The 250,000-nt window shown below is 41.2% G+C and overlaps 3 protein-coding genes across 10 annotated transcripts in view; all 3 read right to left on the bottom strand.

Moving 5' to 3' along the window:
• med12 (mediator complex subunit 12) overlaps nt 1–19,998 on the bottom strand; it is a 24,717-nt gene extending 4,719 nt beyond the window's left edge. For all 5 annotated transcript variants that reach the window (XM_079228418.1, XM_079228422.1, XM_079228419.1 and 2 more), the window contains exons 1-36: nt 19,875–19,998; nt 18,907–19,011; nt 18,602–18,793; nt 16,726–16,885; nt 16,384–16,559; nt 15,858–15,968; nt 15,246–15,518; nt 14,979–15,125; nt 14,534–14,633; nt 14,313–14,449; nt 13,998–14,129; nt 12,755–12,881; nt 12,357–12,586; nt 12,185–12,244; nt 11,901–12,074; nt 10,625–10,769; nt 9,626–9,744; nt 8,087–8,230; nt 7,806–7,969; nt 7,004–7,135; nt 6,482–6,709; nt 6,212–6,356; nt 5,837–5,957; nt 4,741–4,851; nt 4,526–4,639; nt 4,250–4,386; nt 3,490–3,669; nt 3,072–3,143; nt 2,824–2,984; nt 2,481–2,642; nt 2,064–2,265; nt 1,742–1,851; nt 1,456–1,591; nt 940–1,089; nt 299–661; nt 21–162 (exon numbers count right to left, since the gene is read on the bottom strand). In XM_079228418.1, coding sequence (XP_079084544.1) covers nt 21–162; nt 299–661; nt 940–1,089; nt 1,456–1,591; nt 1,742–1,851; nt 2,064–2,265; nt 2,481–2,642; nt 2,824–2,984; nt 3,072–3,143; nt 3,490–3,669; nt 4,250–4,386; nt 4,526–4,639; nt 4,741–4,851; nt 5,837–5,957; nt 6,212–6,356; nt 6,482–6,709; nt 7,004–7,135; nt 7,806–7,969; nt 8,087–8,230; nt 9,626–9,744; nt 10,625–10,769; nt 11,901–12,074; nt 12,185–12,244; nt 12,357–12,586; nt 12,755–12,881; nt 13,998–14,129; nt 14,313–14,449; nt 14,534–14,633; nt 14,979–15,125; nt 15,246–15,518; nt 15,858–15,968; nt 16,384–16,559; nt 16,726–16,885; nt 18,602–18,793; nt 18,907–19,011; nt 19,875–19,976 — 5,464 coding nt within the window. In that variant the 5' untranslated portion in view covers nt 19,977–19,998. The remainder of the gene's footprint in view (nt 1–20; nt 163–298; nt 662–939; nt 1,090–1,455; nt 1,592–1,741; nt 1,852–2,063; nt 2,266–2,480; nt 2,643–2,823; nt 2,985–3,071; nt 3,144–3,489; nt 3,670–4,249; nt 4,387–4,525; nt 4,640–4,740; nt 4,852–5,836; nt 5,958–6,211; nt 6,357–6,481; nt 6,710–7,003; nt 7,136–7,805; nt 7,970–8,086; nt 8,231–9,625; nt 9,745–10,624; nt 10,770–11,900; nt 12,075–12,184; nt 12,245–12,356; nt 12,587–12,754; nt 12,882–13,997; nt 14,130–14,312; nt 14,450–14,533; nt 14,634–14,978; nt 15,126–15,245; nt 15,519–15,857; nt 15,969–16,383; nt 16,560–16,725; nt 16,886–18,601; nt 18,794–18,906; nt 19,012–19,874) is intronic.
• A 3,141-nt stretch (nt 19,999–23,139) lies between these two features.
• On the bottom strand, nt 23,140–44,875 carry LOC306746203 (ATP-binding cassette sub-family C member 5; the record flags this gene model as incomplete). The annotated part of the gene is made up of 28 exons (XM_079229081.1): nt 23,140–24,369; nt 24,896–25,060; nt 25,472–25,585; nt 25,706–25,784; nt 26,518–26,677; nt 26,789–26,981; nt 27,424–27,513; nt 27,905–28,091; nt 28,273–28,401; nt 30,729–30,882; nt 31,441–31,570; nt 32,467–32,613; nt 33,015–33,199; nt 33,278–33,389; nt 33,705–33,830; nt 33,961–34,164; nt 34,318–34,390; nt 34,491–34,615; nt 34,786–34,857; nt 34,952–35,302; nt 35,925–36,032; nt 36,292–36,440; nt 37,546–37,693; nt 38,401–38,574; nt 38,899–39,132; nt 40,042–40,189; nt 44,074–44,229; nt 44,712–44,875. 28 exons carry the CDS (start codon nt 44,873–44,875, stop codon nt 24,277–24,279), a joined length of 4,170 nt encoding a protein of 1,389 aa, XP_079085207.1. The 3' UTR covers nt 23,140–24,276.
• A 16,150-nt stretch (nt 44,876–61,025) lies between these two features.
• Nucleotides 61,026–170,477, bottom strand: enox2 (ecto-NOX disulfide-thiol exchanger 2). 4 transcript variants are annotated; one of them, XM_079228656.1, is made up of 16 exons: nt 170,468–170,477; nt 141,396–141,542; nt 109,237–109,368; nt 95,589–95,744; nt 94,353–94,418; nt 89,710–89,916; nt 86,624–86,857; nt 84,963–85,175; nt 82,018–82,124; nt 77,459–77,573; nt 74,651–74,841; nt 72,562–72,702; nt 68,527–68,583; nt 67,655–67,760; nt 65,434–65,519; nt 61,026–61,820 (listed from the first exon to the last, which is right to left on the bottom strand). In XM_079228656.1, the coding sequence occupies exons 3-16, from the start codon at nt 109,352–109,354 to the stop codon at nt 61,689–61,691; spliced, it is 1,929 nt and encodes a 642-aa protein (XP_079084782.1). In that variant the 5' UTR covers nt 109,355–109,368; nt 141,396–141,542; nt 170,468–170,477; the 3' UTR covers nt 61,026–61,688. The 4 variants fall into 4 exon arrangements, with proteins under 4 accessions (XP_079084782.1, XP_079084781.1, XP_079084780.1 ...); XM_079228655.1 differs by lacking the exons at nt 94,353–94,418; nt 170,468–170,477 and having other exon boundaries at nt 67,655–67,741; nt 68,523–68,583; nt 72,568–72,702; nt 141,396–141,501; XM_079228654.1 differs by lacking the exons at nt 94,353–94,418; nt 170,468–170,477 and having other exon boundaries at nt 72,568–72,702; nt 141,396–141,501.
• Nucleotides 170,478–250,000: the final 79,523 nt, after the last annotated feature.

Raw genomic sequence — 250,000 nt, 5'->3', positions numbered from 1 at the left:
AGACAATGCAACGAACGGACCTGGAGGTAGAGGCTGGTTCTGTGTGTACATGCTCATGGTCTGCTGGCTGTATGGTAGCCTGCCATATGGGTGGTTCTGCATCAGCTCAGGTGGCATACTAGTCCCATAGGTCACACCGCCTGGTGTACGGTTCACATAGTCCTAGTGGGAAGAGGGGGAGATATACAACTTTTAAAATCTGATTGGAGCAAATACATCCAGGAAACAAACATTTATTTAAACAATGAATAGAGTAAAATAATATTATTGGTAATCACAAAATCTGAACATAAATTACCTCTGTCTTGGCAGACGGAGGTTTCTTCTTCTTGGTTTTCTTCTTGTTGGAGTCAGTGGGCACAGCGGGCACAGTCTTCTCTGGCTTCACTGCCTCCATCATCTTCTTTTCTGGTTCCTGGGAGACGGGGGTCAGGGGCTCCTCCTCTTCAGGCGGCAGGGGGAGCGGCTCCAGGTAATAGCTGCGAGGTTTGGGCTTCAGGTGGGTGTGGTAGAGCAGAAAACGCTGCTGCTCCTCAAATTTGGTGACCTTGCGGTCCACGCGGACCGTACCAAACCAGCCCCAGGAGAGTGGGGCAGAGTGTTTGAGACCCTCAAAGACATCCCAGGGAGAAATCTTCTGTTTGGTTGACACTTGAAGGCCCTGAATACAGATAAGCACAGAGTTATAGCAGTTTTATTTAACTCAAGATCAGCATGTGCAGATAATGCCGATCTCAATTTTATTACTTTAAAAAAATTGTTCTTTTTGTGTGTGTCTGATTTTGAAGATACAGTATGAGCAATGTGTTAAGAAAAATCATCATGCAACTAAAATATACAACTAAACTATAATTTGACTCGGCGATACAAACCGCACTGAATTGTGTGTAACTTTGCAGGTTGATGTCAAGTCCCATCAGCGTGTGAGAAACAGCGTACCTCCTTCTCGAATCCAGCGATCTTGTTCCCCTTCGTGTCAATTAGTGAACCCTGAGGTTCACAGGTTATGACATCCCGGGTTTGCTTGGGCAGCGGCAAAAGCTGTCGAACCTTTTCCAAACTTTCTGACTGCCGATCCCCGAGCTCTTTCTGTGGAAATAAAATGGGTCCATGGAGGAGAAGAGCGATTAGAAAAATGTGAACGAAAAGCCACTCTTTACTAGGACCACTTGACGTTTTTTTGCATCATTTTTTACACAAGTACATTATTCCAAATATTTTCCAGCATGCAGAAGAATCAGCAAATCAAGACAGATGTAGTAAAATAATAAACCCTGGGTATTTTATTTTTAAATGTGAAAGCTTTTTGCACACTAGGTGGAAGTGGTATTGCTTAAATTCTTTCGGTGCACTTTTCTTACTTCAAAGAAAATAAAACAATTGACTTTAAAGAACAACCAAGTTGACAACCATTATAGGGAAATACTACATCTTAGAAGTGTGATCACATCTTACCCTGAGCTTCTTAACCAGGTTCATGTAGGCTCTCTTGTTCTCCTCCATGCTGCCCTGAGAGATGCTGGACATGTCAGCAGCCAGTGTGCCGTTAATCAGCACACTCAACATGTCCAACACTGTTGTGAAGAGCTCACTGTTGGGAGAGAAACAAACATAAGAGCCAGGCAGATCAAGTGACTGAAAATTGTTCTGGGAACAGAATTTGTGCTCAGAAATAATAACTGAAGTGTCCAATTAGAGAAATAATATGTGGAATGGAGTTTTCTATTAAGTCAACACTCACTTGTTGGACTGCATGTCCACTGTGCCACTGCTGATGATGTCGAGGAGTAGTACCGCCCACTCGGTGGTCTGCTGGGTGCTGCGCTGCACCGTGTCAAACATGCCACCCACCTTGTTATGAGAGGAACAAATACTGTTAGTCTCCTCACAACATGCTTGATTAAACTCAATGTTGGATGTAAGGTTAAGTTGTAGTGTTTTGGTTCACTTCATTAATTGAGGCCCATTTCTGGTCCTCTGTGACAGACTAACTATATATGGACTTTATATAGCCAGGGACACTGTGCTGTCAGGCTGGTTGTGTTGATCAAGAAGTTACGTACAAGATTCAGTCGCAGCTTCAGAGCCTCATGCATCATCTGCTTTGCCTTGCAGTCGTCCTGGTACTGGTCCTCTCTCCAGTTGGTAACGATCTGCTGCACTTGGCTGTAGAGGGAGGTGAGGAGGCCTTCCCTCTGTTCATCCTGCCCCTTTAAGCAGGTCAGCACCAAAGACAAGAATGGCTGCTGGCTCAGCAGGGACATACTGAGAAGGGGGGAAAAAATACAGAATTTAATAAAGAAGAAATCATGCTCAGATGGCTGGCTAAATTGTTTTTTTTGTCACTTCTACAGCCTGTGAGAGTGGCACAAAATGAAAATGCCCATTCTGCCAGACTGACGCTTGCGAAGGATTTTTACCTTGTTGAACTAGCAGATTCAATTTGATTAATTCCGGTATTGAAGAAATATACCGCTTACCTTTTCTGTTTCTGCCGGTCCCTCTCTTTGCGAGAGGAAGAGCCCAAGTGCTGTCCTTTCTCCAGCTCTTCTCCGGCTGCCTTCAGAACATGGCCCTGAACTGAGGTGGGCAGCTTAGCTATCAGCGGAGCCACCAGCCACACACCGGACCGCTCTGATGAGCTGCAGCACACATGGCAAACCAAAAATTAAAGGATACAATTTCTTGTTAGCGCTTAAGCCTTGAAGATGTATGAGCGTAAACATTCACATTGTGTAAAAAGAATATGTGTTCCTACAAAATCCCAATGCAAAGGAAACTGTGTGCGGCAAAATGCCTGAGTGCAGACAGAAAGATACGCACCTTAAAATTGGCTTCATCTTGGTGGCGGTGCTGTTGTTGTTGGATGCGGAACCACCCTGTGCTGCTGCTCCATTTCCTGAGGGGTTACTGTTCATCTCAGCTGATTTCTGAAACACTTCTATGGTGGCCTTGGCTATGTTCTCCAAGAGTGAGTAGAGCTCCTATTGGAAAATAAATGTGTGATATTCTGATTCATTTGACAAAGACTACACGTTGATATTTTTAAAGCACTGAAAGAAGCAAATTACATTGTTTGTGCTCTGTTTGATCATCAGCTGCAGCTCTAGGGACGACTGTCTCATCGTCCATTGGTCCATGTTCTATGAAAGAGGTAAAAAATACTGTTAGTTATGTATTTCTTTCTCTTGTCAAAAGCCAGTTATGAATATGCACAGTTCATTGCACGGGTGGGCCATTTCAATCCTGTGTCAGCCAGCAGAGGGCAGCAACACCTCACAGCTCTGGTTAACAAAGGACAACTTTACAGCAGATAATGGAAGTTATATTTTTGAGAGAATAATCAAGGAAGGTCAAAGCCTGCCCACTGGTTGGTTGTATGTTTTGATCTAAAAAAAACTAAATAGACTCAAAGGTTTGATTCTCTGGCACAAGCAAAGACACGGAAGTACATTTGAAACACTATGTTAATTTTGGTGTATTCTAGACCTGTAGGATGCGTTTGATGCGCTGCCTCTGAGGGTTGTCGCCGTCATCACTGTCCAGCTGGCGATGTGGATAGCAAATAAGCTGCAGTAGCCGCTGGGCCTGAATGTTGACCAGCACCGGGTCCTGGAGGGCACTGCTGTCCTCAGATAGAGACTTCAGGCAGCGCTCTCCAACCCATTCCTGCAAGACAGCACAAGAGGGAAACGTGGCACAGTGGGAAATATAACAGCGATCAACAACTTCAGTGATCCTCAAACTCAAACTTAAGCTGGCCAAGACAAGGGCCATTTCTCGGGAATAGAGTTGCACATGCCAAAGCCTTGCTGGGTAGAAAATGTGTTTGAAGTCTCTTGAGGCCTCAGAGCATGTCTGGCTCTCTGAGCTGCTGCCAGCTCTCTCTCTGGCCTTCATATCTATGAAATGTGATGCAGAAAATAATCTTATACTCGCTTTTATGCATCTTTGTCTCACTGTACATACAAGGAGCTCAGAAAAAAAGGAGTGCTCTTGTGAGGAAAAATAGAAAGTTCATTGTTTATGTGTGTTCCCACAAAAGCTTTTAGACAGAAGAGACAAGATTGCTGATAATACTGAAGATGAAAAAAAGCATGCATGCTTAGCTCTGTGCAACAAAAAGCTATTGGTTTCAGAGACGTCAATTAGTTATCTCAGTAGCTTCATTTTCGCCGTTTCCATTTCCCCACTGACTGTGTGAATTGCAGATCCATATCTTTGAACCCATTTCAATTCATATCCTCACCTGCTGGCAGATCGTCTTCAGAACATACTTTGCATAGACATCCAAGCTGGCCGTTTCTATGGAGACATTGCGCCCCTCAGATATGTCGTCGAGGCCGGCGGGGTGTGACAGTCCTGAGCCTCGTAGCTCAGCATCACCTGAGACAACATAGAGATCCCAAACATGAGGCAAGTGTGATGAAGACGAAGCAGATTTTTAGTTTTTAAAAACACATTTTCTGTGTGATCGGTTCTGACCCTAAACCTCATGATATGACAACACTACGAGGATTCTTACCCAGCATAAAGACAGCTTTGAGGACAGCAAACACTGCTCCAACAACTATGCTGTTCTGAGAGGCAGCAAGAAGGTGGCGATCACAAGACCACCGGATACCAACTGTGGATTTTTCTGCAAAGTCATAATGCCAGGATGAGACAAAAAGTCACAACAAGGTAAAATCAAAAATGTGTAAAAACACTGCGAAAAGATTTCTGGTTCTGGTTGCCTACCTGACTTCACACCCTCTTGGGGGAAAGGGTTGCGCTGTGGCGTCTTGAAGAGGTGCAACAGAATCCTGCAGGTGAGTCTGGCTCCTGGCTCAGAGTCCTGCTCACTGCAGGCTGAAGGTAAGTTGGGACACACGTGCATTGGTTAGAGTGGACTTTCTACACATCCCATAACTGAGGTTTGCATCTTTCTGGATGGGCTACACATAAAAAGTGACACGTCTAAATTTAAACGTTGTCCTAGATAGACTTCTCATCGGTCAGGATGAAGTGGAATGTTCATAGAGCTGTTGGTGTAAAAGAGGCAGTGAGAACAAAGCGTTTAACACAAGCCAGAGCTGTTGGCATTTGGCATGTGTGGTTGTGTTATAAAATGAGCCAAACCCAACCAAACAGCACGGCTGAATGGGGCTTTGTCTCCAAGCTGGGAAAAAAGAGATTAACAGTGGGGAGAGGGAGGCATGTCTCTGGCAAGTGCACAAAATGCACTGAGGCTTCATGGATCCAGATCAAATACGCTGTGGTAACGCTCCCCTCTGATAGAAGTAATGTATTATACTGCCCGGTGCTCCTTCCTACAAGCCAAGCTGCAATGTGACGCTGCATCACAGACAGACACTAAAGTGAGCGTCTTAGCGTACAAAACTATATAACGGGCAGAGTTTAAAGGGTAATGGAACAGCAGTGGGTACTTGGCTAGATAAAGATATTATTTAAAAAAATATTTATTATGAATTCTTTTATTCACTTATTTAAAAATATGTGAATAAAAAAAAAAAATCATATTAAATATTTTTATTATACCATATTTGGTTGAAATAGAAGGCAAGTATTGGGGGGGAAAACAGGTGAAAAAGCTTCCGTCGCTTCAAGTGAATACAGAATACAAACTCACCCAAAGAAATCACATTTTAATTGAATGAGGAAATTGTTGTGACGTAATAAATAGGTTCTCATAACATCCAGTTTAAAATCAAACCAAATGTACAAATATAGAACATAACTGGTGTCGCTGAAGGGGCACATCAACACAGGATGACGATCTGACAACAATACATGCTATTCTAAAGCGGGACGTTTGCGATTAAATAATCCTTACCTGCATTGAGGAGGGAAGGAATGGCCACACAGCGAACCAGGTCTTCGAGGAGGAGGCACTGTCGAGCAATGAGAATGGCTACGAAGGTTGCCAGGGAATCATGGAAGGACAAGTCGCTAACCTGAAGGACGAGAGCACATCGATCAGCTTTCGAAGTAAAGCTGCAACCGTAATCTTCTGGATATTCAAATGGGAATTATATCAGAATTACATTAAGTTGGACAGATGGAAAAAGTATTTAAATGAAACGCAACAGAACTGATATAGTGTTAACAAGCAAATAATAGTACGAGTCAAAGCTGTAGTTTATAGAGAATAAGTGCAACAATAACTCCCATTGACCCTTTGTCTAAGAGCTATGAAACCACAACTTACATCTACGTTGCACAGCAAATCATTGAAGCCACAGTTGCCATTGTTAGATGAGCAGCAGAGAGCCTTGAGGATGCCGAGCCACTCGGCACTCAGGGAGCGGCAATACGCCGTCAGCTCTGCACACAGGATCCCAATATCGTTCACCCTGAAAGCACATTGTATGATGGTAAACAACGAGTAAAAAAACGGAAGCCACCTGACTCATACATAGCATACATAGCTGCCATCATTACATAGCATATAAATCAATAATAATAAAAAGTAACCCACCTCTCGGGGTCTCTGTGGTCCACACAGACGTCCATGAGCACATTGCAGACGAAGCTGTAGCGGTTGGCCGGGCTGTCGTTGAGGATCTTGCCCACCATGGAGTGGTTGAAGTTGGGGGCACAGGGGTTGGCAATGGCCTCCATCATGAACACAGGATCCCAAAGCATGTTGGAGTCTGAAGGGTCGATATTGCAGTAGATGGAGTTCTTCACTTTGGAGCAGAACTCACTGAGAGAGGAAACAAAAGAGAGATTGAGTTATGTCGGTACTGAACTATGGCCACCAAATAACATCTGGTGAGGGCTGAGTCACTGTCCTGATTAATAGTAGCAACTAAAAAGGGCACTGGGATGTGAAATAAAACATTTATAAATATTCGGTTATCTTTAACTACAAGTCACAATTTTGAAACATTCCCCTTTCCAAACATCGATCCTTAAGGGATTTGTCAAAAAGTCTCTGAAGCGGAGCTTTAGTCCATGCAACATTCATTTTTAAAAACAGGTGAAGTTCTTTTTCTACCTGAAAATCTCGCCAAACTTATTCTTGAGGTGACTGCAGGAGGTGTAGAGGTCGTACAGATAAGCCAGGATGCAGCGCTCAGAAGAGGAACAGTCTGCCGGGTTCACTCCGGATTTCACCACGATGCGCAACCTGAGAACACATTTACATACATGAGTCCACTGCAACTCCTTTCAGCTCCTTTCATGCTTAAAGGAAAAGTCAGACATTTTGGGAAATCGCCTCAGCATGAAGGCTGTCCTTCTTGTAGAAGCACTATTTCTCTATCACTATCTCTAATTACATTTACTTAGAGGCTTTATAGAAGCTTTCTTTAGCTTTAACACTTCGGGCATCTCGCTAATGTTTTAATCCAAAATTACTTTCACAAAAGAACCCGCTAAAATTCCTAAAGCGTCACAAGTAACTGCGAGTGGTACAGCGATCAGAACTGAAGTCCTGTCAGCAATCCCTTGACAATAACAATTCTCATTAAAGACGGTCGAATGAGGCTCAGAGGTAGTTGTTGATAGAACGACGATGGTAGTAACTCGAACTTGAAGTTTATTTAATTAACAATTCTTTAATTTGCCATTAAAACTCCAAACATCCTTTTTACAACTTTAATTACAATATTAACTAATTTCTCTACCCTGGTTATCGTGCCTTTAGGGTTTGAATTCAATCTCAGTAACAACTACAAAACAAAAGCATACCAGCTCCAGAGTTGGGCAAACAATTAAAATCTGTCGTTCTGGAATGGCACCAGACTGAGAGTGTTTGGTACCCTTTATACAAACATCAAAGCCTTTAAGGGACATACCCATCGAAAACTTGCGCAGTCTGCTCGGGATTGAGAATGAGGCAGGAGTGGTACCGCCTCAGCACAGCTACGATACACAGACACAGGCCGGTGGTGTAGATGCCCACCAGGTTGGACGACTTCAGCAGCAGCTCAGCTTCCACCAGACTCAACTCATTCAGAAGCTACAGGACACACACACACACACACACACACACACACACACACACACAACGGTAACGATGATGAATAAAGAGAGATTCATCCATGTTGAAGAACATCGGTGATGAAGTTGCCCATACCTGGATAGCAAAGTCTATGAGGCCACTAATGTTGAGGGAGTACTCCATGAGGTCAAAGATGAACTGAATGTGCGGGACGAGAGGCAGGAGATAGGACATCCCTAAGGCAAAGCTGTTGATCTGTTCCAGCACATTTCTGGAAACCTGCAGACGACATTAACATGAAGAAACAGCATTTACATCCCATGTCCCAACACTGGGCTGCGACACAACAACATGCTGCCTTTCAGCAGAGCTCCAACACAGACAGTCTACATGTCAAAGGAAATATTGAAGTAATCCCAAAATATCTTATTGGACACTGGAATTGTGTTATTTGAGCGAGACAAACAGGACAATTGACGGTAAAAACAAGCAAAAGACAATTTTACCATTACAATTTTGTCTTATGGTCGTTAAACTGTAAACAAATATCTTTTGTTTTCCAATAACTGATTACATTCAAAAGTGTGTGGGATACAATTGTATTGTATTTTATGTTAAAACACTTCCACAGGCTTAGTTCAGAGTAAATGGTTGAATTAAGAAATGTTTAAAGCTGCGAGAGAGCTTCCTCTGCTATAAACATAACTAAAACCAAGCACCGTTCCAGACTCACCAATGATGCCCTAAACATGTGCATGAGAATGGCATTACCTCCATTCAAGATCCAAACAGCTAGCAGGCCAATCACAAAGCTATTTATCTCACTAAGAAGGGAAGTAGAAAGCAATGTGAAAACAATAAAGAGAAAACAGGCTGCTTAAAAGCTCTGTTTGAGGCCATTTTTATATATTCATAGATTCTGTCCTGTTTTCAACGACTTACCTGTGTTAAGGTGATATTTGCAATTTGGGGGAAATATACCTATTTGCTTTCTTGCTGCGAGTTTGATGAGAAAATATACTGCTCTCTGTAAATGATGACGCTATAGCTAGCAAGCAATTCGCTTAGCATAAAGACTGAAAGAAGGGGAAACACCTCACCGGGTACAGCGACTTAATTGAGCCTCCAAGACTCTCGGATGAAACTGGTGCTGGACAAGAAATACTCAAGCATTTAACCATCGAGCTGCGTGGCTAGCTGTTTCCCCCGGTTTCAAGTATTTATGCTAAGCTAAGTCTCCTGGCGCTTTGCTTGAAATAAGGCACTTGAATTGTACATTATTTTCAAATCGCAGTGTTTCATGTTTGTATTTTGGAATTTAGGATCAACTACTTTCTGCATTACAACCTCCACCACTAGGGAATCTAAATTACATTACCTACATCTCATTTAGCTGACGCTTTAATCCAAAGCAACTAAATACATTATGGTCTGCAGCATGTTTAGGTGACAGTCACCTGAGAGCATTATACATTCAAATTGTATTCAGACATCTCAGGAGAAATCTAAATATATTCAAATTACATTTACATTCAAATGAGTCACCTTGGGGGGTCTTCTGTTTTAGGCAGCTAAAGTTATTTGCATTAATAAACCCTGTGGCTCGTCCCGATATAATTAACGTAACATACTTTGAAACATGAAACATGAAAGAACAAGGTTTCCTGGTCTAACCTGGGAGGTGACTTGGTGCTGGTCAAAGTGGGAGAGGTGCTGGAATTTGGAGAAGATATCTTCTGTAGTGAGAAAGGCCTCCGGCTTACTCCTCTTCCTCTTCTGGCCTTCCTCCCCTTCTGCGTATGTGGGAAAGAGAGGAGTATAAAAAGTAAGAGAGGGAGCAGTAACTCTTAACTGGTCAGCTGTATTCTTTCCTGTCTGCAGAACAGGCCATGAAATCGAGTTAAGCCAATGGTCTGTTATCTTATTTCCAGCCTCCTTCGATTTGAAGCATCAGCGCAAAAGACAGTGCTGTCAAGGCACTTTAAAGAAAAAGAAAATGGTATTTTTCATATAAAGAGAAACTCCACTGTGAGCTGAAGGTCACCATCGGCTCACAGAAATGTGATAAGGTAAGACAAAACACTCCAATCTATGCAATTACATCTAGAAAAAAAAAAACTAAGATCACTTTAATAAGGTCACATGTATCTATGTATGAGATAAAGTGGCTGTGAACGAACAGATGAGAGCTTTTAGCATAGAAATTGGGTGGAAAGGAGATTGAGTGATACAAGCCCCCGTAGGGGTCGATAAAGAACGAAAAAAATGAAGCATGTTCCCTTAAGAAGGGCAGAGGAAAAGGAACACAATGAAATGTTTTCAAAGAGGGAGATTTAGGTGCTAAATACAGGTGGAATGGCCACAGCGAGAAAGCCTGCATGTGATCAATGATTTACAAACATCCAAGCATGATATAGCTCATGTGTTCCAAACTGCTGTCTGCTATCTTGTGTGATTATTATGCAGTAATAAGTAATATTATTATTATGTAAACTGAGGGACGCCGATAAAAACTGCAAAGCAATTACATTGACAACATTTTTATCATCATCACATTTGCTGCCAGACAAACTGCTTTGGCTGCAGCTAAGGAAATGTAAAATGTAGGTAAATGGGAAATACAGGACATTAGGCTATCAGTCAAAAGCTGATCGAATGGAGGAACACAGTTACCTGTCTCTGCTTCGCTTTTGCGGTTCAGCACCTTCAAGATGTCTTTGGTAATTTTCTTGATGGTGTGTCGCGCCTCATCTCTCAGTTTGCCCACACCGTAGAGGACCACTAACCGCTGGTTGCACTCGTGGCTGGCGCTCTCCTCCTAAAGGCAGTGATGAAGACACAAAAAGGATTCTCATAAACGTGATGCACCCGATTACCTAAGCAGCATAGCCAGAAAAACGATTTGGGCCAGACCGATGTGACGAGGTCCAAGGAATACATTTCAGAAAAATGTTAAACCACAAGAACAGAAATGTCTATTGTCAATTCTATAAATATAAGAAGATTGTAAAAATTGCCATCCTGTTTTCTTCTTCTTTAAATATTCAGTTTACTATAGTAGAAACACCAAATTATCACAATTGAGAGGCTGGAAAGATGTCATTGTTTGCCTATAAAATAAATTATCAATACATGTTCTGTTGATGAGCTAATCATAGTACAGTCACTACTTGTTTGTACTAGATCTAAATGATTTATTCAGCATTATTACTCTGGGAATGGTGATAATTGTCCACAACACCACTACATGAAGTGTAAAAGGAGTGAAGCTTTACTTGAAGTCAAAACTTTAATAAATAAACCTTGTAGATTCTAACACGTCTCAACAGCCTGCGCAGCTAAATCGTCACATTAGCAGAGCAGCAGCTTCAGTTCTCCCGTGATGCATTCAGGCTCAGTGTCGCGTGTCGGTCAATCGCATTTTAGCAAAAATACACAATCACTGGAGTTACGTGTATGAAAGCAAAATGAAACAGTCTCAGATGGTAAAAACATGCTCCGCTACCCAGAAGATAAGTCTTGTGGGCAATATGGGGAAAATGTAATATCACAAAATCTTGGTCAATATTGATATTGTGACGATATTGATGAATTGATGAATGACTATCGGTGCGTTCACAAAATAATTACAGATTCGATTTTTTGATCAATAATCATCAGTAAAGTAGATACAATGATAAAAAGGATCAAGTTAGGCAATAGAACAGCTAGAGCAGTTTTACATACATATATAATCAATATAATCAACATATTTGCCAGCCCTTGTGGTGATTACTCGCATATAAAACACAAACCATTGATTAAAGTCTTAGTGTATTTGTTCTGTCAGGCTCATGAAAAAAATGAAACACCTCCCGTTTAAACAAGCTGTGAGGAAACTGATTCATAAAAACCCAGAAGGGTAATTTTCTGGGCTTTTTAAATGCCATGCTAGGAGTTCTTCTCTTACCTGAGGAATAGGAAAGTGGGTGGCATACTGAATGTGGCGAGGTTGCTCATACAGCTGGGGGAATGCAGGGTCCATGCCCTTGTCCTTAATGCCGGGCTTGCAGTCCTGCTCTGGAGCTGGCTTCTCAGGAGAGGGGCTCCCCTTAGACTCACAGTGCATCGGAGGAGAGAACATCTGCAAGGAAAATTAAATGATTTCACGCAAAAAAGGTAAATAAGGAATTTCTACTTCTACATAATATCTATGCGAGCATTATGGAAGGAAATACAAAATGTTGCGTGTACCTCGTCAAAATTAGCACTGGAGTTGTGATCAATTTCCATCGACTCCGACAGACCGGTGTCCTGTTGAACAAGCAATAACCTTGTGTTACACGTTTACACCGAGCTGTTGCTCATATTGCACAAATGACTCATCACACTCCACAACACGCGACAACAGATGCCTCCAACGTGCCTCCATCTTGACACTGCTGCCTGCATCCTGCTCCTTGCGCTCGGATTCGTCGGAGGGCTCATCGCTGGGGGAGCGGGGGCGCGGCAGGTGGGCGTCGGTCGCCAGGTCACCGCGGGAAATGAGTGTGCACATGTAGATGTTGTGGGAAAAGACGTCGTGACGGATGAGCTCGCAGAAGAGCAGGACCAGGTTGGAGAACTCCACCCGTTCACTTTCGTTCCCCGGCTCTGCTGCAGAGGAGAAAGGGAGGGATTTGAATAATTCAACACCAGGTCTCCCTTGCCGAATCATTGATAATGAATATGCATTGGGTAATGAAATAACAGGCAAAGACGAACACTTCGGAGAATCACAGCAACAGGAAACGTATTTACAAAACAAAACAGAAGGAGACTCACTCAGCGTGGGAGCCTGAGTATCGAGGAACTGCAGCAGGACGTCCTGAAAGACGGGCAGTGTGGCGGCGGAGAGGGAGCCGGACGACACAGAGCCCTTCTCGTCCACCACCTCAGACTCACCACATCTCTGCAAACAGACACGCGCCAGACAGACAACACTCAGCTACGTAGCTATGTAGAAACCCTGTTTACACACTACAAGCAAGAATTATAATTAAGCATATCAAACATGGATAAATACATGTGCCCGCAGCGACTGGAGAGAGAAGTGTCTTGTGCCTACTGCTCATCAAAACACATCTGAATTGTTCCAGTTTTTAAATGAAAAGGAACGGTTTGTAATATTTCTATGCATCTAAGTGTACTTCTGTAATGATTAAAGTGCACATAATTGATTTAAATACCAGTAGTTTTTGACACCTTTTCATTCCAAGCATTATATGGTTATACATTGCTTTTGTTGTAAATATAATTTAAAGAGAATGGTTTAAGCTGTTTTTGTGTCAGCTGATATGGATGAAGTCTGAAAATATACTTTACTTGACACTATATAATACTAAAGCATCACAAATCTGTGGCACATTAGCGCTTGAACGGTTTGTCAACAGATGCCACAAAATATGAATTATGTAATTCTAGATGCTGTTGCAATATGGAAGGGTGAGATAGATCCTAGCAGTAATTCATATTGTACAAACTGTCAAAAAAAAAGAGGATTTATTAAGATTATTCATTTCAAGATTAACAGAACTGGAGATAATGCTGTCTACTGACATTATTGAGTATATTCATGCACATAGTGGTCTTTTGAGTTGTAAAACATTAGCACTGTGCAGACTAATAAAGGTTTATTAATAGGCTATGATTCAAAACCACTTCAGTCAAATCCAGTATGTTGTAACCATGTCATCTTTTCATATTGTATTTGTCTAACCAAACGAAGGCCATGTCTTACTGCACTATTGATATCATTATTTATAAATATTCCAGGTATTATTTACACTCAATACCTCTGACTTGTTTTTTTTACTCAGGAAAATAAAATCCAACAAATGTAATAAAATCCATTTCGTACTTCTGGACCAGAATTATATTCCTGGCAGTGTGATGAAGGCTTGAACTGCACTTAAGATCATAGTGTTGGAAGATAAATGAAATTAAGTTGTTGTTGGAGCTGTGAAAAACCAGTGAGAAGAGACGGCAACATGTGGCAGCAGCACACAATGGCTGGTGTGTCTCTTACCTCTGCTTCTATTTCAGCCTGTCTCTTCTCCAGCAGCTTGGCCACCACCATGGCCCTGTGTCTGCCGGAGCGCTTACAGCACACGGCCCATTCACAAAGCAAGGTCACCACCGCGTCATCATCTGGCGACATCTGGACAGAAATGGGTGATGAGAAAATCCGGCTAAAAATAGAAGCTTGAGGCCACGTTGAATGATCTGACGATGAGTTATCATAGTTTTAGCACGGTAGAACAATAAGTCCCACTTTTTTAATACACTTTACAGTTCAGTGATCGTTGCCTGTTGGTATATCATCTACATCGCAGATCCTTACCTCGTGGCCGTCTTTACTCTGGCCTGACCCGAATATTCGGTTGTACAGGGAATCCAGTGAGTTGTTGAAGTCAGACTTCTCAAAGCTGTGGTTGTCTAAAACCTCCAGGGTGTGCAGAACCCTCCCGATGGTGAACCCTGGCAACACATTACAGAAAGCATCTCAAAACACTGAGCTTATTGTATGAGCTCCAAACAAGTATCAAGGAACAGTTTTCTAACCTGCTGTGGTCTCCTGACACTTGTCAAACGACCACCTGAACTCCACCGCTTGGCCTCGCTCCTTCACTTGCTCCTCTATTTCTCTCAACTTTGTACGGACCTGTGAGAATAAATCATCCCGTCACCTCACATGAACAAAACCACTCATCTTGGAATGCATTCAGCAGAAATTTAAGAACGTTTTTTAAAGAAAGAAAACTATACCATAACATGGCAAAAATACTCTCACTACAGGCTGTACACCTGTTTATTTCTGCTATTAGGTTTGGCGTTGCAACATGGAGGTCCATTGGGATGGACTCGCTTTTAGAGCCAGCCTCAAGTGGCTTCATTTTTCAGACCCGGAAGTTGCCGCTTGGTAAGTATATGTTTGTGTAGCGCTACACAGTATTTGTGTGTTGTTGTTTTTTTCAATCATTTGCTGTAAATAAATATAAACTTGTACCTGCTGTGTGAAGGCAGTGTTGCCGCCTGGCATTGGTAAACTGGACGGCGCGATGGGCAGGAGGTCCAGAGGTGAACCCGTTTTGTTCCTGCTGTCTGTTAGAGAGTAATGCCACACCAGAGCACTTGGACAACACAACACGATGCTCTGATGGGACGACAACGGGACACAAATAACAAAAATAGAAGAAGAATTAGTAAGTGAAGCATTTTAAGACTTGTTTTACATTTTACGTTCAACGCATCCGTCAAAATGAACGCGTCGTACCTGCAGCATGCAGCTGAGCCCGAACACCAGAGGCCTGTGCTGAGGGCAGATGTAGAAGTCGGTGAAAGCCGTCTGGGGCTGGTTCCCTCCTGCCGGCTGCGAGGTTGGGGTGGGGGGCAGGGCGTTACCTTGCTGCGTCAACATGCCATGGGCTGGATGCCCTCCTGTGCCAGGGCCCAGGCTCCCGTCGCTTAGCAACAGGTTGAGGCGGCGTGTGCAAAAGTAAGCCAGTCTCCGTGACAAGTAAGCCGACTGTACAAATTCCCCTGAGTACTGCGGGACAGAGGGGAGATTCACAGCATTACCCACAGCACTCAGTGTCCATTAACGGCAGGCCACTTTAGAAATAGACACAAAATGAAGGGCTGCGGGCGGGCTCCCCCGGTGGGCCTCTGACAGAAAAGGTCAACGCCACCAAAGTGCTGCAGACGAAGACACACAACTGGTTCCCGTTAAATTGGTAACAGCTATGGAAGTCTGTCGTAACGCCTTGTGTGCGTGACCGCATACAGCTGTTTGAATGTTAACCAGGACTGCATGTTTCCCAAAAAGCGCAAATGGTGATGCGAGGCCGAGGTGGAGATGTTACGGCGAGAGTAAATGGACACTTACCTGTAGCAAAAGCGGCAGGAGAAGTCTGAGGAGCTCATCTTCACCAGGTCGGACCTTCTCAAAACACTCCAGCACCCATGTTAGAAACTCGTGTCTGTCTAACATACCGTCCTGAACACAGAAACCAAACACAAGCGCATCGGAATATCAGGTAGATCCACACGGTGATTACAGAGTTTAATGTTCATGAATTCATTGATTGAAAGAAGCGGTTCACACCAAGGGATCGGGAAGGTGAAGCATAAAGGAACTAAATCAGAAAAAGTAATCCATTCCTAATCTCTTTCCTGAATTATTCTCCCCAAATATAATATGATCATTTGATTGATTATTCATGGATAATGCTAATCATATTACTTTTGCTGTTCAGAATTGACCTGAAAGAGAGTTTTTACAGCAAAAAAAAGTCTGAATGCCTGAAACACTATATTCAGCCCAACAGTAGCTCATGTAATAAGAGAAGATCGATTGGAGCGCATCACCCCACTCTGTGATTACAGTAACGCATCTTTACACGTTAACTGACCTGAAACATGAACATGGCCAGCTTCTCGTTGTACTCCCACTGCTTCATGGCCATCTCCACGTCAGCAGGAGTGGCTGGTAGTGGTGAGCTGCAGCCTTGGCTGGGAAACTGTCTGTAAAACTCGGCCACCTTCTGAAGCTGCTCCCACAGGTACTTCGTTATGATCTGAGTCCATTCTACACACACGAGCACAAAAATGCATCTTAAAGTCACATGAATGGAAATAAATGCCAGGAAGAAAATATGCTATCATCTGATTAGACGTAAACCAATCACGTTTCATTTTTAATAGTCTTTAACCAAAAGTACATGCTTCACCAACGACTAACATGACTTGCTTACCTATACAAGGATCAATCACATGCCTCTTCTTGACTTTAGTCTCTGTGATGGCTGCGTGATACGCACAGGTCATCTTGATCATCCATGCTGAACGCATGACAGGGACTAAGTATTTGGCCAAGTATCCAAAAACCTCCTCCTTTTTACTAAAGATTGGAACCTGTGACAAAGACATTTCATGTGTTACTGATGTTGAGCGAAATGATTTAAACATGCCAAATATACTCATCAAAACACCAAGAATGGCAAGAAAAACAAAGCCAGAAAAAAAAGTCAGAGTAGTTTTATTTAAATGTTTCATCATCGCAAGGGTAATGCTGAGCACTTTCTTCCAAACACCTGACAGCTTAATAGACTGTTAGAGTCAAAGATGCTAAATAAAAACATGGGTTAAATACAGGATTCAGGAGTCTGTTGCAATAAAAGTTTTTGCTGGATTATATTTGCATTCCAACATTGCATGTTCTGTTTTAAAAATGAATACACTGGAGAAACCGCTTGCATGAACTCCATAATGTCAACTGAAGTCATCTGCTGTGTTTTCCTGATGTTTATTCTTCTGTGGTATGAATGAAGTAGCTGAGCAGAAACTGGTGTACATCTGAAAAAGGCAGAAACCATTGTTCATTGTAGTTAAAAAACAATTAGTATGTATGAACCAATGCAGGCTAAAAAAACAGAAAATACCTAACCTGCAGCGTAATTGTAAATTATTAAGGGCCTTCATGCATGTATGAATAGAAAGTTCACCTTTAATGTGACCTGATATATTCAATATACAAGACCTATTTTCTACCACTTGGAGCACTCAGAGGAAATAATTTAATAATGGATAATGAATAAAACAAATAACTCAGCACTAGAGAATAAACCATACATTTCCAAGTATAAGTCTCACAGCAATTTTAACTAACAAACAAAAGGTATTCATTGTTGTGTTGGGTCAATACTCTCGAAAGAGACAAAAAACAGACTTGTTTTAAACAGAAGCATCAATTGCGTTGATTTAATAAAGAAATACAAATAAAAAAACACTGCATTACTTACCTTTTCTGCATTGTTCTTGTTTTGTGAAATTGAATTCCACATCTATATTGAATTCTGATTTATATAGCCTTACCGGATCATGGTAGGTGAAGCTATATTTGTGAGCTAAGGTTGCAAAACTATGGCGTTTGCACACTTAATGTAAACACGCACTGATCTGCATTCTATGACTATGCCAAATCAGCTTTAATATATATATATATAAATATATATATATATATATATATATATATATATATATATATATATATATATATATATATATAGCATGAACAGGATAGCATTGTAACATTGTATACTTACAGTAGCAAGTTAGCAATGCTAACGTGCTAACATTTGACTGAATTAAATATGCTAACGTTCAACATGTAAGAATGCATTTTATTTTGACGTCATGACAGACAAAACCAAAAAGAATATTTTGTAGACATAAAAATGTGTTTCTTATCACAATTGGTTATTATATAGGTGTAATACATTTTAAACTTAAAGCAAATGCTTGAGATCAGTTGTTTTATATTGTTGGGATGGAATCCATCTCTTTTGAAAATTGTTATGTTTTAGGGGCAGCTTCAAAACCCAGTCCAGTCCTTTCCAAAAGTAAATAGTGGAAATCAGCAAAAGAAAAACATGAAAACAATTAAAATAAAAAATGTATTGGAAACCACGCACAGGAGACCGATGGGCAGAGAATAACAGAGATTAACCAGCCAAGGTGCAGGAGGTGAAAACAAATTCTCCAGCCATCATACCACCAGTTAACCCTCTCCCCAAATGAATTCATAATTCTCATTGAGCAAAGATGACTTTCATAGACTCAGGCTCCTACCTTTTTAGCCAGCTGTGTCAGAGGTTTAGTTCCCGCTAAATCCGTGAACCAGTTATTGATGGAGCTCTGTGACCTTGCTGTGACGAGCCAGAAGTTATCCTTCTGGTTGACCTGCGGCTTACGTTTCCCCGTGTCCGGAAACGTGTTGTAGCGCAGCTTCTCTGCAATGATGCTGCTGAAGTTTGAACTGATCTGTGGAGCGTTGGAGGTAAACAGGTATGACGGCCAAATCAATCACAAATAATCACAACAACAAAACGAGGCATGCGAGGGCTTAACCTGGGTTTAACGACCAGGGTCATTACCTTGGACGGGTTGAAGTTGACATTTTTGGCACTGCCATGTTCATCCCCAGACACAGCTGGTTGGTTATTGAATCCTTGTTTCACATTCAGAGCAGTCAGCTCATCCTAAACAAACAAAAAAACACACATTTCAGTGTATATTCAAAATAAATTAATAAAAACATTCACGTTTTTGATAGTGTCAATATACAACATCTCATAGTGTGTGGCTGTTTGAGAAAAATCAGCATATTATGTGCTTAGTTGGGTTGGGTTTGCTGACACAAGGGGGTGGATTACCATACGTATAATTGTGTAACTAAGTCACTAAATGTATTTGAGGAACAGTGACAGAATAACCCAGAGGTAAAAGCAGTCAGTTTCCCATCCACATCAACAGATTATCCTCTGGGTTAATAATAGATCAGCAGCCCACAGCACTAACGCGTTACACCAGCTAGGCCAAACTCCAATCTCTCTCCAGAACCGAGCACAGATCATTTCATCTCACGTGAACGCAGCGGTCCAGCTCGCAGGCCCCGAAGGTTTTTATCTTGACGTTAGCCCGTCGGATCAAAACACCCAAGCCAACAAAACAACCATCAGTCCCAACGCACTAGCCCCCGAAGAGCAAACGCACACTCCTTTTCTCTCTCTCTCTCTCTCATCACAAAGCAAAAGACCGGTTGCAGTGTAGCAGTTGAACCCGGACTAGAATCCACCGGCCGACGAGCTCGCGGAGCAAACTGACGGTTGAGGACCCGGTTGTCCGCTCGCCCGGTTGTCCCCCCCACAGGCGAGCTGGCGAGCGAGCTAACCGACTGACAACTCGGTGCTGTTCATTGTTGTTGCTAGGCCCGAGCCGTCTGGAGGGCTCGCTAGCTGCTGTTAGCTCGAGCAGCTTTCTTGTGCTGAACATTTTTTTTTTTACTTCCGCGAAATGGAATTATTTTTGGACTTTTCAGATCGCACATCGTTAAAAATCTGACCTCTTTCTGCTTCGGATCTTGGGGATACACGTCCGGAGGGCCGAGTCTGGGCCTCTTTAACGGCCGGTGTTCGTAACTTAGGATCCCGAAAGCAGCCATCATCCAGAGGCATCACAGCCAGGGCTTTCCTCCTCCACTGAGCCGAGCTACAACAACGAAACACACTTCCGGGACGGTTTCATCCGCGAACTTCAAAATAAAAGTCGTGGAGAGGACACGATGCACCTGTAGGAAACCTTTCTACTTTAAAGAAAAATCGAGTTTATACAATACAAACATCAATATTGAATAATATTAACACATGCTGTCATGTTAATAAAATTGTGCTAATTTAACACGATGAAGCTTTTTGGAAAAAAAAAACAGCATTTGAATCTACCAGCCTAAGTAGCCTATACATTCTGGCCCATAATCTTGATTAACAATATGTGTGTATTAATGTGTAACTTTTATACACATTTCCAAACTTTAATTTCTCATGCAGAGTTTTTACATCGTTTTTCAAAATCTAAGTCTTATTAAAACGTCAGTAGACTAGTAAGAGAACACCTTTGTCTCTGGGTCGATGGGTTTATTTTCAACAAGGTTGGCCCAGAGGCCCAGGGGCACTGAAAGCTCAAAGTTTACGGAGTGTCAGCACACATTTTCCAAATAAAAAAGCACAAATGTACTTGAAATAATATGGGCCTTTAAATGGGTCCTGCGTTATGGTCTGTGCACTAAGTATAAATCATTAGCCATTGTTCACGTTGTATAATAAACAATGTTAGTTTAGGGGTAATGCCTAATTTCAATGGTCTACTGGTGCAAATGCAAACGTATTCTGCTCGGTGTGAATCCGTTGTTCGACAGACAATGCTGCCTAAACGCGTTTAAGGCTTTGTCTGTGCTGTTGTCGCGGTCAATGAACACGTGCGATGCAATTCTGCGCACCAAACCGTCACCTAGTCCTAATACACAACTTTAATAATGACACAATTGAGTCAAGGAAGTCCAGAGCCGGAAGCAGAGACAGCTCGCCTTCAAAGTAAAGGTTCGCTCAAGCGATCAATATAAGGTGAGCTAAATTAAATAAATAAACAAATATTCAAAATAGTCAACATAATAAATTAAATGTTATGAAGTCATATTTCTCCCACAACGGAACTGCCAATGGGCACGATACACTGCATTATCTGTACGTAATGATTCATTATATTATCAATTTATTTATTTAAGGCTTCTTAATTCTTATTTGGGTGAATGATTGGGTGAATGATACAGGGTATTGCTTAAGACTCTGATCTGTTGTCATGACAATAACACCAGTAAGCTATCCCATGTAAAATCCTTCAAGTGTATTAATCGTTCGCACTTTCAACTATTCTACTTAAAATACAATAAATGAATAAATACATATTTGCTGGATCATCCTCCGGCATGTTTGAAACCAAAATGAATCCAACGATGTGTATTCGGTGCTTTATCAATACATTTGTTTATGATTGAGGCTTAAGTATCGATAACACTTTATTTAACTGCATAAAGTGCAAACCTCTACTTTCAATATGACGGTCTGCAACGGGGTGCACATGTTACTGCACACAACACAAGTGTGTAATACAATGCGTATTAACAATAGTAGTAACATATTAAACACATTTTCACTTTTCAAATTGCTTTACTTTTAAGAAATTACAGATGTGTTCTACCTGTGCCTGCTTGGCATCATGGTAACATTAATTTCAGGCCAGCCAATCAGTGCCACCTTATCTAAAAACTCTATTTCAGACTCTTTTGTCATCTATTATAAAGTAGTACTTATCATTGTTATTGCAATTTCCTTGCTAAATTAAATTTGATTGATTCAGTGGAGGCTACACAAAGACACCACACATGACAAGCAAAATTAAGTTGTGCAATAACTTAATATGAGAAAATATATGTATGTATCATGATACATTGTCATTTAAAAGGGTCAATACACTGTAGACAGGTTCTGGGTTTCAGTTTTTGAGAGAATTGCTCCTGAACAAACACACCTTTTCAGATCCTTTACCAAAAACGTACTAATGCGACACTTTGGAAAAACTCCAGCATTGGATATGTTAATTAAGTAAAATGTATAATCAGGAAACCTTTCAATGTAAATCAACTCTTTCTACAGTCAGAGTCACCACACGTCTCAACACATTAGCCTGAAATATTCACCCAACTAGTTTTAGAAGTCTTAATGTAAATACTTTAATAAATAATGTAATGAATCAATAGACTTCCAGTGTTCGAGCCCATTGGAGAATGTATTCACGATAAGTCTTGGGAAAGTGGAAGAAATATGATTTAATTTTACAGTTTTATATTATGTTCATTATTTAGGCTATTTTTATTTATTTATTTAATATATCTCTCTTAAAATTGATTGCTGGAGCCAAGGCGTTTGAACATGTGCAACCTTTACTTTGAAGGTGAACTGTCTCTGTTCCCGACTTTTGACATCTTTGACTCAATTGTCATTATTAAAGTTGTGTATCGGCTAATTTCTCCCCCGACAGATATATTAATATGTCTGTACCTTTTTCCTGAACAAGTTAAAGAATGAACAATGGACAGATATCGACAATTCGTGTCTTGAATCTCATTTGTTGAAACTCAGACTTTAAACTATAGGGTGAAAAGTAGGCTGACTGTAAACAAATAAGGAGCGAAAGAAAGTCAACAATCAAGCATATATACCAAACAAACATACTGAACCTGCACACATCCTTGAACATACGAAACAGATATCTACGAGCTTAAAAAATAAGATTGTCATGCGGTGTAGCATGGGCCATCATGGAGGTGAACCCTGGACAAGACACTGTCCAGATGTTTTGAGCTGCTGACTGTATTCTAAATAGTAGATTCAAGGGAAGTCTTGACTGAGTCCAGTTGTTTGTGTTTGAAACCTGTGTTCAAAGATTGTGTTCTTTGTGTGCAGTCTTTCACTTCTGTGCAGCGTCAAGAATTCCAACAATGTTATTACCTTGTTATTAAGGAATTTATGTTGTTTGCTAACAGATGACCAGTTTCCACATGGTGGCAATAATGGGCATATAGCAGCGCTGTAAAAAAGGTGTGTGTGCACCAATTTAAGAGCCACAAACGGTTTTATGCTACTCTATTACACATATGCAGTACTTTTCAAGACCTCAACAGACTCTGATGTGTAAAATCAGTGGAGTTCCCCTTTCACATGTACAATGACTCAGACAACTGGACATCAGCAAATATAAAAAAATATCTTTATTGAAAATGAAGAAACTTATCAAGAAATGTCAAACATTTACAAAAAGATTACAATCTCATGTGAACAAAGGCAATGTTTAAAATGTATCAATGCAATGGAAAAATATTGCACTCTTCATGATTGTTCAGCATAAACTTGATTATAAAGGCAGAAGTTTACAATGGCCATCTTTGTGGAAACATTTGAGGAAACATCCCGTGTTGATCAGTTTCAGCTTTGTTGCACATCACACACTGTACCAGGGTTTACAACCTTAATTGCAACTGCATAACACACTTTGTTCAACACCAGAATTACCTTGCTTGTAACAACGTTACCATCAGTGTAAACCATTTGCACATTTTTTAATCCAGCATTTGGAGTTAGAGGAAACTTCTGCTCAAAACACAGTACTTGCATGCAATTCTAACAAAAAGTAGCCTGCTTCATGGCTAACTCCATTATATGACCTGAAAGTGTTTATAGCTCTAGGCACATTTTTCTTTTGCAATAATTTACTAAAATGATTGCATTAAACCATTGAACTCGATGCATAAAACATAAAAAAGATAACCAGTGAAACATTTTGAGCACGTTTTAGACAGTGCCTTATAAGAATGGGTAACAGGTGATTATTTTAAATATATTCTGTATTGATCAATCAATGCTAACTAATACATTCTCTACAGTGAATTCCTGCACTGTGAAGTCTTAATATTGGAAATAAACTGACTCAAACTAATTCCAAGTCCTACTGATCAGCTGACCTCCAGAGTAAAAGGAAGCGCCATGTCCTTCCATGTGTCCACGTATATTATACATATATTATAAAGTGCTCTGATCAGAGTCGTTGCTCTGTTTTCCTTGCAGCTAATTATTTAGCCTCCAGAAAATAACAAGGAGGATGTCATTATTGTTTGCATAGTGAGATGTGATTAGTCCTTCAGAAATGTGGTCCCTGGCTCTTTGGTTTTGAAATAACAGACAGTATTACACGGAGCAGCCGTCACAGGAGCCAATGTATTTTTTAACACATATCTCTCACACCCCGGCAGGACGGAGTTAAGTGTGATTTTTGTGCATTTCAGGTATTCCACTGAATATTTTGAGGCCTCTCCGCTCACATCCAAAGTTCAGCTATGGTGTTTTTATTTTATTTTATTTGCTTTGGTTCTCGGATGCTTCGATCATGGCTCTGAATCTTGAGTTTTCATCTGCTAGCAAGGCAGCGGGACTGTCAAACTCCAAAATCTATGAGAATGAAAAGGATAAAACAGCATCAGTACCAGCATGTAAAATCTCAAATCGGAGGTTCAATTGCTCATTCCATGAGCTTGTGTAGAGAGAACAAAAATCAAGGCCTATTATTTTCTCAAAGAATATTGCAACCCAAGTTTTTCCCCACAGGGAGCATATGAAGAATGTAATGTCTGGAAAACATTGACATCAGGCAGCTTTGTTACACTTTGATCGATCACCGAAAAGGTACTTAGTACTCAAATGTTGACGCTGTTGACGTGACTCAAACTACAATACTTATCGGCTATATTGGAGATCTAATAAAGCAGACTGACAAGATCAGAGATGACAAAACTAATTAAACGTCAGCTTGAACACAACACCACCACAAGTGAAATATGCACTGCCTGATCCAATCCATCGCCTCGAAGAGAGCAATTCACACAGTGAATCAGGGGTGTTTCAACCTGGGAATGAGTTTAAACCAAGGGGCCGTATGGTGCAATCATGCAATCAGACGTGTTGCCTCTATACACACCTGTCCGTTGTCCAGGACCATGACCCTGCTGCAGCTCATCACCGTGTTCAGACGATGGGCAATGATGAGCGTGGTGCAGCTGCCAAACGCACAGCGAATGGTCTCCTGGATGAGACGGTCTGTCTCAGTGTCGATGGCTGCTGTGGCCTCGTCCAATATAAGAATCTAGAAAAAAGAACAAAAACAGCTATAAAAAAAGAAAAGAAAAGGCAAGACAGACACCACAAAACAGGAGATTACAACATCGAAAACAAAGACATGGTCTTGGTGCCTGTGTTTGCTGTAATACATGTAACATTATAGGATATTATTATGAATACTAAATTAGGAAACACGTCACACAATATATTATACTGTATGCTGCTCATGTCTATGAGGTGGAGTTCTGATACGTACCACTAGGTGTCAGTGTTATCCCATGCAGAGACACGCACAGTAACAATTTTATGATTTGGGGAGGTTGTCTTCGCTTATCATGAAACTGAGGAGAATCTCTTACTTGAGCAGCTATCATCATCCATGTAAAACAATGTTCCACATGTAAAATGTGAACTAGCTGTATCATACAATCAGCACCTTGCTGTTGCGCAGCAGAGCTCGAGCCACACAGAGCAGCTGCCGCTCTCCCACCGAGAAGTTCTCTCCGTTCTCCGTCACCTCTGAGTGGAGCGAATGAGGCAGCTGGCTGATCTGAGGAAAGGCCAGAGTGGTGTACAGAGGAATAAGGGTGGTGTTAGGGGCTTTTTCTATTCAAGCAATGCACTATTTGGTATGATCTGACGTTCTGTGTTGAACCATCTTGTCACTTACCATTTCTTTAACATGCGTCTTCTCAAGAGCTTCCCATATCTGGGAATCAGAGTATTGATCCCATGGGTCCAAATTTGTCCTATTGGAAAAAAAGACATAATTGTGATAGTCATTAACCGGATTAAACATTATGATAATTTCAAAAATACAGTACAATAATACTGCCGATACTACACTCCTTAACCCGCTAACTTTTCACCTGAGGTAGTTCACATCAATAAAGAAACGTACATCTCATTTTTATAAAAGCAATGCTGATGTTTTGATTTTGAAAAAGTCTTACCCGTCAAATTTAGCGTTTTCGTTCTTTCATTGCTTACTATTTTTTTTCTGTAAAAATGGCCCTCTGGTGTGGCTTTGCATTAGAGTCTATATACTATAAGTCCCACATCACTGCTGCACCCACACACAGCAAATAGTATAACTAGTATCACTCAAACATCTTTAGAAAACCACATCAAGACCAATAGTGGGATATGGATATGGTATGTTAACAGGATCATAGACTCAGATGCCTTAAACAGGCAGCTTGACTGAAGGCACACCACTCTTTGCAGCAGGAAGCATCCAACTATATGGGAAGAAAGTGTTATATATATATATAGTTTATGTAAGCACTTATTTGGCCACATAGTTTCACCACTAGACACTGAGGGATGTTCCATTAGAGCAGTTGTTTAAGAGCACATCAACTGTTGAGGGCTAAGTTTTTATTCATTCCTTCTCTGTGCCCTGCTTTTTACATCTTATAAACCCAGAATAATGCGTATGTTACAAATCTTGTTAATACAAGTAATTATCATTCGCATTACCTGACTGTCCCGATGAAGAGCACTGGCTCTTGAGGAATGATGGCTAGCTTGCTTCGCAGCTCATCAAGACCAATCTGTGCAACATTGATTCCGTCAACGACGATCGAGCCTCCAGCCAGCTCCACAAGTCTGAACAGAGCGACACCCAGAGAGGACTTTCCTGCAAACGCGGACAGAAGAGATACTGCATGAAGAAAGGTGTGTGCACATTGAAAAAAGATATGTAAAAACAGGCTGAAAATGCTGCTGGCTGGGCACCAGAAAGGGTCACCTGATCCTGTTCGGCCCACAATGCCAATGGTCTCATTAGGCAGGATAGTGAAGGAGAGCTTCTGCAGCACAAGCGGCAGAATGTCACGATAACGCATCTCCACATCCTGGAAGGTGATGTTTCCCTGCTGAGGCCAGGAGGGAGCAGGAGCATCTGCCTCAGAACTTTGTCGGGGTGCTTCACTCTCGAGACACTGAGATAAGGAGCGGAGATGGTATCTGGTATTAATCTCTAAAATCTCTGTGGAGGTGCAAGCTCCCAAACTGAGGTGCAGTGATTTTCTCTCTCTATGAGCTTTTCTTTGAACTTGAGACGGAAAAGAAAGTTGAATTGATATTCGTATCTTTGCAGTTTGATGGCTGTTGTGTGAAACAAGCCCTGTCATGTGCTCTGGAGTGTGTTAAGACCTCACACTGGGTTTCTATCTGCTTCCTGCGGAGTTCATCACACATACACAATCACATGCACACAAAACACACACGTCTGGACATGCCAACTGCCCTAAATGCAACTGCTTTGTTATTCTGGGTTGGTCTGCGCTTGATGGTGCAATTCTAGACAGTGTCTCAGTCTATGTGACCATGTACAATGTGCCACATAATCCACCTTCTCGCTGTGCAAATCAATGCTCTTACCGTAATATAATGATCGATCCTCTCAACTGATGTAAACCGAGCTTCAGTCTCTGTGAGCAGCCGCACGGTAAACTGAAACAAGCCGGTCAGCTGGAGGTGAGAATAGCAGAGAGAGGGGGAAGGTCAATGGTTTACAATGTCGAACCAATTATATGATGAGTTTAACAATGAGAAAAAACATTCCTTAACAGGCTCTTAAAATACACATGAATCCAGTACTTTTATGCATCCCCCTCTAAAAAAAGAGGCAGAACATGGTCATTTAAAGCCACATTTGAATGCTAAACAACTGTTATTCTAAACTACTGTTTAGCTAAATGCTATAAAACTATAAAATGCCTCTTTATCGGAGCTGTTAGAACCAGAAGAAGCTTTACTTTGCCACATGTTTAATCCCAACTGCTTCAAACTACCCCCCTTTTCAGCCTTTTAAGACGACTAGAGCTGCCACTGTCTCCATACCATGTGTTTGTTTACAAACCTGCACTGCGTACGATATGGCGAGGCCTGCATAGGCTGGAGGTATCTGATTGTGCATGAAGACAATAAGAAGTGCTACACCAGTGATAAGAGACATGCTGATGAGGTCTAGGCGGACAGCCAGCCAACGCATGGCGCAGCTGAAGAGGTAGTTGGAGGCCTGGTTGGTGTCCAATAATTCCTGATATCTGGAAATACAGAGATAAAAACATTTCAACCACAGCTAGGAAGAACTCCATCCTCCCATGCTTGCTTGTATGAGGTTTGGTATATTTACTCACTGAAGAGTAAACCGAAAAACTGCAACAAGAGATAAGATTCAATTAAAGTTTAATGATCTCCATTCCCGGAAGGCCCCATTATTCTCACCTTTGGAGAAAGTCGTGCCCTCTTCCGTAGGCGTGGATTGTGGAAAGTCCCTGAAGACTGCTGGTGATGTGAGAGGTGAATGGTGATTGGCTGATGTTCTCCAGGCGCTTCAGCTCACGAATCAGAACCCTGGAAATAGAAAAAGATAAGCTGAAACATTTAACCTACTACTATAGGAATTCATTTAATAATGTAAATATTTTGTAAATATGCTATTAGAAATGATTAAATGAAGATGTTTGCCAAATGTTAATATCTTTTGCACATTTAGCGTTTTTCGTAGCGTCTATAACTTCATATTTTGATGAACGACTGAAAGTTAGTCTAATAATATCCATTCTTATTACAGTATTCTTTTTTTTTTAAATGTATAACCTTACATCTTAATGAGGTAAGTTTGTAGTATTCAGGTCTGCCTCATTTGAATGAAAATGGAAGAGTATTGTGTGCTAATAGGCTCCAGCATGATAGGGGCAAATCATTTAAATAAATTCCCCTAAATTGGAAAACATGATGAGGAACACTTCCTTATGACCAGTAAGTACTGTAAAATCCAGGATGAAATGTCAAGTGCAAACCTTTGTGAAGGTAATTTGATCTGGTTTGATGATCTAGAGTATTTGATCAAACTGATATTGCTGCCAAATATTTATTTAGTGAGATACTGAAAAGAGCACAGACATAACCCCTGAATGCTGGAGCATTGCTAAAGAATGAGGGAAAGGAGAACGAATCAGCTCTAATGATGCCGTTGTGTGGCAGACGGATAATGATGACACGGTGGACAGAGAGGGATACGGTCCACGGCGCAGCACCCGTTCTCCTGACAGAGCTCAGGTCGTTTCCCGCTATCTGATGCATGTGCAATATTATGAGCACCGTCGCGCACAGCCGGTCATACAATCAGCAGCCAGGGAGACACCAGACCCGCCGTTAACGGGGTGGTGTGAGGGAGAGAGGTTTATTGACAAAAGTGGGGTGTCTCTCTACTTTTAGACGCCACGATAGAATGGATGGTGCATGTGAATTACCCGTCTGCCATGAATCATTTGGTTTTCTCATAAAAGTCCAGAAGAGAGCGGGAAACAACATGACACCTCTTTGCTTCAAGGCTGCGATCCAGACAAACATGTTTATGCCCTGGGCCTTTTCATTTCAGAATTCAATAAAGGCTGCTTTAGAAGTGGGTAATTTCAATGGGAGATCCAGTTGGATGTAACATCTAAACACATCCTGCGATGTCAGGACTTATGCAGTATTTCGTCCTTTTAAAGTGTTGCCAAGGGTGATGACTACCTTTTGGTAACAGCTGGGGATCATCTCTTCCTCTTGGTTTTAGTGTGATTAATAGGCTACAAATCAAGTGTCTCTTAAAAGATAAATGAAGATACTTTATAATTAAACTGATCCCTCAATAGACAAACTGATGTCAGATCTGAATTTAGAATTCCAGCTGTACAGGGACAAGATATCAAGTGGTGAGATACCAGAAGGTGAGGGGAAGTTATTGAGAGCAGTCCCCCCACCTCCACCCCTCACATTTGTCTTGATCTCTGAAATACAGGAAATAACAATATACTGTGGTTATTTCCCAAGATACCAGCAAGTTGTTGTTCCCCTTAGTGGATTCACCTTTATTGCAAAACTATACCTTCTGACTAAAGCAGAGTCATCAGATCATTCAGGGCGCTCTTGCAACATTTACCATATAACAGAAGCTGTGAAAGGTTCAATGACCGATAACACACTTGAAGACAAAGATTATCACTGCAACTCTTTCTCACAGTTATTTACCCCCAGAGCCCTCCCGTAAAAGATACTTTTCACAATAAGTTTGCATCAACTAATTCATAATTAATACGTGTTGTGCTGCCATGTATGCTGCTGTTGGCACAATACAAGCAATAGCAAAAGTCGAAAGCTAATCCCATCCACTACATACAGAGAGTCCTTTTAACTGGCAGCATTGTTTTTGTGCAGTCGACTTGTTTGATTTAATACTCAATAAAATGTCTCTTTATTAAAGCAGCTAACTGATCATAATCGTCAACTTTGCAGATTCACAGAGATTTGTATCCTGTTTTAGCAAAGTGTTTTTCAGCCCCTCAATGACTGTACAGTTCAGTCTCAACCCCTTTTACAGCAAAAGATGGTCCTTAACCAAAGAGTGGAAATAAAGTTATCGACTAACTGGTGCATGATATTGAACATCTAGCCGCTTAGATATTTCTCTCAGGACCTGGCAGAGAAGTAAATGGAGCTAAATGTTTATTGTACTGTGAACATTTGTCTGGAGGCCAGAAACATGATTTCAAATGAATGCAAATGGTGCTCCGTGTCTGTGAGCAATTGTTCGCTAACACTTCAACCCAATTAACTTTATGAGCCAGTGTGTACACTATCTGTCGGCTTACTTGGATGTTTTTCCGCCCAATGATAACAATTGAGAGTCTGACCTGGAGACACGGTTGACAATGAAGAGGAAGGCTCCCATTGGCAAGATGGAGATCAGGAACCAGGGTAAGACAATGCCCACCATTCCCAAGCAAAACAGCACCAGGGTCAGGTTCTGCAGAAGCATCTCAGCTTGCATGGTGAGACGCACATCAACTTTGGAGAGGAGACACATCATATATCAGACACGCTGTGTGGTGCTGAATTTTTCTATTTCTATATGTGAAGAAAATATTCCCTTTGTGTCCCCGAAGTGCTCCAGAGTTTGTTTTTTTCTTGAAAGAAAGTAAGAAGGGGATCCTAGCCTTTTTCTTTACTAATTACTGGCCAATTTCTATTTTATTGCTCGCAATAGTGTTAACACAACTGGATGATAATAATATCCTGGAAAAACACCAATAGGAATTTTGACAAAAATCACATAAGAACTTAGCTCCCTTACAAGTTTTAGACACATACTCCAACAGACAGTAATACATATTATAGTTTAACATATCCATGCATATAATACTGTAACATGTTACGGCCGGTATGTATCCATCTTCCCTTACATTTCTTTATCCGTATAGTAGATAACAGAAAGGCACTACTTGAAGCAAAATACTCCATGTGAAACCACAGCGCCTTGGCAGTACACATCGTCAACCAGGGTGACTTCACTGACTGAGAGCTCTCTTGGGGAAAGGTTCACAGTCACGACAGATCAAGTCTCACCCTCATCCATGTCTCTGGAGAAGCGGGTCAGGATACGACCCAGAGGTGTGGTATCAAAGAAGTGCATGGGGCTGAGGAGGAGCCGGCCGAACAGCTTGTCATGGAGCACAGAGGCAGCCTTCACCGTGCACTGTCAACACAAACAACAGCCACGTTTGAACATGAGACCTGACACATGGAAACAAACAACTTAAGGAAACATACGGAAAGAATCGAAGCTTGGATAAACAGACTGTTGGAAGGAAAAGGGTCTGTGAGTGTGCTTTGCCTCAAACACAATAACACACAATGGATAAATACAGTGGCACTCATACGTTGGCTGCAGAGTTATACACGCTACTTCACCATATGCCAAGCATGTGCACAGTGGTGGGTAGTTTTTTTTCTAAGGCAAGATGTCAAAACTTCATTTATAATGAGTTTCTGGGAGGCTGACATAAAGGTCATGACCCAATGAGCAAGAGACATTTCACCAATAGGACAGAAATAACATGTGGCAGCAGAGAACAAATTAATTATATTAATGGAATATTCAACACTCCCAAAGATCTCATCACAGCTAGGGGTAAAAAAAAAAAAGATTAGCCATCTTTGAAAAATTAGCAATTTCAAGTGGCACACATTAACGTGGGGACCTAACCTCTGCAATGCAGTGTCAGCATGGGTTAGCTCGGAAAAAGAGGACGCACCCGAAGGGGAACAGACATGCACGCACACACATCCTTTCTCTCCTTTGTCTCTCTTGCACTCACAGAAACACACACACACATGCAGTCGTTGTAAAGCCATGAGACATGGCAGCGGACAGATAAATGGATTTGGCCTACAGGCATTTTCAATTATAGCACTGGAACCAGAAGAGCATGAACAAATGACAATAAAGGCAATTAGAGAGCACTCCGTAACACTACACTAATGCATCAACGTTTCATATTCTTTTCAAACACCACTATTGTTTTAAAGTTCATCAGGGATTGAGTGGATAAAGCATGTGAAAGAAAGAGGGAAGTCTCTGGGGAAGCTTACCTTGACAAACACCAGCCCTCTTAAAGTCTTCAGCAGTAAAGCAGCTGCCATGGATACGACGTAAACAGTTGAATAGTACTGAATGTGAGGGTTGAGTCTCATGCTGTTGCTCGCCATCGTTTCATTCACTAAGATTAATGATGTGTTCTGAGGGCAGATGGAGCAACAAATTACCAAGTGTAAGAAAAAGAAATCCAATTTCTCCCCATGTAGGAATTTTGGCTCTAATGAAACTGAGAAAAGCACATACTTTGGAATACAACATAAAAAATGAAAATCAGTCAGTTCAATGATGTTTACTATTCTAAGCACATTTCTCAATAGCAGCTACCGCCTGCTTTGCTGCACATCTGTTTCTTCACTGCTAGTGCTTGTTTTTAATTAAGTTTACCGCGGTTCCGTTACTTTTTTAATCACGCACATTCAGATTAATGCTCAGTCGGCTGCCACAACTCACTGAAGCGTAGTAGTTCTTTTTCTTTTGGGAGCCAGATACACACTAAATAGAGGCGTCTATTGTAGTAAAGCAGGAACGTCTCCAAACTCACCCCGTTTCCCTGCCTGATCCAGTAGCTCAGCCACCAGTTACTGAAGGCTATGCTGCCTGTGGTGGCGAGGAAGAGGAAGATGTTGATGATGAAGACTATAGGCCCTCCTGCTGCTTTGATGTAAGCTCCATACACAGACCAGGCGACTGCACCAGAGCCTTTCTCCTCAGCTTTCATCAGTCGTTCTGAATGAAAGATGTCACTTGTGAAAAGTTCTAAAGGAAACTGTGCATTTAGCAGAAAAACATGGCAGGGTCTCTCACCTCCATTCGTGCGCTCCACCTTTGGTCTGACCGTGGCAACAACAACAGCAGCGTCAGCCTTTTCTGCACCTGCCCCATGCCGTTTGTTTTTTAAATTCTCTTCCACCAGATTCTAAGAGACAAACAGGGAAGGAAAGAAAGTGAGCTTTGAAACATGCTGCCACAAATCACAGCAGGTGTAACAACAACACACTGCAAGTCATTTCAACAGAGATGTCGGTGACAGAGTCTTTAGCAGCTCACCAGAAAATCAATAAGCGCATAAATAATGAAAGGCCATGTACGCATTAACATTTCCAGCTATTGGGCCAGCCTTTCTGGGTTATTGAATTATTCAGTGTGTAATGTTCAATGTTTTTGTGCAGTGGGGGCAAAGATGCCTTCCTCAAAAGGGCTGGCCTGGTGCCTCGTTTGGCCCTGGCCTTACCTCCTGTTGCATGCTGTTGAATAGGCTGGCATAGTCACGCTCTTTACCCATTAGCTGAGCATGGGTGCCGTGCTCGGCAATCTGCCCGTCCTTCATCAGAATGACTTTGTCACAGTCAGACAGATACTAGAAGATAAAAAAGATAAGAGACAGGGGCAAACTGTAAGGCAAACACGTTATTTTGTATGCTTTGAGAAAGATTACACATTCTGAAAAAAGATTTGATAGCAATAGAAATTCACTAACCGCCCCTTACCTGCAGTTGGTGAGTTACAAAAAGCACCGTCTTGCCTTTGGCGGCACCCCTGATAGCTTTATGGAAGATGTGGGAACCAACACAAGCATCAACCGCACTGAGAGGGTCATCCAGGAGAAGTATGGGCCGCTCACTGTAGAGGGCGCGCGCCAGGCTCACTCTCTGACGCTGCCCTCCACTCAGGTTGGCACCTCTCTCTCCAATCTAGAAAGAAAAAGTACACACACAAAAATATATATATATATATATCCATAAAAATGCTGCTCTTGTTGTGGTTACATGAACTAAAACTGCTGCACACAAGAGTAAAGAAGCATTTTAATTAAGAAAATCATATAAGCAGATTTCTACAAATACCTCAGTCATATCTCCATATGGGAGCTCTGCAATATCTGGGTTAAGGCAGCAGGCTTCAAGGACAGCATTATATCTGATGAGGAAACAATGAGAAAAGATAATAAATTAGGAATAAATCTAAACCTTTATTTCCTTCCTTTTTTTTCATAACATCCTTATACAGTTGGTCTTACTTGTCTTGGTCATAATCGTTTCCAAACAGAATATTCTCCTTCAGTGAGTCATTGAGGATCCAGGCTTGTTGTGCCACGTACGCGAAGTCACCACTGACAGCTACATTACCCTCTAACAGGGTCATCTGCAACAGAAAAGCAGCGGGTTGGAAGCAGAAAAAAGCACTTGACACATTCCTTTTCAAGGTTGTTGCGCGGCATTGGGTGTGAAAAAAAGGTTCAAAAAGACAATTCTTGTTGCTTTTTTTTCTATGTCTGTTCTGCCTGAAGAGGAAACTGAACTGAACAATCTCACCTGTCCCAGTAGAGCAGACAGAAGGGAGCTCTTTCCGCTGCCGACACCTCCACAGATTCCAACCAGTGAACCCTAGAAGGGGATAAAAACAGTGGCAATGTGGGAATTACAACTCTTTAAATAAAAATGTCATCAATCCACGTATTGTTAATGTTTATGTTGTTACCCTCTTAATGCGTTGGTCAATGCGGTGCAGGGTCTTGTGCAGTGGAGGTCGTATGCTTTGAGTGGAGGAGATGGTGCTTTGTGGACTCTCCTGCTCCATATTTGTGATGAGACTTTGTGCGTTGGGACCTTCCTTGTTTCCTTTGTCGTCCTCTGTGGAAATGTACAGGCTGAGCTTCTCCCTGCGCAGCACGCGTGTCATCCCTCCTCGCTTCTTGGGAGGTGGGTTAAGTTTTGTAGCCGCAGAACGTGCCTTTTCCCAAGCCAGTGTGGCGTCCCGAAATTCCACTGCATTGTTAGGATCCTCCATTTTGACCAAAACAACCTCTCTCTCATCCATCATAAAGAGTCTCTGTGGAGTCAGACACAATGGGCCACTTTTATGATATGTTTAATTTTGGCCTCACAATGTGGTGACAACATATCGAAAATCTGTGCTTACGAAAGACTAATAAATATACATTGACTGCTATATTTTCTTTGCTACATGTCAACAAGCTCAATGTTTCTGTCTTTGCGTATGTCAAAGCAAAAGATTGTTTAACGGTGTAACATACTTGAGCTTGTGCTATGTTATGAGACATGTGGACACATTGTGCTAGGTATAGTCCGTCCTGTCCTTGAGTATTTCATTTCTTTAGAGTAAAAACACAGAATAACTCAAACCTTTTGGTGCACCCTCGGCAGAAACGCTTGCTTACTTAACCCAGGTTGGCTCTGTGAAACCATCCCTCACTAACATGTGACTTTTACCATGTGTTTGAAAAACAGTATGTCAGAAAATACCAGTATGCGGTGTGTGTGTCTTAGCTTTTGATTGGCTCTGACAATGGTAAAGCCTGCTCGCCCAGTGACACCAACAGTGTTTATCAACAGTCAATTAGCATGCTGGGCAAACCAGTCTTGAGTTGGATAAAAGCAATTTAAGTGGCTCTGTGAAAATGGTGGTTGACAGATTTGTCTGTATTTCTCACCTGAAATCGTTTAACTGCGACAGCACCCTCTGACAGTGACCTCACAGCCATTGGTGTGACTTTCAGGGAAAAGGTCATGGAGTTGAAAACTGCAACCACAGTGAAAGCCTGAGGTAGGATGTGTAGAGATGGAGACAGTTATTCGCAAAATTGTTAACGTGGGGCTACACCTGACTTTAAAATATATAAATGCTCATTGCAGCTAGAGACTCGTCACATCAACTCAATATACATTAAATGTAAATAATCTTTTTGTTGTTTGTTCTATAGTAAGAAATGTGATACCAACATATACCAATATGTTTACAGTGAAGATAGATGAATCCAAAATGAAAATACACTGTAAATGGTTCACATATCTAAATACCTGAGCTGCAGTAAGTTCTTGACCCAAAGCCATATGTAGGGTGAACGTGCAAACGCTGGCTATCACCACGACGATGGGAGCCACACCCACTGTGAGGCTCTGGACAACCCCAGCACTCTCCAGTATGCCCCTCTCTTCGAATCGCACCTCTGTTGAGGAGAAGAGAGAGAGAGAGATGATAAAAAGACAAAGGCCGCCACAAAGAGAGTGAAAATAAAGTAAAGGGTTGAGTGACTCCCAATGGATCTCCAGTGCACATTCAATCAACAATGCCATAAGAGTCACTAACCACTACACAGCGAGTGGACAGAAATAGATACAAGAGGCAGGATGAGGTATGAAAGGGGCTTCAAAACCTGCTGAACCTTGATAACTATACAAGTCAAATGGCAAAATCCTGCACCTCTTCCTCCATGTTTGTATCTCCCAAATACACACTGCGTGCTGCTCTGTGGGTGCACTGGAACACTGGAACAAAAAGCTTGTGCATCTTTAATTACGACTGAGCAGCACTGTATGGGAAATATGAAAACTCCCTCCTCATTCTCCTTTCTCGCTTTCGATTTTATGTGGGTTTCTTACAAAGCAAAAATTACCCCCACCCCCGGGCAAAAACACTGTAATCATCAATTTAACAACAATAGTAATTGAAGGGAATGACACTGTAACTCTTAGGACTCATTGGCCATTAAGTTGAATGGCAATTCATTATCATTATAATAGGTAATCAAAGGACAGCAGTGAAAACGAGCCCCACCTGGCTAATTTGAAGCATGATTAAAAGTGGAAAATGATCCTTATCCACAACCTACAGCAAGGGCCTCATGAGAAAAGGCCATCGCTAATTCATGGTAAGTAAAGGAGCCTTTACAGTCATTCAAGGTATCATAAGGCCCCAAACTACCTTGCAAATTAACCTTGAAGCCAAGGGATTCAAACTGGCCCTGATTATAGAGGATGGCACAGGGAAAGACTTAAGCGGCACACGCTAATGAAAATGGATTTAGGGTCAGGGTTATCTTTCGAGTTCGCCAAGAGGATGAGTCTAATTCCAGGTGATAAACTGACCATTTAGTTACATATTTGTCACGGTGACAGGCGTTCAAATGAGGTGACCCTTTTTTTCCTGGGTGAGTTGGGAATAAAAAAGGCCGGGAAAACTCTTAATTGCATGAAGTTTGCATCTCTTGAACACAAACATGAAATGAGCAACTCCTAACACTGCTTTCATTCATGAACATGTCAGCCACTCACTGTGAATATTCTGTGCAAAGGCATCTTCCCAACAATACATCTTGATGAACTTTATGCAGCCCAAGATCTCGTTCATCAGCCTCACACGGCGGTCAGTCACCACCACACACTTCTTGCGGAAATGCGCCGTCAGTCTCGATGCGAGCATCTGTCCAGACGGGAAGAGAGGAAATGATGACAAGAGAAATAAGTGGCAGGGGAGGAAATGAAAGCAGACACAATCACATTAGCTGTGCTGCAGGCCTGTCCGGGGGACCAGAGTGATAAATGCCTTTCACATCAATACCAGGGTCTCTGGCTGTCAGGCTCCGACTTAGACTGAGTGTAATTTGAAAATAACGGCTAAGAGTTGACAGGAGATTGATAGCCAAAGAGTTATGATGCTTTTAAAAAGTGACGGTTGTACTCTTCAACAGTCTGAATTAATCTAAAGGTTTTACTTATGTCTTCTACTCACCTAATATTTTAAACTTCTCCCTCTGAAAATAATGAGTCACCTATAAAGCATTAGTCTGTGCTCGCCATTAACGTTTTGTAAAACTTTTGGAAATTTCTATAATGAAATTGCTTGTCGCAGCTGTAATATGTATGATCATAACTTTCTGGATAACTTTTAGAAATGGTTGTAATTACATTTATAGCTGTAATGAGTGATCATTACTGGTATGAATTTTATAAAAGTCTATAATTAAACTATATTCTCTAGTAAAACACTCACAGTTATCTGTGTTGTTATGAATCTATTCTAATTGATGTCCCTGCAATTAAAGTATCCTGTATTTTGTCTTCGTCTTTGCACCACGATTCAAAACATCCTTTGTGTCACTGTGACAGATGTTTAGGCTGAAGTCGTACCATGGTTGGGTAGAAGAGGATGAAAATTGCTGATCCCAGCAGAGCCGTGGGGCCCAGGAAGTATGCAGTGTAGGAAAGACCCAGTATTCCCACGAGGGGCCCCCCGGCCAGCAGGCAACCCAGTGACACTGCTTCATACAGCCGCTGGCCGTCACTGGAGCAGATGTTGATGAGCTAGGTAGAGAGACAGCAATGTACATGACAAATTACAAATCTAAAACAAATACACAGTGGAACCTCGAAGCTAAGAATATAAAATCTATTTTACAAAGGTATCAGTCCCACGTTTACTTGTTGGACAATGATTCCTCTTACGCTGTGTCATGACTAATCTTAAACAGCCTCCCTTCCCTCAGGCTATGCATTTGTCGAGATCTAAGCAGAAATGGTGTAAGAGCAGAAATTAAATCCATCTCAATCATCTGCATGTCGTGCCCTGAAGCATGGGCTGCTTTAGTTAATTTGCAGATGAGTCCCCTCCAGGATTATATCACCTACCTCGCCTGTACCGATGTCTTTAGTGCTGCGTAGGCGGAGGATCTTGTGGAACGCAAAAGTGAGAGCTGCCCCACGGAGGCGGGCTGCAGTGCGGTAGTTGACGGCCCACATGAGCGCCAGAGACCAGGAGCGCATCAATTCCATGAGGAAGATCCCAGCTACCAGAGACAGGCCATAAGGCACGCACCTCACTGAGCTCTGGGAATACTCCAGCAGAGCTCGGACCAGGAGGGCCTGGGGAACAGGGATGGGAAAAGAGACGAAAAGGAGGTAAAGTACACAGCGAAGAAATGGTAACGGAACAAAAATGATAATTGATAAATAAGGAGAGGGTACGATTAAGGAAATGCCATAGATAGAAACGAGGAGGGCAGGGAACAAGAAGAAACACAAACATTAGAAGAGAAGAGATCATATAAGTAAAAATAAGCATTGACAATTTGAAGTCATGATGGAATGACCAACAACACTGTTGGATGAACCAAACCGGTGAAATAAGATTGTAAATTCATTGACTGCAGAAAGAATATTTACACCACAGCTTTGTCAGCAAGTGCACAAAATAAATCACACAGGAATGTGACACACATGCATCATTGTTTAAGAACTAAATCCAGTTAATGCTATTAGTTGCGGGTAGCAGCAATCACTAGTGTACACAGAACGTGACATCAAAATAAACAGCTTAGAGCACAGGGAACAATGGGACCGACTCATTAATATCAGAAACTGGGAATTCCAAACATAAAGACCCTTTCGTCTCAGGTGATAAAATTCCATATCAGTCTACATTGCATCTTCTCCGGGTATTCGTAGGTGGGGTTTTCGTAGCCCTGGTTCAACTGTCTGACGCTCATCTATGGCCATTTTTCGGAGGGAGCTCGAAAGCCAAGCGTGTGACACCAAAGCGTGACTGAGAACAAACCAGCTAATCGATGGCATTAATATGGGTTTCGCTATCGGAGGCTTTGTAATCTCTCAGTATGTTTTCACTCAATTTCCACACCAGCGTGAAACAGGATAAAGCGATTTTCAGAAAATACACCCAGACTTGGGACTCTAAGCCAGCGACCATGTTGGAAGGGGTATTAGCTGAATCAGCGGAATATAAAAAGGGAAGAGAAAGATTTGGACAGTACTCACAGGCCCAACGAAGCCCGCCACCATTGTGAGGAGGAGGGCAAAGATGGCCACCAGCATGCGGGTTTGGCAGAACCTCCAGAAGACTCTCGTCAGGGAGGCCCCCTCTTGCCCTCGTCTTTTCAGCTCATCAAGCCACAAAGCTTCCAGCCTGCAACCAGAAACCAGATGACAAGCTAGTTAAACTCACAGCTCAACCAAACATAATGAGTCTCAACAATAAGTCAAAATGAATTCATGAATGCTATGCAAAGTGCTGCTATAGTATCAATTAACTTTGTGTAAAAGTTGGCATAGTTGAAGGCCAGAATGATCATAAGCAAAAAGAATACTGAATACATTGTTATTTTTTCTTAAATGAAGTTGATTAAAAACTGAAGAGTTGCACTTCCAATTTATCAGACAGCCCAAAAGCACAATGGGGAATATAAACAGCCTGGCAGGCAATCATGGCAGTTGGAAATCACAAAAGAAAAATGAAGGCAGCAGGGCTGATGATAATTTAAAGGTGACCTACAATATACCATCATGAATGAGGCACCACATAATTAGCCTAAATGATACTTCCAAACATGTTACAGAAGATGTGCTAATGCACTTTTATTGCTCTATAATGCCCCTTGAAGAGGCTGAAAATATCTTGTTGGGCAAATGCATCAATGCGTATGGCTCTATAGAGCAGCAGCAGAAAGTAATTTACCTAATGACTTTATTAAAAACGTATCAGAGATAGACAGAACATTAAACCAACTAGACTCTCAGCAGCCTAATAATTACTACTTCAAGTCAAATGGCTCTGAATCTAAGAGACGACAATTAACTGCAGCCCAATAGCTGCACAGAGCACAGCTTGAGTCACCGGTAATGAGACCTCTTGGTGAGTAACACGTTTTGCTAAATCCCATCAATGGACAAAGCAACGGACAGTGAACAGTGTCCCCATGGAGCAGCATAAAAACATATTTTGCTGTGAACATGTACCCACATAATCGCAAATAGTTACACGAGTCAAGTGTATTTATTTTTCATCATAATTAACATTTACAGATTTAAAAATGCCACAATACAATAGCATACCCTGACGTGAGTGCGTGGTCACACACATAAATGGAAATGAGAGCACCGGGGGCAACAGTGTGGGATCCAAAGGAGGACTGATTTGCTTTTAAACATGGCTGAAATGTTCCTAACAGCCAACATCTCAGTTTGCCAGATGGCAAGCGGAGCTGATGTTTCGAGTGTGTGTTGGCAGGGACATTGCGTTCAAGGTTCGCACCTCACTGAGCACCAACAAGTGTCAACTCTCCCAGGGTGCTTTTCCCGTTCCCCCACTCGCCATCATTGCTGCTTTGCATCTGGTTGCGTAACTGTTCTTTCTATGTAAACACCAAATAAAGGCCTCCCGTCTCCTGCGACTCCGCAGCCCTCGTGCACACCATCGCCCACCCGTGCCAATGCGATAGCTTTGTACTCCTTTGCCGCTTCCCTTTTCTGTGCTCCTTAGCACACATAAAGCAGCAGCAGCGCTAAACCTCCAGGCCGCGAGCCAGAGCCTTTTGACAGAACTGGTCATTTACCACCCACACAGTTGTCACCAGACAGAAGAGCAAACTTCCTCAAATAGTCGGCGACTTCTATAGTGCTAAGTCATGGCAACATGACTCGATGGCACACGGTATTGGAAAAAGCATTGGTTCGCTTTTCAGTGAGCAGTAAACACTAAATGGACACTAATACGATTATTTGTGAGTCTTTATCGTTCATTCATAGAATTAGTGCATTACAAGAAGGCTCTACTCAGGCTGTGTTTGACAGGCAAACGGTGACTTTTATCTCAGCCTGGCTCCAGTCAATAACAGGCAGCTAATGAATGTGACGGGGAGACACAGTGCATCGCAGGTAGAGGAGTTCATGACATAACCGCCAAAGTCAGGCACTAACTCTCACTGTAATCTCTAATCCCTGCTATTCTTAGCAGCCACCCATCCCGGCACAACGTTCCTGCGTCGGTTAAGAAAGGCTGGATGTTCATCAATTAAGTCTCACTGCACAGGCAACAAATCCTGTTACAACAGTTGCTTACATGGCAGGGAATGATATATTGGTATTGAGAATGCCACTTTGAACTTGATAACATGTGGTGCAGAGCAGGGCAAGCAAAGGTTTCTTTATATTTGTTCAATAAAGAAAAAACAGTCCCATGGCCAGAGCGAAGGTCACCAGGATCCGTTTACCCGAGTACGCCCTGAAACAACAAGCTCCACTGGGTGCTTGGACAAAAAAACATGACTTTTTGACCTTAAATGTATTGTTCTTTGTCTCATAATGTGTGTCTACATTACAAAAGATTATAGGACCATTTTGAGTTTGGTTTATTATTGAACAGAAAACTGACAGACAATCTTCCACTACTTTGAATGCAGAGCAATGCCTTTCCACCATGGATGGATTACCAACCAGGCACTGCAGGCGGCTGCCCAGAAGCCCAAGAAGTCCGAGGTTCGCGACAAAATAATCAGTAATTTTAATATTTGAAAATTGGTAAAGGTATTTTCTTATAGTATTAGCTATTCCTGAGACCCTGTCTTGTAGCGGTACCCTTTTGTCTAAAGATGAGTTCAATCAAGTTCACACAAACTAACTGAAAACAAATAAGCATTCCAGCACATGAGTGTGAAATTATCTTTGAGTGTCTGAGCATATAATGAAGATGCCAGATGCAGTCTAACTATATGTATGTAAAGGGTAAGGCTGGCAATTTATACCTACTTTTAATTGTTGAAGATTCATATGAAAGTTTAAAAACAACTTGCCGCTAGTCAGTTATTTTCATCCTCACCAGACTGTCTGGCGCTCTTTGCCTCATGCCTACATAAATCTTTAAAATCTTTAATAGTGCATTTGTTCCAAGATCATTTTTGGTTACCATGTTGGTGTGCTAGTGAGCATCTACGTCAGCAGTACACTGCTCATGGAACCGATGGAAAGTAAACAAAAATGCCCATGTTTACAGGAACGAAGGAATATGCACTTGTGGATCATTAATGTGCTTTTTATAATGCATTCTGATCTGATTTTATTTATTTATTTGAACAAGCAAATTGTTCACATCGAATTTTTTTCATAAACATATAAATAAACAACTGTAAATAAATAGTATGTGTCTAAAAAAAGGTGTATCCACTTATATGCTCCTATTACATATCCATAACTCAAACAATTAACTTTAATCTTGATATACAACTCAAGCGAAACAACCCTAATGTTGTTATGTACAACCCAGGTAAGTTCATCCTACCAACCCTTCCTCATCCTTCATCCTCAAAAAAAAAAAAAGTTTTTGGGACGAAATCACCGTACAAATTGAAATTCACATCCTCTTCATACAAGTACGAACACAATGCTTTATAAAATCAAACATCCATCCCTCTTCACCCCACCCCTCTGAGAAAATGTTTTGTATGCTTCCCGGATTGTAAGCTATATCTTTAAAGATTATTTGTGCAGTCTCAAAGTCTACCGGATCCATGAACTTCAAAGCCTGTGACTTAAAAAAACTTCTTGAGGTCAGCGAGGTTGGTACGGTGTGGTGGGCCATAGTGTGCATTTCTTGCCTGGGGTGACTGTGCACGGGGGGCCTGAGCATCAAGCTGTGCACCTCCAAGATCTTCTGACAATGCACACATCGCAGCTGTCAATCAGTTTTCAAAAAGTAGACTAGATAAAACACAAGAGCAACACGACAGAAGAAAAGAGGTCCGTTCTTGGAGCTGCTTACGCCCCATTCAGAGTGAACGACCAGGCGTCTGCTGGGACCCTCCGCACGCCGCGGCCCGAAAGAAGCAACTTTTTATGTGTTGCATTGCTGTGCCATAGACTTCAATGGAAGTTGGACAAATCAGCTCACAAATAACAAATCACCACAAATAACCTCACCTTCAGTCAAACCCTTTTCATGTCTCACCCCTGTACTGTGTTTCATCATCAAACAGAGCATGGTCACATTCATCAGTCAAACCTCAGCAGTTACCTCACCTCTGGCAGTTGATTTCAGAGGCTTCGTGGCAGGACAGTCCCCACACATCATCTATAGACAAGCTGGACGCCTTGTAGGCCTTTAGTGCCAGTGGGGAGAGCCAGTGCAGGGTCATGAATGAGAAGAAGCCGGCGTTATCGACTGGGTGCTGGTGCCTGGAATAGAGGAGAAGACGTGGAGATGGGTGAGATGTCTAAAAGTGCAGGCATACACCGAGGTGCTAAATTGGGGGGGGGGGGGGAGCAGGCCCGCATAGGTCTCTGAGAAAGAAGAGGCGCCTTTGCGCGCCAGAGTCAATGAAAGGTAAATCATGCCTCAAGTGTTTGAACAGTAATTTGCACGCTCTTCACAGAAATCTGAGAGAGCAGCGAAAAAGGGCAGTTTATCAGTCGGCATATGTTCAAACATGGTGCTGTCTGTCGCTGGGGGATAAGTTCCCATCCCTTATCATGGCCTCATGCTACTCCCCAACAGTCAGCACATCAAGCAGCGAACACAAATGTGAACTTTTTAGTGTCTTTAAATGGGTATCTGTCAGTCAATGCGTCAGCCTGAAACCATCTGTATCTCTTAATGTCGGCCTCTATCTGGCTCACTGTCAGAGTCGCCACGTGAACTTTAATACGGTTTTGTTTACTTGTGTGTTATTCTGAAGGGTTTTAAAAGCTGCAGGCTTTGGCGGTAGCGGCCTCGTCTCTTTGGTCCTCTCTCCGCTTCCTCTTCCGTCAGCTCTGGCAGTTGCGGGGAGGACAGAGGCAGACCCTCCACCCGCCCGTCTGCTTCTAGGGCATCAGAGAACATGGCGGACCTTCTGGGGAGAAAACAGCAAAACTATATTAATCACAAATACAATTGAGTCTGCAAATATATAATGACAGATATTCACCTGATATTCACCTGATATTCAGCAGATAAAAAACCCTCCAACTCCTAATTCTCTAGTTTTATTATGTAATTAGGTTATATTTGAATTACGTCTGATCCGACGTAATCATTGCAAACTAGTGCTGCAACTAACACATATTTTCATTATTGACAGGGTTCTAACACATTTTGACCAATGGATTTCCATGACTTTTTCATGACTTTAAACCAAACATTTTGTGAAATTTCAATGTATACATGAAAAAGTGAGAACATTTAGTATTTAAACTAACAATGAGCATTTCCAAAGCATACAGTATACCTTAAATGACACAAATGAATGAGAGACAATAGCTTGATTAAAAGAATAAACATTTATAGATATACTCAGCGTATGCCTGCTTCTATTTTAAGGCGTCTTTCTTTTAAAAGCATATTAATTATTTCAAACTCAGCGTAAATGAACATATGAATATAACAAATTTTCCATGACTTTTGCAAAACTTTTGGGATTTTAAGTTTTTTCAAGGATTTTTCCAGACCTGGAAATAACCATTTTAAAATTCCTTGACTTTTCCAGGTTTTTCTCATATATATATATATATATATATATATATATATATATATATATATATATATATATATATATATATATATATATATACATACACACACACACACACACCCCATTGGATTTTTGTCAGTTTAAAAAAACAACTAATTAAATGACTACCCTATAATTATCATTGCAGATTAACCATTTACATTAAACAGTTATAATAATGTTGTTTTTTTTTTCTGAGATGCTTCAAAGATTTATTTTCTTTGAGAAAAACACTTAACATTTTAGCTTAACTCTCAGTGTGAAAAAGAGTAAGAATGAAACACAGTAATCTGTCTTGCTTTAACCCTGACTGCTACAATATTAGAGCGGTGTTTTGCTGAATCACCCTCTGAGACAGATAGACTTGAGCAATCACCTTGCTCAGAGGTCGGGCCCCCCTCTTTGGCATACAACTAAAGTGCTTATCTATTTAAAGACGAGCTGCCTGCAGCCCCAGGAGCTCGGAAGCAGACATCTGAGCTGCCAGTGTGTCCGTACACACCGTCACTGATCCCTTCTATGGCAAAGCCCCGTGACAAGGTCGGCTCTGCGTGGGGTGCAGATTGACTGCCCGGAGAACGTGGTCAATGACGAGATTTAATACAGATGAGCTAGTCCGGTAGCGGCACAAACAGAGTCCCATAATAGACATTGATACAATACGTTCTGCTCAGAAATACACAGTCACAAACAGTCACTGTATACGTAAAAAGGGTGACGGGGAACCAAACACCAGGGGTTGAGGAGAAGCATGAAAAGATGTTTCGTGTTTCCTCGCAGCCCTTGGTGCCTATATCATGTGAAGTTTGTCACATGGCTGTGAACGTTTCAGAGCTGTGGTTAAAGACAGACCGCATGATATTCATTACAGTCAAGAACTTGCTGGCCAGGATTGAACTTCCATATATTTAGGCACAACAAAATGTCTACATCGGGTCACTTACTTGTTGCAAGTATGGACACGCATGCAATACTTGTTTGTATAATCAATGCATTGTGTGGGTTTGGCCTTTTCATGGGATTTGTGAAATTAGTTAATATCACCAGACATATCCTTTAAAGAGGAACAACTCAGACAAACATTTACATTGTGTGTACAAAAAAAAGCAATCTTTTCTGCTTAAAAAGTGCTTGTATGTGTCTACTTGGATGATAGATTTGACTCAAAAATGTTAAATCACAAATAACCACACCTTAATATGACAATCACACTTTAAAACAAATCCTTTTTTCATGTAATGTCTTCCTCAAATATTGTTTTCTGAGGCAAACCAGTGAAAGAAAGTCCACGGGAAAAAGTAATAGACCAACTGATACAGGACAAATACGAGAGAAAACCAAGCTAGAATCCTGGGAAGAGACGGTTAATAAATACCCATTAGCAAAGGGAAACCTAAGTACAATTCAAAGATACAGATTGTTTGCTTTCAGTATCTCCAAAAAGATAAAGATCGAGATGAATCAATACCGCCTCTATAAACAGAGCAGTTTTGAAAAGGTCAACAAACACAAACACAGGACAGTGTCATTACCCACTATTTATGTATTTTAGAATGGGCAACTTGGGAAACACTTTCAGTGAGAACTTGATAAAAAGTTGCATTTGACATGCAACTTTTTATCAAGTTCTCAAACTATTTCACCTAGAAATATTGCCCAATTGCCCTCGTTAGTTTACTCCATCAATATTATTTAAATGTGTGTCATGACACGCATTCTGCCACAGTTGCTGTGGGCATCAAATGTGGTATATAGTGCAAGAGTAAAAAGCCCAAATCATTGCTTTTAGTTCGCTGGCTGAAGTCAACACACTTAACTTACATTCCAGTCGGCCTTGCTCGGGTCACTTTAGCGGCAGCACAGATCTCAGATCTGCTGTTTAGCAGGAAACGCAGATGAAGATGCGGTTGACCATGTTGTCTCTTTTCTAAGCTTTGTCATGAAAACCTAAACTTGTGTCCCACAGCCACACGGACAACGTCTCCTCCGCGCGGCGGACCGGGGCTGACTAGAACACAGCGACGCCGGCAGGAAACGCGGCGGATGAACACGGTTGCCGCCTCATGGTTGACGTACGCGCGCGTGTGTACAGTGCGTGCCGCCTCCTCCCGGAGTCTACGGGCTCCGGTTTCCCCGTCGTCACGCACGGAGGAGCAACCGCAAGGGAGAGGAATTCCCGGTATCACTGTGACGTCGTAACGGCTCCGCCAACCGATGACTGCGCTCAATAGTCGCCTTAGTAACGGGAACACTAACGAGGAAGTCCACCGCCGAGTCCGCGTCAGAGTCCCGGCTCGCGCTGCAATCTGGTTGGCCACCCTCGTTAAGACTGTAATCACTAGACTGGTGTCTTTACTCATGCAGGAAGAAGATGTCAAAAATAATTGAAGCGCTGAATAATGAGGAAGAGGTATAGAAGCCCATTACTGCCAGTATAGGAAAAACATACGAGATAAAATTTTAAAATAGAAAGTCGGAATTATGAGACAGAAAATCGAAATTATAAAATAGAAAGTCGAAATTATGAGATAAGAAAGTAGAAATTATGAGATAGAAAATCGAAATTATGAGATAGAAGCCAGCACCACTGAAGCACATGCGTACTTACTATCTCATCATTTCTCACAATAGTTACTTTTTATCTCCTCATTTTTTTTTCTTTTACTGGCAAAATGGGCTTCCATAACGAGGCGACTGCATCCTGCAGCAACAGCGAAATCAGGGATTAAGAAGAAGGATTGGCCCGAGTCATGTTATCAATGTTCTCTTCATACCTGACCTTGCTTGATAAATGTCATTGCTATGAAATGCAACAATAGACTAGACGTAATCTATGAAAAAAGAAAATGACTAAAGTACACACACATTTTACACAATATATATCCAATATATCTTCATTTCTACAAATGATTAGTTATTTTAAAACAAATTTTTTTTTTTCTAATGATAAACCAGAACTTTTAATGCATTTATTTTATACATTCAGTTAATTTTTGCACAGCAAGATTGTTAATTGTGTAAAACTAATCATAATATCAAATTTGAGTGTAAAAAGTCATACATAAATATGTATGTAGATATAACATTACTTTATTGTAAATTTATGGATTATATATGGTACATATTTAACAGGTGAATAAAGGTTTCCCCCAATATCACTGTATTTGTTTTGTGAATTCATAGAATATTAAGACTCAAACTTATGAAAACTAAAAAAAGTGTCAAACTGGATGGCAAAAAGTTTATTTATCCCACTTCTAATTATATTTTGTTGTTGTTGTTGAAATTTATATTATTGTTTCTCTGTACCAAATATGTAGTACATATCTACAATGTGTGTATACTTTAATGTTTTTTCAATAAAAAATTCATAGCTATGTGAAGAATTGTGCAAATGTTAGTGCCAAAACACAGGTACAAGTAATAATTAACCTAGTCTATATTGTAATTAGTACTGATAATGTTGAAGTTTGAATCATGAAGCTTATATTATATTAGTCTCTTTGGTCAAATGTGAGGTATTTCAAAACACCATTCTGCTACTGTATAGCTTAACTAATCAATTATGTGATATGGAGAAGTTACTATTTGCACTAGACAAATAAAGAGACTTTATGTCAACATTTGAGAGGTCTAACAAATCAGGGATTGCCAGCTTTTTCTGTATTTTTTGTGTTTATCTTTTTATGGTTTGTTTTTTTACGGACTGATCGACAGATTATTTTCCTTATCAATTGATTCATTGTTCATTCTATGAACCACCAAAAAAAAGGGAAAAATGTCCTTCATGATTTCCATAAGTAATGTCAGTAAATTACTTGTTTTGTCTTGCCAACAGTCCAAAATCTAAATATATTCAATTCACCATCATGAAAGACGAGGAAATGCAGCAAATCATCACATTTAGGAACCTGGAATCATCCAGTTTGGAGCATTTTTGCTTCAAAATAAGACTTAAAAAGTTAACAGATTATTATCTTGTCTTTTTTTGTTGACTAATAAACTGACCATTGCTGATTAATCATCATTTATTTAGTACAAACACATGTGCTCATACCAGCACATGAGTTAATGTTAATGTCCTGTCAATGTCATGTCATGTGATTAATTATTCACTGAGGTTAAGTGAAATTATACAGAACATTATAGTTTTGCTGAAATCCCATGAACTTATTTGTGACTGACAGTGCTTGTATTTGCATGTCACTATAAACCTATAGTGCAATAAAGCAATATTTTAAATGAACTAAACACCAAATTATAACATGTCGATCAAAACTCTAATGGGCCAGTTTATCTTGCAGAGGACAAAGATTTGACATTTGGAGGCTATAAACAAAAGAAAACAGAAACACTGAAGCATACAGAGGCTTTAGATGCTGCGATATCCTGAAATGATCAATATATGCTGCTGATGCTCATAAAAATGCCGTCACAAACTGGGAGAATTTCAGCATCCTCACAATGCTTTGTTTACTCCATTGACAGGAGTTAGACTGAAGAAATATCTCCCAAATAAATAGCAAACCCTCTCTACAGTGACTTGAGGTTGTCTTAACGTAAATGATAAAGACCTTAAGCTCAGCTTGCTATACAAATAACTGCTACTCTGAGACCTCCTAATGGGCCAACGCAGTCAAGCAATGGCAATTTATAAGCCTCGGCCGCACACAACATAACAGAATTGGACACAAAGCTAATCCACAACAACAATACAGCCGCAACTTAGCAACAGGCACTAATGCATCCAGCTTAGCACACTGCCCACAGATAAAATGAGGATTGGAGAAGCAAATGTGGAGGCAAGTTTGGGGGTCGATAAGAGATGAGATAAAGACGATACGTGAACACTCGTTGCCGTTCATTTGAAGAAGAAAACGTTGTTTACTCTTGTCCATCTTTCCTTTTTATAGCCTCCTGAGTGTGTGTGTGTGTGTGTGTGTGTGTGTGTGTGTGTGTGTGTGTGTGAGCGTACGCGTGTGTGCCTCTTGGCTTAAACTAAATGTTTAGAAATATGGTGACGCTGTCATGATTTCTGGGAAGAGATTATCACTGGCAGTTTGATGTCACACCGTGTGACCGCTACATGCAACTCACTCACTCACACACCGAGCAAGTCTCCATTGTTGGAGAAAGAATAGTAGAGAAAGGGACTGTCTTTGCTGCTAACTGAGGTAAAGTCAGACGGTCTGCAATCAATTATGTTCTTACAACCGCAGGAATGTTTTTGCTATTCACTCACTATATGATCAATTCATATTCTTTTCAAAATGCTTCCTTTGTGATTCATGACCAAGACCAATTATCAGAAATGTCACAAAACCCAAAGTTGGAACCACAGCAACAATACAGAAAATCCTGAAAGATACATGTAGAGCGCAGCAATGAACGTATGAAAGAACGCAGAGCACGAGTTTCCTCTTCAACTCTGCGTCTGGGGATTTGGGGCAAAGGTTTCTCACGTGTCAAAACTTCCCAGCTGCTTAGATTTACCATTTCTCTTCACAATTAATCAGAAAAATAAAATAAAGTTATTCTCCCCTTCACTAACTGGATGACATAATGCCTCATATCTCTTAAAATAAGCAGGCAAACAATGAGTACACGCGATAAGGCCGGATGGAATTTCTCTGCACAGTGAAAAACAAGTCTTAACTTATACCATATGCGCTTTGCTATGACTCTCTTCAACTCATGCAGAAGATCATTATGGTTTCTGTCTGGCTCCACGCCAGCTAACAGGAACCTGCAAGACCTCTATGTGTCAAGGGAGAGCTGCATTTCGTGGCCAAGTCACACAAACTTACAGAAGTATATAAAAGATATAACATTTCATATTCCATTATTAGAAGAATACAGGAGCAGATAATATATATGATTATCTAATATTTTTATGATAAAAATCAACCCTTTTCTACCTATTCAGAATATATACTATGACATTTAGAGTTCAATGTTTTACTATAGATCTGAGCGTGTGGTCAACATATTACATCAAGTCCAATATGTGGCATCTGAATATTTTTATCCGTGTGATAAAAATAGTAAAAACATGTAAATTCTATCCAGCATGTCACTGTTTTATTGCAAATGATCTTTGCGGAGTGGAACATGGCGGAGTATGTTCCTGTCTGCAGACATCTTTCAAACTTTGACTAAATTGCATAAATATACACTTAATTCTATTTTGAATGAAACATAAGAAAGACAGACTGTTGGATGAAACATAAGTGTCAAGAATCACAGGCCAACATGTTGGGTTTTGTTTAATTTACCTACAGTGTGTACCAAAAAAAGTAAAACGGGTCTTCACTCAGGCGGTGGCATTAGAGGGGCTTGTAACTATAGAACACAGTGAGGACTTGTGTGTCATGTTGATCCTAATTTGGCAAAACAATGCAGAGAAACAGACTCACCTCCTTCTCTCTCCCACCAAATTACTTTCAATTGGATAATCCAAAATGTGCCTCCTATCTGGGATGAGTAATTCCACTTTGTTGAAAAGCAAGGAGATTTGCAAAAGATGGTTACGTTGATTTGCCGAAATTAACTAGAAAAAAAGGAGCTTGGGAATCGAGAAAGTTCAACTCCAAGGTGTTGACTGATGATCCTGCAATGGGTATCTGTAATGAAACAAATAAGTAACTAGGAAACACACACACACACACACACACACACACACACACACACACACACACACACACACACACACAGAGAGAGAGAGAGAGAGATGACGCAAGTAGACCTGTCTGATAGCTCTTATCACCAGGAACCAGTATACGACTGTGTACATGGGGACTGAATTCTGTGGCACCTCTGCAGAGGGTGAACTAAAGTGTATGCACCAAATTCCCATAATGATAAAGCAGCCGAAACTCAGATTCAAATCAACAGCTTGTAGTTTAGATGCTGCTGTTAACAGCACCTTCGCAGCAAATAACACCTCTTCAGGGTGAGCAGCATCCTCTGAGAACATGGCTGAATGTCACCTCAGTGTGGACATTTTTGCAATTCAGATTTACTTCTCACTGTGTTTGATCATATCTCCTTGAGCGTCATATTAGGCTAAACTCTACACGTCAAAACCCTGTTTGTCACGCATTAAAACGGCTGAGGTTGTGTTTCTACATCAGCAGTGATGAAATGGAACGAAATATAATTTCAAAGAAACTTATCAATGACAATGTGTGCCGTGCCGCTTGGTACAGGTACGGGTGTTCTCCATGATCATGGATTCATAGGACTTTAAGGTTTGATAAGAGAGAAACAAGGTTAATTAACTAAAATCCAGCCATTCCTGCATCGTTGCTGTGCCGTCAGCAAGCGTAAAGAGAATTTAAACAGTTTTTAGACTCTGCCTCTGCTTTTCCTGCAGCATCTGTATTCCCTATGACTTAATACAGTGATGCAATCTCGCTGGCAGCCTTCTCTGCACCGCTGACGGACAGAAAAAAGCAATACACAAAATATTGCAGAAAATCATCGACAGAGTCGCACTTTACTGAGCTGGGAAATTTGCTAGACTTCTGAAATCAATGCTCTGAATCTGCACTTCGCTATCAACCTCCTGGGACATTTATGATAACTGCCAAGCCGTAGTTGAGTCTGGACACGACTTCTCCTTTTCTTCCAGCGTTACATGAAATGTGGTGGTACTATTCAAACTTTGGGCTATTTATAGATTATACAAATAATCACTCACTGGTATTCGTTGTGTATGGTTGTCAACCTTTGAAGGACACGGAAGTAAAAAGACTGAAGAACAGATGAGACAATAAATTAGTTCAGTAATTCATTTTCGACAGGGATTGGTGAAGACTATATGCAGAGGATGTGAATGTTGCACATGATACTTTTTGGGACAATATACACATCACTGTGTGAAAAGAATTGTCCTATAATGGTGTTTTATAGGAAACTAAATTATAATAAGACGCCTTGGAGAACAAAAAGGTTCAGTCCACTGAAATGAAATACAAGAGACATATAAAGATAAGCTGTCAGTGATAATGAGGCAAGCAAAGAATGAATACTATACTAAAAAGTTACAGGAAAATAAAAACAACATTAAGGCTATATGGGAAATGGTTAATAATGTGAAGAATAACTCCCTGTCCACTACTTTCATAACTTCTCTTATCTTGTGAAGCCTATTGAAGCACATGATGGATGTAAACGTGGAACCACAGGGAGTAAAATACTGCAGTCAAATTATCTTGGGGCACCTAAATGAAAATGAGATTATGACTATTGTAAAGAAAAGCAAGAGCAAAACTTTTGATGGTGATGGGATTGAAAGTAAAAAGAAAAAGACTATAAACTGCATTATTCGCCAAAGTAAAACTAATAACAAAAACCACAGACTCACTACCGGCCGGCGGCCGCACATGCTTTTAGTGCATGAGAGTGGATGAGAGTGCATGAGAGTGCATGAGAGTGCATGTGTGACACTGGCGAGATGAACGCCGCCGCTCTGCTCTCAAGCAGCAGCGGCCAACAGCACAGAAGCGAAAGCCCTCTGGCTCCTCCTCACGTGAACACGGATCTGTCAGCACGTTGCCTTTGTTTGCGCCGTTCGAGCCGTCGCCATTTTGAAAGCTGTTAGGAGGAAACATACATGCTTATCTCGTATTAAGCACCTTTCAGAGCATTGGTAATAATGTCTAGTCTTTCCTCTATAAATTCTGCCCTCATAAAATTTAGCATTAATTTTTTAAATGATTGTTTTAGTACAAATTTAGTCGGAAATTCAAACTGCAAGTTGCTCTTCAAGCATTGGCAGACTATTTGTGGTCGATGCTTTATATCTTGTGTTGAGAAGGGGGGGGTAACGAAATATACAATTTCTATTATATCTATTCTATAACATACAGTTTCTTCTCCCGGCTCCCTTTTGATCATGTCTTGTGTATGTTGTTTCAGATTGTAGCTGAAAAATATTTGTGGAGGAGGCGTACACTTAAATGATCAATAGAAATAAGAATCCCATTGAATCTAATTGTAGATGTTATCATTTTATACTATAATTATACCCATTGTCCTGTACACAGAATGTTCTGGATGTAGTGGATCGAAGGTGGGAATGACTCCTCAATCGAAAGAAATTTACACCAAGTACATGGTATATTTGTCATGGTCCTTTCACCGCTACATTTGGAATTTTGCAACGCTCACCTTCACACGGTCCTCATACAACATCTTCATATGGTCCCTCACTATGCTGCGAACTCTCCTGTCAGGGAGACATTTACACTATTTATGGCCTGTTGAGGCTTCTGTCCGATTACATTCTCTGCCTCTTCTAAGACATTGGAAGTTGAACGTAAGTGCAAAATGGTGAGCCTTGAAAGAGGACTCTGCTCTGATTCTGAGAAGAAGAAAAAAGAAGAATATTCACTATTGATTGTGGACGGCTGGCTGGGAACATTTCACTGGATATATCAGCAAACAGCACTGCCTACATTTGACTCGTTATCCACAAGAGGAAGAAAAATACATTGCACAACTGCAAATATATGCAAGGTGCATTGCCAATAGCTGTTGGTTAACTGTTACTTCTCCCTTGAGGACACCTTCAATGTTACAGCAGATAAATGCAGAGCACAGCTTGTTTGTCTCTTTGTGGAGAGTTGTCAAATTTCATTAATATTCATAAATCAGTCAGTATATCATTGCACATTGTAATTACTTGGCATTTATTAGAATGCAGGTTTCCTGTTATTTACATAATGGAACTAAAGAGAGCCACGCGGATGTTGGATGCTTCGGGTGTGCAAGGACATTGACACAAAGCAGACTTCTCACATGGATACATAATCATGCAGGAGGTCATGAAACCCCACAATTGAAATTTGATGAGGAGGAAGGACTGGGGCACCTGGGTGGAAGTCTGAAACAAGGTTGTACTGGGCTGCAGTGGTATGCGCTCTCCAAATGGTCAACTCAGTTTGATCATGACCATTTGGTGGTTTCTTTTGAAATATCATTTTTCCGATCTACAGATCTTCCTTTTTTTCTTTCTCTCTTTTCTGTAAAGGGTAAGGTAAAAACCTGAAAAAATTACTTCTCAACTGCCCGTCTCATAAAATAATATGAGGAATGAATGATCACAGTTTGTTTCAGTGGTTTTGGTTTCTAATTATCTCAGTTTGAGATGCTGCTGGTTAAAAAAGAAAGAAAAATGTCAGTAACTTAGGGAGCAGAGCGCACACGTTGACAATCAATCAGGTTTAATAAGAGGTCAGTCACGCATTGAGACAAAATGCAACGGCTGTCGCTGTTGATTTTGCTCGGACGTATCCATTGATCTTGATCAAGCTCTGCAGCATGGAATCGAACGACGTTAACTGAAGACTGATGTCACTGACACACTCAACTCTGTGGTTCATCCAGGGCAACTGCAGTTAAAAAGTCTCATATTTTCTGGAAGCTAAATTACATATATTGAGAATATAGTAATGATGATTATAATGGGAAGTACTCAATGTGACATGACTGTAGTAAAAAGGTGATTTAGTGTATCGGCAAAGTGCTACAGAAATACCCACAAGGCCAAAGAATAATTTAGCATAAAAAGACAGTAACACTGGATCATTTTTTTATATTATCATTATTCTGTATTATAGTCTCTTTTTCTTCTTTAAAAAAAGATGAAAACATCTAAATACATCTTCCCCCTCTGAGCAAAATACACAAGTAACAAAATGCAGTGAAGTTGTGTGAAATGAAACTGAACCAAAGTTCAATCATGTCTACTTTTCATGCGTTGTACTTTTCCTGATTCATGCCGTCAGCTCAATCAGCTGATTGTCACTGTTCTCTTCAACCAATCTGAGGCCACTTCACCCTCTGTCAACCAATCACCTTGTTGCTGTCAACACGTAAAACTGTTCATCTCTGGGCTGCTTCCAGCTGTCACTTTAGAGCTACCGTGACGCTTCCTCACCTCCAGCGCTCATCTGATCCAGACCCTCATTGCGATTCAGAGTCCAGGACCAGTGAGCTCATTCGGTATTCTGCTCCATGTCTCATCCATCCTTCCGACCTACGCTTAAGATGTAACTCCAGGAAGAGCTTTCATTGGACGCCAAGTCATCCCCAGGTCTTCTTTTTATATTCAGGCTTCAAGTTAAAGATCATTTAGACTCTTTCTACCTCTATGGCCAAATCAATTGTGTATTCTATAAAATCATGCCAATGATAACCTTTCTTTCAGTCTGTAATGACAAGACAGACTTTGGTTTAATACCTAGAAAATTATGATAGAAATGACATAAGAGCTGATGAAGTATAACAAGTTTAGATACACGAGAAAAAAAAAACTAAATTCACAGTATAGTTCTATTTAATCTCAAGGTACTCAATACAATAACTCAAAAGCACAAATTAGAGAAGCACAATGCGAGCACACAAAGTATTTACCACATTATGGTAGATTATAATGTGATGTCATTATAACTACCATTGTTATCTGCGTTTAGAAGTCAAAACCATGGCTGATTTATAACAACATTAGAGTTTTACATAATCTCTGAAAATCACTTTTTAAAACCCATTTTACAGACTGTCTTTCATGTGATGTCGTCACTTTACTGCTTTATTTTATGAATGTGTTATTTTAGTTATTTCTTAGTTTGTTTTGGTTTTAAAGCCTCATCGTTTGAACTGTTTTATCAGGGTTTATCTCTTATCCTAGTTTGTCTTGTTTTGTTAGCCTCACTGTTGAGCTTTCTGTCATTTTATTTGCTTGTTTTGCTCTTGCTGCTTTGTGTCAAAGCACTTCGTAAACTCTGTTTTTAAAAGGTGCTATATAAATAGCGGCACTATTACTTTTACTATTTCTCAGGCATTTAACGTGGTAAAAATACTTTCCCACCTGTTATCCCATCATACGATAGTAGTAAAGAATGTCTAACAGTGTGATAGAGGATTTTATTCATCTCGCCAACTCCTATTATCTCTTGTATTTACTTCATGGACACAAACCTGGCTTAGTAAGCGTGCATGTGCTGTATCACTTTGGGCCCCGGCCCACAGTGCTTGTGTACACTACTTACCTCCTCAGGTGGCAGGCGTCCCTGCAGGCCTTCAGGTGTTTGCAGTCCAACAAGAACATCATTAAAATTGTACAATAATTTAGCTGCAAACTACACATGAGGATGCTTTCCCAGCGCTTTGCTGCCAAACACAATAAATACTTAAAACCAGTGTCGCAGGACAGAACCTTTACACGAGAGAACTGATGCTGACCCAACCACTTCTCAAACCCCAAAATAAACTTTGCTCAAACAAGTTTCCACTGTGCAGATAATTGCCGTCTGTGCAAAGCAATTCTTTTTTTGGGTAAAGGTCACTCAATTCATAACAGCATGAAGAGTGGCCATTGCTCATTAGGAGAGAGTTTCACTATCTCATCCAACCTGAAATGGTCTGGCATTTCAGATCAAACACACCGATCACGCTCACTGGTTTCACCAACTAATGGGCCACTGCTGGACCTAAAGGCAGGAAGGTCTTTGGCCTAGACATTTTCACAGAGTGCACAGTATGAAACGGCAAAGGTTTCTTTATTTTATTTTTGTCTGAAGAATCCCATGAATACATTTCCAAAAAGTAAAGAGAGAGACTTCCCCTCTTTACCCCTCCTCTCACCTGTAGGGTCGGAGTATTTGATGAGGCAGAGCCCACTCAGTGGGGGAAAATACCTTATGGGCATCGCCGCTGTGCTTTCATACTTTGTATGAAGATTGACAGTATTGGAGAGAGAAAGGAGAGCGACAGAGATGCTGAATTAAACAGTAAGATGCTCTGTGTGTCATCAATCCGCAGCTTAACATCCTGTGCCCAGGCGCCCCGGAGAGCAGTGTAAAGCAATTATTCCAACACTTGCCATTCATTCAGGCTAAAAGTGCATGCAATTCTCCTAGCATACCGAAATGCAGTAAACAAAAAACATTGTGCAAAACATGATTTGGTACCTGCCAAACTAATAATCCTCAAAGAAATATAAATCTCTTTAGTTCTAGTTTTAATATTCCATAGTTTTTGCTTCCTCAGATGTCATTCCAAGTGCCTGCAGGCAAATGTTTCTGGAGCTGCATCTCCGTGCTGCAGCAGCGGCACCCTGGAAGTAGAGTACATTTCAGTAGCTTTTATGCACGACTAAACTAATGAAGACCGTGGAGATTTATTGAGATAGAAACCTGCACGAACATGTCCCCAAGCGCTGTGGCCATACACCCGCTGTCAATGCAAATCACCCCCGGTGCTGGCCCGCGGGCTGACTCATAGGGGGGAGGTGTAGCTGCTCTGGCGCTCAATAGGAGGAGCTGTTGACTCATCACATCATGTCAATGAGCTTTTTGAGCTCCATCTAGATCGGTTGAGATGCATCAGTGGAAGACTGTCCAAGCTCTTCAACTGCAAACCTGTTGGTCCATGGCCAACCAGCCTAGAAAGTGATCTCCCTCTGTGTCCTCCTAATCCACGTTCTGAAGCGATTGCTTTCTTATTATGGACCACGTGCACAAGGGAGGCCGTAATCATAATTAAGTAGATGACTCCAGGAAGCAAGATGAGAGGAAAAGGTAATTAAGGGTATCTCGAGCATCATGATAGCACCCAAAAGAACCCGGTTATCTCCTCACGTCCAATTATAGCTCTCAAGAGTGATGGATGTACCAACTCATTCGAGGGAAAATGACACTTGTGCCCTTACATTTTAAATTCAGACTGACTGTTTGCTAAAGCTTAACATCAGCAGATGCCCAAGGACATCTTCAAACATCTCTCCCACTGACTTCACAAGGTGGGAGCCGTCCTAGGGAGGTAAATCACTCCCCCGCATGGCTTTGGCTTGCCTGCACCTTGAATTGAATTAATGAGGAGGCTCCTCACTGTGTCGCGGCGATGAGAAGACAACAGTGAATGGAGAGCGGCATTCACCGGGGACTGCTGCTGGATTTAATTAGTCTGTGTTTACCTCCTTGTGTGACGCCCAAGAATCTGATGCACATCCACGAGCGCGTTTGTGCCGCGCGCGCAGGCTCACACACAAACAGCTGTTAGAGATACATTGCGAGTGCCTGCAGTCAATCAGTGCGTAGGAACGGCAACTCAGTTGGGAGGAAACGAGAGGCAGAAAGCGGCTTCTGAAAGAAAATAATGCACCATATTAGTGTTTTGTTTATGTCAGGGAGAGCAAGAGAGAAACCTAATGAGTGAGAGAGGAGAGGCTGTTGTGAGGTGTGCTGGAGTTAGTCATCCGGGTTGCTCTGCTGAGATCCAGTCCTACCGTGTGGAGAGGAAGTGTAGCGATGCACAACCACACACGGGCAGCGCCTCTCACGATCCCATGTGCAACATCAAGCAGGCAGAAGCTGAAAAGTATGGATTTCCAGTTCCTCATCCATCAGAAGCATCATCAGTGTGGAAATTGTCGAACAATAAGAGAGAGACGGCCTTTATCTTTGCTTTATATGACGACATATAAAAGTAATGCTCTTTCCTAATCACGCTCGACAGGAGCCTACAAACAAAGTGGCTTGGAGGTTACAAATTGTATTTAACACGCAAACAATCACACTCCCAAGACAGATCACGGTTTACCCATGAAACCCTCTCCCCGTTCAAAGTGACGCCATTAATAATAGATACATGCACAGTGAAGGGAAAACCTTGTAGAAGCTTGTAGGCAAAACATACTCATTCCCCATTATTAATTCAGGTACAAGGAGTAGTACGCTGAAGAGTGCATGAACGCTAATTTTTCAAATGCAATGGCTGTAGGAGACGGAGGAGCCCGACGAGCGCAAATCGGGTGTAATAATAAACCTTTGTTTCTCGGAGCGACAAGGGATGAGAACAACCCAGTGGAGGCCATTAAGAAAGCTTGTCTGGGCTTTTGGGAGGAACCTCCAGTCCTGGCGGCAAGGGCTCTATCTGGCAAAGATGGAGAAGAAAACTCCCCTCTGAAAAGGCTTATACAACCACTTAATATATGGAACCTGGAAAGTAGCGCGTGCACACACACTCAGACACACACTCGGTGTAAGCATCACAGTAGTAACGGCGCACAACAACCGCCTCACACCAATTAGACATCATTACATGAACCCCGAGGTGTGTTTCCCAGAAAAATGAGATGCTGCTGTGCCGAGCCTTCAGCCAGGCCGAGAGCCCGGCTTCATCTGCTTTAGAAAGACACAAATGGCCTTATGTAAGGTTATAAAATCAGCCTTGAGTGCAGCTACTAAAAGGGAGAAAAAACATCAGAACAAAATAATGCCCTTCAAGCAAACGTAGATGTCGAGCATTTGTCTTTGTGCGTGTGTGCGCGCGCGCGTGTGTGTGTGTGTCTCTCAGGACTGATGGTGAAGCTGGGCAGGTTTGTACAACGGCAGTAGAACCACACACACACTTATTTTACAACCAGACCGTCACATGTAATAAAATGATTACTTCAAAACGTAGTATTTATATATTCAAACATCTTTTTATAATCAAAAATATCATCCAAGCATTTACAGTGTATTACAACAAATGATTCTATGCAACTGTTGACAGCCTTTACAGAAAATGAAGAAATATATCCATTTTTTGATCTATTTTACAAACCAGGGAGGGCAAAAGGAGAAGCGAGGGAGGCTCAAAGGGTTCGGAGGTTTCAGTGTTCAGTCAGACCCTGATCAGCCTCCTTCTGGCCCTGCAGTCCCGGCTGCTCACACGGACACCATACGGAGCTCAGGCTCAGACAGCACTATACCCTGCCTATGTGGGCGATTACTACATAATAATCCAGTGACTGTAGGAATCGGTGGTCTTCTGTTACTCCTGAAGAGTCGTTATGTCTAATAATATTTTGCAGACAGAGTTTAAGCTCATGAAGATGTCGCCACGGCGGTTTGGTGTCAACATTCACGTGAACCATGGAAATGCTGCGTTTTTTTTTTTTTACATCTCTGCCACCCACAGAGTCCCTGAAATGCTGTAACATTCCCTCCTCATCTGAGATCTGCGCTCAGTCTTCCGTGTCCTTGTACAGTCGGGTACAGTCCACCGTCCTTGATATTTGTGGGCTTTATACTGTGTCTTTCACATCTTTACAGTGTCCCCCATGTTGTCTCGTCTCTTCCTTGACCCCGGAGTCTACGTGCTCTTGATGCCCTGGAAGCCGCAGAAGTTCCAGCGTTTCTCCAGACTGGCTCCGACGCCGGTCAGCTCCTGTCTGAAGGTGCAGGGCAGCCGAGAGAGAAGAGCCTCCACCTCACCGGTGTTGATCTGCAAAAAATGAATGACACACACACACGCACACGCGCACGCACACACACACACACACACACACACACACACGCACACACGCACACACGCACACACACACCAGAGCAGCATTAGACAAAGAACTAACTAATACACACCAAGTCGTTCGAGATCCAAGTTGCTATGTTATCTGAGAGAGTTGACGTTTTTTTCCTCGTACTTGATTTCTGTATGAATGCCAATCAGATCTTAAAATACAGACAGGCTTCAGTCTGCAGGATGTCACCAGTGACTCTGCTGCCGATGCGGCGTTTCATCCAATTTGAATCATCCTTCAATCTTGTTTTTTTTGATAAAATGGACCATGGTATTGTCATTGACTTTTGAAAAACGTTGTTGGCATTAGTGAAGTGAATCTTAAACTCCAGCTAGTGCACACTCCCCGTGAGGGTGAGCAATCGAAAACAAGCGTCTCCAAATGAAGTAACTATGTTGACAGGCTGTCTGCTTCAAAGGCGTCTCACAAAGCAGCAGCACAGAACTCCAGCACATCTCCTCTGCAACCAGCTCCTGTGTTATCAGATACCTCTGTGATCGAGACGAGCTCAAAGTTTGTTCAACATCAAAACGTGAGGCATTCCAACTGGAAATAATGTCGGCATGCTAGAGGAACAGTGTGGAGGAGTTTTGGGCAAAAATGGAATATCATTTTCACCTGTATAATCACCTGAAACTAAGAATTGTTGTGTTTTCGTTAGCTTTGTATCTACATACGGAGCGGGCCCTCTTCACGAAGTCCGCCATGTTGCACCGCCATGTTTCTACGGTAGCCCAGAATGGACAAAACAAACACTGGATCTAGAAAGAGAAAAGCGCTTTTACGTTACCGGAAGGCCACCGTATTTCACCCGGATGCGTAAAAGGGAGGAATGAGCGAAGGATTTTTCAGTCGGATGCAATTTGCAACCTCACCACTAGATGCCACTAAATCCTACACATTGCAGCTTTACGATGAGGCATACCATTTTAAATAACGTCTTCCTCCTAAGTCACAAACGTGATTCATTTGTATTTTTGTGCATGTGATAATATTTGATCCAAGTTGGATCTACGTTCATCAACATAAAGCATGTATGTGTATATATGGTTGAATGCACTTATTGTAAGTTGCTTTGGACAAAAGCGTCAGCTAAATGAAATGTAAAGTAATATATGCAGAACACGGGTGTGTGGTAACATTCATTTTTACCACATCAAGATCCAATTTTCAAAAGCCTTGCACGTCCCCTTCTTAATACGATTTTTTTTTTACATTAATAATACTTAGGAGGGCATGCTGCTATAATAAAAATGCAACCGATGAGTTTTTGGATTGCCATCATACGATATTGCTCACACTTTATTCTTTTACAAATACAACACCTCCGCTCTACTCTCACCTCGACTAAGTTTATAGTGAGAGTGTGACGGCATAACTGCCGCCTGACTAAGCGTAATCTGGCTCACACCACTCGGGTGGGCCGAGGATCATCAGTCAACTGAAATCCTGAGGTGACACTGCCAAAACCCACTGTACGAGCTGCTGTAGGCGACCCGCTGTGTCTTGCATTAATAACTAGGTTGTTGGAGCCCGGTGCTGATGTCAGGACGCATTAAGGCCCATCATGGAGATAGGACTGGTGTGACATCACAGACAACGGCGTCGTGTGTGGAGCCGGTAGATAAGCAGAGAGGATTGGGCTTGTTGTTGGGAGAGTCTAGTCAGAACAATTGGCAAAAACTCTGTGGGCTGCTTGATGTGTGTAGTGGAGAGTCGATGTGAGAACAACAGATGCACAGGCACACTCATACGCACTCAGACAGACAAGAGTGGGCGTACGTTCTCACACACACACACACACACACACACACACACGTATCAGCACATTAACGCACACACACACAAGACAAAAAACCCCAAAAGGCACGAGAGAAGACGGTCACACTCTATTCTTTCCATGTGTGAGAATGAGTCAGGGTGGTGATGAGCATATTCAAAGAGTTGCTACAGAGAACAGTCATTTCTTGGGGCAACCTTGAGACAAAGTGTTTTTTGACAAATTAATTCTTGAGTAAGTTTAAGTGGCTTGAAATCTGACTGTAAAGAGAGTGGTGACATCTGCTGCTTTTTTCTGAAGGTCTCCTTGTCGGGACGGTAGCAAAAAAGGCCATTAATCTGTGTGCTACCCATCAGAGGTGACATTGGAAGTTGGCTTTTTGAAAGCCTTGTTTGTGTGAAGAGCGATAACACGTCTAGAATGCCCCCTCAGAAAGATGGGGATAAAATAGCTGTGCTTCGGCCAGACGGAGTGGAAACTAAGGATGGCGTTTGGCTTCGAGTGTCAGAATGAAGGATCTACTTTTAATATGTTCCGGCGTCAGGGGAAATCACACAACAGGCCACATATGGCCAGACATACAGCTATGACATTTCAGGACACAAAAGTGAAAGAAACTTTCTCCAAAGTTTGACTTGCCCAAAACAAAGCTTTTGAAGTATTTTGGATTCTACTGGCAACCAAACATGATTTTAGAGATGTCTAATCGGCGCTGATTCTGTTTTTGAATGTGTTTTTGCATGAATTGTTGCACATCTTTTTCTCTATGAATGTTTCCTCTGTTATACTCAGGTCTAGGGATGAGGTTTGATACCATTTCATCAAATTCAAATCCAGCATTGGATCCATTAATCAAATAAGAGTCCTTTGTCTTCACACCTTTTCCTGGCTGACAAGGCAGCAACACTACAGTTTGTAGTGTTTGCTTTATGAATGTTTAGAGCTGCAGCCTGCTGTACTTTACGAGCTACTGACTCCAAATACTGAAGGGTAAATCGGTGCAAGGTTATCAGCTGGATTGTTTCTTCGAGAGAACAGTTGCCTCTCAGTCAACTGGCAATCGCACAGTGCTGTTAAGAATGACACAAACAATCTTTGGCTGAATACAGACACCAGCTGCAGAGCGCATATTCACCCGAAAACAGCCGGACTTTTCATTCTAGTCGTCACAGAATTATCTCTATTTATCTGCAGTTGATCTAATCTGCCACAGGCGTCATTTTAACCAGTTACAGTTGAACAAAAGAGGCTACTACTTCATGTTTTCCATGGCTTTTCATGAATAAGAAAGGTTTGATAAGAGATTTGTTATGGGTATTTTGTTGAACCCATCCCTACTCAGGCCTCTCTTGCAAATACAATCTTAATATCAATGATATTACCACACAAAAGGTACACAATCTCCATCCAGCCAAGCCTATTCTGATCGCTCAAAAGACTACGTCGACATTTTGGCAGAGAGTTAGATGAGAATATCAATACTGCTCTCCAAAATATCAAACTACTCCATTTAAGTGCATCTGCCTCACCTTAAGAAGTCTCCTCCAAAAAAAGAATGAAAGCATTACGAGCCCTTCAAAGGCCCAGAGGGGCTGAGTCTCTCCTACACAGCAGGACCCTGGCACACAGCGAGCCCATATGTCAGCCCTGTATGGGGGACTGACACAGAGTCTGTATGGGTGTACCGGATCCACAGGGACACCGAGGGCAGGCGCTGCTAATCTACGCCCGAGTCTTGATTCATGCGTGCCGGTTACCTTGGTGTCCAAACGCTGCAGGTATGAACAGATGTACTCGATGCTGGCTCCAAACGGATGGACGTGCAGAAACGTCGAAATGATCCCTGAGGCGAAAAAAGAAGAAGAAAAAAAGTCATGCAAACATGTTAAAGCGGAGACGTGTCACACAAACCTCCAATTTCTGTCACCTGTCACAAACGGACAAACCAATGTACTGCCTCTCTCCTCTGAAGGAGTCCCGGTACTGTTAAGAGCCTCCTGCATATTGTGGCTCCAGATTAGAGGGAGTGTTTAATGACAGCTTTGATGCGGTTGTCTCATCAAAGCCGTACTCTTCCCCCAGCTCAAACAAACCATCTGCTATCGGCTCATAGACCGGGCCAGGAGAGAGATAATCCTCCACCTCTGCTAACCACCTATACAGCAACGCGTTGCAACAACACACCAACACTGTTAAAGTCCCGAAGCCTTCCACCGGCTCCAACACTACAGACCACAATACAGCCAACACTTGAGACTTTTAAGAGAAAATTACTACTTCAAGGCTTCATTTTTGCCACCCTGCAGGAGGTAAGTTGACATTTTGAACACAAACAACGTGCTTCTCTGGAGCTGATTCACTGACAATGAATGAGAGACTGACTGTGAGTCTAATGGTCCATTCAGATACAATACCAAGTAGATCTCATGTTGATTTATTTGCATAAAATCGCCCACTGGAATGGATTTGCTGTCTGTTATTTGCCTTCAAAGAGCCAGTGAACGTGTTCTCCGACTAACAATATAGACGTTTGCTGTAACTAAATGCACCCACTCCCTGTGTGCAGATTGCCAGAATACGAGTGAGCGTCAGAGCTCATATTAAGACTCAGATAAATTATCAATATATATTAAAACGATCATCTATTTCAAACACTTTTAAAAGTCAAGAGAAACTTTATTTTACACCCCAATTCCTCATCTGCGTCTGCCAACTCAGGATAAAAGGCAAACTGTGACCATCAGATTGATTTGAATCTGATGGGAATCCACAGCTTATGCTTTACATTGTCATGCAAATTTGCATCTCAACAGCTGCAGATGAGATTTCAACTTAAAATTGCTCCAGCGAGAGCAAATCTCCGTTGGAGTATTTCTACTGACTTTTTATGCATTCGTGCTTCACGCTGTATCTGAAGGCACCACAAGAATGGCCGCTTTCACACCTGGTGCCAGTTTTCAACAATGCCATGGTAATCTGCTCAAGTGCCCTCAGCAAAACGGAGCTGGAAGCCCCTTCTGACCCTCGTTTCTCAACCATTCTGCGAATGTCGTATTATCTTCGCCCCCTTCAAACACCCATCAAGTACAATGCCTGCAGCTCCAGAAACCAACCAATAACCCAGCGCCATATTACTTCCCGCCCCCAGGTTTGTGCTGTGTCAATTACTTTTTGGTACTTTTATATAACACATATATTTAGGAATATGCACTCACCTTCAGGCCTCTGTGTACTTTATGTCAAGGGGCTTAGGGCCGTGTCCAACAATTTGCAACACACCATTATACAATAATGCCCACTTTATACAGCAATTAGTGATTGAAAGTGAGCAGGGTTTGTCCCTTACTTTTTGTACTCGGAGTATGTGGCCGAGCACAACGCACAATGTTTCAGCTACTAGTAAGCAATATGATCCAATAATATAGGAGAAGCTTTGGCGATCAAAAGGTAGCCGGGAGACGCGCCAATTCAAAAATGGAGGCAATCACTCTCTGTCTGAAAGCCCCATCCTCAATTCTCTGAGAGAGACGAGAGAGACATGCCTGGGGCAGCTAGAACAGCAGTGTGGCCATTTGAAGCAGGTATAAACACTTTAGACATGCTCAGACGATTGGATGTATGATGTAGTTTGTTTAAAGCTAACCGAGGCTTCGAAGGTGCTCCTCATTTCAGGTTTTTAGACTTCATTTTCAAATTCATATACTATGCGTGGCATATTCTTGAACAGATGTGCAATTAATCAAATTCCTACAAACCGAGTGCCACATGAGGGGAAACCTTCAACATATATCGCTAAATGTATCGCTTTATCTAATTATCCTATTAGACATGTGTGTGAAATTCTCATATTTAGCATATGAATTCTGGCCAAAAAGAGTGACTTTTGTTCACCAAATGAGATTCAAATGTAAACAGCATTTACTAAATTTCCCCTTCAGTGAAATTAGCGATGCAAGAGTCAGATTCGTGTCAGCGTACCAACGAGCAGAGCCTCCCTCTCGGAGTGGACGGGACTCAGTGGATTCTTCTCCGTCGGGGCTTCCTTCTCCTGACTGCAGGACACCACTGTTGAAACTGTGGCTTCCTGCACACACACGCACACACAGTTACGTTAAAGGAATCTGCTACCAGCCACTATTTGTGGCTGACGAGAAGTAAACAAGCTTAAACTTAAGCTGATGCATGGCACGCAGTAAAAAGATGAACATGAATATGAATGAGAACATCATAAGTTTCAAGACCAACACATTAATACGGGGAAACAATGAAGACAAGGATAATGAGCCGAAGGAGAGCTTTTTTGCACACACACACACACACACACACACACACACACACACACACACACACACACACACACACACACACACGGGATGAGTGTACAAGAACAAAGAGAGAGAGAGAGAGAAAGAGAGAGATGATCAAGCTGTTTGTTTTAGATCTGACAGGTGGCAAAAAAATGGCGAAGGAATAACAGAAGAGTTTTTGTCTGTTTGTTGTCCTACATATAGCATTGTGTGTACTATTTCCACTTATGGTGTGAGATGCCTGGTGGCCCTTTTCTGTTTTTAATCTATCCATAACACTCACAACACTGTGTGGGCGTGCAGACATATGCACATGTGCGAGCCATTTTGACTTTATGAGTGCTTTATTTCCTAGCCCAGTTGTGTCTGGGTGATTTATTCAATGAGAAATGCAGTTGCAGTGAACTGGATTGGCCAATAATGATCTGTCACGTCCCCGGACGAGGTTAGTGAGAGTGTCAGAGGAAGAAGAAGAAGGGAGAATGAGGACACAGAGCAATATCTGGAGAGGAGCGGGGGTTGGCTCAACCTTTTCCCACTTACGCTGGTTTGATTAGCGCTGTCCTCGCTGCCTCTGTCGTCCTGCGTCGACGTCTCCAGCTGCAGCACATTAGAAACATATGAGGAGAAGCCACAGAGGGGAAAAAAAGCGAAGCGCTAATGTCGGACTGACGAAGGAGGGGGAGCACAGCAGGGTGTGTGTATACAGGCATCGTTTATTTTTAGAATAATGTCCAGAAATGCGCTGACTTTGAACAAAGAAAAACGCTCAACTACATTTGGATATAATTAACTCTTTTGGAGTCGAAATTGGCCCAGAACCATCAGCTACTAATTTTGTAACAATGAAAGACTTTGTGAATTCTGATTTCCTGGGAATATATATATATATACAGAGATAATTACTCCATTGTTCAATCAGACCAGTACTTGGGTCCCCATTCCCTGTGTCTCCCTGACAGGTTGTCTCTCTGTTCTGCTGCCTATCTACAACTATCAAAAGTGACAGAAGCTAAACTCAACCATTACTTATGCATTTCTTTATGCATTTTGCTGTTTGGCTCATTTGCTCACTTTTCATCTGCAACGTGTTGAGGTGTTAAACTGAGTCACATCAAAGGGAAACTGAGCATTGTCCATGTGCAGTTGGCCTATAGTAGCTGAAAGCCTATTGTGATGTGTGATTATATGTTCTTACATCACAAAATCATATCCCACTATTAACTGTACAGGTAACCCGGGCTGGTAATCACTGGATTATCAACAATAAATTAATTGGGTCACTGTTTAAGTGTTTTATCAATCAAAAAAGCCAAACAGTCTCTTGCTCCAGCTTCTTAAACATAAGTATTTACTGCTTTTCTCTGCTTTATAACATTTGAGTTGATCTATGAAAAATCTAGAGGTTTTGGACTGTTGCTTGGACAAAACAAGCAATTTCATGATGACACCGTGAGCTCTGGGGAACTACGATGAGCATTTTTCACAATATTTTGACATTTTCCAGACTCCACATGAACCTCAGTTCACTTGTTGGAGTACTCAGCTTGTGCCAGCGGTATAATGTCCTCCGTAGCGGTGAAGGGAGCTTTCGAAAGTATTGACAGAATAACCTTGAGCTCAAGACCCTGAAACATCGACAGAGAGTCTGAATAGAAAAACTTGGGGTGTGGAGTTGTAAGGACACGAGGCAGGAAGGGTCAAAAGGAAAAGACGCTGTTGTAGCGTGACTAAAATATCAAGATATTTCAGCCTCTGCCAGTTCAATTTTGATAATTTTACATTTCCCGTGTCTCATGCAAGTCCTTCAACTTCATAGAAATTCAATACTAAATCGTGTAAGTGCTCCTTTAAATCATAAAGATGAACGACAGATCAATCATTCACAAAAATAATCATCAGTGCCAGCACTGAAAACATATATATGGAGAAAATGACACTCAGCGTTTGTTTTGATCTTAACAGTAATCGGGTTAATGGCCTCAATGACCTGCACTGGTGTCACTCCAGTAATGTGTGATGACAGCCGGCACTGTGATTGGACATGTGAAGAATAACTGATGGCATGAAGAGATCTCTCCAACATGACAAACAACACAAAACAACGGCTTATCTTCAGAGAAACCCACACCCCAAAATTGATTTCTCTTTCTCCCTTTAATGAGACTGCCTCTCATGATTCATGTTTGCCTACATGCAGGATTGTAATTAGCATATTTTCCCTGGGCTCGCCGTCGTGGCGCCACATTTCGAGTCACACTCATCACCATTAACGGGCTATTGACAACTCTGTCACTCTGGCTGATGTGAGTGAAGAGGCGCTTTAGCGGATTACCATTTCACCTCTGCGTTAAACCTGCAGTTCATTTCAAAGCCAACAGACAACACAGAGCCCCCTCCCCGCGAGGATCGAGAGCCTCTTGTTTGTATTATTATCCAATTTACTAGGCGATTGAACCTGAGGCTCATCTTAATGACAGCCCTTCCTCTCATTATACCGGGCCAGGCGGGACATTAACAAACATTAGTGCGGGAATCCTGGGAATATGGGACAACACCTGAAACATTAGTAAACGTGACATGTCTAACAGAGAATAATGGCCCTTGAAAGTTGAAATAGTTTAATAAGACTGTAGATCACGCAGCACTGTATTTGGCAGCGAACTCTTGTTGTGCAACAGCTCGCCTTTAATCAATTTCAGATGGGGCTTTGTTGTGAAAAACATGCCTCAATGTAAGCAACACATTCAATCAAATAACAAATGGGGTGTTGGGATGGATGAGTAATGCAGCAGGAGTGACTCTGACTGATGATGTGGCCTTGTATAACGGCTCTGAGACGGCACCAGTGGTTTACATCTGCACAATGTCTTTGTAATATCTCCCTCTGTGGCGATCACACTATTGCTGTGTGTGCATATTGATCACGTGACCCCACAGGACAAGGTGTTTAGGAATGAGTGTATGTGATTGGGTCGCTGGTCGTCAATGGCACGTGAAATCTGAGATAAATATGGAACCAATTTGACTGCAGTCAACCATGCACAGTATGTTTCTGGTTGGGAAATGAATGGGTTTCTTGTGATTCTTTCTTGTATGTGGTTGCAGTGAGAACAGAAGAGTCGGCCAATAACAAAAGCAAAGAACATTTTGTCGGCTAGCAACATTTTTGTTTGTATGTAATAATGGAGTTTTTTTTTAATAAGAATGTATTTTGTTTTATGTTTAAAGATGATGTGAGACTACTTTATATACAGTATGTTCTGTTACTGTGTATTATTTGTACTTTTGGTCATTTCAGTGATGGCAGACTGCAGCCATGTTTTACTTTCAACAAAGTTTAAAACGAATTCTTAATGGAGGCCACTAAAACGTACTCCTCCACTGAGCACTTCTTATTAATGGATAGGTTTGCATTTTCCCACTTACACTTACGCTGATAGTCATTGAAAAATGCCTAACATGCCAAAAACATCATGGAAGTGATGAGGGAAAAAATTGTTCTGTACAAATACGCGTTATAAAGTTTATCTATAGGCAACTTGAGGCTTCAGCAGTCTGAATATCTTCCAAAGTCTTTTTAATACAGAATTCCCATTGTTTTTACAGTTTTTCTTCACTGAACACCAGTGGAACAACAGTAACACAAGAAGAGAAAAGAGAATCACACTCAAGCGACTAACTTTTTAAGTGAATCTAACTGCGACTGTTAAAGAGATAGTTTGGATTTTTTAAAGTGGGGCTGTATGTATACTTCTCCATAGTCAGAGTATTAATTACAGTAGACTGCAGACAGCACTCTACCAGTTTGAAGTACCGGTATGTTAGAGTCAAGGTGAGTCATCAAGTTAATTGTTTTATTAAAGGTTTTTAAAACTTTGAACACAACAAACAGGACAGAAAAAAGAAAACCGGAAGTACACACAAAGGATCTCAAATAGTCCTTCAAATGGTTATTGGTATGTTTTCTATGAGATGAATTGAACAACCAGTGCAAAGTAAAGGGAAATCATTTTACGAGCCCTAAAACGTGAAAACTGCATCATAAACATTTTTGGGAGGGAAATTAGAAATTAAAGAGCCGATTAGACTTTGTGTTAAAGAAGAATGAAATAGGCTCTCTGGGAGGAAAATGGGAATCCAGAACACTGATTGAAGTGAGAAAACGTCTGACTCACTGCGGTAGGTATTTTCCCTCAGTATTAATATCATAAAGATCAAACCCAAAATACCTACTTTGGAACATCTGATGAGCTTTGAAATAAGTTTTAGACTAGTTCAAGTTATTGAGTCATTTTCTCGACCCAAAACTCCACATTACCATTGTCACATTAGGCCCTTTTGTTTATCGATGATTCATTTCTCTAATATCTTTCATGAGTTGAGACTAAATTCTCTCTTATTAAAGTGCAAATTAGATAATTTTCACTTTCAAGCAATGAGAGAAACCCAGAAATGAACTTTCACGTAAAAAAACATTGAGGAAACATAGTGAAGTAATGTTTCACTATGTTTCTCTCCTCTCTTCATTCTCAGGAAACCCAGCTGAGACCAATGTGTGCTTTCCCTCAGACTAACCTGCACTGCTGGTGTGTTTTGCAGGTTCTGGAGTCCTTCCTTCAGGTTCTGGACTTGGTTGTTCAGCTGCTGCTTGTCCTCCAAACTCTTCTCCAGCTCTCCCTCCCGCTCTTTTAATTCTTCCCTCATTTTTAACAGTTGCTGCAAAAAGAAAGAAAGAGGGGAGAACAGTAAGCCACTAATGCAGCAGTGAACTAACTAACCTTGAAAGTACTAACATACTAAAACGGCTCTCAAAGCAGAGGAACAATCAGCCATTTGCTTTATTAATATTTAGCACGTTACCCCTACATAGGCAATTAGAACTTCAGCGCAATACAAAAATGCAATTAGTGATAGAACTGTTTTCTCTTTAGTAAATGTTTATTGAAGATATAAGTCACGCCGGTGTCAGTCTTATTCTATCCCAATGGATCCAAGAGGAATAATTTGTTAAATCTTTTGCTTGAAATACACAAACAAATCCCTCATTACACATAGATGAAAAACATGAGGAGAAGTAACACTCAATGGGTTTTATCTTTGCTTTGGGTGAAACAGGAACTGGTAGACAAAAGCTTTGATAGCCAATTTATCTGCTGAACACAGATGGAAAGATTCACCGCCTGCCGCGTTCATGTCAACAAAACAAGGGTCTGTGAGACACAGGGGGTCTTTACAGCCAGGGGTTTTCTCCTGCTAAACTACACATTAAGTGCCTTTGTGATACACACTCTATAATTCACAAACGAGGGAACGGGTTGCCAGCGCATGCCGATAATATTTCATTCCAATAAATATGTCTGCGTGAAGCAACATGTGGACCCTGGGAAGGAGAGGTATCCAATTTCAGGATCGTCCAGTTCATTTAATCCGTTCACCTAATCTTTTCATAAACACACCAGGAGAGATGTAAGATGCAAAGGTAATTTACTCTCTGTAGGCAGAAATGAACAGCAGGGCCTTAATGGATTCCCTTCTTATGAATCGATTATAATTTCCATTCCCTGTGACAGATAGCGAAGTGCGGACCCTTGACAAATGCCAGAATGAGTCAATTTAGTAGTTCTTTGGTACTTAACAGTTAGATTATAAGGGGTTGTTCTTTAGAAAGTGGAAAGGTTGCATCTTAAAGATGAAGTAGTGGAGAAAACAAAGTCACAGCATCTTCCTCAGCAGATGGAGTTTGCAGAGTAGATGTGAAATTGTAGATGTTAAAATGTTCATTATTATATATAGTCGGTGATGGATTTTCTTTCTTCCTCCATCTGCTTGTGAAGATCGTGTGAAGTGAATGAAAGCTCCAGGAGATTGTTTCCCAGTTTAAGAAGAAACTTTCAGCCACAGTTTATGATGAAGTTGATTTAAGAGCAAACTGTGCAGTCACTACATTTACAAAATAACTAAAACATAATAAATCTGTCCAAGTGATGCATCATAATTCATCAGGCTGCTCAGTGCCTGATGAATTTTCTAGTGATATTGTTCAGATTTTCTAATATTTCATAATGTCAGACATTTAATGCCCGTCTCTGCTTTCTATTGTTCTAGCCCCAACCAAGTCTGATACCCAGCAAGTATCATATGAATAAATAAACACATTGCCAATAAACCAATCCAAAAACCGTAATCCCAACCATTGAGATGGGTTTAAATTGGGAATGGAAGACTGAAGAACCACATTTAGAAGGAAGCATACTGTACTGAATGATATTCAAGGCACATTTTACGAAATATCCTTTTTATTTCATGATCTTTCTTTGAAAAATGGTTTGAAATTGTTTTAATAGCCTTGGGTTTGTTCCAAAAAGTGTCTGTGCACTATTGGAATCATAGCTCACAGCCCACAGTAAAACCAATTCCAACCGCAAATAAGCTTTCCTTTAACCAGAGTAAACCTGAAGAGATAATTTTTTAGCAGCTCTTCAGAAAAGACTAACAGCTGCTGCAGACAGCTGTACTTTTCTACTTGTTCCTGCACAGCACTTACTTTTGAAGAGCAGTCGTGAATAAGTGACAGTCGTCTTGCATTGAGAATTCAAAGGGTTAACCCGAGTGAGTTAGGGACAGAAGAAGACATTTATTATTGGACAGATGTGTGTGTACATACCTTCTGCATGCCTTGCAGAGCCTGGTGCAGGAAGCTGAGCTGCTGCGAGTGTGTGTTGTCCTCCTCACTGCTGAACATGGGTTGGTTCTTGCCTTGCTCCTGTTTGAGCAGCTCCACCTCGTTCCTGTAGGCGTCCAGCTGGCAGCGCAGCGAGTCGTTCTCCTCCTTTAAGGCTTCTGCTTGGGAAACACCTACGGAGTCATACATAAAAGTATAGAAAGCAGAATGCAATGTGGTGTTTATCATGTATAACACTGCCACCGTTGATGGGGTCTCAGTTTCACAGTGTGGATTCTGATCTAAATATTGAAAGCTTGTATATCAGTGACACACATTTTCAAGCAGATCTCTCGATCATTTGAAAGCAGGCAAAGAAATATGAGGTGGGAAGCATCTTAAAAATGCAAAGCGTAACGGAGAAAGAGTAGAGCTCAATTTGACTTCATGCAAATTTCCGACATCTTGAAAAACAAAATGATGAATGTCCTCTTGATACGTCTGCTGCTAAATATATCTCTGCACTTTCCTGCAGGACAGAAAAAGATCAGGGCGCATTTAAGCCTCTGAAAACGTCTAAATATCTCTCTCAATGAGCATTCAAATATCTTTGGTTTTATTTCATTAAGAGTTCAACTCATCTAATCTGGTTCATCAGGACTATGTAGCTCTACTTTGAAATAATTGATACATATTGTTTTGGATTCACAAATTCAATGATGAAGCTTTCTGCTCCGACCGGCTTCTTTTACATAGCAACAGTGGGGAGACCGATGTTTGTTTTGGGCAAATATTGAGGCTATGGTTTTAAGATACATTTGAAGCGGGAATAGAGACTGGGAAAAGAACTGGAACCAGCTGCTCTCTCCACTTGACAACTCTATTGTGGCCGAACAACATTAGCAAACAACCCCACAACTGTCATCAGAGTTAAATTTAAATGTTGCAAAATCTTGAACACGAATTTAGGCAAAAAAACAAAACAAAAAAAAAACAGCCTTTTCTGACCCGGGTCCCACTCACTCCAAACCAGTGAGAACAGCCCAGACATAAAACAACTTGTGACACAAACGCAGAACTCTCTCGTGAAACCCGAAACTGTTCATCACACATCTACCCAACACAGACGGGACCAAAATGTCATGGTACCACGCTGTCAAGCTATCTGTAAATTGTTGTTTTGATATTCAATCAGTGTCAGATAACCAAACACCTACAGTATATCAACATAGACTCCTGAAAGCGGTGATAATCCCAGAGTGTTTTGTCCAATAGCTCTCTACTGGACATTTGACCTGACCTATTGAGCAAAGAGAGGAGACAGTTGGAGTTATTATTATTTGAGACCTGCTCAGCTCCACAGATGTCCAGCATTATCAGCTCTGCTCTCCTCCTGTGGGCCTTGAGGGGGGAAGCTCTTTGGAAAAGTGAAATACACTGACTGGAGTGGGGAGATAAGCCCCATCCTCTGTGTGTCTGTGTGTGTGTGTGTCTGTGTGCGCATGCCTGCATGTCTGGTTACGTTTCATGTGGGAGTTCATGAGTGCTGCCTGCAGTCTATCATGGAGGACCATTGGCAGTGTTAATGCACTCTTGCTGGGTGAGTGTGCGTGTGTCTGCGTCCACGCTGTGTTTGTGTGTATTTTTCTCCCAGCAAAATGAGGGTATGAGGTGAGCAGAGTATTGATCTGAGAGCCTCATCAACTTTGTGTGAGGGGATGTCAACCGCTTGGCCAGATTCAGAGCAATTCCCTTTCTGTTACGTAACAGGCCTGCAGATGCCCACAAGTGCGCGCGCACACACGCACACACTCACACACACACACACACACACAGTTATTTCACTTTCTATTCCGTACATGAGTCAGACGCGGTGCATTGATTCCCTTTTTAAGAGGCTGCAGTCAAAACACAGGTGTTTTCAGCAGGCCTGGTTGACGTGTAAACATGCCCCTTTGCTAAAAGGTTAGTGAGTAAAGGGTGGAACAGTCCGCCTGTTAACACAAATAACAAAAAGTGTCGCATTAACACCTCTCACCACTGCCAATCTGTTGCATTGAGCGGACTGACAGGTCTTTGACAGCAATGCTAATTACTAGTAGTTAAATATAGCAAAGTTGCAAAAACTAAAAAGGGGGCTGAGCTGACGACTGTATTTACATACATTTGCATGCTGATTAGAGAAGCTGTCATATTAGCGAATGGCAGAGATTGGAATGATTAAAAGGCAAGAAGAAAGAGTATGTGAGGAGAGCGTAACAGCCCGCGGAGAGGCACAAAACACAAGATGAGAGACGACCTTACATGTGGTGGTGACGGATGCAGCATGTTGCCCTGGCGACTACTCTAGACGTATGGGTTATTGTTGTTATTGGTTGAGAGTGTATGAGCACCGTTAGTTTTTGTGGCTTCAGCAAACACAAAGAGGCTCCTTTGACGGCGAAGCAGAGGATTATGGCACTTCAGTGGTACCCCGATCTGATATTAGACAGCAGGTGTGGACAGATTCACACATACGGGCGGAGTTGTGTGCATCACAAGGTGGACTGGGGCAGATGTAGATTAGTTGTTCAACATCAAGTCGACAAAGCGGGCTTGGTGTCAGCATTGGATGTACTTTGAATGTGTTTTTTATTCATGTGGCGATGTCAGATGGTTGTCAGATGCTTGGGGGATGATTACTGTCATTTCAGTCGAACATAGCCGTCTCCCCCATTTATTTAACGCTCCCCGCGTTCATCCTCTGAGGATCTTGATCGGCGCATGTTGACAGACGTGTTGAACTGTGAAGACGTGTATGCAAATGCGTACCTGAGTCCTCGGAGTCCTTGCTGTCAGGGGAATCCTCCATGTCATCGTCCGACATCTCCATCTCCTCCTCTCGCCTGATGCCCATCAGCTGCTCGTTGTGCATGTTTCTAATCTCCTGCAAGACATGACCGACAAGAGGGACGGGGCGGAGGGGTCAGAACGGCAAAGACTCATGGCGGATGCACGTTTTTTTTTAGCAGGTGCTAGTAGTAGAAGGATCGTCAGTGAGGCGCCTCTCTGATTTCAATGTTAAAGTTAGGCATTAGCTGTGAGGAATACTTATAACAGATCAGTACAGAAGAAAGGAGTGCAGATGAATCAAGATGAAAAGGATGGTCTCAGAGCGGGGGCTACATTCCTCCTCTGGCACAGGGATAGGGCAGAAAGTAGCACGAATATAACCAGACCCCACAGATTTGTACTTTGCCGTTCATGTTTCGTGGAGAAATTGTGCACATTCAGGCAGCTAAAAGACATGATAAGAGTGTGACAACAACGGCTCCTGTCAAAAATGTCCAAAGCACCATCACGTCAGGAAACACAGATTTAAGATGACAAGGCATGAAATGTGTCCGTGTGTATATTCTGTTTACAATGTGTGCTGTTGGTTTTCTACACCCACATCTGGAAACCCACAGCAGTACCTGTAAAATACCAATCTTATCTGTTTTATTTTTCCCTTACAGGCAGAATCACTAATGACTACATCCATCTAGAGACCAGTAACCAGAGGCAGGTTTCGAAATGTTTTAAAGATTAAGGTCAAACCAATGGATTGGCTGTAAATAAACCAAACCCTCCTGGACTGTGTCAACAGAAAAGCAAAACAAATAAAATCCTGGTGATGCTTTACACACAGTAGACAGTCCATGCTCAGACCAAACCATGAACATACAGTCGGAGCGACCGTTCCGCTTTCATTCCCTGTTGTGAGCAAATGTTTGGCTACAGTGGTACACAGAGTGTCTATTGAAAACAAAAGGTAATAATAAGAGGTGATAATGAAGCAGGAGAATCAATAGCACAGCTTACTATGCTATCAAGAGACACACACCGATACCCATTTTCCATTCAGGGGCTTGAAGGTCACAGAAAAACATCCATGCAAGCACAAGTAGTGGCTTGCAGAAAGAAAGAAAGAAACTAAAACAGAGATAAATTACATTTGTGTTTCATTCGAACAAAATCTCAAAAAACCTTTACATTTTCTTCAGTATTTACTCATGCTCTGATAGAGTGATGCCTACAATTTGACTTTCCATTATCTTAACGTTATATCTCAAAAAAAAAATCTAGTCATTATAACAGTTTTTGAAGAGATGATGAGCAATAATACTGAATTATCGCGGCCCTGGCTGAAAAAGAATAAGGGCTTCACTAGTTTACAACCCGTCACCTTCTATAACAAGTTCCGCCGGTTAGGAAATTAGCCAACCATTGTTTGGGTAGATAACATTGTTAAAATATGACTTTACTCACCGTTAGTAACCCCACAGTCTTGATAAAGGCGACAATATATAATTCACAAACAAGGATATCTGGTCATCAAGATGTACTAAATAAAGTTGAAAAAGTTTAAGAAGTTGGTATTGAAACCCACTTGTCCGTTTATACAAACAACCCCAGTGAACAGAGAGACACAAGTCCTCCATCAACGAACAATTCCCAACAACAGGCTGAACATTAATGCTCAAAAGAAGCTGCCCAAGAGTAAACAAACATCTGTCAGCTGACGTTATTGGCAGAGGTCAAATAGGTACTCTGCACGCACAAGCACATTCAGACACACAACCAGCTGGTGTGTATGTAGTGCGTTGCACACACACACACACACACACACACACACACACACACACACACACACACACACACACACACACACACACACACACACACACACACACACACACACACACACACACACACACACACACACACACACAGAGAGCGAGGCAGCTGTTGTCTGATTCTGCCTGGGAGCTACAGCGACTCAGCGGCGCTGCTCGTTCCTCCATATTTCACCTCCAAGCCATAGAATCATACTGAATATACAACATGACTGAGAGTGAAGCTGGCTGCCTATTTGATGATAAACTACCCCTGAGCAACTGCACTTACTTACCTATGCTCTTTATACTGGCCAGTGGCTGCCAGTCCCACTCGCTGCAGCCTTTCTATGATCAATGTGATCATTAGACGATTTTGAATCAGATCATTCCGCGTAATGTTAAAGAATGAACAGTTGTGCTGACAGTCACTGAGAATTAGCACCCACCTCGGCAGCTCTATGCGGCTTTTCGTCCATTATTTTGTTTCTCTGACCTTCACACAGTATATATGGTTGGGTCTCTCAGCTCTTATTACTCCCACATATAAAACTAAAGGCAGCGGTTTCCAGCTCAGACGAGCCGAGTGTGCTCGACCAGCCCAGCGATAAATGACAGAGAGCTGAAGTAAACAACAAGCATCTAACAAGTCCCATGTTTTTGCTCAGTAGTTGGTGGTGACCAAACCAAAACGGTGAGTCGATATTGGATCCAGTGGCTTCTGCGTCTGTTGGATGTGTAAATCCATGGTTTGCTGACAGATTAGCAATAATAACTTGATAAGCCTGTGGTGTATCAGGGCTGCGTTTTCTATGGTTCGATGACTTCCTAGTGGTTCATGTTTGATGAAGCTTCAAACCAGATTTATGCTGTAAATGCTGTAACTTAAAATACCTTAAAAAGTTGCCATGGCGAGGTCATTAGACAGCTGCTCATTTATACACCCAGAAGACACAGAATAACCATGAAATTCATTTGCTGTCTTGAGCCATTTTTACTTCAGAGGGAAATATTGGTCTCTTTAGCGGCTAAATGCTCGATTAAGTTCACCAACTAACTCCAACTGTGCCGCTTGGTACAGAGCGTGTAGCGTACGGTTTATAGAGCGTGTGTTGTTTTTTTAGCCTAAAAACAGCTGCATGCTGCTGCTTGAAACAATGCTGAGCAAATGACAGCTGAGCGTGAACCCAAAGGGTAAACTTCTGGGCCGTAAAACTAAACCGCTCTGTCGAACGGGGGTTAATTACAGAGTGAGGTGATGATTGTCTGAGTTTGTCATTATGAAAAGCCCCTTACCCTGAGCTGGGTAGCAACAATACTTTAGTAGGTTAATCTATATTTTATTTAGAATGGTTTTGTTTCTACCAGTTAGATGGCATCATGAACAGACTTTTTAGTCTTCTGATTCTGGGCGGTGCATAAACTCTCTTAAACCCTAACAGACAGCTCCAGAGAGACATGGATTCAATTTAGGCCACTGCTAAACCAGGAGTTGTGTTCAAATGACTTCATCTGTCTGTTTGTTTGTTTCTCACTCTGAGACACAAACATTAGTAAAACAGTGTGGTGTCACTGAATGACAATAAAGTCGATTCGCACAGACATAATTAAGAGTAAAGTAGCTGGGAGAGAAACACTACAAAGAATGTTTGAACCAGGATGTAATTGAAAGGATTTCTTTCATGAGTAGAGGACATATTCTGCAGTGGAGTGTCCACCCAAAGTTGTCTCTTTCACATGCATCTATGGTCATGCTGTACTCCCTGCTGTAGGCAGTGTGTATACAGCAACTCTATAAAGGAAGCAAGAACAAATAATGGACAGGTCCCCAGAGGCCTGATAAAATCACTCCGGTATCCACATAATAGATTTGAATACTTCCTGCTACTGGGTATATACAGAGGAGAGTAGATCCCTGAGAAACCCTCAAGGTCTGAGCAAATCTGAACATAAAAACACCTACCTTTAAAGAGGAGTTTTTGTACAAGTTGAATGCTGCTTCACCTTAAAATATGTTGTTTTTGTACTGAGGTTCAAAGAAACTTACCAATCACACATGAGTCCATTAGACCCAGGACTGCACCACAATCCAGACCCTCCATTACATACAATGCGTCATGCTAATTACTGTAATGTTCAATTTGGCAGAGAAAATGAATAAATGGTGAGGAGATTGTACACGGGAAATAGACAAAAAAAAAAAGTGTAGCAGTAGCAGTATTTTCTCTGAAAATGAAAAACACTTTTATGGCTCAAGGTATTCCTCCTCATTCATCCACTCAAAAAAACCTTCCGATTTGTTAGTGCAGGGGGAGAAGGCTTGTACAGATTTACCTGTGTGCTGGACACCATTAGAGATGGAAAACTCACCCAGCAGCTTGTATCCAACGGGGAGGAGAGGAGGGAAGAAGTAGGGGCAGACGCTTGGACCTGGGTGTGTCTGTATTTCACACTGGCTGGAGTCAGCAGGTACCTGTTATGTATCCTGGCTTCATTCAGTACTTACTATAACAAGGAGTCTGCTCTTTTGACTTCTGGTTTGACCTATTTTCCCCCCCTTATCTTGTATGAGTTGTTGAGTATAATTATGTAGCCCTAACGTAAGTGTCTGTCTATCAATTAAAAATGAAGAACTGTATAAGAGTAGAGAGGGAGACAGCCGTTGAACAGAACGGGATCGTCTAAATTTCAATAAATCAGGCGAACCACAGATTGAAATCAAAGGGTACTAACCTCTGCTTGTTTGCGCCACATGTCCAGGTTCTTGCGCTGAGCTTTGGAGAAATGGTCCCATGCCTTTTGCTTGGAAGCAGCTTGGAATACAGACACAATCTGCTCAACTGTGGCGGGACGCGGGGAAGGACCAGAGACCATCCAGAGACAGAGAGAGAAAGAAAGACAGAGGGCAGGTGGGAAGGAGCAGAGGAGTGAGAAAGTGGAGTCAACTAGGGACGTAAAAGAACTGTCTGTGTGTGTGTTTTTATTCAAATGTGTGTGTGTGATGTACTTACCAGCTGATGCCAATGCATCATCTCATGGATGGTTGGTCTGATAGTTCCCACGCGCAAAACTTAAATAAATCATATCTTTCCAACGCATTTAAAGTATAGTAATAAAGCCCTTGAAGACTGTAGCTCTGATCATACTGACTTCATATTTATTAGCCAGCGGCATGGCTCGACACTGGCTTTTTCTCGACTGCCATGAAGTTAACAATTATGGTTTTGAGTAAAAGGTCTTGATAACTAAGGGATGGGTTGCCTTAAAATATGGTGGAGCTATTCGTGTCCTTAGGATGAGTAGCAATAACTTTAGAATAAAAACGTTGATGACTATCATCTCCTGACTTTTTTTTAAACCACTGTAAAATACTTTGTTGTAGGACCAAATATCTGCAAAAACCCATGACATTCCCAGAAGCCTCTGCTGTACTTGATACTGTGTGTAGCAAATATTAGCACTACACTAAGAGAGTGAACGTGGCAAACATCTTACTTGTGAAACAACAGCATGTTGACACAGACCTGCTGTGATTAAAACATGCTCACAGAGCTGTTCGCGTGGCTGCAGACGCTTTGTCTGGTTAAACATTTAATCAACAAAGGCCTTTTTGCTCAGCAACTGGCAGATGCCAAAAAATGAGAAAATAACCTATTTTACTCGTGCCACTGTGCAGCTCCACTACAGCAGAGGGCTGTGAAGAATCTTGCCCAAGGACAATTAATAACGATGTACAATTACAGCGTAGAAACATTTACTGAGCTGAGCGAGCTTCTTTGGGTCAGAGATTCTTATTATTATTACCAGACCCTCAAGTCTGAGATTTCCACTGGTCCTACATATGATGTGTGTGATGATAGTTAGTGTCAGATTATCTTAGCTGCAATGTATTGATAGAGCCATTCCCCTTTCAGCCATCCCTTGTGTGTGGTCATAGAGGAGTGTATGGGTGGTCTGTGTATCCCAGAGGTCCTAATGTACACCGGGGTGCGGGTCAATATGACCGCCAGCAGTGTGCGTGTGATTGCAGAGTGATGAGAGAGAGAGTGGAGAGAGAGAGAACGAGAGAGAGCGAACAGTACAGGGATCAATAGCATCTTCCCTGTACTCTGTAATTTGATGGAGCAGATCGATGGTGAAGGCAGAGAAAGGAGGAAAGGGTACAGACAGACTTTCAAACTTGTGAGCTTATATGCAACAAAGCATTTCAAATAGCAACTCTTTTCAGTGAGGTCTGAGGATTATCTTTAGAAAAGGGGATGTTGTTTTCGGAAAGACGCTTTTGAGTCGCAAGTATTTTTTTTCTATGCTTTGAGCACCACAAATAAAACTCTGGACCTCTCCATTGTATTTGTCAAGCAGCAGAAGATTGAGAAGCCAATATCTCAAAACCAGGGCACATAAATCGAAACTATCTGCATGCCTAGACACCATAGGGATTACATGACTATATGTTTTCTTTGAGACTTGGGGGAACTGACCTGTAAAGGTGATCATCTCCATCTGAGACAGACCTATGTGGATGCCAACTACAAGAGTAGCAGGCTGAATATATTTGGTATGGAAAGAGCATTGTTTCCAAGTGAAACTTGTAAAACCTCCTCAGGAGGCTGGTCTCTGTGATATCATTAAAATTATCAGCAATGTACCAGGAGGAAAGCAAGCTCATGAATTAAGGAAGTGTTTGCATGGGCTGAAATGATGGAGGCGGTTTATACAAAACACACCCGCCCACCCACCCACACACACACACACACCTATGTCTTCTCTCAGTTCTATTTTTCTGATAAACTAAAAATCTGGGAACTCTGCGGAACTTTTTGTAGAAGGTTGTTTTGATTCTATTTAACATGCATGTGGTGGGATACGTAGAGACAAAATGCCTGAGGCGGTGCTGTAAACTAGCAGCTGCACAGCCAAAGATGTCATAGGTGGGTAGGCGCAGTATGTTTTGTCTTTGGCCTTTCATCAACTGAAATGAACTAAGCATGCATTTACTGTGATTGTTTGGCCTCCACTGCGTTCATGCAAGGGATGTGTTGGACTACTTACTACTTTCATCTGAAGGAAACATGAATAATATTCCTCTGCAGTCACAGGTACCAGTGTGCTTTTAGACAAGATGTTTGTATCTCGAAAGAAATAAAACGAGCAGGAAACTGAATGTCGAGTGTAGAGTGATGTTAAGAGCACTGAGGAAAGCAATACAACTTACCTTTAAGACAACCTCCCAAAAACAAAATACCATGAAACAAGACAGCTTCTATGAATCCATTAAATAACCTTCATATGTGTATAATAATATCATACTTACTTATTCGCAAGATTTAGAACTTCAGGCACAAAAAGTCTGACATTATTGTTTATGTTGTGTGTCTGTTCCTATGATCGGGAAACTTACACAGAACCAGAAACTTGGCCAAGCATGGACTGAACTCATTCTTATGCTCCTCCTGTACTTATACTGCACAACAAGGAGTAGGATATGTATTTTAGTAGTAAATAGTAGTACACTGAGTTACTCTCTTGCTTTGGCCTTTGTACAAAAAAGAAACACTGTTGTGCACTTACAGTACATACAGTATAAACTGTATTATACAGCCAAGTGTGTGTGTGTGTGTGTGAGCGAGTGAGCGAGTGTGTGTGTGTGTGTGTGTCATTGAGAACAGAGGACTCACATTGGCCAACTATGCCGGCCAGAGCGATCTTGAACTTCTCTTTGGCCTCTTCCACCTCCTTCTCATGCTGACTCTTCTCGCCCGTCAGCCGACGGATGTGGCCGTTGGAGGCCTGGATCATGGAGTAGAAGTTGTTGGCGTTCCTGCGGTTCACTTCACCTCGTTCCAGCCAGGTCAAGAGCACATGCACCGCTTCAGAAAACTTTCCGTCGTCTGGCCGAGAGGTGAGGACACAGAGAATAAGTCAGAATCTATGCAATAATAGTTCATTCCTGTCCAGTTGCAGGACGCTGAATGTGGTGAAAGCAACAGCTGGCAAGCAGGAACAAATATTACATAGTCTTGTAAAGGTCGTTATACGCATAATCCAGGTGAGTAAAATGCTGTTAATTGTTCATTTCAGACATAAGAAGAGCATAAAGGCAAATTAAGATGCTTTAAATACAGAAAGTAGTGAGCACATTTTTATTTTGTTGAGTAAAAAAGTAAATGTAGTAGATGTAAAGTCTGGGGGAATGTGAGCAAGGTGACACTGAAAAAAAAACAGAAAAAAAAGCCCACAGCAAACACCAGTGAACAAGGCCAGCAGAACAAAAAGACACCTGTGCTGTTGGATGAAAGGAAAAAGAGAACTGTACATATGATGGACTGGCATATGCTAGGTGTCATTTGAGGTCTGTGAAGCTCTTTGTTACCGTAGGAGAGTACAAAAAAAAAAGTGGTATTGGTAAAAAAAAAAGTCCTGCTGTGAGTTTGACGTCATCGAAAGGACAGACTGGGTTTGGAGTACATGAATATAACTGGAACTAGAAAGGGCTAAACAACTTATTTTCCTATGGGTGGAAGATTCAAGAAAGAGTAAACCTAAATCTGCAGCAAATAGCCGGGATGTGCACTTTCACAACAGCAGCCCAAAGATTTCAGAAACAAATCCTTGGCTAAAACAACAATGTGTAGGAGCTCTTTACACCAGGGCCAGGGGAGGGAGAGCTGGAGAAGACACGGACAGATGATAGAGAGGCAAAGTCACAAACACTCTGTTATCGGGCAACTGTGACTGAGACCTGGAAGTGCCATCGCTCATTAGTGAAACAAGTTGATTCAACTGGAGACTGGACTGAAAGCTGAGAAGATGGGGGGGGGAGGAGAGGAAATGTAGAGGATGAGGAGAGGAGAAGAGAGGACAAGATAAGAGAGGGGAGCATGTGCTGAGGGAAGAGTAAACTGATACAGCGTGTTTAGCAGCCTTTGTGAAGCATCTTTTGAAAACAAATTCCCTGAATTGGTTAGAACATAAAGAGAAATGCTTTGTCAGTTTACTAGCTGCAGTTTAGGACCCTTCCTGTAATTCCTTGGCTTGCAAGTGCACAAACGGACGAGCACAGCGACACACAAGCAGAACTACCCTTTACCTTATTCCTTTCCTTGTCGGTTGGTGTTTTGCATGAATAATGAAGGTGCCATGAGCGGATCCTTATTTACTTTTGTTTGCTCATTAACGACCTGACAATTAGTGCTGTGTATGTAAATACCTTTAGGTTGATTAAAGAAAATACTGAGATATGTTTTAAGGTTTTAATTCTTTACAAAGCAGAGTTTCTTATGTTTGTGCAACCATGTGATGCGTATATTTTACAGTGTATATTTTATATTTTGCCAACCTTTGATCTTGTCTCCCAGCTGGCTGCACTCGTGCTCTGAGTAGTGGACGATGGGAGGAGGGGAGGGCGGCCGGAGTAGATCGTCCTCTATCTTGCGCCGGTGCCTCTCCTCTCTGGCCATCATGCGCTGGTGACACTCCCACTCGTAGAGGTCGTCTCTGGCCTGGGCGAAGTCCACGTGGAGACGGCCGGTGTCTTTTTTGTCTGTGCTGGAGCCCAAACGGATACGGTAACCTATCGGAGGCAAAAAAAAGAGAGAGTAAAAAGTCAGAAATGATGGAAGAAGCAGATGGGACAGCGGGGGACTCACCAATTAAAACAAAGTAATCCGTTTGCTGAGACAGTTTGATGTCATTTACACACTGTGCTGTGCATTTTGCAGGTACATTAATGCCCCTTGTTGAAAAAAACTCTATGGGTGGCATGTCATCTTGTGCGGACATTATTCAAGGCCCCCAGAGGATGAATCCTAATGACTTTGGTGATCCCCTGACTTTTCAAGCGCAGGCATAAGATTAAGTTTTAAGTTACATACCTTCATAACTATTGCCTGGATTCCCATTAAATGTGGTGCACACGGTCACCTCCCCTTCAGGCTTAATGGTAATCCCTTTGATGATCCCCTGACTTTTCATGGAGCGCTATCATTTAATTTATCCGATACCTTGGTTTACGACTCGATATCTGCAAAACTAATGTGTTTCCCATGAGCACCAGCTGCACTTTGTGTTTAGTACCAACTCGTAAATGCTAGCGTACGAACACCCTGAACTAAAATTATACACGCGTAGCATCCCCATGTTAGCATTGCCATTGTGAAAGTGTTAGCATGCTGACGACAGCATTCAGTTTAAAGCACCACTGCTTGGAGCATGGCTGTAGCCTCTCAGTCATGTTATTAGATATTTGGCAGTGGAGAGAAACAAGAAATGGGGAGAGAGAAAAGAGTGTGACATGTGACAGAGACCCCTCGTGGCATTCAGACTGAGGAAGTCACGGTTACGTGGTTTCCACCTTAGGACCACCGCAACGCCTGAATGCCTCTAATTTTTGACAGCTTTCAACTTCCCACTTGCACCTGGCGGCCACTCTTTTTTTATATTCTGTTAATTATTCTATATGATAATCTGTGTTAGATCTCTAGACTGCTTAAGAAATTAAAAAAAAAGGGAAGAGTTAAAATATGGGAACTAAACATATTTTTAATGCAAATGAAAAACATGCCTGGAGGCATAGATTTTGAGTTAACTGAATAGCAACATAGGAATAAAAGCGCAGGAGAGCGAAAAGCTACAGACATGAGCTTTAGTCTTCATGCTGCAGGTTTTCTTTCTGGTCGAGTTGAAAGTCACTTTCCATCGCCTTCCACAAACTGTATTTAGACTACTTAAAGATAACAGAGAAACCAATGAGCAAGCTCTCCATCGGGGTCTACCTGCCTACCACCTCCCTCCTTATCATCATTGTATCTATTCAGCTAGTTGGATCCTTTCCTTTGACAAGATATACGGAAGATGTCCGGTTTTATGCGGTACTGAAGGACTGCATCCTTTGGTCGATACATAAGAGAAACGCAGGGAGGCCAATTACTTCTCTAGAGGCACCGAAAGACCACAATATGGCTTCATTACCCCCTTCTTCCCTCTTATGCTCACACTTTCCCTCTTTACTTAATTCTCACTAATGTCTGGTTGCGGATCAGAAGGGAAATCATGCCCATTTTGTGATTTAATTGGTTAAAATGATCAGAGAGTGTGTTGCGTTTGAGTGTTTGGGTACACATGTGTGAGTGTGTGCTCGAGCCGGACACCATAATGATGCTCAGTGTGAGTCACTGTAAGGCCCAACACACTCACCACAGGGGTGGGGGGGAATACCAGTGCAAACAGGAAAATAAATGAGGGTGAGTTCGGGGGTTTTCTACTTCAGTCCGCTCTCCCTGCTTCAGGCTCCCAATCTCCCAATACTTCAATATTTCATATGAAGGAGATCTCAGTGTGCCAGAGCCGCTGGAGTTTGTTCCATTGCCGGGTATTGTGTTGGCACAGTGTGTATGCATTTGTATGTGGGTGGGGTATTATTTATGGGAAAACTACACAGCTCTGTCATCTGGCTAATACATGGACCTCAGCTCCCTCGTCTCACCGTAAGAATAGAGGCAGGCTAAATCACAGGATCTCTCATTCAAACTAATTCCCACACAAACACACACAGCCATTGTGACTTAATAATGCTGGGAATACGACTGAACTGGCTTCTAGGTTAAATGGGGTTTTCAAAGTAAGAATATATATATGGCCAGCACAGAGAGATTGAAGAAGTCTGGGCTCTAGAAGCAGCTGTGAAAATGAAGATAAGATAAGAAACCATGAGCTGGTGTCACATGGTTATTAGATGTGCTTTTTTGGAATTAATGCTCATTTATATCTCCTGTTTGAGTTTCTAGTCGGCTACCGTCGACCATTATTAATCTCAACCACAGTGAGTTTCCCAACTGTCCTTTCCAATAATAAACCCAAAACAGTTGCAAAGAGGGGGTAACTGCTGGTTGTGTGTGTTTTTTTCGAGGCTATCCTGAATAATTTAATGATCCTGACCACCAGCTGTAATTATTTTACCCTCGTTTCTGAGAAATCCTATTTTTTTCATGTTGGTTTGGGATGGCGGACAGTTCTAAATTATACAATACACATGAGCCTCGGTCACCGTTGCTATGGGGAGGAGGGCACGAATCACAGCTGTATCAAATTCTCAATGGTTTGTTGTTTCAATTCATCTAAAAGTGAATTAATTAAGGCTGCAGATAATAACTTGTCTCAACAGTGTAAGCCTTAGCTTTCTTACTAAAATGCACCGTGAGAGTTGGCTTGTTTCTTCAGCTTTTTCTGACGCAATATTTTTTTTTTTGACAACCGGCAGAGGGCTCCAAATGTAACTCCCATGACATGGTCTATGGGAGTTTTACTTCCATGGACATACTTTGTATTTTTGCATCACATTTGTCTCAGTGGCACTGACACAAATATAACGAAATATCATGGCAATAAGCCCTTACAGAATAAGGTTTCAGAGCTACGACAGCTTACCCGACAGAAAGAGAGCCTTGTCCACAGTGAACTCTTCAGCAAATCTGATATGGCAGAAGTTTTTCTTGCTTTTGCGTATGGCGGTGATTTCGCCACACTGCCCGAAGACTTCCACGATGAGCTGCTCTGTGGAGTTCTCGGGCAGACCGCCGACAAAGACCGTCTTACACCCTGGAGGGCGGTCTCTTGTGGCTGGAGGTGGAAGGTCTGTTCAAAAGTGGTGGAACAAAGGAGAGAAAGAAATGTTAAGCATCAGCCATCACTCGGTTGAAATATTAAGACATGGCTGGAAAACAATAATCTGAATGATGAAAGTGTGTGCACTTGCATTTATGTGGAGATAATTCAGCTGCCGCAGAACACTGGCACTCGATTTTGCGTGTGAATTATGCTCATTGAGGATATATAAAGAATATGTCCAATGGCGAGAACATACTGTTCTGATCACTGCTGGAAACCAGTTTGGCAGACCTGAGGATGTCCGATTCCCTGTCTTTGGTTTTTACTCAAAACATAAATCAGTACGCTTGTATCGGCAGTCAATATAAGACAATCTAAATAAATACAATATTAAACTCTCTGAACAGAGAAAAGAAGAAAAAAAACAAGAAGAAGCAGATGCTCTCTTGTAGACCCAAAACAAAAATATATTAATTCTTACTTTTAATGCCTACATTTGAATAGCAATGATTCCAACAAATAACAAAAGCCTGGGTGTTCATATTGTACAGACTGCCTACCGGGTGCATAGATATATTAAACATGCATAGACGTAAAACATATAGACGACAATACGATGGAACTGAAAGATCAATCACAGATATTTGATGAGAGATTCAGAAGAGGGGAAAGTGGCACTTCAATAACTGCAAAAAGGCTCTAATGATCCACGTAACGACTCAGGAAAACAAAAGCAAATACTAAATATCCAGGGGGCTTGAATTACAAATAAATCCCACAAGGGTCTTGGGGTCTAACTCAATATTCAGGCGGAGAGGAACAAGAGCCAGTTCACACAATATTTAAAGAAGAAAAATCTGTTTAATACGATTGACGACTTTGAAAAACAGCCCACATTTTTGGAGCACGATGCTGCAAAATTCAATTAAGTCATATTTTAAACATAGCACTTATGACCCAAAAAAATGATAAAGCCTAATGCATGAATAATGATAACTTTGAGCAATATGCTCGGATCGTTTTTTGTTAGATAAATGTTAATATCAAAACCATTCCAAGCATGAAAATTAAATCCTTTTGGCCACAAAGTGATTGCAAATCCTCTCATGTGAAAGGTCCCCTACATTGCAGAAATCACTTATTCAACACAGATGAGTGTTGACTGATCTAATCTCCAATAGATCAGCTTTTTCATCCATGATGAATGTGATTAGCGGGGTCTATGGAGGAGTGAACCCGCTAATCAGTGGAACGCTGAGGATGCTGGATTTCTGGATGTCTGCTAGAAAGGGCTCGCATTACTGATGCTCCCACCCTTGTAGATATCGATACTCTGAAAAGAACCCGAGTTGAACTTGGTTGGATACCTGAGGTGCTTCATGAGGGCCTTGCTGATTAGCAGCAAGTGTATTAATTCAGATATCTCGCGGTCTCTTGTACGCGTGATCAAAAGGATTTCAAGACCGAGCATTGGCGCGGTGCAGTAATACAGATGTTTAATCAGCTTTCTCTCACTGTCAAACTGAAAGAGCAGTCTAAGTCGGGCGGTAAACCCGCCGGAAAAACACTGGTACTCAACAGAAAAGTCTGTTCTGTATAGAAAACTATTGTTCATCCAGTCTGACAGCTCTCATGTCCTACATTCAGATTTTCCGATCTGGCCTTCTGGCTCCCTTTTTATAAGAGTCTCGTACGCCACAGAAACCGATATAAAAATTCTTCCGACACTCTGCCCTCTCTCAATAAACCCTGCGAGGAAAAGCATAACATTCAGGACCCAAACTCTACTTAAAGTCAAGAGCTAAGCAATTTGAGAAGATAACTGTATCGAGCCGGAGCTGTTTTGCTGCCACACATTTCTGATGCGTCCTAATAGTATAATAAATCATCCAGCCAGGTGAGGTACATATTTTACAAAAAAAAGGGAAATATTTATGGCATGCGAGCAGTGAAAACAGAATTCTCTTCTGGGTAAAAAGTTTGTTCTGCTCACAATCCCCCTGCGGTCAGAGCTCCTTGTACTCTCATGCAGTGCTCTGAAGAGCTGCAACTAAACCTCCAGTCCATAAGTCCAAGACAGCACTGTCTCACGCACACACACACACACACACAACTGTGAAAGCAAAAATACTGACTGCAGTTCCATCCTTTGACCTCCAGAATTGGTGGATTAAACTAGTTCTGGGTTGAGATCGACAGAAAAGGTTAAAGGTGGTGCAGAAAAAGCGCGCGACAAAGAGTTCCAAATTAACTGACCTTTTTGGTCCACGGGTGTTTGAAGAAGACGATGGGGACACCGTTTGGCACATTCTATGCAAATGCACAAGATTTAAATGAACTATTCATGATTACCTGATTGAATTACAAGAAATATATGATATCATACAATATATTAAGAGCATAACACGTTGGGACCGCTGCCAGATGTTTTTTTTTAGTTCAAATTCTCACTCAATACGCGTGTCCCCTTTGAGTAATTGTGAGACACATCAAGATTGATCATTTTAGAATTCAGCCAGAGAAACTGAAGAGGGAGAGGAGAGGGTGCATGCAGGGTTCAGGGGAGAAAAATAAATAATGAACAAACAGAAGGGAGAGATCCGATACTGACAGGCTAGGAAGAGAATGTGGAAAGTTTAAAAACGGCATTATATTATATACAAATTATAATATTTGGATCAACTTATTTGCATATATTGAGGATCATAAAACATAAAAACCCAGCAAACTACCTCAATAACTGCCACAGAATTTAATCTGCTGTATTGGATGGAAATATAATAGACAATATTTTCTAGCGTTCTGCCCATTAAGTTATTGTATGTTTTGAAACTGGGGTCAAAGACTGCATTTTGGGCCATTATGAATCACTGGCTGAGTAATAAGCTGGTTGATGTGCTTTTATTCCGTCATGTTACTTTGGGTAAATACGAAGGCCGCTGTAAAGCAAACACACCGACTGATTCTCAGTCCAGCGCCGTCCCTCAGGCCGGCCACCCGCTGGTGGGCTACACTAACACGGATCATCACCATCCATCACCTCGACTGGCTAAACACCCTTTTATAGTCCGAGGGGCTGCCACACGGAGGACGCTTCAACCCTCGAAGGACAGTTATTCAGAAGATAAACTACATCTACAAACACTCCAGTAAACATGTTTAGTCTATTGGCGTCACACATGAACAAAGAGCAGGCAGGAACCTGCACGCGAGACGATTTATTCAAACAGAGAAGCGGACATCACTGCCAGCTCATTGTAGCACACCGAGACTCCCCCATCTATTCTAGTCCGGCAGTTTTTCATTAAGATCTTGATTGACTGATGAATTGTGATTTACTTAAATCACTTTTTCCAGGTACTGTTGTTGGGCATTGTTCTTTATTTAAGCTAAATATATGTGTGCATATGCAACACACTGGGACACACTGCCACTATCCTCAAAGCTCAAGAGAATATGTTTCATCTCTCCTTAAAAGATAAGTATTTCTCTCAGACAGCATTCAGAGATTTGAAAGCGTAAGAGACACAGACAGTAGAGTTTGATGTCCAATTAGATTGTCAAGTGAGTCCACAAGCCCAAATGTCTGATTGAAGTCTTTTCAAAACTGTGTCGATAAAAAAGCCATTATACCACCTTTAGCACTACATAGGTGAGAGGGAGGGGAGCCACAGTGGAGGAGGTGAAAGGGAGGGGGGTTAAGGCTGAATGGAAAGGGTTTGACTGAGGAGAAGGGAGGAGGATGCAACGAGACAAGAGCTTGGATGAGGGTGCACACTCACGGTAAAGTTATGCTCGCTGAGGAGGAGCTGGAAGAAGGAGAGAGCCGGAGAGCTGAGTGAGGGCTGCAGGGTTGTAGCTGCTCAGCTACAGGTCAGTGAGGGGGGGTGCTGCATGCGGTGTCGGGTTGAGCGTGAGCAGCTAGAGGGTAATGGCTATTTGTGATGGACAGCATATGCAACCTTGTTGCCTGGACACCAGCGCTTTGCCTGTGATATTTGCTAAAAGCCTGAAAGCAGCTTGAATCATGCTTGTTTCCTTTTTTTCCCCCTCATATACTGAGGAACCATCTGCATCCCTAATACACGTCTGGTTCAGAGCAATACTTATTTATAAAACCAATGGGGCTGTCGTGCCACTGATCTCACTGTATTATTCAATAATATTACAACTCCACACAGAGGATCTTATGATTTTTTACCTTGTACATTTCCTTATATTGGCGACAGGCTAGAAAGACGTTCCTCTGAGACGATACACTTTTAATCAGCTTATCCCTCCCCACCATTCTGTGACAGTTTATAATGAGCCATAATGCACCACATACATGCAAGCACATCTGAGAAACTGTTTCATATGTGCGATGAAAGAAAAAGAAGAATGCAAGAGTGTGTGTTTTGTTTTGTGAAAAGATGGTAAACTCCCAAATGCTACTGCGTCGAGGAGCTTTTGTTTTAGTTCACCTTGAAGATGACTTGTAAGACTTGTTTGAATAAAGTCCCCAGGCAGAAACTTTTCTAGCAGGAAATCTGAAAAAGCAAAAGGTGGGATCAATCAAAAGCACCCCCCACTACTTCTTTTCTAAATCTGAATAATTGGAATGTAGAGGTGAGATTAATATAAACAACAGCTTGTGCAGCACACATCTAGACGGATTATACAGAGTGACTTGCCCTGAAAGTTTGTTGTGTGGATGTAAATGCACTTCATGATGAAGAGGTTAATTGTTTGGCAGGAAGAGGGGAGAAAAAATAAAGAGGAACAGCACAGATGAAAAAACGCATTGTTGGTTGATGTTTCCCATATTGGAATAACAACATTTCTATTGAATTCTCGGGTCTGACATATGCAAGAAAAACATAATCTCCAGTCTTCACAGAGGTGAAAGATCTGAACAAATATACATGCTGACATCTGACATAACCATACTCATTAGTCACTTTATCTTTTCATATTTTTTTGCATCCAATGAAAAACAAGCAAATTTTTTGAGAAGTTTTTCACGCTAGAATGCTTTCCGTAGTCTTCTGCACTGTGACTATCTTTGGGTTTCATTTCATGAACCCACTTTTTAATCGCTTATTATAGAAAATAATTGGCAGGTTAATCGAAGATTAAAAAAATAATCCTGAGCTGCAGTCCTGATCATATAATGTAACCTAAATTACATTCTCAAGTAAATTAACTAAATTAGCGTGCGGCTGAAAAAATCAAAGTATAAACATATAAAACATGTCAACATTGATTTGATGGGATATGGGATCAATTTATGCTTTATAATTCTGTTTTGTCAAATGCTGTAAGAGTTCAGAGAAGACTAACATAGTCAGAGTGACCTCAACCTGACTGAGAAAACATTGTGGATGCAGACAGAGAAGCAAACAGAGGTAATCAAAACACATCTATCTGTGACTGTTGGCCGCTTGCAAGTATAAAGAATATCGAGAATGAAACCTTGAAAGACATCCCCTCTCTTGTGAGCCTCGATTACAAAATGCCCACCACAGGAGGCCAGTAGGCTTATGAAACAAGTTGGACCTTGTGTTGAGTAAATGTATCTATGTCCAAGGCCCTGATAATGTTACAGAATGAAATGTCTTTCACTGTGGTGCAATTATTTTGCATAGAGAGGGGATGCTGGTAAAAGAGAATGTAGGTGGGTGCAGAAGGTGCATGATGAGCACGATATTATGACTTACTGGGATTGGGGGGGAACAGGGTACAACTCTTGCAGTGGATGATCTCCTTCATAACTGGAAAATCCTGGGAGAGTTGTGTGGGCACCATGCCGAGGCCGGCCATCATGGGATTCAGGGGGGTAATTCCAGCCATCATGCCGAGGCTGGGATCAAAATCTGGAGGCAGGAGAGACACATGACTGAGATCACACAGGGAAAGAAGAGAACGCCAACACGATAACACAGACTTGTTTCAACAGATAACCCTTGGTCGGGTATTACTTCAGCCCTTGATAAGTCTTTTAAGTTGTGTACCTTCCTCGAGTGATTCTTCTGCCAACACCATTGACACAAGAGCAGCCTACTCATAATACAGTACACAGCCATTCATGAATAAATCATCGCATAAACAACATGCATACTTTAAGAAGTTTTTACTGAGTCACTCTTGCCGTCACTCCTGCTGCTTGAATGATGACCTTATAGATAATGCACAGTTGGAAAAAAGTTGGATGCAAAACAGAGAGGCTTTATTTACAGTATTGATTTACAGACACCTGGGAAAACACACACCTACACACACCTACACCCACACACACACAGTATGGGGCTTTTTGAAATGGAAATGAAACAGCCCTCCAGTATGTGCCTCAACATCACCTGCAGAGGATTTGTAGTTGACAATTATGCTGCAGGGTGTGTAAATGTTTACGCACCAGTGTACGTACGTGCATGCAGGTGCACTGCTCTGCTAAAATCCTTAGCTAGAGATTATACATACACACTGTAATATAGTAGACATGCAGTGGAATTAATGGGAACCAGAAGCTGATATTTGCGGACCGCAAGACACAGTTGATGAAATCTGAGTAATGACATGCTTAAGTAAACAAGCAACACAATGACAAGTAGAGTCAGAGAGAAACACAACACGCGTTTATCATATTCTTTCCCCTCATGTTTGTAAAATGGGTGGGCCAAATATTATAAACACCTCTTGATATAATGCAGTCCAGTACAGCTCCACCACTATATTTTGACCTCAATAATAAACATGCAGCTGAATTAATACCTCTCAGAAGGTTTTTAACAGAACTATTATGTGTACCAAATGGCTGTACTTGTAATACATATTCATTTGAGGTTCATTGTGAGATTCCCCTCAGCAACAAACCTGATGTGGTTTCCATTACAGTTATGACTTTTCTGATCATCAGTAATGGAGGAATAATATAGTGTACAGCACAACTTGAAATAGATACTACATGTCCTTATAACAGATTTCCTCAAAATCTACTGCAGGAGAGAAAATGGATGAATTAAATTACACCCAGTGAAGGAGTGTTAAGAAATATGCACATTACAGAAGACTCAGAATAGGTCCCTGGAGGCAGAGAGGGTGTGGACGTCGGACTGATAAAACCGGCTGAAGGATAAAAATGAGGAAAGAGAAATAGAGGCCAGATAGAGCAAAATAAAACACAGTGAAAGCCTGGCAAACTACATTATATTCATACATAAATGGAAAGTATATGTCTATTGATGGCCTCACCAGTGGACTCTAACCAGGTGTTTGAGTGAAAGGAAACGGGTGATAAGAAGGACCCTAGTTTCCAGGCGATTGATGGCTTCTTCTGCACATTGAGGTGAAGGAAAGGAAGACGGATAGCGGGGGGGGGGGGGGGCTGGAGAAACAACTGACCTGAATGCCAAACACTTTACATAGAAAAAGGCCGAGGAAACAAAACATCCCAGACTGAATTCAGTGATGTGGGAGGTTGCAGAAGAAGAAAACGTTGGAAACACATCTTGGAAATGATACTTCTGGAAATCCCACTCTATTTTCGGGCTGAGCCAACGCTCCACTGTTACAGCGGTAAAATTAGGAAACATGCTTATGAGTTCATGTGTCGTATATCGACGCAAAGCAAACTAGATTTCAGGTCGGAGGAAACGATCGGTTACATCGGGGCTTGGCTGGTGCAATTTCACTGCAGTGCTGCTCATGTTCCCTCTGGAGAGTGTGTGTTGCTGAGAGTGTCTATGTATTTATCCTGGTCCATTAAGAGCCAAAGACCTGAAAGCAAGCGTGTAGCAGAGCTGTGTGTAATAAAGGAGATTATTTACTTCTTCCTGAGGATTTCTAGCTACAGCAGAGTTCTCTCATATTCACTTTCAACAATGTAGCTGGAGGACACGTTTCATCACTTACATAGCATTATTTCCTCCCTCCTGCAGTGCTACTCATTACAATGGATGCCGTAAGTGGACACGGATGAACATGCAGACTGCTGCACTTCATCCAATGTATGTATTTATACAGCTGCCAAAGGGATTTGCTGTTATGTTCCAGACATAAATTAGATTTTTTGTTGTTCTTTCAATAGTATATTAGAGTATTTACATTTGAAATTTCATTATAGAGTTGGATTTGTATGTTTTACCAGCCAGTGTGAAAAGTGCATCCTGTAGCTTTTCCAGAATTTAGATAAAAAAAATAAAATAAAAAATAGATCCCATTATTTTGATTTACAACAGCTATTTCAAAAGGATATTCCCTACCTTATGGATGTACTACATTTCCATTTTAGAAGCACTTTCACAACAGCCAGTGGTGATTTCACCAACATCTATATTTCATAGTTTAAATTTTCCCAATTGGTAGAACTTAGTCAACATTCGTTGCGATTACATTTTCTTTTGGCTTCTGCACCTCGCACCCCAGAAAGAAAATGGTTACACTTACTGGTAGCTCAGTTAATAAGGTTCATTCAATGTAATAGCGGTGCCCCAGGTTTGAACTGACCTCGGTCATTCGTTGGCTGGCACCATCAATTTTCTACTCTCGGTAGTGTAAACTATCACAGTGAAACTGCCATATAAAAACCTTAAAAATAAAGCCAGGCTCTGATCAAACAGCAGCATTTAAAAGGAGATCAATAAGATTCTGAAATCAGTCCTAAATTACATTTGCAGCCGATCAAGTGGAGGTGGGTGTGAATGAGGTTAATTAGCAGTTGCTGCCACAGAGCACTGGGCTACACTTCCAAATATATATAAAAAAGAACAAGCAGTCAGGAAACTCAATTCACCATCCACTAATCTGCAATGCTGCACGGACGAGTCGGTGAGTGGGTCATCAGGGCACCTTCGTCACAGTTGTGTTATCTAACATAGAACAAATCCAAAGGCTTGAAAGAATGTAAAAGCCACCCTGAACCACCATCCTATGCACCCGTTTCACACCAAATACAGCTACAGTTGCTAACAGTAGCCTTGCACTTGATAGTTTCCAACACAGCTTACATTTTGTATGATCTCCGACTTTAACAGCAATTGGGGAAACTAAGTTTCTGGGCAGAAATATTCTCCGTTACATGGACTGTAAGAAAAAGGTAAACAACTGAAATATCCGACTTTTGCAAGTGTCAGATAAATCTTACAGTAAAGTGAAACCAAGAGTAATCCAAGTTCAGAAAGTGAACATTTATTTATATATATATATATATATATATATATATATATATATATATATATATATATATATATATATATATATATATATATATATATATATATATAGAGTATATTTTTCGTGTGGCATTGCATACTTAGGTAAATGATCCGAGTACATGTCCCACCACTGGCTATAAACTGTATTGGCTCAAACAGTGGAAGGTTAAACATAAGTATATACAGTGTGTGTCTAAGCCAAGTGAGCTGAGGATTCAGGCACAAACAATTGTGGGCAAACATCTTCAGAATTACTTCCAATTAGTTTGAACAAATGAAGAGAAATTCTGCCTTGCATAACCTCATGAAGGAGTAGCACTCTGGTTGTAGGTGTAATTGTCTAACAATGGACTGATACAAAATTGTGAACAGGATTGGACCATTACTTCTGTATAATTCATTCAACCAGCAAACTAGATGAATGGTAAATGAGATACCAGCCTGAGAAGGTTTCGACAACGAGAGCTGGGTCATGAAGGGAAGTGTCGACAATTGTGCAAATGAGTACAGATGATTCTTGCGTTTAAAAACTTGAGAGACGACTCAAAATGTTTAGTGGATTACTTGATTAGTCGTTTAACAGAAAATTCATCAGCAAATATTTTCTCCATGAATTCAGTCAAAATGTAATGAAAATAAAGTGATTCCAGCTTCTAAAATGTGAATATCTGGTGTGTTTCTTTGTCTTTTATGAAAGTAAACGTAAAGTAGAGTTGTTTTGGGATTGTGTGGTTGAACCAAACAAGCCAGTTAAAATCATGTCACCTTGGGCTCTGGGAAACTGATCAACTAATTGACAATGAAAAAAAGGATTAGTTGCAACCCAAATTTAGAAATGTTCTTGCATTTGTCAGAAGAGGACCTTAGTTTGGAGAACATATACAAAAAGAACACGAGTTTAACGCGTCTTTAACAATTGGAAAAACATTTTCTTGTGAATATCAAACTACTCTCTTTAAAAAGGAACATTGCTCCCTGGCAATAAATGATGCACAGTTAAATACTGGGCTAAAAGCACTCAATGGGAGCGAGGAAGAGCAGGTCTCTGAGAATCAGATGAAAAGTCACAGTTGTTTGCCTCAGTGTGAAAAAGCAAAGGCAGCCCAACGGCGCATCTTCTTTAACGCACTTATTGCAGATTCACTGCGAGAAAAGGGGCTGGAGAAATCTTGAGAGCCAAACTGTCCTCTTGAAGAGGGACAAGAAAAGAAAACCGAGGCGGGGTCCACCCACACGAGGCCGCACAGCCGTCTGATCCTTCTCTACCACGCTTGTCCACTTGATTCAGTCCGTATTCTCAATCATGTCGGAAAACTACAATTCACGAACATCTCCCTGCTCACACCTCTTTCTCGGACAGTAACGTGCACACAGACACACAAAGTTGGCCTCTTGGAATATGTTAAACAATCTATTTCCTGGAGGTTTGTTCCAAGTAATTACATTCGGAGCTGCCCTTCAATCAGGAGGTGCAGAGAGATGTATATAGAAGAAAAAAAACTGACATTTGATTATGTGAAGCTCCTGGCTATTAATGTCATCCTCGTCTCTCCTCCCCGTCCGTCTCCTCTCTGATTTCCAGGGTAAACGTCCCTCTGAGCAGTCAGCGGCGGGGTGGGGGGTTTGTAGGGAGGCATAGGCGGTGGCTGTGAGGCAAGCTGGATAATATTCTCTAATGAGGCGAGCTAGCCACACCACCTGGAACCCGACCAGTGGCAGAAATCTGCCTCGCTCAATCTCTGCCAAGAGGCACCCCTCTTTGCATTTTTATATGAACATATCAGACTTCATTTCTCTTACAGGAACATTTCTCCAGCCGGCAGGGCAGAATAAAAATAAAAAACTCCCTCCCTGTTAATGAAATATATTCCATCTCTTTATTGCGTTATATCTAAATAAGAATCTGCTTCCTTATGTTGCCTTTAAAAATCTGTCTTCTTTATCCGACACCTCCATAGTCACATCTCCATAACAAATCTAGCCTTTAACAATATCTAGCCTACAATCTAATATAGCTGCCATGGAGAGAAAGAACTGTCAGGAAGTTCCATTTCTGTAGCACTATAACTACTGCTGTATTTCTTTTCCCTCGACACACTGCATCTCCACCCTGTCTGCCTACAAGCTGCCCAAAACTTCTGGCATAGTACCAGTACAGCTCCTGAGCAGTCAGCAGAAAGGGGCATCGCACTCAGTCCAAGGATTGGAAAACGCTTTCGGCAAAGGAGTGACTGTCAGCCCGTGTATTTCCTAATGTTAATCCAGGTGAGCTAATCTGTGAAAATGAGGACCCTAATTCATATCGGGGGCATCTTGTGCCCTATAAATTCCTATGAGGACCACTGTTTAGATGACTGGCAATGAAGCACGACACTAAGTTTTCATATATTCCACTGTGGTTTTGTGTCTGTGTGTGTGTGTGTGTGTGTGTGTGTGTGTGTGTGTGTACAGTGGAGGAAGGGTTTGTGGCAGCCGTGGGGAAAGGGATGAGGACGAGTGGGATGCAGCAGACAAAAGAGTGGTTGTTTATTCAGGGAACAGTCGTCTGTCCCTGGAGCCTGCTTATCTATTCTCTCGGGTGTTTGAGTGTGTGTGTGCGTGTGTGCGCGTGTGTGTGTATTCATGCATAATAATGTGCATCTAAATTAATTCTGATAACCTTGCAAAAACATGTGTGTGAATGCTAAATGGTTTCCCTTTGGTGGTGTGTGTGTGTGTGTGTGTGTGTGTGTGTGTGTGTGTGTGTGTGTGTGTGTGTGTGTGTGTGTGTGTGTGTGTGTGTGTGCCACCCAAAATCTGTTGTGCAAGTTCCTCACATTTTTTCTTTTGTCCATGAGCAGCTTTGACTCAAAATGTGAGAAAACCAAAACGGCAAATCTAACCTTTCATTCCTAGGAATATAGACATATTATTATTATTATTATTATTATTATTATTATTATTATTATTGGAGAAGCCTATTAGATCAGCCTAAGATGTGGTGTGGGCAGTGGGCTGCTGTGTCGTTATCGTTTACACAAAATAAAATGTACTTTCAAGGTCAGACGAAAACACAACCGAGAACGTCTGGTAACAAAAACAAAGAAGCATTTCTGCTACTTTCCACGAGGTCTCACTGAAAGGTGGTTAGGTGTTTAAGACTCCTAATGCTGTGGAGTCAAATGTGGGAGTTAGGATCCATTCTGACTTTCATCCCATTGCTGTTCTTATTCTGTGAAATACTGGATTTCACCACTTCGGATCTCTAAAAAAAACATTCAAATAAATCAATCTGAAAAGTACAAATGTCTTTGGTTGAACTCCTCATGACTCATGTCCACACTGAGTCACTGTGATGGAGACTTTTAGATCACTTCTCCAAACAAATGTTACAAAGTGCTTTAAGACATACAGAAGACGGTGCTTCATTCTAAGGCATCATAAGACAAAAAGGTTGTGAACAACTGGTAAGTTCTTTTGATTAAAGCCAAATGTAATCAGGAACTAAAAGTACAAAAACTGCGATACTATACGTACTTTCAAGTATCTTGGGAAGGCTGTACTTTGCAATACATATAGGAGGAGGAACTCTATAGCTTTCCATCTGGTTCTGCTTATAGTCTGGATGTGCTGGAGAGAATACTGATGAAGAATGGGGTAAGACACGGTGAACACTCCGGGAAACGGATATCCCTGTCTTGGTCTGTGTCACATGTCAAATATGTGGAAACCAGATGTTGATTCTTGCCGTTACAGCTCCCATTGCTGCTCCAGTTCTCACAGTTCCCACAGTTCCCACTGTGTCTGGGATTTTACTCATCGGGGTTTGGGCTCGCTAACCATGAGACATGACTTATCCATCATGTCATAAAACTCATTTGGGGATTTTACTTTGTCTTTGTGGTTTGGCGAAGCATTAGCTAAATAGATTGATATAGTCAGTGACACTGCTATTGGTGACATTCACTCTAGAGTAACTAGATCCATTTAAAACCAAACTCCTTGTAACGCTTTTTGTTTTGAAAAAAATAAAAGATCTGCTGGTATTTCTGAAACCTGGATGATTCACCATAACCTTTCATCTCGGATCAGGGATGAACGCCCTGCTGGGGCCCTTCAAGTTTTCCATAACCACAGGAACCGTCTCTGCTCTGTCTGAGCAATTAAATAGAGGTTCACCTCACCATTTACATCTCTGGGTTTTATTGACTTAAATAAGCCCTATTCTATGCTCTGTGGGGGAACACAGTCTGCAGAATAGCACCAATCATTAGAACGGACATGGAGAATGCATGTTATGATCATAACAATAAAAACCACGACTGCAGCTATGGAGAGGGCAGAACATGCAATCAATCGACATAATGGGCGACTGCAGCTCAGTGGTTAGCATGCCCGTCTTTCAATCAGAGGATCGGTGATTCGAGCCCGGCTCCGCTAGTCCTTGTCGATGCGTCCTTGAGCAAGACACTTAAACCCTAATTGCTCCCCGTTGCTGTGTCTACGGTGCATAGAGAAAAATGTAAGTCGCTTTGGATAAAAGCCGCAGCTAAATGGAATAATTCCTCCAGAGGTATGCTCGACATCCCGACAACGCCTGAAACGGATTCCTTAAATTCAGAGTCCTGAGGTCGAGCTCCTTGCCTCACAAAGTTTGGAACTTGTCTGTTTTCTCAGGACTCGGTGTTGCTCTTCTCCCCTGAGCTGTTTGGAGGAGGAGGGTCATCTCCCCCTGTTAGCTACAACCGTGCCCCAACAAGGTATCTGTGACTGACACACACAGCGTCGCTTACTTGATACCTTGGTCTGTGGTGCAGTGTGAAGAACAGACATTGCACCAAACACTCTATTGAACTTACTATATTAGCATTGGAGTTGTTTGGGATTTCTGTTAAACATTGCAACTTCATTGTTCTAGTTATTGTAATTCTGTATGGCTGGGATTGCTCTGAGGAGGGGTGGGGTCTCTATTTTAATTCTCCTCTGGTTTCCCCTCTCATGCTCTGATGTTTTTTGAAGGAGACAGCTTGGGCTTGGTCAGAATAAATAAATAAAATAAAAACACAAATTTGCTTCAGAGGGCTTTACAATCTGTCCAAAAGCCGACACCCTCTATCCTCAGATGGGGAAAATGTCCTTTAACAAGAAACAAATGGAGGGGAAAGCCCAGTTAAAGCAAGGCAGGAGGGATCCCTCTACCACGACGGACAGACATGCAATAGATGGATCAGGGAAGACATCAGAATTCTTCTATACTTTGTGCACCATTTACCGTAAAGTACATCCAAACTTGCCTCATGCCTATGGCTTGAGTCCAATTTCTCCCTCAATCTCAACATTTTGCAAACACAAACATGTAATAATAACTTTCTAACATACACAACCACTGGTCCATCTATAGAAATAAAACTGTCATCATTGGAGACGTGAACCAGGCTTTGTGAGGCTACAGATTGTTCAAGGCTCTGCCCACAGTGGTCTGTTTATCCAGCTGTCTGTCTGGATAAATCCGCTTGGCTGGAGGCAGGGGAAGACTGTGGTAAAAAAAAAAAAAATGCATTCCAGTCTCACAGTGGATGAAACGGAAGCAAATTATAATGTGTAATGAAAGCACTCCAGCTCAGGCAGTCTCTTTTAATGAATGAGCCTGAAACTGAGACATAAAAACCCACTAAAACCAACATGCAGCAAGCATGTGACCAATTGTTGGTGTACAAAAACATACTGGAAGAGGACAAAGACAGTGGCGGTGAACTCTCCCCCTGTTGTTTAGAGGTGAAACAAAAAGGAGACACAGATGATGTTCAGTCATGATGGAGAATCAATAACTAATCCACACGGATTACTGCAAAGGCACAAGGTGCTCTGGTAACAAGTCCCTCATGACAGAATAAGACTGTGACATCATGTGAAAGTGTTTGCCTGAGAATCTTTAGCCTCACAGCAATGTCATAAAGCAACAAAAAAAAGAAGACAGAAGAGAAAGAGGCGTGCAGATGCCGCGTTTAGTACAAAGTACATCTTATACAGAGCTGAGTAGTCAATAAAAACTGAATTTATAAAATGTTGTGGCGCTGTTCGTTCGTGGCTAACCTTGAGCTTCTTAGGCCTCATTACTGGTTGTAAACTGAGAAAAAGATGTAAGTAAGAGGGAGAGTGGATCTCTTCCCACTAATATATATATGTTTGTTTAGCTTGAGGGAAGTACAACTAAATTGCATGGGTGGAAACTATAAGCCTGTGACTAATATATGTAAAATTCCTTTAGAAAGGAGAGGGAGAGAGAGAGAGAGAGAGAGATGTACCCATCCAAAGTATGTTTATTGTCCATCTGCTAGAGAAAAACAAGTTTTGAATTCATTAACCATTGCATTAATGATGCATCATGTAATTATTTGTCAATTGTTGGACTGGCTGCACCTTTTGGTTGATAGGACGTACTGTTTGAGCCCAGAGGAGCATGTCAGTGTGACTCAGTTTGAGAGTGTGTAAAGGAGCCTCTGAAGCACGGATGAACAGCGAGCTCTCCAATGTGGCTTTGGGTTGCAGAGGCTGGCTCAGCTGTAATGAGATATAAATGAGATGTAGGGTAATTTAGGCTGGTGAGGGAGGGGGACAGGAAAAAGGAAGGAAGTAGAGGGAAAGGTAGGGAAACACCAGCTGTTATTCCAGGTGATCGACGAGCGGAGACACAGCTGTCCTCGTAACCTGAGTCGCCTTCCTCTCCATCACGGTCTCCTCCCTTCGTACTTCCCTCTACTACCCGTCTGAAACGGCCTCTGATACCTGATGTATTACTCTAATCCAGGCTCAAAGGCCCTGCACACCCATGGTAAACCCACACAGGACAGATTAATTGTTTTCTTCACGTGGCTCTGCTTGATTGACTTCTACCTCTTAGTTTATTACAGCAGTTAGGACAAATTACTCCTTTGTCTTTCTTATTTATAAATGGGATCCGGTGAATTCCTGCATTTCCAACATAGCACCTCCAAGTTACAACCTGATGGCACGTTCATGTCACAGAGTCATACTTAGCAGATTCAGAGTTGTGAATAGTGTTCATGTCAACAAGATTTTTCTGAAGGCTGAAATATGCACAACTTGGCTCGAAATAATACAGACTTTCCTGATCACACGGATGCTTTACGTGTTCCTCAGTAATTAAACCCAACCCTAACTGGAAACCATCTTGCAATGGGATCCCACCCGCTGCAACTCCAAAATCGGGCAGGGGTCTTTAAGTGGGGTAACCCCCACTACAAGGTCCTAGTACTCACATAAATGCATCAACGGACATGCACCCCCCTACCTACAAGAACTTATCATTCCCCTAACCTCCACCCGCACCCTCAGATCCACAGGCCGATCGCTCCTTCGGGTCCCCAACACCAAGCTCCGCACCATGGGCGACCGGGCCCTGACCACCTGAGGGAAACTCAGACACTGAACTCTTTTAAGACTGGCCTAAAAACCTTTTTATTCAGGAAGGCATTTTTTACCTTGAGTTAATTTATTGGCAGCTATTACATTCTTATTTTTATGGGTTGCTTTATCTATGTTTTAAATCGGTTTTATTTGTTTTTACTATGTGTGGCACTCTGGGATAAAAATGAAATGCATTATTATTATTATTATTATTATTGCTTCTGGCACCCATGCTTGGACGACACTTACCTTCATTTTGATCTCAATTACACACATTAAATTCCGTGCCTGCATCTTGCACATGTAAAATCATTCTACAGACCGGGCAAAGCAACCAACACCGCTTCTGTGGTATTTCCCACTTCACTATGAAACAATACCAGTGTAGCTCTCGTAGCGAATAATAATGTATATTGTGCCAATTTACAGTATTTTAGCTGTCAAAACTGTCTTGAGTTGTACGATGAATGAACAAATCTTTCCCATCCAACCCAAATTGATAGTGTGAAAACGTAGTTGTTGATGCCGTTAGAATCGAGTGCATGCCACTCAGGTGAGCTAGTCCCACGGTCCCTGTGCTTTTCCTGCTATGACAAGTCAAAATGTCTGCTGTGTGTGAAAGACCTATTCTTTCACACACAGATTAACAACTGGTCTCTTACTCAGTTTTCTTTTCCATTACACAAACACATTCCACAACCAACCACATGCACCTGGTTTTAAGTATGACTGCAGGCCAAAAACTGGCAGAGGGTCTGATTACGTGTGAGAGCTGTTTATCTGACCTTTCTTACTGCAGACATTTTGACTTGCCAAACACAGGTGCAGCTAATAACATCACTAATTGCTGCATTCAATTTTTTGTGTGCCAGTTTCAGGGCTGCATCACAGGCACGGCTTAATGAAACACCTAAAATGGAACACAGCCATCATTAATATTGTTAGTTACACTGGTGCTTTTCCTGTTATGGCGAGTTAAAATATCTGCTGTAAAAAAGAAGAAGAAAAGGCCGTAAGCGCTGCATATAAAGTTCAAGAGGAGGGAGTTGGCACCGTCAATGCACACTTCCTCTGAAACACACACACACACTCATGACTAGATGCTTGTGAGTGTCCAGCATCCAGTCTTCACCTCCAACTCTGGGTTTAGTTCCTCTGCTTCCCTTTTTATTACCACTTGTGTCTTCTCTCTCCTCGGTAGAAAGGTTTTTGTTTACCGTTTTTGAAATATGCAAGGCCCGAGTGAGTGAGTATGTGTGCTTCCCTTAATATTTCTCGAGGAGTGCATTTGGGAGACTGTTCGTCTCCAAGTGCACACACGCACAAAAGTGCATTTCAGCTAAGAAGTGGGAAGTGATTTATAAAAGGCTTTAGGGAAAGGCTTTCTACTGAGGATAGAGAAAAGACATGGCAGAATAACTCTTCGGAGATGGTGAGTGGGAGGGTGCTGCTGAACATAATGTTATAGATAGCAGAGCAAGCGGTGAATATCATAGTGGCTGATCAGAGTACAGCAGCTCATCATTGTGCTTACAAAATGCTCCTTGAGGTTGTAACAATACCGGGGAATTAATGAAATGAATGTCATTGCTTTAACCCCCATGAACTGCTGGTTCCCAACTGTTAAACGGTCGCTATTCAACCAATGACAATAGACTTTTTGTCATCGTAGAGTGCTGAGCTCAGCTCTCCAGTGGGCACAATAGCTGACACACGTGATATATATTGAGGAGCAGAAGATGGGAAAATATATACGCTTTTGTCTTTGTTTGACAAAGCTCATGTGGTTCCACTTCAGTTCGGTTGGAAAGTTTACAGTTAAAAGTCTGCAAGTGTCAGTGATTTGTTGTATACGGTACTGAAACATGTGACTGCTGTTGTATAACTTAACGTGCAGCTTTAAGTCAAATACATTATAGAGCTTGCTCGTCAGTGTATGCCGTATGAAGAGGGATTACACCTTAGCAGTCCCAGCTTGTTGCTCACTCAAAACATACCGACTTTAAATGACCAGTGCAGCCACACATGAGAATCCACTTCCAGTAGCAGATATCCTACACAACTGAACGCTAATGCAGTCAAAGACAATTGTGCTAATCAAGAAACATTACCACTGCACACTTAAGAGAAAAAAGTCCTGTTCTTTCTGTAAATGACGGAACTAAAAGGATCTGTTTTAGATGCAGAAACACAACCAGCCTTTGGAAACAGATCCAATCTTAAATACTGAAGTTTTTGAAGAATCCTCTACATTGAATTTCCTGTGGGTATTTTTTATTCTTATATATAATCTCAACACTTCGCTATGCCTTAAAAAGAAAATAGCCAAAGGGGTGAAACATATTGCACCCAAAATAAATCTAATTATTATGATGGGAACGGAGAATGAGCTCCGGCTGCAGTTCTGAAGTGAATATATCTACATAAAATGTTGCAAAATTAGACGAAACGACATCTAACATAACATTAAACCCTGTACAGGATTCTTCTAGAAAGAGATAGAACTGCTTAATAACATAAATAAAAGAAATAATAATTGTTATTGGGCAACCAAACTGCAGCAAAATAGTCTTCTTAATATAACAAAATCCAATCTTTACTTTTCTTGCCTCATTACATAGAGAGAGAGATGCAGAGCAAAGATTACTTTAAACAAACGTCTGTTTCCAATAACTGTCGAACATAATGCTACACTATCTTGTAATATTTAAATACGTCTGTGGTTGGGGTTTGGTTGCTTGTTTGGTACCTGGCATGAGTTGCTGTCCAGTTATTCCGATGGGAGGCATCCCCAGGTTGTTCATGGCGGTTGCCCAGGGGTTGGGGTCTGGCATGGGCATCGTCATCGAGTTGGAGTCCATTGTCATGTTACAGATCCCTTCTGCAGAAAGACACAAGGAAAGGGGACGGGGAGACGAGTCAGAATAATTTCTGTCACCCATAAATCATTGTGATACAGGGTCATGCCAGAGGAGGAATCATGTTGCGGTCAAGGCTGAGACTGAAGATTGCTTTCAACAGTGTGGTGCTGTTATGGCATCGCCAGCCAACTCCTCTCTATAAATCCTGCTCTCTTTCTGTGTTCTGTCTGACGGGAGAGGAGAGGGGAGCCCACTGTGACCCAGCAGTCAGTCTGACACCAAAGTGATCTCAACAACACTGTCATTAAGAATCTAGTCATCCTGTTGTTGCGGGTTTTAGCACTTTCTGGTCCAACAGCCTGGCCTCTTGTGCCTCAGTGACCTGCACTGACAGTTCACTAGATATGCCAGTGTATGACTGAAAAATACATGTACTTATTCAATTGTTTAGAAAACAGCACCAGTATCTACACCAATGACTATTCCAGTGAAGGATCAGAGCTTCCATTTGCAAGTCAGTAAGAAAATAATACAGCGTAAAACAAGATTAGCATGGCACTAAGCATAAATCCTGATGCTATCAGGCATTTGCCAGGCGTTGTGGTACTAAACCTTGGGAGAGTCCCAACTTAGCACGACAAATATAAACACACACACACACACACACACACCACCTCAAACTCACAACCACAGACTCATGGTTTACTGCCAAGTGTTGCATAATAAATCAAACACATTGAGATCCCCATAATAAAAACCCTCGCAGTAAAGTCAACATGAACGCATCTTACATCCACCAGCAGCTCATTCTCCCCGTCGGCAGTCCATTTCACAGCTCTAAACGCTGCGATGCTCTCTCCTCTGGTCGACCGCTTTCTCTCCGACAGACCTGTAAATTGCTGACTGCTGGCTGAGCCAAGCTGCCCTCTTCTCTCCCGATGCCAAAGCCAACACCACTGTTAATAATGAGAAGCGCTGCACCCTGCACACACTTCACACCTCAGAAGGTCTGTGGCAGAGCCTACTGTGGAGGTAGCACTCTGCTCTGTGGATAACTTTGTGTGTCTGTCTGCAAAACAACCACTATATTGGCATTCCTGGTGTTCAGACACAGCTGGCATTGTCTAATGATGTTATTTGCCACTTTGCCTTCCTCTCCGAGCTACCAATTCCGGAGCCGTCTGCCGTGGAGAGGCCTGATAAAAAAAAAAGAACGCCTGTGTCCGCTCGTCGCTGTGATAATGCTGCCGACGACTTCACCGGCTTGTTAACCAACACAACCCCATTAACTGGGGACACTTTCGAGGACTTAAAATGAAGGGGGAGCGCAGCGGTGGAGAGCTGGTTTATAGCGGTTTTATTACAGTTTACAGTGCATTAACTGCCGACACTGCAGTGCTCATGGATACACACGCACTCACACTCAGGGCTTGACAGGTGATGTCCTCGGTCTCTTGCTTGGCTAAACAAATAACAATAATTGGAGTTGCGGGGGGGAAAACAAATATCTATGTTGATAAGATATCATGATATAGAGTTCATCATGGCTTGGATTTGGTATATTGAGATATAGCCTACATTTCTTAGATTCTGTGTTACTGTAAGTGAAGTGAGAGAAGTTTATTTAGAGTCTTTGAGATTATTGAAACAAACAAATCTTTTGAAAATGTAAAAGTGTTAAAGCAGCAGTTGAGCTGAACATCCTAGGGTTAGAAGAAGAAGAAGAAAGTATCCTTTATTAATCCCCTTGGGGAAATTCTTCTCTGCATTTGACCCATCCCTGGATAGGGAGCAGTGGGCAGCCCTGAGAGGCGCCCGGGGAGCAGTTAGGGGTTGGGTGTCTTGCTCAGGGACACTTTGACATGTGAGCTATGGGGGGACTGGGGATCGAACCGGCTACCTTGTGGTTGCGGGACGACCACTCCTCCTCCTGAGCTACAGCCGCCCCAATTTCTTTTAATTTTTTTTTTTGAAAGAAAATCCTAACCATATATACCATCTATCTATCTATCTATCTATCTATAAATAAACACACACACTAAAATGCCTGCAGTGGGTGGATGTTGTTACTGCTGTAAATACACAGGAACTGTAAGTGATCAACAAATTAAATGTATTTGATTAATACAAATACTAGAATTTTGCACAATAGCTACAATCCTCAGACATGAAAACTATTTAAAGGATCATAACTATTGTGTTCGTCCAACATCCAGCAAACAACGCAGGACGAACCCATATGCAGTCACTAACCAGAGATGACTTCGATAACAAGATAATTTGAATGAACCAGCAAACATTTGACATTTGCTTGATGATTAGATACATTTTATTGCAGCTTTCACAGTTTGTCAATATCACCAGGGTGCCCATCTAGAAAGATATATATTACAATAGTAATACACCTTGACTGATTGTATCCTACTCTCAACAAATAATAATAACAATTTGTCACCTCGGCCAATATTGAACAAATATGACTTCCTACATAAACAAAAAAATGCCACATGTCCTCTCATCTAATCTACAGAATTGTGAGTGAAAACACAACAAGGCATTGGCGTCTAATGGGAAATCATTCAAGGTCAACAGCTTTCCAAAGACATTTCAGCAGAATTCCTTTCTGTTCATCACTGGTAGACGGTGTTGTTATTGACTGTGAAGGCTCATATTTATTTGACTGGATGGGTCACTGGCGTTGAGGCGTATCGTTAGTGCCGGGTCAGGTTAAGTCCTCTACAGAAGCCTTCAGAGCCGGCTGACAATAGTCATACACCCTTTAGTTCATCCGCCTGACCCCGTTAATGGAGTGCATCCTTAACGCTTTTCTTTTCTCTGTTGCTTGTCCTGCATCGACTCAATTGTCACACACACACACACACACACACACACACACACACACACACACACACACACACTAGTCAGACTTGCAGCTCTATGCGTCAATCACTGAGGGCTTTTGATTTTGGTGCGGCAAAGTGACCTTGAGGGCAGGAGTCAGCCTTGAATCCCCTTAAAGGAACCATCCCACACCATCACATCGATATGTAGAGCTAAGGGAGGAATAGCAAACAGCCGCTGAGAAAATCAACACAGGGATACACTTGTGAGCAAGCAAACACCCCGGCACACATAAGTTAACCTAGCCAGAGAGGGGGAATCGGAGCCAGGGACAATACTGCCAATGAGGGAATCAATGTGGGTAACTATTTTTAACTGAAAACATAGATTAGAGCAGTCTGCTTTGAAGCCAATTGTCTGCATGGAATGAAAAGTACCTAATTGAGTCCATTTTCTTAATTATTCCAAGGTCAAATGATCAGAGAAAAGGTAAAAGGAATGGCAATTGGTAGCTGTTGGCTCAGTTTAGCTTTTTTTAAATTAATTTTGTACACACACACACACACACACACACACACACACACACACACACACACACACACACACACACACACACACACACACACACACACACAGACACAGTGAGCTAAGACCCCATGACACACACTGGTTCCATCATCTCAAATGTGTATATTTTCTGGTTCTCTTCTTTAGACTTCTAGGATATCAATATACATTTGCATTAAATACTGTTGATTGGACAAAACAAGCAATTTGAATATGTACATTTAGAATTTTTTAAATAGTTACGGTTGTAATTTATAACTTTTAATCCTATGCCTGTATCACCATTTATTTCTGCGTGTAATATTGCAATTAAAGCAATAGTGATTTTGATTTTGCTGGGGTCCACACCAGCCCAAGGCTTTCCTGATACTCACTCTTTGTGGGCTGTGACCGGCTTTTAGCTCCCCTAAAAGCTCCCCCAGGAGGCAGATAGGAAATTAAGTCATTTTAAGGCCCATTGGCTGTAAGACCCAACAGCAGGCATAGAGACGCTAGGGGCCATTTAGTCAAAAATGCACATGGTTTTAACAGCTAACTACAGGTTTATTACAGCCTCCACAGAGAGAATTCGAGAGACTGCTAAAAGATGAGTGACGATGACAAAAAGACAAAGAAAATGACGCTTTTAATAAGCAGATGTGATGCTGATGGGACAAAATGACCAAGTAGAAAATGAAAGCTACCTCAAATTCAACTTTCATCATTGCAGCAGTAAATAACAGCACAGATACCTGAAAACCTACAATTAGTGTATAATATAATGTCGTCGCTGATCACAATGTGGCTGAGCAGACAGATGAGCTTAATTAAGTTCCAACACTTCTCCTCCAACCAAAGGAACAAAATAAAACATTACCATTACCCATCTGTAGGGATGTGTGAAGTGCCTCACATATGAATGGAAAGCACACACTGGAGTAGAAGTAATGCTTTTGGTGCACACTTGCTCACAGAGAGCGGATGCCTCTTTGACCTTAATCTCCTGAATGCAGGTCTGTATGTTTCTTTGTGTGTTTCTGAGCAGGAAGGTACGTCAGAAGAGCACTTTAAGGGTCATCTGGGAAAATTAATCTCATCACAATGTGAGAAGACCATTAAGATAAGACGTATGCATCGGTAGACAACCCTGTTTAGAGGACCATTTGTGTAACTTTATCTGAGGTGAATTATCAAAGCCTGCTAAAACTAAAGAAATGTGCCCTTAAAGATCACTATATTATTCTTCAATTACTTACGTGCCTAACTTGTACGAGCATACACACACATACACAGAACACCCCCACACAAGCAGTGTCTGTTTAATAATGTATGACCGGCCTTCTCTCCGCTTCTTTGATCTGTTAATTATGATAAAACTGGTAGGGGTCTTGTGATTAGTGGTGGCACTGTGAAGAGTGCCCTGAGTGTTATACTACACATCTCATTTAGGGCCAGAAAAGAAGACAACAAAGTGAAGATGTAAAGATGACAGAAAAGGCCTCAAGATAGCAATGACTCATGGGATATATACAGTGTGTGTATAGATGTATATCTATATAAAAGAAAAATGTGAGAAACACCCTCTGCCATTTCTCTTTCAATCACCTCAATATGATCTGATGAATAAATGTGTTAATAACAGTTGAGTTTGCAGATATTGACGGAAAAAAATGCAGCTCCTGCCAAGAAGGATGCGGATGTTGACCACATGTCACGGCTCATCATGTACCGTGTTGGTTGCTACTATGGGAAAGCATTGCTGGCTGTGTGTTTGCTTTATGAACGTTATTGTCTTTGACGAGCAAGGCCTGGTAATAGGACTACACATATTGTGAAATAATATAAATTGCCTGATAACGGACAAACCGTTTACCCCTGTAATATTTCTGGATGAGTCGGCTAAAAATCTATCCTACTTCTATTCTATTAAACTGGTCCTGTGATTTTCACTTAAATCTCATGCTTTTTTTATTTATTTGACAGGTAATTATTACATTCCTGTCTGGTTATTGCATCCATAAACTAATATTCCAGAAAATGCAAAAGATATATATTGATTTGGCGATATGAAATTACATATATCGTGATAGAGGATTTTGTCCATATTAACCATTGATACTGATCTAAAGGTGGCGGTAACGCGCCAACAAACACGCCAAGGAACTAGCAAAGGATGAAGAAGACTATCAGGTCAACAAGGATGTAAACAAAAACAGCTTTGCAAATGTTTTATGTGTTCATTGTTAGTTCGTCCTCAAGGATATACACCAAGTCTAATTAGAAACTTTACGTGTTTGCAGGAAAACTCCACAGAAGTACCTTCATGTTGGCAGGAATATTCTATTCGATATTACAAAAATGAATAGGCAAGGACCTGCCTTTTGAAGCGGTGGCTTTATACGGTTACGTAACGAGTAATTTCATTACCCTCAAACTAGGTGGGAGACACCTCAGGCCTTTTCATGCACAGAGAATTTCAAATGGTACAGAACATAATTCTGAATCCCTAAAGACCTGCTGAAAAATGAGCTGCATGCAGAGATCGAGGCGCCGCTGCAAATAAAGCCATTGCAATTTGATGGCTGGGAGTGACTGTATGTTGCCTTTGTGTCCAACAGGTGACTTTAATGAGGTGGCCGCAGCAAAGGTTGTCAAATCAAATTACATTCTCCTAAATTGGATTGGATAAACTAACTTGCGCCCAATCCACAGCAGAGGTGACTGAAACTCTTGACTGTGTCAAAACACTAAAAGAGTAATGCATATTCTAACTCATTATCGCCCAATGAGTGCACGCTCATAAAAACAAGTCCATTTGTGGTACTCATGATTAAGTTCTGAGTCAAAGTGCACGAAATCCTACACATCCACCGCAGGACTCTGAATACTCATTAACTCGCTCAACAGGAACTCTCATCGGAGAATGATCAATTACATTCTTTAATTGTTCCACTTGATTAATAAATCCATTCCAGCAGATTGCACACACATTGATATTACCTGATCAATGTTAGGAGATCAGTTGCAAATACACGCCACATGAAACTGCCAATCACCACGGAGCAATCGACAGCCATCAAATCGCAGGTCAAAAACATAGGTATCAATGCTGTGTCCTCACTGCCTCTGCTTCCATTACATAGCTGATTTTATGAGCCATCTTTAGGGCTACGCCACAGTGAAGAGTCCTGATCATGCGTTGACCAATGAGTGAGAAGATAATTATTTTATTTTTGTTAGTTTTAGCACTGCATCAACATCAATTTACTTTTCTATCTGTGAACATGCAGATTTTCACCCACCACAGAGTCCTGAGGTCAACGACAAGCTGCCTCAATGTTTACATTAGGAGTGATAAAAAAAAAAAAAATCAAAAAAAAAAAAAATCAACCGTATATGTATTCATCCCAACAAATCGCCCACTTTGAGAGGTGTTGAATAATATACATGATAAAGCAGCAAATTAAAGCTGCTCTGTCATGACTCCAACAATCTTTTCTCTGCAACTTCAGCTAAATTCCTAATTGCAACTAGTTTAAACCCTTGGCTGGCATAATGCTGAAGACGCCTCTTTAAAAAAAATATTGTACAATTAGATTGCAGATAACCGTTTTATTTATCTCTGAATTTATGGTATTGTATATCAATGAGAGAGAAATTGCATTTATCTCACCAAGATATTCCTGTGCAGAGTGTTAAACAACCTCAGTTCCTATTGCCTTATCAGGAGTTATTTTATACAAATGGGGCAGAGGCATTTGTATTTGTGTCAATGTTGTCAAGGAGGAACATCCGTTCCTGGCCACGAGCATGACTCTTTCCCTCCTTATCGGGCTGAGAGGTGACAGACAAGAACAGATTACTCGGATAACAGGGCGGGAGGGAGAAAGAGGAATGAAGGCGCACGGAAGAGAAAAAGAAAAAAAAGCGAGATCTCAAACAGAGCCAACCTCACTCACCACATCAATGCTATCAAAATGCACCAAAAGATATGAGGTTGTCCGGGGAATCTATGACACAACATACCAGGCACGACAATAAAGGGCCAAATGTATGTAAAACTGATGTTTGGTGAAGAAATCAATAAAACCTGCCACTCCGCCCGGTGAACATCTGAATGCCTCGGTTAGTTGGTGAGAAGTGTACTGCTGTCATTGGACAATGCAATGTGATGCGATTAGATGGTTGGAGGTGGCAATAATCAAACTTCCAGTGTTGCCGATTTCACATAAATTGCCTTTCGAGTCCGACATTTTTGATTGGTCAGAATAACTCAAATGTTATGCTGAGGTGACATTGACCTGCATGCAGGACCAGGTTCAACTCTGATTGGACCGAGCTTGAACCGAGACAATGGTCAGATTGGCTTTTCCGCTCCTGAGCTACAGCACACGATGGAAAACATTCAGATCCCACGTCTTCCACTATTTGCCACACTGATCATCTCCAAGTAAACCGCCTTAGAGCAGCCTCTTGGCAGGTTCTTCACGCAGTGGGGAAGATTATGTAGATGTACTATTTTTTGTTATGAATGTGCAAGGGGATTTAGACTTATTGTGTTAATTTTTTTAACCACCTATTCTGAAGCTTGTATCACACCAAACCATCGGGAAAAACGTTCTCTTGAAAAGTCCTTAATTGCCTCGTCAGCCGTCTAAACTTCCCAGATGATAGCCGAGATGCAACATCTCTCTCCTGTATGATGACACAAACGTTACACACCCAAGAAGAAAAATGTAAAACAACACAACACAACACTAAATAACCGAGGCTTATGAATAAAGTGAGCATGTTTTAAATGAATGATTGAAATCTTGCCTTGGGCAGACACTGAATTTTTCACACAGTATCAGAATAATTCCAATAACAAGAGACAGGTAGGGCGCAATAACAGGTGACAATTCTCATGAAAAATAAATGATAAATATTTAGAAAGTTTCTTTTTTAATTATATCTTGCACTTTTAATGAGTTTACCAGGTGAGACAAAAATGTGCTGTATCTTTCACCCTTGGGGATAAACACACATCAGATTGGAGATTAGTCTGTCTAACCTCTCTAATGTATTCATCAATACTGGAAGCGTCGCTAACGAAGACGTTAGTGACATAGTACAAGCAGGAAAGCATTGATCTTAATGATGCAACAAAATACTTTCTTCTAATCTGGAAGAACGGTGAGCTCGAAGCGACAGGAAGTTACGTTAATGAACACGTTTTCCGAGGCGGCTGCTGACATAATTCGGCCCACACTGACAGCAGTGAAGATTTGCCCAATTACAGGGAGGCTGATTATCGCCCCGTGTTTCTGTCACAGCTGCAACACAGCTGGGAAATCTGATGAGGCAACCACTAAGGATGGGAGTGGGCCTCTTTTTCATTTGTTGGTTTATTAATTTGAACATGCACGATGAATTACTGAACCATTATATGATACACAACCACATTGTCATTTGCTGGCTTATTAATCTAAACATGCACAATGAACAAGTGAAGTGCTACAAAACCGAAGCTTGATGTGTGATGTGCATTTCACCCCAAATACCTATTTTTTTTCCTTTACACTGAAAAAAACAAAGAAAACAAAAAACAAGTCCAACAGATCTCATTACTGTGCGCGAGAAACGGCTTCTCAGTTTAAATGTGCAAATGATGCACAGCATCTATTCCACTGTACTGGAGGGGGTAGATGAGCGACAGCGGTAGCGACTGTGAATCTGAAATATTTTGATGATGGCCGAGCTGTCACATCAGTAAATACTGATTTGTGAGTAATGCAATCTTATCTAACACACAGCGTGTTGGAGATGGGGAGAAAAAAAACGGACTATTACCAGAACAACAATCAAAAGAGGAGGGAGGTAATTGGCAATTTGATCATTTAAAGTGAGTTGTGCCAAAGGAACAGATGAAACCTGGCTGTGTAATTTATGTGATACATGAGTGCATAAAAATAAACTGCTGCAACTGGATGAACTATGTTAAAGCCTCTGTGCATTGACTGTAAAAGCAAACAGGGATCAATAAAGCATCCTATTACTTTTATTGGGGAACATAGACAAGTCTGAAATTAGCTCTGACACAGGGAACCTCATCAGCGTTCATCTTGACAGAACTAGGAGTGATAGGAGGAGCAAGAGGATGCCGTGAATATGTTGTGCACTAAATTATGAACAGGACATAAAAAGGTTGCAACTAACAATCGTTTTCGTTATCAATTAATCTGCCAATTGTTTACTTGATTGATCGTTTTGTCAATAAAATGACAAGAAATAGTGAAAAGTGCCCATTACAATCTCAAAGACTTTCAGTTTACAATCGCACAGGACAAAAGACGAGCAGCAAGTCCTCATAATAGAATAATATAAGGTGGAACAGATTAATGACATTAATAAACAGCTATTTTGGTAATCAATGACTCATTTGTTGAGCTACGCACTTCTATTGTTATATTTCCTATTTTCCTCACATTTTCAAAGTGCTGTTAACATATTTCTGTGCAAGCAAAGGTATATTAATATAATTTTCCTATACAACCTTAACAGCAGTTAAATTGACCGTTTTATTTTTTAAACTCTACATACGTTTCATGAGCTCTACCAACTCTCCTTCTGTTCTGGACTTCAGCGGAGAGAGTTTCCATTTAGCACAATTAGTATTATTGCTGCGATATGTATGTCACATGCAGTTACTTTAATTAGTTTTTGGATGTAACGCTACATTTAGTTTCATACATAAAACTGCTAATGTAGCTATAGAAATATACCTTGCAACTACACGGCCAATGGAAAAAAAAAGGTCCAAAAAGAGCCGTTGACTAGCGTTTTTGAAGTAGTGACGCTCTGTGGCATCGTCTTTGTGTTTTGAAAAGAGTCTGGATGCAGATCATCAGGGTTGACAGATCAATGTGACACATACCACAAGAGAGGTCACAGATCACCTGCTCCTAAATGGTGCCACCGATCAGACCACAGATGCTACAACTCAAATCTGCTACTGCAAGTTCTTTTCAGATTTCCCACTGGAAACAGACAAAGTACACACAATTCATGAGAAGTTCAAACGGACGTATGTCAATCGTAACTGCCCCCTCAATAAAGCTAAGAACAATATCAATTAATAGTCCACTAGTCGAACATAGCAGAGAAAAAAAAGGTCTGATTTAAACACATATGGTCAGATATTCGTAGAAACATTAGCGTTCGTTAAATTCAGCTTTAATTTTTGCAAATAAAAAAAATAAGCCTTAAAGCTTTTATTATGTCTAATTAAAAACAGGAATGGAACATATTCCCTCATGAGGAGTAATTGGGGGAAATTCCTGCAGCGTTTCCACAAAGTGCATACTTCCACAGAAGTACCGCAGCGGGAAGGATAACTTATATATTCTAATATGATAAACTCACGGGGGGCTGAACTTTTATATGAGCTAATCTATTGAGACTTCAAACCAGAGCGAGGAATATCATGGTACCAAGTTTAGATAAACATGGAGGAGGTTAATGTAATAAGACAGTTAGGTTCATATACATGTTATATTAATTTAACTCTCTCCCTCATCCATTATACATTATGTTGGAACATGACTTATCAGCAATTTGCATGACTTCCAGCTCTCCTGCAGTGCTCGTCTGTTCACCGAACAAATCAAAAATATTCTCAGACAAAACAAAACCAACAAGCAAAGCAGAAAAATGTAACAAATAGAAGTGCATCAACAGTTAACAATGAAAAGTGAACTGAATAAAGACAATACATTTGCATGAATTTTTAGGAAAACTAAGAACAGAGAATGGATTGACACAAAGAAAATGTTCAGTATTGTGCAGCGGACAAACTCAGAGGGCCACAGATAGTCAAAGAGATATAACGCAAGATGGGCAGACTTGAAGAAAAAAGGCCAGGAAATAAACAGCATCAGAGAGGCAGTTAAAAATGAGTGCAGTTACGGTTCCTTGCCAACCATCCGAGTAGATTCACACTCATTTACTTTGGAAACGACACAAGAATAAGATGCATCACTGTATAGCAACCCAGGGTCCACTTGACGGGAATGGACAGATATGCTACTCGTTTCAAACAGTCTATTTAACTAATATTCAACTTGAAGGGTTTGACAGAAAGTTTTAAAACAGATAACGAACACTAAGCAGCTTCCTTCAGAAGGATTTCCTTCTTATGATGTGCAGATCTATCCGTTTTAATTCTGCTAAATATTTCTTTGATCCAGAAAGCCATCCGATCAGACACCGGATGTGCGCGTCTTTTTGTATCGCTTCTTATTTGACAGGAAGTTGTACATACATAGAACTTGTATGCATTTACGTAAAAATAAAATAAACGGAAAATACCTGTATTCCCCCTTTATATGAAACCTGTCTCTTTAAACCCTGTCCCGAAAAAAGCCCAGTCTGCTTTGATTGGCTTGTGAGAAAAATGTGGCGTACCTTTGCAAAGGTAGTTCTCCAGCAGTGGGTGGAGCTATTCTGTGAAGGCACCAATGATCCAGCCTACAATATCGTCGCAATATAGAGTTTGAGGTATTTGGTTAAAAAATATGATATGATTTTCTTCATATCGCCCCGGCCCTAATCTCAGAACATTAAGATCAACGATGCGGACCACGTATACGTTTGGGTTTGAATTATGTCAGGGGAATTTGTTAAATGCCATAGCTATGACCATCTATCAAATAAATGAGACGACTATACTGCCGAGTGCAACAAGTCATCTTGGTGCTTTCTCGGTTGGCTCAGTCTCCCATAATATATTTGAAAAAGACTCTAATGACCAAAACACAAAGCCAAAGAATAAAGCAAATACAATAAGGATCAACAAAAAAAATGTGAAGGCTTTGGCCGCCAACTCATGATGAATCAGATCGTGACTTGGACGAGGAGAATAAAAAGGAAAGCCTCGAGTTTCAGGGTGAAAAAAATGCATCAAACCCAAACTGTACTTTATTCTTTTGCACGAAGCCAGTTAAACCAGATGGGAAAAGGAACAGCTGTGCGATATAATTGATCCAGCATGTGATTGTAAGCATGCACGCCCTGATGTGTAGTACGATACCTCTGTCTCAGAGTATAGATTTATGATTTGAATCTGCTTGCACACCTCGGGGCGGCTTCCATCGGGTAAAACCGTGATTATCCAAATCAGTTTCATGACAAAAGGTCACAATTACGACATGTTCAAATTAATTTGAAAAAGAAAACTGAACATTCCTCTTTACTTGTGTGTACGCCTTTTAATTTGTTATCTTAAAAAAAAAAAGAAAAAAGAAGAAGGTTACTGGCATCAAACATGTTTTAATAGCTTTATCCAAGTCTTGATTTGCCATTAGGAAAACGTTAGAGTTTAGAAGATTCACAGACAGAGTGACCCAGTGTGAAGTTCCTCCTCAGTGCTGTCAGTCCGTATTTCCTTCATTTTTCCCCAGAACATATGGAGGGGGAAAGGACAGCCTTCCCATCTATACAGTGCGGGCACAGATTTATTTTATCTAAAGCACACTAGGTAGCCAGGTGACTGAAGCTTTGGACACAGATGCAGTCACAGATTTAAAACAAATGGAGAACCCAAACAAAACAATGTCTATTAACATGGCCTCCTGAGGGGGCACGATTTTGAGAGGTGTATATTGAAATACAAAGTTGTGTTTTCGATTTAATACAGAATCCTTGAACCTTGCAGTTACATTAGAGAGTAACTTGTTCCAGACCGCCTGTGTCCAGTTCGTACGAGCTTGCTGCTTAACAAGTATTCGCTACACAGCCAAACCCTTGTTTAGTACAAGAGGCACAAATAGAATGTGTCTATTGATGCCTGAAGGACAGCTTGACACCCTCTAGGAGCAAAAACAGGCTGGAGAGCTTCTTTAAATCCGTTTTTTTCCTCTCCTCTGAAGTTTAAACTGTCAGTAATAACAGATAGGCCTCAGAAAAAAAAAAGCTGTGGGTCTGTCATTCTTTGTTGTGGTAAAAGCAGTAACGGTGCTGTAAGTCCTCATAGCTTGTTATATTATGCCATGCTTGGGGAGAAAACATCTTTGATGGTCATGGTTAATCAACAGCTGGAAAGATCCCGAAGCAGACTGTAAAACAATTACAAGTATATGACAGATGCAGCTTTTATTCCACAATTCAGGCTAAAAATAAAGTGAAGATCCACTATATATCCTTGAAAGTAAAGACAGTGTTAAATATGTTGTCTGAGAAGCTTTCCAGCATCAAAATAAGTCACTTAAAATAGAATCTATTCAAGGAGCGGATGTAGACGGATTTAAACCCTCATACCACCCTTCCACAAAAAACTTTTCATTTAACAACTCAGGTGCCCATTATCTTTAGAGCACATCTTAGCCTTTACCAAATATCACCAAAACTACTCAACAAGTCATCAGGGGTTTCAATCTTCACACAAATTCTGACCACTCGAGCCCGACCGATTTATTGTCCGAAGTCTATGAAAAACAGCAAATATTCTCATTTGAGAGGCTGGAACCAGATAATCTTGGGTGGGTTTTCTTAAACAAATTACTGAGAAGGATGAATCAATTATCAGATTTGTTGGCAATGCATTTTTTAAATTGGTGTATATATTATTCAACTAATTATTTGAGCTCTAATCGTAGCCGCAATTTTGTACTTAGTTCATGTGATAAGATCGAAATCCTTTTCATGACAACTGAAAATCTACATCCGCTGAAGAAGGCAATGAGATGTGGCTGAAAGCATCTGGAACATAAGGGCACCTTCCTTATGCTGAGATATTAGTTTTTTCAATAAACAGTTAAATTAAACAATTCTTGTTTTCTATTCCGATTAGCTGGTATTTCGGGAGACGAAGCTAAAGGCATTCAACGTAATTGTTGAGACACTATATGGTCTGTTGCAAGTCTTTACTTCATTTCCATTATAGTGGCTGCATACTGCTGAAGAGGCCTGCGTACTCGATCTCCTGGGAACTCAAGGTTTTGTCTTCCTAACCCTGAACTTTAACCCAAACCCAGAGACAAATGCTTTCAACCACAGTTAGTACTCACATCCACCCACAAATCCTCCCATTAGTTAGGCTCTGGGAGATGGAGCAGTGTAGCAAGAAATCACATGTAGTTTGTCCACCAGGCAAAGCTTCTTGTGCATACCAACTAAAAACAGTATAATTACACTCTTGAGATCAATCATAATAAAAGAGAGATGCCTGTATGTATGGTCTTGTACATGATACAAACAATAAGGAGCAACGGCCAGCAGTTTCAGGACAGACAGGAAGTGAGGTTTGTGGAGAAAGGGGGACTTTAGGTATATTAATTACACAGAAATCTACACTAAGGACACAATACCACAAAAATCTCTCTATCAGCAGTTCCAGCTCAAGCCCGAGAGAATTCGGGCTAATTCTGCCAGCAAAAAACATCTGCTAAATCTATGAGTACGGCCTGAAACATGACCAAATGGAATGAAATTTCCACACAAAAAGAAGTGGCTGGGATTTAGCAGAGTCAGCTGCACATTCCTGAGTACAGAACGAGGGTACGGCAGTAAAATTAATCTATGTGACATAACAAGCCCAGTGCCCCCAGGAACTGGATAGAAGACGCTATAGATAATGACAAGAATGGGCTTATCATACACCACATAATGGCACACACGGGTGATAAGCATTAATGTTCACTGTTTATGACCGCCTACACCACTTTGACCGCCTACATAGCCGGCCCTACTGGGACAACCAATGCATCTAATGATGGTTAACAATAGACTGGATTCAAGTTGCCTCAATCAGAAGCAGGTCGGCTCTTTCTTGAATTGCAGCGGAAATTGCTCTCATGGATGTAGCACTAGCTAATGTCTGGAAGTACACTCCATGGCATTATGCGCACCATTTGCATAACTTGAATTAACAAGTGCATCACAAAGGTCCCCGTGGTTTGATGATCTTCATTTCAATGTTTATGGAAGAAGAGTGCTGCTATGTATGGTAATCTATTTTATCTATTTCATGTCTTAAAGGCCCCGAAAAGGTGCTTTCAATCCTGATGGGTTTATCCACAAAATCAAAGTGTTTATAATGGAAAAGGCAACTTAACTGCTTTGGTTCACTCTCATTGTCTCGTCCACTGTACATGACACAACTAGCTTGTGAACACACTGGAGCGTTAGCAGCTAAACAGCCTCAGGAGTTTCCAGAGACGCAGCAAAAAGACAGTAAATGTTGGACCTAAATTCTCCAGGTGACCAAAAAAAGTACTCCAAATACATTTAATTGCTTCTCTTAACTGCAGGATGTGTAAACAGGCAACTGTTTATCAACAAAGTGATGATCATCATCATCAGGGTGATGATATGTCAATGTTGTGTGAATACATTTTTTCTCCTGTTCCCAAGTGTCTGAACAGACACTAAAAAGAGTTAACATTTGGGGGAAGTTAATAACCTATGTACACAGTGCGTCCCATTTTGGCATCACATTTTGATTTAAGTGCTAAATTCTGATTGATCCACATAATTACTATGTCATTTCCAAGTTCGCCTCAATCAAACCAGTGAGAATAGCACACATGTGGAATGTCAAACACGGTTTCAACTTTTTCCAACTTTGTCCATGTAGGACTCCACATTCATAGTCAAAACTGGTTGAGAAAATATGTTTTTAGGGCCATTAAACTGTATTTTTTTTGGTTTAAAAGTTTGTCGTAGCCAGGATGCCAATCGCTGACTGGAATAGTATCTCTGGAAAACAAGGTTCAGGCCCTGGATTTAGCTCCGTCCGCCCACCAACTCCTGAGCTGTTGTCATTGCACCATGCCGCTGACTGCTGCAGCAGCTGAACGCATCTTATCAGCAGCTGCCAATTACAACATGGGAATCTTATCAGCGGTAGCCAATTAGAACCAGGGGAGTTGCTGTGAGGAGATGTCAACAGCTCAGTGAACTTGCCAGGGCTCTTATCTGGCCCCACCTCCCCATCCAGGCAGCTCCTCTTTGAGTTTTCTGTCACAGTAACGACTGCCGGTGCAATGTTGTGACAAGAGGGGCTGGAGGTACAGCCGGGTTTCAAAAGAGCAAGCCTCCTGGAAAGACTTCACACTGAAAACTGCGATATTTTAGTATGTTTTTGACAACTGGGGACTGAAAACCCACAAAGTTATTTCATTATTCACCAGCTGGGTGCGTGTTCAGACTGAATACAGAAGCTATTCAACAAGGCAGTTGGTTCTTTATCAGACAGGCTTCTCAGATTGATTACAGTGCAAGAGATGGAGGGATTACTTTCTCTTTTGCACGGCTCCTAGACATGGATGACAGACAGAATGTATTATTTCTACCTATAAACATCTGTTCACTAATCACAACTGAGGAATCAATGACATGCTACCGCATCTCTTTTCGAGAGCAACTGAAGACCTGAACAGTGATACACAGAGACATCGTTTCTGTTTTTCTTTCCATTTACACAGATCAGCTATGGATCTGATCTTTTGTCTTGATGAAGACCTTAAATTACACCAACTGAACTTATTTTTCCCCGAAGGTTGCATTTCTTCTCAACATTATCTTATTGTTGCATGGAGGATTAGTGTTTTCTTTCCCTGTTTCACACCATGTTTGATATTCAGTTTACAAAGATATGGGAACAAGACAAGTAGCAATTTGTATCATTTGAGAGGATTTAACCAGGACACGTTTGGTATGTTTTCATTATTTGCATTGGAAAAAAACAATTAAAATGATTAATCGACTATCAAAATAGTTTTTCATTCATTTCATCTTCATTGTGTTTCTGTCCATTGGCGACTGGTTTCAGCTCTAGTTGTACCCATTCCTCAACAAACATTGTACAAACTTGCTTATTTACACTTACATTAAGCCTGAACACAGCAATCATTTCCCTAATTGCAGCTTTGTTCCCTCAAGCTAAATGAGAAGCTTTATGACATCCAAAAAGGTAAAACAACAACAAAAAAACACAATTTACCTCTCGGCTCAATGATGACTTTTTCCTCACTGCAGAATATACGCCCTGGATGGCACTGAAAATCTAAATCTTACCAACATGATCAATGAAAAGTGGCAAGACACTGAGGGGGCGGCGATACATATTGCTTTTACTGTCACTCCGATGGCGGAGATTGTAGACAAGCACATTTCTGTCATCATCAATTGTGTCATTGGTCATGAAACTTAATGGAGACACATAACAGTATGGTCAGGCTTTTAAGACCACTCAAAGACTTTAGCAGAGAGTGACCTCCACAGAGTCATGAAGCATTGAATGAATAATGGTCTGGTGCGTTCTCGAGTAAAGCTTTCAGAATGGAGGTCATTGCAGTTATTTCAATGGTTCATCTTTTCCCTAATGGCGGTATGGTTGACTAGAGCCATGAGAGATAGCTGCAGGAGGAGAACATCTGATACTGAGTGAACCCGTCTTTCCATCGGCTTGAAATAAGAGCACCACAGCAGAGACTTTTCTCCATTCACACTGCACATTCACAGCCAGTGTTAACTGCTGACCACCAGCATTACGGCTTTACGAGTGAGCAAAGACAAACCACGACTCCTTTGGTCAGGCATCTTTGTCCATATATTGACTGACTCATTGGTATGATTTCTATTTTTAAAGACACTCAATTTACTTTATATCTCTGGAAAGGGATTTTACAATTGTTTTCTTGCAATCATATCAGATCACAAGACACATCTACTGTAAAAAATAAACACATACATGTATACTTCTAGAAAGTAGGACTGCAATGGGCAATTATTTTTATTTTTTATTTGTCCAACCAACAGCTAAAAAACAAAACAAAAGAGCAGATATTTGCATGAAAGGCAAACAAGACCCAATGTAAAATGGTTTGGTGTCTAGAGAGGAAGAAGTGAAAGAGAGGGAGTGTAAAGTTGTAACAAACCTCAGCTTCCCTCCTTGTGGCTTTGACAAATGGCTCAAACGGTGTTCAGGTCAATACCTTACAACAAACGTAGGAATTTAACAACCCTAATCATGTGGTGTGCCGACTTTAGATTAAACCCATTAGCCCTTCTTATACAATACGAACACCTGAGGGGGAAGTCAAGCCGAGCAGAGGGACGTCAAAAGGCTGTTAACAAAGCCACCGCTGTGTTGATACCAACGCCATCGTACTGGTGTATTTCGCAGCCTCCACTATATATATATATATATATAAGAAATGACACATCAAAAAGCAAAGACGTGTCACTGCTATACAGTCTGTGAAACTGTAGTCAGATCAGCAACCATCTGCATTCATCACTGGATCCATTTAATTAGCATGTATATTGAAAATGCTGCTGTGATGAATAAGAAATCATTCAATACATCTCATCAATATGCTCCACATGAGTAGTGTCCTTATAATTCTTTTCTTACTAATGACGGTCTAGATTTCCCATCGCTACCGTGCCACTATTGACTTCTTCATTATTCTACTTTATGTCCAAATGCATCACTGTAGGCTGCGTTAATTAGGTCATCCATTTCCAACATAGAATTTAAGTTATGTTTCCAAAGAGTACATCACAGGTCGAGTCCCATGTGCACAACCTGTGTGCACGGCGTACAAAGTGTAACTGGGGGAAGACGATCTTATGAAGTTGAAACACTGTCATCTTGTTCCTCCACCCACGCGTGAGGACGATATCCTCTCAGAGAAAACAACTAGAAGGAGGGAGGTACTGAATACAAGACGGACGCAAGCAGCAGCCGGATCCAGTGCAAGTCCTTGTTAGATAAAAAGGCTTGTTCAGCATTTAATGAGACTATGGAGCCATGGAGGCTCAGAGGGAGAAACATGCAGAATCGTAGCAGCAATAAATTGACTTTCTTCTGATCTATCAAGCCTCTCAAACTGCAGACAAAAGGTACTTGTAGTTTGAATGTGTCTTGGCAGCTGCTGCCAAAGAGCATTGAAATTGGTGCCCTTTAGAAAATGCCAGAGTAAAAAAAAGGTATGTCTATTAATAAAGTCCGGTCAGGATTACTGAACTAAAGACTCAAAAGAAAAAAGAATGCATGGTACTGGAGTCAAACCTTTTATATTATAATTACCATACTTAATGCAACTTTTGCATACAAATCTAAAGTGTAAATTAGATCTGAAGTGATTAGTTAAATAGTCAAATGTTCCAATTATGTTGGAAATTGCCATTTTTAAAGCAAATATGCCAAACTCTCATTGTTTACACCTTACTATATGTGAATATTTGCAGCTTTTTTTAGTCATGCATGATAGTGAAATGGAACATCAGTGGATTCTGGACAGTTCGTCTGATAAAAGATGATATTTGAAACTCTGGGAATATGCAATGGCTACTTGTCCGCTATTTTCTGACATAGTATAAATGACAAAATGATCGGCAGAATAGTGAATAATCAGCAGTTGCAGCGTTAAAAGTTTAAAACTAGTACAATTTGAATTTAACAAGATAAAAGCAATACATTGCTGTCAAGTGTGATTGGAATTTGGCTTTTCTTTTATACCTGTAAATTACTTTTTCAAGCAATAGTATTGAAATCTCAAAAACACATTTGACTGCTGCAAAGTCATAAAAACGGAGATTCATTTTCTAAAATATGACAGATGGGAGACTGGAGGAGGGATCGTTCAGTGAGCAGCTGATTGATCGAGTGGGGTGAGGCCTCAGGTTAGCTTGAGCCATTAGAACACAACTACCACTGAAATAAGAATAAAAGCATTGCTTTATAGTAAATGTTACTGATAATATAATAATAGCCAAAGCAAGTAATATGTATTCCACATATCCCACTTCAGTACACACACACACACACACACACACACACACACACACTTGTTTTCTTGACTTCTTTTGAAGTACATTGCATTTCCCTTGACAAGAAATGTGATGTAGCCTATAAATAAGATTTTGCTTGTGTTTTTCAATGTGTTTCTTCAGAAGGAGTCGGAGAACATGGTGAGCTACAGTGCGGCTGTCCCATGACATTTTGAGCTTCTGCTTAAACATAATAAAAAAACTCTAGTTTGTGCTTCCCTTCAAAATGTGATCCCACTTCTTGTATCCTTGCTCTGATGTCTTATGTTGTGTAAACTAGGATGGGTTTCTAATAGACGGCTCCTGTGCGGAGACTCTCTGGCATTAACCAACAATCCCTTGGGTTATATACAAGCCAGTGCCATCATGCATTAATGATGGCCGGGTGGCACCCTTTTGAATATCGTTTACCAGGCCTCCTGATGCCAAATGACACGCATGAATGGCAGAGTAACAAACATCACTGGGGTTTTCCTCTCAAAGAGTTCTGGGGAAAAGATACCTTAAATACCCCCGAGGTGAAGTGAAGGAATACGATAAAGCCAGAAGTAGACAATATTTTTTTTTTTTTTTTTATTCCTGAAATGGCAACTGCCCTAACATGTTTACACAGACTCCTTTAACTTCCACCTCACTCTTCGGTTTGAGATTCAAAAAAGTGTGAATGTGAACGTATGATAAAGATGTAAGCTTTACATCTCTTAACTGTAACCATAGCAATGAGCAGTCTGAGGAAGTAGTCGCTCTCTGCCATGATAACGGAAGCTAAAGTTACACTGGCTTCAGCCACCGTTCTCCTTGTTGACAGCTAGTTTCAGCTCGTGGCTCCCTGTGATTTCAACGTATACGATCCTCCAGAAGGCGTAGCGAGCTGTTGTCGCATCCGTTTGATCCTCGAATGGTCCGTGTGGGTGAGTGTGTGTCGATCTGCACGAGTTTTAAAAGGGAGACGCACGAGTAAGATGAGAAGACTTTTGTCTCGCACTTAGCTCGGCAAAAGCGTGTCTGTTACAGTAGCTTTTGGATATTTGTAAGGGAATGCCAGCTAAACTGTTATTATTGAGTTATTGTTCTTCTTCCTTCTTCCCAACTTCAGATCCATTACCACCAATGTGGACTGGAACGGGGCTGACCCTGATTTGCATGTAGCCTTGGGAAACCAAGACGGATTGTAATCAGATTTGCAATCTGGCCAACAGTGACTAATATATTACGAGGGGTAATTGAAGTGTGATTACACTTAAAGTGCAAATGGGGCCTTTATTGATGGATGGAAAATTAAGATTTTTTTGTGATGAATTCATAATTTTTAAGTCACTAAAGCAAGACTTTTGATTTCAGATCATCCAACTGTATGATAGAATAATTAATATTGTTGGGGTTTGGTATGATGGTTGGATAACACAAGGATTCTTCTGGTTCAACTTAGAGCACTGGGAAATTAAAAACAAGCATTTTATAGACAAAATGATAAAATACCCATGTGGCTGGCACTATTCCTTGAAATAGTTTTTTTGTTCTTCTCCTGCTTCTTAATTCGAGTTGAACATGCACAAAAAAGTGCTTAAATTGTGTGCATCCATTCATCCATCAGCCCACAGTTCAGTCAGAGGAATTAGGATGGTTTCAAATGGGTTAATTACTAGTCACCAGATCTTTTCTGCACTGCTACTTGTGCAACGGCCTCTCGCAGAGCCATGTGAAACGAGGGGGGTTGGAAAGAAAAGGTGGCAGCATGATGAAGAAGAGGAGAGGCAGAGAAGAGGTTCAGCACATTGGTTTGGCTAGAGCGCTAATGCGAGGCAGAGAGAGGCAGCTGGTGTGGATCAGTTACCCCGGCTGGAGGCTGAGAGAGAGGCCAGGAGGACAGAGGAGGGGATGGATGGATGGAGGGAGAGGTGTTGATGGAAGACAAGAAGGGCCACGGGGTCTCTCTGATGAACATGCTGCTGTAAGCGTAGCGCTGGGTAAAAACAGGGAGATTCCTACGGCTTCTCACTGTGGGAACTGGCGAGAGGGAACACAGACCAAACCAAGGGAACATTTAAAGAAAAATAGGCGTTAGCCATCCGAAAGTGTTTTACATCGTTAGTTTCCTTCTTCTTCCCCGATTAACTGATTTAAATATATATAAAAAACAGACGGAACAACGTGCACATCTCAAATTCTAGAAGAGGAAAGAAGTACGATAATGTGGGCTCAACATTCTACTTGTACAATTTATACGAGTTCAAAAACACCAGAGGTTAGATGAAACCAAATTTAGTTTCATTTATAGGCGAAACAAATCTCGTCCACCTAGACAATATAAATAATTCATGAGGTAATCCGAGAGAGCGGTTGCTCTTTGGCGTTTCGGGGCTGAAGTGCAGAAATCTGACAGTCGCTGGTGGCTTCAGGAAAATCACTGTAGATAAAACCTCTCAACAGCCATTACATTTGTAATTGGACCCTTTGAGCCTTTGACCATCCTTTTCAGTGAGACAACATGCCCTCAATAAGAGGAAATGACGGGTTTTTCTCCAAATAGAATGAGGAGTGGGGTCAGATAGTTGAGATAGAGTGCTGCGTAGGAAGCAGTCTTCTTTGAAAAACGTGTCAATAAGCCATTTCAGCTTTTTAATTGATTGAGATAGATACATTTTAACACTGCATTATTACATTTGAGAAACAGGCTCTATCGAATATTAAAACATTTTGCTTGAAAAATTACAAAAGAAATAGTTGTCAATCAATTTTCTTTCAATCGACTTTATCTACAACAGAGAAAATCTGATTTTAAGTGGCTTTTCTGACGATGACCAACACAAAAAAAGACACTTGAATGTCTCCCTGCACGCACGCGCACACACACACACACACACACACACACACACACACACACACACACACACACACACACACACACACACACACACACACACACACACACACACACACACACACACACACACACACACACACACACACACACCTGGTTTCTAAAGCTCTAGTCTGCAAAAATTAATTAGGCAAAGTTGAAGATAATAACCAAAAATGGGTCTGAAAATGAGAAGCACCGCAAGAAGACAATTTATTTGGCCTTACTTGTATGTCCCTGAGGCTGAAGGATGAAGCGAAAAAGTCCTCTCAGGGCTAATTGTTTATCCTCACTACACTGTTGCAGAGTACAGGTAATAATAGAAGAGAGGCCACGTGCAGAACAACACCGCCCTGTTTGCTTTGATCAAGCAGAAAATGAGCCAGGTTTGTGCATTAGAATCTTTTCAGAGCTTTACCGCGAGTCTGCAGACAGAGCAGAGCCGAGCGCCTTCTGGCACCATGAATTATTTAGATCTCATATGTGTGTAGGATTTGCCAGATGGCACTAAACCCTGACCACTGCAGCGTGCGGTGGAGTGACAGGGAGCAAGAGGGCACAATTAAAAACGACAGAGGTGAGAAACGGGAAAAGGAATAAAAACATGGCCTTGATCCAATTCCACTGTTCGGTGATGATCAGTAGAGTGAGTGGAGGACGAGACTTGAGAGCGCATCCTGGTATGATAGAGATGATATTAAGGGAATAATAACACATCTACTTTACTTCATAGTAGAGCTGGAACTACAGAATAATCTGCAACTTTATAGATCAATGATCAATCATTTATATCATATTAACATTTGCTGGTGTTCTTAGCCTTTTATTAAATCTCAAACTGAATATCCCTGGGACAAAACACCCAAATTATGAAGGCCATTTTTAGCAAAAATTGACATTATATAGACTAAATACAAATGTATTCTGTAAACATAACATATTGCTTCTGTCCATCTGGGGAAAGGGATCATCCTCTGTTGCTCTCCTGAAGGTTTCTTCCTTTTTTCCCTGTGAAAGGGTTTTTTATATTTTTTGGGGAGTTTTTCCTGATCCAATGTGAGGTCCCGGGACAAGGCTGTCGTACAAGTACAGATAGTAAAGCCCTCCGAGGCAAATTTGTAATTTTGGGCTATACAAAATAAACTGGATTGAATGCTAAATGAATTAATGACAGAAATTCTACTCATTAGAAACATCCCTACTGGATAGTATATTGCACTTTCTAAAAATGCTCGATATGCCCATGTAAGCACATATCGCTCACACATGCGAGGCAATGTGTCATCCTTAACTCTCCCAGAGCAGCAGTGGAGACAAGTGGACTGTTATATTCTGAGTGTAGCAGAGGAATCCCAGATGAATAAAGAGAAGAGGGCCCCCTTCACAGCGTGGCATGCATTTCAAATCACCATTCTCTCCAGCAGTTAAAACATATACGGTCTAGACATAGTGCTGCAGGAGCATGGTTGTGGGCTAATGAGGTCATTTTTAACTTCAGACTGTTGTCCTGTGGCCCATCCATCAGCATCACTCTAAATCTTCTGTGTCACTGTGTGGCCTCAGCGTCACAAAGACTGACATCCAGCTGTAGGTGTCTCTCCACCCCCCCACACACACCCACCCACACACACACACACACACACACACACACACACCCCCACCTCTGGGACATCCATATATCAAAATGGACCGTCATCTCTGGCAGCTTAAGTATCCCATTACATTATTTACCTTCCTATAGCTCTTTGCCTGCCAGTGGTGGGTCAATGACATCATATTACAGTTTTTATGCTCAAATCCATTACTTCCCCTCCAAAAAAGAAGTACTGGTGCATGAAGTATTGGAAACTATTATGCAAAACCTCCTCAAAGGGGAAACCACATTCAGTTTGCTGAAGTGCAGTTTTTTTTTCTGGGGCTTTGGTGCGCCCCATGGGAACTGCCAGTCAGACTGAAAACCATTCATCATGAACAAACAAATATAGGGTGTGGACTGAACATCGGTGACCTTGTTCTGACAAATGGTTTCAGAGTCTCCTAAACAAAGCCTGACCAAGGATGAAGTCTGTGAGGATTGCTTTGCTTAAAAATGTCATACCAGTAAAAGAGTAATGTCTAACAAGCATGTAGAAACAAGGATTTCGTTCTTAGTCATTAAAGATGGCACGTCTAATTGAAACTTGCTCTTTTCCCCCCTCTTCTTTTCATGTGACGCAGACAATTAGAATTCCAGAGCCTGTGGTTTCCCAATTAATTACTTTTGAGGGGTAAAGTGGAAAAACTTAGACCACGTCTAGACCAATGCTGGTGAGTATAGCCAACAGCAGACAAGGCTGCAGAGGCTCAAGACCAAAAGAGTTGGATATATTTAAACACAGGCAGAAAAGGGGACAGTGGGCGCACATGAAGTTCTGTTATATTGTTCCGTTATAACTCTTTAGCTCTGATAAAAAATAGCTTAAAATAACTGACATTTGTAAAGCAACCTTTTTGCTGCTACATGTCATATCGTGATGTTCTGGTTGATGGAGGAATAATGGCGCTCCCTACCTAAAAACATGCATCCTTATTTGTCGTTGCTCAATTACATTAACCTTTCTGCTTAAGAATCAATAGCATTTTATTCAACACCTCTCTCTTAGCTCCAGCTAAAGGTTAATGCACAAGAGATTCAATCGGCGAGTGCGCAATTCTTTTATTTGCTAAAACTACAGCTTTCAACTGGCCTTTGTGATCAAATTTCATTAATTGATTTTTATGCAAAAAAAACACGGGTGGGAGGATTTTCTTTCATCCAGGCATTGGAAGCACTTTCGACGAATCCATATGCATGGCCTGAGGTTTGAAAATATGCCTCAATTCTGACCAAGGCTCAATATTTGTTTTTCCAGTCAAACAACCTTGTTACAAGGATACTCGAAACCCATTCAGCCAAAGGCCTAACATTCTACTGGAAAGAGCCATTTCATATAAATACATTTATATTTGCTCCTTCACAAACAGGCAGTTTCCAGTGGAAGCAGTCTATATGGTAAACCGCAGAACATGTTAGTGGTAAGCTTGTTGATCGGTGCAGTCTCCTGAGAAGGAATTATTTAACAGAGATACATGTCCTAAAGGGACATGTGTTTTAGTTCCGGCTGGTCTCGTCTAGCATTCACAGCTATACCAACGGAAAAAAGTGTGCTACAACGTGTAGGTGTCGCTCACAATTATTTTGAATGTTATGCATGTAATCATGAATGACGATGTTTAAAGACTGTAAACGCACACACAGGATGGGCGGGTCCAACCAACAGCGATCTCTCAGCCAGGAGTTTGTTCTGTTCGTTCCACATGTGAAAGGAGAAGTTGATGTTGATGTGTTTGTCATGTAACTTGTGTACTTCAGTAGAGGCACTTCCATAGTTTTTTTAACCCAAATTATGTTCTGTTCCTAAACCCAACAAAATGCATTTCGGACAGACCGTATGTAACGAGCGGAAACTGACATGTGTTGCTGGCTACCGTAAGAAAACACACAATAAATAAGGAGTAACTTATCACAAGATAACATAGAAGCGTTGTATGAGGGTACTTTGTTCAGGTAATGTGACCAAATTTCCCAAACGCTGTTATGGGCCTTTCAAGTAGGACTGTTTGGGTTCATGTTCATGCTCTCGTTGACCCGAAGTAGACTGAAAAAAGTGTGTGATGTTAGTTCAGGAGTGCAGCAGGCACAGCACTGTGTGCAGTGAGTGAAAACACGCCTCATTACCTGACGCGACCTTTGCTCTCCACAGCTGTGGAACCCCTCGCTCTCAGGCCAAGGCCAAGGTTGCACACGGAGGATGCGATGCATAGTCCTGCTAATGGTGTCACACTATTCTACCGACCAACAGGTGGCAGTAAAACGCTTGGATATGCAGCAATGTGCCAACGAAGGCAGGAGAGAAGAAGATTACTAGCAGGAAAACAGCTAGAGTTTTTTTGTTCCTTCCCATACCTCCAGAACTGTTCATCTAGTCTACTTCACACTTGGTTTCGGGGTATTGCTGGAGAAATGCAGTGTTGAAGTTGGTGCAATTTTGCCAGATGGTGGCACTATAAAAACAAACTTTACATTTTGGCGCCATCCGGTTCCCTTGGATTCTGAGGGTCGAGACGAACCTAATCCATTTGAGCCACACTAATACTGTTTTTCACTCGTACTCCGACAAATATCTCACAACAGTTCATCTGATCTACTTCACACTTGGCCGGTGTATTGATATGGACCCAAGGACGTGCAGTGTCTAAGTTGGTACAATTTGGACACAAATATCAGTAATCTTTGAATAAAACAAGCGATAGCGCTCTGTGTAGCAGCGGAGGGGCGGGGCTTCCAAGTCAAGCATGTCGTCTGCAGCAGATCTTTGCAGGGTGCGGCTCAATGACAGTATTTCCAGCATCCAGCAGCTAAAGTGGACAGCAATATAATACTACGTTACAAGCAAAATTGTCTTCACTTCCCTCGAGGTCAACGAGTGATAAGCGGTTCTTAACAACTCTGCAAGCAGCACCTCCGGAGGCCAGGCAATCGACCCGCTGCCAACAGACACTTCTATAGAGCAAACAATGCTGGATTAAGAACTTTAAAGACTTTGCAAATGCTGTAAGGAGCAAAATGCAATCAACAAATGTATTAGACCTGAAGAAAAATCCTGAATTTATTTCTATTTTGACATTTTGTATTCTCTATTTGATGCATTTTAGTTCTGTTGCGTCTCTAATTCGCCTCGCAAATTGCCCTGAACTTTATTTTGAACTGCTTTGCAAATTAAGATTATTATTAGTATTACATTAACATACCAGGCGTGAGCTAATGAAATCCAGCTTGTGCGGCTGCTATTAAACTGACATTCATATTCATTGTAAGAGGGGAAATCCTGCTCCATTAAAAAATGAGCAGCATTTCAATATCCCATTCTCTTCACCACCTGCAGCTTAAACACAGCAGGACTTGAGGCGAAATAGCCATCTCTGGCTGTGTTGTTAAACAGATAAAAAAAACAAAAAAAAACGAGGAGGGAAAATCCTTGCAGTGTGCCTGCTGCCTCAAGGCACCACTTATTATGAATTGTGAAAAGACACGTGCACATGAACGCCGAAAACTAAAAAAGATAAAAGAGCAAAGACGGTGGCCAAGTGCATCAACTAAATAAAAATAGCAGCGTTAGATACAGAAAGTAAGATAAAAACTATTCAGCGACTCATTTTTACTGCATTTCTTAGGTCTGGTTCCAACATAGAGAAGCACAACACTTTTCGCCTTTGTCTTAGTAAAAGCGTCACAACAAACTAAAATGTCCAACCAATGAAATGAGTTTCTCCAGAGCCGTTTCATACTCAACAAAATTCAAAAACATCGAGGTAGTCACACCGAGTCGGAGGGTAGCGAGTGGACTTCAAACGTTTCCTGTAACTTTATAGGACTTGATTCTTCTATCGGTGTATAAGCCATTATATGATTTGTGTTTTACCTGTCTGTTTGAGTTGTTATGTTTTGATGACGCAATGATGTCAGGGGGCGTCAACGTTATATATAGACGTCACCCGAGTGCAGCCAGGTGTGTTTTTGTTTAGAGAGCGGAAGGGGAACCTATTTTTAAAACGCATGAAGACCGCATTATGAGAACGCTTTGAGAACCCATTAAGATATCGACCTTTTGAAACGCATTTAGATACAAAGCGTTTAAAGAGTTTATTTATTTTTCTGTTATACAATAAAAGGATTTGAAGTGACACTACGAAAATGCGCGTTATTTTACCGACCGCTCCTACAATCGGGCTGCTTGTCGTTTGGTCTTGGTGAGGAGGTTGGAAGATCATTAGAAAATAATCACTTGGATTCCTCATTGGCCACATCAAACTGCTGTGTTGCTTGTTATCTTCTTCGCCAATTATTGACATAGAATGCAGCTGTGTAATGTTTAAGACATGTGTTTGTGTTGCTATTGATGTTTGCAGACATCCATGATGGATTATCAAGTGTAACGCCAATCGTAATGAGAGAAATCTGTCCATTAGGGTCCTTTTAACAAGACTCCATCAACATGCCTGCTAATGAGTCTGCGATCTATCACAAGAGCTGACCGACACCGCGGACAGGCCGCCATTTCATCTCTAGCTGTTCACGACCTTCATCATTCAGCGGATTCACTGGATTCAAGTGATCGAGCGGCAATAACAACGTGTTTACATGCTCTTCAGTCACAGGCCTGCAGTCCACTTTCTACAGCAACCCGTTCAACAAGTAAACTATAAACCTGTTTTCCCATTAATGGGGTACGGGAGGAGTCAAGGCTTCTCCAGCGATAGTTCTCATGGAGAAAGCGTATTCCTAGGCCATTCATTGTGCGTTACCAGTGTTTTGATCCGCTTTCTGCATTTGCATGACAATGACCTGAGACAGGAAATGTATCGTCAGCTGAGCAGCAGGACGAAACGAGTCATATTGAAACATAACCTCTGACTCAAACTGAAACAGACACAGAGCAGCCCCTGGAACTACAAACAATTTGGTTTCCACCGCTGAACATTTAACTATTGGTAAAGAAGGCCAGGAGTGAGCTGGGGTGTCCACTGAATGCGGTGGAGGTGGTGGGAGACAGGAGGATGATGGCTAAGCTCTCATCCCTTATGAACAACACTTTAAATCACTTCAACTGGTGCAATATAAATACATTTTATTCTGTCTGTATGTATGTATGTGTGTGTGTGTGTGTGTGTGTGTGTGTGTGTGTGTGTGTGTGTGTGTGTGTGTGTGTGTGTGTGTGTGTGTGTGTGTGTGTGTATATATATATATATATATATATATATATATAAAAATAATACTGCTATTCTGGATTCTTTACTGTTTTTATTACTGTTTTTTATTGTGCACTTTACCCGTCTGCTGCTGTAATCCTGCAATTTCCCCACTGCAGGGCTAATAAAGGAATATATTATTGTTGAATTCTGTCACAGCAAAGGAACACTCAAACCACAGGAAGCCGTGAATTGTACTCCTGAAACTTGAGAGAAAAAAGGACCGTTTCCAAATCAGGACACTATACAGTATGTACCAGTTAACAGTACATAAGTGCATGAAAAACATGTTGTCTGACTTCCTTAAGAAGCTTTTTTTTTATCTGAGTAACCTGTGCACATGTTAACATACTGACACACCGGTGACAGCACAAAGAGGACGTACCAAGTTAGATACTTCTTATGTTCATCCACTGCGCTCAGTTCTTTGAACACTAATATGGAAGCAGGTCAAGACAACCAGTTGTAGACTGGACTGATGTGTTGTTGCTGGACAATGCGAGCAGGTGGTTGGAGAGCAAGCAGGATGAAGGTAAAAAGGTTTTGATACGACATCACAGCTGCATTTTTAAAATATGTAGGCAATCTAAATAGCAGCATTGCATTCCAGAAGAAGTCATTTCAACTTCCTGCATTATTTAATATTAGAAGCAACGAGTTCACCTCGTGACCACAAAAAAATAAAATAACGTAGAATGACCGAGATAGGGGACGCTTTTATCTTAAGGCTTTCTGATGGGCTTTTATCAGTGCACACGTTTATACAGTGCAACGCTTTGAATGTTGTGCGAGCATGACAGTGGATAAGCACATCAAATATTATCAGAGAATGGCCTGCATATTTGTACTAGACCGTGTGATTTTGCATAGCAGTGATGATAATGAGGCTGTAGAACATGCGCATATTTAAATTAGAATCTGACCCAGACCACCAGTTCCCACAATGTATCTACACACAGGGTTCTGCAGGGTTCTGAGAAGCAGAATTAATATGTGGTCTGGATCTTTTATGAATTCCCATGGGTTTTCATCAGCGGGCCGAAAACTTTAAACGCTGCCGTTTTGAAACATTAACCGAAGGGAGAATATATTTTTTCTAAAATTTGACGTCATCTTCATTGACAGCGTAAAACTGTTTCATTTACAGAAGATCTTAAAGTCACACATAGCGTGTGAATAAATGGATCCCTTGGACACATTGGTTATTTGTTTGACAATCTTCCGTGACACATTATCCAATCATAGTATGACATGGTCGCTGAACTGAACTGAAATGATCAAGACATGAACTCGGCCAAGTGAAGATGTGAAGGAGAGATGAATTGTTGATGAGGGCCATGTTAATGTGGAGTGGTAATCCAGTCCAATTAGCATTGCCAAGAAAGCAGAGAACACGCAACACCACCTCTCTGTCTTAAGGGCCCTCTTCTTTCAATTACTTACAAAGCAATTAATTACTCAGGACTTCTTTAATTAGAAAGTCCTTCTTTAAATTTGATGCATTGCGAGCCGCCAACTCAAATTATGGTTTCATTATAGCACACTTTGTAACGCACATGAGCACAAACACATTTCTCTCAGCGCATCCGTTTGTGTGACAGGTGTGTGTGTGTGTGTGTGTGTGTGTGTGTGTGTGTGTGTGTGTGTGTGTGTGTGTGTGTGTATGAGAAAGCTGGAGGCATGTTTGCAGCTTTGATTGGCCAGTGGTGTTGGCACGGTAACAGACAGTCAGGCACACAATCTCAGCGGAGTAGTTTTCTGCCGCAGCTGCCTGACCTCCAAAAAAGGCCAAACAACCAGAGCCTCCGGACATGGCTAGCTAATCGAAAACAACAAAGACTGAGCTAAGCCACTTTTTTTTCCCCTCCGTACCGCCACCAAATGATAGGATTATGCAACAATTCCCATTGCAGCTATTTGATGTTGGTGGAGGAAGGGGGAAGAGGAATCTCAAGGTAAAAAAAAGAAGAAGATCTAGCTGTTGTATCAAAGCTTTTCTGAATGAAGGGAGGCATTCTCGGTTGAGCGTTACGGGCACTTGCATTTAAAATTCGACATGGCTGAGGGCGAAAAACGATGAGGATGTGACACCACAGAGTAATCCTGCAGCAGTGACAGAGCGTTGCTTGGTTGTGAGCTAGTTGTTGCCCATACCTGGAGGCAGGCTGGCCCTCTTCCTCTTCTTGCTATTCTCGACTGTGCTGTCCAGAGGAGGACACTCCGTCACCAGTGGCCCGCTGGAACCGCTGAACAGGAGGGGGTCGTTGTTGCCGGTTGGATCAAAGGGCAGCGAGTTGAGTCCTGGAAGACACGAACGCAGAGAGCCACATTACAGTAAATGAAGAGATGGCTGCTAAACAAAAAAGGGGAAACAGGGGAAACACGGAAAAGAGGAAGCGCCATGAGGTTTCCAGCGCTGCCGTGCTTTTCATGTCCAAACCCGGTGGGGTTCATTCAGACGCGCATCAGTGAAGACCTCATAAAAAACACCTTTAAGTCAATGGCGCCTATGACAGCTACACTGATATAACCATAAGGGACCATCAGGGATCAATACAACCACATTCAATGGAAGGAAACAGGATTCTTTTAGAATTCTTTTACTCCAATTCTCATTTAAAAATTCTATAAAACTTAAAATTTGCTGAAAATAATGTGATGAGATTGTTTTCTCATAATTCCTTACAGATCGCTGGAAAATAATAAACAATTAGTTGATTAATTGATTACACAATTGGCAGAAACTTGAGACAAAGATAAAGACCACTATGATAATCGAGTAATCATTTAAATAATTATTGAAGTGAAAATTCAGAAAAAGTGATTGTTCCAGCTTCTCAAAATCCTTCAGTTTTGGACTGTTAGTGAGAAAAAAAACATCATAAAATAGTGACCATTCGTCACTATTTGATGTTTTAAAGCCCAAATTCATTGAATAAGCGTGATATTAATACATACAGAAAACAATCATTTGTCGCAGCCTTTACACAAGTTAAAGTCTTGTCTAATTCTCAGATAGGATTTATTTTGACCCCCAGACACAGACGAGGCAGTGGAGCACGAGTTGGCTGAACCCTGAATTAATATTGTGTGCGTGCGCGCGCGCACACACACACACACACACACACACACACACACACACACACACACACACACACACACACACACACACACACACACACACTTAGTCAAAGTAAACTTTAAAAAGGGCACTAAACAGCAATAATAATATACATATTATGTAAGAATCAATATGAGTGACTAAGACATGTATATCCGAGGAACGAATCTAATACAGATACATCAGCACTTCCACAAAAACAGCATCTCATTCTAATTTTGAACAGGATGTAAATGTAGTTCAATGTAAAAGCTCAGATGTGCTGCATAATGAGGCCAATCTATCAGTCAGTTCAGTGGAGGAAGGAATGCTTTCCTTTAGCATTTTGATTTTGCTCACAACAGAATCATCAGTCATATCATGAATACCCGACAAAAAGAGCACTTACATCCATAAGTAATGAAAACAGAAACAATGTTGAGTTTGCTCCCGAGTCCTAATAAATGATAAACAACTTAACTTGATGTATCAGCTGGTTTCCACTCCTTAAGAGTTGTGTATTTGTTTAGGATTCAGAGCAGGGTCCTGGGGAGACTCGGTCTACAGTCATGAAAAATTCATGACACTTTGTGCGCAGATTTGATTTAGACCAGAAGCCCCACATTAATGTGGCTCCATCAGCGGTCAAGAGGACCCTTATCAGTGGTTATCAAATCCAGACAGGGCTCTGAGTGTGAACATAATTATAAAAAGGACTTTAATTGTGGTCTTTGTTTTATAAAATCTCCTTTGCGATGTGAAGACTCTTACATTACGCTTTGGAGAATACTGCAATTAAGGTGTGTTTTGGTGCATTTTCATGGCTTTGAAAAAGCAGAGAACAAAAGCAGAATTGATTACATTTCTCCAATATTTCAGTCTAATTTGTGAAAGAATTGTATGAAAATATAAAAAAATACTGATGTTGGTACAAACTCACTCTTCTGTTGTATGTAGGCAGGAAGGACTGTGTATTCGCTGCCATAAGTCTAAATAGATCTTCTGACCACACACACACACACACACACACACACACACACACGATCTCTACTCGGCATCCATCTGTCAAACTTCTTTAACGATGAACGTCAATAGTGTCGAGAGTGAAATGAATCCATTACTCTGCCAATGTTAACTCTGTCACCAATATACAGTTTACAAGAGACAGCCTTTCAGTTGATGGCATAATAGCTGCTGTGAAAAAAAAGGCCAAGAGAAACCATGAAAAGAGTGAAACAGTGCTGAGCAGCTGACAGGAAAACTCCACACAGCTAAAGCAGCGACTGGGTCATTCCGCATCGGGATCAAGGAGAGAAGATACTTTTGCTTGTAGTGCCAGTCGGGTTTGTCCAAAGATTTTACAACCCTGTCTCCTAAAAGGACTTATCAAGAGGAAGGGACCTCCAAATGTGGTATCAAAGAAAGTTGACTGGTACAGTGGATGAATCAGGAAAGAGGAACTGTGTTGTGCTCAAATGTGTGATGTAAAACCGATGCAGAGCTGCTGACTGAGTGCATCCAGTACATTTTGTGCGCGTTTCTGTACCTTATCTCGCTTTCGAGTGATAGCGTTACTACAGAAAAGCTCAGAGGCAGAATTGAAGAAAAGCTTTTTAGAGATTCAGCCTCAATGAAACAGCTTTCGGCCGTACGTCGTCATTTTATGTTATCTTGGAACAGTTGCCGGTGTTCAGAACCAGTTATTGAAAAGTTACGACCCACAAAAGAGACACATGTTGATTTAAAAAGAAAGGTTGGGTCGGCATGGCCTCAAGAACCCGAGTCTCTTTCTGTGTGAGCGTGTACATTAAGAACGCCTGTGCCGGGTCACCGACCCTTTCTGCTGGGCTACTCCTTTGTCTGTAAGATGATGGATGATGTGTTTAAGTTCCAACATCTGGACAGAGGGAAGAGTGATGTCAGTGGATAGCACTCCCCGGGGGAGGGGGTTCATATACCAGGAGGCTGGGTGGAGTCAGGTGGAGGCTTTGGACAGAAGTGAATGAAGGAAATTAAGTTATGCTCTGTGGCATCAGGATGAGATACAAAAAATGAAAGTGACCTGATCTCCCATCAAGGATGCATTAACAACATGCACCATTAATGGTATAGTGGGCCAGGAAAAGACAGGACCATTAGAATATGCAATGAAACTCCGTGGTTCATTAAAAAAACATTTAACGACCTTGGATGTGAAACCAAATTGTGCATCTACACCAAGGAGACGGTGGAGAGCTGCGTGCCGAATACAACGTCCTCATAATATAATAATAGTCAAGGCGTGACAAATTATCTGATGTCATAGATTGGAACTTTTATCGTTATTTGTGAATATTGGACAGCTGAAACTATTGGTTGATTAATTGTCTGGTTAATCGACAGAAGATAAAAAAAAAGCAAACACTGGAATAAGTTTGAATTGTTTAAGTTCTTGAATTGTTAATTAATGTTTTGCCTTTTCGCATTAAAAGAGAAATTACTTAAACGTATATATGTGCCGCTTTACCTTCGTATAGTGAATGCCTTAGAGTTTTGGACTAATTCAATAATTTGAAGACTTCAAACACATTTTGGAAATTGTGTTTTTTTAAGACTTCCAAAACAGCAGATTATCGATATTAAATTAAATTTAAGTTGCAGTTTAAAAAGATTATTTTGCAGTGGAAGTGGCTGAAAAAAAACTACTTTCCATTTCGAGTAATCTAACAAAAAGAGTTTTATACAAATCACATGGTGATGCAATGGACATGCCACATATATAAGCCTGGAGAAGACACACCCATTACCGGTCTGGGAGGTATACTCAAGTCTCCTGCGACACAGAGTCATGAAATATGTATATAAGGTTCGAGAGCAATTATAGAAAGACTGACTTCATCATTTCCTTTCTAATAAGGATTTCAAAGCACACTGGCATCTGTGGGGATCAACCCTGTGATCTTTCTGGACAGATCACATCATTAACTGTCGCTGCACTTTGCTGCAATGACTCCTGGTGGCACGTTTGTATAATTCTCGGGTAGTCCTTAATCCAACTCCTATCAGCTAATAACCCCAGCAATACAGTATGAATAATGCAGAGCATTAGGAAATGTGCCTCAGCACAACATTGCAGGTAAGTGCTTAAGTGTGTGTGTGTGTGTGTGTGTGTGTGTGTGTGTGTGTGTGTGTGGTCGGTCTAAGTAGTGGACTATTAATCTAAGATAGCACTGAGAAACAGACACAATACTGCATGGAGGCCATGTAGAATGCTGCACGTTCATTCATCTGAACAAGGCAAAGGACCAGATGGTGGCAACACAACATTAACATATCTCCAACCTCTGGAGGTAAATTTCCTTCTCCGACTATTTCAATTCATTAGTAAACCACAACAAACTGCCTAACAGCTCCACTGATTTGTAACTACAAAAACAGGCAAAGTGGTTTGATACATTCCCCATCAGGACAAAATCTGCAGGATCAATGTTTTAATGCTAAACAGCAAAAACCTCACTGGGTCTTGTTTAAAGTACTCCAGAATGTTCTCTAGCTATGTCTGTTCCCCTCTGTCTTTAAAAATATCTGTTTAAAAAACCAAGGAGAAATAATCACAGGGCTGTGTCTTAAATCAGCAGACAAAATAAGTAGTTTAATATTGTAAGTGGAGCAATTTAAGCATATATTTAATTGCACTACTTCATTTACGAGGTCATGAGCTCACAGTTGGATCTACATGACTGGATTAATGTTATGAAAAGGAAAACATGTTTTCATGATTCACTCAGATTAGCTCAGCTGAAAGAACTGGGAGCAGGAATTATCAGAGACATTGTCCTATTACAAACATGAAGCCAAGGATTCACTGATTACAGATAACTGATCAATAGAGTAAATGTAGGCAGGAAATCTACTGGGAAAAGAAAATGAATTTCATCTGAATGGAACCACTGTGCATCCTTCTTCGTGAGGATATTATCAAGTGCAATGTTCTTTTTGAAATCATCTATAATTGGCGAAGCACTCTTTCTGCCCATATTGTTAGGACACATAGTGCAGTTCAACTGATGGCCATCCCAATTATTTAAACTCCAAAGGGACGTCTTCAACTTGCTTGTTTTGTCCGACCAAGAGTCCAAAAGATATTCAAGTTTCAATTCAAATAAAACAGGAAAACAGCTAATCCTCATATTTGAAAGGATGATGACATTACTGACTATTTAGTTTTTTTTTTAAATCAATCAACAATTAAGCGCCAATGACAGTCCATCAAAATGGAGGCCACGTTGTTAACATTTCAGTCAGAATGCCGACCATGTGGCCGACATGTGGTTGGAGTGGAAAGGGCATCAACCCATTTTTTAAAAAGGAATTGAGCGCGGTCGTATTGTCCATCACCATTACATTAGACATGCAGCTCACGAGTCGCATTTTGATACCATTCAAATCATGCTGCATCACGATCGCTGCGAGGCAGACAGCTCTGGGTCGCAGGGAAGTGACAGTCACAGGCAATACCTCTGGGTTCGGCTGGGAGGCAGCTGGCAAGTCTACAAACAGGATCCCAAATTAGCCGTTAAGTCACCTGAAAGGTTACTGATGAAAGTCACAAGACCTCCATTAAGTCTCGCTAAAGATCCGTCACCACGATACGATGAGATATTGCTCTATTCATAGCCTGGAGTGGCCATCAGGACAACGGGACATGGACTATGAGCATGAGCTCCTAAATAAGGGAGCGGACTTAAGCTATGAATGCCCCGAGCAGATGTATAAACAAGGTGTCTGACCGATGTGGCTTAGCGATGGACGGCAAAGCATGCCAGGCAGTTGTGGTATCCTCACGAGGCTATTAGCCAAGCTTTTCACTTCCTGTGTATTTATAGCAAAGATAAAGGGCAGTTAAAACAACAGGCAGCTCATACCAGTGGTGGACACGACGCCATTTTCTGGACAGCTGCACCCTCCCAGAGGCTTTGCTCATTTTAAGGAACTAAAATTAATGATTGAGAGCATCCTGTTTTCTGACCCTTGGGTTTGAGCTGCATTTCTGCTCCGCTGTCTGCAAACAGGCAGCGACACAGAGAGCCGAGGAAAGGAGACAGACGGGAGCGGCTGAGAGGCTGACATTCCTACTCTTAGTTCCAAGTTTCTTATCAGACAATATATTTGCCAGCAATATATATCGTGAAACCCTGACCGATTAAAGCGAATATCTTGGTCAAGGGGACACAGCTACCCGTGGTGACCTCTGCCCTTGGGAGGTGGTACACGATGCAGTTGTCAGCTTTGATAATTACCATGGAGATCCGATAAAAGCCGAGAGACTGAAGAGCTCTTTTGGGTTAACGGTCAGCTCTGTTGTCAACGCGACAGCGGGAGGGGACATCACAGACACTTACACAAAGTAGACAATTTATCCACGATATGGTGGGCAGCTATACAAACACTGAAGCTCATCTCCTGATCTGCAAACACTGGCTGATTGTGGGTGTTTATTCAGCCGACGTCAAATAGTGCAAAATAAAATTAAACATTTAGAAACGTAGAATGACTAATTAAAACACAAATTGCTCACGTTTCCTCATGCAGAGCTTTTATGTTGTTTTTGTTGCTCAAACTTTGTACACTAAGATTACATTCTTTTAATAACTTGGCATTTACATTGTGTTGATTTTAGCATCTATGTAGACAGTTGAATACGGCCATTCATGCATCCACACTCCTCCCACGTGTCTTCAAGAAAATGTGCAAAGGGGCATGGCTTAAGTAAAGGAGGCAGCGCTAACCCACACAATACAAACAGTACAGTTTAGTACAATTTTGCCTCCTACAAGAGACAAATGAGTTTGTGCCAATTTATCTGCTATTACACTGAGTTATCACATCCTAATAAATACAGAAGTGAGAATATCCAGAATATTAAGCATTTTGCATCTTTAAGTAAATGTCAGAGGCACCAATCAGGGTTAATATCCAGATGACTACATAGAAAGAATTATGGTTTTACAGTTAGGAGCTTGGTAAAGGTTAATCTATTCCCCGATGTTGTGATGACATTTTGAAACAATGCTAGAGTTGGAACATCTCATTGTGCATTTACAAATTTGCCCCTACTCTGCATGCGATATAAACTTTACCAATACATAGGCATACGAGCTGGAACGCACTGTGATACACAGACAATACAAAAATGCAAAGGGTTATTATGAATGTGATGGGAGGGAAACCAGATTTTGGTTTTCCGCTCCCAGGAACATTTGAGTTTGACAATATATTCAGAGTTCACTTCTACTGTGCTTCAAAACATGAGCTCAGGTTAACTAGCTAATCATTTCATGACTATTCATATCATCAGTGACAAGAAAAAAGAAAATAAAAATCCTCCTCAGACCCCCTCTGCCATTCCTCCAAGCCTCTGGGAATTCACTGAAGGTTAATTTATTTAAATCTCCCATCCACTCATCTCTATTCCATTAAACTCACTAAGATTCTTTCATTTACAGACTAATCCGCTTTCTACTGTTGAGGGCCTGTGCCCTTTCTGCAATGTATTGAGTGAACGGGTGTGACAACACTGCGGTTGATAAGGTCATGTTAGCTTACATGTGCATGTGCATCGCAACGTCTTCATAGAGCAATGCTTAACGCCGGACTAATAAGTCTAGGAGGCGCTCGTGGCAGGAAGCAATAAAGTGAGAATGCAGGGTCCTCCCAGGAGAATGGCTCCAGAAACTCTAAGCTCTTCCCATCTGGCCTCTCCTTGGAAAGACATGATGCTTCAATGCATGCAGTGTATGGTCAGATCAACAGATCAACAATTAGGCTGCGGCACAAAGGACACCTTGGCCCGTCACTGTATCATTATTACAGGATGGCATGCGTTGCGATTTGGCACGGACGCTCCGATGCTAATGACTCTGGGAACGCTCCTCTCAACTTAAATAGTTGGTAAAGCTATTTGCAGTCTGTTAGACATCCAGCCTATGTCGATGTGCTTTTGTGCTCCAGAGGAATGGCTAATGAGAGGCTCACCGGCTCCAATGCTCATCAACAACAGCAGGCTGAGAGAGCGGTGTGTGTGTGTCTGTGAATGGCCATCTCTAAAGCAACACACTTCGGACATCGACAACCGACTTTGTCCACTCTTTGCCGAGTCAATCGGGGATTCACTTTAAAACTTTCGTACGTGAGGCTCGAACACAGCGGCTCACACCGCTGCAGTGAAAAGTTGTGTCTCTTTGATGTCACTCGCACCCTCTTTGGATGACCAGCTGCTGATTTACAATAAGCAGCTGAGCCGATGCTTACCGAAGCGCTCGGTCCTGTGTCAGGACACTATTTAAAGCCAACGAGGGCGCGCCTTAAAAAAGGTGCAAATCATCCCTCCTAATTAAAATGGGATTAGGTGGAAGCGGGGACTGACTGTTCTTTTAGGACTTCAAAACGTATATGACCATCTTTTGTCACCATCTGCAAATCCAAAAACATCCGCTTCATTTGACGCCGCCTCTCGCTCTCTCCCATCTGTCTTCAACGCTTCTTCTAATTATGCCTTTCTCTTCACTTCCATGCTTAGCTGCCTTCTACGTTGTTGTTTTGGTCTTATTTGCAGCCTGTTCTGAAATCACAACTGCTCTATAGTTTGCTTCAGACCACCTATACGTTATCCTCGTGAGGGAACGGATTGGTACAGACGAGATTTATGATGAGCAGCTGCCACCACTGACACAGGCTTTTAAAAGCAGCAAGATCCTGCACTCGTCTTCAAGAGTCCCGCTTTGTTTCCACATGCAGCTTTTTGAGCCGCTGCAGGACATAACCAATAATATTAATATTGAAACTCGAGGATAAAGGACAAAATAACATATTAATAAGGGATACAAAACACAAACGGGTCAGTGTTTACTCTTGAATGCAATTTTACTTCTTGGATTAAGTATTTACGTCCTTAATTTTGTCCTTTGTGTATAACAAAGTTCGAAGAAAACTCCCAAAAATAATAGAAAAAGTCAAACCAGAACAGCCATCTGTTTTCAGACAAGATAAGTATATTCAGTAATTATCTCGACATACGTTACTCATGCCTTTGGGGGTTGAGTCACTGCACTGCCATATACATTAACGGGTGTTCTTTAAGGTTTTCTCACTTTCAATATTGATTAAAGTTAATCATCACCTGAGGTCATCGTGCGGGTGCACATACATTTCTATTAGGCTGAGGTAATTAGTCTGTATTTTAGTAATTACATTCTCCAGGAGCATTACGTTTGCCGTCTTTAATTTGTTAAATGGAAGAATAATAACAAGCCATTGTTAAAAAGAAAAGGATAGTACATTGAAAACAATATGGGAGACGGAGTCCTGCAGCCAGTGTCACATTTCAGCCACATTAGTAATTATGCAAATTAAATTCGTAGCCTTTCCAAAAAATCAATTTCCCCTTTACAGACTTCTTTGCAACGCCGGTTTTGAAAAGAAAGCCCTCACCTTGTCAGTATACTTCAGCACATCCCAGAGGCTGTGCGTTTCAAGGAGACCAGATAAGAAGCCTTATTCCCTCGTGTGTCAATTAATACTTGTAAAAAGTGATCCTTCGCCGTTTGTATTGTTTGTCTCCTGCACGACGCTTCCTCTCTGAAATGAGAGTGAGTATCAGACCCCCTGAGTGACAATACAAGTGAGATCTCAGCGCTCTAGATGCAACAGTCCAGTTTCAAAACACAACTCTTTGCCTTTGATGCTATTTCGGTGTGGAGCTCCCGCACAGGTCTGAAGAGAAGAATTACCAGATGGCTACTTGTCATTCTCGGCGAGTAAGAGCTCTGAATTCTGGTCCAGGAAGCCGAAGTCCTCGCTGTGAAGTCTGACGTTGATCACGATCTACACTGTTAACCGGGACGCATATGCTGCAGTGATATAACCCGCTGATTTGCATACGAGTGTGAAAGCATCGTTTTGCTTTCCGTAGATACAACTCCTACTTCTCCACAGTCTGTTTACTCAAGCACAAAGTTCTTCACAGATCCAGCCTCAAAGAACAGGTACTTTGTCATCTGGTGAAAACTGCATTAATTTTCATATTGCAGATCATATTGCAATATCATGCAGCACATGTCTCTTTTCTTTGACCATCCCCGTCTGGGGGAATGGCGTTTCAAAGACTTTTGTAAAGACGTCTTTCTGCCAAACTATTAAACTCAAGTCAAATAATGAATACTGATGATCTTCAAGCGTATAATCTGTGGAATATCTCTTTCATATTTAACCTAGAATGAAATAAAGGTTTCTGTCACTGCATCTGGCAACACAGGATCAAATTCAGATTTTCTTTTTTTTGACAAAACACCAAAGTGACCACATTTCACAGTCTAGATGAGGATTTTCTATTTGTGGTCATTTTGTATCCCCATTTGCCTTCACTGAAGTACAGACATGCTAACATTTGGAGCTGCGAGTGCAAATAAACAATGGTTAGTCACACATGAGAGTGCTAATGGACCCCGTGGCAGAAAATGTCAGCACTCATTGTGCGTCTGTCTTGTCCCTTGTTGTTTTGTCACAGGAAAATGGAAGGAGATGCATTTGTGGCAGAGCAGGGTTTTTTTTTTTTTTTGCCAGAAGGAATTAGTTAGTGAGGCAAGATAAACTTCATTCTGTAATGACCAGGGAACAAGTCAGGAAGAATATATTCCAAAAGCTGCCACACTGAAATCTCCGGCATAAATAAAGCAAATAGCCAAAGAGGGGCACGAGAGCACAAAGCAGCATCTTTGTTTTACTTCGGGGAGGCTGGGAGCATTCGGGGGTCACAACAGGTTGCACTCAAGTCAAGTAAACCCACTTAGGAGCACAATGATTTATTTGATATATTCAAATGCCCTGGGTTTCCACTGATGCATGCTAAAGCTAAGCTCCGACTCATTTAAAGAGAAACGGCGTGACAAAGGGTAAAGTGAATCATCACATTATCGTGACCCCTGGTGCACGCTTCAAAAGCAAAGTATGCCACTGTAGGAGGAATAGTGATGCATCAAATGCTGAATGCCAAGTCAAATGACAACAGCACACAGAGAGGGCTGACACGTGTCGTTGGGGAAGATTTACAGACCATCCGCGTCGGAATGTTTAAAAAATTAGAGCGTTGGCAGATCTGCAGTCATTTAAATGGACGCGGTGTCTACATTATGGGTGATTGTTGTTGTTGTTGTTGTTGTTGTTATTGGACCAGCCAGCTGTAGTGGAGAATAATTGGAGAGCTGGATGAAATATTAGTAGGCTTGGAATGACATCCATAACATACAAATATAACTTCTCATTATTGGCAAGGCAGTCTCCTAAAAGTTGACGATTCTAGTCATCGGTCAAGAAGGCCAGAAGTCGTCAATCAAACAACTGCACTCTTCTTCTTTTTAGTCGAGTCATTGTACGCATAGCAATACAGGAGGAACAAAAGGGCAGGGCGTAAACTTTACAAACCAAATCCCGTCTCAAAGTGACCTCACTACAAAATAAATGGAGGGCAGCGGGTCTGTTGTCTGTCGTCTGGTTGAAAAGCTCTCAGCTTCGGTGCCGGCAATCCACTTCTGAACCATCCGCTGGTGCGACCTCTTCTATGGCCGTCCAGTGTGACCGAGTGTTCACTTGACTGCACAGCCAGCAGGAGAGACAGTCTGTGGTGTGCGAGGATTTCCATAACTGAATTAGGACCGGGCCCTACACTTTGATTTTGTGGAAATTGGCTGTTTTCGCACCAGAGAGGATGAAGAAGGGCGTTCAAACAGCAATCGAGGAAAACACGAGACGTGGCTGATGTCGGAGTTTAGTGTGGGGCGGCCGCTCAAATGACACGTACAGAGTGAATATGATATTTATCATATTTGTAGGTAAAGTGTAATGAAGAAAAGTAGAATTCCTAAAAATTAAAAATCACAAAAGACAAAACAAGCTATTTTGAAGATGTCACTTCAGGCTCTAAGAAACTGTTAAAGAAATAAAAATAGAAACTAAATAAAAACTAATAGTGTAAACCTTGCAAGATGTGTGTGCCGAGAAAGTTGCATATTCCAAACTGACTGCATATAATACTATTAATAACATTATTTGAAAAATAAAAATCAAGTTCAAATACTGTGACTAACTATGATAACTCATGATCTGCGGGCTGCTGATCAGGAGCCATCTTCCCACTGATGTGCGATCACAGCTTTACTTTGTCAAATCTTTCCTCGTCCTGCTCATCTCCCGCACCAGAATAGATCACATTTGTGTCACAGCCAAAACTTCTTTTTGAAATATAAAATCTTAAGCAGTTGTTCTAAAAACTGTCAATAAACTGAGCTTGAAGTTTGCTTGCGTTTTAACAACCTCTGCTTTCTTGCAGTTTGTCAAATGGAAAATCCTATATTTCCTGTCACTTATGTCTACCCCTAATGGATACAAGAGGACCAGCCTTGAGGAAAGAAAAGCTGCCACTTAAAGAGCAGGGTACTCAGATTCACTTTCACTGAGTTCACAGACATCTCATATCCGGTCAACTATTTAGCTGAGGGCCAAAACTAGAGGGTGAACAATATTGCATCCGCTCTGGAGCCGTATCATGTGAGCGTCAACCTCAGTTGCTTCTGACAGCAGCTATGAGGGATTAAGTAAGACTCCCTGCTCCTGTTGTTCCCAAACAGGCTATGAATTAATATTTCCTTGGCTTATCTTCTGTTCACCTCCTAACCAGTAAAGCCGTCTGCTGGCATCTTACTCTATACATTCCCCGTTGTTTCCACAAACCACGACCTCTCTCGGGGGACTAGCTTCAGTAATTTGACAAATAAATCAAACAATAATATTGCAATAACATCATCTCAAGTATTACTCTCTCCCCTGGTGGATACAACAGAAATAGGGCAGGAAATGACCTTTCCAGACGCTTAATGGCCTGGTCACGGAAGCGATCAGGACAAAGACAATTAGCCAGTTCATAGATCACACTTATCCCGCTATAGAGGATGCGACCAAGCTGAGGCGAGGCCAGTCAACCAACGTAATGAATAAAGAGTCCTACTTCCATTCGAAGCGTCTATCCATTAACACATCTAATGCATCGCGGCGAATGGTGGCAGCAAGCTTCCTAGTATCTGAAGCAAACAGTGCAGCGCTTGCTGGGTTAGGTTTTTGATATATATCTACAGCTACTGTGCAGAACACTTCTTTCTTGAGTTTCTCTTAATGAGTAGGAAGAAGGGGAAAAAAACAACACATGGGATGGTGAAGAAATAATGCTGAAGAACTGTGGAAAAGTAGAAGTGATCAATCAGGCAGAGCACGTAAACGGAGCGCAGTCGGATGGGGAGCGACAACGGGAGGATTTTGGATGAGGACAGAGCGGCTTTTTTTTCCTTTGCTTTTTTAAGTTGGAGCGTTTTCTCATCTTCCACTCCATCCCGCTTCGATTTCGCTCCAGCACCTAACGCTCACACCATGAGCTTGAATCACGCCCGAGCCAAAAGGGAACGAACAGCTCTGTGAGCAAAGAGCGGAAATTCTCACGGCTGACACTCAGCTGTTCAGGATCGTTCAATAATAATGATAATAATAATAATAATAATAATAATAATAATAATAATAATAGCACCAAGGTACAATGTATAACTCTCAAACTACAGTAAATTACTAGACAGGTCTTGGTTCCTTTCTTCAGGGTTGATGTTAAACTATGGTACATTTCTCCTTCACCCAATTTCCTCCGACTTTTCACTTCTGGCTACGTTTCAAAAAAGGGATCATTTTGGAAAATGAAGGACCAGAATGAAAAATGCCATCAGTCAGAGAGGGTAAAAACTGGGGAAAGTGCTCGTTGGGGATAAAGCACTAAATGTAGGAGTTTTGGATGTCTATAACTTTAAACTAGCAAACGAATAACATGAACATTTTACTTCTAGTGTACTAAAGATCGATAGTTTGTGACAGTCTCAGTATTATAGCAAATAACTGTCATGATTATCCACAATTATATATCACAACTGCATCTTGAGAGAAGAAACAATCTCGGTAATCCAACGTTTGTATTTCTTAACTTCAGTCTAAAACACTACATTTGTTCAGGGATGTCAAACAGGTGCAGTGGTCGAAAACTAATGGACCTGGATGTCAAGACCAAACACTACATGGATTTTCAGGGATAGACACAATATTCTACTGGCGCACCAGTGATTTGTGAAGGAATTATTGACAGATTAGCGAAGACTTTTCATTATACAGAACGGGCCTTAGTGAGACTCCAACATGGTCGGACCTCTAAATACCTTGAAGCCATCCGGTAACCACTCAGTCCCAGAGCAGCCTGCAAACAGCATGTGCTATTTCTGGATGGACCACAGCAGGACCCTAATCCTGTCTGTACTACAAGACCCAGTTCCATACCATTGAAAATTGGTCTGAAAAAAGCAAAAAAAAAACATAGTAGATAATTAATGAATGCCAGTGAGGGTCACGATACAGCTTCACCTCTAATGTGGATGCTAAAAGATGTAAAGTAAAGTTGATCACGTATGCATGACATGCTGTAAACTCAGATGTTCAAATGTGAAGTGATGGCTTCTGTGTTTTTATTCCCAGGCGGGAGATACAAATGCAAATGGCATCTGACGACTAAAAACTGCTGACACAACTGCTAACTATTGATTGATTTTAGACTGATACACGATCCAATATGTCTGAAGAAACAGAGATTTCCATTTGATATACTGCTGAAATATGTTCCTAAGGGCTTCAGCGGGGAAGCAGACGCCCTCTAAACTTTAACAAGATGTTCATTCTTGGCTGCGTGATTCTGGACTGGCTCCAGAGGAGTTATGATCGCCAATGCAAATGAATGTGAAACTGAATTATGGAATTTTACTGCTCCAGCACCTTTTGTGTGGTTTTATGAGTCCTATAAACTATGGTCTCTACACGCAATTGTACTGTAGGATGAGCGGCAGGAGGCAGCAAACGGCTGTGGCTCATCAAATGACTGCTAGGAGAGGGGAACGTCGCTGCGTTTTGACCTGGATCAAATGGGCATTTTTATTTCATACTTTCATGTCGTCCCCATAATAAAATATCAGGACTCGGGATGGAAAATTGGAAAAGTGGCCCTTTAAAATGCTTTGTAAGTTTAAAGACGATTGTATCCCTTCATACTGTTGTACACTTTGAGGTTCAAAGTTCAATCCTAAATTTCAGAAACAGCAGATAAACAATTCCTCCACTTAGTCCAATTAGTTTGCTCTGTTTTGCTTTTGCACATCGCATGATAAGTTTGCCAGGATTTTTTTAATGTATTTTGTTAATGGATGAATGAGAACAGAAATAGACATTAACTTTTACAATTATATGACAAACTAGCAAATCCCATCTGCTTATTAAGATAATGTGATATGATCACACACACAAAGAAAATCACTGGGTTAAAGTGACCTTGAGGGCTCTAAGCCTCGTTTAGAAATCATTCATAAGCTGATCACTGTTTCGGAGCCGGCTAACTGGGCAGTTGCATTTTTCCCTGCATGTTAATTGTCGCAGTAACAGCTTCTCTACTAAATAAAACTCAAGGACCTGACAGGAGGCTGCAGCAGCACGCATCATGTGCAAAGACAATTAAAATACGGCCCTAAAAAACTGGTCTACGATGGGAACAGCTCCCATCCCCACACTTCTGTTCACCCTGAAGCAGCTCCTGGGGATTAAGTTCTCCCTGGGATCCACATTAATGGAAATGTGTGCGGCACGTCACTCACACACAGAGACCCACTTCACCAGACAATCCCAAATGCGCTTCCCCGCCTCGTTCTCACCCAACAGATCCCTTATTCCAAAATGAATTTGCGGTTAGAAAGTACATTTTCTCTCGAGTGCTGCTGGAATGGTGTCTCCATATCGCTGGTTCTCTTGGTGGTGGTGGTGGTGACGGCTGACGAGGGCCTGGTCAGGAGGCTTCAGAAGCCTGTGTCAAAACAGAGCTCCGGGGGAGATTTGAGCAGCTAGCTGCCCACAGGAACACTTCTACCAAGGGCGCATCTCTCATTTCTACACTGCTCTGTTCACATGCCCACGACTGTGTGTGACAAGCTACATCCAGCTGCACTCAAAAACTAGGGAGGAATATACATGCATGTCAAATGTATTAATATCTACGATCAGTGGGAACAATTCTAAGCTTGTACAAAAGCGTCGACAGTTTATACAACACTATAACTATAGTATTGCCGCGTAGCCTCACGTGGATCTTTCCTCAGTGCCATAGACATCCATTGTTGTCCAGAGACTATAAATAACACGGCAATCAGCCACACCATTCTAGAGGGTGACATGTTCAGTCAGGAAGATTATCACTGTTGCTTATTTTTAGACACACACACACACACACACACACACTTAAATACTCTCTTGTGCACCAAATCACAGTTCCATCCAGGGCATCATTCAGCCTTTTTCTAAAAAAAAAAAATAATAATAATAATCAAAGCATACTTATTTGCGATCCATCTACCGGTATATTGATTCTTGTATTGAGTAGAAACCATTGGGCTTTGGGCCAAAGTCAGGTTAGGACGTTTTGGTCTTCTAGATGGGATTTGTGGATAACAGTAAGGATATGGATTGCATTGTCAACAGCTAGACCCTTTTAACATTCTTAGTAAAATAAACGTTTTGTATGAAAAAATTCAAAAAGTACTTCATTTGTAAACTGGGATGGTGGATTGGGTTGTAATGCTTGAACTTTCGGCACTCTCAAAATCCCATAAACACGTGCCTGAAACAAACAATGAGGATAAAAGTCAGACAATTAGGATGAGCGCTAAACCCTAGCTGAGAATATCCATGTCTGCTGCAGTACTTGTCATGATATCATCGGCCATTACACGTCAGGATCGATGCCAAATCTCAAATCCTCGGCCGTGACACCCTGGCCAAGCTCGGAATAAGGAAACATGGAGTAAATTGAGTAAACAAGATGAATCCCTTCCATTAACAGAAGGACTGCGCACTGCGGACACGCCTGCCATCCCACCATTAATTATCTGGTCTTATGGGAAGATTAGGGGGAGAGAAACTAAGCCAACAGCCGGACTCCACTGAGTGGGCCTCCCCTGTTTAATTACCAAAACGGCACAAACAAATGAAGCCCCATGGATCATTCTAAGGGACACGATCTGATTGAGCTCGTCTCCACTCATCTGTTCTTTCGTCCCTTTCTCCTGTCTTCTCATGGCATCCACCCATCCATCACCCATCACAGCAGACATATTGGGGACATTTAGGGTCAATGGCTAATGTGATGAGGAAAGAAAGGGTGTGACAAGAACAAGACGGTAAACCACGCTGATTATATACAACATGAAAATATCTGTAACACCTGAGTTTGCTTGGTGACGATTACTCATCATGAACTGTGCCAACCCTCTCAGCAGATGTCTGGTTCCTGGCATGTTCTGGTTCTTAGCAGGTTCTTACCTCGTACATCTCTTACTCCTGTCCTTTGACTTTCATCTCAACAGTAAACCACTCTGAACGCTTTGAATGAAGCACAAATAAAACTAAAGATTAGAGCTGAAACTATTTGCCGAAAAATAATGGTCAACTAAAGAATAAACAAATCATTTAAGTCATCGGTTGAGCAAAATACCAAACAGTTTCTTATTCCAGCTTCTGAAATGTGAGTCATTTCTGCTTTTCTTAGTCGCGTTTGACGGTGAACTGAACTCTTTGCTTGTTTTGTTTGACCAACACAAAACGCAATCTAAAAGACGTCATCTGTAGCCTTCAGAGATTTCTAAAGGACATCTTTCTAACATTGTAGAGATTAAATGGTTTAGTGAGGATTAATCCATGATAAAAAAATAATCATTTGTTGCAATCCAACGTATTAAAGCAATTATTACCCAATAGCTATGAATTTTAAGCTGTGGAAGCACTTGTTAATACACATTAGACAGAAGCAGAGGCTGCCGATGCGGAGTTCTCTCACTTCCAACGACACACATTTCCATACAGACAGAATAAACACAAATAAAGCATCCAAGTGTGGGAACAGCATGCGTACACAAGCACGATCACAAACGCTTCTCACAGTGGTTGGTGCTGACAGCTTCATTCCAACAGTGATTTGAAAATGGGATTGTCTGAACTGGCAAGTAGAGATGAGTGGTGCGGTGTCTCCCATATTTCTACTCCCGGTTTCTGCGCACGAGAGTGTGACGAGCACGATGCTCTGCAACAGGGAAACAATGTCAAATTCTCAAAAGGAATCAAACTCCCCTTTAAAACTGATTTTATTAACACCAACGTTGTCTCCATCAAGATAGTATCCAACACGTTTAAGTCCTTAAAACAGACAGTCAGAGCAAAGAGTCTTACTACAGTATCATCTCCCTCATAAGATGTAAGAGGTTCAACGTTGGACTAGAATCAACTGGAATTGGACAAAGTCAAGTTTTTGCAGAACAGAATAAATGTCTTTATATTCCTTTTTTGGGAATAGTCCAAATGAGATTCGAGGGAAATGAGACTAGAGAATCAAAAGACACAACTGGCTCTCTCGCACAATATTTAGCGGCTTCACTGACTCTGAATCCAACATGCACTTTGTGGATGCTCCAGAAAAAAAAAAAAAAAAAGAGCGTTTCTGTATCAAATCAGAGCTCTCGCGAAGCCATTAGCCATTCCCCTTTCCCACTCCTTTTCTAGTCAGGCTTATTGTAATATTCTCTTTTATAGTTGACACTATCATAAGGTTATTAAAAGGAGGAATTATTTAAATGAATAGATATCCAGTCGATAACATTGCAAAATCTGAAAGTAAAACAGTAGTTGCATTCTATTCTGCTAAACAATTTGTGGACTTTATTAATATCTATATGTTTTGAAAGAACATAAGCAATAAAATTGATTTTTATACGCAATTCTTTTTTTGATGGAGTGAGTTGAGAGCTACACGCCACTTTGGCGACCTTTATATCATCAGTTTCACTCTAGCCGGGTGATTTATTGAGAGAGATCTAATCACCGCCAACATCTGCCAATGACACTTCATTGTGACCGATTCAGGTTAATTTGACGACTTCAACACACCAGCACCTTTAATAAACATTAAAATGCTCCAGGGGCCTTCAGGAGGGGAATTTATCATTCCACTCGTGGCCAATACTTCCTGGTCAGGCAGTTCAGGTGTATCCAAACATAAGCTGCTGATTTTCTGGCATCACATATTGGACATCTCATTCTCCATCTATCAATGCCCTTCAAATCAAAACACATTGACACCGCATATTGCACAAACCTACCAAATAATCCTCACGTTGACAAGCAGACTGACAGAATCCAATGCAGTCCAAATATAGATTAAATTCCATTTTAAGTATTAATAGTTCATACCAATTGACGAAAAAAAGGGTCTTAGCCTGCAGTTTTTCAAGACTTCAATAACTAGAAAGGTACGGCATCTTCAGCGCCCAAGAGAAACAAGTATAATTCCAATACAGTCCGGGGTGCCCTTCCCCTTCAGATCCCTCAGGACAGTGAACCTAATATCCAGCCGGTTCTGTGGGGCACATGGAAATGTGGTGGGACCCCTGGTTTGCCCGTTTGGTGGTGCTGAGCGGCACTGAGCCACAGCACGTTACCCTTGCGCTTGGTCCAATTTTTTTTCTCAGCACAGCGTCGGTCCAGGGACCACACTAACAAGCTAAAGCTCCACGGTCGTCAGAAAAGGGAACCATTTGGCCAGTCACTAGAGACCTGAAAAGGGCAGGTTGTTGGTTTAGCCCTCGACTTGGACACAATAATTCATCTTCATATCGATCTTCCTGCCTGACTTGTGTTGGGACACACACAGAAAGCATGACGGAGAACCCGCAGAATGTTTTAGCTCTAGGAGAGGAAGACGGCAAGAAGATATCCTGAGCTTTTCCTTCCACCCAGTCTCATAAACACACACACAATTTATGATCAACATCCCTGGGACTCAGGAGATATCTTATTTGTCTACAAGGCAGAAAACATCCAAAACAGGAAGAAATACATTTCATAGAAAATAAGTGGTTTAGAGTAACAAGTTCCACGGAAAGCATAAAAAGGCAACCAGATAAACTGAAAGATGACAAGGGCAAGGTCAGACGGTGAAAATGACAATTTCCATCAAAGAAAATTAAAAAGTAATGCTGGTATTTCAGTCCATTTCACCAAAACGCTGTAATATTTGACAAGACCTTGTTTGGTACACGCATGTGTCCGGATCCACTCTTTATCTGTGTGTTTCTCCCCCACTGGTGTCCCTGAGGCAAAATGAGAGTTGAGATGCTCCTGACTCTCCCTCCTGCACCAGTTTCTCGTTACCGTCGAGCCCCCTCTCTGACAAACTGCCCACCAGTCTTTGAAATACGACCCATAAAGCCCAGTGCCACTATAAACCCGGCGCCACGGCTGATTTGTGAATCCAATTACCTCCCTGTCTGTAATGGCTGTGTTCAGTGCCATGATGTGAAGTCAGCTGTTGTCAGCATATGTCCTTAAGCCCAGAGCCTCCCACAAGGAACGACACCGAGCATCTAGGACAGATCATGTAAATAACCATCTTGATGTATAGCGCTGCAGAAAGGTGGATGTGGGAAGCCAAAAATAAAAGTTTAGTTTGCTGGCACAAACACAAAGAGAGAGAGAGCGATAGAGAGAGGTCAAAGAGCAGTGAAAGATGTATAGACCCATACTGATGGAGAAGACTTGCTGGCAGAGAGAGACGAAACATAATGCAGGCGAGGTGCAGAGGGATTTCCGGTCAACGATCTCGGGGACACGTTTAAAATTGTGAAATGCCCTGCTCAGCTCAAACTGTTGGCTCGGACTGTCCTCCACTAGAGAAATTGTTATTCAACCAACACTCATCCGATTTTGGCAACTTGTGGAATAATAGATTTTCAAATCAACAGAATTATAAAACTGAGTCTCTCCACAAAGACCCATGCAAAAACATCACTTTAAATGATTGCGTTTATCAGAGGCGTGCTCAAACGTTTCCTAGAAATAAGCCACTCTGCATGAAAAGAAGCTTCATAAAAAAAAAAAAAACAACTGAAGAAATATTTGTCGACTAACATCAAATCAACCAATTAGTCGACTAAAGGGGGGACAAAATCCTTGAACCTTCAAAGCCCCAAAAAATGGTATTGTAACAGCTTGAATCAGTATTGCCTCATAAATCATGTTACTTTTGGACTATACTCCTGGAGGAATTTGGGGGCTTTATTGGATATTTGAGGGAGTCTCAGCACTTTTGTATAACTAAAATAGATATGTTGTTAGCATGACTAACAGGCTGACTACACATATATACATTTTCTAAAACAACTGCTGACATTCATATTGAAGGGGACCTGATGTTGCAGCCCCCGCTGGACTACAATTTATTATTATTCTTTTATATAAATATTATAAAAAAGGTGCCCAGCTGCTCTACAGGGAAACCAATTACGCTCATTTGGATTCCCACGGAAACAGAGGTACAGAGTGGTTTACTACTTCGGCCCACGAGGAGCAGAGATCACTTCCAGCGCAGATACAGAACCACAATGCAAAGAAGACCATCCAGCTCAGGTGTGTAATAGTGTGACGAAAGGTGAAACAAAAGCTTTTTCTACAAAAACAAATGTGCAACTTTGTCCTAAAGTGTCTGAGTTTTTAACGCATGATTGCTGTCCTCGATTCAACTCGCCACTGCCGTGACACAGCTCTACAGTTGACACAAACGCTGACCTCAACTGGCATTCCAATGACCCAAAATAGCAGAGCTGTAATTTAAAAAAGAACCCAACTGAAAACTACCTCCCCCGTTCCCTCGTCAAAATGATACACTGGTTTTGTATCATTCCTCCATAAATGCTGACCTTCCATTCCTCCAGAAACCACACTAACATTGGGAAGTAAGATATGCTGAGCAGAAAAAAGGCTTGCATTTATCCAGCAGTGGGGGTCTGACTTCAGCCAGGCTCAGGGCTGTAAACATGCAAGTACAGGGCTTCCTTTGAGCTCCAACACCAAACCTTTCAGAGCACTTCCAATGACATCTCAGATAGAGCTTCTTTTTTTCCTTTCTTTTTTTTCCCTCCAGCACTATTAAAGAGTCTGCACAGTGGGGATCTGTAAGTGTGAGTTTGTTCATGTAAACTGGGAAGAAATACCCCAAACAAAAATCACCACCACAAAAAAAAAAAGTGTTGGCAAATGGAAAATTCCTGGGTTCCCCCAAAGTTTCCCACAGAGGACCGCATTATCACGGAAACATGGTTTGGAAAAGGAACTTAATAGTCTTGCAGACCAATTCTACCAACTAAACTACGTTATACTGCGTCACAGAGGCAGTTGCCCCCATAAGACAGGAAACATACAGACTATCAATAATGCATTCTGGGTAACGTTCTGTCCATCCATTCTGGTACTATTTTGTTTTCATGCTACTTCCCACTCCCCCCGAAGCCCGTCCTTCTTGCCAAAGTAAGAGCCATATAAATGGGCCCTCAGTCTCTATTACAGTAGAGTGATGGCTGCTTTCCAGACAGGGACTCTCTATGGACAGCCCTGTTCTCCGGTCCAAACCACTGAACCACGGTCTCAGCTTTCTCCACTATCTCTATGGGGGAAATGTTCAACATATCAACGTGTGGAAGAGAACCGATTCCGACAGAGAGGGTCAACTCCTCCACAGCCATATATTCAGAGCAGCAATGGCGTAATAAATGTCACAGAACTTCCTGCAAAAAATTCGGGTTACTCACAATCAAATCCTCCATATTTGAAAAAGCAGATTCTTGTGATATTTAAAAGAAGAAACCCACATAAAGGCCATGCAACTCCAAGGTGAAAGTTGGCTCTAATGGCACAATATATCACCCAGTGCTCAAGCAGAACATGTATTGTAATTGTAATACAATCGCTGAAGCAGCAGGGAACAAGTAACTTCAGACCTACAGTAGTAGTGTCCCACATCCCTCTGGTGATCTATCACGGCATGTGTTGTGCTACTTTCACTTGCTTTGTCTCAGCACAGCTGGTAAGGGAAAAATTATCACTGTAAAAATAATAAAAACAACAACTTAATTCGGTCGTCTGGGAATGCCACTATGCCAGGAAGGTGCAATATGTCTATGTTTCATCCAGAGTGCTGTCCTCTTCCATCCCTCAGCACACTGAAGAGGGACAATCAAGGAGAGCCCAGTGAGCTCAAGACGATCTACCTTTAAGCCGTAAGGATGAGTCAAATATTTAAATAGTTGATTGAAGAGGAAATTAATCAGCACCTACTTTGATAATCAATAGTTTAAGTAATTTTTCAAACAAGAACACCAAACATTTGATCGCTCTAGGTTCTCCAACTTTGAGAATTTGCTGCTTTTCTCAGTCTTACAACACAGCAAATTGAATATTTTTTGCTTTCGGACTGTTTGCGAAAAACAAAATAAGAAATGTGATGTCGCGCATTGTGCTTTAGGAGTCAGTTCACCTTGTTAAAAAGTAGTTAAATATTCAAGTAACAGTTTAAAATCGATTCCGAGCTAAAGAAAGACAACAAATGAGTCAAAGAGTTTGAAAAGGCTGGGAATTAACTAGTTTAAAAGGGCTGAACTCATTAAGCACGAATAAACTGGTGTTAACATTTGAAGTAATTTGACAGTGTGTTGTAGGTTTGTGTGTGAGAGAGATAAATGGCTGCTTACGAGCATGAAGCAGGAAACACAATTTATTTTCTTTAAAAAGGATCTTGAAACATGGAAAAGAGTCAGCATCAAATGTAGATTACACGCCACCAATGTGTGTTTTGCAAACCACGTGGGACTGCAGATTACACAGAACGCCGAGACACATGTAGAGGACTGAAGTATTCATTATATGTTTTTAAGAGTCGATCTGAAGAAATATGGGAAAGTTGTACAGCAACTCCCAGATGAACAGCATAATCCAGCTTCTTCAAAGTGCCTCTCTCCATTCTCCCCTGCTCAAGAGGAACTGTCAGCGGGGTTTAACTCTGCAGCCACAATCCCGTCTCACAGCACATTTTATATATATATATATATATATATATATATATATATATATATATATATATATATATATATATATATATATATATATATATATATATATATATATATATATATATCAGCGTATGCAGAATAAGGCTGATGGCTCACTTCATCTTTCATGAAGCTCCTGAACAAACTGTTGCAGCAACCTTAGCTCCAATTTCAAAGTTCCCTGTGTGGTTGCTTATCGAGAAAGTGATTTGAAATGAAGAGCTCTGTCAGTGATATGGTTAAAGTCCCAGAGTTGGTTGCCTTCAGACTGCCAAGCTCTCTTTGCTACTCAAAACCAGATGGCAGGTTGAACTGCTGCCGCTGCCAACACCGCTGATCCTCACAGGGATCTTCACACAAGCTAATATACTTTTCTTCTACTCTGAACAACATTTTAGCCTCACTTTAACGCGGCTGTTGCTCTTCAAAAGCTGCACAATCAGACTGAGTCGAATGTTTCTGGAGGGCTCATACAAGCGAGCATTAAACACAGGAATAAACAATGATCATTACCCCACATTAGCCTGCCACCGAGATTTAGGAAGAGTGGTGAGGCAATGAAACGATCATTATTACACCAGCAGTCTTAAACATCAGCTCAACAGATGGCCCCACGTGAAGGGCGACATCTTGAAAAGAAGAAGTGTGTAAAGAAGCATCGACACCGTTATCCCATTTGGGAGCCTTGTGAAAAAAAAGGTTTGAAATGATTGGAGGTTGTTTTGCAATGGAGGGTTGACGAGAATAACTGTTTTCCGCAGTGTGGATCACTGAGGGCTTTCTCCTTTTTTTTCCTGAACATGGATTGAAACATACCACAACAACAGCAACAGTCTCTTGGGCAACTTTTTCTTCTGGAAGTAGACAAGAGCGGTGGTGAAAGGAGAAACACAAAGCTTCTTTTTCACCATTTTCTTAAGAGGGTCCTTTTACAACAAGCACCCGCACAACACGACTTTACTCAATACCAAACGGAGATGGGTTGTAGCCGCATTGGTAATAGCAAACCATCACATGTCAGTCCACAGAGAGATGGTATCCCCACTAGTGGTCATAAGTAGGGATGGGTATTGTTTGGGTTTTTTCCGATACCGGTGCTAAACCGATACTTTTAAAACGATACCGGTGCCTAAACGGTGCCTGAACCGATACTTTTTTATTGCCAAGGATATTCCTTTTCTTAAAATTGAACAATATATTAACTGTTTAAAGTATACTTTACATATAAATAAATAAATAAATACATACAACACACTTGTCTTCAAACTACAGCTTCAAACCTTTTAATTTCAAACTATAAACAATATACATTTAAAAAAAAAGAACAGACACAAGCATCAGGTGGCCTGATGGGACCGTGTGCAACAGAACTCAGACACTGTTGGATCCTAAAACTGCTGCTTTACTGGACTACACGTCATCATTAAAAATCAACTTGAGAGATTTGTTCCAGCAAGCCGAGGACGGACGTTCAAAAGCTCGTGCTCGTGTCTCCAGCGATCTCTGTGCACCCGCTGTGAGTGTTGTGTGAGCGCTGGAAGCCCCGCCCCCTCGAGCCCCCTCTGCATGCAGGCGGACAACAGAGAGCGGAGGAGTGCGCTCTGATCCGCGCTATTTTAATAGTATCGATACATCAAAATCCTATCGTTTTTAACGTACAGGTACTAGGCTACCTTTTTAGTATCTATGTACCAAGCAACATTACAGAGTAGTGTAAAAAAAAAAAAAAAAAGTATTTAAATCGGCTCAGGCACCGGAAGAAAGCACCGAAATCTGCGTTGCTTTTCGGTCCGGTAGGTACCGGACGTGTTGGAACCGGTGCCATATTGGCACCGGTTCTCGGTACCCAACCCTAGTCATAAGTCGCAGTAGAAAACAAGCACACAGAGACAACGTTGCAGTTAAACCATCACAGAAACAAGACTCCTTTGACATGTGCCACAGTATTATACTTTACCATCAATATTGGGAAACAGAAAAACATCATAAGCCATACTATATAACTATATTGAAAATGAAGAATTGCATTTTGAATTCTTGCAGAAAATAAGTTCTGTGGAAAACATAAGTTTAAGATACTAATAAGTTTTGTTGAGCAAGATAATCTCCCACTTTGATGTATTTTTCTTTAAGGGTGGCCGCACTTTACTTGAGTAAAAGCTGACATGAGGCTTTAAACAAACTACACCACGGTTGCATGAACACGAGTGTCGCCAACGAGGCTTCGAATGGGACATCTGAGGACGTTTTGTCGTCTTATTCAGATACTCGTTAGAAACAACCTTTAACACACGTTAAAAGCGTCAAAATTTCTAAGAGGACTATTTCCTGGTGTATTTCATAGCGTAGAACAAAATGTTCAAGTCTCTTACGCTTGTGTTAACACAGACCTTACTTTAGACATCGAAACCAAAAACCCATTCCAAAAAAAACATTGCCTTTGAGAGGCGGGAAACCAAAGTGCAAAAATGCAAACTCATTTCTGGGTCTAAGGGCTTATTGCTGCAGCCCTTGATGCAGTTCTCATTGGAGTGACAGCAATGGATCTGTACTCTGGGACATTCTTTCATGGGAAAGCATCGACAACCATTTAGTGCACTTTGATATATGAACACAAAAGGCCGACATGTGGCAAGTAGGCTTTTCAAAAGCAATGTCGATGCATAAGGAACTCAGCTGGACACCATATGTCATCAAGGTTTCATAATCTACAAACAAAGCATCACTGAACAGAAACCTTTCTTTGGACTGTTCTTGACCAATTAGGGAATATTAGGAAAAAACAATATATCAATTATTGACATACATTATCGACTGCTGGTGAGCAAACGCATATTACTTTCTGCTTTGAGAATAATGCTCACTTTAAACTTAATAGGCACAACATTATTGTGTTCATTTTTGTCCAGCAGGATTACAGTCGCAATTCTGCATTTGTCAGGACAGCAATTTATGATTTTAAAGTCCGAAGACAAATTGTGAGCATCCTGTATGGGGCTGTACTTTAAAAACAGAAAAAGCAGGATCGTCTCCGGTAATAATAGATTCCCCCAGATCAAATCTTGTCTCACAAATACCTTTCCACTTGGGCTTATTAGGGGGAACTGGTTTTCAACAAATCTCATATGTGGGTCATGTAGGACTCGTGTCTATTCTTTGTTTTTCACTTTTTTCTTTTGTCTTTCAATTCCTTGACAGCCACCGCCATGAGAAGCCCACTTAGTAACCACAAATTGTCATGCAACAGCCAATTAAAATCGGAAGAGTTTTCCAAAGCTGCCAAATCTCCCGGTATCGTACAGTAGTCTGCTCTGTATTCAGTCTTAATTTGTTCTGCAGCAGTATCATCCTATGCCAAAGAGAACTGAAATATTTAAGCTGCTTCTCAAGCACTCTGTGTGCAACCTTTAAATCTCTTCTCTCTGACAGATCCAAGCAAAGTGCCCCCCCCCCCCCTCCCATCGCACCATTAAAGGCAATCTAAGAATGCCTTGCCGATTGATCAGAGAGGACTAGTGCCGTGTGGAGGTAAATGGCCGTCACAAGGCCTGATGGACCTTTTCTCTCCCAGTGGTCATAGAGAGCCTCCCCCATTCACTCAATTTGATTCAAAGCATGTTTGTGCCTCTGGACGGGAAGGAAATAGAGGAGAAGGGAACTGATCCGTTCTGTCTGCGCAAGATAAACAACAGTGTGGCAGAGTAAGGAGAACTTTCCAATCAGAGCGGGAGGAGAAACTCATTTTCATCCTCTGCTCAAAAGGCACAGTGATCATGTCATTTGTGTCCTTAGCCATGTATGTTTTCAAACTACATGCTGCGAGTTATTCATCATCCACTGTGAAGTTATTCTGGAACTGGACAACTTTTAAATTTAACAATTAACTGCATTGCAACGTGAATTAAACCTCACTTTGAGCAGACAACTGCACAGTCTGCTTCTAAAATGTTAAAACGCACATAAAAAGGACGTGAATGTTTGGTAAAGTTCTGACGTGCGAGCTGAGGGGATAAGCGGGCAAACTGGATCCAGTGGATGTTTTTTCGTGACTCACTGCGATGACAAACGGCAAATTAATGCCATGAGACTAATCTTTGACAAGTCATTGCCTTTATGAGCTGAAAGGAAAGTAGCAATTAGGCTACGAAGGCATAAACAACAGAGGAGCTGTGGGACATCAGAGGTAAATTTGCCATGACTATAAACAGAGGAGGCTGGTGATCTGAGCGCCAGAATAAAGCAGAGTAAGCAGGTTAATGTGGGAGTTCAAACAGCATCCTCCTCGCCTGATTAGACCCTGCGAGCCCAGAGAAGATGTCCCATTTAAAGCCAGCTCCTTGTGCAGAATACATGACATGGACATCTTAACAGCTGGACATCGCTGCAAAGGAACCAAACAACTTATATCTAGACGGCCTACATCCACCACAATGGTCTCACAGAGCTCTATTATGCTGCCAGATTATAATACACAAAACCAGATTGAATGGCATGTGGAAATATGTATATATTTGCATTTCAATTGCAGTTCATCCAGCGTCTGCAGGGATGAAATCCATCCTGAAAACTTCATCCATGAACGGCTGCAGAAGGCGTGTGTCAATCAACAGGATCTATTGCACCGATAAGCAAGTGGGGGGGAAAACGCGTGCAGGGAATTATTGTTGATCGTCTGTCACCATAAAGCTCAATAGCACACATCACAAGAGAGCTGAGGCACACGAAAGGAAGAAAAAAGAAGAAGAAGAAAAAGCAAACCCTGGCACACCGGAGAGCGGCAGCACGGCGCTTCTTCTGCGGTCTCAACAGCCGACAATTACGGACTAAACCCGGCTAGAAGCCCCTCAGCTCGCTGGAGGAACTCGCGTCCGACAAAATGAACGATAACAAAAACGTGCCAAATAGCGTCCAGCGATGGACCGTGTAGCCTGCAGCAACACAAGTACGGATAGATCGGGTGTGTGATCAAACAAATTAATAATAATACAAAAAAAACACATATCCGCTGCATCATGAAGACCGTATGGATCAAACTTGAACACGCGTACCTGTGTACTGCAAGAGAAACATTGTCCACAGAAGGAGAGCTGCGAATCCTGCCGGTCGTCTGCTGTAGGACGAAGTGTACGAAGTATAAATCCTTGAATGGAGCCGGTTGGGGTTGACCCGCTCCGCTCGGCAGACCGGACTGCAATGAGAGCCGCCAGTCGAAGCGGGACCTTTTTAGCGACGGCGCGTGAGCCCGCCCTCGCGACGTGCCCGGTTCGCGGCTGGAGCAGAACAGCGGCTCGCGACGCGCGGGCGAACTCTCCGGGCTGTGTCGGTGGTGGGCGATATTATACAGTCTCTGTCAAAATAAATAAATAAAAAATCCTGCTCGTATTCTTTGAAGGCGAGCTCGAGCACTGGAGGACTGACAAGAGAGGAGGATGTCGTTTTCAGAGAGAGCCGCAGCCAAGCTTCCCCTACGGCGAGTCCCTCTCAGCGAACAGGAGGAATCACTCAACGCGCTGCCCACTCCTGAGCTGCATGCCAAATAAACGAGGATTGTTTCGCTTGTTTGTTTGGTTAGCTCAAGTTTCCATTAAGATTTTTAGAACATTTTCTGAGGTGCAGCCAAAACATACTACCCCTTAAAGCGAGGTTATTTGTCCAAAACTTTGAACAGTTGGTGCTTTTTGAGGAGGGTGTCATTCTGGAGCCTGCCAGTTGGAGGAGGAGGAGATGCAAAGACATTATCAGTTCAATATTTCAGTGCAATGCTTAGCAGGCAGACAGTGATGAGGCATTCCCATCATCCCCGAGGCTCAGGATACACTCTGTGTTGTTGTTGTTGTGCATAAGGTGTTGCAAGTGATTGAGGTGTTTATTAAAATAAGTAGGATTCCAATCATATCAAAGAAGCTGCAGGCTATGAACGCCCTTAATAGTAAAGACTGTGTGACATACATTACCAGTATCTGTTTGTCCAGGTGAAAATGGGACATTCATACAGCCGGGTTTCTACATTGGATCACAGTGTAGCCGTTCTGATTAAAAAAAAAACACTACATCCAACTAAATATGTGTCTAATCTTTGGCTTCTGCTGTCAAAAATAAATAGGTTTAAAAAAACAGCAGCGGCTTCTTGGGATGTGAATACAGTCTTGGTTTCATCAACAAAGCCGGAAGATTAATTACACACGGAAAAAAAAGCAGAACAAACACTATTATGCTTCCATAATTAGACTCAAGCTGTGTAAAGTCATGAAAAAAAAAAGTGAATGAAAATTATCTTCTGTGTGGCTGCAGTGGTCAGCTAAGCTGTTCACTGCTGATGGCATGAAGTCCATTCAGTCTGGTTCACACGGCCTTCTGGAGGAGACGCTGACATCAGCGGTTCAATGTTCATGTTCATGTTCAGTCCAACTTCTAATGGTAACAGCCTGTCAAACAGGTTTATCATTCATTACAGTTGAATATACACACTGTCCTCATTTTGGGAACATTTCACCTGATACTTTAAGGATTTTTGGAGAGGAAAAAAAAAGTCCTGAATTATTGTTCCTTGTATTAGGAGAATGAACAGGTTAGCATATAGATTGTATTAGATACACTTTGCTTTTGCCACTTTGCAATTAATCCCACATTAATGAGCATTATAATACGGATAGATCAAATCAAGTATTCTGATTGGTTGAGAGTGAGTCACGAGGTGTAGTTTATTCAGCCATAAAGTACTGTACAGCCTGTTTACATTTAGAGCGTTCCATATCAGTGCGCACAACAACAGGTAGATTTAAATTGCGCAACCGTTAGTTGTCATTTCAAGCTTGACAGTTACCAAACATGTTCGTGTAAACTTTGCGCGCAGCGGAGGGCCTAACAACTCCCTTGAACAGTACATTATTGCACGACACAGTACTGCCTCTCGTACCTTATTGCTTAATTATAATGTTCGTTTTTCGTTACCGGCCATGAAAACATCGCTGGTTTTGTCGTCACCTTGTGAGTCTGGGAGTCTGTGTGTGTCATCATGGCAAGAAATGTGAGTCAAGTCAAGTCTAACATGATTATCCCACAAGGGGAAAATGTGGTTACAAACACATTCTTTATAAAAACCATCATCACACAATGCAACAATCTGGACAAATTGCATGAACAAAAAGGTGCAAAAGCGAGATCACTTCACATGAAGAAAAAAAAACAGCTGAATGCATAAAGGGCTTCGGTACCGAGTTCAGGTGCAGAACAGATGCAATGACCCTCTTATAGAACAGAGTCATCATTGCGGCGCCCGCATACAATTTTGCACACATTGAAAATAGGTGCAAACGTTGTTGGACCGGATTAGAAATTGCATCTACTTTTGGTTGAAAGCTCAACACAGGAGCCAAACGTTTTTATTTGATTTCCCACCAGGTCCGTTTAATTCCCTTCAATATCTATCAGTTTGGGGTTGGGCGTCGACTCCCAAAAATGAATGATCATGTCCTTGGTCTTTCGACACGTGCAGATGAAGGACCGGCCCGTGACCTAGTTCCTCACCTTCCAGGAGGAGTAGTGCAACAGAATCATGTTTTACAAGGTGTCTATTCTGGTGTTTGCTTTGACAGCTGTTTGTGTGAAGAATATAAAAGCGGGGAGACGGATCACACCCTTGAGATGAACTGGTTAATGGGTTAGAAGAGATACCATCAACTTTAACACTAGTAACTCTGTCAAAAAAAAGGTTTTGAAAAGTCCATCCAGTGACATTAATGTCACAATCAAAATCAAAAAGAAGTTTCTCCCCATAAAATATCGTTTCAGAAGGATTTTTTTTTTTAAAGAAAGTCTGGCTTGAGTCAACAGACCCTCAACATGATGATCCAGGTAGTTCAGCAGGGTTCAGGTGTCGGTCTCCTGATCACGCCACACATATCGGATGTCTGGCTAGGCATACCTAATAAACTGGCCACAGACAGTATGAGGCGCCAAAGAAGAGCTGCATTCAAACATGCACATAAATAGAAACACACGCCCATATATAAAAGCCAGAATTGCGTAGTTCACGTCAAAAGGCCTTCTTCAGGATCAAATTATTATTTTCTCCTCGGCCCCACCACTACGTCTGTTTCCACTGCCATAATACAATCATTTCAAAAGGTAAATGAAAGGGTTTAACAAAGGCCAGAATGTTGGCCTCAATTTCCAGTCCACTCTGAAGTCAGGAGAACACTATTCCACAAACACGGTGTTGGAAAGATCCAAAGTGCAGTGATGAGAGTGACGCACGTGTTGTCATATGAGTAGTCTACACGTGTCTTTCATCTATTGTCAGTAAATACTGTCAGTGCGGCGGCTGACTGATTAGAGAAATAAACCAGGTTTCTTCTTCGGAAAAACTAAAAGTGTTTGCTCAATATGCGCTGTTGTTTCCAGGGCGTAAAAAACGCATGTTTACAGCCAGACACTGTAGACGGATGATTTGGAGATTCATATAATAGGGTTCATACATTTTTACCAAAATATTTCTAAGACTTTTCCATAACTTGTCCATGCCTTTGAGGCAGATTTTATTATGACGATACATTCTCTGAAACCATTTGTGTATCCACAGGAGAAAAGGGAAAAAAAAGGAATAAAAGGTCGAAGCCTGGCGTTTCCTGATATTTTCAAATTTCATGACTTTTCCAGGTTTTATTATTGTTGACTGTACAAACTCTTATGTAAAGATCAAATGTGAAAAGGAAACTTAAAGTTATACCAACGGACCAACTTCTCTCCGCAGGTCAAACTGAACAAGAATCCAAAACAACTTTGAAAGAGCATCTTATTCTCTTCTGACTAAAGTATTTGCATTTACAGATTTATTGTTTCAGTTATAGTTGTTGCACAAGTTTTTAAAAAACAGACTGGCCTGAAGACAAGATGTAACTGTCTTTAGGCAACCAACTCAACCCCCCCAAATATATTATTCATGCTGTTACAATGAGGATTCTTGGAAAGACTTCAGAAACATGACACAATAATATGTGGACCTGTCTTCCTCTCACATTTGGACTGCAGCCTAGCCTTTGAAACATATTGGATGGACAAGCCTATTATTCCCTGCTCCACATGGACTGTGAAGTGGGTTGGTGTAAATAAATAAAATAAATGCACACACACATCAAGGTCACATTTAAGAGACACATTGGCGGCTACAAACACAGTATTATGAGCCAGGAGTTATGTATCTATCATCTACATGGAGGGATATAAAATAACTGATAGCTTTTTTCCCGGCTGCCCACCAAAAAGGAGGAGAAATAAATATATATTTTTCCCAGGCAGAATTCAATTACCCCTGTCAGCCAGTAGTAATGAGTAACAGCCAGTGCATGCTCTTATTCAATTTCAATGTCCCTAGGGAATGATGTTTTTCTGATGTCTCCATTTTTTGCCTCTTTTTTTTTAACAATGATGTTCTTTCTGTGGCCTGCTTAGTGTAGCAAAACATCCAAATCAAACACTAATTTGACTCTGTGCCTCAGCAGATGAAAGCGTTCTTGGTTTGCTTTTATGGTTTTGTCTGAGTATATGTGTGTTTGGTGACATTAGAGGTTCCTTTAGTCAAGTAAACTGACGTACGTAAAAGCGAGGTGAAATAAGTAGCTCTGGCTGAAAGATTTCACCATCTCTCAAAATAAAAATGTATAAAATAAAACAGATAGAAGCACGTGACACGACTTCACTGAGGTGAACGTGCTCCATAAATCATGAACTCATGTCAGTCAAATGGGCTTCAAATATTAATGCAGAAATATATGGAACGGTCAACCCTGTTAAATATGATCTCATGCTCATCAATATTTCCCTTTTCACAAACCCACATTTATGACTATTTGTCCTGTGAGACGTTGGCACTGTTGGTCGCTATCGAGTAACTTGCCAAATCCCAAAACTGCTGTTTTCAGTCGGTTCGGGTGTGCCGCGTCATATCAACATGCCCTTTCCAATCAAACAAAAGGACTCAGGTAGTGGCTGCGCGAGCCCTTCAGAGAGGGAGGGAGGATGATCTTTAAAAAAAAAAAAAGCTTCTGCTCAGCAGAAAGACGTTCAAAAAGGGACTGCGATGGTATTTTTGGTGTCTTCCATTTTGAACTCATGAATGTGTTTGTGGCTCAAAATGTGATTAACGTCACTGCCCTCCATGAAGGAAGACAGCCAGCACAGAAATGTGTTCTGACGATGAGGGACACCTCTGTCTTTAGGCTTCTCACTAGTTATCTTTGACCTCTATCTTCCTTAATCCCTCCCTTTCTAATTACCTATCCCTTTCCTCCTCCTTATACCTCACACCCCTGGCCCCTGACTGATGGTTAGCAGATGATCATCTGGACAGGAAAGGTTGAGGTGACTCGTCTCACCTCATTAGGTGGGCTCCAGTGTCCCAGTTCATGTACTGGTGTGTTCCTGCTTGGGAGGAATTTAATGAGTTGTGGAGGAGTGGCGAGACGCCATAAAAGGTGACTGGGGCCAGCGTGTTTTGAGATGCAGAACCATGTTTGCCGTAGTTTCCATTTGAGAGGAGAGGAGGGACTTACTGTACAGTTGGCGCCTTTGTGACGACAGAATCTGTTCTGGAAACCGGATTAGGCTAAATCCAAACGGAGGCCAGGCCTATGACTGGAGATATTTTTCCCCCGCAGCATGAATAGATGTAAATGAGTCTCAAACCGAGCGCAAAACTGTTAACTCATCTGCACTGTTCAAATGTTGTCAACAGCACTCGCTGCCCGGCCTTAATTCACAGCCAGGTAATCACTCGACTCAACCGCCGCTCGTGCTTTGCCACCGATACAGCCACAAAAAGAGGTGATCGCAAATCGCGTTTGTTTGTTCGACAACGTCACCGCGCTGCATTCAAATGCTGCAGGTCCTCCGATACGAGCAAAAGCAGCAGTTTGCGAGCGAGTGGGGGCACGGCGCTGCGTCTTGGCAGCCGTGTTGTACAGGAAGCTTTGCGATCCTGGAACCGAAGGTGCCATCGGCCTCAAAACAGGCTCAGACTTAACTGCCCCCCAAGTCAACATGCACACAAAGATTGTCTTGTAGACAGACTTCCAGCTCCCACCAAGAGGTCAACAAAAAAGGCGAAAGAATGTGGGATAACGAGACTTTGGAGACCCAAAAGTGGAAATTTGATTCCCTCCGAGTTTAAAAAACAACTTTTTTATATGTTCCTTGTGAAAAGATCATTTCTTTTTCCACATATCCTTCCATTTGGTACTAAACTACATGCCGACCTACACCTGCAGATTTAGGAGCAGCCGTAAATCCTAAGAGTGCGAGAGCCTTGTTATAAAACTAGTAAATGTCAAATACGCTGTATTTTCTGGCCAAGTATTAGTCATCTCTCTTCTGATGACTTTAATCGTGAAATATGTCATCATTCTGAATAGCGGTTGAACAGTGACTGTAAATTTGGGTCAAAGAAGACGCCAAAACAGCCACTGTGGAATATCGTGTTGTCTTCAATACGGCACAGACATTTTAGTCGATCCTGGAAAGTAGAGGAGTCTCTTTCAAACGACCGGCTCCCTTTTGTAACAGCCATGTGCCTATCTGCAAATAATGGAAAATAACTGTACTTTTCGCAGGGAACGAGTTGCTGATACCGGTTGGGACATTCTGTGAAATTAAAGCTTTTATCCAGAGAAACATGAATGCAAGCATGAATGCAATAGTCTCTGAATTCTCTCCAGCTAAGTAGTAATTTAATCATATTTCATCAAAGGACTCTTCCGTACATACCGATACTGTCCATCGCTCAACATGACAGAAACCATATCTCGCTTTGAAGGAACGTCATCACTGTTATTTCATGCTACAAAGCAAAAATGTTTAATTCTCAACATGAGAAGAAAAAAACATTAGTTTACGGGGAATGTCGCCACATCAAACCTTGAACCCAGAACCACGTATTTTAGCAAAGCGTTGGCTGAATGCATTATTACATCCCTCCTTGTTGCAGACGGGGGTTGGTGTGCACAGAATTTGATTAGTTCATCCAATCCAGCGTGCACTGTGGAGACTAAGCTGAATGATTGATCAACGGTAGTGTCTTTCCTTTTTGTTCATTTAAACTCACAAAATTAGCTTTGAATAGGGAAGTAGCTGTGAATAGACTTTGGCCGCAAGTCAGTGTTTAATTAATGAAGAGGCAGACAGAAAACTTGACATCTTCATTGCCTCATAAACTGACCAGAAACACCTTCAAACTGCACACCATCACTGAACTGAAAGGCATTGCTAGATAATTGAACCCACTTGGGGCGAATATACTAAATACTGTATAAAACGCCGCTGTGTGAAAGGGTGAAGACAGAGAGACGATGCAACGGAGGGAGCAGACCAGACGAGCAGGAGGGAGGGGAGAAAGGCCAAGTATCAGACAGAGCATTCATTATCACCTGACTGACCTGCATATTGCGCTGTGTGAGAGTAATGGGAAAGGACACGCTCATCGGCCAAAGCCCAGCAAGAGAGGCGCTTTTCATTCCCACTCTCTTTCCTCTCTCTTAGGCAATCTGTCAGTTTCTTACTTGGTTCAATTTCTTACCCTGAACAATGTACTGTAGGCTCCCGTTGTTTTTTGAAAATGCAATAGCGGCTCACAGAGACATATTAAAGCCGTGCCTAAGGCAAGGAATATTCAATAAGCATGTTTCTCTGAAAAGGATTATGGACCAGCTAATTGTCCATTCAACAATTACTAGCCCTCCTACTTTTTTTCTTTTGTATTGTGCACTTGTCGTGTTAGTTAGATGCAGTGGTTGGTAAAAAGGCAAAATAATGCAGAGGAACCGCCCAACTGGACATATGATAACAAGCCTGAGGGTAAACAGAAACGCTAGTAGCTCTGAGAGGTTGGACACAGTGGTGCTTTCAGTCTGAAGCTAACACGCTGACGTCAAGCAGGAGAAATGTTGACCATGTTCACCATCTGACATTGGTGCGTTACCATGCTGACATTAGCGAGTTAGCACATACTACGAAGCAAAGCTGACAGGGATGTCAATAGTCGTCCCATTCACTGAAATATTGGAAAAATGCTACTTTTGACACGATGATGGCGCTATGGCCAGGGAATCACGCAAGTTATCACAATTCACACAAAATGTTAATGTAAATCCATTCGATAACGTCAGGGGATCACCAAAGTCTGTTGGATTCATCCTCTGGGAACCATGAAAGTACAAAAATTCAGTGCAAACCCATTTAGTAGTTAAGAACCAAAGTGGTGGAGCCACCGACCTCTGACAGACCGACATCGTCTTGCTTACAGCAATACAAGCAGCATGGCTAAAAACACAATGCTGTACATGTTATTTAACATAAGGGTTTGAGATGCACCTGAAACACTTCTTAGTATTGGTATTGCAAAAGGGAACTGGGTGCACTCAATGAATGAATGCACGCACAACCATGTGAGGGATTTAGTTTCTTTAGTGTCTATAAATTACACCTGAAACAATCAAAGAACAAACAAAAAATCTGCAACAATACATGCAGGTTTTACTCTGGTTTCCACAGCTTCTGTAAATGCACGGGTTAGATTCAGACACCATTTGGGTGTGTTGTGTGAATAACTGTGTGCAAGTAGAGAAATCTCGACTTGAGCTACCTGTTCTCATTCGTCTGTCATTTGGATAAAAATATATTTCAAATGGCCGTGATCTAATAGCATCATCGAGGCTCAGATATAAAATGAGCCTTGTAATAGTGTGCGTGTGTCACACTGCTCTCCATGTCCTGTATGAATCACATGCGTGCGTTTGAATGAGATTAACACTTTGAATCAGAAGCCTCGACAATAATAACCGAGAGGATGAAGCAGATTTGGATGTAAAAAAAAAAAAAAAAAAAAAAGGAATTAAAGGAATATACTTCAAATCCAGGAAGTAGAAAGGCCGGTTCAGAGATTGAGGAACCTAAAAAGACAAAGAGCTTCGGAGATAGATACAAAATAAGACCTTTAGAAGGTGCACTCAAGCCTCTTACTGGTGACTCGGCTTGATCTGTAGTCTTTGTACATGCTAGAGATGCTGCGTTGTGTGTGATCTCAGTTTCTTTGGTCTTGTAGCAAATCTGTATTGGGGAAAACAACAAGGATAACAAAAGGTCTGATCTGTTGCCGCTTGTTCCGTTCCATCACAACCCGACTTTTTCCTCATGAAGTCATTCAAGGAGACTGTTTAAGAAGGGCCCAAATAAAAGGGGCTTTGTCTTGAATAAAGAGAGAAGAGAAGACAAACGGAGGAGAATGTAATTCATCCGCTACTCCAAGAGGCACGACCTCCCTGCTTTGTGGAGCAGAAGCTCATCCGAGCCAAAGAGGGCTCTGAGGCGCGGGAGGGTCCCATTGACTGCGCTATTAACACTCAAACTGGGTGGATCAGCATAGAGGAAATACAAAACGCTGCCAGAAGGATGCACAGAGAATTCTGTAATGCATTTCATTCCACTGAGAAGGGGCCCGAGGGTGCCGTGATGACCACAGTAATTGGCTTTCTCCAGCTATGATAATCTGCATCAGTCATGCCATGCCAACACACTCTCAGGCCACTGAGAAGGTCACCGTGCTCCTCTCTGCTGACTGCAGCCTCTGAATTCCTATCGAGAGAACGCACTAAAATGGGACTTTTTTCTGCATTCTGCAGGTTTTTTAACTTCAGTTTAGAGGCTTGACTAATTGTGCCTTCTACTTTTTAGTGGACTTTTTTTTTTAGTGGACTTTCTTTTTAGCGTCAATGCTTTTGTTTTCGATTTGGAATTTAATTAACTTTTACTAAATGAAGAGAACACATAATTAGACATCACCCAATAGGGCTTAAACAATAACCTGACAAACAAATTAATGAATTAGTGATTATTGTTTAAGCCATTTATCGAGGGAAAAATGCCAGGCAGACATTCTCTGGTTTCAGCTGCTCAAAAGTGAGGATTTATTTTGTGTCACTGTAAATGTAATATTTGGACAAACAAGCAACTGAAACACGCCACCTTGGGCTCTGAACAATGATGATGGCATTATTCACCATTTTCTGAACCTATATGGACTTACATAATGAAAATAAATTGCAGCCCAATACAATACATATTACATAAAACGTACACAAACACACACACACACACACACACACGTCAACACAATATCTCATGTCACAGCTTTAGTGCATCAGTTGTATTATTCTCTACCTCACATGTCATGCAGTGATAAGATTTGTATCACTTCCTGATGCGTATGTGCATTTATGCTGACAAATGCTGCACATGAGGCACAATAACGTCTTGATGCCGTGTTTGCAAGCGCCTCTGCATGCAAGTCTCTGCAACCTTTTAAACACTTTCCCAACAGATGAGCCACTCACACAGTCCTGTCAGGCATTGTTATCATCCACTGAATCATGTTTGACAGTTATTCGGTCATCAATTCAATCATTTTTATGTATTTTTTGTACAGATGCATTCAGCAGAAACGTTTGTGCCACTATACTGGTAAAAACACAATCTGGGGGATATTATGTTTCAACAAAGTCAATCGTTTGCAAAGTAGTAGTAAAGTGTAGTAAAGCTTGGGCAGTCTGGGTAGTTAGGTTAGCTGTAAAGAAAAAGAAGAAGACACGAAACATCCTTCAAATCCTATGTTTGGGGTTATATATGGTGGTGAAAAAATGTCATCTCTCAATGAAAGTTTTAAAAACAAAGTCCCAGTGATTAACTCAACACCTTGCAACTCTGTCAGCATCAGATTAGCATTCAGATTAGCATACTTCTGTGATGTATTAGAAGTCTGTCAAAACTCAGGTTCAAAGCCCTCGTACCCCCCTGAGTTCTGCAACACAGCAACCGAGCTGTTTATCACCAACACTGTCTGTTGTGGTGAACACAGACAACGGAACAAAACTAAAGTATTGTTGAAGGTCAAAACTATTCCATATTGGGTCTGTACTGTAGTTAATCGAATGTGCTACTAAGGCATTCTTATCACTGCTGACCTCCAGTGACCTTCAGTAGAGACAATCTGATAACAGTAGATTAACCCCGGCATCCCAGCATACAGCAGGGGGATGTTTATGAGTGAATGCGCAATTGTTTCCCTCTTTTTCCACATGGTTTTAATAGAGGCAACAATGCGGACGGGAATAAAACAAAGTTTGAGGGATGGGGGAAAAGAGAACATGATTAAAAGACTGGCTTGTGTTTAGATAGGGGCTCTCGAAGCATGAATACCTTCAGAAAGGACGACGAGGAAACAAAACAACAACACTATTCGATCACTAAACCCCCTTTTAAACACATCCAAGCTCATTTTTAAACAGTCTGCAGTCCTTATTTTCGACATAATGACTTGTGAGGAAAATATTGCAAAAATCTAAAACACCGAGGAGACTCTAAATCTCTGATTAAACAAATAGTGTCTCTTTTTTTTTTAACCAACAAATCCAAAAACCATAACTGAGCACACATTTACATATCAACCTCAAATCTGCCTTGATTTGCACAACGTAAACAGGTAGAGACATGCAGTGAAGCTAAACTAATAGATGAGATGACCTACTGTGTTGTCTCTGTAATGTCTACATTAGCACTGTAGTAACTAAAGATAAATAGTAAACAGGAGAGCAGGATGACTGATACAAGTATGTGCCCTAGTACTGACAGGCGTTTGGAGCTATAGGTGGCGGGTGTACCGCCGAGAGCCACTGAAGCTGCTGAAAATGTGAGACATTCACCACATTAACGCCCACCACAAAGAATGCACACACTCCCGCTGTGAGCAGAGAAAAATAGGCTACTTATTCACTAACACAATGGCTTTAGCCTAAACTACAGAAGAATAATGGCAGTTATTTTAATTTGGGGAAATAAAATGATGGGGTGTAAAGAAAATTAGTTTTTTAAGTCCTTTGTGGGCACAACAACAAATGGCATTCATCAATCTTAAGGCCCCCTCATTCCCGATCATATTTGTTATTACCAACATTTTTCATCTCCACACACTTAGTGCGAATGTACTTTTCTATAGTTAGGAAAAGCCTGAGAAGCAAACTTGAGGAAATGTGTACACTGATTATTACGAATGAAGCCGAGAAGCTGGGGAAGAGAGAAGTTTCACGCTGGACTTTGAAATTACCGTCTGAGATTGTGATTCAGATCCAGCACGCTTATCAATATGCAACCTCCGGAGTGAGCACGAAAGCTGTGGAGACAGTATTCGAAACAGAGTTTTCTGCAGACAAACTCGCTGGGGCCGTGGACGTTAGTAACATGTACCACTCGATTTTCTTTGGAGGAGAAATGCAACTCGGATTGTTTGTCAAAATGAGAAAGAAGGTACAAACAATCAGCTCGGTGGATAGTTAAGCTCAAGTGGCCTAAATTTATGTATAGATGGATGATTGTTTTTTTACTACTAAGAAATTAGACCAAACAAACGTCTCAGCAGCATTGCATGCCCCGATTGTTATTGATGGCTCTTCACGTTTAACTGGTAAATCAATACGCCATATGGGCAACAGTGTCCGTTTAACTGCTTCAAAATGCCATTAGATGTTCCTCGGGCGTCCCCTTCCTACAGATATGCATCATTCACTTAATGCTGTGTGTGCTGGGCCTTGTGTAAATATGCGTTTACTTTCATATGTATTTTCACTCACAGTTCAGTACATTAGTCATCTTGACGAACGCGCGAGGCCAGACACCCGTGTCTAGCAGGGATTAGAGGATCCCCTCAGTGAAGAGAGGATTATCGGAGTCAACTGCCCCCGCCTTAGTGATGGAGAAGGAAGATACCCCATAATAGCCCCGATAGGTTCATTCATCTTTTGTTTCCACAGCAGGGAAACAGCAGCCAGGGACGGCACAAACCAAATCGCCCTCCGTAACAATTCTCAGCGTTGGATTAATCATACAAACTTCACAAGAACCGATCGGTACTTCGCAAGCAGCTCTCGTGTACCTTTTCTTTGCCGTTGCCGTTCCTCAGCCTGCGAGCTTATCTCTGTGATGAAGCACCTCATCTCCCACACGGGGGCCACAAAAAGAAAGCTCGGAGGTTCTTACATTTGTCTGGGATCATTAAATTATGGTCACAACATCAGGTAGGGAGGGGGCGAGGGGAACACAACTAAATGATTGCTACAAGGACATTTGATTGCATGCAGCTCTAATTTACATTGTGTGATATTTTAAGTAAATTGTGATGTTTTTTCAGTCGATAATGTTTTTTTTCTTTCTACTTTGGCCTGAGGGTGGGGGTTGAGTTGGAAAAACATCATTCCCATTATGCTGTCAACCAGCACTGCATACAAATACATTAATTATGCTCTGCATTGTTAACAGGTGATGTCAGTAATGTTGTACCACTAAAATATCAAATCCTTAGTCTTGTTCTTTACCGGTATTTACGATTAACCATTTATATAAGCAAAAATTGGATTAAAAAAAATCCATTCCACAGATCCCTCTAAAATATTTGTAATATTGCAAATGTTACATTTTAATATCTAGTTTATTATTTAGCTATACTGTTGAAAATCCTTGATTTATGGTTTCTTAGCAACGCCAAACAGTTCAGAAACAATGTTAGCTGGTGTGAGACCTGGACAGCATCTCACCATTCCACTTCGTGTTGACAACATGGGACAGCATGACACTTGGGTGTATTTTTGTGCTCAGCGCTCATTTTGCTGCTGCGAGCAAAGGGCTGCTGCATAAAAAGCAAAATGTGGTTTTGTAGTTGTATCGTTTTGAAGAGGAGAACATTTTTTAATAATAATTCTGTGGTGAAGCACATTTAATGTAATGTCTTTTAAAGTGCACCTGGGAATAGGGCTGAAACCTTGTTTCCACATGTGCACTAATTGATTCAGTGACCATATATATATATATATATATATATATATATATATATATATATATATATATATATATATATATATATATATATACACACACACATATACACACACACATACATATATTCTGAGAGAAACTGCACAACGATTTTCATTCTTTACTCTCCAAAAATGTACCAACTCAAGGTTGGTTTGCTTCATCATACCCAAGGACGTGAACAGAAATATAAAACGATCAAACTATGATTATGTTTCTTGTGTTACTAACCTGGAGGCAGAGCTGCGGCTGCATCGTTGCGGCAATTACACTGAGAGGTAATAAACTCGTTCTAACGAAGAACACAACAGATATATTTGCATCAAACACTGGTCGAGGTACACATACTATGTAAAGGAAATGTCTTGGTCGCAAATTATTTTACGATACACCTTTTGTAATTCTGTTACCAGATGTGGTTTTGTTCAGTTGGTTGGATGCATGGATGAGTAATGATGACAGAGGAATGACAGTTGTCAGATGTGACGCGTGGGTGTGGAAATTAAGTGGCTTCCCTGGATGGAAGCACGCTTCATGTTTGTTGCGATGTGCTTATTTCTGCTATCCTTCCTACAATCACAATTCTCTACAGGTAAATGCAGTACTGCATACAGTACACACAGCATACACTGAAAGTACAGCGTCAACTGTTCCCACGCCGATGCAAACATGCATGTGGGACACAGCATTTGTGTGTTAATGAGCCCTCACTGACACGTTGAAAAGGGAGAGAGGGCTGCAGCAGCAATATGCGAGGCCACCGTTAGAAATAAATCTCTAAAACAAACGCACAGAAACACTCAAGCAGTCATCCTAGCCCCGTGGGTGCATTTCTAAAAGATATGGTTGGAGATCCGTTTTGTCATAAATGTTCAAATGCTTTCATTCAGAGAGTGAACTGATCCAGAAATGGTTTATATAAACGACTTCAAAAACTACAGATATTCACTCCATTCTGCAGTGAGTCGTAGAAGAACGACGCAACGGAGGAAGTAGAGAGCTATAAATCATCGGTATAGCATTTACACCAGCTGATGAGTTGCTTGTAGTCTTGTTGACCTTATAGTATATATTTAGCTTTGTATATTAGCAGGAGCAGAGCGGACGTGTCCACTGTTCTCTAGGTAGTAACAATCAAAGAGAAAGTGCATCTTCCATCATTCAGGCTGAAAACTCTGACGTTGACCAGGAAAACAATTTTCCACAATGTTAACCAACACACAGTACTATTGTAGTCACCCAAAGACAGGAAACAAGCACTTAAGTGTGAGGGGAAGCAATAAAATGTGTGCATCCAAAAAAAGAAAAAGGAAATAGCATCTTCGGTTTATGGAAACGTTGAGACAAGACCACCAGCTTTGGTGTAACGGTGGACATACGTCACTGACTGCAGAAGCAGGTGAAGCCATTCTGAATCTGTTGGCAAACAAGAGGCCATCGCAGACAACAGATATTCCTCAAATATTTTTCATTTAGGCATGCGACGAAAGACAGATACTATAAAGCTGCGACAGACGATTATTTTCATTCTCCATTAATCGTGGTCTCAAAAAACACAGTGAAAATATCAATCACAGTTTACCAGAGGCAATGGGGATGTCGCCCAATGAGAATACATTTCTTTAATGTTAGACAAGAAAAAGCACCACATGATCACATTGGAGAAGCTGGAACCATTACATTGTATTTTTTGGTTAGAAAATTACTTAAACGATTCATCAATTATCAAAATAGTTGCAGATTTGTTTTCTTACAACAAATCACTGCAGCTGTAAGCGCTATGTTCCTTTACAACAACACTGATCCATTGGCATCCTGAATGTCTCAAAAATTCCTCTTTTGACAGCGAGACCCTCTGGAGTCTGAGACAACGGCACGGACAATAAAACAATTCTAGGTGTAACAAAATACAGGCAATAAAGAAACTAATGTGCATAGCCAAGTGACCTTTTAGAATTTGTGAACACAGTCCTGGTCTCGGAGCCAGAAAAACTCTGTTAACTGACAGCCGCGGCGCTGGTTATGGGAATCAACCTCCCGACTGAACCGTTTCACTGAAGGCAGTCTTGGGAGAGGCTTTTGCGCCGTAATTTACGAGTGGCCCGGGAGCCTGGCGGATGTTGTTTAACAGCCGAAGACACGTGCGGTCTTTGCATTCATGGCGTAGGGGGTCGGGGGAAATAATTTCCTCCCGCTGGCTCAGACGCAGTGAGCTCCTGCCCAGGATATCATTTAGTGGTGCCAAAAAGAAAGAGTTGTACTCAAAAAGTGGAGATTTAATATGAGTGGGGAGAAGAACAGATCAGTCTCTTGCTGGGTAAAGTATTTTTTCTATGTTGAAAAATGTCCCCCTGACAAAAAAAAAAGAAAAAGTGTATGCTATTAGTTTATGGAGTTAATTAGGCAAAGTCTGACAAGGAGAGGAACTTAATGAGAGTATTAAAGAGTAAATGACTGATTACTAGACGTGGCAATAAAGAGGAACAATGTTGTGTTGTTTTTAAGGTCTCTGTAATTATCTTCAGACTCCATCCTGTAACAGTCAAAGCTTTCATTTCTTATCCTTAAAATTGTGGCCTTTAATGAATTCAATATCCTCAGAGGTTTGATTATAGTGTACAGTAGTCTTTGTCAAAATACATGGCACATTCCCAGTTTGAATACGTGCTACTGGGGGAATGTGTCGCAGGGCATTGCTGGAAAAGAGCAGAGGTGTTGAGTCCAACCAACCCTTGGTAAATACAGGTTTAAAAAAGCAGTCTTGCATGTGAAGGGGTAGATGGGGCTCAGCTCTCCCTGTCACATGCGCTTAAAATCAGGGGAGGACGGTAGGAGGGCAGGCGGCGTGTACAGAGGGGAAAGGATGAGACATGGAGGCCAACACTGCGGAGACAGGCAGACACCCCGTCTTCAACTCTGGTGTGTCGGTCGGACCTCAAGATTTAACTCTTATCAAGTCAGAAAAAAAAAAAAAAAAAAAAGACATGAGGAGACGTCGGCAAAGAAATTAAAAATAATTAGCAACTGACTGAAATAGTTTTAGGCAACTAAAAGACTAATTGAGAGGAGAGTGCTGCCTTGTACTACAACTAACGTGTGTGTGGAATGCTGTGAATCGACGACCACGGGCAGGAGAAATTATTCTACACAAACACACAACAGTACTTCTACACCTTTCTACGATATTCCCATGCCGTTAGCTCTGTCAGACGCCGCTTAATTAACATTTAAGTAAGCTAAAATAGGTATAATTGTCTGTGTCCTAAATTACTTGTCATGCAATTATAGCTGAGTGTGCAGCTTTCTTGCTTTTAACAGCTCCCGTTTCTGCCTGCGCCAGCACATGGACTGGGTGTGCGCCACTCCGTATATTTTTCCTACTTCATATACTAAATAAAAAAGGGAGAAATAGAGATGGAGGGATGAAAGATGCCCTTCGTTGAATGGTGCTTTAGTCTATGCGTTTTATGTTGCGAGGATCCACGGTTTGAAAGACTATAAATCTGTCCGTCATTCGTTATAATAAGGAAATAATACTGCCCGTTTTCCCAGTGCCCGTTGTGAGGAGACGGTCTCACTCAGCCGCTCCGTGGTATTCTCCCCGTGCTCAGACCAGAGTGCACAGCCTTTGATTGAAAAACAGATGAGCCTGCTCTGCTTCTTAATGCAGGCTCCTCGCTTAACAGCAAATTAGCATGTCTCAACACCTCTGGTAAGAGGTATGAGCTGCTTAGAAGTGATGAGAAACTGTGCAGCATAATAGCACAATTACACCGTGCGCATTGCTCGGTTTTTATGACGCAGGATGAACTGGGTGGCCTTTTAAGGATGGCTGCATGCTATCATAAGAAATTCACTGTGGCTACATTTTAGTATTTACATTAATCTGATGGGTATTTTGTCAATAAATAATTTAACATGGTCTCTTAAATTTCACTATAAAGGGGGGGGGGGGGGGGGACATCAGATCAGGGCTCAAGGTGTTAATGTCTTGTTTTGTCTGACTAAGGAACCCAAAAGACTTTAAATGTACAATTTCAAAGAGAGAAAAGCAGCAAATCCAAACACTTTAGAAATTTTAACCAGCAAATTACATTACCCTCACAGCAGGCGTCAATAACAATTAAAAAATTAAAAATTAAAATGGCAACAAATATATTAACGCTCATTTAGCATTTTTAAATCAGTACCTTGAAACCAAGAGTAACATAAAAAGACTGAAGTTATTCCAGCAGGCTCTAGAAATTCCTCATATTGAATCTTTCATGCTTAGCCATCAATTGTTCCGCTTACATAAGGATATTTCTCGAATGACTACAATGTAGTTTGACAACTGGATTCAGATGAGATCCGTCACAATGAGAATAAATTATAACAGAAGTGACACACAACCCCACCACTAAATTGTGAGACAAGTTATTTAAACGCTGCTGCTTTGACAATAAAAGTATTCTTCTTCACCATTTACTTTGCAGCAGTCACTCACCTCTTCACCAAATCCAGCTGTCTACCTTGAAGCAAAGGATAAATAATGAATGGCGGCACGCAGTGAATACCAATTCCCTCATATTACCCGGCACCATCACCACCGCTGATTAAGCTACCTAAGGTCGTTGACTTCAAATGGTGGCAATGCGCCTGCAATCCTAACCAGTCAGATCAGAGTGCTGACACTGAGGTTAGCGGGGAGACTAATGGACTGACAAGCAATCCTTACAGATGACACAATGGGCCAGGTCGTCTGCCCTCCTGTCCGTGTGACGACAAGATGGAGGGAATTGCACACATATGGAGGTTGGAATTTTTAACGTCCGGTCAAACTTGTCTCAACAAAACTGATCATTTAGAGACCTCACGTGCCCCAGTAGAGATTTATTCAGAAAGGTTTCTTTGCAGGGTACTACTTCTACGAGCACGAGGTGTTTGGATTCAAGCTTTCAATTCTAACAGACAATCGATAAATCTGTTTCCAAGCACATAGCACACATCCACAGATTTAGCATTGCACTCTTTGACCATTTATAGTCCGACTCACAAAAGTAAACTCTGACAGCTGATACCAGGCAGTCTCGCAGCTGAACTAATGGATGCAGTGGAGACAAACTGGGAAAGTGGCTGCATGTGTTCATGACAATGCACGCAAAATCGTCCCGGCTGACTCTCCCGGACAGGGGAACTGAGGACTAGTTGCCTGTTTTGCGCTGGTGTTAAATGATGGATTTGATCTGTTTTGTGCATCAGTACACCATTGTAGCTGGTTTGTTCGGCACTTCCACCACTGCGTGAAAGGCACTAACCGTGTCGCTTAATGGTTGGTTAACCATCATCTGCTAACAGTTAGGGAAAACAATGTATTGTAGCATTCCTTGCACTTGCATTACCCACAATGCAACTTGACATTGGAGGGTTCAGACGGAGAATTGGGCGGGTGTTGCTAGTAGTGGCTAATGTAGCCTGGAACCACTACCCTCAAGCACATCTCTCGAACTCCACATTCCCATATTCCTTTAATTTTTAAACCTGTAGCCTTTAGGCCCAACCTAAGCTGACTTAAGTGAAGTTTCTTCACACACGCACTCTACAAGAACTGTAAACATACATTGATGTGTAAAATCTGCGGTGCAATCAAAGACTAAAGCTGTCACACTAAACAAAATGGACTAAAGCCCACCACAGCTCCGTGTGGTGTCAAAGAAGCCGCACTGATTGTCTGACATCATGGCACACGACGCAGAATTAAGCAGCATATTGTCATTCCACATGCTCGTGTTCATGATGCCCAAAGCGACGCTGGATCAAACCATTATTGGCTGATTTTGTGCAGTTGGAAAAAAGCAATTAGATGTATCTATATGACTGGAGCTCATAATGAGAGCAGCTCCATTGTCCTGCAACCTGTTTCCTCCCATACTAAGCATGCTGACACTCACAAGACTGCTCATCTCTGTCTGGCCCAATTGACTGATGGATTTCCAAACTGTGCATCAGCTAAAGCTATTAAGTGGTCTGCTGGAGCAAAATGACTTTACAGTTCCCTGAGTGCAACATCAGGCTCAGCAATTCCTGCCTGCTATTGTCTAGGGCCACTGTGACAAAGTTAATTTCTTGCCAGACAAGCACAACCTCGTACGCCGACACACACAATAAATAACAAAAAAAGAATCATCTGAATGACTCGATTTTTTCTATTTGCTTTTTGAAAAGATTTTGGTCACATGAGCTGACCCATGCCAAATGAGTTTCTCTTTTCATGCTTCAAAATTGCGAAGAAATGGACCAATATTATGTTGGAAGCCACTGTGAAATACAATAACTAGCTATAATGTATTACACATATTCACGATGTCAGAGTAAGGACTTAATACAAGGCTTGCACTATACAGGAAACTTTAACTCAGTCCAGAAAACAGTCTGTGTTGATAAACATCCTTTGCTTGTGGCCAACCACATTAAATGAACCATTACTTGCTGTCTATAAACCATGAAAATAGAACAAGCTTTCAGCTGAACAGCTGCATGTTTTCTTGCAAGAAGATGTGGGGGAAATAAGACTAAAATGATGCACACTCTATCCTGCCCTGCATTATTCCCAGTCCTATCCAAATGTTTGGAGATAAACCCACTATATTCATGATGACAGACTGGATGGAGCGCGCATCTCGTGGCACACCGTGTGATTCAAGTTTGCTTGCCAAGGTTTGCCTAACAAAGAGCTGAGATCCAAGTCCTGAGCTCTGGCTGTGGCTTCATCCGCCAAGGACTTGTTGAGGTGCAGTGCAGATGCAATGCGGACGATTCCAAAAAAACAAGATCTGCTCAAGGAAGGCACTCGCTAAAGAAAGCTCCTTGCAAATGTAGAATAAAGAACGAAAAATCTGTGCCTGTCGATATAATTGCCTTTGTGCAATCATGCAGTGTATCTGAGAGTAGACAGTGATTCAGTTCTTTTTGTACATAATGGGCTGCAAAGTGTCAGCATGCACTGAACACAGGAATATTCTCTAATCTGCACACCGCCAATCATCATCCCACTTGCCGATAACACAGTGTGTAGTGGTATATGCTAAAGATTTTATGTACAGCACAGTACACTACTGGCTGTCAGACTGCCAGTACACCTGACAGAGGAAAAGAAACTGGAGTCCTGTTGTATAAATATCTACGGCTCAAGTTTCTATTCATCAGTGTCGGCCTTCAGCAGTTTATTTGACCACCACAGCACTAAATGGATGTATTGTACATGATCAGGAAATATTGTGAATACATTGTATTCACAGTAAAGTGTTTATATACTTTCAGATGTGGGGGAAATAAGACTAAAAGTTGTTTTTGTTCGCTTCGAGATTTACGGCAACAGTGAAAAGGTTCCACATGTATCATTAAATGAGACTATTCTGAGCGTTCTCCGTATTTAGACGGTTTCATTCAGTGTGATAGAAAGCAAAGATCACGATGGGGAGCAGGTTTGCAGTCAAGTTGGCTTGCTAATTTTGTGTTACTGAAAACAGCAGAAAGTGTGTGTAAATCACAAACTTCATCATGATATGATATTGTAGAGATTCTTGGTACAACTATACGATATTTGCGACAAAGTACACCGCGATGCGATTTGATTTAATTCAACAGCATTGTATCAATGAGACGATATCATATGTCCATTAAAAACAATCAGGTACATTTATATTGACTCACAAAGAGAAAATAAAACATGACTTGACAATTGTATCACTGGGCTCTTTCAGACATTTAAATAAAATATAATATATTATTTTGAATGAAAAGACCTGCAGTTGTAGGTCTGGTCGCTGGTAAAAGCTTGTGAGCGGCTTAATACAACGAGAATAGCTGGTCCAAGATCAGTCTACCTTAAATGAAGGCATGATCTGTAGCCATGTTACATGTGCACAGTAATGTGATAATTAATCAGTTGTCGGAGTAAAACACCAGTGTGATTAGAGCATTTTATGTCATAAGATGGCAACAAAAAACATTTGGTGATATGTGCACTATTTAAATAGAGAGATAGACCAGAGTGTGAGTGAGTGAGTGAGTGAGTGAGTGAGTGAGTGAGTGAGTGAATGAGAGAGACCCATTACCCTCAAGCTGGACTCTTTGAACTTCGGTTCTGTATCGTGAATACCTTTACCGTTACACCTGTAATGTCGACGAACAACTACTAACTCGAGCGGCTGAAAGTAAAATATTTAACTGGAGCAAACTGTCGAGGGTTGTTTGTCACATATCTTGTCCCGTCCCCTCCATTGTACTGATCGGAGTCTTGGTGCTCTTTTGTCTGGAGGGCCTTATCTGGCAGTGAGGCGCCGAGCTGTGCTGCAGACTCTCCTGGCATGGGGATGGAGGCAAAGGCCTGCCATCCCAGATAAACCTCCCTCTGTTCTCCCTGCAGCCCAGCAGGCTTCCTGTTTGCTGCAGGTGTCAGAGAAAATGTTCCCATAGCTATTAGACTTCAGCGCTGCTGGTGACATGTCGACACCTCTGATGGGAGACGACTTAAGTTTGGGGGAAAGTGATGACGAGGGATATGGACACGACAACTTAGGGACAGGCCGGAACGAGGAAGGAAAAAGTTAAACGGGCGTGGCGACCCAAAAAACTGTTGCAATGGGGAAAATAACGGATGAAAGTTATTGTATGCCTCACCAAAGTACTTTTCAAACATGATAAGAAATCAATCTTCTCCGCAGCATTATCAACTCAATCAGCAGCTCTGTACATGCCAAGAAACTCAATATGTTTACACAAAAAACTGAATAAAAGACAATGCCAAGTTAAAAACAAATACAAACTAATCTTCCTTAAAAGTTAATGCACAGGGGAAGTCAAAGCTTGAAATAATTGCATGTAATGATTATCGTACACTAGAAGGAAAATGTATCCAAAAAGGAAAAACAGTGGCAGGTTGTTGTAACCACACAGTAATGATGCTTGTTGCTGCCTCTGTTCCAAAACTGTCACCAGGGAGAAAACCTTGTTAGGCTGAATCATCAGCAGCCATACTGTTTCCAGGTGGCAAGAAATTAGATACAAGGAGACATAATGGAATGCACTAACAATGTATCTCCTTAAAAACAGTTTAAAACATAACAATGAACATTAAATATGGGTAGAACACTGTTAAATTCTATTTTTCCTTTTTTTTTTTTTACATGAATGACAAGCAAGAGTTTGCCTTTTGTGAAAAAGCGAATGAAAACCAATGTGGTCTTAAGAAACAAGAATAGACCAGTGCGGCTGCAACTAATGACTCTGGTCACTATCGCGACGCTCTAATGTGCAAATTATCTCCTCAAATAATTAATTAAACGTTGACCCTATTTATACCCACAAATAATGTTGTGTCTTATCTGCCCAAACATAATCAGTTTGCCATAATGCTAAGAAAAAAGAAAAAGCAGCACATTTTCACTAAGCTGAAACCATTAAATATTTGCTTGAGGAATTGCTTTAACGTTTAAACGTTTTAACGTTTTCTATCAGTTAACTAATCAATTAATTGTTGCGGCTTTAGTTTTTAGTTCACACTTTCAAATGTCAAGACCTATATAAACGCAAATGTTTGATGTTATGCCTCTCAATTATTGAAATATCAGGTGACTCTTGTGTATAAAAGATTGAAAAAAATGTTTATCTGTGAGCCCACCTTTTCATCAATATACAACAACTAGCCCATCTGGGAATGCTGAGGCCAATATTAATATGGGGGCAAACCTCCACCACGCCATCTTGCCAGGCAGGAAGCAGGACACTGAACTGGCAGATTAGACCACCTGGCCCTGCCAGACTGTCAGCCTATTTATACCCAGACAATGATTTACCCCGAAGGCAGAGAAACAGAGAGCCAGGGTAAAGCAGCTCTGTGGGACACCCCCACGGTGAAGATAGCAAAAAGAGCTACGACAAGAGGGGAAGTCTAATGAAGTCTTCTTGAGCCACTGTAGCTTCTTCAGCAACGAGAAAACGCCTCAATGTGTCTCAGGACCAGGACTGTGAGGAGGAGGTCTCAGGACCAGGACTGTGAGGAGGTGGTCTCAGGACCAGGACTGTGAGGAGGTGGTCTCAGGACCAGGACTGTGAGGAGGTGGTCTCAGGACCAGGACTGTGAGGAGGTGGTCTCAGGACCAAGACTGTGAGGAGGTGGTCTCAGGACCAAGACTGTGAGGAGGTGGTCTCAGGACCAAGACTGTGAGGAGGAGGTCTCAGGACCAGGACTGTGAGGAGGAGGTCTCAGGACCAGGACTGTGAGGAGGAAGTCTCAGGAGGTTAATGACACCCTGCAGGACTGCTTTGACTCAACGGACTGGGATGTGCTGTGTGGACCACATGGGGAGGACATCAACAGCATGACGGACTGCATCACAGAATACATCAATGCTTTAAAAAAAAAAAAAATTCATTGATTAATCGAAAAAATAAATCAACAGATTAATCGATTCTTAAAATAATCATTAGTTGCAGCCCTTAGTTGCAGAGACAATCACAGATATGCTCTTAATTTGGATACGATTATCTGACTGAATGGGACACTCGAGAGACATATTTAATGATAAACACTCATTCTTCCAATCTGACAGCAACGATGTGTCCTATATACGGTACTTTAGTTTGATCAGAGTTTGATCAGTCACGCTGTCAAAGTTGGTGTCAGACATCACAAAACCTCGAGAAGCAACTTTCCGTAAAGTCAAGCCAAACCTACAAAATAACAAGCAGCAGCATGGTTGAATGGCTTGTGAGTAAATGTGTGCATGAACTGAAATATGCTTTGGTTCTTATCTGCTCTGCAAACTCTTAAAGTAGCAATCTTACATTTTTGCAGTAAACCACACTGCAATTAAACCAGGCAACGACTTGTTTGAATTCAAAACCCCCAAAGAGCTCTACAGTATTTTTTGCTCCTGCTGCCTCTGACATTTTCTCATTAGAGGCATGGACGCTAATGTGGTGGCACCAATACTTCATTTCAGAGTGTTTTGCACAGTAATGAACGTGTCACTGAGTTAAATTAATGTGTCGCTGTGTTTAACAGATCCAATAAAAGTAAAGAATTTGAATCACTCAGATATTACATATCAGACCCATTATCACAGTTCATATAACCATTGTGACAGTTTATGTTGCCGTTATGCAATTTGGACAGATCAAACGTCATTAACTTTGCAATGTCACTTTAAACATCAACTCACTTTGTTCTCTCATCCCTTGCCCATTCACCATCAAGGAATGGGCTCCACAAACCCTTCCTTGATGACAGAAAAAGATCTTAGAGCTCACTTTGGTAGAGCGTTCCGGATTGTTTCAAATACTGAGTAAAACAATTAAAATCACGAATCCAGTGTGTGCATTGTGATACAAGCGTTGGTGTGGCAGAGAGAGACAGACCGTGTGAAAGCCTGTGTGTGTGTGTGTGTGTGTGTGTGTGTGTGTGTGTGTGTGTGTGTGTGTGTGTGTGTGTGTGTGTGTGTGTGTGTGTGTGTGTGTACGCGCGCTTCAACAGCCATTTCAGCCTACCAGATATCCAGCATTCTTTTTCAAAATACAAAAGGCTGGAGGCAGAGATGAGTCGAAGTTATCGCAATTAGCCACCACCAAAACTGCTGCTGTGGAAAATAGTAGAGAAAAAGACCTTTGACATTCTCATGAAGTGTTTATTGAACTAAGTAGTGACTGTTTTACTTTTTAGACTGCGTGACTTTGCCAACTTGCATTGTCATATTCTGCAGTAATAATACATCCAAACACAATAGAAATCGGCACTGGGTAGATGAGAGAGAAAAGAAATGAGTTAAAGCTTGATGACCAGTATTAATTAAGAGTATGTTAAATGGAGACTGAGTTCCATTAACTTGGCATTTATGTTGTTGTTTTTTAAGCAACTGTCATAAACGTTAGGCTGAGTATTCTGGCTATCACATCTGTTCTGCTCTTTGTAGACAGAGATGTGAAAGAGAGTTCAGCACTGAGGCTGGGAAACAGGTGGAGCTAAGTGGAGCTAATTTACTGACTGTGTGTGTGTGTGTGTGTGTGTGTGTGTGTGTGTGTGTGTGTGTGTGTGTGTGTGTGTGTGTGTGTGTGTGTGTGTGTGTGTGTGTGTGTGTGTGAGAGAGAGATGAGAGTTGGTGGGAGACAGACAGATTGGCACATGGAGCAAAGGTGAGTGCTAATTTTAGTCTGCTGCTGTGAATTGCGCGTCGGTTCGGGGCGAGAGGTTAACAATACGAACCACGATGCTAAAAAATGCTCTTCATCCGTCTGTGCATCTTTGCTCTGAAAGAAATCAGTGGCAGCAATAGTAGCTGCAATTCTACCAAGTTGACTTTTTTTCTTAGATGCCTCTGAAAACGACACTTAAGTAATTGTCAGACCGTGCAGGTGAGGATAATCAAGATGCATCTTAGATTCTTCAAAGTAAAGAATGGCCATTTTAATAAAATTATTTATCTGTATTTTACAGTATTAAATCCCTGACAATGAGGCTCCAAACATCTCATGATGAGGTGTTAATTTAGTACAGATTTTTTGGGCCTCTCCCATTACTCCCTCTCCAAACCTGAACTCACCCTCTCACAGGAGAGTATTAAAGTTTAAACCTTGCAAAACAGACAGGAGATGAAATAGCGGAAGCAAACTGCACGAGCACTTGACAGAAAATGGCTCCATTCAAATGTTAAATTAGAAATTGACAGTGATTTGAACTGGTCTGTAAAATGTCTGCACTTGTAACCGAATAACAGGTAATATCCCCTCTATTTCACGCAGACAGGAGTATCGGGGTTGCTCTTAAATGTCAAATAGCTGTTCTTAGTAATAACCAGTAAGAGGTTGATGAACATTCGTCTGGTAAGCATCTCTGGCAGTGTGTGCGTGTGTGTGTGCGTGTGCGCATGTGTCAAGTAATCTGCTCTGTAGCAAAAATCAAAGACAACAGCACATCAGTATTTTGAGAATGATTTAAAGAAAGAGAACAGACAAAGCTCTTATCACATCTTACAGCCGGCTCTGGTGGGTGTTTTTAAAGACAGGCTGACCAGAAAATCTAAAATGTCTTGCAGTGACAAAAGGATTCTTTCTGTGAAGCAAAACGCTCAACTAGCAGGGAAAAGAAAAAAATTAAGTCCTTGCTCAAACCCAATCTTTCACCTTGAAAGTTCTTTTTTAATTTTTTTTCCAAAAGCCGCAGTGGCGGACGTTCTTCTGTGACCAGTTCAAAAACGGGAGCTTTGACCCATTTGCTTCCTCGCTGGGTATTAAACTGGGACATTACACCGTCTACTGAGTATCACGTGGAAATCTAGCATGTGTAAAATTAGAACGAGGACTTAATCAGCGACCAGCTAATATTGGAGTTCAGGATCCCAATTTTCTTACATATGGCAACATAATCACTTTCAAGTTGCGGTAAAGACAAAGTGAGCTATGCTGGAAATAATTGCACTGCGTGGCTGAAAAAAAAATAAACATTTGTCTGTCTGAACTTAGAAAGCCCGATTGACCCACAGCCCTAGAGACAGAGGAACTAAAGCTTATTCTGCTGTTTGATAATTCCTTCACTTTGGGGACAGACATGAAATGAGAATGGCCCCAGAAAAAAAAATAAAAAAATCAGGAGCCATGACCATGTTAATAGGTTTGTCGGGTATTACCTGTTGTGGTTATGCACAACAGTAAATCTGTGTTTATAGGAACACTCGTAATATAATTAGGACACCAAGACACCGTTCACATTACAGCTCAGTACAATGGTCGCTTTTTATTTTCGTGCTTAATACCGTCAAGCTCCACTCTGCATGAATATGAATGAGTGCAACAACTCATATCAATGAGTCCTGCTTGAAACGGGTAGCATCAAGCATTGTTGACTCTCGCTCCTTCGCAAATGAGCTAAATTATTAGTTTTGAACAAGTACAGGTTGATAATCGGCATTTAACGGTGCAATGCTGCCAAAATGTTTCGTGTTCCCGTCAAAACTCGGGTTGGTTTGGTAGATCCTGGTTGGACGCACATAGACACAAATCTTTTGAAAAAAAAGGAAAAAGCAATAGTACATGTTTTAAAAGCTAAATTAAAGTAGAAGATCCAGCTATATTTTTAAAAACTGACAACTCATGCATATGTCATATGGTCCACATTGTAACTGTAGTAGAGTCTATACCTGCCATTCCAAAAGACACGTGGGTCCCAGGATGTTTTATTAGGGTCGCAAAATAAATTTGAAGAATGTCTACCAGTTTTTTTATTCAACATTTATATTTGCAGTACACCTTTGAGAAACATGACGAAGTCTGAAAGTTTGTATTGTTCTGATAACCGTCGCCGACTTTGAATCTAATATGAAAGGCAAGGGTACATTCTGTTTGCTTAACCTATGAGAGGAAATTAAAATAATGAGATGGCCTGGTAACGCCGTCTCATTTCTAGATGATTTAGCATGCAAACATGTTTTCAACAACGTATGCATAAAACAAAGTTGTCATTTATCGAACGTACATCTCTTTGAAATGGCTGGTTTACTCACGAAGCCCTATGGGTTGTGATGTTTTGTTATTTTTAAGAAGTCCACATGCAAATATAATTCATATGGACTCCTTTGCATGTACCACAACTGGAGTGTGAACCACGAGGACTCATATGGTTGGGAGAAAGCGCTGTTGTATTCCAAAATTGTAAACAGGACTGCACAATGAAGCAGTATTGCACCTTAATTGAAATGGTAATTTAAATGCCAAAGCAGAGCCTCCTCCCCAATGTAGATTGTTGTTCAGCAATTTTAAATGGGTTATAATTGTAAAAGACATGATGGTGATATGCCTTTAATTCCTAAATTAAAACAGAGGTTAATATAATTACGCCATTAACAGAGAAAATACACGACTGTATAATCAAATGAGCAGGGCTCTAATTTGAGTGTGTGCCCAAACAAAGGCAGAATATAGTCGCGGAAAACTATTTGACATGCAGCCCACATCTCCAGTAGTTAGTAGTTATTAGGCAACAGGTAATTAGACGAGATGCCGCTGTTATCTGCTGCTGGATCTGATGGCAGATTCCAGTATTAATAGCTGGGAAAGCAAGCAGCACCTGAGCCTCTGACACAACAAAGAAAAGTAGATATCCTGCAAGCAATGCACTTTAAGCACTTTGCTCTGCGCTATAGCTCAGGACCTTTCAACTTCCATTGCACCACTTCATGTCTTTTACAAAGTCTAAGAGACATCACCTCATAACTACATGACGGATGCTTGTGAAGGCACTCTACGGGTGCAAGTGCAGCGCTGCCTTTGAAGAATAACCAAAAAGCAAGCAACAAAAACTTTCACAGCAGAATGACACTCAAGATAAACAAAAAGGACGGAAATAATTTGAACTCATAACTCAACCCACGCAAGGATTTTTATTTATTTTTCTCGACAGGTTCCTGCTGAAGTTATAAAACTAATTATCACTGTGCTTCAGAAATGTGTTAAATTTGGAAATGTGCAGTGGAAATAGACAAAATTAGCGAAAGGTAAGATTAGAAAGACATACTGAAAAGGCAAGATTGTTAACTGGTGAATGATAGGGATGGGTATCGTTTGGGTTTTTTCCGATACCGGGGCTAAACCGATACTTTTAAAACGATACCGGTGCCTAAACGGTGCCTGAACCGATACTTTTTTATTGCCAAGGCAATTTTTTTCTTCAAATTCAACAATATTATTAACTGTTTAAAGTATACTATAGATATAAATAAATAAGTACAAACAAAACACACTTCAAACTACAGCTTCAAACCTTTTAACTTCAAACTATAAAATATATATTTAAAAAAAGAACAGACACAAGCATAAGGTGGCCTGATGGGACCGTGTGCAACAGAACTCAGACACTGTTGGATCCTAAAACTGCTGCTTTACTGGACTACACGTCATCATTAATATCAACTGGAGAGATTTGTTCCATCAAGCTGAGGACGGACGTTCAAAAGCTCGTGCTCGTGTCTCCAGCGATCTCTGTGTGCGCGCACTGTGTGTGTGAGCGCTGGAAGCCCCGCCCCCTCGAGCCCCGCTCTGCATGCAGGCAGACAGAGAGCAGAGCAGCGAGTGAGCTCTGATCCGCGCTATTTTAATAATCGTTTTTAGCGTGCGGGCACCGCGCTACCTTTTTAGATTCTATATACCGTGCAACTTTACAGAGTAGTGTAAAAAAAAAAAAAGTATTAAATCGGCTCAAGCACCGGAAGGAAGCACCGAAATCTGCGTTGCTTTTCGGTCCGGTAGGTACCGGACGTGTTGGAACCGGTGCCATGCTGGCACCGGTTCTCGGTACCCAACCCTAGTGAATGGTCAAATAGGGAAAAATGATACAAAAACATTGCCTTAGACTCATGCTGATAAAACCTAAACAAAACCCATTCCATGATGCAGTGGTGGTGCACCGTCTTAGTCACACCTGAACAGGACGCCATGGCGATCGTACCTTTGTTGTTGACGTCATGGAACAGATCGTGTGAAGTACCGGCCCACTTCATTCTGGCGGCACAGAGGACGTTGCAGTAGTTTGGTTTCATCTTTGGTCCTGCAGAACACAAAATAAAGAAAAAAAACATTATGCTTCTCATTTAGCTTTCAAGCTATGGAACTAAAGCACTCACCATTGAGTCCGTTTTTGATATAGCACATTTCAGTTTTGGATGCTAACGCGCATCCTGGAGGCAGCTTTCACACAGACGACAGCACTGCTGTAAAAACTCAAGCTTCGTCACTCATTTTAATAAGACCACTGCTTTGGCTCGGCGGGGGATCCCATCGCAGAGGGATCAGGCAAAACAATTGGTTCTGGCCCTTTTTTGTCCCACAGCACAATATGGGGTCATTAAACAAAACACACTGCGCTTTCCAAATCGAATATGTGCACGCACACAGAGGAAGTGAAATACATCTTTGCCTGGATCTTGTGGCATTGTACTAATTTGCTGCCTACCATACATGGAGGAGAAAATGATTACTTCTGTGATTAACTTACCAGAGCTGTACAATCAAAGCTCAGAGGAGTACAAGGACATACACCACTGTCTTTGCATTTTAAACCTCCATCCTGGGCTTGTTCTTTTGTATTTCATCTTCTTAACTTGCGCCCTGTGCCAAAACGCTCACACGTACACAACGCCTTGTTGTTTATTTCATAGTGCAATAGGCGGTGTGAAGGTCTCTAATGCAGCACTGAATGCTGACATGATGAGCAGAGAATGTTGCTTTAATCCCACAGCATTTGAGTGAGGAATAAAACCTCAGAGGCAGCCTACCACAGCAGAATAATGTATAAAGAACAGCAAATAAGCAAAATAGGAATCATAACCCAGAAGACACGTTAAAATCCAGGCTGCTCACTAATTAGAGCCACAGAAGGAATCTAAAGCTCAGCTCTGTATGCCACTAAAATAGGAAGGCCTATTTACTGCAGCAGAAGAGAAGGAGAACCACAGCATCTCACGCTGCAGGAAGTGGATCGTTTCCGGAGATTAAAAACAATGCATTTTATTTTCCTCCTTGTGGCCCCATTACAGTGGTTAGATCTCCAAAGGCTGGAGTTGATGTGATTTGAACAAAAGCTGCTCCTTCAGAAGTGGATTATACAGGCTGTTCAGAATTGACAAATACAACAATGACAGAATAGGTGTGCTTGTTTTGCCCAGAGAAACCAGACACTTGTGATGTTTTTTTCCTCGCTCTCAGCTGATAAAGAAGAAGCCTGATAAGACTTTTTTCGTTCGACTGCATTCATTTACCCTGACACTTTGTTCGCGTTAGCTGCTTTCTTGTTTTGTTTCGCCCAAACCAATCAGTGGCGACTCTAGCGACCTATTTCAGCTGCTGAACAAATCAATGCTTTGCCAGAAATTCTAATCAATAGGACTATTGCAAAAGTCACTCTGCGATTTCACATTTCCCTACTTCCTGTGCAGTTTAGGAGGCAACACCGTTCGACCGAGCCATTCCACTGTCCAGGGTCGTAATATGATGACTCTGTCCCGAGCCAAATCTCTGGCAAGCCTACACCCGTGCCCACCCACACCCTCCTCAACATCCGGCTCACACTTGCAAAGAAACCAGTCACAGTAATGAGAATCAATGGGGGTGTTGAAAGTATTGGCAGTCCAGCCCAGGAGCTGCGCTCGGTGCCATCTTTATTAGTCTGGGGGAGAAAAAAAAAAAGAGCCCTGGTCTCAAGCCTGCCAGCTCCAAACAGGAGAGCATTGATCAAAAGGTGAGGCCGGGCTGAATCTACCCCTTTAATTGCCTTCGTCACTCCTCGTTCTCATTGCAACAGCTGTCAGTCGTCTCCCAGGTAAACCAAGGCCACCGTCACACCGAGGCAGAGGTTAAGGCTCGGACACAACGCAGCTTACGCAAGAGGAGGAAAGTCTTGAAGTCAGAGTGAATTTGGCATCATATTCATCTTCATCAGTTGAGAGCGAGAAAGAAAACACACACACTTATGGGCTTTCTCAGCAATTTCGGAACAGATACTCATCCGCTCATAATTATTATTAATAATCTCATCGTCAACATTGCTGAGCAGTTCTCCTTAATGGCGCCTTCAATCAATGGTCTATATTCCATTTATGGACACAGAAGCATTTAACCACTTAGTTTGACAGTTAACATTAGCTCCTGAAACTTGCATGAACTTAGATTATATAAAACATACATATTGCATATTAAAGCAGCGATTAAATGTAATTTAATACATCTTTCAAATGCTGGAAAAGCATTTCCCCAATATCATTTAGTAATTTAGTGCTATAGAGAGCATCGGCAGAAGACTGCTACTGTGAAAAGGTCTGATGGAGCATCAACATGTTCATCACATACCGACACATTGTCAACTCCAAAATAACTCAACAACACTCTACAACTAGAACACCGGCCTCGAACTCCGGTCTCTGGTGGAAAGTCCCGTTTGTTGGACCCATCTGCATCCACTCCACCTAGACGATGTTGATTTTTTTTTTTGTCTTTATACTATGTCATCACACTCCCGGAGAATGATCTCTGAGCATCTAATGATGACAGGGATGGGTGGACTTTGTAGTTACTTAAAGCTTGTATACAGATGCTTAAGGGTGCCTTGTGCGTCAGTATCAGACGCCATGGGGCGTTACAAAGCGTCTGCATTAGACTCCCTGGGAATGAGAATGGACTGAGAATATAGAAGAGGCAGACAGGAATTTGCCAAAGAAAGAATTTCATGTTGCGTTGTGTTCCCGAAGAGCTGACTTTACAAGGAGACAAACATATCTTCTGATCAATACCCAAGACTGTGTCCCTTTGACGCGATTGCATTTTATTTTATTTTTTTACTATATGTGAAATCAATCACTACTTCTTCTCTTTACTATCAAGGGACTTCAATTTACCGAACTGTATAGTGATATTGTGAGCTAAATCAGCAAAATAAAAATAGAAACTCTCTGGAACACAACTCGGGTCCTTTTCTCTGCATTGTTAATGTCATTGCTGTCCCACTATTAAACAATACAAATGGTGTAGCTACCTCATAGGAAAATGCTCAGAGTGAATTTAGTTAGTAAGCTGTTATGCAGCGTATATTTCTAGGGCTTTTATTGAGAAAGGGAATAGAAGGGGTAAACTGTATGCGTTTGCCCTGCTGTGCCATTTGTGTTGCGCTGCTCTGCTTACATTAAATATACAAATTTTGGTATCTAGCCTGGTCTAATTACTGAAATGGAAGATGAACCCCTTCCCGTTAAAATCATGAAGAGTTTTCCCCCCCCCCCATACTTTTACACAGGTAGCAGTTCTTACTTTTGAGTCAAGATTGTATAACTTACATTATCTCAGAATTCTTCTGTGTGTATTATGAGGTTTAGACATACTGGATAATAACTTGTACTATTCAAGAAAAGCAGTTGTCTGGGAGATGATGAAAGAAACATTGCAATAAAGTATTCAAATATATTCATGAAAATCTTATTTGATTTTCAACGAGGAAAACAAACATATTCATAAGTAAAGCTTTCACTGTGTTACCTGCTAAAGGAGAACACTTTCTTTGCACAGATCCATCCATCTCTGATTCCAGCACTAGAGCGCTCTGAGGGAGGGAAACCAGTCAAATCCTTCCACACATTAACCAGATGTCTGGCTGCTTCAGACGCAGAGCTCCGTCAGAATTGTATCCTGGCTTTAGGGCTGGAGTCATTTCAAATGTCTTGGCAGCTAATCAGCCACTATCATTCATCAAAAAGTCAAAGTGACAGGGCTAAGCCTATCCTTACAAAAATCTACCACGGTAAGATTGTGTTTCAGTTTACAGTCATTCGAAGCTTTAGTGTTTGATAGGCTTGAGAGGAATCACATAAACAAATCCAGTGTGTGGTATATTTCTGCCTGTAAGCCTGCAACGGATTTTTTCCCTGAATGCAACACGGGTGAATAAAAAGGTTTATTATCGTACGTTGCTCCTTATATAATCCGATAAATAAAAACCCAATCCAGAACAGACAGATGGCAACTAATCAAATCGGAACAAACTTGGAACACAAGGGCTTTCCCAGCGTTTCTAATTCCACCTCCCGATAGCTTGAAATATCTAGATGTCATTCATAGGACATGCAGGGTGAGTATGAAATAATGTTGAGACCACTTTTTGCTCTAATCAAAGTCCTCACAGCTCATCACTGGAACTGGAGATTTGGTTCAATCAAGTATAGCCCATCATCAGCACCGCCTGATTAAAAGGTATGGCCTTCGTCTTTGTGAAACATATGGCATTTGGGAAAGTAACTGCCCCGTCCACAAGCGAAGGGGTCATCCTCAGATGATCAGTGCAAAACAAAGTGTAAAATACAGCCTCTCCGTCGTTCAGCTCAGTAATTTGGAAAGTCGTGCAACGCGACTCCGCCCCTTTACCCGTCAATGTCACCGCGGCTTCCGGATTTACCGGGGTATGAAATTAATTGTCCTCACACCTTTTGGAGACTTCACATAAAATCAACTTCCACTGAGATCAGACGGGGAGATTAACATTAAAGCTGAAAGCTACATCGCCTAAATGACTGACCACAGGGAGTGAGGAAGGATATCGCACTGAGGTGGTTGGACCACTTTCAACATCAATTCAGTCTGCCGGAGGACAGAATGGGCTGTGTATAGCAGGTGAGTGTTTAGGACTAAATGGAACCTGCTATCAAGCACTGGGTTATGCCCTGAAAGTAGAACCAGTGCACTCATGTTTATCCTGGATGGAGACAGCAAGGTCACTGTGAAATATTCATTCAACTATGTTACATACGTAGACCTATACAGCACTCCCCATGTAGTAAGTACAAATCCACTGCTGTGTTATTTAAGCCTCCTGGGAAGCATACAGCGTACGCTCCCATACTGTCAGCTAAGCTAGTGTATTTTTAAACCGGAACGGTAGGTGATGTATAAACTTAGGAAATAGATGTATTTTTAACAGCCGTTTGAGTGAAGTACAACAGAAGGTAGATAAGACCTCTACGAGGGCGGTGACTATAATTAAGTTACTATGCCAACGAAATGTCTTCATCTGCACATTAACTTTGCCCTCATTTCAACCCCTGCAGTGCACATGAAGTTGCAAATAAGACAATTACTGACACTTGGAGTGATGTACCAGAAAAAAAAACATTCAATTAAAAAATCCAAAGCCTCCCCGGCTGACATTACCTTTCATTACTGTACAAAGCAAAATAATATTCTCCCTGTCATCAGTCCTTTACAGGTATATTGTGTTATTTTAAGAATGACAACTGGCAGCAGGAAAATAGTTTCCTAGTTAATCCAATCCTAAGAATCCAAAATAAAAAAAAATGTTGTACATCATCAACACATTGCAGGTAATTAATGCTGTTACACAAGATACTTCTTCTGTCAACTTTCCAGACATTTCTGCCACAACAGAAAAACTAAACATCCAGTTGAACTCGAACTCAACATTAAGCATCTCTTGAATATAATTAAATACAATAAACACAATTAAAGTTCCCCATCATGAATGCAAATAAGACAATCTTATTTATGCGTCGTCAGGTTTCCATGATGATGACTGAAGGCTTTAACCATGTTTTGTTATAGTCGCTGCTGTACGCATAAGGGAACTAATATCTCCGCTCAGTTTAGAACTTTGTGTTCAAAACAAATTACTCTCAGAGATTTGCAAGAAAAACATCTTCGCGTCACAGCAATTCATAGAGATGATTTCACTATTAACTCTTTTCACTATCCTATACAGTCACTTTTCTGTTGGGCAAGTACTGTATGCAGACTAAGAGATCCACACCCGCTTATTGATTCGCTCAGATGGCACCCTCCCACCGCCTGCCTCTTCTTATCCAGCTCCCGAATAACCCTGAGGGTCAATAAAACCAATCTCATAATGAGAAATGGCACCTTTCCTCACCCAAAGTGGGACAAAAACAATTTGGTTTAGAACATGGGGCGCATTCTCAACAGGGCGCCATCCACCAAGCTAAGTTTAGCAGGATAGCCTCAGGCAGCAGAGTCTAGTCAGACAGATTTTGTGGATGAAATCAAAATAGCGCCGGGGCACTTGCACAACAGACAAGGCAAACAGTCAGGACACAGTCTTAAATTTAGAACAAACAAACAAATAAATAAAACACTGAAGCAAGAAATGTCACTAATATTAATAAGCAAAAGGCCAGCTGTAATAGACTGATACGTGTTTACATTCACATGACTAATGGGATGAGATAATCATCTTCACACAACATGTGAATAAAATGGAAAGATATCGGGACGAGATCTACTGATATTTGAAACAGAGTTACTGCAAAAGAATAATCTATTTTTGCAGTGCTTTTTGCATTTTTAGTTTTTAAACTAAGCAAATAACTACCAGGTGTGCCAGCTGATTACTCAGTTGCATTAATTAGAAAATGATGTCACTGGCTTACACCCCTTGTAAAGAAAAGTAAGTGCTTGTTTACCAAAGTAAACACGGGGACATCCTACTTCTGATTGACGCGTTGGTCATCAAGAGATGTTTTCTTTGAGCAGTGGTCTACACGCCTCTGGGGAACTAATGTTGTGTGCATGATGTTGAGAGCTCTGGGTCTTCTGACATGTTGTTGTTTTATCGTGCAAACAGTTGAAGTCTCTGACGTCGGCCTAATTAATTTCACTGAGTAATTGGTTTGTGCACATGGTATTTACTGCTGCGGTTTCCAGATATTTAGTCTATTATAAAACTAAGAAATGCAGCACATTTTCAAGTGAAACGTTGGAAATTGAGGATTTGTCATTTTTATTCGATGATCAAAACTTATCTTTTTGCCAATCAACTAAAATAAAAAATAAAAATCCAATTAAAATGATGATACTAGGGCCCAACACTTATTTTGAAATGTGGTTGCTTCGCTGGCAACCAGGCTTCAGCCATTGGTAGAAGAAACTGAAAATATGGTTGCCAATTTTAGTAAACCTATATTTTAAGTATTTAAGATCCTTAAAGTTATGTGTCTGCCTAATGTGACAAAAGAATAAAAGCTTTATTACAGTTACCAAAGAAAATTATGTGTGTTACAAAACAACACAATCACAAGATTCGAAATGATTTATTTTAGGTTGCCATTCCTATTTTTTTATTGAAAGTGGTTGACACTGATGGCAACTTAAAGCCAAGAATTGGTCGCCAATTTTCTCAAAACATTTGCCAGTGGCAACCGTTTCTGTCGCGCTCTGGATACTATTGACAGCTTAATAGCACTCCATTGAATAAATATAACTTGTATTACAGCTTTCCAATAATGGTTTCCTCCAGTCTTTTGTATTGAGTCTGTGCGCCGCCGTAGCAGGAAGACTTGGACAGGATTTTGACAGCCTCCCTTTCAGCATGAACAAAATATTGAAGTTCAATTGTAGTTTTTACAATAGCAGCACTCTTGAGATGTGGTGCACTAGCAAAATGTCTGTCTCATTCATGACTGACATGTGCTATAGAAACACATTTCATGCTTCACAGCAGAAGTGCATGTTTTTTTATGATATGGCAATATATAACTTGTCTATGTTGCATGTAAACTTATACCTCATTAACATTCCTAAACAAGCTTCCAGCTACTCTAACATTGCACACGGATTAATAAGGAGAGCATGGCATACTTTATATGTGGGCTCTGGAAGCAGCGGGACTGCCCACCACTCACAGCAATTTCAAGTAATAAGAAATATTGACCATATGGTGGAGAGTGAGAGTGCTAGTTATAGAACTGCATGTTATTAAACTGAATAAAGATTGCAGAAGGAAACAACATATTGCTCCTTGTGTCCACAAAGAGGAAAGAATATTTTAAATGTATACACTAACTCCACTGCTGGGCCCTCAAGGACATAAACATAGATGTGTTCCACCCATAACAGCATAAGACAGTGACTGGTGAGGATTAAACATATCTACAGGGTAATGTTAACCTAATCCATCATAATTCTTATTTTAGCATTTCAATTATTCTATTAAATAAAGTGTTTTCCAATTAAAAATTGTCAATTGTTGTTTCAGGCAGAAGCTCTTAATTATAAAACCTGACAATTGCTTTCTGGAGCACAGCACAAAGCACTGGCCACCACGGTTAATCTCTTTGGACAGAACTAAATCATGACATGAACATGCCAGCTTCATTCTCATGTGAAAAGCTAAACTAAATTGGTATGCAAGGCAAGCTTCTGACTTCAAATGTGAGGTTAGTGCAACTTTATATTGAAGCTTGGTTCTGTTTCAAGCAGCCAGGGTCACCTTACCTAAAATCCAAATGGAACTGAACTGACAGATCTGAAATGCAGTGCAGACAAATGCACTTTTAATGGGACGGTGATTGCTACAGCGATTTACTACAACAGCATATTATAGTGAATATATTATCTTTTAAATGGAAGTTGAAAGGCCTTTCGAACAAAGAAGAGAGAACTCAATTTAAAGTGAAAAAAAAAATTGCCTTCTTTACTAATAATGAATCATGATGAAATCAAAGTTAATTATTGTCAGGGTGTATGCCACTTACCATGTCTGTGGACATATGAATATCATTAAATATGAATCTGACAAGGGTGACGATGACTAAGGAAGCCATTGTGAGTCACATGGTGGTGTTGACAGCCCCAAAATTGGTCGTATTTTGTTTATTTAGTAAAGTTTAGAAATATGGGAAGGGTAAAAAGACCTGTGCGTAAGTATTACAGATCCTTCTCTTTTCTTTTCTTCTTTTCGGCATTAATGTTGATATGGCTTGGAGTAAATATAAGATTAGAAATGGCCATGTCTTCTTAAAAATAAATTGGAAATGTTATGTTTCGTGTGAGTTTTAAGCCTGAACTGATCAGTCTTTTTCTCTCCAATGTTCAATTCTGATACCTATACTTAGAGTAGCCATCCATAGTCATAAATAAAACAATATAAACAATGTAGATAGTGAATGAATGACTGAATTGTGAGGATTTTAGACTCTTCTTTGTCTTATGCGAGAACAAACTGAATATATTTTGGCTTTGGCGTGTTTGGCAAACAAAACAAGCAATCCAATTGGAAACCATAGGCTTTAGGAAATTGGGATGAGCATTTCAATACTGTATGATATCTTATCGCCTAAATAATGAATCAAATAATCAAGACAACAATCATAATGTGGACCAGTGCCATCCCTCCAATACCGAATTCAGTTAGTTTAGGTGGTGGCGCCGATACTGATCCAACACATCGGATCGCTGCATCTCGGTGGAAAGAGTTTGAAGGACATTAGCTGCTTTAGCTACCTGGGTTGTCCATACAGTATGATCCTCATCCCTAGTCATATTTCTAATCCTCACCGATGTCTCCATTGTTACCAGCTGATTAGACTTAAACAATGCAACAGAGCACAATGACCTCATGCATGCAACAATAGGCCTCCGACTCGAATCCCCTCCGCACTCACAGCTGTGGTGTCCATATGTCTCTGTCCTGTGCTTCCAACAAGTCAAGCACAAATCCATCAACAAAGCAGTAGATCAGGTAACACTGGCATGGGTGCAGTTCTTATTTGTGCAAAGCAAGGTCATGGAACCACATGGATGCTGGATCAATCAGACAGATTAATGAAGCACAACCTGCTGACATGAGGAATATTGACACCCCTATTACATCTTGGTGCTGCAGTCCTCAACGCTGCTTAAATAAATCAAGCCGAAAGTAGAAGGAGGCACGAAAACTACTGAACCTAATCCATCACAAGAAACAGATAAACAAAATACAAGAAGATCTGAACTCTCATGGAAATGGGGCTCTTCCTGGAAATAATAAACTCCCAAATGTCCCAGAATGAAATATTATTTTGGTAGCTGTGGCTACATTGCTTACCATTTAATACATAATTCCTAAGAAGCTAGGAGCTACTTAACAGAATCTCATATACATCATAAAGTTAGCTTTTTCCAAGACCAGTATCCAGTTTATGGACAGTAATACTCTATAAAACAAAGAAACCAGCAAATCTTCACAATTGATAAAAATGCATGATTAGTCGATCAACAGAAAATTATTCAGTAACTATTTTTGATAATCAATTATTGATTAAGTATCTCAAATGTGTATGTGCGACAACAAATTGAATCATAATGTTTTGACTTTTAGTTGGAAAAAACAATCCAATTTAAGACTTCACCATGGTCTTTGAGAAATTGTAGATAAATACCCTTTTTTACTCTTCTTAAATATTTCATAGATTAAAGATGATTGCAAAATTAACTGGCAGACCAATCCATAATGAAAATTATTCTTAGTGGCAGCTCTACAGCAAAATTTGGCTCGGAAAAGGATTTAACGATTACCAAAAATGTTGGCGATTCATTTTCTGTTGATTGATAAATAAGTTCATCAACATGAACTAATCATTTCAGTACACTGGAGCAAAGGCATGGTCTTTTAAATTTAAACTTCGTATATCGAAGAAATATTTTAATTGGTTAAGAAATAAGCTAGTTAGGCATCCACTGCCCAATCGTTTAATGAATTGCCTCCTTGCACCTCGTTAGTGTCAACGGCATCAAAGGAAATACCTTAAATTACAAAAACCTGAATTAAATAGTTTATATTGGTCCACGGCTCTGCAGCAGAGAGAAATACCTACGCAGTTGCTTCTTCTTGAAAAAGCTGGATTTTCTAAACGCGTGAAGCAAACGTAATTTTCCCTTCCCAGATTTAGGTTGTATTTCTGATGACGGGGACGGGATAGGGCATGAACAAATGGCATTGTCCTTTTTTAATCAATAGGAGGATTAACCTTTGCTATCAACAAATGCCTCTCTACACAAAATGTGGAGTCAAGATTTAGGATTATACCTGTGAAGACATGCTTCACCTTATTATTGGACTTAGATCTTCAGACCTGTATGACACCCCATATAGCACTGGCATTAGGTTACCATTAACGACTCAGTAATCCTTCAAATCTCTCCAAAGAAATGCACCTCGTCATGAGCTTTTCTGGAAATGAATGTATTTGCAGAGGTGTCTTCGGTAATAATCCTCCATATTTTTTAGAGGCGAGGTCTCCACTTTCATGCCCTTATCAAAGGCTCATGTCTGAACATTTGGATAAGTACGACAATGAGGATTCTTATTTCCATATGACTCACACAGTACTCATGAAACTGACTGCACAGAACAAACCGGGGTTTCGCAAATTTATGACAAGAACAATAATTTGTCCCCAAATGTAAACGATTTACTACTTGACCCCTGTCAAGTTGCTTCCAATTAAGTTGGTCACCTCATTCACTAAAGTGCTTTAGGGCGCAGAGGAAAAAAAGAAAGCCGAGTACAAGGAAAAATTAAATTAAAAAAAAGAAAGAAATGTTGACTACATACAGAAACCACATGGGTCATTTCCCCAGAAATAATGTCTTATATGTTCTGGTTGCAGTTTCTCAAATGTAGAAAAATAGCTTGTGTTGTTTGTTTTGCATAACTGTTAAACAAAAATCTTTGGGTTTTAGACTTTTTGAAGCTTTAATGCAATCGGCAGAAGTGAGAAGCTGGCATTAGGCTACAAAACAAAACAAACAAACAAACAGTCACGTGACGTCACGCCATCACCACCACTAAGCAAAAGACAGACTAGTTGGATGAGTATTGGAGTCACATTTAGCCACTTGTTAGCAACTGCCTTTTATTGAGATGAGTCAAAGCTTCAACTTTCACAAGATATTGACTGGAATACTTTATGTTGTAGAACCAAACAAGTGTGTGTTAACCACAGACCTTATTTCAGACATCTAACCAACACTCATTCAAAAAGCCCATTAATTGACTGAAACAAGAGAACCAGAAGTGCAGCAATGCAAACTCATTTCCGGGTTTCAGGACTCAGTCCTGCAGCACTCATGAGACCAAACAAGGTTCAGTGCTGTAAACAGATGACAGACTGAAGTAAAACCTCAACCACACCATCCATACTTTCACTAAAATCAAAGTTGCTTCAACAATGGTGATCTTTTACAAACGTTTATACATGCATTACTACAGCCAAGCATGTACAACTTTAAGCGGTTAGAAAATTACAGCGTTTGTTTACAACAAGGGGAGAATAGAGGTCACAATTCTGGGTCTCCTTTCCGAGAGGCATCTCACACACTTGTATCTCTAATATTCAGCTACACTGTCTGTCATTATTGGTAAAATCCCCTCTGTGCTCACAGAAACATACTTTTGACTTTTACAGTACTATTACTTCGCCTCCTCTTGACGTGGAGAGAAACATTGCGACTGCACAAACGTGAAAGATACTAATTAACGTCCGCTCAAAAGGTTGCATTTTAAAAACAGACCATATAACATTCTGACGTTAATCTGTCACACTGTTCAAAAGTAGTTAAGCTACGTAGTTACGTTACGCTTCTTACTTACGTGACGTATACGGGACACACGTCAGCTAGCGAGTTAGAACCTATTCGTGGTTACATAACGCGTCAGGTGACACTTAAAGCACTTTGTCTGCGGCAAAAACATTAAAGACGCGGTCAACTTTTAGCAGAGTGTGCCTCAGTGTAAACTTGAAAGAAGCTAACGCTAACTAGCGCCGTCTTAGAAGTGAAATAATAAACGAAGAGGGAGTATAACAAGTACCTGGCTGTGACGTCTGTCCTCATTCATGCTCTCTGTGTCGCTGCAAGGCGTCCTAGAAAATCCACGCGACACTTGGAAGTTTCTTTTCCGTTGTTCCTCGTGAGTGGGTAACCAGGAAAGTGGATGGCTAGCAACGAGAGCTGTCAAACAATGGCGCAGCCAAGTACGGCAAGCGGGAAGGCGACACGTGCTTTTTGTTGACGTTTTTTGCGAACCCCTATGAGCGAGCATTTCGTGCTGGTGCTGCTGTCAGAAAACGTGTGGGCCAACTAAACCAATAGAGAGCGACTTCAATAACGGTGATGGAAGAAGTATTTTTGATACTTTACTTCAGGGACTTTCATTAACTACAAATGTCCTCGATTGTAGCCCAGTTGTTTTGGGGGTTTAATGATATAAAGAGGAGTTTGCATATAAAGTTGCACAAATATCACACATAGTAAGGCAGATAGTTATTTATACGCTACCGGAATTATCTTTGTATAGAGAAAGCTTTAAAACATAATTTAGATCATGATAAAGAAGGTTAAAATGTACATAAATTACTTACTATATATCAAGTGCAAAACTAAAGAAATTATGAATGTTGATCTCTGGGCTATTATTATTTATGGGTAATAAAGAGTCTCAGGAACTCTATAGGATTTTGATGGATACATTCAGTTTTTATTTCTCGTCTTATTTCACAAATTATGGATTTATTTAATTAATTATACCGAATATACAAGTTTAACCTCATGGTGTTGGCAGCTCAACATAGTTTTAAGTATAGAAGTGTTTTAAAGACCCAGATAAGAAATTTCTGTCCATCTGCTGAATTCATCAGAAGTCGTTATCCTCTTTTATAGCTGCCCTTATTCTTGGGCGGTTATCTAATAGATTCTCTTCAAATTCAAATTAATACAAGACTATTATGTAGATGGGTTTGATGACATTTAAAGTTGCATGAGTTGTCCTTACAGGGGGAAGTTATTCACTGAAAATCCCAAAGAAAATCCAGCCTATATTCTCTCGTATATTTTACACGTCAATAAGAACCCATTAAAGTCTGCAATAGTAAAACTAAATATAAAGCTTACTGTGCATGAGAACAGTTTTGAGACACTTTACGTGAGCATTTCAATTTTACTTTTCACTTCAATTCCACTATTATTTTACTCCTTTTACTAAAGACGAACCAGTCCATAAGCTCACAAAAAGTATGAAGGCTCCTTATCAGTTCAGATATCTTTAAGTTTATGCTAGGTCAACCAGAGGGGGATTTCCCCTCAAAATCAGATTGTTTTATTCAAAAAATTGTTCAGGTGAAAAAAAAAAAATTCCATTATTGCACACACAAAAAAGATAAGAAAAAAGCGTATTATTCTTTCCGAACACACAAATCATCTCACAGCGCTTTAGGTGTATCTCATGACCCTTTGTGGACCCTATTCCCCCAGTTGGGAACAACTGGACAAAACTACCAACTGTAAATTTAGGAGTTAAAAAATAACTCCACCTCGACCGGCTAAAACAATAACATGCTGGAATGCGTTCATGCATTCAAAAGTCTGATAATGTTATATGTAACCATCAGTCCCTCAGTCCCTGGGGCCATTTCTCAGCATAATCATGTACTTTTATCTGGAGTTACATTTACTTGATAATACTTTTGTACTTTTACTTATGTAAGATTTTGAAAACAAGATCTTTATATGTAATGGAGTATTTTCTTCTTTCTTCTTTTTCTGAGGCAAAGGAGTTGTGATGACAACATTTCCCTCTAAGCCGCCATGAATTAGATCTGAAATGAAAAGCCGGACTCTAAACATGTTTATCGGCGCCCCCCATTCTTCATTTCGTTCCTGTGGCACCTTGGGCTCAGGATTTGCAGAGGCTTAGTTTGTCTGCATCCTAATCTCTGACAACTAAAATAGCTCAAAGCTAATTATTCTCACTCCCTCACCACCTAAAGTACACCCTCGTTCAGAGATGACAGGGTTAACCGCCAGAATGACTTGATTTAATCATCCAAAAGCAGAGAAATAATGGACATGTCATTTTAAAAGCCTCTAATATCACATTTCCGCCCTTATTATGCAAATGAGTGTCTTTTCACTTTTCTCTCACTTGTATGCTATGCCATGCCATCTCTTACTCTTTGGCTTATTGTTACTGTTCTGGTGGCTAAGCTCTCTCAGAGATGCTGGGGCATGAACAAAGCCAGTCATATCTAGTGAATTCTCATTACAGGGGGATTATCATATGTGCCAGCATGCATTCCACTCCCACATCATTAAGTGTTTTGGACCATTTACAGCCAATTACACCATTGCTAATGCTTTTTTTGCGCCCCCCTTCCCCCAAGGCCCGTGATGATATTTTACATGTTTTGACAACTCGGCACAAATGTATCTTCTTTGGTTTGTTTGCATTTGATTGGACTACCTGGTAATCACCATTTACCCTGTAGCAGTCTGTTTCTTCTGTTTGACTAAACATCAGTACCTATTACAGCGCACGTACGCGCCAGCTAGACGAGAGAAAGTGGTACAGTGTAAATACTGATCTGAGAGATATATTAATGCTTAATGAGCCTTTAATATTTCCGAATGATCGCTAATCCCAGTCAACATATCTCTCCCAGCTGGAAGATGTATCGTAACCTGGTTCACAGCAGGTTGCTTCAATTAGACGCCTACTGCACAGCCTCAGCAGCAAAACACAAACCTGGAGCGCCTGGATATATTGTGAAGAGCACATTCAGTTTGATATTTTCAGTTAACAACCCAAGGCTTTCTTGAAAAGAGAATCTGAATCCAGGAGGCTGCCCACCAGCCAGATTTTCACTTTGTCTCATTCTCCTGTGACAACGGAGGGATTGTCAGTTTTCTTTGAGCATTTGGTGATGCGTGAGTTGTGTAACATTGAGACTTTGTCTCCGTGGTTGACTACAAATTTGTCGACCACCCATGAGTTTTGTGTTATGGTAAGTGTTTTTGTCAGCAGGCTCCAGGTCTGAATTTATTGCAGCTTAAACTCTATAACTGTTAGTGAGAGAGAGAGTACAGCTATGTGGTGGGATCATGTATGGCTTCTAGGGTCGACTATGGGGCTCAGCCTGGGTTTACCAATAGTCTCGGGTGGGACTCCAGCCTGTTGCTTTGTTCAACAAAATAGTTGGGCATTATGGGAAATACACTCATTTACTTTTTTTGCAGAAAGTTAGACGAGCAGATCGATCCTTCTCTCTTGTCTGTACAGTAAAGGCAAAGCTATAATGAACAGCCAATTAGCTTAGCTTAGCATAAAGACAGGAAACAGCTAGCCAACCTCTGCACCAAGGTAATGAAATCCGCCTACCAGCACCGTTTAAAGCGCACTAATACAATATATATATATATATATTTTTCATTTCATCCACACAACAGTGTTAAAGCGTCAGTTCTTTGGTTTTGTCGGGGGTAAATATTTGAACTTCTTGGCTTTAAAGAATTTTAGGACTAGCTGGCTAAGTTATGTTCTCTTTGAGTAATGTGAAATAAACGCTTATCCCTCCTTTAACCAAACGTGTAACTATGCACAACAAACCTCTTCATGAATGTGAATATTTGTTGAAATGCAGGTAAAACCCCTGGGAAAAATATTTTTACTTAAACTGTTGGGATATTTTAAGAACACTGATTTAGGCTAATGACGGACAGCACGCTTTCAAACGTCTGATAAATGTTTTTCTGTCAGCTGCAGGGCTTTGATGGTGAAACATCCAAGGAGAAACATGAAAAAAAGAGATTACCTCGTCAATATAAGTCACTCTTGACCAGAGAAAAACATGTCGTTTCTCATCAACAGTGGATGTGAGAACGTTCTATATCAGCCCTCCTGCAGGCATCCAATCTCCTTCCAAGCTGCTTTCCGCCATCCCTCCACCAGTCTGTTCAACTTTTCTCATTAGATTTCCCACTCTTGTGCATCCCAAGTATTTTTGCAGTGCATAGTGTGTGGAATGATGCAATGCATTCAAGTGTCAAGCCTGCACAAATCTCATCATGTCCAGGGTGATTCACATATGGAATGTTTGGTATCCTAGCAACAGCCAATAAAAGCCAAATTTGATTGGCTATTGGCCGTGGCCATCATAACTAGTCAACAGGGCTGCCTCTCTGTGAACTGATGAGGGAGTCTTTACAAGCAATCAATCACTCTCACCGGCGAGCGGTAACCAGAGGAATAATGGTGTTTCTTGTCTTGAATGAGAGCAGAAGTGCGTGTAATCCCGCTTTACCAAACGGTTGATTTTTACATGAGCGCGGACAAAACGGAGCCAATCAGGTGTTTGAGCTGGATGCTGATTGCTGAATTAAACCATCTGACTGTCTTTCACACATGAGGGCCACATTCACAGTCCCATCGTGTGTCACTGCATCTGATTGTGTCTTGATTAGCAGTGTTCAGAGAGGGGGGAAAGAGGATTTCTTGGCAAAATGTAAGTCCTTTGTTGGATTTATCTCTCTAGGGCTTCTACGCTGTGAGGCTTAACGAGGAAAAGACTCTGAGGGAACTGAATTCATATTTTAGTTTCCATTTGTCGTGTTTACACTTATGACACTTAATTTAGGTGAGAGAATAAAACTTGTTTCAAGACTTGCAGCGTGCCACAACGAGAGATAACTAATATAATGTTCTACCTTCAAGCTGCACAAAGAGAGCCTTCTTTTATTTTAACATAAAATGAAACTTTTCTTCTCACTCGAATGCATTAAGGGCAATTACTCAAGAGAAAACTGTCCCATGACATCCAACCCAGCGTGTTTACTCAAATTAAATTCTGATGTTAGACATGGACAAGAGCTCTAAAACAATCAAAAATGAGCAGTTTTGATTAATACTCACTGGTAAAAATAAAAAAAGGCAGAAATTGAGCGAGCATTAAAAGGTTTGACTTGCCAATACAATCTTTTCCACCTCTTGCCCCTCTGGTATTCTCAGGTAAAAGCTTTTTAAAAATGTCTTCTTGCTGCCAATGCACAAAGTTACCCAGCGAGTGTTTATACTCATACAAACACGAGACTTTAACTAATTCCATTAATGCATTTAACCTTACATTATATTGTATATCAAGTATTTCATATTGGATTAATTCATTTGTTATAAACATTCCTGTGTCTTGTATTGTGTCTTTTAAGTTCCTGTCATATATCATATATATCATAGCTTCTACCTTCTTCTTCGGATGGTTTGTTGGTCTTTCAGTGTCTTTACTTAAACACCAGAAGATATTTATACACACAGAAAAAGACTTGAAAAAGATGATTATTCTTTATATATCCCTTCCCATCACATATGTTTGAAGGTCAGAGCACTTCAAAGATAAAAACACTAGAATTTCACAGTAAGAAATGGAGTGCCTATAACACACATGACACCAACTGCATTGTATCACAGTGTAACTAGCTTACTTTCTTTCAGTTAAATTGTAACCAGTACTTTGAAGAACAAAGCTAGTTTGCCAGTTTGCAATGCTCTGTCTTTTTTCAAAGAGAATTATTTAAGACAATAACATGAAAATTTCAGCTATTCAATGGACTTTGCTCTACAGATTTAACACAGTGGGAGAAGAAGAAGAAGAAGAAACGTCTGTTCCGGTGGTCTATTTGAAACCACATGGCAGTAATTAAACACTCTTGATGAAATCATATTCAAGTGACCAATCACATCATCACTTGTAATTGGGCTTATTGTATAATTGAGTAATTACACAGTACACCAAGACAGATGAACATTTCTCTTCTCTTTGCATTTGTTATGCATTTCATTTTAGCCAAGTAATCAATATAATTGGAGATCAAAAAGGTTGAACGCTATTAGAGGCTAATTTGTTTAATTCGCTTGTTGGATATTGATAGATCGAACACACACACACACACACACACACACACACACACACACACACACACACACACACACACACACACATTTATGAAAAACAAGGGTAAATCATTTTAAATATAATTCAGTTCATCATTTTAAAAGTTATAAAAAAACAGCAGAGAGGTATTTATTTGCTCTTTTATACAGAGAAAAAAATCTGTTCTGACACATCTGATATGATATCAATTGCACACATTGTGGGCTGCTCCTTGTGTGCTTCATAACCTCAATGTTCCCTCAGATGATTACGACTCCAGATACGATTCTTTTGAAGGGAATTTTTTTGACTGTTATTATTTCCTTTTGCAATTTCTTTGCTTGACATCTGTGCCATAACTACAAATGGGATTTAACATACCGTCTACAGTAGTGCTGGGAAGGTATGTATCATGCAAGATACAAATGATACAGAGACATTGTAAAATTAGCAATAAATAAAACTCTTAGTCTCCAAACACAGAATTATAAATCCAACTGGGTCCTTAAGAAGTGTGGCAAATTGTGAATAATGTGCTGATGCTGAACATGGGAATATAATAATCTGAGAGCAGAGAGCTTTTCAAGAGGGAACTTTTCCCAAATGCCTGGAAGATAAGTCTTTGATGAGGACACCAAAGCCGAGAGCTCGCACCTAGACAAAAAAACATGAGAGATCATTACCTATGCAGCCTCCGCAGTCATCTGCAAGTGGGCTCACGATGAGGTGGATTCTACCTACAGCCTGCTGACTTTGAAAAGATCTGTGTAACACTGGTTTATTACAGCTTAATTTGTTGAAATATATTGCATGTCATAGGTATATATAAAACTGAATCCTGTCTTCTCAGGTGTAATTCTAAACGTTGAGGATCTGTGATTATAAGATGATGCCATGACAGATGATGCTGTGAAGTGAATGGTAGCGACTAAAATATTGATACTCAGTTCAGAAAAGATGAAACATTAGTCACTGAAAGGCGGAAGCAGGTGGAAGACGTATTCAGATCTTTTGCTAAAGGTAAAAGTACTAATACAACAATGTCATATTGAAGAAATAACATTACTATTAGAAAAATGTGCTTAAAGCTTTTAAAATAAACTTTCTGCAGAAAAATGTCCCCTGTGACTTATTTACTATTATATAATCATATAATTAGATTGTTAATACTGATGCTTCGGTGTTGTAGATGGCTGAGGTGCAGCTTTGGACTACTGTATGTCAAATTATTTATCCAATAGTTCACAAACTCGGGTAGTGAGATCAGTGAAGTGGAGGAAAAAAAAAAGTAATATTTTTCTCTTTGAAGGAATTCTCTGGAGTATTGTCTTTTCACATCTGCAACACAGTTATTAAAGCATGGTAAGATTTATAAAATGTCTCACCGTCACCAAAAGCACAACCTTTTCTTTCCTATTTATCTTCATTCTGCCAAAGTAAAGTTCTGCAGCAGCACCTGATAATTCGACATGACACATTCGACAAAGGTGTTAATTTATCTCAGAGTGTAAAATTCTCCACTGTGCTCGAGTTTCCATAATTCCACACCCATCACGCTTCATTTTTAACACCGTCAGATAACACTAACCACCGCCCGAGGGTCACATCTGCTTTGTGAGCAAAGAAACAACACTCCAAAAACAAATAACTGTCAATGAAAAATCAACCAGTGGGAGAGATTTGCGATACAGGATGTTGGTGCAAGTGAGCAGCTCTTCTCATAAATCGCTAAAAGAAACATGTTCATCCCTGACAGACAGGACTAATCAGATTATAACTTGCTGCTGTATACTCTCTACTGGACATCTGTGTCCAACAAAAGCTATTGGTAAACTCCTTTTCTGTGGCCTCAGCACACACACACACACACACACACACACACACACACACACACACACACACACACACACACACACACACACACACACACACACTCACTCACTCATCTGTCACAGCACTCAGCTCTGTGTTCATCCCCGTCTCCTGGCAATTATGTGTATTACTAATTTGCCAATACAAACACAATTCAGAGAAAAATCTAATACCACCCCAGTTAAGATTGTATCAACACCATGAGGGAACATTTTTAATGAAGGTACCTGCCAAGTCACAAGATGTTCTTACTGAATGCATCTGCATATTCAGTGGCAGTGAATTTCATTTGTTTTCCTACAATTTCAGCCTTTATATCTGAATGAGGAAATGATGCATGAGAGAGTTGTTTTTTTTACGTTTGGGCATTAAACGAACTTGAAGGTTAAAGGTTCCCTGTTGAACACAGCGCTCTGGATGTTTTTTATGAGTGGGTCCTTGTTTTGATTTTTCACGTACGTTTTGTTTGTTCATGTACGAGGATGCAGACGAGCGCGTGGGATACACAACACACCATCCTGCCAATAGTTTTCAGCAATGCAGAAATGTGTAAGTAAAAGCAGGGAGGAATAAGAATGAGAGGGAAAAAAAGCAGATTTTACAGCAGTCCAAAAATGTGCTTTGCAAATGTGTAATGAGGAAGAATATGCATTTAATAATGATAAAGACTATGCATTTTTGTGAGAAACACTGAATGTAAATGTATACATTGTTGATGAAAAATTGACACTTTAGGGAAAGAGAGTCTTGTTTTATCATGGAAAAAGTCAACGTACTACAAGGAACTTTCCTTTGTGGAAACAATGTGTAGTGTTTCACACCCTTTAGAAAACCTGTCATTTTACTGCAGTAGGGTGTGACAGTCTGCCTCGCTCTGTGCTGGTTCTCGCGTGCCGACCTCCTCTCTAGCTGGCCCAGCTATACGGCCTGGGTACCCAGCAGCGTGGCGTCGGTGTTGGCTCCCAGCGGGGACCGGTGGAGGAGTTTCATGCAGAATCTAAACCCGGTGGCACAACAACAAGCATGAGGAATAACTATGGAGAAATAGCCAATCTTCTCGCTGATAGTCTAGTTTGTATGTATATGTAGGTCATAACAATATTACATTGAGATACTCACAGTAACTTTAAATTATGATACAGTACTTTTCCATTTAACCTTTCCATTTAATCCACCTCAAACACTTCCCTTCATGGTCCGAGAACGAAGCACGAAGTTACCTGGAAAATACTTTCCCCTCGATTGTAAGCAAGGCAGCAATCATGTTTTCCACAAAACCCAAATCTAATTTGGGTTACTGTCTTTGAACCTTGTATTACAGCAGAGCAGACATTTCTAGGCAGGTATTATTGGTAATGATGTAGATTTTGTGTTTGATAAAAGATGAGATGTACTGAAGGCTTTTGTGGAACTCTTTGCAACTCTCAGCTAGAAATGTAATCTTGCTAACAGGCCTTGAAAAGATGCTGGCCAGTGTGGGTTGTTTACTTGCTGAAATAATATTTATCTTTACTATAAACAACTGGACTTGTGTAAGGTTGGTGACCACCTGACATTGCTGGAAACTGTCATGTCAGCAGGCATGTGGCTCATTAATCGGTCTGTTTGATCCTGTGGTTGCATGACCTTGCATTGCACCACAAGACCTGCGCCCATGTTATCGTCACCTGTCTTTGTTTGGTGACAACAAAATGGATCTACAGTATGTGGATTTTAGAAACTGGAGATTTAATTGTTTGTTTGTGGGGATTTTAAGGATTAAGGCCTTACAACGTTGTTTCAAACTGGTAAACAATACTAATCGTAAATAATAACCACCCTGATAAATAGGCCTGTTCTCTATTTCATTCCCTAGATGAAAAAGATTACTCGACTTGGTTAAAAATATTTAATCCCCCCCAGGTAATGGGTTTACAGTTTAGTAAATACAGTAAAATCAGTTTCAATCCTCCTCTGAACAGCTTCGCACTCATTAAAATTGGTCCTACTGGCAGAAATAAAGTGCAATTGCTTTGCTTTTCAGTAAACGGTTGTAAAAGAAAAAAGAAAAACTGTGATACAGTTGATAACTCATCTATTTCTCTCCTGAATTCCTTTTTAAAGAAATTACAAAAATCACTTCCTCTGCAAAACCAGAATATAAACCAACACTGTAAAACTGACTACACAATCTAATCTCACAATGATTGCCTCTGGATTACAGATAAACCTTGCTCTCATTTATTAAACCCGGACATATACTGATGCTATACCAATAAAACAAGTGAATTCAGCATCATGGTGACTTTATTATTCTGTATATTTTATTTAAGAGACAAATCTGATGAAGTAGAAGTCTTTACTGTAACAGAACACATCGCTCTGTTTGCATAACCTACATAACCAACACACACATCTAGCTGCTGTGCTTTTTTATTTTTCTGTAGTTGCAGGTCAGCACATGCAGTATATTGAGGCTGTGAGGAGAGGATTAGCAAAATCTAAGTAAGAAATCAATGCTGGTTACTTATGTGTGATGTAGAGGCTTTTAGGCATCCACAGCACATAGAACCGAGTGTATTAGCAGAAGTAATGCATTAGATTCGACATCTTATTCCTAAATGTAGTTGATACGGTTTGTCTGGACACAGAAAGGAAACAGTAACTCACATTCAGTGATATAAACTTTGCAAACATAGACTTCACTTCCCATTAATAACATCTGTGGCGTAGTTCAACATTGGGAAAGGTATTGTATTTTCTTGCCGAGAGTTAGATGAGAAGATTGGTACCATTCTCTTGTCTGTATGGGAGATATGATGCTAAAGCCAGCAGCGAGTTAGCTTAGTTTAGCATAAGAACTGGAAACGGGGAAACAGTTAGCCTGGCTCTGTCCCAAGGTTACACAATGCACTTTCCAGCATCTCTAAAGCTCACAAATCAACACATATCTAATTTGTTCAATCAATAGAGAAATGGAAGTTGGTAACGAACTTCCCATCTAAATTATGCAACAATGCAAATAAGCTAGTTCCCAAAAATGTCAAACTATTCTTTGTTAAACTAACAGTTTGACTTTTCATCGTTGAACAGTGTGATACAGTATCTGTAAGCCTGGACACGAGGTCATATTACACAGGGCCATTAGAGGCATCTTGGAGCTGCATTCACACAAAACAGAACAAGTGGAGGATCTGAGGTAGTTCAGACACCTGGTTAGGATGCCCCCGAGCACCTCTCCCTTGGACGCATTTCAAGCACAAATTAATGGGAAGAGACCGGCCATGTAGGAAACCAGGGGCAGACCGGGACATGCTGGAGGTTACATCTCCGTCTGAGGTTCCCCAGGGAGAGGTGGAGCCAAAAGAGGCTTGAACTGCTGTGCTCGCCCTGATGCAACTGGAACCCTGACAAGGATAATAAGTACCTAGAAGGTGGATTGATAGACGGGGCGTGGTTCAGTCGTTGTTGCTGTGTATGGGCTTTCTGTTCCAATTACGCGCAATGTGTAGGTGAAATAATAATAGGTTCACTGTTCAGTCCTGTATATCTCACAATATAACACAAACTATATCCTCAAAAATAAGCACAGTAGTTGAGTCCACCTTTCCCTGATGTGGTCTCAACTAAAAGGGAACATAATATACCCAAACCAGCCACGTATTAGTCAGCCCCCCTACTCTGCGGCACCCAGCCCCAAGCCCATTCATTCTTACTGAAAATATAAATCTTTAAAAACAAGTCATGAATAGGTATTTTTATTTTTGAAGTCTGACATCACTCTAACTGACGTTTATAGTGCATTTCTCAGGGACTATTTAAAAGATGATAATTGAACCACATACTGTGTGTTTACAGCAGCGGGACGGGATAAATTCAAAGCAAACTTCTTGTGTGTGTGTGTTCATGGAAATAAAGGAACACGTCACCATGTGCAATGTTGTGACTCACTCTCAGAAGAATAAGACGCAGCGATATGTTACAGAAGATATAAAATATCACCAGGCTATTTTCTCAACAGGAGGTATTTTCAGTTCATGACATTTATATACCATATATAAAATATACCATTATCTCTATAATATAGCTGGCTTGCCAGTGATACAGAGACACACTGTTTTGGACAAATACCACACAGTAATGGTACAGTCTGTTATTTTTATTGTATGTTTTGTGTGTGTCCAAGTCTTAGTCAATGTTATTGATATAGGTTATTTTCATAGTGCCTATTTCTATATTTGCTGCCTGCTGTTTCATTTCCCCTCCAGTTTTATACCAGGCGGAGATTTGTCAAAGCTGACCTCAGAAGAGCAACATTTGCACCGCCGTGGGTTGTAAACGCAAAATACAGCCCTGCAGACAGCATGTGAACGGCAAAGACATTAGTCTCATTTATTACCCATCCTGGCCCAAAATAGTTTTTGTCCTTCACAGCGAGGGTTCGGCAGCATTTCCAATTACAAAAGACACCGTGTTGACCCTCAAGGGCATCGGCACGATGAGGAAAGATGTAGATGTGAGGAGGTTCCATTCTTTTCAATCAATACGCTTTTTATAGGCTGTTCTCGTCTGTCAGGAACATCAGTGTCTTTACCCTCTCTGCAAAACATCGCCGACACCGGCTGAATCATGACATCTGCGGATCAGAGCGCAGGCACTTGTCTCATTGCTTGCTGAGAGATATTTGCAGATTCACGGCATAGGTTTCCATTTCTGTAACTTCAAAATCTTGTTTTATTTTCACGTCTCCGACTGATTTCAGTTTGAACGTGTAATATGCTGGTCTGACAGCCACTCAGCCCCATTAATGTTCCCCAGAATAGGAGGACGAAACCTGGCATACAGGAGATATGAACACCTCCCTCTAATTGGTATTCCACTGGTTATTATGGGTGCCTTTTGATTGGGTGATGGAGCGATGACTAATTGCCTGGTAGGTAGAGCTCTGAACCTGGAGAGCCAGACAAAGGACCCAAGTGGATCCGGGTAAATAATTGTGATCTAGAATGACAGAAGACGTTTTACGTACACGTATTTTCTGCATCATTCTACCGAAACAATACTCAATAGAAACATATAGGTGATTACCACTTCATGTATACTATAGTCACCAACGTTTTTTTAAAGTCTGACATAGTGGGCTGGACTGCACCCCACCCATGACCCCCATATTAATATAGCTTTTTGTCTGTATTTACACTGGTTTTCAACACAAATATTAGTGCAATATAAAAAATAATAATAACCAATGGATAGTCATTCCTAATATTATTTTACATTACAAGTCTTTGGGGGCTAATCATGTTCCATTTGGCTGTGTTCCCAGTTTCCATAATTTGGGAGACCTTTCCAGGAAGTATACTGTTGCCATGGAGACAAAGAGGTAGCTAGTTCATCTAATATAGTTAAAGCAAAAGAAGTTCAGTAGATCAGAGTTTGACACCGTGCACTTAGGTGGAATATATCATCCAACACCAACATGTTTTCAGGAAGTGTGATAGGATAATCACCTGGCGGCTGTGGAAAGAATTTAAGAACCACATGTACCTCAATTTATTCTCACAGCAGGTCGTTACCGCTTGGCAAAACTGTGAATCCTGCTCGGCTCAGTTCTGAACATTAATTATGTGTCTGCAGTCACCCATAAAGTTGTATAGAAGGGGATATCATCAATCCAAAAACCCAAGAGATAACAAATAACGTCATATAAACCACAGAAGGAACTGGAACTCCAGCAAAGCCAGTAAGTAACACTTCTGGTTACGGCAGAAAGAGCTCTTTTAAAAGTCAATTAAATGAGACATGTGTGGTGAATTAGAGAACCCATTACTAATGCTTTATATGTTAAGATGAGAGATATTAAATATGTTCAGATTATGACCCATAATATGTAAATGATGCCCATATTGAGCATTTCATAGCCAGGCTCCTACATTTTGTAAAGATAAAAAGTGAAATAATTTACAAGAAGTAGTCAAACTTGAGGCCAGAGCTATATCATCAGCAACACAAGATACTAAGTATACTAAGATGATAAAGCACTTTTTTTCTTTACACATCATAGGCTTTAATGGTTGCAACTATATCCTCATCTCACATATTTTGCCTGCCTTTTCGATAATCCAATAAATTGCTGTTTTCCTGTTCAATAGTACCATTTCACAGTGAGAACGTGCAAAAAATTAAGGGTACATTTCCAACGATATGTCAGTATGCATTTCCAAATTTGTTTTCTTTTTATGTTTTGCATTTGGTTGACACGGTTTGGAGGAGCTGCTCACAGCTGGAGAAAATCAAAACGAAATGCAGATGGTGTTGAAACGGATCCAAAAAGAAACCAAAATACTATTAATTCATTCGAAAAAAAAACTGTTGGCTGTTGCTTCAGATTAATTGTTCAAAAACGGTTGCGGTTTGATTGTCAGTTTTGTAAAACAAAATGCTAAGATAACATTGATGTGTTAAAATGAAATCAAGGATGACAATTTTTGACAGGTTGGTTTAATTTACTCTCTAGAATTAATTAATATTCATGAATTTCAACCCACTGAGTGGACCTTTGTCTTTCTGTCAGTGAGATTAATTACAATACCAAGTCTGACCGGCAGGTGTACTGGTATGCTTAAATACTTCAGTAGTACTTCATAGCGAAGCCATCTACACCAAGAGACAAAATAATGTCCTCAAATGTGATTTCAGACCATTTTCATAATGTCATCCTCCCAGCCACTGATGGACTGAAGGATGACGTACTGTAAAACTGAGGGGGGAAAAAATCCTGCAGTATATCGACTGAATGTTCACAAATATCATTGTGTTTACAATGCCACTAGCGTTAAACCAGAAGAACAAATACATAAATATCAAATTGAAAGTTGTTATATGCAAAAACATTTTGGCAGCATGATGTCCCTGACAAGGCTAAAGCCGGAGTGTGTTTTTATCCTCAGCTCCCTGCTACTGCTGGCATCAGCACAAGACACACACACGCACGCACGTGGCATTATGCACCTCGATTACACCGTCGACACATCTGCTTCTACTAACCTTGCATCTAGTATCCTACAATATTTGCGTCAACCACATGCCATAAGTCCTCCCTTTAGAGCTGAATGGCCACTGATTTACGATGAAGTCTGTGGGGAGGTGTGAAGTAAATGCATTTCATACACCAGTAAGCCTGAAAACTCAGTTCTGACTGAGCAGTCACTCTGATTGAGGTTGACATGTGGCTAATCCTGCACAGCAAAGAGGCGCGTCGCTGTGTAATGCACACCCATACATGTTTGAATTCACTGAACAGGGATGTTCATGAGTTGAGACGTTGTAGCCTTTTACTGATCACCAGTGGTTGACCTAAATGCATTTAACTCAGTTACTCCCCACCATAAACCTGGATTTTACTGGCCTCACTCTCACAAACACCTATTTTTCACACAGACAGCTGGTCAATGTTGGAGCTGATTGTATTTTTGCTGCTGGAATTGAGCCATCAGCGGCAGTGGTGATGAAGCATGAGCTGTTTGATATAAACTAGTGAAAGTGACAAGGAGATCATTGCTGGTTCTTACCTTGGTCAATCTCACCGCTCATAAATAACCTGAAGGGCATCCTTTCAGCTCAAGCTAATGGGACTTAGATGTCTGCCACTTCGGGAGGGATCTGCTACAACCGTTAGATGTGATTACAGTGTCAGTTTTGGTGCAGTGGAATGATTGCTTTAGAGCCGACGCTGTCTTATACTGGTGTTGTTTTATTTGTTATGTATCAGCACATGATAAGACCTGTAGGGCTGTATCAATCCCCCTTTAGGCAGGTGGTGCAGATGGCGTCCATCCAACCCCCACTGGTTCAACGTCTGGTTTTCTCTACTGGTTTTTAATGACTAAATCAAGGAAAAATCATCAAGCAAATATGTTTTGACCACTTATGGTCCAATCCATAATGACAATAGTTTAAGGAAGAAGTAGGTTAACAAATAAGGAATTAAAATCTAAATATGGAATAGCTAACAAGAAATCCCTCAGTAACTGAACTAAACACGTTTTTTTTATATTTGTTAATCTGGCCTCAAACATTGTTGGTCACACAACCAACAATTCTACATTACTACTCCACACAAAAGCCCTGCTCATTTAATTTACTCAAGCTGATTTGCTTCTCGTCATTGATTGTATCTACCGTTGTGATCCTGTTTTTTGTCTGTAACCATCTTTTTTTTTTTTTGCACCGTGACACAAGAGGGTGGAGCCGAACGCTGAATAAGTCATTTTTTAGAAGTTCAAGTTGACTTTCATGAACTGAAAACACTGTGAAATGGTTCAACTTGTAGGATGAAAACAATCATGACAATGTCATGTTAGCAACCTGTCGTTCACAAGTTCTCTGGAACTCTCCAATTTTGCAGGTTCATTTCAGTTCCTCATCAGATCAGCTTTAAGTCCCATAATGCACCACCAGCAGGCCAGTGCAGGCTGCTCATTACTTTAAATTGGAACACCTGCGAATGGAAAGTCTCAGCAAACATTTCAGCAGAGAGGCAAGCAAGGATTCAACTCATGGTACAACCAAAGAAGCCACTGGTACTGTAACAATTCATTTGTTGGATTTAAATTGCTTGAAACATCATGATGTGAGAACGGATCTTGGCGATCTTGAAGAACTCTCTCCATATAAATCTAATATCGCTTCTTCATCTCTGAGGAAGGGAGCTGGCATTTGTCCGGTGGGAGTGGCCAGCTTATCCAGTGAATTTCAGTTAGCCTGCGCTGGAGCAGATTAAAGGATTTGGATGTGTTGCTATGGTGATTTTTTTTTTAAACTTGCATCCTGGAACCAAAAAAGGAACGGGGCCCTGATGGACCAACCAGTCAAGCACAAACAAATAAGGAAAAAATAAATATTGAGCTGTGTTGGAAAGAGTTGTCCTTTGGGGTTCATGTACCAGGGCATTCCAAGTTGGGAAAAAGTTGAACAAACACCTAGGAACTTGACACATCCTGCTTTATGGACTATTTTACTCTAAATTAATGGGACCATAGTTTGAAGAAGACTTGAAACTAGCGATTGAGACCATAAACCAATGTTTACAATTTTTGCTGCAGTCTGGAAACGGATACAGAAGCATCAGCTGCCAAACCACCAGACATCAGAACTGCTTTTTCACTCTGGCGGTGGAACTCCTTAATTCATCCTCCACCCTTAAGATATGATAGTTTTTTGGGGAGGGTTTTGTTAGAAAAATGGTACTGAAATCAGAACTCTGTGGAAAATCCCGTTGTACAATGGCAACAAAATTATCTTTGTTTGAAAGAAAGCACATTTAAGACACTTGAGCATTGGCTTCATTTTTCCAACCTGACCCTTGGTGTAACTTGATGTCATAAAAGAATGTCATGCTATATGAGCGACAAAAACAACAAAATGGCAGAGCGTGGACGGCGTTGCTGCATATTTTTGATCGTCAGTTTGTAGCCTCATGTCACTGGCATCCATTAAAATTGACTTGTCGCCTGTGGCTGTGCCGCTCGTAGTGTGAACATATAACAGGTGCAACAACATTATCAACAGACTCACTCCACTTGCAAAGGCCCTTCACACTCACACAGGTGTTTTCAATTACTCTGGCTGATTAGACCGCTTGTCAGGTTAAAGGTGGGAGGAGCTACACTTGGTGTTATGTGAAGGTACAAAACTCTAACTGGACCAATAAGACTGATAAGATGGCGAGTTGTCCCGCCCTAACATGGTGCTAGAAAATTAGCAGCAGTATAATGGAGATGCCAATCAAGTCCAGCTTGTACAACCCCAAACAGCTCCATGAAATGGTCTAATCAGGCAAGACAAGAGAAAACACCTGAGTGGGTGGAGAATGTGTGCTTCTGGGCTTTCAGATCCACACAGGGTTTTAATTAAATAGTCTTTGGTTCATGGTTATTCAATAATTCCTTGTTAGAGTTTTTAATTTGTGCCATTATTTAATTCTTAGAGTTGCTAAGGATTTTTTCTGCCTTAAAATACTTGTTTTTACAGCAGGCTTTTTATATAACAAGAAAAGCAAAAGTGTAGTTAATACAATTGTTATAGGCTGAATTCCATTAAAATTAGCCACTTCCAGATATGAAATCTCTGCACCTTTACTAGATTTTGCATTTATTTTAAATGTTATTAGATTGTCAGTCTGAGTTATGAGTACAATATGTGCACTACTTTATAGTGCCCTCAAAAAAGTGTTAATTACACGGCTGGTATTATATTGATAGAGCCTGTTTATGAAGACATTTTGACATACCACAGAAGGAAAAGCACAGGTGTAAATTAAGAAAGACTAAAGTTATAATTTGGGGTAATTTACAAAAAAGACAAACATTTCAGGCATTTTGCGGTACAGGAGATTAGTAATTTATCCATGGTTTATTTACAAGGTAAACTAAACAGTCAGGCCCAGCTAGCTTTAGCCATGACCTCAAGCATAATATAATCAAAAGCTGTGTTACAGTTTGTTCCTAATTAAACCTCTCCAGTCAGCATTCACAGTACATTTCAAAACAGGTATTTGAAAAGAAAGAAGCAAATCTTAACCTCTTGAAACCTGAGGCTTGTATATGGTTCTTTTTTTACGTCTTTATTTTATTCAAGTAGTCGTATCAACCCCAAATGAGTTATATTACTTTATATCATTTTTTTCAGAATTTATTTGTGAATAAAATGTATATTTTCAAAAAAAACACTTTTTTAACATATTGGTCATAACTATTAATGTCCAGCATGATCTATGCTAGATTTCCCCCCAAAAAAGTAGCCGAACTTTTACAAACTCCATGGGTCAGGCCCTTACCAACATCCAAAATACTAATAGGACACCTTTTTGGAAAGCTTAGGACCTAAATAATCAGAATATGCAACAAAAACCACTGTAAAACCAAGCTTTGATATATTGGGAAGGTATTTTAGTAAAAAAAAACGTGTCGTTCGGTTCAAAAATAGAAAGGTTACTTGTTTTATGACAATACATTGTCTCACCGGAGGCTGCTGGGTATTAAAATTTGCATAAGCCTTCCCCCTTGCTGTGTGAGGTGTTTCTAGAAATGTGGGGGGTACACGTAAGTCACAGGAAGTGGATTTGTGAGACAGAAGAAGAAAAAGAAACCTCCGGCCGATTTGAGATTTTACAGGTACTAGTTCGTAAGGATTTTGATTACTTTGTTAGACTCCCACAAGCCTGTACGATTACTGAGATGTGTTTGTTAGGGAAATCCAACTTTGTAAAGGGTATTTATCATGGATTTAGTGAAACCTTACGGCCGCCGCGGCAAGCTGACGGAGCAGCAGTATAGTCGGCGGAGTTTACGTAAATACTTAAACTTAACAGTTACTTTAATTATGTTTTACACCACATGTATCTTCTCACAAGGGTTGTGGAACTGTAGAACTTTAAATGAAGTTAAACAACGATGTGGTTCTGGAGATAATTAAGGAAACGTTCAAACAAAATAAAATAAAAATTGTCCGAAAACAGGCACAGCGGCGCTGCTTTGCCTTGCCGTGCTAAAAATGTACCCCAACTGGCATCCATTAGTAATGACTTCAAAATACAAGCGTTGAATTATGCAGAACACATGTCGGCTAATGTGTTGGTTTATACTCTGTCTAAGGCTTCAAAGGCAATCAGGACAGAAAAATTATCCTTCTTGTATCAAGAGACTAAGTTCAGGCTGATCATCCAGTGCAACCCTGTCTCCTAAAAATTACGTTCCCCCAGAACTAATACGCATTCCCAATTACGTTTGATCAGAAACGTATCTCCTCCCTGATTACGTTTGTGTTTGACGTATTACACATACGTTGGTTATACACGTATACGTTGATTAAACACGTAAGTTGATTATACACGTATTTTTGTTTTATTGTTTTTATGTTTGTGTTTGACGTATTACAAATACGTTTATAATCGTGTGTTTGTGTTATTGTTTTCTTGCTTTATTTAAGCATATTTTAATTTTTAAACTCGGCGGGGTGAGGGCAGTGACAGCCGGCCAGTGAGAGCCGGGCGCCGGCCGCACCGGGAAGATGTTTGGATTAGTGATGGGAATTCCGGCTCTTTTTAGAGAACCGGCTCTTTTGGCTCGGCTCACTAAAAAGAGCCGGCTCTTTTGGCTCCCAAATGGCTCTTCAGATTTTTTTGGTGCTTAAATTAATTTATTACCAACAATAATGTAAAATGATGCGCAATATGAATTACTAATGTAAAAAAAACATGCACTATATCAAATGTGTATTATATAAATACACTTTTATTTATACACTCTACAGAGTGATACAAAAAAAATTAGAAAGTGCAAAAACAAACGTTTAACTATTTACAAATTAACTTAACTAACGTTTAACTATTTTAAACTTTTAGCTTTTTAATACTTAACACATTCTGCACTTGATGTGACCACAGAGATCCGAGTGTCTGCTGATGATCGCAGTGGTTTACTGCACTAGATGGAGTTTATCGCACACTTTGGGCTGCATTCACAAACAACCCGACTCAGAGAAGACCGGAGCCGGCGCGAAGGAGGCTGTTACCGACGGCCTCACGGCGACGCCAAGTGTCTGAAGACCGAGCCCCGAGCCTCCCGGTGCGGCCGGTCCTCCCGGTGCTCGCCTCCCGGTGCGACTGACTCTCGGGCTCCCGGTGCGGCCGGCGCCCGGGCCGGCCGGCTGTCACTGGCCGGCTGTCACTGGCCTCACCCCGCCCCTCTTTTCTTTTTTCTCCGCAGAGTTAAAAAATTAAAATATGCTTAAATAAAGCAAGAAAACAATAACACAAACACACGATTATGAACGTATTTGTAATACGTCAAACACAGACATAATCAGGGAGGAGATACGTTTCTGATCAAACGTAATTGGGAATGCGTATTAGTTCTGGGGGAACGTAATTTTTAGGAGACAGGGTTGTCCAGTGAGGCATCTGAATTCCATATTGCTCCAATTCTCATTTCAGTCAGCATGACTCAGATAAGCGTAGACTCAGAGGGGGGCTTGGGAAATGTCAGAGAATGACAATGAGGCTTTTGAAATTGCAGCCAGCCATCTGGATTAATGTGCAGAAGGATTCAACCTGTTTGCCTTCACTCTTTGCCTCCTCGAGGCATGATGAGACTGTTGCAGAGAGATTGACACGTCACTAACTGTCACCTGCCGTTCATCTGCTGTGAAAGGTGACACACGTGTGGCTGCCGTGACCAACAGGACACTGTTGTTGCTCACCCTTGCCCGAGTAAACATTTTGACGCAGGGTGTCCCTCAAGCCGGTGGCACAGCCTGCTAACAGCGCCCCTGCAGAGGAGGAGACATAAGAGACTCTGTAGTGAGGTTAGAGGATCTATGGGAGACATACTGTCTAGGGGCTATGCATGCATGCAGTGTTCATCAAGTTGACAATACTGATGCTTTGGTTGCTTTGTTTTAGCAATGCAATTTCCGTAATATTTTTCACTGCACCACCATAGATAACTACAGGGCTCTCAAGTGTCACGCATTGAGTGTGACTGTCACGCATTTCGGTCTTAAGTCACGCCCTCCCGCAACACATCGTATTTCTCACGCTGAAAAAAAACTCTAGGCTATTTAATGTGCCGCAGCGCACAAACATGACCTGGTCGCGCTGCCCTCACCATGGAGGAATCAAGCACGTTTCCCCCGAATCCCCTGCCAATCAATAAAAAGAAATGGGCTACACGAATAGCCAATCAGAAAAACGTATCTGTTGTATCTGGGTGAAATGTTATCCCGGCCGCGCCTCCGCCACCCCCCCACCCCCTGACATTTTTAGAAACAATGCATCCTTGATTTCAGAAAGAGGTAGAGACAAAAGCGTGTTCCTCATTTCTAGCAGCAACTGTCTTTTTTTTTTTTGTCGGCTGGAATGACAACTAGCGCTGGCAGATCGGCTGAGCTATAGCTAGCTGATTAAGCTAACGCTAGCTCCAGGAGTTGGTGGAAAACGCAACATCTGGCTTAATGTTTCCCACTGACTCGTTTTAGCTCGAAGAAAGTCTCTTAACCACTTGATGGCTACATGCATGATGTTGTGCTAAGACTGCATATCAAGCTGCATATCCCAGGCTATAAAGAACTGAACTCTATAAAAACTGTTCAAAAAGTAACAAAGACATTTGTATTGAGAATTGAATTGTAAACTTCTTATTCTGTGTGAGAGTGGACAGCGTGACTGGTGTTTTGTCATATGTTTCTGTTCGAAGCATTTGTCTTTCAATTATATTCTTTGATTATTATTAATTAGGAATTTTAAACTGGTGTTGCTGAGTGAGTATTTGAAGTAACGTTAGTGATGTTTATAATGTGTTTTCTGTATTTATGATTTACATAGTGATTAAAAGCCCAACCATAAAGTTTTTTTTCCCTTAAACCTTTTTGAGTGTGACTCTCTGACAAGTTGATACAAATACATCAGACTGTCAGGACGAAGCCATTACAATAAAGGCAGTTCATATTTTAGATGAGAGTGTTTTGGATTTTTATTCTGATTTTCCTGTCACATGTTTTTCCCTGATACATGTATCCCTAACCCTAACTCCATCCATCGCTAACCAAATGTCTAATTTGACCTTGCGCTGCGCCGCCCAGTGATTTGGAAAGTGACACCAAGGGGTTTGACAAAGCATCCGTGTGTAAGAATATGTTCGCTAGATCTGTCCTCTTTTTTTACGTCCTCCAACAACTGAATCCTAAATCGTAGCTTAGCAATGATATGTCATGATTGCTCCTCATCTCAGTCACCAGTAGCGTTATTGACAGCTGTTGCATTGGAAACACGGAGTGACACAATGAATTAGACGGTTGAATCCAATCTCGTCTGACCTTCTGATCAATGCGCTGCCATTTGGAGCTGGCTGACTGAAGACCTGTGCTCTGAGTGTACCACAAGGCCGTGCTTCTGGACTGGACTATCGATGCCTTTCACACCCACATCAATTCTTCTGACTGATGGCGTTTTTTTAAGTGTTCAGTTTAACCTGCTGCTTTGGTACAGCAGTGGTACAAACTGAGTTTTGGAGAGGGTCTTCATGTAGAGGGTTGCGTTGTTGCTTGGCTTAATGTAATAATGTAATACTTAATAATGCAACGGGCTATCTACCTAACAGGGCCTCCACACAAGAAGCCAAGTATCTGCCACGCTCAGAATGATGACGAAGCCGCCTGGATTTGCATATTTGTCGGATTATTTAAACAAATCCCTCACCATCCTATATGATATGCTAACTAAAATAAAATTAAGGTTTAGCCTTTTTTTTTTAATCCACTGAAACTACCTCCTCCCTGCAGTGTTTTGTAATATTCTGTTGTTCTCTTATTTTAATAAAGAGCTGTGCATATTTCACCCGGCTGTGGAACTGAGTGTGACATCCTCCCCTATGGCTGTAATTAGTGAGTGGTGGAGAGAGTGGCACGCAGTTACTTTGGGGGCACGTTGTTTTCAGGGAGGACAATCGTGGCCTGTGTCTTTTTGTATCCTACTCCTGGTAAGTAATTTGTGGTCAAGGTTGACACAGCTGCACTGTACTGATGAGTGAGGCGTCTGCTGAAAGGATCTGGTAGATTGATGGTTGACGTGCTGTTCTTTGTTGTGTAACTGGATCATGACATGTGCTGGGAGGAAATAGCTTTTTATAGCAGCAGATTTCTGTTCTTATGTCTGTCTACGTGCTGCCCAACTACCAGCCTGGCTGTCTTTGAGTCTTGTCTCCTAAATATTACTATATCTACAAAATATACGACATGATCAACATTTGACTGGTTATGTTGAGGCAACTCAGGGCGTTCTTGAAGGTTAGGGAGAGTTGATTATCTTCGTCAATGGTGACACTCGACAAGGTGTACATTTTGCAATATTTAAACGGCCACTATACTGATTTTACACATGAAGTTTGGATTACTTGTCATTGGCAGTATTTAATGCATGACTACAACGAGCTGTCTAAACTCATGAAATAATCCTGATGATGACAATAGGGTTTTCTCAGTAGACAACAAGTATTTTGCAGAACATGTTACAAACTGCAGCTTTGAGTATGAAAGTTATGCTGCATAGATTTGACTTATGTTTCTCTTTCAAACCAAAAAGTGCTTTCAACTAAAACCACAACATTTTTCTCGAACGTTGAAAAAAACTATTACATTTTCTCCTGCTAAAGCCTGTACTTTGTACACCAACTATCACCCTTCAATTTCCGTCTGAACAAGTCGGTGTACATATTTATTAGTTTGGCACCCAATATACGACTGTTTAGTTTTGCAATTTTTTTTTAATGAAAATAGTTTTAAACTAATGGAAAATTCTTAAAAATCCATGACTTGCAAAAAGTATTTTCTTTTTAAACTTTGTCTCGTACAATTTTCTTTTCATTTCCATTTCTATATATATTTCTTCACAATAAATACACATCTCTGATGATACTCTATGCTTTGACAGCATCAATTCACCTGTAATAGATTTGTCCCCAAAAGACCCTTCTGTGAACATCAAACTGCAACAGAGGAAAAACAAAGCAGTTATGAGAAACTACTCTGTTTGACAGTTATGTACAGTATTGATGACAAATGTCACAGATGATTACCGTGTGTGTTTCACCACAGAACATTTGGAGGAAAAAGTTTCCTCCACTGACAACATTTAGGCTGCAGCCGCTACCATCCTCGCAGGATATCATCATCAAGTGCATGAGTCGGTGTGATTGCCTCTCAGGCCGCTGTAGCTGGATTGTATTTCCAGCTGAAACTCTGGCAGCGCTATCTACACTAATTTCCCCTGTGCCTGGGAACCGCACTGCGAATGGTGGCAGCCATGCCAAACAGTGTCCTTAAACTCTGCATTACCTTCCATTAAAAACCTTCTTATATATTTATTTCCCCATCTTCCCAGTGCTAATAGATTTTATGCAAACCGTATTCCTGTTGCAATTTGCATTTCATCACCTCACAGATTGGGTCTTTTTTCTTAATTTCCTTTCATATTACCTTCCTGTCCTTGCTATTAGTTATTAGCTGCAGATGTTGGGCACTCAGTCTTCAACAATGACCTGTGCTCATTACACCGAACTTGCGTCAATAAACTAATAATTCAACCTCCTGTCCTGATGGGTGCTGATGTATGTACTAATCACCTTTGTCCTGATGTGGAATCTATTGGAAATCAGTAATGTATTCATCAACTTAATTGTACTCAGAGTTCAATGTGTGCAACCTTGAACATGGTCAATTATCACTTAAATGTAATTCCTTTCTATGTTTAAGTCTATTGAATAACTGATATTGGCTGCATGAGGTGAATATCTATGTTAGATATCTCATTGAAAGAGCACAACAGCATTTTGTTTTAGTCACTTGACCTTATACTTAATACTCTGAGAAAGTTCAGTCCAAAAGGGTGACTACTTTGATGTTTTACTGTGTGATGAATTTTAAACAAAGCACTTGCTGCATATCCAAACACTTCCACATCAATGTTCAACGCCTTTCAAATTTTTTATTTCTACAGTTTGGGGGGGGGGGGGGAAACAAGTAGTATGATAAAATAAATAATGAAATGGACACAGTTTTAAGCAGTGAGGTTTTAACTGAGTTTAACCTGAGCCCATTCATACATTGCATGCATGTCATTTTGCAACATCTCGTGTAATTTGCTTCAGGGAATGCACGTTTAACAAATACACATTCATGTTCAAACCGTTGCAAAGGGCGATAACCAGTGTTCTACCAGTCAAACAACCACCAAGGCTGCAGAGTGCAATACAATGTGAAGGTTACAGGTGCCACACAATTATGATTGGCCATCTGATCAAATCAGAGGCGGGACATAGTTTAAACTGTTTGACGAGTAAACCGAACCTTTGTTTATAAGTGCAACTCATTCTTGAGCCTGAGACGCCATAATGCGCCAGAGTAGCACCCAGCCTGCCAAAAAACAACAGAAGAATAATATCTCGTTTTGGTTTGGAGCGGATCGGTCAACAATCGGGCAAAACTATTTGAAAATGTGTGGGGAACTTGTGTAACTGCATCTCCATCTGTGTGTGCATAATCACATTTATATATATATGTGGAAAACAATCTCTGCTATTCAGTCGTCCTTTTCTCAGGAGGTGATATGGCGGCTTGTTACTCGTCGGCGCTCTCCTCTCCTCTTTCAGCCTCCATGCCGCAGTCAACAATTAGTGCAATCAGGTTGTTGTTGTGGGACGGTTCCTGAATGCCCCCCCTGCCGCCTCCTCATCCACTCATCCTTCGTTCCTGCTCCCTGATGCTGCTGCCGAGGTGACGGAGACGAGGATGCCTCTCCGTGATGAGAGCGGCACAGGGAGGCCGGTTGCAACCTCAGCAGGGTGAAGCGTTGTCATCACTGCTGCAACGGCTCTGGTGGACATGCTGTGATCATTTAGTCGCCCCGATCCCCGAGCAGCCAGCATTGAAAGTGACACATGGCCCAACAAAATGACTGATCGCACAAAATCAATTCAGGAGCCACTTAATTTTAAGTGTCATTTTAAGTGCTTTGTCAAACAAATGACAACAGAGTGGTGTCTCTGTATTTTACGCATACTTTGAAAGTATGTGCTCACTCAACACAGTACACGTTTCCAGTGGGACTCAACCGCGTTCCAGATTGTCATTTGTCAAGCCAGATTTACACTTGATACGGAAACACTGTGAAGTGCCACGATTTTCAGATAAGCGCGGAACTCGTCCTTTTGGCGCCGCTTTTGTAGAGCAATTGGGCTGTTCAGTTTGTTTGTGATTGTGTTTTTTTTAAATTACGTATTTGACTCATGTAGTTGTCAGTTGTGTCTAAACAGAGAGTGAGCGTGACAAGGAGACACACACACACACGCAGAGAGATAGAGATTTGCTCTAAAAGAAAACAGCAGAGGAATCTATTGTTGACTGGTTCTGAGAAATCTGCTTCTGGTGTGAACAGCCAGGCTACTGCTCTGGCATCAGTTGACAAGGCGTTCAGTGTGAACATGACTACAAAAGGTTGATAGTAGTGGAGCTATAAGAATTTCCAGAAAGAGCGATGCCTCATTTAGATGAACAATAATGTTTTTCCCTTGTTTCCAGTCTTTGTGTTGAGCTTACCTGCTACGTGTGCGGTATTCATCTTCTCATCTGTCAGCAAGAACGCACATCAGTGTATTTCCAAAATGTCGAAACCATTTCTTCAACAATAAAATGTACTGAATGTCAAGCCAAAAGCCAAATACTTTAAGATGGACATTTTTGCAGGGTGACTATAGGATTGCTTCACCTTGAGTGGCTTAGTGAGACTTTGAGCAGCCAATCATCCGTTGATGTAAAAAGAAAAAAGGAAAAACAAGAAAAGAGTAGATTGGATGTACTGTCTTTTTGAATGTCATTGGGCAACACAAGTCCTCTATCAGATCTCTAGAGCCCATTCTGGAGCATAACACTATAATACAGATTATATTACTTCTCTCACATAATATGTCACATACACATACAGTAGCATGCTCCTTGTCATAACCTTGTGGTGCATCAGTTAAAGAATGAGATATTAACTGAGCACGGCTGTGAAACTATGTTTTTTGATGAGGGCTCAACGGAATTGAAACGGCCTTGAAATTCAATGATGATGATTTATTGCCATCTAATAGAGTGGTTTCACTCCTATACAGCAGATATATATATCCTAATTGTACATGAAGTGCGAGGTTTCAGCAGTTACTCTCAAGTACATATTGCCCTGATGGACAAGAAAAGGGTTGAAAAATAAAGCACATGTGAATTAAAAATGCATAGAGAGAGTGTCTGTTACTTGCATTCATGGCTGTAGTCAAGACAAACGTAATCAAGTCCAAGACCAGGTCCAGTTGAGATCAGGTCAAAACCAAGTCCAAAGGCAGTCAAGCCCAAGTCAAGGAATCTAGGTTTGAGGACCATTGCAGGTTTCTAGTATGTTAAGGATGAGGCAGAGGGGTATCTTTTTCTTCATGCATCATGTTGGTAGAATCAGGCCACTTTCTGGGCAACTGATCCTAAATCAGCTGCCAGGAACAACTTGAACAGCTCTCAATAGACGACCAAGAAAGTACACAGAATATTCCTAGTCAGAACACAGTCTTATCTTGACTCACCTGGCCATGATTTCTAAAATAAGACATTGCTGTTGTGTTTTTCAAACTAGGCTTCTTACACTAAAACAATCTAGATGGACAAATAGCACTACGGGGAAGAAGAACAATATGGTTTATTTTATTTATTTTGGGATTAGCCGTTTGAAGTTTCACAGGCATAAAACGTCCAAGTTAGGTAGCAGGTCAGACAGCCAGGCAACAGCAGGCCGGTATGTGGAGCTGGATCGTGTGTGTGATTGAGGGGTGCAGGTGAGGAGGTGGGCGGTGGTAGGCAGAGCAGAGCAGAGCAGATGAGGTAAGTGGGAGCAGGTGTGTAGATGGGCGATGCAGTGTGGGGTTTGGGAAAGGATGGAGAGTCCAAGTGCATCTGATGGACGGATGGAAAATGGCAACAGAGGGGCGTTTGTTTATAGTCTCTGAGGAAGAGGGAATGTGTCTGAAGAGGGGTACAGAGAGGCCGAATGCAACACTCCTTCCGTTTTAGTTAGATAATCCGCTCTTGAGTGAAATCTACCATCTCTGTGTTCCTCTGTGGGCAAACACTGACCTGAGTGGGCTGGCTGGAGATCCAAGACAATTAAAGAGACAGAGTGGGGGCTGATTGCAACACGGAAGGTCAACATCAAATGATTCACAAAGGCAGTTTTTTCTGTTGTGGTTTGTTCTTTGGTAAACTGTAAATAAGCATTTTGTTTTTCAAATTAGTTTTGGCACCGGCTTTTTGTGATTAACGGAGAGGATCAAATTGCTGAGAGTTGTTATTGTAATTTTACGACTGCTTCTGTGCCTCAGATGGTATCTTAACCACAGCATGTAAACTGTATCACAAATCAATAAAAACGGTTGATTTAAAACCAGAAAACAGGCAAAGTTGTTTATAACTGAATGCATGTTATTCAAGCACATCCAAGACACAATGTCACTTTAAAGCTGCAGAGCAAGGAAATAGGATTGAGGCAGGAACAAATATTTTAGATTAAAAACAGTTGCGCACAAATCAAGATTTACACAGTAATGAAAAACAGGATTACGGATTTGTTCAAAAGCTTTTTGCATGTCTCACAAGTAAGCAGCAATACAGTTTGTATCTGGTGCAAATACCTAATGCACGCTATCGGTTGGTGTTTCAATAAATGCATGTCTGTAGCCTTTTTGTTCTTGGTTGAGAACAATGTTTTGGTCTTTACTTTTATCTCGGGGAGATTTTCCCACGGACTCCCCAAAGTCCTGCCTTCAGTCACAATTTGTTCACGAAACAAATTCTCACTCGCATGCTGCTCCGTCCTGCACCACAACTTCATCCTCATGTGCCAAGATTGAAATGCTGTTGATGCGTGTTTATTAAGAGGAGATTATTATTATTCAGCTTGAAGAGCAGAGTCTTTTTCTGCCAAATCTATACTGTGTAAACTTAAAATAAAATAGTCAAGTGTCTCTCTAATGTAGCATGTTATTGGTGTTTACTACAAGGCGGGAAACGGGTGCAATCCTCTTGAATAATGCATGAACGCTGTCTGATTCACAGGTTTTCCCTGTTCTTCCAAGTTTGCCAACATCACACGTAAGCATCCACATAGACAGGAAACCTAACGGTGTGATAGCAACATATGCAAGAAAAGAAAAGAAAAAACACGGTAATAAAGCACGGTACTGTGTGAAATATGCTGACCGTGTGAGTGCAAGCTTGGAGTGCTTATTATATAAGATGAGTCTGGAGCAGAATGCGATCACTACAGGTCCACTGTTCTCTCGGTCTCTATCAGTGGTTGAAGAGAGATAGAGGAGAGCTCATCATTCAAGACCCAGTCATCCATCTTTCCGATTCCATCTATATCTGCTTCTTTCTGATCCTCCCTCTCTCTCTCGCTCTTCCTCTCTGCATTGCCAGGCCCCATCGAGACCGAAGAACGTCATGTGGATTCGGGGGCTCCGAGCCAAGCGGCCTCCTTGTGAAATTACCTCGAGCTTGCTGGGCATTTAATGAGGTTCACAATGATTTATGTTGCCTTATCTACAGAAAATATAATCAGGGCCCCGCATATTGGCTTGTTAATGATTAATTCCACACTCTAATTTCACCCTGGAAACATTTCAATATTATATTGACATTGCTGTGATGTCCCATACTTATTGCTTTACAAGGAGGGAAATTATAGTTCTCCCAAATTAAGCACATGGCTCCCTCTCTGAGTGTTGTTTTGCAGTGGTTTACTCAGTTTGTCTTTTCTTTAGGAGAATTTTTAGTTGAAAAGGTCTCGTCAACTGACCTGGTGTCCCTTCTGTGCCAAACTCAGCTCGACTCTCCCTTCTTTTCTGCCTCTTTTTCATACGTATCATCATCACAAGTCGATGCCGTCTCTTCAGTAGGACTTTTACGACATATATATACACACATCACATATACATGCTCACACACAGTACTATATTTATCTCATTTGACACCGGGCAGAGAGAGACTCCTGTCTGTAACTGAGTAGATAATATTTACGGTCAAATTACCACAGGGTATTTATTCTTCATGACCCTGCATGCGTCGCTGTCAATTTTGAATTCATCAAAACTGTCAAGTTATTAGTGTGAAATACTTCGAGCCGTCCCTGGGAGCATTTCACCTCTCCTATTTTCCACCTGCTATCTGGCTCAGCCGGGTGATACCTGCTGGCTATATAGTAGCAGCGGCTGAAGCCAAGCTGGCAGTCTTGTGTCCGGGGGGAGGGGGCGGTGGGGGACAATGGATTATCTAGCATCACTTTTCCCTCTCAATTTAAAAGCCAACAAGTCTATCTACAGATCAGTTAATAACATGGTACTTCTCCCTCGGCCAGATCTTTGGGTCTGTTTCAATTAGAGTTCCTCTTATTGACCTGAGATTTGAAAAGAATCCTCTCTTGCGGCAAGTCCAAGCCAACATGTCTAGCGGCCAAGGTTGTGTAGACCGAGATTAGCAGTTAACCTCTGCGCTGTCATGGGCTGGAAAGAAAGGGCCAAGTCACGGGGCTAGGACAATTTCAGATATTTATTCTTTGACAAAAACAGAGCATTTGTCATCAGAACAAAGCAAGAGTGGCTCTCTGAAGAGAATGATCTTTTCATTTCATCAGGGATTTGTGCCTGTGCTCATATCCTTTTCTTCAAATCCCCAAAATAAACAGACATATCTCAGGTCTGTGCAAATAATCTCACGAGCTATTGTCAGCAAACTGTTTGAGGTTTTGAAGCAGTATCAGGAGTGTTACTGCAACTAAAGACATCCAGTATAATCCATTAAACAGCTCGGGTTTAATGTAGGATTTGAACCAGTCTTTCCTTAAACTCAGCTGCTGTAAAACAGACAGTGGTAATGATGCCATTTGCAGCTAAAGTTAACAGCATCCAGTGAGTATTGGAGCACCTGCAGGGACACAATGACTGCAGTCATAGGTATGTCAGATATCAGTATTCGGTCTGTTTCGCATCTGGAAGCCCTGCATTTGGATTAATAAAGCTCAGATTAATATTGTATCATACATCTAACACGTTCTAATAAATCACTATTGATCTACACAGATTGGGAGCATTTTGATTGCCTCTCACTATGTCGACGTCGAGCTAGCTGCTCATAGCTAGCTGCTCATAGCTAGCTGCTCATAGCTAGCTGGTCGAACAGTGCACGCTACGGCAAAGGTGCTGCAGAGCTAACTGTGGGGGGGGAACCAGAGGGTTCCACTACTTTCGGTCGGGACAGTCTGAAAGCAGTGATGAGCAGCAGCCTTGAGCTAACCAGTGGGAAACGCTCACATGAATGAACGTGCACTAACAGCATGCACGACCGGCCCGGCTATGTCAACAAAGTAAGGAGAAGCTCGGAGAACAACACACACAAAGGGAGAGCAACTTCAGTCTCTGCAGACTATTACTTCACTATATCTTCACATAGCAAATAGTTGTTTGCTGCTATGTGAACAAACTTTTGGGCTGCAGGTATAACGTATTCTTTGTCTTTTTACCACTTCAGGTTGAAGTGGCTAACTTGCTCAGGTTAGAGCGGCTTTGTCGTTAGGACAAGAAAAGGGAGTTAGGGAACGATCAGTCATGCTTTTTATTCAAAAACTATGTTGACTGCCAGTAAATGGGAAACCTGTGTAGTAGTATATTGTAAATCCAGTTTTAGGTGGATCCAGAGTGACACTTTGCCTATAAACACCAGTTGTCACATGAACCTCCTGCAGTTATATCACCACATCTTACTTTTCACTGCTCCGGGAGCCCCTCCTGTTCTTCCTTGTGATCGCCGTCCAGCACTGAGCCAAAGGGGAAACAGAAACTTCACAAGCGCCCAGGCATCAGGCATTAGATGCATCCACTCTGCCAACACAGCATATTTCTCTGCTTTGCACTTGTGCACCTCTGGGACACACAGACAAATGCATCCACATGCTCCGAGACCCACAACCTGAATGCATATTTCCACATTGCACCTGTGCACGTGCATGCGTTCACACATGGAGACAAGCCCCCACCTGTTCACAATGCTCAACAACACTGAGCTCCCTCTCTCCTCACTGTGTAACAAACGTGGCTGCCAAGATGTTGCCGTCACCACACTGCTACTTCACTCTGTGCAATATTGCTGGTATTTCTATTAATTGTGTGAACATGTGTTGCTCTTTTACTGAAAACATGCTCATTAATCTTCACTTCTTGACCTCCATACTTGGCAGACATCATGAATTTCAGACATTTATTGCTTCTTGTTTGTGATGGCTGAGAAATAGAAAGGTTGCTATACACCGACAGAAAACTATTGATTTATTATCACAAAGATATAAGGTTTTATTGATCTTAAGGTTAAGCTCTGTTTTCCCCCATTTGGACCTGAGAATGTTGCCAATAGACAGCCAAAGCCAGATGGCTTGACACCATCTAAAACTGCCATGGGTGTCTTGAGAGGTGACAGAAAGCAAATAGACTAATGTCACCCAACCAGTGAATCTCTCATGTTACACTGGCTGACATTGCCCACTGCAGCAGGCCCTTGCCCCACTCAATAACTAATTACAATGTCTTTAGCCGCCTATGCATTCCGCCTTTCCTCTTTTTCAAAGGAGAGCCAAAGGACAGGATGTCTATTAATTAAATTGGCAGACTAATAAGAGTTCCAGAAAATACTCCCCTTTTCCCTCTCTCTCTCTGTGACACAATAAGTAACTCTCTGGTTTTAATAAACTGAAGCACCAATATGCAGCTAGATGTTCATGTACAATGTGGTACCAAACACTGTGCTTTAATATTTTAGTGCAGTGCAACATACTGCTTTACACACCTGATTTAAGCATTGGATTCAGTGGGCAATGTATTGGGCAATGGGCAAAGGCTTTCATCTGTAAGTAAGATATTACTTTTGCAAATGATAGTTGATCACAACATTAAATTGATATACATTTCAGTCCTACTGGACGAAGCACACACTGTAAAAAATCACACATTAAAAAAATAAGCACTTTTCTTCTCGGCCAAGATTTGAGTGCATGTTAGTTTTAACATTAGATATCTCTTGGAGATTGTGTTCCAACATAATTAATGTCTCTCCAGTGGCTCTGGGAGGAAGGGGACAGCAGGTAGAAGAGAAAACACTGTCACTGGTTTACTCCACTGGGAGAGCCTCACAGGGAAAAAGATGGCAGAAGGTCATGTGAATCTATATTAGATCACTTTTTTTTTTCTCCAGACAGTCCGTCTCCCCTCGCCTTGTTAGTGGCACTGAGCAGTCCTGGTACAAATTATTGTCCTGCGTATAAATAAGCTGACAGTCTGGCAGGGCCAGGTGCTCTGATGTGCCAGTTCAATGTCCTTCTCGCTGCCTGGCGCAGCTCTGTGGCGCTGAAGTGGATGTTTTCTCCACATTCACGGTGACCTCAGATTGTCCACAGATGGCACAGTTCCCTGGCAAACTATAACGATGCAGCTCCCTTCATACCCTGCTGATTGTGATCTCCCCTTTTAGACAGTTAATATTCTCAATATCGATGCTAAACTTGTAGCCTATGTGGGGCAGATACACATTAAGTTGAGAGTTAAGTCTAATAACCTTGAAGATTAGTTGTTGATGAGCTTGTTTGTGGTCCATGTGTTTGTTTGTCTCCAAAGGGACTTACCCACATTTGAGTTTGTGGTTAAATGTCTTGCTCAATAACACTCGACAAATGGACGGAAGAAGCCGGGTAAGGAACCAACAACCCTCATGTAATAGGGAAAAACCGCACATGAGGTACAGCCGTCCAGATATTGCCATTTCTGTCGCCTGGATGATTGATGGTAAGCTTTTGCTGGAACTGAAACTCTCATTTGTTGGATTTATGTAAAACCCACAGAAGTCATGTGATGTTGGACTTATGTGTGTGAAGGTGGATCTAATACGCTGATAGCCGAGTGTGTTGTTGCATGGACGATACATTTGAAATGAGTCATGAAAGGAGTTGATTAGGATTCCCCGACTGTCCCTTCCTCCATCCTAAACTCTAGGGGTTCCTTCTGCTGTCTCTTTATTCTCTATCTCACCTCAGTCTGTCTTTCTTCAGTACATTAGAGAAGGTTACTATTTGTGTTATCATGCTGTCAACTGGTATTGACTCTTGAGATATTGTTTCCAGTCTTAAATACAATTACACTGTAAATATAATTTCCACATGAGGGCATGCTTGAAAGCTGAGCTAATACAATCGGAAACAGCAGTTTTCTGTTTCAATTTTAAAGTAGAAAACTTGTGTGGATGGGAAGTTTTCATACTTTTTCAGTACAACTTACAATCTTTGGTCTCAAAAGATTATAAGCCTACTTAACCAAATGCATTTCAGGATCTGGTTGGTCATTTACTTTGGAATGATTTAATTCAAGATGACATCAACAGATCATCCAACAACTTAAGTGAGAAAAACTAAAAACAGTAAGGTGTTGGGCCACAAATCGTCAGAACAGCTTCAAGTCTCTGGAGCTCTGCTGGAGGGTCGAACAGCATTTAGGCCATAATATACACTCACCTAAAGGATTATAAGGAACACCATACTAATACTGTGTTTGACCCCCTTTCGCCTTCAGAACTGCCTTAATTCTACGTGGCATTGATTCAACAAGGTGCTGAAAGCATTCTTTAGAAATGTTGGTCCATATTGATAGGATAGCATCTTGCAGTTGATGGAGATTTGTGGGATGCACATCCAGGGCACGAAGCTCCCGTTCCACCACATCCCAAAGATACTCTATTGGGTTGAGATCTGGTGACTGTGGGGGCCATTTTAGTACAGTGAACTCATGTCATGTTCAAGAAACCAATTAGAAATGATTCGAGCTTTGTGACATGGTGCATTATCCTGCTGGAAGTAGCCATCAGAGGATGGGTACATGGTGGCCATAAAGGGATGGACATGGTCAGAAACAATGCTCAGGTAGGCCGTGGCATTTAAACGATGCCCAATTGGCACTAAGGGGCCTAAAGTGTGCCAAGAAAACATCCCCCACACCATTGCACCACCACCACCAGCCTGCACAGTGGTAACAAGGCACGATGGATCCATGTTCTCATTCTGTTTACGCCAAATTCTGACTCTACCATCTGAATGTCTCAACAGAAATCGAGACTCATCAGACCAGGCAACATTTTTCCAGTCTTCAACTGTCCAATTTTGGTGAGCTCTTGCAAATTGTAGCCTCTTTTTCCTATTTGTAGTGGAGATGAGTGGTACCCGGGGGGGTCTTCTGCTGTTGTAGCCCATCCGCCTCAAGGTTGTGCGTGTTGTGGCTTCACAAATGCTTTGCTGCATACCTCGGTTGTAACGAGTGGTTATTTCAGTCAAAGTTGCTCTTCTATCAGCTTGAATCAGTCGGCCCATTCTCCTCTGACCTCTAGCATCAACAAGGCATTTTCGCCCATAGGACTGACGCATACTGAATGTTTTTCCCTTTTCACACCATTCTTTGTAAACCCTAGAAATGGTTGTGCGTGAAAATCCCAGTAACTGAGCAGATTGTGAAATACTCAGACCGACCCATCTGGCACCAACAACCATGCCACGCTCAAAATTGCTTAAATCACCTTTCTTTCCCATTCTGACATTCAGTTTGGAGTTCAGGAGATTGTCTTGACCAGGACCACACCCCTAAATGCATTGAAGCAACTGCCATGTGATTGGTTGATTAGATAATTGCATTAATGAGAAATTGAACAGGTGTTCCTAATAATCCTTTAGGTGAGTGTATACAGTAGGCCAGGTATCGGCCCAACATAACTTTAAAGTATATACCAAAATAACCCAGGAACAAGTGTTGAAACCTCTCCCGTGGAACAATACCTACATTCAATCCTTCTTGGACCCAGATCGAGAAAAACTATTTATACGACTTTACTTGCAGCTAAATGTTGTTTAATTGAATGTGACGTGTGCTTGCTTGACCCTCTTTCACAATCCCAGCAGCTGCAAATCATAATGTCTGGGGCGTGGTGAAGTTGAGTGCTGTGTTTTCAACTGAGTTTGCAGTTCAGCACACCAACGTGCTCGACAAACGTTTAAAAGTATGACTATCCAACACATTTGTGTCGAATGAATAGTATTGGTATCACCTCAAGAATTAACTG

This window comes from Taurulus bubalis (genome assembly GCF_910589615.1).
Source record: "Taurulus bubalis genome assembly, chromosome: 13".
NCBI classification, from domain to species: domain Eukaryota; kingdom Metazoa; phylum Chordata; class Actinopteri; order Perciformes; family Cottidae; genus Taurulus; species Taurulus bubalis.
The sequence above is the reverse complement of the archived record's forward strand: the minus strand, read 5'-3'. Positions and strand labels throughout refer to the sequence as shown.

What these genes read in the sequence shown, in the direction of transcription:
- enox2 (XM_079228656.1), bottom strand. Translation starts at nt 109,354, where the DNA reads ATGACAATGGACTCCAACTCGATGACGATGCCCATGCCAGACCCCAAC. An exon ending in TCTTACAAGTCATCTTCAAG is followed by an intron (nt 89,917 to 94,352) that starts GTGAACTAAAAC and finishes ACTTTTGAACAG; the next exon opens with ACCTTCCACCTCCAGCCACA. An exon ending in TGCAGCGTTTGGACACCAAG is followed by an intron (nt 61,821 to 65,433) that starts GTAACCGGCACG and finishes CATTTTTTGCAG; the next exon opens with ATCAACACCGGTGAGGTGGA.